Source organism: Pinus tabuliformis, chromosome J, assembly GCF_031772625.1.
Source record: "Pinus tabuliformis cultivar Carrire ecotype Pingquan chromosome J, CPIR1, whole genome shotgun sequence".
NCBI lineage: Eukaryota > Viridiplantae > Streptophyta > Pinopsida > Pinales > Pinaceae > Pinus > Pinus tabuliformis.
In genome coordinates this window covers 788,829,983-789,118,340 of record NC_142295.1, presented here as the reverse complement: position 1 = coordinate 789,118,340, position 288,358 = coordinate 788,829,983, and the positions used below count along the sequence as shown (strand labels likewise).

General features: G+C 39.1%; 1 protein-coding gene and 1 non-coding gene across 4 annotated transcripts; one reads left to right on the top strand and one right to left on the bottom strand.

Annotated features, from left to right (window-relative positions):
- Positions 1-84,271: 84,271 nt before the first annotated feature.
- On the bottom strand, positions 84,272-219,883 carry LOC149229086 (putative LRR receptor-like serine/threonine-protein kinase At1g56140). 3 transcript variants are annotated; one of them, XM_089378455.1, is made up of 24 exons: positions 219,603-219,882; positions 219,311-219,482; positions 219,154-219,225; positions 218,968-219,039; positions 218,808-218,879; positions 218,639-218,710; positions 183,369-183,440; positions 183,168-183,239; positions 182,915-182,986; positions 182,448-182,519; positions 182,236-182,307; positions 172,843-172,914; positions 172,628-172,693; positions 100,343-100,408; positions 100,069-100,113; positions 99,788-99,840; positions 88,074-88,471; positions 87,097-87,292; positions 86,743-86,916; positions 86,458-86,579; positions 86,105-86,315; positions 85,718-85,955; positions 85,209-85,359; positions 84,272-85,041 (listed from the first exon to the last, which is right to left on the bottom strand). In XM_089378455.1, exons 1-24 carry the CDS (start codon positions 219,850-219,852, stop codon positions 84,739-84,741), a joined length of 3,165 nt encoding a protein of 1,054 aa, XP_089234581.1. In that variant the 5' UTR covers positions 219,853-219,882; the 3' UTR covers positions 84,272-84,738. The 3 variants fall into 3 exon arrangements, with proteins under 3 accessions (XP_089234581.1, XP_089234582.1, XP_089234583.1); XM_089378456.1 differs by having other exon boundaries at positions 86,458-86,576; positions 219,603-219,880; XM_089378457.1 differs by lacking the exons at positions 182,236-182,307; positions 182,448-182,519 and having other exon boundaries at positions 219,603-219,883.
- A 51,220-nt stretch (positions 219,884-271,103) lies between these two features.
- On the top strand, positions 271,104-271,175 carry TRNAQ-UUG (transfer RNA glutamine (anticodon UUG)). The gene has a single exon. It is a non-coding gene; the product is annotated as a tRNA-Gln (tRNA).
- The last annotated feature ends 17,183 nt before the right edge of the window (positions 271,176-288,358 follow it).

The following is a 288,358-nucleotide window of genomic DNA, read 5'->3' as shown; positions in this document are numbered from 1 at the left end:
CTTCTCCTATGGCTTTGTGTGAGGCATCAACATGAATATGAAAAGGCAGGGCCCAATTTGGGCCTCAAAGAATCGGTGCAGTGCTTAACTTGTCCTTCAAGGTGTCCAGGGCCTCTTGACAGCGTTTTGACCATACAAACTCAGAGTATTTGGGCAACAACCCAAATAAAGGAGAATCCAACATGCTGAAGTCTTTTATAAACCTTCGGTAGTATCCAGCTAACCATAGGAAACTTCTGGCATCTATCTGCTTTTGTGGAGGTGGGACCTTTTGGATGATAGCTATTTTGTTTGGGTCCACCTGCAGTCCTTGCTAAGATATTGAATGACCTAGCATGGTCCTTGCAGTCATCAAGAATTCACATTTTGCGGGACTAAGAGACAGGTTCATTTCAGTGCATTTGTGCAACACCTTACCTAATTTGGACAGAGCCTCCTGGAAATCACCTCCATAAGGTGTAACATCATCCATATAGATTTATACCGCGTCATGGACAAACTCGGCAAAGATACTCAAGACTGCTCTCTAAAAAGTGGCAGGAGCATTGCATAGGCCAAAAGGAAGGACCCTATAGGCAAAAGTACCCCAAGGACAAGTGAAGGTGGTTTTATCCTAGTCTTTCGAGCTAATCTGGATTTGATTGTACCTGCTGAATCCATCTAGGAAAGAGAAAAACTTTTTCCCTACTAGGCCATCTAGCACTTGGTCGATGAAAGGTAGAGGGAAACGGTCCTTCTTTGTTGCTTTATTTAACTCCCTGTAATCAACACAATTCCTCCACTTACCATTTTTCTTTGGAACCAACACCAAAGGAGAGACCCACTCACTATCTGAGATAGGGTAAATGAATCCTACATCTAACAGATTTTGAAATTATTCTTTGACTATATCTTAAGAGCTAGGTTCATCCTCCTTTGGGGTTGCTAGACTAGCTTGCAACCTTCCTTGATATAAATATGGTGAGTACACACTGAGGGGTGCACTCCCTTAATTACTTTGTAACTCCAAGCAAAGGCAACTAGATGTTCCTTTAGCATGTTGCACAACTTTTCTTCTTGGAGAACAGAAAGAGATGGATTGATCTTCAAAGCTCTCTCGAGGCCGAATTCTATGGTTTTGACACGAAGAGGGTTGGATTTAGCTAAGAATAGATCAATTTGATGGTTTTTATTTGTTTCCTTTATTACTTCTTCTAAGGACAATGTACTGGGAGTTGGACTTTGGAGTATGTGTTCAATCAAATCATCTTCATCCTGTTGTCCCCCTCCCATGGTAATTTCTAACGTGTAGAGTTGGGAAAAATAAAATTCATCTTCTTCCTCCACTTCCAGCCAAAAAGGTAAGTCATGTTCTAGATATGGCTAAGTAGGAGGGTATAGGACTAACTGCTTGGACATTCACCCATTCTTGATGGTCATATTTCCAGCTCTGCAGCTAATGTAAGCATCGGTAGTAGCTAACCAGGGCATCCCAAGGATGAGAGGGTAACCAGTAAGCATAGCCTTAGGCTGGAGAACTAGGAAGTTTGTAGGGTATTCCCAAGAATCAATGGAGACCATCACATCCTCCACAATCCCCTCAGGGGTCACTATGGAGTGGTCTACAAGTTGCAGAACTGTTGTGGTCTTTCTCAATGAACCTTGGAGGTTGAGCTTGAGCATGGTGTCCTTGGTAATCACATTAATGGCAGCCCCAAGATCGATCAAAGTGTGTGGGACAATGGTGCCATTGATGTGCACATCTACTATAGGGCTTCCAAGGTCCAAATACTTTAGACAAATTACATGCCCCAACATTAAGTCGAACAGTTGTCCAATGGCATTAATGGTAGGGGCATCTCTTCTTCGTCCCCTTGGATTCTTGAAGCACTTCTCCTTAATCAACTTGTTGTAAATAGGTACATTTTTAATAGCTTGGAGAAGTGCAATTTTGACACATAGGTTTTTCAATTCTCCCAGAAGTTCAATCTCTTCTGGGGTAGGCTAGAGTGGTTGGGTTAATCTCTCAACAAAGGTTGGTGGATTTACTAAAATCATGCTTTCCTCTCTTTCTTCATTAACCTCCATAAGTGGAGGTAGAGGTTGGTTGTCTGGAAGTAATCTCCCAGATCTCAGGTTGATTTCATGAATTTCCAGAACATAAGCTGGATAGGATGTCTCTCCACTATATATTTGTTGTGCATGTCTGTTGTTTGGTTTTAGATTTGGTTTGGCATGCATCTGGTGTTGTTTAGGTGGAGAAGAGTGTAAAAGTTGTGGTTGGGTAGGTGGTGAAGGCAATAAATCTATAACATTGTTGTATTGGGGCCTCCACGCCTAGGGAAGTGCATTCCACTGAGGTTGTGGCAGATCATATGACTGAAATGACTAGTTGGCTGGCTGGGAATGATACTGAGGTGCAAAGTACCAAGGAGGAGGTGTAGACCAGGAAGGATGAGCAAGGGGGCCCCAAGAAGGTATGGATGTGTTATGTTTGGGGTTGTAATATGCATGGGATGACACTTGCATGCCCTGTTGGTATGGCCTAGGCCCATGAGGTCTCCTCTAGTCTATGTAGCAGAGCTACTCAATGACCCCTTCAGCTCTTTGATATACAACTTTTATTCTAGGTAGAGAAGGACACTTGTCCGTGGAGTGGTTTTCTTCACAAACTGAGTAGATTTCAATAGAATTCAATGGACATTCTTTCCTAGGGTGCCTCCTGGTGAATCTAGGACAGAAAATGGCTAAGGCTCTCTCTAGTTCCTCCTGCTTTCTCTTAATGTGCATAGTATCCATATGTAGGGCAAGGTTTTGCAGCATCTCACTCTTGAAATCCTCCAACATATTTCCAATTTCACCCTTGATGGATGAATTGGAAGAGGATGGATTGACCATAGGTTGACTACCCCTACCCTTTTTCCTAGCTGCCTAGAATGGTTTCTAAAGACAGTCTTGGTATCCTCATAGGGTAACTGGTAGATATCCCCTCCTGCTAACAAGTGTAGGGAATCCAAAAGATCTTCCCTTACTCCTCTAAGAGGGACCAAATTTAGTGACTCAGGGTCAAGTGTGCACATAGCCCTTTTGTAGCTAAGCTGGAATCTTTCTTCATAATCCTATAGGTATTCATCATTGCCTAAGGTCATCCTAAAAATTCCCTTTAGTGTCTTTAGACCTACAGTAGTCTTGATAATTGTTGTTGAAGGCTTGTTGCATCTGATCCAAATTTGTGATTCTATCTCCAGATAAACCCATGAACCAATGCAAAGCTACATCCTTGAGAGTGGATGGAAATAGTTTCAACTTTTGCTCATCATTTGTATAGTCATAGGTTCGGCATATGACAACAAACTCAAATAAGAAAGTGTCTGGGTCTTCTGTGGTCAAGCCATGGAAATGAGGAAGGGAAGAGGAGCTTATATTTTTCATCTTAGTATCCCCATTGGTTTCCGTGATGGGGAAGGCACCCTCAACTCTTTCTCTATTTCCTCTGTCATTTCTGTTTTCTTCCATTGGTTCAGTAGGAATTGGTTCTTCTTCTTCTTCTTCCCCTATAGGTTCTTCAAATATGTCTGGTTGCTCACCTAACGGTTCCTCTAGTTCATAGCCACCGAAGAAAAGGGAAGGTTGGTTGTTGGAAGCAGCGGGGGTATTTGGCAAAAATTTCCCTAACTTATACCTATTCCTACGAGACATGAAAAAGTATTTTTGTTTTGTTTTGTGTTTTTTTCAAACTTTCAAAGTAATTGCAGACTAAACAAAAACTGCTGACTAAATGAAAAATTAACTACTTGATTGAAATCTTTCTTGCAGAATTGAAAAGAAAACAAAGAATGTAGCATGGAAAAGGAAGCAATATAAATTACTTTTGCATAAATGAAACTAATAGCATAATATCATAAACAAGAAATGGAAGAAAGAAAGCAGTGATCACATATTACTTAGACACCTCCCTGGCAATGGCCCCAAAAAGTGATGAGCACCAGTATTGCAGCAAGAATGATGCAACTCCTGGAGCTATTAGCTTTAATTTATCAACCCAGGGTTCGTACAAACTTGGAGACGACAGTGTTGTATACTCAAGTAAAAGTGATGGTTCTGCCTTTTGTCACTGTTCAGTTGGCGAGAGACCACTAGGGCTTTCAAGCTAGACTTCTAAGGATTAAGAAGAAGCTTGATTGCTGATGAGAGAAAGAGAAATCTATTCTAGGAGAAAGTTTATCTACTACAATAAGGAAAATGACTGAAATCCTATGCTAAAAATACACCATTCTCTAACTAACTACTAAGAAATTATGCTTTACCATAATGCCAAGCTAACATGTGTGAAATGCTACTGTCTAAAGCATGGAAGTTCAAAACATCAAACATCACTACTGTGCATGTAAAGGACTGAAATAAATTTGTTTTGTTCTTTTTATTCTTTTTATGGAAAATCAAGTGTAAACCCTAATCTCTTTTAGTGATGTGGCAGGTGTCTTAGGGATGCTGGTGGATGGTTGGGAAGTTTGGGAGACCCTCAGGTACCCTTGTATGGCTTCCTAGAGGTTTTCCCTTAATTCGGCCTCAAAACAGGTCACTACAGGAAAACCTACACGATGTCCTAAAAACCTACAGGATTCCTTGTATTTCTTTAGGATACAGCCGAGAGAAAAACATGTTAGAAAATGATATATTACAGAGAAATGGAACACATAAAATATATTTCAGAAATAGAAACACATAAAACAAGAGAGACACATATATACGTGGTTCACCCAATTTGGACTACGTCCATGGAGAAACAACTAGTCCTTCCTTTTATATTATCCAGCAAATTGAAGAGATATAACCTACAGTAGATCCACTGTAATTCCCTCTTCTCTGTCACTCAATCTCATCTCTCTTTCTCACTCAAAATACTGATCTACATAGATGCAATACAATTCCCTTATATATAGTGAGGGGTTGCCTTCTAGGGAAAAAAACCCTAAATTAAACATGACTTGTACTGTTAGATCTCTCCCTAATGAACAGCCCAGATTGACTACGAAATTACAACATTTTACAAGGAAATTTTACATCTATTTTTAGCTTTGGGGGCACTGCCCCCAATCCCTTGCCGGGGGGGCTCCCAAAGATCGTAGTCACCCCCCCTGACCCCCCTTGCAGCACTGGGGTCCAATGCATTGATACCTCTGAATAAAGAAGATAATTAGGCTCCACACCCAACAATCTCCCACTTGGAGATTGATTATAGAAACTCCACCGCTGCTTCATTTGCTAGAAAATGACTCCACTTTGGACCTGGTTGTTTCTCATCTTCTTCATCATACTTGAAGACCAATTGAAACTGAGAAGAATCTCAGTTTCTCCCTGGTTACTACTTTTGTTAACACATCTATAGGATTCTGGCTAGTGTGTATCTTTTCCAGCTTCAACTTTCCATCTTCCAACACTGACTGTATGAAATGGTACTTGAGTTGTATATGTTTAGTCTTGGAATGAAATGCAGAGTTCTTTGCAAGATGTATGGCACTCTGGTTGTCATTGTATAACTTGACCAACTTCTACTTCTTACCCAATTCATCCAGAAACCATTGTAACCAAATAATTTCTTTATTAGCCTCTGTAGCAGCAACATACTCTGCTTCCATTGTTGAGAGTGCAACAACACTTTGCAGCTTTTAAACCCAACTGACAGTTGTTCCACCTATAGTAAACACATACCTTGTTGTTCTCCTCCTGTTATCTCTATCACCCACCATAGCTACATCAACATATCCCTATAGAGCAATGTTTGAACCACCAAAGCATAATGTTTGATTTGTGGTACCTCTCAAATACCTAAGAATCCACTTCACTGCCATCCAACGTTCTTTTCCTGGATTGTTCATGTACCTACTTACAACTACCACTGCATGTGCAATATCAAGCCTTGTGCAGACCATTGCATACATTAAGCTTCCAACTGCTGATGCCTATGGAACTTTAGACATATAAGCCATTTCTTCCTAAGTCTTGGGACACACCTCTTTACTTAGTTTGAAATGGCTAGCCAAAGGTATACTAACTGGTTTTTCATTTTGCATATTAAATCTTTTCAACACCTTTTCTATGTACTCACTTTGAGACAATGTTAATTTTTTATTCTTACTATCTTTAGTTATTCTCATACCAAGTATTTGTTTTGCAGCACCCAAATCCTTCATTGAAAATGAGTTTGCCAATTTTCTTTTGAGCACATTTATTTCCTGCATCTTAGAACCTACAACAATCATTTCATCTATATACAATAATAATATAATATAGCTTCCATCATTTTTCCTTTTGAGATAAACACAATGATCAGAGTGACATCTAGTATAACCTTGTTCAGACATAAACCTGTCAAATTTTAGATACCACTTCCTTGGAGCCTATTTTAAGCCATACAAGCTCTTCTTCAACCTGCACACTAGTTTCTCCTTCCCTTTTACCTCCTATCCTTGTGGTTTCTGCATATATATCTCTTTCTCCAAATCCCCATGGAGAAAGGATGTCTTTACATCTAACTGCTCAAGATGCAAATCTTCATCTACTACTAGACTTAAAATAGTTCTGATTGAAGTCATTTTAACAACAGGAGAAAATATTTCATCAAAGTCTATACCCTTTTTCTGTGCAAACCCCTTCACCACAAGTCTAGCTTTATACCTTTTTCTACCTCCATATTCTTCCTTCAACCTGTAAACCCATTTATTATGCAATGTTGTTTTACCTGCAGGCAACTTGACTAAGTCCCAAGTCTAGTTATGTGCTAAGGAGTCCATCTCTTATTCATGGCTTGCTCCCACTTCTTCCATGTTTCTACCTGCACCGCTTCTTCATAACTTTGTGGTTCACCGGAATCAATCAACAATACATAATATAATGATGGAGAGTATTGTTCAAGGGGTATACTTATCCTGATAGATCTTCTAACACCACTTTCATGGGTTTGAGGTGTTTGTTGTTGTTGTGGTAGTTGTTGTTGTTGTTTTGGCTATTGATCATTATGATTTTCAAACACCTTCACTTTTTCTGTGATATCATCAAGCACTGTGTATTCTCTGTTTTCTTTTTCCTGTTTCTTTTCCTACATCTGATCCTTATACAAAATATTTTCATTGAATATGACATCTCTGCTCCTAATGATTTTTTTTTCATAATCATAAAAGCGATAACCAAAATCATTAACACCATATCCAATAAAGGTACATTTCTTTGACTTTTCCTCAAGCTTTGTTCTATTTTATTTATTAATGTGGACAAAGGCTTCACAATCAAAAGTTTTTAAGAATGAGTAATTTACCTTTTTACCTGTCCATGCCTCCTCTAGAATACCACTATCCAAGGAACTTGAAGGCCCTCTGTTGATTAGATAAACAGCAGTATATACAGCATCTTCCCAAAATTGTAAAGCAAATCTTGCATGCAATCTCATGCACCTTGCACGCTCCATGATTGCCCTGTTCATCCTTTTTGACACACCATTTTCCTGTGGTATTCTTAGAACTGTCTTCTCTCTGCGAATTCCATTCTCTGAACAGTACCTATCAAATTCTTTGCTGGAATATTCACCTCCATTGTCTGATCTGAGACACTTCAACCTTTTTATTGTCTCATTTTCAACCAAAGCTTTCCATTTCTTGAAAGTATCAAACACATCCGATTTATTTCGAATACAATAAATCCAGGTTTTTCTGGTTGCATCATCAATAAAAGTAACATAATAATGAGATCCACCGAGAGATGATACCTAAGAAGGTCCCCATACATCTGTATGCACAAGCTCTAATTTTTCACTCTTCTTTTCTTTCCCAACTCTGAGGAATCTGACTCTCTTCTATTTTCCATAAACACAATTCTCACTAAATTTTAAATCAACGTGCTTCAAACCTAGAAAAAAATTTCTAGAGTGAAGAATCTGCATCCCCTTCTCACTCATGTGCCCGAGCCTATGATGCCACAATGTTGTATCTTCTCCTGTAGAGGTTAAAGCATTAACTAATTTGAAATACCATTGCATAAATACAATGTACCAACCTTTTCTCCTTTTGCTATTATCAGGGCTCCTTTAGTGACCTTCTATGTTTTATCTGTAAAATTAGTCACATAACCTTCACCTCCCAATTGCCATGTTGAAATTATGTTTTTCTTTAGTTCTAGAACATGCCCTGCATCATGAAATCTCCTTGAACATAATCATGAAAATTGTCCAAAATCTCCTTGAACATAATCATGAAAATGTTTCCTATCAGGTGTGGCATGGAATGAGGCCCCTGAATCTACCACCCAAGCATCAATAACATTTTCTAATGAAAGAATCAAAGCATCTTGCAACACATCACCTGTCACATTCGCTTCATGATTGTTTTCTTGTTGCGCGTCTCCTTTTTTTCCCTTCTGAGACTTGTAGTCTTTCTTTAAGTGTCCTTTCTTCCCACATTTCCCGCACACTATCCCCGATCTGGACTTGGATCTACCTTTCCTTGACTTATTGCGATATCTTGGGCTCTTTCTTCTTTCCATTTTTATTCCCTTGATCTCTACAGTCAAAACATTACATGATGTCTCACCAGATCTTTTCCATCGCATTTCCTTGCTAAGGATTGCACCGAAAACATCATCAAAATTTAAAGTACTAGATCCAGAGACAGAGTTTCTGATGGCCATAACTAAACCATTCCAACTTTCTGGCAATGATCACAAAAATAACAGAGCCCTAACTTCATCATCAAAAGCTACTCCTACAGAACTTAATTGACTGGTAACTGTATTAAATTCATTTAAATGGTCAGCAACAGATCCACCTTTAGACATCTTCATATTAAATAAATGCTTCATAAGAAATACCTTATTTGAGGCCGAGGGTTTTTCATATAGTTTGATAAATGCCACCATTAAACCCTTTTGTTGTCGTTTCCTTTGAAATATTAAAGGCTATCAATGCCACTAGGCACAGTCGTATTGTTCCAGTTGTTAGAAAATTATATATTACAGATAAATGGAACACATAAAATATATCGCAAAGAAATAAACACATAAAACAAGAGAGACACAGATATATGTGGTTCACCCAATTTGGGCTATGTCCACGGAGAAACAACCAGTCCTTCCTTTTATATTATCTAGCAAACTGAAGAGATACAACCTACAGGAGATCCATTGTAATTCCATCTTCTATCTTGCTCAATCTCCTCTCTCTTTCTCACTCAGAATATTGATCTACATAGACGCAATACAATTCCCTCATATATAGTGATGGGTTTCCTTCTAGGGAAAAAAACCCTAAATTAAACATGACTTCTACCGTCAGATCTTCGCCTAATGAATGGTCCAGATTGACTATGAAATTACAACATTTTACAAGGAAATTTTACAACTATTTTTAGCTTTGGGGACGCTACCCCTGATCCCCCGCCAAGGGGGGGCTCCCAAAGATCACAACCCCCCCCCCCCCCCCCGGGACCCCCCTTGCAGCGCAAATATTACGGGTGATATTGTTGCCACATTACAAGCTGGGGTCCAATGTCGTGATACCTCTGAATAAAGAAGATAATCAGGCTCCACACCCAACAAAACGATGGGTGCTAAAGGTGATGGAAGGCTGAAGGAAGTTGGTTGGTAGGTGTAGTGGAGTGAGAAAATGCCTACGGTAACTCAAAACTCAAAACCAAGGTTAGGAGATGGTTGGATTTTCTTAACATGCTTGGAGGAGTTTCTATGTAAAATGATGAAATAGGTGAAGGTCTTGGTGAAAGTAAGGAATGATTATGGATGGATGAATTTGGAAGGTTGTTTCTTACTATGGGATCTCTCTCTACTTATGAAACCCCTGCTCTACATCAAACATTGCTATTTTCCAAAAAATCATGTAAATAAGAAGAATTCTAATAAGCTAGAAAAAGATAGTTTAATGAGCTAACTGTCTACTTCATGCATGACGAAAATTTCAGAATGAAATGGAATCATTGATGATATCTATTATAAGACTAAAGATGGAAGAGATGGTAATTAAATCCTACATGTGAAAACTAATCAAATGCTGGTTCAAGTACAATAAATTCTAAATTCTATGAAAAAAATAGAAATCTGTCTTTTTGGAGCTGCATAGGGATCCTTTCCTCAAATGATGATCCCTAAAGGAAGAGGTGAGGCCAAGACACCTACTGACAGCTTTGTGATGTTCCTTTTATCCCTTCTAACCTATTGCTGGAGTAAAGCACAAATGGAAGTAAACTAATAAACAAACTAATCAAATCTACACTACTTGCAACGAAATACTTCTAAGGAAAATTTAACCATGAATCCATGAAACTAATCTAAGCATACATATACAATAAGAGAGCCTTTTCTGCTAGGGTTGGGCCCTAACCCAAGAGCTTCAGCCCTATGAGTTAACTCAGTACTGGATCATGAAAAAGCTCATTCTCATTATCAAAACAGAAAATTACATAGCAATGTTCCACAAGTCTAAAGCTTGAAAATAACTAGTGTTTTTACAACAAAAATTCAAATCCTAATGAGGCTCTAGGCCTCTTTATTTATACCACCGAAGTCCCCAACGACTTCCTTAAATCTAAGGAGGCTCAGCTCCCAAACTCGAGATGAACTAAGTCTTTGACTATCACTTGCTCAGCTGCCTTTCGATCTTCATGACTTGGCTACTTGTACTCCGAACTGGTGTGATTAATGGAGGAATATTAAAATGAGGGAGTAAATGAGGAGGATTTACCTCCTACAATCTCACTCCCTTGTCCCATTCGAGTTTCAAACCTTAATCTTGCCAAAATTCCTCAATTTTCTCTTTCAAGCCTACATTCAATGCATATTAGTCCACTAGGCATAATATCTCACTTTAACTCATCTCATTAAACAAAATATAATCAAAACATGTAATAAATTTTGAGAATAGTTGATTTGACTAAGCTAGGAGGTGACTTAAGGTCCATATAGTTACCCAATTATGGGGCTCATCAGTTTCCAAGTCAATTTCAATAATATCTCTTCACAACTTCTTTAAATTCAATCAAAGTGTCCAAGGATTTGCATTTCCACTTTCTAAAAACTCTTCAATAACTTTTCAATATATGTTTTATTTTCCAAACTTTAGAAATCGATTCATCTTGCCATGATTCAGTATTTCAAGCTTCAAAATCCAACTCCCTCTTACTTTGATCACCATAGGCTCATTACCTATCAAGAGTAGACCATCAATATCTAAAACCAAAAGAAAATTCATACCTTGGACCCTTTTTGAATTAGAGATTTTGATGGGTACATCATCCTCACTTCACCAAATAACAATCAATGTGGACATATCAAGATCGGGGAGCTTGCTTCATACAATGCTTTTTGCATACATAGCACTTTTCCAAACCAATATTCTTAGCCTTACCTAAATCAATATTGTACAACCAAATCAACTAAGTCAGATTATCAAAGTTTAGAATCAAGATCAAAACTAATATCAAAATCATTAATATTATTGTATCAAATTCTTTAGACCAGATGATAGGTAGAGCTTTCGTCTTTTATCATGCCAACAAGATGTCATTTACCAAGAAATATCAAACTTCATCAATACATTCTCATGATCATAATATAAGTCTCTAGATGCAAATGCATACACCAAGAATAAGTCATGCAGGTTCCATCCATTTATTGTGAGATTACTTCATATTGAATCACAATTTTTTATACTGCAACCAACGTGTCAAAGCTAATGATGGCAACATAGAATACTAATATAAGTCACTAAAATTCACTATAACCATATAGCATTGTTATTAAGGCAAATTTAGTCGTCAAATTAAATCATTAGTCATCGGGTCAAAGCCTAGATTTTCTATCACTGTGAGATCTATGGCCCAAAACATATCTCAACATCAAGTCAAAGTTCTTAATCATTATCAAGAATCATGTCAAAATTTCTAATCCAATATGCTCACTAAGTCAATCCAATAGGTCAAATCTCATGAAATTTTTATCATACACTTTCATACACTAGCATCCATGATCAAATTGAAATAACATTCTAATATGCATATTCCAGTCACCTGTAAAAAATAGTTTAGTCAATACATTCACATTCTCTATAGTAAGTCAAATATTAAAACTTCCCTACTATAGAACTTTCTGTTGTCTACTTCATGTCTTTACGATTGTCATCCTTTAGGTCAACTTCTAATTTCATGCACCAAACATCACTTTTGTGTCCTATAGGCATAACTACACCCATAGGAATTCTTTCGTGTGGTTGAGAGACTACAGTCGCACCCTTGATCTTACTTCCATGCAGCTGAGACGCTACAGTCACACTTGTAAGCTTGCCTCCATGCGGCTGAGGCTTGGAGTAATGGAAAACTCTCTCTCTTAAATCAGAACTTTACTACAGGTCAACAATATCAGATATTTGTTTATTCATGTCAATAAATAATACTTCAACAGTAAATAATATGCATATAATGAAAATGATAATAGGAGTAAGGATCTTATGGAGAGATTCTCCCTATGAATGGGAAGCCACTTCAATCATCTTCATTCAAGTCATCAACCTATCTATAATATTGTCATGCATCAATAGATATGTTAGATCATAAAGTCAAACTATATCACATATTCATCATGGTCATATATGTTAGCATCAACTACTTCACCATTACATCATGACATCAATATTTCATTAAGGGTTAGTGTTAAATAGCTAATAGGAGTATACTTAAAGAATCATGATCACAATATTAATTCTTTGTCACATAACTCAATCCATCAAGTCAGGGAATTCAATTTTAAAATATGCCATAATTAATATCAAAACATAATCACAGTCAACAAAATATCCTGAATATCAATCTCATTGTTACTTCTATCATCATGGCTACCATGCTTTTCACACACAATATCAATAGTATAAAATTACCATCTACTAGAATCAAGGTGCTAACCTTCTTTATGGGATCAAGATATCCAAAAATATAGATGTTATACAAACATCAAGTATACCAATATATCAAAGATAAATAATAAGTAGCTTCATAGAACCAAGAATTTCATTATTTCTAAAAGGTAAAATACTTGTTCATTACCAAGTGCATCATTTCATTGTAGGTATCATGAATCAAACTTTCTTTCATATGCATAAGTTATTTGTGAAGGATACATTCTCAACATACCTTATGGCTTACCTTATCATCCAATATTACAGCTGAAACATAACTTTGAAACAATATACTATGCATACCTTGTAGCGTTAAAATACTTGTACACCTTCTTATTTTACATTTGCAGTTGTAGCACTTTATCACCTTTTCATCAAGTGCCTCTTTTCTAATGCTAGTTCGTCTTTTCCTGCACTAGTCATGGTCCTCAAGAAGGATCCACATATCAAAACTCATCAGGACGTTAGAAGCATCCAAATATTCAAATATACATGTAGGAAGTGTAAGTAATAATCAAAACAATAATTAGATCAAAAGTAAAGATATAACAGAGCATCATAAATCAGAAAGTACTAATCTTCAATAAGAGGTGATCATCTCCCTCTTAAACCAACCTATAAGAGACATCATTCCAACAACCAGGCCTAATTGAGACTATCCCATCTAGGGCTTCATCAAATTTTCCACAAGTGCTTGAGCATCTTCACATTGACCATGCTAGGGTTTCTAGATTTCATATCTCAAATCATTGTTATAAACTGAGGTTTCTCTCAAACCCCAACCTCATTATATCCATCAAACCCTAATACACAAATTTCCTAGGGCTACCTTCAAACCCTAGTATTCTTTTAGGTCTCCACCATCCTCACTTGCATCCTTTAATGGTGTCATTATAGGGGTGACCTTCAATGACTTTTATTTAGCCCAGCTCTGATACCATGTTAATTTTTCTTAGGGCTATATTTTTCTTTGCTTTCATAAATTCATTTCTTCATTTAAACATTAAATTCACCCCATAAAATCATAACATTATTCATATTGACATCATTATTCAGAAACATATGCAACTATGTATAAAGAACAATATCATCATCAATGCATGGAACATAAAGAAACAATAGAAGAGGAGAATTCACACATAGAGACACTAGGATTGGTCGGAGACTGGGGAAAAACCCACTATGGGGAAAACCCTTTCAAATTCTTCTTCTTATTATATCATCATTGAATGATTCAAAAAATGAGAGTACAATAATCCATGTTTCAACCATAAACCTATTCAATGATAATCAACTAAATAATATTTATGAAATGAACCCATCAATGCTTATACTCAAAACCTTGATTTTGAAGCCTGTAATGAATTGTCACTGTCTGTGATCAACGAGAGAAAACTTTGAATAATTGAAATTTCAACATTTTGGTCCCAGTCGTATGTAGGAGTCGTCATGCATGTGAATATGAGGCTCTAGTTGCTCCCTTGAGCTTATAAGCCAGCGATTGTAGTCAAAATCATCCTTTGGAAAGCCTGCGACTGTGACTCAGTAACCCTAGATACTAGTCGCATGTAGGACATGGTGTGCAAGAAACTAAAAAGCTTCAGTTGCACGGATGAGCCAGTTAGTGGGAGACTGTAGTCGATATCTCTCTGTGCATTAGGGGAATTTTAAGGTCTAAAATGGGACTCCTAAGTAAATTATAAAATAATAGTGGAAATAATAAAATAAGATTAGATTACATCATCAAACTTTAGAGGGAAAGAAGAAAAAAATATTTTTTCAACTTATCTCCCTATGGGTTTACTCAAATTTCGAGCAGAAACACTCATTGGATGCATAATTTGATTCCTGATCCAAGGAGTACCCATGTTTCATACTTTTTATGGACCCTTCTACATGAAAAAATGAGAAATACATGAAAAAATGTGATTGCAATCACATTTTTCATGTATTTCTCATTTTTTGTGTAGCAGGGTCCATCGGAAGTATGCAACATGGGTACTTCTTGGATGAGGAATTAAATTTTTCGTCTAACGATTAATCCCACTTGAACTTTGAGTAAACCCTTACAAAGATAAGGTGAATACGAGTTGAAAAACTAGTTTTATTATTTTTTAATCCTTTAACTTTTTTACTCCAAAAATGGTGAATCATCCTCCATGGTTGAGATCATCATCTTGAATCCTATTGGTTCTTATAAAGTTTATTTTGGTTGTAAATTTTTCTTAGGAGGCTCATTTTAGACCTCAAAATTCCCCCAATGGTCATGCCTGCGATTGAGCCCCAAAATCCTAAAACAAAAATGTGAGCTTCAAACCCTACAATTGCTCCTTCGTGCACACCCATTCTCCATGGATGTGCCTCAAACCTATGCGAACCAAAACCAAGAAAGAGAATAGAATAATTTCTCATGATGATTTCCAAATGAGGTTGAGGTCTCTTGTATTTATAGCTTTCCAAGGGTGTCCATTTTTCTTTAGGGTCGACCTCATCAAATATGCATATGTGGGCGTATAATTCAAAAGTACAATTTCCCTTGTCCAAATTTGATGATCTTTAGGTCAATTTTGTTCCTCTCGAAAATAGGAATTCAATGCAATCATAATATCCATTAAATGAATTGTCCAAAGTGGAATTTTACCGTAGTTCCATATTTTAACACCTAGGATTTGTAAAGAGCACTCAAATGGCCCTTCATGAATTAGAGTTGTAGGTTGAACAACTTTGTTTGGAGTTTAGTTATGTACATTCTTCATCCTCCACAATAGGAAGTCACTTAACTATGGTAGCCATCACACAGGAGGATGTTAGGGGAACTTGGGATTTGATGGAGGAGAGTCATGTGATATTTGAGTGGAAGGAGCATTCAAATGTACTGACACTTATAAATAGGTATGTCCTAGAGGTTTATGATTATGCATCCATGGATTATGGAGATAGGTATTTAACACAAGGATACATCTATATGGGATCCAAGTTCAGTTGACACTAGTAGAGGTATTGATACAACAATACATACAGGGTACATGATTATACAGGTGATGAACGTCAGTATCACAACAAGAATGTTGAGACTCCCAAGGCTACCAACTTTAATTATCAACCCGAGGTCCAAACAAACTTAAGAGGTGACAGTTTTGTATGCAAAGTAGGTCAAGTTCTACCCATGCCTGTTAAAATTTGGGCAGCGATGGGATGAATTTCCCATTATATCCATAAGTCCCGAATTGCAAGCCATTTTGTCTCAATGGAAACTAATATTTAAGAGGGATAAATATTTATTGGGCATGAAAATATCAAAAAGGAAAAAATATATTTATATTTGAATTAAGTTGGAAGTCTTCCCTCCAAACTATTTTAGTCAACCTAATTCACAAGGCACCCATCCGATTTGAAATCTTCTATAAATATTCTCTATTGGTGGATTTACAAAAGACACCTTCACATGGTATACAAGGCTCTGAGCTTTCGGATGACTACAATTCTTTTCCACAGTTTGGATAACATGCATTGTTTTCTATAGTTTGGATAGCATGTATCTCTTACACAATTCAGATGACACATAACTCTGGCATGTTGAATGGCATAGTTTGGATGGGAATATTTTTACTTCTATTTTCTTAAGATGTCACATATGGTTTTAGCATTTCAGATGACACATTATGATATCTCTCTTCCTGTGATGATATGTTTTTCCTCTCACACTACAGTAAGGTGTTTCTTGGATGGTGTTACAACCTTCTTGACATGGAATATATATCTTATATGACTAGGCTCCTCATCGAAGATAAGGTATGTATGGTATGGTTGTACATGACATGGCAGACACATATTATATGACTAGGATCCTCATGGCAGACATGGTATGTATGGTATGGTTGTATATGGCATGGTAGGCAAATAATATATGACTAGGCTCTTCTTGGAAGATAGGGTATGTATGGTATGGTTGTATATGACATGGAAAACACATCTTATATGACTAGGCTCCTCATGGCAGACAAGGTATGTATGGTATGGTTTTATATGACATCGCAAACATATTTTATGTATGGTATATGACATGGTAGACCAGACATGATGTATTGATGACATTCACATGGAAGACTTCATGTACTTATAACATTCACATGGAAGACAAAATGTATTTGATGACTTCTTATGATTTATCCTATGATCCTACTCGCATGGAAAACATAATATATTGGATGATCTCTTGATGATCTTCGTATAGAAGACATGCCCTTGCATGGATGGCAGACCAGTTTGTATGATGAGGACAAACATTTATATGATGGAATTCAAATGGCAAACCCTTGTTTATGGAAAAAATTGTACAACAAATATTCATATGAAATTATCCTTATGATGGTAGAAATGATTCGAATTATAATCAGATAATCCAAATATAGACAAAGGTATGTTTCACATTCATGTTCATTTTTGTGCCCTATCTAGGGATGACACAATATATATATATATATATATATATATATATATATATATATATATATATATAGATATAATGGTTAGTATTCTTGAGAATTTTCACACTCCTAAAATAGATGGGCATAGATCTATTTTGATGACAATATGTGACAATATACATGGGAGAGTTCCCTTGATGTAATCATTATTATGGATCATGACAATGATGGGTATGATAATAATGTATGAATTTAGACAGTGGTCATGACATCTATGTCTTACCGTGTCTCGACCCATATATGGCATTGATGATGACTATGTGGAGAGTTGATTGTTCTGTTCACAAACGAAGTTGTGAACATAACAAGGGTTGGCCATAGGAGGCCTTATGTATCTCATTGTATTTTGTATCTTAGTCGAACATTTGATGAAATCTAATAAAAGAAGAAGAATTGAATTCTAGGTTTTCCCCCTTGTGGGGTTTTTCCTCGGTCTTCGACCAAATCCTAGTGTCTCTTTTTATGTGTGATTTTCTTCTATTGTTTCTTTATGTTTCATTGCATTACTGATGTTATTGTTCTTTTTACATAATTTCATATGATGAAATAACGTTATAATGTTGTGGGGTGAATTCTATATGTAAATGGTGTAATGAAATTATCAAAGAAAAAATCAATGAAGCCCTAAGAAATTTAACATGGTATCAGAGTTGGGATGAATAAAAGTTATGGATATCACCCCTATGAAGACACCTATGTCAAATAGAAGTGAATATGGTAGAGACCTAAAAGAAATCTAGGGTTTGAAGGAAACCCTAGGAAACAAGAGAAGTTACGGATTGATGGATCTCATAGGTTAGGGTTTGGATGAAACCCCTAAAGTTTTCTTGAAAGGAAGGGCTTGCTTGAGGTTTTGAAACCCCAGTGTGAGCTATTGCTCCAACATCTATGACATATTTAGTGGAAACCCTAGATGGCCTGAAGATGATATGTTTGAGCTTGGTTGTTGATAAAGTCGATTGATGATGCCAAGTTGAGGCATCTTCTGTCTTGATGATAGATATATGGCTGATGTCCAGTGGTACTTCATGATTTAAAGATTTTCCAGATGATGGACTATAGTTTCTTTTGAAGATCAAATCAAGAGGGAGTTGATCACTTCCTTCAACCCTCGTTAAAGATAAGCATCTTCTAGATCTATTTATTTATGATACCATTCTTGTTTAGGTTTATCATTTTGATTATTGTTCCTGCATGAATATTTGAAGCATTTGTATACTTCTAACTTCCTAATGAAAGCAGATCCTTCTTAAGAATCATCTAGTGCAGGGAGGAAGCTGGTGTAGGAAAAGGAAAGCTAGAGCAGGAACCTAATCTTTTGCAAGATGTCAAAGAGTATGTACTATAAAGGTATCTGAATATTACAAGGTACGTATAATTATGTCAAGATGGTAAGTTAGGACATGAGGTATGACAAGTATATCACCGTTAGTCTTAATTTACATTCTTATGTATATCAGTCACATTCACATGTGGGTAAATTTGATTGCTAATAAATATGATATATATGACTTTGTCATACGTTGATTGATAATACCTGTGATAAATATGGTTACTGTGATATTTAGTATCTCCTAACCATCTCCTTTGATTAATTGATATTTGATAAGCCTTTGATAAGCTATAGTTGGTGATGACTTGTCCTAACTATGATATGCATGGAAACCTGATATAGATTGACTATGTGATCTGACAGTTTTGTTGATGCATGAAAATAAAATGTAAGTCAGGTTGGTGTCTTGATTGACGATTGAAGAGGCTTCCCATTCATAGGGATAAATCCTTAATGAGATCCCAGTACATAGTATTTATTTGTGGTGGATGAATAGAAGTCCCAAGATTGTAGAATGAAACAATGATCATATGTTGTTATTGAGCTAACAGTTCTTTGCTGACAAGGTTGGTCTACCTCAAATAGTTTCAAGATCCACATCCTGTAAAGAATTTTTTTGGGGATTCTGCCTAACATTGATGGATTATTGTTGTTAGATTTTATGGATCCTTATATTTCTCAAATATATATATATATATATACAGAGAATACGATGTATAGTTGTTGTCTCCCTGTGTGAGAGGGAGTAAGGATGGGTAAACAAAACAAAGGAGTGTTGCTCTAAGTTCTGCATAAGGAAACATGATTCTTCAATTATCTATTTGAGTTGATACTAAGTTGCATCATGTACTTAGGGTTGTTGGAAAGAATCTTCTAAGATGTCTTTGTGGCACTATCAACTATGGGTTGAGATACACTGATGAAAATTTGAGGCTACATGGTTATTCTAATGTTGATTGGGTTGGTAGTGTGGTGGATAGAAAGACAATGTTTGGATTTTTCTTTTCTTTGGGATTTGCTTCAATTTCTTGGATGAGAAGGAAGTAGAAATTGATTGCTCTAAACACCATCGAGGTTGAATATATCATAGCTAGTATGGCCTATTATGAAGCTAGTTGGTTGAGAAATCTCTTCGAAGAGATATTCAAGCATGTGTTGGATACCAATGTTATCTATTGCGACAATCAAAGTGGGATTCTCCTTTCATAGAATCCCATGTTCAACGTTTGCTCCAAGCATATTGATAGCAGGTACCACTTTATCTAGGATATGGTACAACAGAGAGCAATAAGGCTCCATCTCATCATGACAGATGAATAGGTTGTAGTCATCCTCATGAAGCCCTTGGGGAATTTCAATTTCTTAGCCTTTCGAGAGAGACTTGTATTCATGGAAGGACCCTCCCAAGAGGGTCCTCCTTGAGTTGTACATTAAGCTTTCGGAGCTCCTGGGGGCCTGGGTACTTCTTGGAGAAATGGGTGACCTTATAGGTACGTTGTGTAGAGGGTGAATGGTTCACCTTCCCTTGTTATACCCCATAGTGATATATTTGAGCATAGGGTGAGTGCTTCACCTTCCCCTGTGACTGATATATATATATATATATATATATATATATATACATAGGATGAGTGGTTCACCTTCTCCTGTGGATGCCCTAGCATACATCCTACCCTTGTAGTTTGGGACTCTTGGGAAGTACCTCTCATTTGGCCAATGAGTTTGGAAAAGTAGTTAGGGACCATAACACTACATATGTACGCATCGTGTATCATCATTCTCCCTATGAATAGGATGCATTATGTTCAACATCTCGATCACTAAGGATCATGCCTAGTAGGGTCTCTACCCATGGACATGAGGACTTACCTCTATCATTTTTGGTCGGGGTGGCAGGGTCTTGTGACCTACCCTCTTTCAATCCTCAAAGTGTGATACTTGGCCATGCGGTAATTTGATCTCACTTATTGGATAGAGGTTTGAGCTAAAATCTCTGATGTGGTTTTAGGTTGAGAAGGGCTCCCTGAAGTTGTTTCGGATTGAGCTAATCTCTCCAATGTTGTTATGGGTTGAGTTGGGTTCCCTTGGGATGTCAAATTCTTATTCTTCTTTAGATTGAGATTGTTCAACTGATGATTAAATGATGAGATAAGATAATATGGACATTTTTTTGATATAGCTGGTATGAAGTTCAAGTGATTTGACCTTGAGATCGGTAGGGTTTGGAGGATTAATATCCCCTATTGTCGATTATGATTTGCCTCTATGAGATGACACATGATAACACAAGATGAAATGATATATGATAGCAAGAAATGAGATAAGATATTGACATTTATAATGCAAGATGGAAATTCCTTCCTAGCTGAGAGGGAGTGTTAAAATTTGGGTAGTTATGGGATGAATTTCCCATTAGATCATGAGTCCCAAATTGCAAGCACTTTTGCCTTAATGGAAAATAATATTTAAGAGGGATCAATATTTAATGGGCATGAAAATATCAAGAAGGAAAAATATATTTATATTTGAATTAAATTGGAAGCCTTCCCTCCAAATTATTTTAGTCATCCTAATTCACAAGGCACCCATCTAATTGGAAATCTTCTATATATATTCTCTATTGGTGAATTTCTAAAAGACACCTTCATATGGTATACAAGGCTTTGAGGTTTCATATGGCTACAATTATTTTCCACGGTTCGAATAGCATGTATTATTTTCTATAGTTCAAATATAATGTATCTCTTACAAAGTTCAGATGACACATAACACTGGCACGTTGAATGACACCGTTCATATGGGACTCTTTTCATTTCTAATTTCTTCAAATGTCACATATTTTCTTATAATTTTGGATGAAACCTTATGATGTCTTTCTTCCTATGATGATATGATTTTCCTCTCGCACTAGAGTAAGGTGTTTCTCATATTGTGTTACAGTCTTCTCGACATGGAAGACAAATATTATATGACTAGGCTCCTCATGGGATACATGGTACGTATGGTATGGTTGTATATGACATGGCAAGAATATTTTATATGACTGGGCTCCTCATGGCAAACATGGTATGGTATGGTTTTATATGAAATGGTAGAAATTTTTTATATGACTAGGCTCTTCATGGAAGATAGGGTATGCATGGTATGGTTGTATATGACTAGGCTCCTCATGGTAGATAGGGTATGTATGGTATATTTGTATATGACATGGCAGACTAGACATGAAGTATTAATGACATTCACATGGAAAACTCCATGCATTGATTACATTCGCGTGGCAAACAACATGTATTTGACGACTTCTTATGATCTATCATATGATCCTACTCACATGGAAAACATAATATATTGGATGATCTATTGATGATCTTCGTATATAAGGCATGCCCTTGTATGGATGGTAGACTAGTTTGTATGATGAGGACAAACCTTTATATGATGGCATTCAAATGTCATACCCTTGTTGATGGCAAGCATTTGTATAGAAAACATTCATATGACATGATCCTTATGATGGAAAAAATGATTCAAATTATAATTAGCTAATCCAAAGATAGACTAAGGTATGTTTCGCATTCATGTTCATTTGGGTGCCCTATCTAGGGCCGACACACTGATATATATATATATATATATATATATATATATATATATATATATATATATATATATATATATATATATATATATATATATATATATATATATATATATATATATATATATATATATATATATATATATATATATATATACATATACATATACATATACATATACATATACATATATATACACACACACACACAGACACACACACATATATATATATACATATACATATACATATATATATATATATATACATATACATATACATATATATATATATATATATATATATATATATATATATATATACATATACATTGTTACGCAGTAATTTGTCACTGTCTCCCTGTCAGTCTCCCTACTGTGTCATGAAATCAAATGCACCATGCTCATGCTCTCTAAACTGGCCAAATGACCCACTTTGCCAAAGTTTATTGCATCAGCGCGACTGTTATTAAAATAACCGCGCTGACTGGCGGCTGATAGTGTAACTGATGCGCTGCCAGCGCGGAAGCACACGGGTTTTCCGCGCTGGTCGAATTTTATGCGCCAGCGCATCCTATGAAAGTATTAAGCCGCGCTGACACAGCCTGCTCTGTTATTGTGATGCGCTGTCAGCGCTCCAGTTCAGTGTTACACCCGCGCTGATCCAGTTTGGGCGAATTTGTTCCAACAGCCAGCCTTCCAGATGGTTCCAGACTTGGTTGTTGGCCTTGTGAGTATCGCCCTCCCTTCTATGGCATGTCTGTTCGTCATTTGGAACCACCTTCCTTGAAGATAAGCTCATCCTCCCCCCATTCATGGAGACCTCTTCTCCTATTTAAACCTCCACCATTACCATGAGCAGCTAGTTTTGGATAGTGTGGAATTCATAGTGCTTAGACTGCTGCTGCTAGTAGGTAGTTGGTGTGACAAGTGTGGTTTTGCTAGAGGAAGCTTAAGGAAGGTTGTGAGTATTGCTTGTGTGAGAGAGAGCTTTTGTGTTGGGAGAATCTACCTCCAAGGGTGAATGCTTAAGAGACTTGCTGGCTGGACCCTCTAGAGAAGGACTCAGCGTCAGAACTTTGGTTGTACCTTTCTCTGTTATTGATTTAATAATATATGACTACTGTTATGGTTCCATTCTCATTTGTCTTTATAATGGTTAATGTGAATTACATCCTTTCTGACTGATGTATAATTGCTTTTATTAGATTTCATGCTTGTGTTTGTCTTTCTCTTCGTGTGTGCAGGTATCTATTCACGGAGATCGTGGAAGATCGTGACCGGCCAGAGCGAAGGAGCGAGAGCGGCATCTCTTCGTCAAACAATAGCGTTGGAATCCAAGTAGGTGTTCATTGCCTCTCTTGTATTTGCAATTAGGAACTTGCACAGTAGCATTGATTGATTGTTGCTAGACCCATTCTGGGCTAGTAGGGATCGCCTCTATCCGTAGAGGGGATTTACCTCTCCAACAATTTGGCGACTCCGCTGGGGACTATCGTGATATCAACCGTGCCTGTCTAAAGGATAACTTCCCTACGCCCTTCATCGATCAGCTTATTGATGAGTGCGCAGGAAGTGAGATTTACTCATTTATGGACGGCTTCTCTGGCTATAACCAAATCAACATCGCACCCACGGACCAGCATAAGACCGCTTTTATTTGTCCTTGGGGCACCTTCGCCTATAAGAAGCTTCCTTTCGGTCTAAAGAATTCCGGCGCTACATTTCAACGTGCAATGTCTTATGCCTTTCATGATATTCGTCACATTGTACAACCTTACATGGATGACCTTCCGGCTCATTCAGCTAAGCGTTAGGACCATCCCTCTCATCTTCGCGAGATTTTTCTCCGCTGTCGACACTACCGCATAAGGCTTAATCCTCATAAGTGTGTCTTCTGCGTAGAATCTGGCCGACTGCTAGGGTTCATCGTCTCCCGAGAAGGCATCCGTCTGGATCCCCTCAAAGTTGAGGCCATCCTGAATCTTCCTCCCCCTGCCTCTTTGCAGCAATTGCAGAGCCTGCAGGGCAAAGCAAATTTCCTTAGACGATTCATTTTGAATTATGCCGAGGTGGCTAAGGGTTTCACACGGTTATTAAAGCGAGACACACCCTTTCATTGGGATGCCATCACCCAGGAGTCTTTCGAGCGACTCAAGGACCTCCTTGTCTCGGCTCCACTCTTAAGACCTCCGAACTATCACCGTGATTATTCTCTCTATCTAGCTGCCGCCGACACCACCATCGGCATGGTTCTGGTGCAGGATGATGATGATGGCAATGAGCACGTTATCTATTACCTTAGTCGCAATCTCTTGGATACGGAAACTCGCTATGCGTATGTCGAGAAGTTGGCATTGGCAGCTGTCTGCGCCGTCCAACGATTCCGGCACTATATCCTGTTGCGCACTATGACCGTGATTTCCGACTGCAACCCTATGACCTACATCTTGTCGCGTCAGCTGCTGGGGGGCAAGTACTCGAAATGGATTGTCATCCTACAAGAGTTTGACTTGGAATTTACTGCTGCCAAGTCTAAGAAATCTCTGGTCTTTGCGGAATTGCTCTGTTCTTTGCCATCCCCTTCTGTACCATCTCGTTCGGAAGAGCATATCCCGGATGAAACATTGTTTCTAATCAGCACCCTCGACCCTTGGTATGGGGACATCATAGTATATTTGCAGACGTCTTCCTTCCGTCCTAATGTATCAAAAGACGCTCGACGGAGGATTCGTCACCAATCACAACCCTATCGCATTATTGGCGATACCCTGTACCGCCTCGGCGTTGATTATGTTCTCCCCTGATGTCTGACTCTCGAGGAGGCTAAGCGGGTTTTGAATGACTGCCACTCCGGTGCTTGTGGCGGCCACATGTCCGGATATGCCACCGCCCAGAAAATCCTCCGTGCTGGTTATTTCTGGCCTTCTATCTTCAAGGATTGCATCCTTACCGTCCGTGCATGTCATGAATGTCAGGTCTACCACAGGAAAATGCGTGCACCTCCTGCACCACTGCACCCTGTTGTTACCGTAGGTCCATTTGCCAAATGGGGCATCGATTATACGTCTTGTAACCCTCATTCGGCCGGGGGGCATGGATATATCATCGTTGCCGTGGATTACTTCACCAAATGGGCTGAAGCGATGCCTACATTGAACGAAGACGGTTACACAGCGGCGCAGTTCTTGTTTAATCATGTCATTACTCGGTTCGGATTCCCCCAGGCTATTGTCACAGATCACAGAAAACATTTCCGTAATCACATGATGGCGGAACTAACGACCCAGCTAGGCTTGCGTCAAGATAGCTTGACGTCGTATTACCCCCAATCTAACGGCCAAGTTGAAGCCGTGAACAAAGTTTTGATCACAATGCTCCAACGTACCGTGAATACGCACAAGTCTAACTGGCATCTGATGTTGTTCCCCGCCTTGTGGGCTTACCGGACCTCTGTGAAGGACGCCACCGGTTTCACTCCTTTTCAGCTTGTTTATGGACTGGAGGCCACCCTTCCTGTTGAGTGTGAGATTCCTTCATTAAAGTTAGCTGTCGAGTTGCTTCCCAACACCACTCCGGTGGAGGAACGGCTTCTTTATTTAGAACGGCTAGACGAGACCCGTCGCTTAGCCTCTCTAGCTATTGAAGCGCAGAAGAAGAGGGTTAAGGCTCACTTCGACAATACCATTCAACCTCGTTCCTTTGTTGAGGGAGATCTAATACTGCTCTATGATCAAGCTAAGGATAAGTTGGGGGCAGGTAAACTCGAATCCATGTGGCTAGGCCCCTATATCGTGAAGCGAGCTTTGCAAAAGGGGGCATATTAGCTGATCGATTACGAAGGAAATCCTCTCGACAAGCCCCGCAACGGGCTCTATTTGAAAAAATATTATGCATGATTTCGTGCACCTAGTTTGTACATACGTGTGTTCTTAGAAAGTGTGTTATGTGTGCATGATTTCTTGTTTTGCTTTGGTGTGAAGGTGTGTTTGCCTCTTATTTTGTTTTCTGCTTCTTGTGCAGATGTCTAGTACACCTTATGTTGGCTTCGCCGACGGCGCCTGCCGTAGTACTTGCAATTTGTCTTCTGCAGCGTGGGCGATCTACGATCCTCACGGCGAGTTGCTAGATCTTCAAGGCGTGTGCTTGGGCCGTACCACCAACAATGTTGCCAAATACAGTGCTGTAATTGAATTACTAGCCGAAGCAGTTGATCTTGGCATTCGTGCATTGGTGGTAAACCTGGACTCTCAACTTGTCGTCCATCAACTCAACGGGCGATATTCCGTCAGAGACCAATGCATCCTAAGGTTGTATTTACGTGTGAGATTGTTAGAAAGGAATTTTGATTATATCACATATCAACACATTCCGAGATGATTAAATACGTTAACCGATGCATTGGCAAACCATGTGTTGGACAGACATTTGCGTAATAGATAAACATCATACAAGAAGAGATAGAAAACATAATAAGACCATAGAATAAGCATGTGTAAATAATTTCTTTTCCAAGCATAATTTGCATGTGTGCCTACATATGTGCTTTTAAGCTTGCATAAAAATTAAAATATATGGGTCGTGTGTTGTGCAACTGATACATTAGATCACATTTGTATTAGACATTTGCATAACATATTAAAAAACATCATCACATGTGAAACGATCCATCCAAAAACAGCATATATATATATATCGTGTGGCGCACTAAGGCACTCAAAAATAAGTGTATATGTCCAAAAAGTAAAGCCGGTGTCCTCAGTACATCTGAGTCATATGTCTCTCAAAACATCAGTGGAAATAAAACCTAGATGACTACTGAGCTGGGTTATGCTCTCTATAGCATACAGCTGCCCGTGCCACCCGCCTCAAAAGGCGGTGCATCCTGGGTTCCACCCCCACTGTGTGGATCTGATGAGCTATGGGGACCTCCTCGACCCCCTGGTAATTTGGCACCCCCTCCAGTAAACCCTCAAGGTTGCGAGCTATAGTCTTCGACGTGTCAACTCCTGGAGGAACTAGGGCCAGGGCTCCAGCTCCTTGCCCCTCTCTCCGTGCCTCTGGGGCTAAGCCAATGGGTCTCACAGGTCCCACATCTGCACACCATGACATTTATCAAGACATGTACATGAAAAATCAAAAACATTAAAAAATATTAAAAAGAGATCAAGTGTCATACCTCCATCATCCCAATGCTCTCCCGCGGGCAGTGGCATGTCGGGATCGTTGCGGAAGTCCATACCGGCATATGGCCAGTCCTCTACGAGAATGGCCTGCCGATCCAGCCACTCTCGAAAATACACTCCCCAAGCCACTGGGCGGCCGCCACCTCCGCGCGGCATAACACGGCCCCATCGACTGGCCCTCGTCTCCCGGGGACCTCTGGGTGGATCCACGGCCATGGTCTGTAGCTGTAGGGCCGGCACCCGCTCCAGCATGAGCGGAAGTAAGAGCGACCCATAAGCAAACTGCTTCGACTCTCCGCGTCGGCAGTTGCTCAACTGCCTCTTCATGCTGGTCGTCACAGCTGCTACCCAGTTGAAAATGGTGGGTTGTAAGCACTCAAGAGCCAGTAGTAGATGGGTCTTTGAAGCCTCATGATTGGCCAAAGAGCCCTCTGCCCGTGTCACCATAAAGAGTATGGTGCGAAGAACCATGTCGTTCACCGTCGGAATAACAACCTTCCCGCTCTGTGTTTTAACAGCCCATGGACACACTCGAGCCATCAGCTGGTCAAGAGTCTCACCGCTGGGTCGTTGCCCCTCCAGGATGGGCATCTGGCCCCGGCGTGATAATCCAGTCAAAAAATAGATATCCGTGGAATCAAACTCAATGTCCCGGCCACGGATCGTGAATTTTCCATCAACTGGGTTCCAAGCTCTGATTAAGAGCTCGAGCAGATCAGGTTGCGCCCTCAGGCGCGGAGTGAGGAAGAATTTCAGGAACCCGCATGCCCGCATTGCATTTCGGCATTCGGCAATGGCATAAGCGGCTATATCCTCATCATCGTGAGCTCTCTCTTGCCAAACGAAAGACATTATGTCCTGCAAGACCATGAAAAAACATTAGAGCGCTAATCGTTGGAATTTGTACGTTCATTTTCTTAAAAACAAATCTTTACGGCGTCAGCGCGGCTGTTTTTAAAACAGTCGCGCTGATCATGGCACCCCGTTGTTTTTTCCTTGGGTCAGCGCGGAAGCACACGGGTTTTCCGCGCTGACCCAAGGGGTGGTACGTGTAAATTTAAATCGATCAGCACGGACCCGAGCGGGAAATCCGCGCTGACCAAGAGCGCACTAATGCTCAAAAAATTTGCCCAAAGGGCCACTTCCCACCGTGGAATTGCTCTCAAAAAGACTCAAATTAAAGCGCAGGGGGAGGAGAACCTACCTGGAACAAGCTGCCGGATGAATGGTGTCCGCACGGGCTGGAAATCGCTCCGTCAACCTTGCAGCTCCTCAACGTTCTTCACAACTCAAAATGGTAACAATGGTAAAAAATGACTTTTACCCCCCTATTTATGGTAAAAAATTCATAATTAGCTATAATTTCTTATCAATGTGGGTTTTTGTCATATTTTTACCATGGATTTAGCACTAATGTCACTGTATTATGCTTTTATGCATTTTTTACTATGTTTTTACACATATCGAACAGGTTTATGCCGGTGGTGTTCCTATGCAGGTTCTAGTAACCGGCGTGGTCATAACGATTCTTCGTACACTTGGTCCCAAAAAAATGTCGTCTTTAAGCTCTTTTCCGACATGAACCAAGAAAAGATGGTCGAGCTTCCTTTCAGCTCGTTAAAAGGAACGAGAGGCAGTCGTTTTTAAGCTCTTTTTCCGACCGTTTAACTTAAAAAGATTGCCGGGTGTTTGTCGTTTCGCGCTCGTTATTGGCTCTAAAACGACGTGCTTCCGACCGCTTTTTTACTTTTTTGGGTCGAAGCTACTATTCACGAAAAGTACTCCTCGATCATACTGGTCGGGCAGTTCTTTCGAGCATTGTTTTATACTTTTTCGGGCTCGAGAGACACAACTTTACGAAAAAGGACCCCCCTGGAGTTTTCTTTTCTACTGTCTTTTCAGACTCTCTAAACAAGAAAAGACGCCGAGCTCCTCCTTTGTCAGGCTCGTTAAAACTCAATGACATCGGACATTGTCAAAATGACGCCTTTCCAAGCATATGCTATCCCCGTCAAGCTTGTCATCCAAAAATAACTGGGGTACCTGCCAGAAATGGTGGGGAAAATGATACTGTAATAATGGTCGTGTCGGCAGTATGTCGCTCTTGAACATGGCACTCATCTGCATTCGTGTCTGGGTGGGAATTTCTCATCTTGTTTTACACTAGCCTCCGTGGGTTTGGGTTATCCTATTTGACCTCTCATCTGCTCATTGCCATTGTCACCATGACCTCTGCTCCTTTGATGTCAGATACTGCCAAATCCGTTGTTGTGCCACCGATATGTTCAAGAGAAGTTGGCCTCTGCAAGATTACCACCTCCCTCTGATGTCTCGAACAAAATCTTTTATCCTTCTCTGTCTCGTGTCAATGATGTGGGAAACATTATGGCCCACCTTCGATCAAGGCTACTTCCTGTCGACTTCAGCTCATTATCCAGGAAAGTGACCTAGAGACTCCCTTCAGGTGCCTTAGAGCCTGCATGCCTCAATGGCAGGTTCTTTGTGTTCGACGTGAGGTTTTCATCATTGGCCTCCGATCGGATGATTCTGCGGGTGTTCGACACCAGTTCCTTGATTCACACGCCGTGGATTGTACCTATAAGTACCTTGAGTACCATTGTCATTATTGGTGGTACCTCTCGCGTATGTTAACAGTTTTCATCATTGACTGGTAATCAGACGATGTTCATGCATGTTTGACTTCAGCTCATGTATTCACATGCTTGGAATTGTACTTTGTTCGGGTTGGGATGGAGCGCAAGACCCTGGTTTTTGTCTGTTACGAACCAGGCTGCGATTTTGGGGATTGTTATTACATGACTCATTGATGGATGGCTGCGCCCATACCTGAGTCTTTGGGATGGCTGCGACCATACCCTCTTATCTTCATGGTCTCTTCAGCTGGGTGGCTGCGTCCATACCACAGACCTTCTTCATATGTCTTTTGGATGGCTGCGCCCATGCTTAAACTACATGTAATCGAGATATCAGTTGTACATACGTGCAGGTCCTTCCTGGTGGTGTTCCAGTTCAGCAGTTTTGTAAAGCATTTCACCCCTCCCACTCTCTCGGGCTTCATGCTTTAGGGGGCATCTGTTACGCAGTAATTTGTCACTGTCTCCCTATTGGTCTCCCTACTGTGTCATGAAATCAAATGCACCATGCTCATGCTCTCTAAACTGGCCAAATGACCCACTTTGCCAAAGTTTATTGCATCAGCGCGACTGTTATTAAAATAACCGCGCTGCCTGGCGGCTGATAGTGTAACTGATGTGCTGCCAGCGCGGAAGCACACGGGTTTCCCACGCTGGTCGAATTTTATGCGCCAGTGCATCCTATGAAAGTATTAAGCCGCGCTGACACAGCCTGCTCTGTTATTGTGATGCGTTGTCAGCGCTCCAGTTCAATGTTACACCCGCGCTGATCCAGTTTGGGCGCATTTGTTCCAACAGCCAGCCTTCCAGATGGTTCCAGACTTGGTTTTTGACCTTGTGAGTATCGCCCTCCCTTCTATGGCATGTATGTTCGTCATTTGGAACCACCTTCCTTGAAGATAAGCTCATCCTCCCCCCATTCATGGAGACCTCTTCTCCTATTTAAACCTCCACCATTACCATGAGCAGCTAGTTTTGGATAGTGTGGAATTCATAGTGCTTAGACTGCTGCTGCTAGTAGGTAGTTGGTGTGACAAGTGTGGTTTTGCTAGAGGAAGCTTAAGGAAGGTTGTGAGTATTGCTTGTGTGAGAGAGAGCTTTTGTGTTGGGAGAATCTACCTCCAAGGGTGAATGCTTAAGAGACTTGCTGGCTGGACCCTCTAGAGAAGGACTCAGCGTTAGAACTTTGGTTGTACCTTTCTCTGTTATTGATTTAATAATAGATGATTACTGTTATGGTTCCATTCTCATTTGTCTTTATAATGGTTAATGTGAATTACATCCTTTCTGACTGATGTATAATTGCTTTTATTAGATTTCACGCTTGTGTTTGTCTTTCTCTTCGTGTGTGCAGGTATCTATTCACGGAGATCGTGGAAGATCGTGACCGGCCAGAGCGAAGGAGCGAGAGCGGCATCTCTTCGTCAAACAATAGCGTTGGAATCCAAGTAGGTGTTCATTGCCTCTCTTGTATTTGCAATTAGGAACTTGCACAGTAGCATTGATTGATTGTTGCTAGACCCATTCTGGGCTAGTAGGGATCGCCTCTATCCGTAGAGGGGATTTACCTCTCCAACATACATATATATCTATATATATATATATATATATATATATATATATATATATATATATATATATATATTATGGTTAGTATTCTTGAGAAGTATTGCACTCCTGAAATAGATGGGCAGAGATCTATTTTGATGAGCATATGTGACAGTATACATGGGAGAGTGCCCTTGATGTAATCATGATTATGGATCATGAAAATGATGGGTATGATAATAATGTATGAATTTAGACAATGAGAATGACAACTATGGATTACAATGTCTCATCCCATATATGACATTGATGATGACTTTGTGGAAAGTTGAATGTTTTGTTCACAAACGAAGTTGTGAACAGAACAAGGGTTTGCCCTAGGAGTCCTGCTGTATCTCATTGTATTTTGTATCTTAGCTGAAAAATTGATGAAATTTAATAAAAAGAAGAAGAATGAATTCTGGGTTTTCCCCCTTGTGGGGTTTTCCTTGGTCTTCAACCAAATCTTGGTGTCTTTATTTGTGTGTTCTTTACTTTTGTTGTTTCTTTATGTTCCTTTGCATTACTAATGTTATTTTTCCTCCTACATAATTTCATATGATGAAATAATGTTATAATGTTGTGGGTTGAATTCAATATGTAAATAGTGTAATGCAATTATCAAAGCAAAGAAAAATGAAGCCCTAAGAACATTAACAATGCCAACTTCAAGAAATGGACCAAATTAAGGCATACAAAGACCACTTTTTCAGCGAGCTTAAGGAATGAAATTGCATGAAAAAAGATATTGATATTCCAATTTCAGGAATGGAAATATTATTCTACTTGCAAAAATGAAAATGATATTCATCAAATGTAAAGTCTAACCCTAGTTGCAGGAATGTAAAGATTGTGTTATTTTCATAAATGGAAATACTATTATATTTACAAAATGTTAACTCTATGCTACTTGCAAGAATGTGAATTGTTAGTCTAATTGCAAAATGTGAAAAGTTGCTTTAAAAGGGAAATTAACCTATGCAATAGCAATGCTTGTAACTGAAACCCTATAAATTCAAGAAAACATGCCTAATCTACTTTTCATTTATAAATCACCCTCTTAATATTCACTGTTTTGAAAGAAACTTAGCTTTAGTGACAAAGTCCATGCACACGGCATAAGAAAATCACCATTACTGTTCAAATTTGGGAATTTTTCCTCTAACCCTAATTGCAGAAATAGTTGTAGTGAAGAAAAGGTAGTTTTAAAGTGGTATTTATTCCTCATCAATCATGTATTGAGAGCATAAGGGTCATTATTCAATCCTAAGAGACAAAAAACAAGTTTTTTGAGTAAATTTGGTCAATTTTACACTGTGCTGCAGGATGTTACAAGACTGCTATAGGATTGCTACAAGATGCTACAAGGTTGCCCTGTTTTGCTACAAGCTTGGAATCGTGAGCATCCCGAGGGTGGAAAATGTGTTCTGAAGGTGGGAAAGGGTATATGAAGGTTGTGTGAGGGTTTTTCCAAGCCTATAACCTCTCATAGGCCCATCTTGCACAAAATAAAATGCACACAGTGCCTTTCAATGACCCAAAAATATGGTTTCAGTGGTAGAGTTTTGAGGGCAATGTGAGATGAACAAGAAGAGATTGATGATGACAATAGAAATTTAGGATGAGTGTACCAACATTTCAAGCCACTAGTAGTACCTATAGGCCAACAAACAATCCATTTTTTCACTTGAAAATAATGCCAAACTAATGATAAAATTGCAACAAAGTGAACTAAACAAGAAAGGATGAGTTGAATTTTATGAAACCAAATAATACAAAAGTATGAGATGAATTTTATTTCATAAAAATTCAATCTATCTTGCAACACGCATATGACCTACACCCATGAAAGCTTAAAGAAGAATCTTATTTAACTCCTAAATCTGCAAAACCAGAGTATGTAAAAGAGTAATAATCTAAGGTATAGCAATTTGCAAAGGAAATTAACCACATATTTTTGGCTTGCTACCTCATATTCTTTGACCAAACTTCCCACAAGAGAGGTGGTAGCTAGACCTGACACAACAATTTTTTCAAGTAAACTTCTACTTAGAAAGAAATAAGTGTTGCTACAAAAAGTAATGCATAGATAAGATACATAAAGAGAGATTGGATCCTCTGGGTTGGGCCCTAACCCAATGGGAATCAACCCTCTGAAAAAAACACAGATGTGAGACAACAATAAAATTTTCATTGACATAAGATAAGGTTCAAGTACATCATTCAAAGGAAAATGAAAATGACATTCTCAAGCTTCCTAGCTCTTAGTAGCTCTTCCTTGTTCCAAAAATTTGAATACTATTGAGCCCTTAGGCTTGTTTATTTATACAAATATGACTGAGAGAAAACCTCCTTGGAAAGAGGACCACTTCCCTCCAAAATCTCAAAAAAAAAAGGATCTAACTGCCTTAGACCCTCGCAATTACTTGAGTGCATTGGTTGTTAGTAGATATCAAATTGTAAGTGAGTGATTTTAGGAACCAAGTTGAGGTGAACGGGAGTAAATGCAGGGGACAAGCCTCCTAAATCTCCTTTAGCTACCTAAAACGTGCCTCTACATAGCAAATGCACTAAAAAATGCTATTTTTCGTGCACATTAACCTCATTAGGCCACGAAGTATGACACGCATCATTTAGTCTCCCTATTAAGCACATTATAGCCAAAAATATGTTAATTAATGTGAAAAAAAAGGAATTATAGGCTGGAGGATAGAAAAACAGGGGCCTTATAATATACCTATTGATGGGGCCCATCAAAAAATGATACACTTACATCCAGTGGTATGCAGAGGCGTACACTGCTACACAATGGGTCTTTGGAGAGTTCCCTCTAGGAAAACCTCCCAACAAGGACTTTGAGCATATCACTAAAGTTAGTTTATCTAGGATCATTTAGTGGAAGGATGAGCATCTTAGAGAAGTGTATTCCTTGAATACTGATCTTAGATTGTATTATCATCTGAGGCAGTTGGATGAGACATGTTATGTTATGGACATGATAGAGATTTTTCATTTTGGGCATGTGATCGATGTGTAGGGTAATGAATACAAATCGAGGAATACCATGATCTAATATAAAGGTGATATGTATTTCATCCTTGAACCCACAATGAGGAGATGATAATAAGGGTGATTCATGATACACCCTTGGAATGACATCGCGAGGGATTGTATGAGCATGAGGTATTGCTGAGGATAAAGCCATTTTACAAGAGGGTGTCTAGACTCCAAGAATTGTCAGAGTACATTGTTGAGAGTAGGGATAATAGAATTCCCTATGTGGATTGGAAATAGCAGGACATATTAGAATGCACAAAGTTGATTCATAATATCTAGTTTCCATCCACTAGAAGCCTACAAGGATTAGAGACGAGGCTCAAATGGAATCTAACAGTCATTCATATGTAATAACATCATCCAGTAGGGATTAGGAGTGGTGGACTTCCAATTTAGCTATGGGACCCAGGGATTCGACTGGTTGTTAGTTGATTCACTTCTGGATGGACAAGGTTGTGACAATGATTGGTCTACTTCATTCTTGGATTGTCATAAGAGGGATTATTTATATTTGATATATATGGCGAGACAAGTTTTTCTTTCTATTATTGAGGATTTAGTCTAGTCGAAGATTGATAGACTTTGACTTCACTGAGATGCCTTGGAAATATATGTTTCATGTTCGTTGTTTCGACACTTATATATATTTTGGCGTGGGGTTCTAGTAGTGGATAACCCAGTATGAGCATGATGGTTAGGCTATTAGGACCATAGTAATGCAACGTTAGCAACGCGACTTCTTTTTGAGATTAGCATGGGACCCCGCAATTACAAGGCATGGTTGTTCAACAACTAATAGGGATCAGTGCATATTTACAAAGGAAAGTCACTTAGATTTTCCATTGGGCTTCAATTTCGAGAGGAGCGTTCCACTTTTCAATGATTCATTTGGGTTTTATATTGCTTCACTTTGGTGGTAGTATGTTCATCTGGAGGAGTTTGTGCTTGACTTGGGGATGTCTTGGAGGTCAAGATTTTTTCTGTGACAGTCAATTGTTATTTTCAAGAGTTTACTTCAGGATTGCATGGGATTGGTTCCCTATTTGAGAAGTTCATTGAGGGATTAATCAAGTTATTGCAGTATCATCGATAATATTCAGGAATTTTTTTATGTCAGTACCATTCCAAACAATGAGTTGAGCGAAGGATGTTTCACATCTTGTAGGCTGGTTTGGGACCTTGGTATAATTTTCAGTTTTTGTTGGTCCAACTTATTGAATACTAGGTTGTGATTTCATTGCTTAAGGATAAGCAATCTTTGGGAAGCAAGGATTGTAATGTCCTCATTTTTGGATTCCCTTATTCCGCAATTAGAGTTGACTTTTAGGGTTTGTGTCATCTAGGTTATATGAGTGAGATCATGTTATCAGTGAGCTCAAAAGGGTTGGAGGGGTTTTACAGGGCCCAACCTAGTCCATTTTTCATTATTCATCATCAGGATCATTTCTGCACAAGTCATTCTTGGTTCCTTTGCATTATGGTGATTCTTATAAATTAGGAAGATTAGTGTGTTGTTGATGGTGTCGTAAACCACCAACATATATAGGGGTTTCCCTGATGTGAAGTCCCAATTAGACCTCACACCGTTTGGAGTGGGAGCCTCATCCAGAGTATTGGCCTGACCACCATAACTTTAGGTTTTCTTTGGTTTCAATGGGTAATATAAGAGATTATACACATAACCTTTGAAAAAACAAGTAAGTTGACATTGTGAAACACTAATTGTAATGTGTAAAAGGAGGCCTTCACAAGAGGGGACACAAGAGTGAGTCTCTAGAAGGAAAGTAATAGTACTATCCTTAGAGAGGCACACAAGAGCAAGGAAATATGTGTTAGTTATCTAGCGAAATAGTTCACATAGACACAATGATCATTAAATAAAATACAACACACATTTAACAAGATAAGCACCAAAGCCAATGAAGTAGTTCAATTTCTTTAGTACATATTAACATAACATATATTGTAAACATCTAAAGAATAGTCTTACAACATTCATGATACATGCATGAAATTGTATTGGCTCAATGACCTTCTATGATTAGGTGAAAGATCCAAGTACACAGTTATGATAGTGATACACTAGCTCTAGTAATGGAGCATTAAGTCACTTCTTGCATCTCCAAAGAATGATCTTCTCTCCTATGCCAAGCTGAAGAAGCCAAGGCTAGATCTCCAAATTCTAAGCCTCCAAAAAGCATTTTGCTTGAGTTATGAGGTTTCTTTTACAACAAAAGGAATGACCTTTCATATCCCCTATGACTCTTGATCTACCCTAATGACTCTTGGACTCCTAAATGACTTTTGAACTTTTATTTGACTATTTGTCCACATGTGAATTTACATATTCCACATATAACTCTTGGACTTCCACCTCTTTTACATTTTTTCAATTTTGGAAATACAATAGTTACATCCAAAAATGATGTGGCAATACACATGGACACATATGACATTTTGATGATACTTGTACATACCATGACTTGGCATTGATGACATGGAACTTCATGATGATGTGGTGATGTCAAGTTTCTCTCTTTGTTGCTTTGTCTTCAATCTTCATGAAAGATATGGTTTGTTCTTATTCTTCACCCTCCAAAGGTTCTTGCATCAATATTAGAATATTCTGAGTCATCATGTGATGTATTCAGTCTATCTTGGTTCAGTATCTCTCCAAATCTTCCCTGTGCTTCTTCTATGAAAGTGTTTCTTTGTGCCTTCTCCTTGACATATTCCTTGAGCATCACCTTTCCCTATTGAGAAGGTATACCAGCTAATGAAGTTTACTCATAGAAAAGAAACATCGGTCTTAAATTCATCTATTATATCCCTACTTTCCTCATGGAATAAATTGCTTGTGATATGCATGTGTGAGGACTAAAAGAGGACAATTTGTTAAGGATGGCATAGTTGAGCTCAACAGGGACTGAGAAAGGAATCATTGTCAACTAAAACTGCACCCTACGCTATTAGGAGGGGCTCTTCAAGATCCAACATAGTGGGAAAGTGAAAGAGGTAGAGGTGATGAGCTTTCTGACTATAACTACGCTTTGTGCCATGTTCAAGGGAGAAGGAGAAAGTGATAGGGCAGGTGAGCTTGACAATGAGAAAGGGATGACCCCACTGCTTACTAAAACTATGCCATGATCTGAGGGGGAAAGGCAAGACAAGTCTTGGCATAGTGAGGAAGTTTAATGGACAAGGTTAGATGGCTTACTCACTATAACTATGCCATGCACTATAAATGAGAGGTCGGCTTAAGGGAGGGCACAATTTTATTCAACATTGATTAACTATCCACTAGTATTGTGCCCTGCACCAAGGGAGGAAAGAAAAGAAGTCTTGGACGCAGTGAGGGGCTGCAATCTGTAGTAGGAGAAAGACTAATCATTATTACTGTACCATGTGTTGCACTTGAGAGGGGGGCTTCAATGCTAGTGCAATTTTCTTCAACAATGGTTGATTGTTCACTAAAAGTGCGACCTAATCTTAGGACGGCTCACTAGAAGGGGACATTACACAATTCACTAAGGAAAGTAACAGAAGTCAAGTCACTTTTCCTAGGGAGAGGATTAATACATTGTGATAGGGAAGTGTTGTATAGGCTACAACTACCCTCCAAAAATTTTCCTTAGCTTCGTTTTAGAGCCTCCCTACCAACCATCCTCAGCAACATGTCCTGCACTATCAAGTACACAAGCTTCATTGGTTTTTTAGCAGCATGACAGCCTATGCATGATGGCTTGTTTCACTTCCCTCATATGTTGTTTCTCTGGACTTGGTCTAGCTACAAGCTGACCAGCTCCCTCAAGAAATTGTGCAATTCTAGAAGGGAACCATCCTTCCCTCTAGAAATTGCACAATCTTGTCTAACAGTCTTCTAGACTCAAGAATTACGTATTTCTATCTAGCAAGCTTCCGTGGAAAAACAGCGCAATCTGACCCAGCAGGACTGCTCAGCCTAGAATTTTCATACTTCTGGGTAGCAGTGATTTGCTCAGCCCATAAATTGCACAATCCCTCTGGGCAGCCAACCCAGCTTCCTCCTAGAAACTATGCAAAAGTTACCCTCAGTCAGGAAGGTTGTTGCATGTGCCATCGGGTTGACCGGTTCCACCTGGGACCGAGAAAACTTGACTTGCATGCATGGGCTACTTTTTCCTGAAATAGCAAAAAGAAACATGCAAAAAGCATCCCTAGATTTTAGGGAGCTATTTTTAGCAGTTGGAGGTTACATGAAAAGATCGTTTTATAATCTTTCCTCCAAGTGCTGCTTTTTCCTAGATTTGTGGCATGCGCATCATGAGCATCAAACTTATTTATTTGACGCTTCAGAGCTCACTTATTCACATCGATCTTGGAGCTCTGACATCCCATAGCACATCCAGGAGTCTTCGACACATCCAGCTTAGAGATTTCCAGGTAAGTTAGCTTAACTTTTATTTTGTAGCATTTATGTCGTTTTTTGTGTTTTGGCCTGTGTGAGTGTTGCCAGCTTGATTTCTATGAATGCTTGTTGTCATTTGCATGCATATTAGTTTGTGATAGCATTGTTTCACTTTTCATTAGCATCTCACTGTTGTCGCATGCATGACACTGTTTTTCACGAACGGTCGTTGATTCGGCGACTTGCTTCACACACATGCATGTTGTTCCATTTTCTAAATCTTTCATTCACTATTTTCATGCACGATCATTCACTCCTTCTTACACTCAATATTGTCATACATTCACATTCACATTTTCTTTCAGTTGCCCGTTGGTGGGTCTGGGCAGCCTTGGCCCGGACTCTACCTCACCAAGACAACATTGCACAATCCTAAGAGGGAAGGCTATGCCTTCCTCCCAGAAAATGTGCATTTATGCCCAGTGACTATGCTTAATTCTTGCATTGTGCAATTCTGAGAGCCAGTGATTGTTGGCCCAGAAAATTGCGCAATGCAGTCATTGGCCCTGTAACCCTTTCTAGTTGGAATTGTGCATTGCGTAATAACAGCGGCCAGCAGGCCAGTCTGGATTGTGCATTACACAATTCCAGCTTCCAGATAGCCTCCCAACATCCCAGACTACCTTTTGCGCAGTTCTGGTAGTCAGTCTTCTGGCCTCTCTGGAAAAATTGTTCAATCCTTGCCAGACAATCCCCAGGTATGTTGCATGTCGTTCCTCAAGTTTGATTTGGTTTTACCTGATAGATTTCTTTCCATGCATGTCATTATGTCTCCAAATCTAGCACGTGTTCGTCTTCCTCTCAGCAGTTTAGGATTAATTGCCTCCAAGAGAGAAGGATCATAGGACACCGACAGAAGCGCAACTAGAGCAACAGTTGAGTGTGTAGAAATTTTGAATAATATGACACATATTCACAGAGATTATCCTGATCATACAATTATAAGTGGAACATGTAAAATACATAATCTCCTCTACATTGATCATCAATTTACAGAAGCAGAAACATTCACAGGCACACATAGAAGCATCAATCAAACTCATAAACACAGTATGTATCCCGGGGAAAGCATCTCGCTAAAAACCCCACACTATCTGTATATTAATGATTGAGACCATGTAACATTACAAAGTATAATGCTTATCACAAGCAATCCAGTACCAACTCCACCTGTTACACACAATACAGCTCAGATCTGATCTCCAAATCTATTCCACTGCTTGCCTGCCTCTCCAGCTCAATACCTGCTCAAGAACTGATGAGAATGGCTTACCAAACTCGTATTTGACCTTAAAATAATCACTCACACTCTGTTGGACGTGAGCATAGGCTACAATTCTTGATATTGGCCAATTCATTGGCATACTCAATCCCTTTGATTTTTTAAATCATCATGCACAGCTATAGTCACAACTGATAGCAATCTGATCCTCTAACACCTGTCCCTGTTGAACTGAACATGCACTGACATGCAACTGAGTTAACTGATGTATTCTACAGTTGCATTATGAGTTAATAACTTGTGAATAAATTAATAACTAATTCACCCAACTCATCTCTAGTCTATTGATCAGTTAGACTAAATACAACCAGTTTAACAAAACTAAACTGAACACAACTCCATCAACTGCACCTCCAGTCCACTAAACTCAACTCACTTGAGTTCTAACTAAAGTCCTGCATGCAAATATTAGTCATCCCATAGGTAACCATGTATTTCCCTCTGGGATCTGCATGTACCACATCCGTAGCTCATCTTGAAGTGCTCCAAGAGAATAAGATCAAGTTTATAGTCCAAATATTATTATGAGACAATAATATTTGACTTTTCTATTTTTGACAGCCAGCCTAAAAATAGACTTTGATCACTCACATTGTGATCACTCACACTGTGATCACTCACACTGTGGTCACCCACACTGTGATCACTCATACTGTGGTCACCCACACTGTGATCATCCACACTGTGGTCATCCAAACTGTCATCACCCATACTGTGATCATCCCTGCTGGGATCAAAAATAGAACTTGCGCCATAATTTTCCTACGGGCCCACTTAGTGAAGGCAACTCTTTTCACTAAGCTCCATCATCTTGTTGCATTCTCAACAAGCATTTCTTGTTGCACACTTTTCAACACTCCCCCTCAACAAGAAAGGCTTCCTCTCAAACCCGATCCTAAAACTCTGGAATGTTCTCCATTCAACACATCTGTCTGGTCCACTTGCTCTGTCATCAAAGTCTCTAACTGCTATTGCCTCTGTCGACTGAAAACTATGCGTCTCTGTGCTCTTCAGTATCTGACTGCTCTAGCCTCTGTCACTTTGATCTCTGACTGCATCTGTGCTGCTGCTGGTTCTATCTCCCAGCATTGCATCTGCACTTCACCTCCCAACTGACCTCCCCGTTGGGCTAGAAACACCATCTGATGTTGAAGCTCTACATGCTGCTGACAAGTGCTCCCTCTCTGACATCTGCACTACTGCAACATCTCCATCCATCTCGCACCATTGCACACCTCTCTGTGCCACCTAGCACTATGCAAAACACTTGTGCCTCTCGCATTGTTGCAGCCTGCTAGCTATGCGTTGTCGTGGGATTCCCTACACTCTCACTCTCTCTACCGCTCCATCCACATCTGTCTCTAACCAATCAGTCAGTTCCTGCTACTACACATCTGGGGCTCCCGTAGCAAGGTCTCATCCAAGAGGTTGGGTACCTCAAGGATCCTGCCCCTCCTCCTTGGGACAATCAATCCACATCACCCCACCTCCTACCTGGAGGTATGGCTGCATGCGATCCCTCAGCCACCTGGCTCGAAGTTTCCCCCTACTGGAGGTCTCTGGATGAGTAGATGTCTCTACTCAATCTCCTCTCAGCTTCCCTTGTAGTGGTTGCTCCACAACCTCCTAAAGTTGTTGCACCAATCGTGGCTCCTCCACAATCGTCAGAGACTTCTTCTAGCTCTGCATGTTGAAAGGTAATATACGCTCCCTCTCAACCACCAAGTCTCCATCAGTTGCCTCACTGCTCAAGGATTTGCATGCATCTTGAACCTCAAGGGCATACAGGTTCCTGACCTAGAAACCAATCTCATGACAACGAAAGCATCTCACCTTCGACTTGTCAACCTTCTTCCCATCACTGGAAGAACTGGATTCGGAAAGAGAAACCTTCTCCTTCCCCTTCCTCGCCTTACTCGCTAAGGCACAGTTCTCCTCATCTTGCATAGATGAAGAACTGTCTCTGGTGCGCCGTCTAATCTCCTCCTGCATCAAATCCGTCCATGGTCGTTCCCAATTTGGCAATTTCTCCCTTCCATTCACCAAGTCCTGGTAGCTATCCCAACTCTTAGGAAGGTCAAGGAGTCCTAGACTAACCATCCTCATCCGACAGTCACCCCCACACTTCCCAGCTCATCCCGGCATTGGGTGAACTTCGTGAGATACTGGGGCATACTGTCTCCATTCTCACACTGAACGTTTCTGAGTTTTATCTCTTGCTTTGGAATTAAATTTGAATTCCACCAGCTCAAAACTCAATCGCTTCCGATCTAGAATTTGTGAGAACAAAATATTTCTTGTACAGAGATCGACTGTACAGGCATTCACCGGATATCTCACCTTATAAAAGAAGGATGAATCCAGAGGCTACCTAGCCCGATCACAGACTCTGTCTGAAGAAATAAAATGTAAACACTTTCTAAATAATAGATGTGATGATCAATACAGCATTGATATCATGTAGAACCTCTTCTACAAATACGCTCGCTCCGATACCATGTAGAAATTTTCTGCAAATTCTCTACAAATCTAGCTCTGATACCATGTAGAAATTTTGAATAATATGACACATATTCATAGAGATTATCCTGATCATACAATTATAAGCGGAGCATGTATAATGCATAATCTCCTCTACGTTGATCATCAATTTACAGAAGTAGAAACATTCACAGGCACACATAGGAGCATCAATCAAACTCATAAACACAGTATGTATCCCGGGGAAAGCATCTCGCTAAAAACCCCACACTATATGTATATTAATGATTGAGACCATGTAACATTACAAAGTACAATGCTTATCACAAGCAATCCAGTACCAGCTCCACCTGTTACACACAATACAGCTCATATCTAATCTCCAAATCTATTCCACTGCTTGCCTGCCTCTCCAGCTCAATACCTGCTCAAGAACTGATGAGAATGGCTTACCAAACTCGTATTTGACCTGCAAATAATCACTCACACTCTGTTGGACGTGAGCACATGCTACAATTCTTGATATTGGCCAATTCATTGGCATACTCAATCCCTTTGATTGTGCAAATCATCATGCACAGCTATAGTCACAACTGATAGCAATCTGATCCTCTAACACCTGTCCCTGCTGAACTAAACATGCACTGACATGCAACTGAGTTAACTGATGTATTCTATAGTTGCATTATGAGTTAATAACTTGTGAATTAATTAATAACTAATTCACCCAACTCATCTCTAGTCTATTGATCAGTTAGACTAAATACAACCAGTTTAACAAAGCTAAACGGAACACAACTCCATCAACTGCACCTCCAGTCCACTAAACTCAACTCACTTGAGTTCTAACTGAAGTCCTGCATGCAAATATTAGTCATCCCATAGGTAACCACGTATTTCCCTCTGGGATATGCATGTACCACATCCGTAGCTCATTCTGAAGTGCTCCAAGAGAATAAGATCAAGTTTATAGTCCAAATATTATTAGGAGACAATAATATTTGACTTTTCTATTTTTGACAGCCAGTCTAAAAATAGACTTTGATCACTCACACACTGTGATCACTCACACTATGGTCACCCACACTGTGATCACTCATACTATGGTCACCCACACTGTGATCATCCACACTGTCATCACCCATACTGTGATCATCCCTACTAGGATCAAAAATAGAACTTGCGCCATAATTTGCCTGCGGGCCCACTTAGTGAAGGCGACTCTTTTCACTAAGCTCCATCATCTTGTTGCATTCTCAACAAGCATTTCTCGTTGCACACTTTTCAACACTCCCTCTCAATAAGAAAGGCTTCCTCGCAAACCCGATCCTAAAACTCTGGAATGTTCTCCATGCAACACATCTGGCCGGTCCACTTGCTCTATCATCAAAGTCTCTGACTGCCATTGCTTCTGTCGACTGAAAACTCTGCATCTCTGTGCTCTTCAGTATCTGACTTCTCTAGCCTCTGTCACTTTGATCTCTGACTGCATCTGTGTTGTTGCTGGTTCTATCTCCCAGCACTGCATCCGCACTGCATCTCCCAACTGACCTCCCTGTTGGGCTAGAAACACCATCTGATGCTAAAGCTCTACCTGCTGTTGACAAGTACTCCCTCTCTGACATCTGCGCTACTGCAACATCTCCATGCATCTCGCACCATTTCACACCTCTCTATGCCACCTAGCACTATGCAAAACACTTGTGCCTCTCGCATTGCTGCAGCCTGCTAGCTATGCGCAGTCGTGGGATTCCCTTCTCTGCCACTCCATCCACATCTGTCTCTACCCAATCAGTCAGTTCCTACTACTACACATCTGGGGCTCTCGTAGCAAGGTCTCATCCAAGAGGTTGGGTACCTCAAGGATCCTGCCCCTCCTCCTTGGGACAATCAATCCACATGACCCCACCTCCTACTGGAGGTATGGCTGCATGCAATCCCTCAGCCCACTTGGCTCAAAGTTTCCCCCTACTAGAGGTCTCTGGATGAGTAGATGTCTCTACTCGATCTCCTCTCAGCTTCCCTTGTTGTGGCTGCTCCACAACCTCCTAAAGCTGCTACACAAATCGTGGCTCCTCCACAATTGTCTGAGACTTCTTCTGGCTTTGCATGTTGAAAGGTAATATGCGCTCCCTCTCAACCACCAAGTCTCCATCAGTTGCCTCGCTGCTCAAGGCTTTGCATGCATCTTGAACCTCAAGAGCATACAGGTTCCTGACCTGGAAACCAATCTCATGACAACAAAAGCATCTCACCTTCGACTTGTCAACCTTCTTCCCATCACTGGAAGAACTAGATTCGGAAAGACAAACCTTCTCCTTCCCCTTCTTCGCCTTACTCACTAAGGCACAGTTCTCCTCATCCTGCATAGATGAAGAACTCTCTCTAGTGCGCCGTCTAATCTCCTCCTGCATCAAATCCGACCATGGTCGTTCCCAATTTGGCAGTTTCTCCCTTCCATTCACCAAGTCCTGGTAGCTATGCCAACTCTTTGGAAGATCAAGGAGTCCTAGACTCACCATCCTCATCCGACAGTCACCCCCACACTTCCTAGCTCATCACGGCATTGGGTGAACTTCATGAGATATTGGGGCATACTGTCTCCATTCTCACATTGAATGTTTCTGAGTTTTATCTCTTGCTTTGGAATTAAATTCGAATTCCACCAGCTAAAAACTCAACCGCTTCCGATCTAGAATTCATGAGAACAAAGTATTTCTTGTACAGAGATCGACTATACGGGCATTCATCGGATATCTCACCTTATAAAAGAAGGATGAATCCAGAGGCTACCTGGCCCGATCACAGACTCTGTCTGAAGAAATAAAATGTAAACACTTTCTGAATAATAGATCTGATGATCAATACAGCACTGATATCATGTAGAACTTCTTCTACAAATCAGCTCGCTCCGATACCATGTAGAAATTTTCTGCAAATTCTCTACAAATCTAGCTCTGATACCATGTAGAAATTTTGAATAATATGACACATATTCAAAGAGATTATCCTGATCATACACTTATAAGCGGAACATGTATAATACATAATCTACTCTATGTTGATCATCAATTTACAGAAGCAGAAACATTCACAGGCACACATAGAAGCATCAATCAAACTCATAAACACAGTATGTATCCCGAGGAAAGCATCTCCCTAAAAACCCCACACTATCTGTATATTAATGATTCAGACCATGTAACATTACAAAGTACAATGCTTATCACAAGCAATCCAGTACCAGCTCCACCCGTTACACACAATACAGCTCAGATCTAATCTCCAAATCTATTCCACTGCTTGCCTACCTCTCCAGCTCAATACCTTCTCAAGGACTGATGAGAATGGCTTACCAAACTCGTATTTGACCTGCAAATAATCACTCACACTCTGTTGGACGTGAGCATAGGCTACAATTCTTTATATTGGCCAATTCATTGGCATACTCAATCCCTTTGATTGTGCAAATCATCATGCACAACTATAGTCACAACTGATAGCAATCTGATCCTCTAACACTTGTCCCTGCTAGACTGAACATGCACTGACATGCAACTGAGTTAACTGATGTATTCTATACTTGCATTATGAGTTAATAACTTGTGAATTAATTAATAACTAATTCACCCAACTCATCTCTAGTCTATTGATCAGTTAGACTAAATACAACCAGTTTAACAAAGCTAAACTGAACACAACTCCATCAACTGCACCTCCAGTCCACTAAACTCAACTCACTTGAGTTCTAACTGAAGTCCTGCATGCAAATATTAGTCATCCCATAGGTAACCACGTATTTCCCTCTGGGATCTGCATGTACCACATCCATAGCTCATCTTGAAGTGCTCCAAGAGAATAAGATCAAGTTTATAGTCCAAATATTATTATGAGACAATAATATTTGACTTTTCTATTTTTGACAGCCAGTCTAAAAATAGACTTTGATCACTCACACTGTGATCACTCACAGTGTGGTCACCCGCACTGTGATCACTCATATTGTGGTCACCCACACTATGATCATCCACACTGTGGTCATCCACACTGTCATCACCCATACTGTGATCATCCCTGCTGGGATCAAAAATAGAACTTGCGCCATAATTTGCCTGCGGGCCCACTCAGTGAAGGCGACTCTTTTCACTAAGCTCCATCATCTTGTTGCATTCCCAACAAGCATTTCTTGTTGCACACTTTTCAACAAAGTGAGTGTCTACAAGTCTGTCGATCTATGAAGACACAAAGCTGATTGTAGACAAAGACATCAAGCTGAAATGGTAAGAGGTCAATGATACATTTGCAGGCACATTTGGGGAATATCTCGAAGACCTCCAAGTCTATGTGAACATTCACAAGTACAGCTAGTACCGGATTTTATGCAAGTATCCTGTGTTCCCATGCGCAAACATGATATATTGGATTGTCTCGCCCACTGATCCACAGACAATGACATTGAGTAGTGTCAGCGGGATGGAAATTGCTACCTTCAGGGCAAAGGATTATGAATAGATGTACCATATGTCGAAGCCCGTGGTCACCATGGAGGCACCCTTCAACATACCCAGCAGCAATGCCAACTCCAAAGACATCTTGAAGAATTGGGTGAAGGAGCCGACCAAATTCAAGATGACACCCAACCAGATCTACAAGATGAAGATACTATAGAAGGCATATCAATACATGGTCATATTTTCATGTCGCTTGTATGGCCAAGAGAGCACAAAGACCTTCCCGCAGAGTTGGGTGATCACGTTGGACCAACTGGCCAGTGAACGCAAAGCATGCAACTGGTCCGAAATTTTGGCTCACCAGTTGAAGGAACAGGTATCAAGAGCTCAAGAGCCGCCCAAACGTCAGCAAGCATAAATATACATGTCCACATACATCTTGGATGAAATTTGTTCCCGTTAGGAGTTCCTGGGATTGAATTGGGCATGGACATGGACGAAGAACTCTGTGAACACTTATTATAAAATTTTGTCCAAATAATGATTCAAAGGAGTTATCACATAGTTTTCTGATCATTTTTTCACCCTGATGTACAAGATGATATTTGAACATGATCCACCCTGCATGTCAAAGGAAGAAATGGAGGCACTGATCGATATAGCAGATTGGTATGCCTCACCATTCGGCACATTCATATGGATGTACAGTGGGGAGAAGCCTCCACATGTTTTACCGAAGTTTGCCTTGGACAAGCTCGTCATGCAGCAAGTATCATACCACATCTCGACAGCACTGACAACTAGGTTCCACCGGAAGAAGAAGGCACTTTGGCCCACTCTTTCATTGTGGATCGGGTTATACAAGATCCGGAATTTCAAGCATGGGGATATTGAAGCAAAAGAGATCAAGAAATAAATGTTCGATGCCCGAAGCTACAATCCATATGACTCTCATTGTCTTGTAAAGGATCACTGCACTAGAGTATAGTTTCAGTGGATCCACGAGCCATGTCATTAGGTAGAGGAGGACCCATGGAGATATTGTTACATTTTCTCCAAGCCCAATGAACCGGTCGGCATCGCTATGGAATGGTTAGTGAAGCAGCATCCAGGAGAGCACCAGCAACAGCAACAGCAGAGGTAAACATAACGGTGCGCGACAAAGGTAAGAGGAAGATTGTCGATAGAATAGAGAAGGAACAAATCTGCAAGTTTCGAGCAGACCCACTTGTGCAGAAAGCAGATTTGGCAATAGAGGTGAAGAGGAAACAGTGTGACTAGAGGAAAGCACAAAGGCAGAGAGAAAAATAGAGAATGGAGGAAACAAAGAAGGATTTTCATGAGTTGAAGGAGAAACTCCGAAAGGAACAGGAGCTGCACATATAGGATAAGGAAGTGCAACAAGAACAAGTATAGCAGGGGGCACAACATGTACACATAGATGAAACTGCGCCCATACAGGTAGTCGACTCATCCGAATAGCTGGCACCAAGTAGACAGGGCCAGCCATCACAGGAGTAGGAATTTTCTTGATGGATTGAACAAGCACTTGAGTAGATGGATATGGATATGGAGAAACACGAGTTAGAGCAAGACATCGACCTCATGCCTCACCACCAAGAGGTCAACCCACTAGCTTCCCTAGATCCGGAAGTGGAGCAAGTCCATAGCAACCAAGGAGACACTGAGATCCTTGGAGACAATCCGAAGGGAGAGATGCAAAACATCTCATTCAATGAATCCCAACAGAGATTTGTGCAATCTCACAGTGTGTTAACTCCAGATGATCATACATCTCCTGCACAGTTTGAGGAATGAGTGATCGTGTCTGACGTGCGCAAAAATCCAGCATTATTGGCCGATGCTACCAGATCATATGTCAAAGCCACTAGCTCGAGTGTTTGCTTCCTGATAGCAGAGAATGAGTGAATGGCTAAGGAGTTACAAACGGCCAAGTAGGGAGGAGAGTTGGTTACAACATCCGCCTGAGCAGAGTTGAAAAAGGAAATACTGGATGAAGTATTGTCCCTTGACACAGTCATGCGGGCGTTGTATTCCAAGTTTGGTATTGTGCATAAGGCGGTTTCCCATCTCAACGGTTGGCAATAGTGGTGTGAGAGGAGAGCACTTATCTTGTTGAACGTGCATTCTGTTGTTGATTACATGTAAACATGGAAAATGAGATACAAGGGAGCACCATTACACTTTCCCAATATGATGAAGCCCAGAGTGGTCGAGCTGAAGGTACGCATCCGGAGTCAGATCCGGAACTATGAAGACCTCCCGCATCTCATCACTAGTCTATAAGATTCCCATGCACAGGTATTCAGGAGTATGTAGGTTGTTGTGCACGCACACGCGATCCCATCTATTGGGACACTCACCAAGGAAAAGACAAAGGCACAAGTCCGACTAGAGCTTGACTCGTACTTTGACGATTTGATGCGCATAGCCACCAGCCCAGACTTGGTGATCAGTGCAGATACCATGCACCAGTATGTTGTTGGTCTGATCATACTCAAGACAATGATGTGCATGTTATTAGACGAGTTTGACAGAGGAGCCTAAGCAGTGTACCCGGATGCTATGGAGGCAAGAGTTTGTTTCCAGAAAGATGTCACCTTGGAGTACATGGACACCATCACAGACCACTGAGCTTGGCATCAGTTCATTACTATCAACCATTATGAGGGTGTCTAAGAGCTGGTCTTCCCACATTTGTCTGAGTCATATTGATATCTTTCATGGCTTGTTCAATCCTATTTTGTCTCACAAGCATACATGTGTAAATTGTATGTAATGTCTTGTCAAGTGTTGATAGCTGGATGTAACAGTCATAGAGTAGATGAAGAGTCTCGAGGGTAGATGAACTATCACAAAGGGGAATGTCAAGGGAAACCCCACCCTTTTCTATAAATAGTCCCTCATAACTCATTGTAAGGGCTTTTGGTCAGCCAAGCTTCCGATAGGATTATCTTAGAGAAATCTTGGACAACATTGTAACGAACCTTGGCTTCTCCATTGTGGAGATATAGTATATCTCTTTGGAGGAGTAGGCGGAAGTGACTGTAACGTTCCATTATCGGAACTAGTGGTTGGTCATGGATGTATTGTATGACTGGAACTTACACTTATTAATATAACAGAGCCAACATGTTTCATGCTTATGGCGTATTGTATTTCAACTATCTTGTTTACTCTAAATGATATATGTATATGTTTTCTTATGCATGCATGTGTAGCTATTTTTTGTATATGTATGTATGAATCTTACTGAAATGTGTTGTTAGTTTAACCATCACTTTGTATTGCTAGCTTACTTGCCTTCCATGTTGTGATGCATCTTTGCTTATGTGTTCCCTTCTTAACTTTGTGTTTTCACAAGTTTCCAAGGGGCGCACTCACCTCACCCTCTGTGTGTTTGAACCACTCATGCATCTTCCTTGACTTGCCACATATGTCACACCCTTTCTCCCAACAGGGACATATTACTTGCCTCTATGTGAAACCGTGGTCAAGGTGATATCGTATGACCCACTGCTCGGACTCCTACACCAAACGGTCTGAGGTCTAATTGGGAATTCTTACCAGGGAGATCCCTTCACATGTTGACGGGTCCAACACCATCAACATTTATAGCGCTAGAAGGAGGGACAGATGAAAAGCTGTGTCCTCTCATCCTGTTTTGAACCTTTGCACATCTATCATGGATTCTGTCACACTCACCCCTCCACAATGTTTTTCGCATGCCAAACCTTTCGACATCACGAGGGAGTTTTTTGATCTCTTGTCCAAATTCATGTATGATGGTGAAGGCGAAGTGGCATGGCCGATGTTCTTACAAGGCTTCCTTGGCATGTTTGACGAGGAAGATGGATGTTCTTACGAACAGGCCAGTTTGATTCTTGCATACAGACTTTGTGAATCCCCGCTACGATGGTTTTGCAGCCTACCGGCTGACAACATGCACTCACTCAAGCATTTATGTGATCTCATTGAACATACTTTCCATCATTTTGATTCAAAACATCTTGACCAAAAACTGTTACAACAGTGGAAGGCCCCGCATGAATTGCCTATAGATTTTTGGCAGCGCTTCTGTGTGTTACAGTTTCAATCTCCGAAAATCCAGATGAAAATTCCATATCTTTAGGATAGATTCAAATATTGTCTTAACAAATTAGTCTACCCCAAGAAGAAGCTTGAGCCCAAGCCTCGCTCAACATACTTCAGTGATGGAGCTGCGTAATCACAGACGGATATGGTCACTTTCACTAGTGACTTTCTGTTGTCCCCTCATCAAACAGCTCCACCATTGCAGAGTGATGCGGGAGAATAGGAACACACATCTGTTCAACTATCACATCCTCCCAACATCACTTCGCTTAATTTTCGCGCAAATTTGGTTGTGAGTCCATCGAGTTGTCACATGCATTTTGTACCACAACCCTCGTCTTCCTACTCGAATGATCCTCTGGATGATATTGTCTTGTGTTCTTCCATTCCAGAATTTAAACTTGTTATGAACGAGGATCAAGCCATCAACAAAGTTGGTGTTGCATAACCAACATGCGTTATCATTCATGAAGAGTATAACTGGGAGCCCCCTCCGTTCTTTCCTAACATCTTTGGTGAACCTTCCATCTATGATTTCGCATGTGTATCTCTGTCTACGGATTCACCCATTGTTGATCATTTGCAGGACACACCAGATGTTAGTCCACCATCTAACAACAGAGAGGATAGATTATTCTTTGAAAATTCACTTAAATTTTCATCTGATTTTTCTGGAAACACAGAGGATGAATTTGTCCGCTTCTCATCTGCCCCTCTATTTGATTCATCAGATCATGAGGATGCCAATGAAATCATTGATTTTGCTAATCATAGTTGTCGTGATTTATTTACTCCCATATTCGATCATGATGATGATTCTATCGAAGTTGATTTTTTGAAGCCACCTGTTTATGATTATCTATCTGACGACGAAGTTGAAACCCCCCAGACTGTCGAGGCACTTCATCCCGAGCTGATGGTTATGTCAGGCCCTCGTTGTCCTGATGGTTTCACTTCCGATTAGGAAATTGTTGAAACACCCAAGGCTCCTCATCACTCTTCTGTATGCATTTAAGATCAATCTCACACACAGATCATACTTCCTCCACTCGAACTACACGATCTCATCGCTCATGCATTGAAGGAATCTTACATTGCAAGCACACATGCATGGCACAAGTTATCTTTGTTTCTTTCATTTTCTTTCATGTCATAGTCAAGAGTATGCATATGCTTCACGGCTACACGTAGTATCACACAACAACAGGATAAGTCCACGAACTACATGCCATGTACTTGCACTCACTTATGCTTTGTGGACATAGTTAAGCTTGCAGTGTGTTTGTCCTCATTGTTATATCTTTCATGTTTGCTAGTTCACACAGCTATGTTGTTCGCGAACCATGCCTTCACCAGCATGGGTCAACCAATGTGCCAGTGGCTGTATTGGAAGTATCACTTCACGTGATTAGGCCCATGCACCGTTAACTTAGGGGCAGGAGTAGTGTTTGCTTTTCGGTTGTTTTCTTTCATGCTTGTTTTCATACTTACCTCGCATGTTTGTTTGTCTGCTTGCTTGTTTACTTTCCACTTTGCTTTCACATTTACTTCAGCTTTTGCTTTGTTTTGTTTTTGTTTGCTTGTTTTGCACTCATAGGTTAGTTTCACATGAAATTAGGTGTGACTCTTGAAATGAGTTGGGTAAAGTATAAGAGGACTTGTTCAACTATCATTAATTGGTTATCTGTCGTCCTGCCTCTATATGAAGAACTTGTTATATTCAGTCCATGATACACCAATGGAAATATGTACTGTTCAAAGTGAACCTTGGTGAAAACGCAATGCTTGCGCACTAACTAGTGTCACCTACTCTAGTTGGTTGTTTTTGGGTTAAACCTTGGTAGCGTAGTCAAGTAGAGTAAGGTGAGGGGGAAAACCTTAAAAAACACGTCAGAGGTATACATAAACTACTTCTCTGAAGGAACAACCTCTTCTTCTCTCAATAATTCGGGATCCCTCGTCTGCCTCTGAAATGATTAAGTGCTATGCATATGTTATGAAAACTGAAAAATGAAAAGATGAAAAGTGAAAATTTTCAAAAATGAAAAATGAATAAGGAAAAAGAAGAGGCAGGCTTCCTGTGGAGAGAGGTGATGCAAATAACTCCGCTGGGGTACTGACCAGGCTCGTTGGCAGCAAAGTGATGCTTGTGGTCCTGCGTGACTCCGCTGGGGTACTATCCAGGCTTACTGGTAGCGGAGCAACACCAGAGATGAAACTAAGACTCTGACGACTATACTTCTTGTGCACCAATATACTCCTCATCCCCAATCGAAACAAATGTGTTGGCTTGGCTTCGAATGTGTGTCGACCGACCAAGAGCTTGGCAGAAGCTACATCTCACAATTAAGCAAGCGTGGAAACCAAGATGAACAAAGAACTGAACAATACTTCTAGAGGTGTTAGACTTCCTTTTCTTGAACAAGGTCCATTCAGAGAGCTGGAGTTCTACCAGTGTATCACCAAGTTTTGTAGCAGCGTGTATTGCACTTTCAAGTACACAAGCTTCAGTGGTTTTCTAGCAGCATGACAATCTGTGCAGGATGGCTTGTTTCACTCCCCTCACAGGCTATTTCTCCATACTTGGTCTAGTTGCAGGCTGAAAAAATCCCTTAAGAAATTGTACAATTCTGGAGGGGAACTAGCCTTCCCTCTAGAAATTGTGCAATCCTGTCTAGTAGCCTACTGGCCTTAGGAATTGTGCAATTCTGTCTATCAACCTTCCCTAGAAAAATTGCACAGTCTAACCCAACAGGACTGCTAAGCCCATAAATTGCACAATTCTGAGCAGAAATCAGTTGCTCAGCCCAGAAATTGCACTATACCTCTGGGTAGTCATCCTAGCTTCCTCACAGAAACTACACAAAATTTACCCTCATGTCAGGCAGGCTATTTCATGTGCCATCAGTTTGACCGGTTCCACCTGGGACTGAGAAAACTCGACTTGCATGCATGGGTTGTTTTTCCCCAAAATAGCAAAAAGCAACATGCAAAAAGAGTCCCTCGATTTTAGGGAGCTATTTTTAGCAGCTATAGGTTACATGCAAAGATTGTTTTAGAATCTTTCCTCTAATTGTCGCTTTTTCCTAGATTTGTGGCATGCGCGTCATGAACATCAAACTTATTTATACGACGCTTCAGAGCTCACTTATTCACATCGATCTTGGAGCTCTGACATCCCACAACACATCCAAGAGTCTTCGACACATCTAGCTCAGCTATTTCCGAGTAAGTTAGCTTAGCTTGTCTTTTGTAGAATTTCTGTCGCTTTTTGTGTTTTGGCTTGTGTGAGTCTTGTCTGCTTGACTTTTGGGAATTCTTGTTGTCATTTGCATGCTTATTATCTTGTACTATCATTGTTTCAGTTTTTGTTAGCATCTCACTATTGTCGCATGCTTGACATTGTTTTGCACGAATAGTCACCGATTCGGTGACTCGCTTCACACACATGCATGTTGTTCTGTTTTGTGAATATTCTATTCACTGTTTACATGCACAATCACTCATTCCTACTTACACTCAGTATCACCATGCATCCACATTCACATTTTCTTTCAGTTTCCCATCATCGAGTTTGGGCAACCTTGGCCCGAACTCTGCCTCACCAAGACAGCATTGCACAATCCTGAGAGGAAAGGCTCTGCCTTCCTCCTAGAAAATGTGCATTTATGCCTAGTGACTGTTGTCCAGTCTTGCATTGTGAAATTCTAAGAGGCAGTGATTGTTGGCCTAGAAATTTGTGCAATGCAATCATTGGCCCTGCAACCCTTGCCAGTTGGAATTGCGCATTGTGCAATCCTAGCAGCCAGCAAGCTAGTCTAGATTACACATTGTGCAATTCCAGCAGCCAGCTAGCCTCCCAGTAGCCCAGACTGCCTTTTGCGCAGTTCCAGTAGCCAGTCTTCTGACCTCCCAAGAGAAATTGCACAATCCTTACCAGTCAATCCCCAGGTATGTTGCATATCTCTCCTCAAGTTTGTTTTGGTTTTAGCTGATAGATTTCTTGCCATGCATGTCGCTATGTCTCCAAATCTAGCATGCGTTCATCCGCCTCTCAGCAGTTCAAGATCAATGGCCTCCAAGAGAGAAGGATCAAAAGAGACTGACGAAGTGCAACTGGAGCAGCAATTGAGCGAGTGTCTACAAGTTTGTCGATCTATGAAGACACCAAGCTGAGTGTAGACAAAGACATCAAGCTAAAATCACATGAGGTCAATGATGCATTTTTAGGCACATTTGGGGAAGACCTCGAAGACCGCCAAGTCTATGTGAACATTCACAAGTCTGGTTTGTAACGGATTGCATTCAGGTATTCCGTGTTCCCATGCGCGGACATGATACATTGGATCGTCTCACACACTGATCCCGAGACGATGACATTGAGCAGTGTCAGCGAGATGGAGATTGCTACCTTTAGGGCAAAGTATTATGAACAGATGTACCATATTTCGAAGCCTTTGGTCACCATGGAGACACCCTTTAGCATACCCAACAGCAATGCCAACTCCAGAGACATCTTGAAAAAATCGGTGAAGGACCCAACCAAATTTAGGATGACACCCAACCAGATCTACAAGATGAAGATACTGCGGTAGGCATATCAATAATTGGTCATATTTTCATGTTGCTTGTATGGCCAAGAGAGCACAGAGACCTTCCCGCAAAGTTGGTTGATCGCATTGGACCAACTGGCCAGTGAAGGAAAATCATGCAACTAGTCTGACATGTTGGCTCATCGACTGAAGGAACAGGTAACAAGAGCTTGAGAGCCGCCCAAAGGTTAGCAAGCATAAATCTACATGTTCGCTTACATCTTGGATGCAATTTGTGTCTATCAGGAGTCTCGCGCTTGAAGTTGGCATGGACATCGGCAAATACCTCTGTGAACACTTATTGTAAAATGTTGTCCGAATGCAGCTTCAGAGGAGTTATCACACAATTGTCCGATCATTTTGTCACCCCAGTGTACAAGATGATATTTGAACAGGATCCACCTTGCATGTCAAAGGAAGCAATGGAGGCACTGATCGATATAGCATATCGATATGCCTTACCTTCCAGCACCTTCATACAGATGTACAGCGCGGAGAAGCCTCCACATGTTTTATCGAAGTTTTCCTTAGACAAGCTCGTCATGCAGGAAGTATCATACCACATCTCGGCAGGACTGACAGCTAGGCTGCACTGGAAGAAGAAGGCACCTTGGCCCGCTCTTCCGTTGCAGGTCAGGTTATATGAGATCTAGAATTTCAAGAATGCATATATTGACATAGAGGAGATCAAGAAATATTTGTTCGACACCTGAAGCTACAATCCATATGACCCGCATTGTCTTCTAAAGGATCAATGCACGAGAGTACAATTTCAGTGGATCCACAGGGCATGTAATTGGGTAAAGGAGGACCCATGGATATATTTTTATAGCTTCTGTAGGCCCAATTAACCAGTCGGATCGTTGTGGAATGGTTAGCGAAGCAGCATCTGGGAGAGCACCAGCAACAACAACAATAGAGGTAAACATACCGGCGCGCGACAAAGGCAAGAAGAAGATTGTCGATAGCATGGAGGAGGAACAAAGCTGCAAGTTTCGAGTATACCCACTTGTGCAGAAAGCAAATTTGGCAATAGAGGCGAAGAGCCAAAAGCGCGACAAGAGGAACGCGTAAAGGTAGAGAGAAAATGGAGAACGGAGGAAACGAAGAAGGAGTTGCATGAGTTGAAGGAGAAACTCTGAAAGGAAGAGGAGTTGTTCAGACAAGGGAAGGAAGTGCAGCAAGAACAAGTACAACAGGGGGTGAAACATGTACAGATAGATTAAACTGTGCATGTACAGGTAGTCGACTCATCCAAATAGCTAGCACCAAGAAGATAGGGTGAACCATCACAGGAGCAGGACTTTGCTCAAGAGATTGAACAAGCACTTGAGCAGACGGATACGGATATGGAGCAACAGGAGTTAGAGCAAGACATCGACCTCGTGCCTCACGACCAAGAGGTCGACCCACCAGCTTCACCAGATTCGGAAGCAGAGCAAGTCCCTAGCGACCAAGAAGACATGAAGATCCTTGGAGACAATTCGAAGGGAGAGATGCACAACATCTCATTCGATGAATCCCAACATAGAGTTCTGTAATCTCACAGTGTGTCGACTCCAGATGATCATACATCTCCTGTGCAATTTGAGGAACGAGTGATCGTGTTTGATGTGCGCAAACATCCAAAATTATTAGTCGATGATACCAGAGCATATGCCAAAGCCACTAGCTCGAGTGTTCGCTTCCTGATAGCAGAGAACAAGTGGATGGCTATGGAGTTATAGATGGCCAAGCAGGGAGGACAGTTGGTTACAACATCCGCCCAAGAAGAGTGGAAGAAGGAAATACTGGATGAAGTATTGTCCCTTGACACAGTCATGCAGGTGTTGTATTCCAAGTTCGGTACCGTGCATAAGGCAGTTGTCCATTTCAACGGTTGGCAGCAGTGGTGTGTTAGGAGATCACGTATCTTGTCGAACATGCATGTTGTTGTTGATTATATGCAAACATGGACAATGAGATACAAAGGAGCCCCATTACACTTGCCCAAGATGATGAAGCCCAGAGCGTCGAGCTGAAGTCACGCATCCGGAGTCAGATCCAGAACTATGAAGATCTCCCGCAGCTTATCACTAGTCTACATGCGTCCCATGCATGGGTATTCAAGAGTATGAAAGTTGTTGTGCACGCACATGTGATCACATTTATTGAGATGCTCACCCAGGCAAAGACAAAGGCATAGGTCAAGTTGGAGCTTGACTCGTACTTTTATGAGTTTATGCGCATATCCACCAGCCCAGGCTTGGTGATCAGTGCAGACACCATGCACCAATATGTTGTTGGTTTGGCCTCACTCAAGACAATGATGCGCATGTTATTAGACGAGTTAAATAGAGGGGCCCGAGCAGTGTACCCAAATGCTATGGAGGCAAGAGTTTGTTTCTAGAAATGAGTCACCTTGGAGTACAAGGACACCATCACAGACTACCGAGATTGGCATCAATTCACTATTGTCAACCACCATGAGGATGTCGAAGAGCTCATCTTCCCACAGTTGTCCAAGTCATAGTGATTTCTTGCATGGCTTGCTCAAGTTATTTTCTATCACATGGGTACATGTGCAGATTGTATGTAATGTCTTGTCAATTGTATGTTCAAGTGACGATAGTTGGATGTCACAGTCATAGAGTAGATGAAGATTCATGAGGGTGGATGAAATCTCACAAAGGGGAATGTCAAGGGCCACCCCACCCTTTGCTATAAATAGTCCCTCAAAACTCATTGTAAGGGCTTTTGGTCAGCCAAGCTTTCAATAGGAGTATCTTACAGAAATCTTGGACAGCATTGTAAGGAGCCTTGGCTTCCCCACTATGCAGAGCTAGTATATCTCTTTAGAGGATCATGCGGCAGTGACAGTAACATTCCGCTATTGGAACTAGTGGTTGGTCATCGATGTATTGTATGACTGTAACTCAAACTTCTTAATATAACAGAGCCAAGATGTTTCATGCATATGTCGTATTGCATTTTAGCTATCTTGTTTACTCTAAATGACATATGTATATGTTTTCTTACGCATGCATGTGTAGCTATTTTCTGTATATGTATGTATGAATGTCACTGAAATGTGTTGTTGGTTTAACCATCACTTTGGATTGCTAGCTTACCTGCCTTCCATGTTGTGATGCATCTTTTCTCGTGTGTTCCCTTCTTAACTCCATGCTTTCACAAGTTTCCAAGGGGCACACTCACCTTACCCTCCATGTGTTTGAACCGCTCATGCACCTTCCTTGACTTATCGCATATGTCACACCATTGCTACAAACAGGGACATCTTACTTGCCTTTGTGCAAAACCGCGGTCAAGGCGATACCATATGACCCACTGTTGGGACTCCTACACCAAACGTTCTGAGGTCTAATTGGGACTTCTTACTGGGGAGATCGCCTAACATGTTGGCGAGTCCATAACGGTCAACAGGAAGATACCTTGTATGCTGCATTTTTCTTTTACAAAGGGGCACTAGAAATGCTTCATGTGTTATAGAAGGTAGAATACTCAAAACTCAGTGCATTGAGTTAGTACAAGCAAGAAGGATTAGGTGACTATGATTTGAAGGTTTTGAATGTGCAGTCATAGGAGATGAATTTAAGAAAAACTCAATGTAAAAGTCTAGGAGGGAGAGATATCATCAATAAGGCTCATGAATAGGCAGTTCTCATCTCCCAATGAAGGATTGAAGCTTTCATAATTTTCACTGGGCAGTAGGACCAAGAAGAGCTCCAAAATAGCTAAGTGTGGGATCAATAGAGTAAGAGAGGGTAAATCATCTGAACAAGACTCAAAAATAGATCACACACACAAAATCCATCAATAAAATCCATGGGAATGCACAAGACTTATGAACATCAATCACACCTTGAAACGACAACAAAGCGACACTTATTTCTAAGTGTAACCGTTGAAACGCCACATTGTGACACAAGTGTCAACTATGACGAGAAAGTGCACTAAGTTGTAGGAATGTGTCTAGCGCATATTATTATGATATGTAGAACCATCTAATGTAGAAGAATGCACTAGAAATCACTCTAGTGATGTGAAAAAGTGTGACACATACAGGAGTTGAAACAGTTAGAAGTGACACTTGCGATAGTAAGTAAATGCGAAAATGACACTTGAAAAAACTTAAGAAATTGAAGGTGACACATGCCGGAGAAAAGATAACATAAAACTACCACTTGTTAAAGTGAATCAAGCAAAAAAAATAGTCGCGAACGTGAAAGAAAGGTGCACAAAAGCGACAATTGAGAAAACTCACTAAAATAGAATTAATGGAAAGTGGAAAGTGCACACTGACTGTCAAGATAAGTTGTGAAGTACATTGTGCCTATGGATTTCACAGTCACTGTCAATAGTGATTGAGCAACCCTTACTTTCAAGAGTTGTGAAATGTCTATCTAAGCTTGCATAGAAATATATGTGTTTTTGAATTCATCGAGCATGTGTGAGAAAGTGACTTTGACACTTAGAATCTAAGAAGAAGACATAAACTCTTAACAAAAAATTAATCTACCACGAAGTGACCATGGGACTACAGATCACAAGATCTGTAGTAGGCTCCAAATTTCAAGTGTAGGAAAAATTTTGGAGGTTGTTGATCACGACATCAAAATGTGTATAATTTAATTATTTGCACTAAAGGTGTTATTTAGGTCACCTTACTTGAATAAACACCTTAGTGTAATAGCTCTTTGGAACTGAGGTAGAAAGATTTAAAGGTTGGGATGATAAAAAGTGACCCCCAAGGGCCAGAAATGTCAAAAAGGAAAATTAATCACTTTCTGGGGTTTTAAAATGACTTATTAAAGTTGATAAAGTAAAATAATTTATAAAAAAAAATCACTTTATTATTTTAAGAGGGGGGAAAAGGTAAAAAGGTTCCAAAAAGGTAAAAGAAATTCAAATTGAAGAAAAAGTGGGGAAATTGGAAGAAGGGAAATTAAAAAAGAGGAAATTTATTTCCCTCTCATTATTGTCTATTTTCTCTTGATAATTGATTTAGAGATTTCAGCGCTTCAGAACTTCTCTGGACAAAAACCCTTGGAAGGAGAAACTAGTTTCAGTGGATGATCGTCCACCCTAGTCCATATGGGGAGAATCACTCAAATATCCCATTTCCATCAATAAAAACATTGTTTGTAGGAGTTTGAAGCATATTTCGAGAAGATTTCAAGTGATTTGGTTGAGTAAAACATTGTTGGTGCAAATCATGAGGTTGTGGCTGAGATCCATTTACTATTGGGCATATTTTGCTTCAAACCCATAAGTTGTGGTTGTGTTTAGTTGTAGCTAGGCACAATTTTCAAGAGAAGAGAGGTCATGGGATACCAAATATCATTGTTGGGCACAATTCTTTTGTATAGAGAGCTTGTGAACCTATTGTTTGTTGGATGGGACACAATTCTCATTGATTTGGAGCTTGAAGTCAATTGATATATAGATCTGATTGCATTCTCCTAGAGTTGGGTGCATTCCCAATTTATTAGAAGAGTTAAAATAATTAGATCTTAAGGTTGGGAACTTCTTTCCTTGCTGGAGAATTATCAACAAGTGAAACACTCTTCGATCTACCAAAAAGGTGCCTCAAAGTACTGAGCTTATTTTTCATAGTCATATTCTGAGTTATTCTAACATGCGTGTAAACATGTTATTTTTTATATAAAATATCAGATTTGGTTTGTTCTCTATTTTGCAAGTTTTGGTGAATTTTCCAGCTTGTTATTTGTCTTAAAAAAAACTATGCATGCAATACCACAAACTCACATCAAACAAGAAAGTACTATAAATGCATCAAGCTCAACAAGAAACCTCCATCAAACTTAGAAAATTCATCCACAGTAGAAGAGGGACATTATAAACAAAATGTTTGATGAAAGTCCAACACCATAGTTTCCAAGAAAAATCTACGAGATCCTCACTTTTTGGGAGGGATCCAAACGGGAACCTTATAGTGTTGACCCTTGATCCGAGTTTACTCAACTCCCGGATTTTACCAATATCTTTTACTTTCGTGATGTGATTAGAATTGCATTTACAATAGCATAAAGGAACAGATATACATGTTGTAAAGAAGAAGGAACATGACAATCATCAGCAACATGAAACTCAAGACGTTGATAACAGAGTTCATCCAAGAGGGACTAAGTCTCCAGGCCCTGGTGTCAAGATGGTGCAGGCCGCTGCATGAAGTGTTGTTAATAGTGATGATGTACATAGGTGGTGACGTCGCTATCATACAAGGAAAATTCCCTCACACAGGAGTGGCTCCAAGAGATGTTCCGCTACAAGAACTCTCATTTAAAGAAAGGACTCCTATCAGTATGACATAAACTCATGCATGATGATAATGAACATCCCGCTAACATGGCATAAAAGGGATCTCAATGCAATCATACATGGCGACACATGAGTATCCCATCAACATAACGACAAATGGATATCAGACAAAACATGACAAATCATGACAAGTAGTACATCCCACAAATGATTTCGCATCACATCAAGCAGGAATCATGAAACAAGTAAGAAAACAAGGTCCCACATCAAACATCAAACAGGGATCTCTGCAACACAATGCATATCATTGTAAAAAGAAGTACATGAACATACTGCATATACCTCACATCCTTGGGCCACCTGAAGAAAAGGATGTCAAGCTGCTGAAGTTGTTCATACCATCAATCTCATGGCGTCGAATCGCATGGAATTGAATGCTCGCACATGAATGCTGGCATCTACACTCCACTTTGAAAAGTGTTCGAAAATTGAAATAAGCAAATGGAAAATCTGAATGCACCATCAAATTTGTGGCGTTGAATAGTGCCAAATCGAATGTCAAATTTCTAAATTCTGAGAAAATGAAAATCTAGGGCTTAAGGAACCTTTTAGATTCCCCCTAGATTCCTCAAAGATTCCCTCCTCTGGGTCCTTTGAAAATCTTCTACTCAGATTAGGAAACTGACTGTGCCATCAGGTTCGTGTCGCTGAGAGGTGTAAGATCGACATAAAATTTGTCCAATTTGGACATTGCAAAAATTTCACCCTCTTGAGAATTTCGCCCAATCATGGTTCTCCCTGCCTCTTCTCTGTGCTCATGGTTCCACCTGCAATAAATTAATTAAAAAAAAATAATGCCTCAATTTCCATGCATGCTCTTCGCTCCTCCATCCTACAGGGCGCATTGACAAATGAGTTTATATAAAAATTTGTGGGCGAAGATTTCCAAAGAGGTCGTTTGGCATTGTGGTAAAAAATCCTGAGTTATAAGGAGGAGGTCGGGTGGTCAAACCTAGACCCCTCCATGTTAAAATATTTCTCGTTTGAAAAGAACCGCATATATTTTTTTTTGTGGGGTCAGGTCCGCATTGGGTGGCCCGCCTCCATAACCTCCACAGGACATGTATTATCCGTTGTATTAAATGGGGAATAGTTGGCACATTTAATACTGGTTGGCGTGTTAAGAGGGATAGTTGGGTCGCCCGTGGAGCAAGCCGACCACGTGGCTAGGCAGGTTCGATTCCCGCCAGCCCAAAGTTTTTATGGCACATGTTGTTGGGGTGTGGGCCAGGTCCACCGGAGGTGGCCCGCCCACTCCCATGTAATATAGTTAATATGTGAGGCGAAGGTTGGGGGATTCGGCGAGGTAATGGCTGCCAACCCAAAATAAAAATAAAAAAAATTATGTTTTTAAAATGGTGCAGTTGGTAAGGGAGGTGGCGGGCCCCCACCACCTCATAATATAATTTTATTTTATTTTTTGTTAAAATAGGGGTTTTCTTCAAATATTTCAAAAATAAGGGATATTGGGCAATTAAATGAGGCCACAATTTCACTTGCTTTCAGAAGCTAGATTTCATGCCCTGGGGTCGGTCAATTTGTAGGACACTTAAACCTGGCCCACAGTCCAACTTTGACTGGCTTTTTCTCCCTCATACGAGCTCGGATTGACGAACCATTTGCACCATTGCGATCAGGATGACAAGATCTACGCTCTGGTCTTAGTTCAAAAGAATTCTTACCACTTTGATTTTCGAGCTTCCATAAGTCCTCTTTGTCTTGTGTGTGTCTTTGTAGCCACTTGGATCAATCCTCCCCAATGAGGAGCTTTTGGTCCTCCAAAATCATGAAAAATAATCTGCATCTTCTCTGTACTTTGTCTACATCACAAGCATCCTTGAAAAGGTCTCGCTTCCATCTCCTTCACCTTTGTTCTTCAGAGCCTTAAGCGATGAGCCGACACCTGCAACCTCTAGTACATTGTTTTTGCAAATTACATGCTTGACTTTCATGACCAACTAATGACCCAAGCACCCCACACTACCACGAGTTTATAACACATACTCGGTGGTCAAGTTTACATCAAAATGGAAACAATACCCCAGCTACAAAAACACGGCCAACATATCATTGTTGCTCCAATAAGTGACGGAAAACACATCATCGCTGCAACACATGATTTACAAAAATAAGGCCAAACACTATTTTTGCTTTAACAAGTGATGGAAACATGACATCACTTTCACAGTTTATCATGTAACTCAAAATAAGACCAGACATCATTGTTGCTTAACAAGTGATGGAAAACACATCATCACTTTTACATTTTGAAATGCAACAAATGATTTACAAAAGCACTACCATGAAAGCTAACATATCTAGAAACCATTTTTCACTTATCACTGTGAATGGGTCATCCCCCTATGGTGGTTTTTCTTGTCAAACAATTGTTTCACCTAGTTCATGCACTGATGCTTTGTCTTTAAGGCGCTGCTCTGGATGGAGCCTCCAACAAGTATCTCTTTAATGGCCACTTCTGTCGCAATGACTGTAATAGGTCTTCTTCCTCCAGATATTCTTAACATGTTTCTTTACCTGTTGTTGAGAGGGTCTTTCATGCCTCATCCTTTTGTGTGCTACCATTCTTTTCCAACACTTATAAAATGTATGGTTATGTAATCCACAAAAGGTAAATGTTTTTCAATTCCATGATTTATGTTCATCTTTAACAACATGATTATAATCGAAATGAACATTTGAATATTGAGAGTGGTTATACCTTTCCTTGCTGTCTCTGGTGTAAGTATGGCGATGAGAGCTTGCCTCAGCTCTTCCCCTACAATGGGCATTGCCATGGGATGATGGGGATGTGTTCCTGTCATTCTCTTTCCTTGACGATTTTGACGATGTCTTAGAAGAATCTAACACCTTCGAGCCTTCTCCTTCGGTGTACCCCAAGCCTGCAAATTGAGGTCTCTGCACAACCTCCAATGGTTGAGTTATGCCTTGGTTATTAACACCAAGTTCTTTTTCCTCCTCGTGCCTCATCTTTGTAAGGAGCCTCATGTTTGTCCCTGTAATTGGGATCTACAAATATCCAACAGAAATCATACTATGTGAAGACGAAACCAAAAGGAAATCAACATCTTTCACCTCCTCTGTCGATTTGGAAAGAACTGATGAGGGCCTCTCATCATCTGTTGTTGGTGGTTTGCTAGCTGTCTCGACGCATTCTCCAAGTTCCTTTCTAACATACCCAAGTCCTGCCTTCCAGGCTAATTATTCTACTTTGATGGAGTTGACAATGCCTTGGCCATTTTGGAGCCAATCCCTGTGGTATGATTTTCAAAAACAACGAAATCATCATCAGGACACATACATGAATTTAGAGAATTACTTTTTACCTCACATGGGTCACGTTGTAGCTTTTCTAAGGCCTCGTCCTTAGCTTGCAGCTATTGTAGCAAACTTTGTTTCTCCTCTTTCTCTTCATGTGGAAGCATCTTCAAATCGGCATTCTTTGTTTGAAGATTCTAGTTGTTGTTCTTTAGTTCTTCTAGGGCCTCTTCGATGGCTTGCAACTGAAGCTGCAATCGCTCCTTTTCCTCTATCTCTTTTTGTAGAGTTTCATACATTATTTCCACCCTTTGGGAAATTTTGAGCATGGTCTCGTACATCGCTTTTTCATCCTCTGTCACTGCATGTTCCATTGTTCACACTTGCAATTCACATCCACGCAAAGAACACTCTGACACCAAACTTGATCCGAGTTGACTCAACTCCCACATTTAACCAAGATCTTTTACTTTCGTGATATGATTAGAATTGAATTTAAAATAGCATAAAGGAACAGATATGCATGTTGTAAATAAGAAGGAACATGACAATCATCAACAACATGAAACTCAAGACGTTGATAACGGAGTTCGTCCAGGAGGGACCACGTCTCTGGGCCCCAATGTCAAGATGGTGCAGGCCACTGCATTAAGTGTTGTCAATAGTGATGATGTACATAGGTGGTGACGTTGCTATCATACAAGGAAAAATGCCCTCGCACAGGAGTGGCTCCAAGAGATGTTCCGCTACAAGAACTCTCATTCAAAAAAAGGACTCCTGTCAATATGACATAAACTCATGCATGATGATAATGAACATCCTGCCAACATGGCATAAAAGGGATCTCAATGCAATCATACATGGTGACACATGAGTATCCCATCAACATAACAACAAAGGGATCTCAAACAAAACATGATGAATCGTGACAACAAGTACATCCCACAAATGATTCTACATCACATCAAGCAGGAATCATGAAACAAGTAAGAAAACAAGATCCCACATCAAACATCAAATAAGGATCTCTACAGCACAATGCATCTCATAGCAAAAAGAAGTACATGAACATACTGCATATGCCTCACATCTTGGGGCCATCTGAAGAAAAGGATGTCAATCTGCTGAAGTTGTTCATACCATCAATCTCATGGCGTTGAATCGCATGGAATTGACTACTTGCACATGAACGCTGATACCTGCACTCCACTTTGAAAAGTGGTTGAAAAATGAAATGAGAAAATAGAAAATCTGAATGCACCATCAGATTTGTGGCGTTGAATAGTGCAAAATCGATTGTCAAATTTCTGAATTCTGAAAAAATGAAAATCTGGGGCTTAAGGAATCTTTTAGATTCCCCCTAAATTCCTCAAAGATTCCCTCCTCTAGTTCCTCTGAAAATTTTCTACTTAGATCAGGAAACTAACTGTGCCATCAGTTTCATGTCGTTGAGAGGTGTAAGATCGACATAAAATTTGTCAAATTTGGACACTACAAAAATTTCACCCTCCTGAGAATTTCGCCCAATCATGGTTCCACCTGCGTCTTCTCTGGGCTCATGGTTCCACCTGTCATAAATTAATTAAAAAAAATAATGCCTCTATTTCCATGCACGCTCTTGGCTCCTCCATCCTGCAGGGGGCATTGAAAAATGAGTTTATATAAAAATTTGTGGGCAGAGATTTCCAAAGAGGTCGACATTGTGGTAAACAATCTCGAGTTATAAGGAGGAGGTCGGGTGGTCAAACCCCAACCCCTCCATGTTAAAACATTTCTCGTTTGAAAAGAACTGCATATATTTTGTTTTGGGGGGTTGGGTCCACATTGGGCGGCCCACCCCCATAACCTCCACAACACATGTATTATCCGTTGTATTAAATGGGGAACGGTTGGCACATTTACTATTGGTCGGCGTGTTAAGAGGGATAGTTGGGCCGCCCATGGAGCGGGCCAGCCACGTGGACAAGTGGGTTCAATTCCTGCCTGCCCAAATTTTTTATGGCATATGTTGTTGGGGTGTGGGCTGGGTCCACTGAAGGTGGCCCGCTCACCCCCATGTAATATAGTTAATATGTGACACGGAGGTTGGGGGGTTCTGCGGGGTAATGGCCGCCGACCCAAAATAAAATTTTGTTTTTTTTTTTTTAATATTTTTAAAATGGTGCAGTTGGGAAGGGAGGTGGCGGGGGTCATGGTCTACCACCTCATAATATATATTTTTTTATTTTTATTAAAATAGTGGCTTTTTTTCAAATATTTCGAAAATAAGGGATATTGGGCAATTAAACAAGGCCACAATTTCGCCCACTTTTAGGAGCTAGATTTCATGCCCCGAGGTTGGTCAATTTGTAGGACACTTAAACCTGACCCACGGTCCAACTTTGACCAAAACTTTGACTGGCTCGTTCTCCCTCATATGAGCTCGGATTGACAAACTGTTTGCATCGTTGCGGTCAGAACGACAAGATCTACGTTGTGGTGCTGGTTTGAAACATTCTGATCACTTTGATTTTCGAGCTTCCATAAGCCCTCTTTGTCTTGTGTGTGTCTCTGGAGCCGCTTCGAGAATATTTCAAGTGGTTTCGTTGAGTAAAACATTGTTGGTGAAAATCCTAAGGTTGCGGCCTAAGGTTGCAGCTGAGATCCATTTACTATTGGGCATATTTTGCTTCAAACCCATAAGTTGTGGTTGTGTTTAGTTGTAGCTAGGCACAATTTCCAAGAGAAGGGAGGTCATGGGATATCAAATATCATTGTTGGGCACAGTTATTGTGTATAGAGAGGTTGTGTACCTATTGTTTGTTGGATGGGACACAATTCTCATTGATTTGGAGCTTGAATTCAATTGATATATAGATCTGATTGCATTCTCCTAGAGTTGGGTGCATTCCCAATTTATTAGAAGAGTTAAAACAATTAGATCTAAAGGTTGGGAACTTCCTTCCTTGCTGGAGAATTATCAACAATTGAAACACTCTTACATCTACCAAAAATGGTGCCTCAAAGTACTGAGCTTATTGTTCATATCCATATTCTGAGTTATTTTAACATGCATGTAAACTTGTTATTTTTTTATATAAAATATCAAATTTGGTTTGTTCTTTATTTTGCAAGTTTTGGTGAATTTTTCAGCTTTTTATTTGTCTTAAAAAAAAACTATGCATGCAATACCACAAACTCACATCAAACAAGCAAGTACTGTAAATGCATCAAGTTCAACAAGAAACCTCTGTCAAACATAGAAAATTCATCAACAGTAGAAGAGGGACATTATAAACAATGTTTGATGAAAGTCCAACACCATAGTTTCCAAGAAAATCCTACGAGATTCTCACTTTTTGGGAAGGATCCAGAAGGGAACCTTACAGTGTTGACCCTAGTTCTTTGAGAAGGGGTTGAGACATTTCTCACTATGTAACCTCGAAACCTAGATTCATGGGAGGTATGTGATGGAAACACTTCCCTAGTCGTGTGATGACAAATTCAAAATTCTTGCTACGGATGTTGGGTTGAAATAGTTGAGGCTTCCACCACTTTGGTTCTATCAGTGGTTAGATTGGTATAAGTCAATGCCATAGTATATTGCAGTAGAGGATAGATAGGATAGGAAGGAAGTAGGTTAGGGAGGATGGGAGGATATAGGTTAGTTGCGAACTTTAGATGGGAGGTGATCTCTTCTTATACTTTTGCTTAGTCTCAGCTACTACACCTTTCTCATTGTTTGATTATGTCGAATTGTTAATTTACTCCTTGGTTGTTGTATCATGTTAACTCCAACTTCGAGATGAAGTTTTTTGAAGGAAGGGTGTATGTAATGCCCACTTCCTTATTTTATTTTTCTATGTTAAGTTGTTAACCTACCCGAGGTTAAATTTCTTGATGTGATAGACCCTTATTGGTGTTATTAGTATACATATGAGGTATGTGTATGCTAGCTACATACCCACACCTCACACAAATACACTAGTATTATATGGCTTATTATGCTAGATGATTAATTAGTGGTTAAGATTGATTAATGATTAACCTTAAAATTGATTAATAATCAAGCTTATGATTAGCCTTAAGCTTCATTAACAATTAATTAATTTATTAAACATTAATCTTAATTAATAATAAATTAATTAATTATATTTCATCATGATTAATTTAATAATTAAATTAATAGGATTCTTATGAATTTGTTGATTTCACTGGCATTTAAAAGATTTTATTGTTTTATTTTTTAAGGGGTGAGTGGGTGAATAGACCACCCAAGGCATTAATTAGGGATGGTGGGGTAGGTGAAAAAGGATACGGTGGGGGTTGTGCTCAAGGATGGTGTCAAGGGGGCATTGATTCAGGGAGTGAGATAGGTGCAAGGGAAGAACATGAAGGGGAGACTTATGTTTTTCTTGTGGGAGATGATCCTAGGAGGAGCGTCGCGACCAAGCCATCGTAACCAGGTATAACTTTTGTTAATTATTATTGTTAAATTATTTGAATTTCATATGTTGTTAAATAATCTAATGAAAAATATGTTGTGGAATAAATAGAAAAAGAATATGTGGTAGTAATAAACAAAAAAATGTTTTACTTGTTGAGTAATTTCTCTATACAAACTTGAGACCCAAGAAGGGGATCTCACAAAAATGATAACCACCAAGGTGAAGTAAAGGAACAACAACACAACCAATAGTGCTCTATAATCCCATTTGAATCTGCAATCCATGTTAGAATGCCTTAAATTTAAATGAAAGAACTTGAATGCAAAAATGGTTAATGTACCTCAAAATAGATGACCCACCTTTATCAGATGGGTAGGATAGATTAATGAATTTACTAACCAAAGAATGGGTCAGAGGCAACTGAGGTTGGCTATTTTTGGATCATAATAGGTGTTGCTAGTTGGCAAGTTGCATCACAAGAGAAAAAATTTCTCCTAGGGTAACTATGTATGTGGAAGGATAATATGGTCATTATTGTACATATATCTGCGAGATCCATGTTTTTTGGGGAGTTTGTTGCTTCATTACAAAGAGTGCCCTATCTTTATTACTCATTTAGGCATTTGTAGACATTTCAGGGTGGTTGGCCCCCGTATTTAGTGGAGCACTCAAACCCTGCATGTGGGCACATTTCAATGCACCTCCTTAATGAGCATTTTATAGGAGGTTATGACACACATGTCAAGAGGGAATTCTACATGGTCAAACAAACTCGACCTTGGGAAGTGTTTTACATGAGGAGACAACAAGTGGCAGCCCCACCTATTGGTCTCTTTATATTATTATGTATCTTGACTTACCTTTTCGAGGTTGTTAAAAGATACAATATTACTTTTATTTATCCTAGGAGAAATAATGGATCTAGAACTTTCCTATTATTATTGTATTGTTGAGAATTTTGAGCTAGATCTCTATATAAAGAAAATCCCCCCCATCGGTGTGGTCATTGAAGGATTGAGAAAATAAATCATTGGTTAAATATTGAAGATATTTTGGTATGAAACAAATGTTTAAGTCTATTTTTCATCTTGCATCCATATTGTTGTTTCTATTTGCTCGAAATTTCAAATTTCATTGCAAAGGACTTTGATTCAGAGTCGAAATCTATTATCTAAATAAGTGAATTGGTTGAGGTGTTTCTTTTTCATTTCCCTTGCTAATTTTTGTTGTTAAATTAGATAATTTTTTGTTTTCATTTGATTGAAAGAGAGGGAAAATTTCTACTTTGTAGCAAGGTCACCCCTTCATTGTTATGCATATGTATCTTAGGAGCACCTTTGGAAGGGCCCTCTTACTAATTTTCGACAATCTTAAATAACTTTCATAAGTAGATTCTAGCATGTTGTAACAACATTATATTGTTTCAAGTCACATATATTCAAACTATCTAAATATCCTTTGACTCCATTGGCCCTAAGTTGATGTTTAGCAATTATCTTCCTTTCAATCAACCAAAGATATATACTAAAAACCTATAAACTTTTTTTCATTTCCTCTAAAATAAACCTTATTTCTTCATCATAAATAAGGCTTAGTTGTGTGGAATTTCCCCCTTGTGCTAATTGATAGTTATCCTAAAGGGAGGAGTTAATATGGTGAGATTGGGTAACCTTTCTACATTGCCCATGGATTTTCACTTGTCCCCTAGGGATTTACCACTTAAATTAAACAATTGCAAAGTAATATTTTTCATGCAAGGGCTCTTTACAATATTGACACAGGAAATTTTACAAATCATACAAGAACATGCACCTAATTTAGCTCATACGAATTCTTAATGGCATATACTTTACAATGCAAACTCGTGCACTTTTCCAATCAAATCCTTGCATTATAACATGCACATACACAAATATTTATTAAATCATACTACAATCGATTATCCATGATAAAACTACAAAGTAAATTGAACCACTCTGCAATTGGGCAAATACTTGAAAAGATGTTTTATCCTTAAAATGAGTGTATATTGTTTTCTAATGCCTCATGGAATGTATCATGAATCAATCCAGGCTTAGAACACACAAGGAAATTGCTTTGTTCCCTTCTGGCTATATAATTCACTTTACATTAAATAATGTTGTAAGCATCTTTAAATAAAAAGATCCATAATATGACAAGATTTTGAAGCAATTGAAGGTAAACCAACAATGTGAGAATACATATGCACATATTTATTTCCACACTTACATGTATATTCTATCCATCCTTTACATACACAAAAAATATATGGATGTGTGAAAAAGTGTGTGCACAATGATGTATTGATGACCCCAATTATAACAAACATGTTTAGGTAAATTAACATGAATGCCCATGTCTTACATGTGAAGTGCTTCTTCTTTTTTGGCTTGATCCACAGGGGATTTGAACCTTGAATCATATGGATTTTTTTTTGTATCCCAAAGTAACCAACACCCCGCCTAACATGTATCTACTAGTAAACCTCTAGGGGTCTATGGCTTGTCCTCCTCTCCATAAACCGAGTCACAACTAGGGGTATTAGAACCTTGGATCTCTTAGTTTTCCCAGGACTAACATTACTTCAATCACCAATTGAGCTGCCCCTAGAATGAATCGTATGGTATTTACATAGTACTTCACAACATGATTATCACCAATTACGCTACCCTCGTGGGCTAGAATAAACTATATTTTCATATAAACAAACCATCAAATTTATAATTTTCTCCATAAATCTAATAAGAAAAACACAATGACATCCATGTGAAAAATATATTAATATAATAAATTGGCCACTGAGCAAAGTTTATTTCTTTGTGAACACTTATTTCCATTACTTCATTAAAAAAATTATAACGTTGCAAGCTCTAGGAGATTCCAAAATGGTTATCAATTGGAAAAACGATAAGGTTGTTGTCGAAAATATCTTCTTATAACATATTCTACAAGACATTCATGAAACTAAGGTAAATTTCAAATGACTATCTTTCACTCATCCTCAAAGAAAAAAATTCCAAAGTGGTGTCTCTCTCTAAAGCAACGCTAAATGCAGATTGGAAAAATAAACATTTTAGAATTTATTGATTGGGAAGAGGTTGAAAAAATGGCCTTCCATTTTTGAATATTGTTTCTTTTATTTCTCATTTTTTGTCTATGTGGTTCACGGACCTCGGACATTAGTGCCTGCTACGTCCATGGAATATTTATGCCAGGAATATCCACCCAATGGGATCACTTCATGTCCGCTTAACCATGGAGCTTGACCCTGAGAGTGTCGAGAGACTTGAAACCATAACCTCTCAATAACAAAGGTGCTTTAATGACAGGGACTCTAGCAATTGAGTTAGCCCTCGAGGATATGTCTAAATATTGTTGCTTTGCTTATAAAGGTTTAAAGGATTTGTTGTCATGATGATATTTTTTTTTTTTCATATGTTTAGTATAAGTTGTCATGTAAAAAGATACTTTTAAATCTTCCTAGTTAGAAAGAGTGTTTTTGTCAAAGACTAAATAAATATGAAAGGTGGGAAGAAATTCATAGTCCTTGTTTTGGTGGTAAAAGCCAAAAATATGTATATTGAAACTTGAAAAAAAAAATCTCAATGAAAAAATAATAATAATAATGGCCATCAAAATATGAAATCTAATCCTAATTAAATCAACAACTAAAAAAACTTTAATTTACTAATTTTATAATAAATTATTAGAATTGATTTACCAAATTAACATAAACTTAAAAATCTTCTTAAAATTTAGCGGTCGAGCTATGGCGGGGGCGACAGAACTCTGCACAGGTCTCCATGGTTTGTTACTTGGCGGCTGCTTTCTAGAGATAGGAGCAGCGACGACGGGGTCAGGGTTCGATCAACGGGCGTCCAGATCCAAGAGTGTCCACGTCGTCTTCTGCGGCAGCAGTCCGGGCAAAGAGTCGAACTATCAGGCCGCAGCTGCTGAGCTTGGAATCGAACTGGGGCTTCGATCTCCACCCACGGCCGCTCAGGTTATTGCAGCCATCCTTCACGCAACGCCGTCCAGCATTCAGGGCAGCTGCATCAAGTACAATTCGAGGCCCTCTTGCCTTCACAGAAGATCTGCACTTGCCATTAGGGTCTCGGCCAGTCAGATAATTGTGCGCTTTTGCCACGAACCAGAGCACATGAGCTCATCATTCGCATGGTCTCTGTATGGATCTGGGGCAAACACCTGTTCTCCGAAATGCAGTCTTAGCCTCAGATCTGACAACGAATGGCCAGATCTGGTCATCCAGCAGGCAGAACAGCTCATGCTATGGCCAGATCCAGAGATCTGTACTCATCTTAGCTCGGTACTTTTCCGAATCGCAGTCTCAAATCGAAGAGAAGGGTCTGCATGTAAAATTTGGGCAGTGCAGCCTGGAGTCTGGAAATCCCAAGTTATTTTGCTGCCCCAACCAGATGAAGATCATACAACCACAGAGAATTGGGGTTCGCACTGCCGTCAACGATGGACTCGCAACCCTCTTCACGGATCTGCTATCTCAGATCTTGGGAGAACAAGGCAAGGAGACGGCACGTTCACTTCAGGCTTAAGAAGATATAAAATCCCCAGATCCGTTGCTGATCAATCAGATCGGGCTCTCATCAAACAGATCGGCCAAGATCATGCAGATCTGCTCCCCCAGAAGGGAAAAAGCCATGGCAAAACTGCTCTAGGAAGCTCAAAAAGCCCTGGCATGGGGTCAAGGCCTGTATCTGACTCCTTTCATATTCAAATTTCTCAGCCTTCAGGCAGAACCATCATGCAATGGGTTAGCCCTTCAGATCTGGTGCAGGAACTCAAACTGAATCTAGAGCGCAGATTGGGGATTCCATCAAGCCTTCTGCGACTTCTCTCTCAAGGTAAACAACTTGAAGACCCTCTTCCTCTCTCTGCTTACAGCATTTCCAGGAACAGCTTGGTGGTGGCGACCCTTCGTTTGAGAGGAGGTGCAGCAGGACAATCATCCTCTACTCGGCCTTTCTCATACAAAGATGCAGTTCACTCTGAGAACCCCAAACCTCCGGAAGCCCCTAAATCCAAGGTCTTCTTGGTTGACAAGATCGAAGAAGTTCCCTCTGTTGAACTCATACATGAAGATCTGGCTTCCCATCTTCAAGAATTTGCAGAAAGAGCCATCATTTGCAGATTTCATAGATTGTGGCCGCGTTCTCAGGATCTCTATGCATGGATCCATGCAAACTGGACTCATCATTGTAAGATTTTTTTTTTGTTCGAAAGGCTATTTCATTGTTCTATTTGATAACAGTAAGCATTATGAAAAGGCCTTAGCAGAGGGCCCTTGGTTCATGGGAAACGCAGGACTATTCTTGACACCTTGGTTCCCAGATTTCGATCCAGCTACTGCAGTCATTACCAAGACTCCGGTATGGATTCAGCTTCCAAACTTACCTGCCCACCTATGGAGTACTCGTGTCTTCAAAGCTATAGGAGACACCTTGGGCAACTTCCTCTATGGAGATTTATGGCGGGAAGCCAAAGGTCTCTACTCATATGCAAGAATATGCATGGAGTTAGACCTGAGCAAAGGTCTTCCAGAACAAATCAATCTCAAGATAAACGACTTTGTCTGGACCCAGACACTGGACTACGAGAATACTGCTTTTAGGTGCCGCCATTGCCACCAATCTGGGCATTTGCAGAATACATGCCCATCTCGCCCGGCAAAAAAGAACAAGGCCAATGCCTCCAAGCCCAAGTCCAAACGATGGACTCCCTGCTCTCCTCCTCCAGTTGTGGATCCTGATTCCTCCAGCTCTGAAGATGAAGACAGCGATGAAGAATTGAATCAGGCCCCTCATTTTGCGGCCCCCTCCACCGATGATCTGGCGCCTTCCTCTGACTCGGCCATTGCTCAGAAACATGTCCATTTGTCCTCCTCCTCGGATTCAGAAAAGGAGGCCCCCCCCAAGGAGGGATCCCCGGTGGAGGACCCCAATCTTCAAGTTGTAATCGCTCATCCACCACAAAATGGTTGGGTTGAAGTCAAAAAACGAAAAGGGAAAAAGCTTCGTGTTGAAGCCTCTACCCTCTCAGGGTAGTATTCAATGCTTCTTTCAGCTTCTAGTGACTTGTTGTAGCTCCTTGCTTGCTTAACTCCTTTTCTGGAACCGAGGTTGATAGTTCTATCATTTCCGGTTGCCGGTATCTTGCATCTTTGGGATGTATCCTCTTGTACAATATTTTTGCTTAATAGATTTAGTCTTAATTCAAAAAAAAAAAAAAAACCAAAAAAACAAAAAAAAAAACTTAAAAATAATATTTTTTATTTATTTTTGATAAAAATATATTGTGGAATATAAATTTCATATTATATAATAATAACCAACATTATCCATCTTATTTTTACTAAATGCCATTTAGAACATAATTAGCATAACTAAAATTAATTTACCAAATTGACTTTACCTTTAAAAAAAAATATTTTACTTAAAAATATTTTTTTATTTTTTATTTTGAAAAAACATTTTGTGGAATTTAAATTTCATATTAATAATAACTAACATTAATTGTTTGATTTTTACTGAATATGATTTAAAACACAATTTAACAATTCTTTTTAAAAGAAATGATTTATTTTAACTATGACAATCCTTATTTTTGCATCGAGAGGCTAGACGGTCTACAATGGAGATTAATTTTTAAATAAAAATATATTTATAACAAAAAATATTACAATTAATTCTAACTAAAATATTTCAATGCCTACATTAAATAATATAATTTTATATCAACTTTATACTTTCTATAGAGAAAATAAAGTATTTTTTTTTATTTTTCTCACTTTCCATTGTCAAGAAGACATGCAACTTATCACATTCTTAATATATATGTTGATTAAAAGATTTTAACATCAAACAAAAGGAGTGAAGGAATTCTTATTCCACTAATAGGTGTTGTGTAACTTATTTCATTCCTAATATGTATGTTTAGTAAAAGATATTAACATCAAACATATATAGACAAAAAGAGGGAAATAATTCTTATTCCATTAATAGGTGCTTTCTAATTCAAGATTTGAGAGAGATTTGTAATTCTTTAACATTTAAAAAATATTAATAATAAAAATAATTCAATATATGCATACATATATTTAGATTCTCTCTTTCAAAAGAAAGAATCTCTTAGGATATAGAAAGAAAGAAAGAAAGAAATTATTTTAACGTCCACCAGGCTAAAGATAACATATGGGACATATTGCTTCTTCATCTACTTGATGTATTCGGTCCTTTTTCTATGAAACTTCAAAATAAATGCTCCTAGCATCTCGACAAACCCCTTGCTAAATAGATTATCCCAAGAGCTAGATGCTAACAGATCTGCATAAGTTTCCCTGTTGTCTTTGAAGGCCTCACATTCTAAAATGAAATGTTTTTCTGTTTCCACTTTTCCGGATGAACAAAAAATTCATACTCTTTCCTCCCACACTTCCTTTGGCCTTTTCTAGCGCCCTGTTTCACAACGGAGATGATGCGAATTAGTCCTTAACTAAGCAATGAGAATTTTGGCTCTCCAAGAGATATTGGCCTCTATGTATGCTTTTGGTTGATGACTATGAGTGGGATTAAACACTTCAATAAAGTATTTTTCTTTCTTCCTAGCTCCATATCCAAGTACATTTGTGGAACTTTTCCATAACAAAGACTTTTATGTCTTCGCTGTTTATGGGACATGTGTATAAGCAAATACCTCATTTACTAAACCATTTGTTATTTTGTTGCATCCAAGTTTTTCTGCTCTTGCACAATCTATCATTAAAGACAACCTTAGGCCATCTACCCTCTTCCATTTGCTCAATTTTTTTCAAATACCTTATGACTCGCACCATAGCAATTGCTTCAATAGGAGCAGTTCCTGTTTCACTTAACAAGATATCATAAGGAACTGCACTTTTAATCTTAAATTTGTTTGTAATCAAACGCTTCTGAATTTTCTCAATTTGTCTCCACTGCATGTCGGATATACTGTTGGCCCATAGTTCGCAACCATAGAGAATCACTAGAAGCCCAAAAAGAGTTTTAGTGGTTTTCCAGTCCCATAACTCTACCTCTCTACACGTATTTTGAAAAGCATAAAATTCTTTCCAACCCCCCAAAATTCTTTTCTGCCTACAACCATTCCAGCTTAGATTTTTGTTGAAATCAATTCCGAGGTATTTGTAATCATCAATTTCTTCTAGAATGTTGCCTTCAAAGTAGAACTTATGTTGGTTAGGTTTCCTTTTCTTAGAGAAGACCACTACTTTTGTTTTGCTGATATTGACTTGCATCCCCACACTTCTACAAAAATTCTCAAGGGATAGTAAGTGCTCTTGCAAACCAAGAGCCGATTTAGTAATCAGAATAAGGTCATCTGCATACAAAAGAAGCCTTATAACAAACTTGCCCAAATAGATACCATCACCCCCTTGTGAATTTAACCACTCCTCAAGCTTGTCGATATATAAACCAAAAAGGGTAGGAGATAGTGGGCAACCTTGCTTGACCCCAATATCGCTTCTAAAACTTTCAGAAATGCTTGTTGAAGTTCTAATTTTGACTTTCACCTCTTCATACAAACTACCACTGCTCTCAAATGTTTAGGAACCCCAAGTTCCTCCATTCTGGGCCAAAGCTTATCCCTAGGACCGAGTCAAGCGCTTTTCTGAAATCAACAAAGCAACAAAAGACTTCTTCCTTTTTCTCCCAAAATTTTTCAATGACGTGCCTTAAAGTTATACAATGGTCAATTGTGGAACGTTTAGGTCTAAAATCTGCTTGCCCTTTAGCACGCTTATCTCTTTCTTCTACCCACTTGCTAATTTTGTTTTCTAGCATGCTTCCAAATAGCTTTGCAAACAAAGGGTTTATCATGATGGTCCTATAATTGGAGGGACTATTGACGTCACCACTCTTAAAAAGAGGTATTGCTGGACTAGTTTTCCAATCTGTGGGGAGCCCTTGCTGTATGATGTTGTTGAAGATTTTTGTAACGTGGGGTGCAAGAATATTTGAGCCCCACTTTAGATATTCTGCTTGGAGTTTAGCTAAGTCTTTTGCTTTTCCAACACCCAACTTCTTGATATCCATCTCTACCTCTTGTACCGTGAAGAGTTCAGTATTAGTGTTGACCAAGGGGGGAGGGTCAACCTTGGGAACCTGCTCATAGAGTTGTCTTGCATAGTCAAACCATTTAGAAGTTGTAATATTATATTCAATTTGTATCTTTTTCGGTTGGAGCTCCTTTCAAAATAATGTGGGATTATTTTTCCCAAGGAAGATTAGTTCTTCCCTCCTTGAAACTATGAAATTGGCCTTTTTCTTGCTTAATAACTGCTTGTAAGCTTTGAGCTTTATGTTATCCTTGTTTGACTCTTTCCACATTCTCCTTGCCTTTTTGCATTCCCCGTCAAACCAAGCATTAACAGGTTAGAAATTTGTTTCAAAGTTCTTAATTTTTGCTCTTTTGCACTTTGCAAGTGCACGTTGAATTAAATGTGCTAATTCATGACTATGAAGGTTGTGAATTGTATTTTTCTCCTTCTCGAAGAGCCTCTCTAGCGTTATTTTGAAGGTATTACAATTTTCTGGGATCAAAAGAATTCTGCCCTGTGGAGGATTTTGTTGGACATGCTGAATATTTTACTCTAATTGTTTCTTTCCAATCCATGAGAAACATAAATGAATTGGCTTGTGATCTGATTTCAAGTCCCACAACTGATCTCCAATCAAAACTTCCTCCATTTTCTCGCACAAACCATGCGAGAAAATTACATAATCTACCACACTTGCTCCATTGTAAGTATTGCAAGTGAAATTACTAGACTTTGCCCATCTAGTCAAGCCATTACAAATGACTAAATCAAAGGCCCCGCACAAAGTAAGCAATTGTTCACCAAAGAGATTGTAGCCCTTGTCCTCTGAAATTCTTTCCCACTGATACTTACTTTCTTCTGTAAGCCAAATAGGGTCACAATCATCTTTACAACAAAGTATGCTAGTTTGCTCACTTGCACTCCTAGCATTGAAATCACCCACTATAAGGACTTCACCTAGCTGTGAATATTTTGCAACATCCTCTTTTAAGGCTGCAAATGAATCTTTGTGGTCAAGACCTCTACCTTTGTAGATTTTTGAAACCTGCGGCGCAAAATGGCATGTTGCAATTCTGATGTGGTTTCCATTTTCTGATATTTTAAACCAAATGAATTGTTTATTTGAGTCCTATTTTTCTAATTGAATGAGACAACCTTCTTTCTCCCTTACTAAAACCATGATACCCCCATGACCTTTGCCATTCCCTGCTGCCTTATTTCACACTGCCATCTTCCGGTGTCCTTCAAACAGAGGTGTCTTGCACCCTTCATGCTCATGTGTTTCTATGAGGCAAATTATGTCTCTATCTTTCACAATAGGCCCTAACCCAGGTCCTCATCTCTGTGGGTAACCTCTGCAGTTCCAACAAACTAATCTTAAGGAAACCTAGGTATGACTTGATTGCTATTTATTTTGACATGCAAGACTCACATTTAAGTCTGCATTCCTGCTTTCCCATACTGACCTTGCTTTATGATTTCCTGTTGAAGAGTTTGTTGCCTCTTCTTTATTACCATCTTGCTGCTCTGTTTTGGAAGGAGGTCCAAATTGCGCTATCACAGCTTTGCCTTTATATATCCATTTTCTCTTGCCTTCATCTCTTGTTGCCCTAACCTTTAAAATTTCCTCCCTTCTTTCCTCCTGTTGTTTTACAATTAAATCTTCTTCTAAGAAAAAAACGAGAACCCCTCAAGAGATGTTTCTTGATTAGAATGATATATTTATCACGCAAGCTAGGCATAATGACTTTTATGGGCTTGGCCCTCTCCCTGTTAAACTTACCCACCCTCCATGCTTGGCATATTTGTCCTTGCCATAGCAGCTTGTCTTTCAAGAAGTCTCTTGCAAAGTCAAGAGTACATTCATTTTTCCCATAGTCTTTCACCCCTTTAATAATCATGTTTGCTGCCTTGTTTTGTCTTTCCTTGCCTTCACTATCTTGCATGCTTTCAACCTGAATATTTGTTTCTCCTTCCTTTTTAGCAGAATTGCAAATAACTTGAGCCCAAGTTCTAGAAACTTTGGTGCAATCCCTTTTTGTTTCTTCTCTTGCATTCTCTTCACGGTTGTTTATTTGGGCAATCATTTTCCCTTTATCCTGGGATGATTTCACATTCACCCCCTCTGTACTTTCCACTACAGATTTCTTCATGTTTTGCACATCTACCTTCATGCATTGCCAGTCTGTGTTCTCTATCAAGAGAGCTTCCTGTAGCAATGCCACTTGTTCTTTTAAAACTTTATTGCTTTTTGCTAAAGCCTTGTTCTCAGCTATTATTATATGAATTTTATGATCTCTTTCCTACCCTTTAGCTTCTAAAACCTCCAACTTTTGTTTTGCATTTAACAATTCTTTCACGTAAAGCTCAAATGACTAGGTGAAGTGTGGATGTGGGACTATATAAGGTAGAATCGTCAATGACTTTTCCTTTGGACTTCTTGTTGCCACGTGCTTGTAAAGGAGACTTGTTTGAGTGCTTTTTGCGAAGGGATAGAGTACTTTTCTTTTTAGACCGTTTCTTCCTTGTTTGCTCCCATTTTAGGCGGGCTATTCTTCGTTTTAAAATGCCCCGATATTGTTTGACATTGACCCAAACCCACTTCCCAGCTTTGGCAGATGAGGCAATTTTCACTTGTCCTAAATCATTTGTCTCCACATGTTCTGAAATTTCTTGTTCCTTTGTCATGTTTGAATGCATTTGTCGTCCAACTTGTTTCGAGAAATATGTAGGTCTATAAAATGCCAAGATTACTTCGCACTGCTCCCTACTGTTTAGATTATCGTTGCTCCTTGCTCGCTACTAGATATTTTTGTTGCATAAAAACTCCCTGCTCTCACACTTCTCACTATTCACTGCTAGCTGCTCCAAATGTTGATCACACTCCTCACATTGTTCTTCTCACACAACCTATGTATCTTGAAAACAAAATTATGATGATCCAAGGACAACGATGAAAGATTATTCAAAGGAGTATTAAGAGACATCAGAGCATAATTTCCGCTGATACGTGGGATTCCTCAAGCTCAAAGGGAGATATGGTATATATAACGTTTATTTACTGCACCGTAAGAGGTAGACGAGCTCCTTGTAAAAACCGAAAAAACAGATAGATCTCTCCAACGCTCCCCTTCTCCGATGTCCGCAAATCAAATCCCCCTAGCACTCCACTGACTCTCTATCCCCATATAACAACAAGCATTCAATGCTCAGTGGACAAGCTCGTTATCTCTGTGCACCATATTTGCGACTAGTCACAAAATCGCATTTTAGAGTCCTAGAGATGTCATTGGAAAATGTGACCTGTCCAAAAATGCAACTATGCGACCTTCACAAGTCGCAATTCCTTTCCACCATAATTGAGACTAGTCGCAAAATCACATTTTAGAATCTTAGAGCTGTCACAGGAAAATGCGACTGTGCAACTATGCGACCTGGCCAAAAAATGCGACTATGCAACTTGGCTAAATATACGTTCCTGTCGCTGCTATGTTCCTGGTCGAATATACGTTCTTGAGAAAGCGTGAAGCACAAAAATGGTAGTGTTGTTGTTGAAGATCAGAACTCGAATGTCATAGAGAGCAGGATTCGGGCTTTATTTGAAGTGTGAACAATAACTTGCCGATAATAGAAAATACAAACACGCATCGTAGAACTAGAAAAACAATAGTAGATCACAACAACAGAAGCTTACCTGCCTGCTATTTTGGTGATATATCTAGCCGCTTGCCAGAGTAATGTTAGTGTTCTTTTATCTCACTTCACTGATGTTTTCGGATGGAGGATCGGTTTAATCGGGAAGAAAGATGGATGAATTACCTCGAGAAGGCCCACAAAGCGTGTGGCATAACATGCAATTGTACATCACACTGAGAATAAAGAGATTTCAACCTGTTCTGGAAAGCTCGAGTGTACTGTATTATCTTCTAAAGTATATTATTTACTACCATATTATTTACTACCATTTCAGTATATGTTTTATATTTCAGTGTAAGTTGCTCAAAATCAACATAGATCCAACATAGATCCATCATAATATAGGATCTATCAGAAATAGACAAAAATAAAATATCTAAAAATGTAAACCTCTTCTCAAATTTTACAATCAAAAAATGATTTGCCTATTGCAAAATTTGATCCCTCTAAACCTGAATAGATCTAAAATTATAAATCTATACTAATTAAATAAATTCATTTTAAATGTTATTTTTCCAAAACAATTAAATTCATTTCAAATGTTATATTTTTCCAAAACAATTAGTGTTATTCAGAATTAACCTACTAAATTTATATTAATAAAAAAAACTCATACATTTTATACATAAAAAAATATATATACTTCCAACACGATAATAAATAATGAATAACCACGCTCTAATATCTCAATGGGAATGAGTATATCAGAATCCATTTTCTTTCCCTCCAACATAGCACGTGTCACTCAAACACAACGCAAAATCAATACGTTTTAAAAGAATTTGTAAAATTTTCAAAAGGAGTTGTTTTAGGTGATTTTTTGAAGTTTTTATATAGGTTTTTCCGGTCTAATTTTTCTAAATTCTGGCAGGAATTTATTGAAATCACAAGCTTCATAGATAATCTTATCCAATTGAAGTGTCCTAGAAGTATTTCAGGGCGCTGAATCCGTATATAAAGTCAAAAAACTAGTTTAAATAACACAAATCAAAATTTCACCTCAAATTTTTCCACCAATTCCGACATCAAAAAGTCCAAAAAATCAGACTAAATCGACTCCTTTTCAAAATAGCTGCGAGCCAAAAAAATGTCCATGGTACATCATAAGTATTTGTTACATCCTTTCCTTTGTTACATCCTTTCCTCTTCGAAGAGGACTGACATGACTTTCGCTTGAGAAGTCCGACAGTAGGGGATCACTCTTGTCAAAATACCTTGATACATTCACGTCATTTAAATATTAACAGTACTTCTGTTCTCAAAAATATTGCAGTCCATATTTCAAAAATACTCACAAGATATGCTACAGTAGATGACACCAGAGGGTAAATAACTTGTGAAACCACTATCATTCCGTTAAGCTTCGATCAAGGGCTGCCCTTCTGCAAAATCTAAAAAATATAAAAATTTCAAAACAATCCATTAAATGATAAAAGGGATATGACTTCACCCATAATCATTTCCTATTTCTTTCAAATGCTATTAAAGCTCTGAGGAAATTGTACTACCCTGGAACAATATTCAAATTTCTTAAGATAGATTTGGACTATATGAATCCCAGATGACCATCTGCAAGGCAAAATCATACAGTCTATTTGATATTGATACACCTATTATTACAAAGTTAGCCACCCGGAGCGGATCACTTTTCTGTCATTTTATTCATGTCCTATTGTGATCTCTCCTCCAATGTCAAGGTCATGTTCCAGCTCCATGAATTTTCATTCTTGGCATTCTCTTTTGAGAACTGCCAATCCTTGATATAACCCGGCCGAGATTGTGGAGGATGAGTCTCTATACCACCTGATATCATGGAGACCACTCGAGACATGGAAGGTCGCTGTGAGGGACTTGCTTGTGTACACAAAAGACCCACGTGAATAATCCTCAACACTTCTTCTTCAGAGTAGCTCAAAAGCATGCTGGTGTCCACCAAATCTAGCAGTCTGTTCTCCTCGTATAGAAGCCAAGTCTGCAATTCATTGACAGATAATGTTAGACATAGAGATGTGTGGCAGAGGGAGTTGTTCCTAACATCTTCAGTGCCTTTGGTACATGGCACAATAATTTCGAATAGTTCTGTGAGAAAATAAATATAAACAAATCACTTATATTTGAGATTTCAGAAGAATTCGCTACCCAATCCAGAAGATAGACCATTTCATCTGGCAAGCTCCTGTCTTCATGCGTTCTATTGCTAACAACTTCAAGAAGAACTACTCCAAAGCTGAAAACGTCTGCTTTCTCAGTAAGGTGACCACGCAGAGCATACTCTGGAGCTAGGTACCCACTGAATTACAATTGAATTTTTGTTATGCTTCCATGAAATTGATATTGATGCTCATGTAAGTCAAAATGTCATGCATTTTCATTAAATGACTCCAAATTGACTGAATATGTCTGACCAGCTTGTAATAATTGCGAGGTATATTGAGCTATACTAGCCATTTTTTGTTTTTCTTATGCTATTTCAATTACTACATTAACTATGACAAGAAAAGGAGGTTAAAATCTGATGCTGTCCAAACATTGTGTTAAGATCATCAGAAAAGCCTTTCTATACATTGGAACATATCCAATTCAGTAAAACAGCCATAAGAAAAAAACTAATCTCTACCAGGAACAGAAAGGGATATATATTATCGTACATTGTTCCGGCAACTCTGGTGCTGATGTGAGTTTTTTCAGCTTCATATAGTTTAGCCAACCCAAAATCAGCGATTTTTGGATTTAAATGTTCGTCTAGAAGGATGTTATTAGGTTTGATGTCTCGATGTACAATTTTTATTCTAGATTCTTCATGAAGATATGCTAGTCCGCGTGCAACTTCAAGGCAAATGTTATATCGAACAGGCCAATCAAGCTTGAGCCTACTGTGATCAGGACCTGAGATTTAAAACCAAAAAATATATATATAAATATCATTTCCATTTAAGTATTTTCATCATTTCCATTTAAGTATTTTCAAAATAAAATAGACAAAGCATTCTTTGAGCTTTCATTCATGAAAGAAACTTATAAGTTTAAGGCTGTACCAAATAAAGCTCGACCCAGACTGTTGTTCTCCAAATATTCGTAGACCAAGATGCGTTCTTCTTCCCCAACACAACAACCATACAATTTCACTAGGTTTCGGTGCTGTACAGCAGATATTGTAGCCACCTCATTAAGAAATTCTCGCTTTCCTTGACTAGATCTGGATGACAGCTTCTTTACTGCCACAAACTTTCCATCTGCGAGCACGCCCTACAATACAGAATGATAGCGTATAAAGTGAGCATTTCAAGTTTTGATCTTTTGTGTATGAATGCTAACAAGAGTGAAGCTGATATACGATTTTACAGGATATATAAACTGAAATTATAACTTAAGGTTCAATTTAATGTACCTTGTAAACTGTACCAAACCCACCCTCTCCTATCTTATTGTCATTATCAAAACCGTTTGTGGCAATTTGAATTTCCGTTAAACTGAAAGTATTCGGTCTTCCAGGAATACCCATTAAAACTGCTAAAACAAATTAAATACAATGGTAAGACCGATCTCATGACAGTAAATTCATCAAACTCATTAAGTGATATTCATTTCCAAGGAAGATTTCCGAAAGAGCTAATGAAATAGATCGCAAAAATTCAGAGAGATTAATCCCATGTTTGGAAACATAGATGATCACCTTCGTCATCATCAGCTGTCAATGATTTGTCCTTCCTTCGTTTTCGTCTTTTTAAAAGCATACAGAATGAGCAGAGAACAAACCCTAAACCAATTAGTACTCCAAGAACAATACCAATAATTTTGGTTCTACTGCTGTTGTTGGAACTTCTGTTTACAATGGTTGGTTTAAATTCTGCAATTACAAAAAGGAACCACTTCACAAGTTACAAAATGCAATTCCAAGTTGACCATTATCATAAGAAAACAGTTTCCACATTAAAACCAACTAAAAAATAAATTAGAGAATGCCCTATAATGAATGTATGAAGGTCCAAATGTGTATAAATGGGTAATCACATAATATTTTGCCTACCAGGAATAACCCTAATTGCTGAGACTAACGGTCCATGTGTCTGTGGTGATGGTACGCAACAGGTTCCCTTTCCAGCCCATAAAAAGTGCACCTCAAGAAAGTTTTGAGTAACATTTACAGTATAATTTTTGACAACTGGCACATTCGAATCTCCAGCCACTTCCTTGATATTAAAATCTTTTAACACTTGATCTCCCTACATAAAGTGCACAATTGAGAAATAAGTTGGGGCATGAAAAAAAAGAATGAATCTCTAAAGAAAGTGTAGATATTCTAATGTCCGTCAGGGTTTTTCTAAATTCTATCCATGGCTCTTGGAAACAATAAAACACAGCTAAATAGAAAATGCTTTGTCAAGGAAAAGCGGAAGAATACAAGCATGGGAGACAGGGTGAGAAATTATTTATTATCGATGTTTATGAGCGTAAAGAGTTTATAGAAACTGGATGAAATGTATAAGGAAATATGGTATAAAAATGGGCAACATAAGTCCAGTTGGACATGGACATAAATAAGTAAAACTAGGAAACAAAGTATGGCATGAAATTCATTACGATTTCCACCACAGCAACCATTTTTCCCTCTCCGTTGGAATCTGAATCTTGGATATGTATTATTTGCTAAATTGTCAGGCACGTCTCCTCTTTACTTGCTTGAAGAATCTTATATATGTTTATCCTGATATGATTGTATGCATGAGGTGTTCAATCCCAATTTCTTCTAGCCAGAGACAAATATCACATACAAATGTCCTAGACCAAATGATCTGCTAATAATATATTAAAGTGCCTTTACCATCCAAGATGTCATTAATGGCCTAGACCAAAAGATCAGCTAATATTAAAGTTTCTGAAACCTGTTATGTGAATTTCCAGTCCTTGCAAATGCTTCATAATATTAAATTTTCTAGAAAATAAGATATTATCTTTTGTGCCCCTCAAGTTGGTTCCTTTAGTCATGTCATTACAGTGTAATACCTGTACATAGGCATCAAAGATGCGCAATCCAAGACTTCGCCATGAGGTTGTAGCTGGAATCTGGATTTCCTCAAAATGGAGCTCCACCCTATATAGTCCATTCTCAAGACCAAGCCCATAGTATCTTAGAGATGTGGGAGAAAGACGTGCTGTCTTATATATTGATGGATCTTGCGTTGTTCCTAGTACAGATCCTTGTTCTATCATATATGGGTTACCATTTTCGTTAGTTGAATCTGATGAATTCAAAAATACTCCTGTTGTACTGACTCCCCAACTCTCTTCAGAATTCATGTAGAATGATGCCGCATCTAGTGTTTTGTTGTCCCCCGCAAAAACAACTTGTGTTGAGGAATCAATCAGCTGTGGACCTCCACAATTGATAGCTAAAGAAGAACCTGACAAGCAAGTCAAAAGTTGTATGAGATATTAGATAACTGCACGGAAGAATAATTTCCTTGGTCAAGTTTTGAGGCGAGATAATTACAAGCTAACACAATGCAAGATCAATAGTGAGTGATCTGAGTCATCTTTTGACAGTATTATGAATGAATTGTATAAAACACAGAATATAATATTCTGCATCTGCAGCATTATCCTGCTGCCCTTGCAAAATGAAATCTTGTCATGGATATCATTCTTTCATATTGTTATTTATAGTATATATACTTGATTCTCCAACGATAAATATAACCCATTTATCCATATCTATTAGTGAGTATCCATCTTAGTGATTTGTTTTCATATTGGAGTAATGAAGATACTAAAGCAGGGAAATCCCAGTGAAAGATGATACTGGGACTTGTAGCAGTTAGGAAGCAAAAACTAATATTAGATAACTTAGTAATATTTTTGAATTGCTGATCAGTAAACCACATAAAATGCATGAAAATCAATTTTTGCAGGTTGCATAGAATCATTTTTTTTTGTAATGCGTCATATAGTACTTCAGAGGACAAATAAGTACATCAAGATTCAAGGTGGTTACAATATGCAAAGTCCAGACAACAGAGGGTCCAATGAAAGTCACAGTCTTGAAAAGCTAAAAACTCAAAAAGACCAACATATGAGCTCAGTCCTCCAAGGGAGGGACTCAACATCACAACAAAATGCGTTGAAGCTAACTCTCAGGAGAAAAGTCAGCTCTCTTGCTTAAAGTTCCTCAAATCCCCTAGAGGGGGTAAGGATCCTCATAGAGTGTAACTGTTATGTAGGACTTGACAACTAACTGAACTAATTCTATTCTACTAATTCTCAATCATATGCATGGAGAAGTTCAATTAGTTGTCAAAATCCTACATAACGGTCACTATCAATGAGGATCCTCACCCCCTTACTTTAGGAGATTTGTGGAGCTTTATGCAAGAGTTGCTTCTGCTTCTGAGAATTAACCTCAGTGCATTCCATCGTGATGTTAATGTTGATTTGTCGTAGTATCGGATGTGCTCTAGCCATGAAAATTGGTGGAGAGGCTAAGGCACATAAGATCTCCAAGCCCCAGAAATGGTTTGGGGAAATTCCACCTGGTTAGAGAGATATTAAAATAATTAATATTTTTAATGGAGTTCCTAAGTCTAAACTTAGGAAAATTAAAATATTAATAGTTATTAATATAAAACTAGGTGAGAATGTTCTAAATGACATGGATCAAGCCAAATCTAATCTTAACCGTTGATTCGAGACTTAATCTCGGTCGTTGACGACTCAACAGGGAAAGTATAAGAGGAGGCTTGAGGGTCAGTTGGAGATACACCAAGATTGATCAATCAGTTCGATTTTCTGGAGCGGGGCTTGTTGAAAAAATTCGAACAAGTGATCTGTTGCAGCCAGGGGCAGTGAGTACATTGCGGAGAGGCAGAGATAGTGTCAGAGGGTCAGCGCAGTGACCAAAGAGGCTGACACAAAGGCACCAGGAGCCACACAAATGCCACTGGGGGCTATGCAGAGGCTGAGAGGCCTACGTGGGTGACGTTGAGGGCTAGAGCACTGAAGCAGAGAATCAAAACGCTGATGCAGAGGGTTCAGGAGCTACGCTGAGGCTAGCAGGGCTGACGCAGAGCGAAGAGGAAGCGCCAGAAGGATTTTCATGGGGCAGACTAGAGTTGGGAAGCTGAATATCTGTCTCTGAGAAGTGGTATTACTGCCGTGAAACAATCTCTGTTGGGTGAGCCATTTCTAGCACCCTAGTTGTACTCAAGAATCTTCTTAATAATAGAACCCTCAGAACTGTTGTACCGGTTTTCCCACATTGGGTTTTACCAAGGACCATTTTCCAAAAATAATGGTGTCCCTTGTGTGTTTGTCTCAGTTATTTCAGTTGTTGATCTGTATATGAGTTAAGGTTGCATCTGTGTTTATTTTCAGTATTTATATTTATAAATAACTTGTTAATGTAATAAACAAGTAGGAGTATTGAAACCAGAAGATGCAGTAGGGATTTCTAATGTGTCACATTTAGAAATTTCAACATGGTATCGAAGCATTGCAGATCACAGGAGAACTGAAGGCGTCAGTGATATCGGAAATTTGCAGGGGTAGCAACTATCCCAAGAGACAGAGCTGCTCCTAAGCAGAAGGCAGCAGAGAAGGATTGACCCAGAGGGCCTGCGTCATCATTTCAAGCCAAAGAGAGGGCCAACGTAGAGGCAGAAGAGGCTCACGAAGAGCCACGTCATCCTACTAAGCCAAGTAGGATTGACGCAGTTGGCCAGAGGAGCAATTTAGCCTTTGTTGGGATTGCACAGAGCTAGGAGGCTCAATTTCTTCAATTGTCGGGGACTAGGGAGCTGTGGGCAGATTGTGGATTGGGAAGATGGTGGGGTGTTGTTTCTATCGAAGCAAGACAGTACCTAATGGGATAGAACCAAGGTAGAGGGAGTCGTTACCTTGACGGATTTCTAGCCAAGAAATCCAGATCCGAGTTGCAGTCGTAAAGTGAATTGGAGAGGAGCGGTTCGACATTTAGCAGAAAGATTTCCAGCAAGGAAATTAGGACTTAGAGGGAGATTTCCAGAAGGGAAGTTGAAACTCAGAGGGAGTCTAGAAGAAGAGCAAATATCGCGGTGAATGGACTGAGGGATCAAGACAGATTGGATGGAGCATCCAATTTTGTCATCTGGAAGGCCAGGATCCTAGCAATCCTAGATAGACATCGCATCAAGGACTTCGCCTTGAAAACCGTGGCCATCCCAGTCGACCCAGCTGATAATGAAAAGTATGAGGATGCAATGGCAAGGGCAAAGTGCATAATCCTTGATGGGGTCAAGGATCATATTGTACCACATATTGCAGAAAAGAACACAGCAAAGGAGATGTGGGATACTTTGACGACATTGTATCAGGGCACTTCTGTGTAGCGAAAGATGCTATTGGAGAATCAGCTGCGGTAGTATCAGATGCAGAAGGGGGCGCAGATAGATCTATTCCTCCTCAGATTACAGGAGATTCGTGACCAACTTACTTCCATAGGGGCTACGCCAGATCAAGAGTTCATGGTGAGGACTGCCCTGAATACAGTCTCGAGGAGTGGGAGACATTTGTCCAAGGCATTTTGGGCAGAGCTAATCTTCCAGGATGGGAAGAAAGGTGGGCAGCTCTTTGCCAAGAAGAGATCAGACAGTTGACCAAGGCAAGGAGTAGTGGGAAGCGAAGTCGAATCAAGAAAGAGGAGGAGGAGGATGCAGCTCTAGCATCTGCGAGACAACAAGGGAAGAGGAAGAAGAAGGATATCTCTAAGGTGAAGTGCTTCCATTGTGGGGAGCTAGAACATTATGCATCCCAGTGTTCCAGGAAGAAGAACAAGGGAGAGGCTTCCGACTCCAAGGCAACTCCGGTTAAGGCAGAAAAAGAAGTCGAGATTGATGACGACTGTGCCATGAGTGCTCATGCACCCCTACAGAAGAGGTGGGGAGACATCGTGTTGTAGTCAGGAGGACTACATACTAGGGGCAAGATCCTTGAGGTGCCCAAACTCTTGGATCATATCCGACTACTGAAGCCCTTAACGACAGTAGCAGGATGATAGAGTTCATGTGGAGCAAGATGCAATGGAGTGACAAGACAATGCTAGAGTGCAGAGGTTTGTAGCAGCGCAGTGGGAGTTGCGGTAGTGCGAGAGGCACAAAGGTGTTTGCAGCAGTGCAGAGGCAGCAAAGGGAGCACATGATAGCAATAGAGGTAGTGTTAGCATCAGGAGGCGTTCGGACTGACAAGGATGTCAGAATTTGGGGAGATCAATTACTTACTTCTTGGTAGCTGAGTTGCAGTGCAGCAGTTAGCAGTGGTAGTGCTAGAGGCAGCATGGGTAGCATGTTGAGAGGGAGTTGTAGTACAGATGTAGCAGTGGCAGTGACAGTGTCATGGGCAGCAATACAGGAAGTAGCAGTGCAGTGGATGTTGGGCAGCGGGCCAAGCATCAACATAGGTACGAGTGCGGAAAGATCAGTCTGATGTTTAGTGGTGGAGCATTACTACAGCACATTCCTCGCTAAGAGGGAGTGTTGATTTGTGGTAGCATCGAATGTGCTCTAGCCATGAAAATTGGTGGAGAGGATGAGGCACATAAGATCTCCAAGACGCAGAGGTAGCTAGAGCTATGCTGCATCCACGCAGAGGCAGCTGGGGACTACGTAGTGGCTGAAGGGCCTGCGTGGGTGACGTAGAGGGCCAAAGAGTTGATGCAGAGAGTCAGAAGGTTGACGCAGAGGGTTCAGGAGCTACGCTGAAGCTAGCAGGGCTAATGCAGAGCCAAGAGGAAGCGTTGGAAGGATTTTCGTGGGGCAGGCTAGAGTTGGGAAGCTAAATATCTGTCTCCAAGAAGATGTATTATTTTCGTGTAACAATATCTGTTGGATGAGCCATTTCTGACACCCTATTTGTACTCAAGAATCTTCTTAATAATAAAACCCTCAGAACTGCTGCACCAATTTTCCCACATTGGGTTTTTCCAGGGACAATTGTCCAAAAATAATGGTGTCCCTTGTGTGTTTGTCTTAGTTATTTCAGTTGTTGATCTGTATATGAGTTAAGGCTGCATATGTGTTTATTTTCAGTATTTATATTTATAAATAACTTGCTAATGTAATAAACAAGCAGGAGAATTCAAACCAGAAGATGCAATAGGGATTTCTAATGTGTCATATTTAGAAATTTCAACAGTTAAGTCCCTCCTTGATGGGCACGCATGCACACACACACACAGATATATACATGGTGTCTAGCGGCTAGCCATATTATATCTAAAATTTAGACAAACACTGGCATATTCATATTTGACATTTGCATGACTAACTTAGCCTAGCAGTAATTTTGAAGGTTTAATCCTAAAAGGATTTCAGAAAGAAGGTTATTGACACCAAAATTGATTTGTTTCTCAGGTTTTTAGCACGTGTTCTATAGTTCTGGAATTTTAGAAGGCTCAACTGTTGTATTTGGTTATCCTGAAATTGACTTCACAAAATTTTTATTTTGGAGACTACAAAAAATCCATCATGTGCCGTTATGCATTGGGATTAGATCTTCTATTTCCAGTTTCAAAATTATGGGTTCTAGAGTTATTTGAGCTCTATAAGTGGTTTTTGCTGGGTTAAATTTTATTATATTGGTCGTTTACAGATGCACAAATGACTTGACCTGAAGTTTTCCAGATTTTCAAAACTCATTGCAGGAACTTTGCAATGTTGTTTTGTTGTTTATTTTCCCTGTGAATGATCAATTAGGATTTGCACATTGTCATCAGAGAACTATGTCTACCAGTGAAATTTCAAGTTTGTGATTGTTGCTATTATTTTTTCTTTTTTTTGTAAATGTGTGTAAATATTTCATTGGAAGTCTAAAGCATAATGCATAGGTACAGAGGGCTAAACATAGCAGGTAGCGGTTTGAAACTGGTTGACAAAATTGCTAACAGAGCCTAGCAATTCAGAGAAAACAATGGTGTTGCATGCTAGACCTAGGACAATGCCATTTGGACCTGCCCAGAGAGGGAAACGAGGCCTGAGAGTTCAGTAGACAGAGTAACAGACAATCAAAATGGCCTGCCATGAAGGAAGCCAGACCTATAATACTAAGTAGCCTATGAAACAAAATTACTGATAAAAGAGAGAACTGTTTTGTAAGAGGAAAAACCGTAAAATAATATATATATATATAAACTCAAAAGGAAAGAAGACAAAATCCATTGCACATCAATGCAAGGATCCAATTAACCACTGTAGCCAGAATAATAACGATGGTCATACTAAAGAAAAGTGTTGGAAGTTACATCCAAAGCTGAACCTTAAGAATCATAAGAAGGATGCCAAGAAGAAGAACCTTGTATCCACAGATTCAAGCAATCAGGCAGAGAGAAGCTTGGTGAGAATATGACTAGTTAAATATTGTTGTCTGTCGCCTACATGTTGTTATATGTTGCTTGATTACATCCTTCTATGGTAGGTTGCATTCTTGTATGTTTCATTACATGTATTAGTCTTGTAGGTTGGTTACAAGAATTGATCGCTTATGCTCGAATACATGTGTTCATGTGTATGTGTAGTTGATTAGGTATATGTGAATGAGAAGATTGCCTGCACTTTAGTGTAAAAAGGAGGTGAATCTAAGTAGTCTTCATTACCATGAAGAGAAGGAATGAAAAAACTCTTCCATCTCAAAAAGACAAAGGTAGACACTCTATTTGATTTTGATTCATAGATGAATCTCATAGCAACCAATCTAGTTAGCAAGCTTGGGTTGAAGTTCATGATTATCCAAGCCCATACCCTATGGGGTGGGTGAACAAGGATGTAGAAATCAAGGTCACGAAACAGTGCAAGATCAAAGTTGCTATATAAGTGTAGAGTTTGTTATAAGTTGTCATAAGTTGCTACATGTGTGTTGTAGTGTTTGGAAGCCCCTACATGTATATGACGGATCCAATCTTCATGTGGAGAGTTAACTAATACCACCTGATCAAGGATAAAAATTCCTACATCATGGATGCACACAAAAGTAAATCATAGATCTCACTAGTAAGTGCAACCAAGCTAAAGTGCTGATCAGCTCTAGTAAGAAATATGTGTTACTTTTCTTAAGAGAGAATCAACTAGGTGATACATTGATAAGGAAAAGGCATCCTTGGAGGGATGTACTACAAAGAAAAAATAGCAGTTGGAGGACTTTCTATGAGCATACTGAGGAGTATTGCAAGAGCCTAAAGGGCTACCACCTAAGAGGGAAGTGGAGCATGAGATATAATTGTTGTCTAACTCACCATTACCAAACACTGGGGTTGCATAAATAGTCTATTCTAGAAGTATTTAGAAGGAAGTGCTGCAACCTGCTTCATCTGAGAAGGAATGGAGGACAATTGGAGTGTCCTTTGAAGAGTCTAGAGCCTCAACTTGGATTTTTCCACCATGCTTTCTGACCAGCCAAGAGACCAATGTGAGTAGGAGACAACTATGTTTTTCTACCAGTTCCGTGCAGTGACAGAGATCCTTCCCATCCTTCTTTTAAAATGATAAGAGCATGGGCCACAAACGTTTTTGTGTGCCAATACAGTTCAGTTTCCCTAGTGCGGCTCGACCCAGGGTTGTAATGTTCCCTAGCAAAATTTAGTGCAAATTTAAAACTTCCTCTCTGACACCTTTTTACAAACAGTTGACGTGCAATCTTTGACTAATACCCAAAAGAAAAATTCAGCAAACAATACTATGAGGAATAAAACTTCTGTCAAACATTTCACGAACAAAATAAGAGAGAAGGAATCTGAGGCAAACTGAGTCATTATTGAGAAGGATTTTTCAATGATTGAATTCTTTTCCTTGGATTTTTTATTAATTCTTCTTGGAAAAGAGGGTGGACCTCAACAACTTCTTTCTATTTCAATTAAGGTTGTAGTCGAGGAAGATATTTTATTGGTGTTTCTTAGGTATCCAATGGATCTAGGAAAACAATTGTTTAATGTAAGGAGATGGAGCTCAAGCCTATAAAAGGTCTATCTCTCTCCCCTATTGAGCTTTTGTTGAAGATCCTAAAGGCAATGCAAACAATGGATTTCTCTTGGGAGGTATAATGTGTCTTTTGTACTCAATTTGCTGAATGTTAAAGCTAAATTATTTTGCATCAAATATGTGAATGAATGGATAAAACATAGATAACAAAATTCCCGAGTAAGAAGATTGTACCTTTAAATTCTTAGTGGATATTGCTAGAAAATGCCATTGTGTATGTTCTTCTTTAAGTCAGATTAGCTACGTGTTCCATTTTCCATTTTTGGGCACACCCTCATATACATTTCAAGGTCTTTCTTCATTTGAATTCATACAAAAGTTTTTTTTTTTTGGTGGACAGCAAGATGAGATTTTAGTAGGTTCTTGATTTAGGCTACACAATAACATAATAAGACACCCTCCTATTGTTATCCTTTGAGTCCACTTTCCCAATGGACTTGACACTATTCTTGATCCTCCCATCACCCTTGTATAATCTATCTTTTACAACTTTGTTTTGCTAAAGTTAACTTCTCCTTTTCACCTTGAGCTTTCATAATATAGCTATAGCAATCCTATTCCTAGGGAATCCCCCTTTGTGTTGGAAGAGAGCTAGCCTAAAGAGTGGGGTCGAGATATCATGATGACAGTGGGCATCCTTCCTAGGTTCCCTTGATGTTGCAGTTTGTAATTGGGACTTTCTACACATTGAATGCAAGTTCGAGAGGTAATAGTAGCCAAGTGGGTAATGTGAGGGTTAGTGCCTTGGTAGGTTCGTTTTTGGAAATTGGGTGAGGTTGCATAGCATCTTGAAAGAGTTTGAGGGTCTTTTGATCTATGTGACATTACTCCCACCCATCACCTTTTTCAAGTTCTGAGTTTGTTCATTTTTAAGAGCATCTAGTCTACTTGGAGAGTTGTAGCCTATAATAGGGTTGGTTCAATGGCATTGGTAGGGTGGACAAACGAGATGGGAGTTAGCTTGTTAACCGATTTGGAGTTGGAAAAAGTAGGGGGTGTGCATCATGAAGAATTCATGCTTTCAAGGATGCAAATTGAGCTAAAACGGTTTTTTTCTAATGTGATCTATGGGATCCAAGTGCTCATGCTTAAAAGAAGTGGAGATCCCTTGCTCAGGAGCACAAGCTTCTTTTTGTTAAATAACTTTCAATCAAGGAGTTGTGTGCTCTTATCCTAGAGTCCCAATTATTTAAGATGAATATTGGCATACATGGGACCTTTTGGAGAGATTGGGGTTGGAGTTTTGGCTGGTTTTTTGTTGCAGTATGATTCCTGTCATTTATATTCAATTATTCATCTAAGACATCCTCTCTCCCTAGTTCTTAACACTCGATGGGTCTCAAAGGATCCAAAGGATCATTAAGTGAGGCATCTACGTAACTCTTGGACTATACAATGATCTTATACACTAAGGGTGTTTGCACGACTTGTCATCTATTAGGGACTTTTGTCTAAGGCTTGATTGGTTGAAACTAGTATGTCATATGGCCTCTATGATGTTTTTCAATGCCCAGAGATACTTAGGCATATTTTTTGGGACTGCAAATTCGCCAAGCATTGTAGGAGTTGGTTTGAGGATCAACATTCTCAGGGTAGGGTTCCCTTGTGGGCAATGTTTTTTGGTGAAAGTTGAGCTTTTGTTCACACTTATTTTCATGGGATTTCGCATTCTTTGAGGATAGTGGGGATTTTCTCTTTAGGGATGCTATAGCGTAAGCTTGTTCATGAGCCCCTTGTCTACTTTCAATTCAAGTCAAAAGGATGAGGTTCATCGTCAATTGTTATCAAAAGAGTTTTTTTATCAAATATGCTCAATCTTTGGATCACACGAAGCACTTTGATTTTATTTCCACCCTCGTAGCTCTCTAGATGAGGTTATGATGTTCATTATTAAACAAGCTATATTACACAAAAGCTAATGCATTGAGCCACCGAAGGGCTATTAGTCATGTGGAGAAGACAAACTAGGGGGAAACCCCACTTTGTTCTTTTCGTTTTGCAGGTGGGTTACTTCAAAAAGTTGGACATTTCGAAGGGAAGCTTCATTCGGGAGGAAATTCATATTCCATCTCTCACTCAATCTGAAGGCCAAAGAACACCACATCAAAGGGTTGCTCCTAGCTGGGTCTGAAAGTTAGAGAGATTATTAAGTCAAAAGGGAGGGCAACTTCTCCAAGTAGACCAACCCCTCTTCCTTGACCAATTGCAAGAAAAATCTAAGAAAGCACAGGTGTCGCATTCCCGCAAAGTGAGGTAACCATTTCTTGGTACAAAGTATAATTCCAACAACCACCTTATTTAAAAACCCTCAAAATTTTTATTTTTCAAGCATTAGATTAAGAATATATACTTTCCAATTTAATTTATATCATCAAGTTTTAGCTTGGAGAGATTGAAAATAAGTTAAATAACATTAGATCCAAACCAATGATAGATACATTGTTTTATTGTGCATATCTTAAACTTGTATAGTCAATTGAATGCAGATATGAACATTCATCAACCAAAATCTGCACCAAAAATCCAGGATTTCAAGCTCACAAACAAGTAACTTTACGGAATATTGTTTAGTGACTCTATCATACTTTTTGCTTGTTGATTTTACTGTTTTAGAGTAAAATATCCAATTTCTAGCCATAAATAAAATACATCTTAAATTTGGAAATCTTTGGGCACTTTGCCTAGAAGGATATACTCCTACTTTTTAGAAAAAACAATTTCCAGCAAGCTGGAATTGTCTCTTTCTGCTATTACAAGTTGGCAAGTTAACATTCACCAACCTCCCCACCCCAGATCTGTGATCTAGGTGTGCTTTAGCACTCATTGGGTGCCCAAATTGGAAAAAATAGGTTGTTGTCCCTGTCATTTTACATAGATTTTACAATTTAATATAAGAAAAGGGCGAGTTGTTTTGATCCATATATCCTTAACCAACAATCCAAACAAAGAACTAAGACAATACCTGGTTAGGATTTTTCCTATGCAGTTACACACTATATTTTAAATTATTTGGTGTAATTAAATTTGTTGTTTTAATTTTCTGCTACATAATCATACACAGAAACAGTAGGACAGCCCCAAGAATTAACTCGTCCACCTCTCCTTGACCCCATCTAAGGCACTAATCTTATTTGGAGTTTGTTGGGGTATCAAGTGGAACTACTCCCTTGACATTTTAGGAGGAAGTTGCATCTAAATAGTAGGGGCTTGGACAGAGATGATAGTGGGACCCTGCCCACATGTGCAAATCCCAAGAAATTGCCAGAACCTTGGCAACTTTGCTAATCGGATAGCTAATGGTCACCAACTTCCAACAATAGTGTTTATAGCTAATTTATCTAATAGAATTATAATGGTTCTACAAACTACCGTGTTAGTAGTGTAGGTGATTTTAATTAAAATCATGTAACTTTAGTGTCTCAATAGAATTGTAATAAACAATATTTATGGTAGTTAGGCATGCACCTAACACAACTAATTATGACCTTTTAATATGATTGCTAAGAATGGAAATAGAATTAAAATGATTGAATCAGAATTGGTAGGTGGTGTAGTTTTAATATCAACAAATGGTATTATATGCATTGATTTTTTGCCTGTAGATAACACAAGTGTTACTTAAAACCGTGGTTAGCGAGCACTAAAATATGAAAAGTACAACAGTATATACCATTAAATAGACTTGTTGAAAACTACAACATAAATACCACAAGATATGCTTACTCTGTGGATTTCCTTTGTAGCATGGAAAGCTTCTTTGGAGGCAAATCAATGCTCTACAAGCAATATAAAGACTAAATAAGTTTTAATGGGTTACATTCAATAAATATCAAGTAAGAAATTCAACTAATCAAACCCCTAATAAATCCAATATGTTCACAGTTCTCGTTATTAAATAATCCCATGATGTCAATAACATTTAAACATCCTAATAGAATCCATAAGTTCACAGTGATCTCTTGAGGAGAAGAAATATGAATTAAATGGATCTATAAGGTGTGTACCTTTGATTTGCTCCATTGCCTTCCAAAAAGTTCCCAACCAAGTTCCTGAAAATTGGAGAAACTATCAAATTAATTATAGAAAAGTATCGTTCTTATTTGAAGCTAAAGAGAAACTAAAGAAGCATATATAAAAAGAAATTGATGAGAAAACAATGCGTCAATCCTTCATTACTCCAGTTCTTGAAAACATCATGCAAAAACACAACAATTATTTATTTCATAGTGGGTTACGAAGAAAGACCCATGGAAGTCAACTTCTAACATTAGTACTCACACATTTAAAGTCTGACCGAAAACCCACGCTGGAACTTCCCCTGAAAAGTTGTTATAAGACAAATCTCTGCAAGAAACAAGAAAAACATGAAGTAACAGAAAGAAGAAACAAAAATAGGAAAATCTGATTGATGAGATGGGTATATATATGCATGTTCTAACTTGCAATAAGCAAGATCATAATGCTGACCCAATCTGTATCTTAGACTCGAAACATGCATAGTAAAAAACATAGACTTTCAAAAATGTAAGAAATGAAAATCATCATATTAAGCAGCTACACCTGATTGTATTTAACTATGTGGTGAGCACTTTAGTCTAAGACAAATTATTTGTGATACTGGTTACAAGAAACATGCATAGTAAAAAACATAGACTTTCAAAAACGTAAGAAATGAAAATCATCATATTAAGCAGCTACACCTGATTGTATTTAACTATGTGGTGAGCACTTTAGTCTAAGACAAATTATTTGTGATACTGGTTACAAGAAATGGAACGGGGAGGTAACATTTAGGGGAGAAACCATTCAGAAATAGAAAATAGGTAAAAAATGATGTTTCTTACACATGTTTTCTCTTTCTTGGCACATAACCAGCTTTACCAATAACAGTGTACATTTTTCATGAATAGTGACAAATGATCTGAGTTTTTCCAAGTGGCTCCGCAGTGTTATAACTAATCGAAAACACTGTAGGAAAGGTCAACTACCAAATTATAATTTCAGGTAAGCAGGTTGGAAGGTGTATGCATTTCAAAAGAATTCACTAAATTATGGGCCAAGCTGCTTAGTATCAGAAGTAGCATAAAATTAATCCATTCATTGTCCACAGTATCTGCCTCACCTACTTACCTTCCAAACTTTTACCTACCAAACCTGCACTTCTTGTGGTAAAGCCCTAAAACACAAGTACGATTTTGGTGGAACTACAAGGGCTACATAATTTAATAAACTATATCCCCTTGTGGAATTTTTACAAACGAAGTGTTGTAAATTGTAATATCCTAATAAAATTTCTTGAGGTTTGTGTAGCCTCTCTTTCGTCAAATAGTTTGAATGAGGTAGGTTGTAGATATATTTTTTTGTTTGTTTTCTCAAAGAGATATATGCACATAATTAAATTTATGCCAATATGGACAACCAAGCAATGCATACATAGTTAAATTAATTCAAAAATATATAGTTTGCAATATAATCTCCCATTGCAATCAGATATTTTAATATCTCAGCATAAAGATAGAAGGAACCTGGTATATATATGTTGTCCTAGGAGCCCCGATAAGCAATAACCTCCAACAAGAATACAATCCTCCTTGCATGAATGGAATCAAACAGTTTTCGGAGAATTCGGCCCTTCCTAGTCAGGTGTCCAACAACTAAATTAATTGGACCCCACTTGATATAGTATACAGAAGGAGAATTTTCTCTCTAATGCCATGTATCTTGTCCTCTAAGAATTTTGGCCTTCTTGTTGAAGATGTTCAATTACCAGTGAGACAAAGGATGTGACTTGTTATCCACCACTTTGTGGGTGATATCGCCAGGAGAAATTTTTCTCCATGATGAACCTCAACCGGAAACCAGCAACCCCTTGATGACTCCTAATAGCTCGTTGTGCCATTTCTCTGCCAGCTAAGCCAGCCATGTGGTCCCTCACCCACCTATATTGATCATATGTTTGAAGGTGGGCCTCCTGAATCTAAAGGTATGTCTTGTCATTTGGTAATTTAGTATTGGGTTTACTTATCATGGATACTTCTAGGTGTAGATTGATGGGAGGATTTGGCGGAAAGAGTGGGCTTAGTTTGTGCTCTTGTCCCCTTGATCTCTTTTGGTTGCTACCCTTGGACCTTAATCCCGTGGGTTCTCCTTTATTGACCATTTGGTTCTAGGGTAGTACTACTTGGGAAACCCCGACTTTGGGTGTGTGATCCCGCTCCTTTATCCACACATATTACTCCCTTTCCACTGACTATACCCCCATTCGTCTTTTCTCCCACTTGGGTCCACATTCCCATTCTGGGTCCACATAGGGCCAACCTCCCTATCCCCTTGCCCCCACCTTGGGTCAGGCCTAGGATGATGCCCCGAAGGTTGAAGCAATCAAAAGAAAAAGTGAAAAGCATAAATGGCCACATTTAACAGGAAATTGTACCACAAAATATAAAAGATGGCCGAGACAAAAATAATTAGCACGTGGGCAAAAGCCGATACATGAGCTCTAACCCATCCATGGCCATCACCTTGGTTCCATAGGCCTTAGATGAGCCTCCTCTATCATTCGGGAACCCATGATTGTCCCAACCCCTGGAGGGCAATGAACCACCCTACCTCAAAAGGGGTAATCACTGCTATATTATACACATCATGCTTTTGTTCTTTGAGCCACAAGCAGTTAATTAAAGAAAATTCATAAAAGGCAAAAGGCATATAAAGAAGGGTGGAAAAATCAAGGTCGAGGCACCTCATGTACCACGACTGCTCCCTCCTATACATTATATACCTAGGTGTGGGCTTCCCCTTATCTAGCTACCCCTATGCCCCATTATGCGGCCTAGGGTTGCCCCCCTCATTCCCTATTCCATCTCACCAATTTGTCACTTGCCACCCCCCTTAGAAGGGTGTATCTTGGACATACTATCCCCTTTAGGGGCTTAAACCACCTAATGAGGTACTTGGCTAACCCCCTTTGGAGTTTGGAGACACTAGCACATGCCAAAGTCCACTGTGGAAGGGCATGCCATTATGAAGTGCCCACTTTGTTATCCATGGTTTGTAAGCTCCTTTACCCGATTATTCTAATCACTGATTATACTGGAAGCCTAGGGGACACATTAGATCTTATGTAGGATTGCAAGTGGTTTCCATTTGGGTCTGGCTTCCCTATATGGGATCCTGACCCCCAGAGATCCACATTGGCACATGTAGGGTGTGCAGAGAGAGCCATGGGCCCCCACAACAGCCGACAACACCGCACAGATCTTCATGGATATTCAGAGACTACCAGTGATCCACTTTTGGGACAATGGTGACATGATTGGTACACTATGCCCAGCAGGCCCCCAAAGGAGCCCCACACTCTTGGCAGGTGTCCCAGCACTTGTACGATGTCATGGCAACATTCATTCCACCACCTGGACCATTGCAGAGGATCTACAGGCATCTCTGATTCATATGATGAGCCATGGGTGTTGATTTGGGATAGCATCGGATGTGCTCTAGCCACGAAATTTGGTGGAGAGGTTGGGGCACATGAGATCTCCAATACCCAGAAAGGGTTTGGGCAGATTCTAAACAGACTAGGAGATTTAAAATAATTAATATTTTTAATGGAGTCCCTAAGTCTAAACTTAGAGAAAATAAAATATTAATGTGTATTAATATGAATCTGTGTTAAAATGTCCAAAAGACGTGGATCAAGCCAGATCTAATCTTAGCCGTTGATTAGGGACTTAATCTCGGCCGTTGATATGTCAACAGGAAAAGTCTAAGAGGAGGCTTGAGCGTCACTTGGAGAACACACCAGAGTGATCAGTCATTCTATTCTCTAGAGCAGGGGTTGCTAAGAGAGATAGAATCAGTGGTCGGAGAGTAGTTGAGGGGCATTGAGTACAGAGAAACAGAGAGGCAGAGATAGTGCCGAGAGAGCAACAGAGCAGCCGGAGAGAGAGACACAGGAGCAGCCAGTGCTCATGCAAGGCCATGCAGAGGCAACTAAGTGCTTCACAAAGCACCAGAGAGGCCAGCGTAACTGATGCAGAGGCTCGGAGAGCTGACGCAAGCCCTCCTGGGGCTGACGCAGGTCAAGATAGGCTGACGCAAGGCCAATGCTGGGCTAGGAGAGGCTAACACAGTCCAGATTGGGCAGACGCTGGGGTTTCTGGGGCAGATTGGTGTTGAGCAGCTGCCGAAAGGATTATCCGGGGTTTCAGCCAGTATATTTGTCAAAAACTGAGAGGTATTACTGCCAAGGAAATTCTCTGTTGGATAGGCCAGTTTCGTCACCAAAATTGCACTCTGATATTGCTTAATAAGAAAACCCTCAGATAGTTGCGCTGGTTTTCCCGCATTGGGTTTTTCCAGGCCAAAAATAATGGTGTCATATGATGTGTTTGTTCTTGTTTCTTTTAGTTGTTGATCTGTCATATGTTGAGCATGCACTAGTGTTTATTTTCAATATTTACATTGTAAATAACTTATTAAGGAAAATAACAAGTAAGTAGGAATAAATCAAATAAAGTGCATGGAGGGTTTCTAACTAAGTAAACTTAGAAACTTCAACATGGTATCAGAGCGTGATTGCCGATCACAGGGGGACTAAAAGACATTAGCAGAGCGGAGCAATAGCAGCAGAAAACAGCGATCCCGAGGTTACAGAAGTTGTTTCTAGCAGCACAGAAGCCAAGGAGAGTAACGTAGAGCAAGCCAGAGCCACGCAGAGCAAGCCGAGAGCTGCGCGGAGCCTCAGAGAGATAAGCGTTGCTGACACAAGGCCACCGTGAGGCAAAGAGGCACTGACGCAGTTCACAGAGGGGTAGTTGCTGGGGTCTAGAGGGCTGCAGGAATATTGCAGAGTGGAGCTGGTGAGGTACTGTAGTTAGAACAATACCTGACAGAGTAGGGCTAGAGGAGTTGTTACCGAGGGTTTCTAGCCGAGAAACCTAGATCAACAGTGCAGTTGCACAAGACGATCAGAGTAGGGGGCATCTCGACAAGCGACAGAAGGATTTCTAGGAGGGAAATTAGGACTCAGAGGGAGTTCAGAAGAGAACTTCTAGACAAGAAGTAGAGACTCAGAGGAGTCGAACAAAGAACTTCCAGGAGGGGAGTAGAGAAGCGTCATGGCACTACACGTAGTAAGAGACCAGGATAGACTGGACGGAGGATCGAACTTCGCGGTCTGGAAGGCCAGAATCTTATCCGTGCTTGATAGGAATCGTGTCAAGAACTTCGCCTTGAAGGTAATAGCTATCCCAGTCGACCCTAGTGATAATGACAGGTACAAAGAGGCAATGGCGAGGGCCAAGAGCATCATCCTTGAGATGTGGGAGGCTCTCAAGAAGCTATACCAGCATACTTCTATGCAGAGAAGGATGCTACTTGAGAATCAGATGAGGTCGTATCAGATGAAGGGGCAATCGATTAACACCTTTCTCGGAGGACTGAATGAGATCCAAAACCAGTTGACTGCTATAGGGGCGGCACCGGATCAAGAGCTTATGGTGAGGACAGCCCTGAATGTTGTCTCAGAAGATTGGGAAGTATTTGTCCAGAGTATCCTGGGCAGAGGGACTCTCCCACCTTGGGACGAGATGTGGGCAGCTCTTCGCCAGGAAGAGATCAGACGGCAGTCGAAAACAGGTAGCAGCAGCAAGGGGATCAAAGTCAAGCAAGAGGAGGAAGATGTGGCCCTAGCATCTGAGGGAAAGCAGGAGAAGCAGAAGAAGAAAGATCTCTCCAAAATCAAGTGCTTCCACTATGGGAAGCTGGGTCATTATGCGACCCAATGTCCAAGGAACAGGAGTAAGGGAGAGTCTTCCGAGACTATGGCAGTGCCAACACGGGCAGAGAAGGAAGTTTTTGACAGACAATGATTGTGCCATGAGTGCACATGTGCCACTTGAGAGGAAGTGGGGAGACATCGAGCTGTAGTCAGGAGGACTACAGGCGATGAGGGGCGGGATCCTCGAGGTACCTAACCTCTTATATTAGACCTTGCTACGGGATCCCCGAAGAGGAGTAGCAAGACTGGCTGAGTCAGGTAGAGATAGATGCGGATGGAGCGGCAGAGAGAGCTATAGTGCAGAAGTCCCGAGACAGCACGAGGCTAGCAGGCTGCAGCAGTGCGAGAGGCACAGGAGTGTTGCACCAGTGCAGGATGGCACAGAGAGGTGTGCAACGCTGCGAGATGAAGGGAGTTGCTGCAACAGCGCAGAGGTCAGAGAGGGAGCACTTGTCAGCGGCAGAGGGAGCTTCAGCATCAGTGGGTGTCTCTAGCCCAATAGGGAGGTCAGATTGGGAGATCAGTTACTTACTTCTCAATAACTGAGTTGCAATGCAGCAGTGGGCAGCACGATGCAGCATGATGAGAGGAGGTGCAGTGCGAATGCAGTGCTGGGAGAAAGGACCAGCAACAGCACAGATGCAGAGGGAGTTGTACAGATGCAGCAGTGACAGTGGCAGAACCAATGTTACTTGGGAGCGGGAGCGGGAGCGGGGAGCGGGAGCGGAAGCGAGAGCGGGAGCGACCATTTTCAGAAGCTCCCGGTTTGGGAGCGAATCCCGGAGCGATTTTTTAAAAATATATATATATTTTATATTTTTTAATTTTTGATACATATATGTCAACAAAAACATGTAGAATGATGAATTAGATATAAAAAACATAAAAAAGCATAGATTGAACCATATAACAACAATCATCTAGAAGTTATAATCTTCATCAACCACGTCCGCAAGTTAGTAACATAGTAACATACAACATATTGAGTCTCATGATTCATCAATCTTAAAGTTTCAAGCTTTCAAAATTCAATATATAACATTTATCATCATTGATCACCAAAGTTGTACTTGTAAGCTAAGTGTAACCATTACAACAAATAATATCTAACATGAAATGAAATGTTATAAAATGAAATGAAATGAAACAACTTTCAACTTTCATGAAGCATCATATTCATAATTCATTACTAATGAGTTATAATTGCCAACTTCAAACTTAAATTGTCATATATTGTTTAAAAAAATATCATAATAAATATGAAAGAGTCAATAGTTATAAAAGCTACTAGAAACTAGAAAAGAGAAGTAAATCTATTATCTATTTCTTATGCTTGGGCCTCTTGCCACCACGAGAAATGTCTAATTTTTTAGTCTTGTTGCAAAATCAGGATCTTTGTCATTAATATCACCCTCCAAGCATTAATATCCAGAGGTATCTTTGTCATTACCTTTGTATCTGTATAGGGATCTTTGTCATTAATATCACCCTCTAAGCATTAACATAAGATAGAAAAAGCATAGCATGTCAAGTCAAGATTTTGTTTGAGTGATGCGTACATTTTTAGAAGGGTCATGATAGAGGAGTTCGACAACCAATGTCACTAACATCAAGGTACATAGAGGGATTGGTACTCTTGATTAAATATGAGTTCCATACCCTAATACATGACAAAATTCAATGGAAACATTGCAATCCCCCAATCCTGAAAAACTGATAAGTCTGCTGGATTTTGAATGAAATCTAAAATTCTACTTTCTCCATATGAAATCCAATGAGGACGAAACCACTCTCAAACATCCTGAGTCATTTCATGGTAATGTTAAAAATTTAAGTAAAAGGATGAAAATGAAAATTAAAGAAAATGTCACTTTTACTTTAAGAATTTAACATTACCATGAATAGCATATCAATACTAGGGCCTAGACTTGATCATTAAGTTGCCCCACTCAAAAACTATTTGTTTCTTTCAAAAAAAATTGCATTTCGAACATTACTACAAAAAAAAAAATGCAAAAAAGGCAAAACGCTCCCGAAAAGGCAGGGAGCGAAATTTTTTTTAGGGAGCGCGCTCCCGACCCGCTCCCGAGTCGCTCCCGCCCGGAGCGCGGATCGGGAGCGGGAGCGAGGGGGGGGGGGGCGCTCCCCCGCAACACTGGGCAGAACCATGGGCAGCAATACAGGATGCAGCAGTGCAGAGGATGTTGATCAGGAAGGCCTAGCATCAGCACAGGTACCGATGCCGGATGATCAGAGTAATACTCAGTGAGGAGTATTGCTAGAGCACAGTCCTCGCTAAGAGGGAGTGTTGATTTGGGGTAGCATCAGATGTGTAGCCACGAAATTTGGTGGAAAGGTTGAGGCACATGAGATCTCCAATACCAAGAAAGGATTTGGGCAGATTCTAAACAGATCAGGAGATATTCAAATAATTAATATTTTAATGGAGTCCCTAAGTCTAAACTTAGGGAAAATAAAATATTAATGTGTATTAATATGGATCTGTGTTAGAATGGTCCAAAAGACATGGATCAAGCCAGATCTAATTTTAGTCGTTGATTAGGGACTTAATCTCGGTCGTTGATATGTCAATAGGAAAAGTATAAGAGGAGGCTTGAGGGTCACTTGGAGAACACACCAAAGTGATCAGTCATTCTATTCTCTAGAGAGGGGTTTGCTAAGAGAGATAGAATCAGTGGTCGGAGAGCAGCTGAGGGGCATTGAGTACAGAGAGACAGAGTGGCAGAAATAGTGTCGAGAGAGCAACAGAGCAGCGAGAGAGAGAGACGCAGGAGCAGCCAGTGCTCACGCAGGGCCACGCAGAGGTAGCTAAGTGCTGCGCAGAGCACCAGAGAGGCCAATGTAACTGATGCAGAGGTTCAGAGAGTTGACGCAGGGCCTCCTGGGGCTGACGCAGGCCAAGATAGGCTGACGCAGGGCCGACACTAGGCTAGGAGAGGCTAACGCAATCCAGATTGGGCAAACGCTGGGGTTTCTGGGGCAGATTGGTGTTGAGTAGCTGCCAGAAGGATTATCCGGGGTTTTAGCCAGTAGATTTGTCAGAAACTGAGAGGTATTACTACCAAGGAAATTCTCTGTTGGGTAGGCCAATTTCGGCACCCAGATTGTACTCTGATATTGCTTAATAAGAAAACCCTCAAATAACTACACCGATTTTCCCGCATTGGGTTTTTCCGGGGACATTAGTCCAAAAATAATGGTGTCATATGGTGTGTTTGTTCTTGTTTCTTTTAGTTGTTGATCTGTAATATGTTGAACATGCACTAGTGTTTATTTTCAGTATTTACATTGTAAATAACTTGTTAAGGAAAATAACAAGTAGGTAGGAATAAATCAGATAAAGTGCATGGAGGGTTTCTAACTAAGTAAACTTAGAAACTTCAACAATGGGGTCATTTATGTGCCCTCAGACCCAATGAGAGCACCACAGGCCTACTACTTGGAGAACAAGGGGCCACCCTCTTGTCCGTCATATTCTAAGGAATTTATTCCTCAATATGGCACTTCAAGATGTTATTGAGCCTCGGAGGGCCCTATGACATGCATACATCATTATTTGGCCCCTTGTGAGGCTTGTTTTTACATTATGAGCTACTATGGTGGGCTTGTCACCATTAGGGGTTATTATTTGCACATTATTTTACCATTAGGGGCCTATAGGCTAATTCGAACTCTTTAGGAGGCTATATATTGATGTTAGATACATTCATTTGTATCATCACTTGACTTAGGATCTCTCTAATCATTGGGATTTTTCGCACTTTTGCTTGGTGGATATGTTTGGAGATGGATGAATTTTATGTATGGATTTGGGCTATTTCTCTTGTCTAGGAGCTTTATTGAGTAAACGAAATGTTGGTCGGATATACTCTGTAAAGTTGTAAGTAGATTTTGATGCTATTATTCTTGTTGTTGCATACTGCTAAAATTAGGGCTACTTGTTGCATTATCGAAATGTGGAATTGAGCATGTTTTAGCTAATTTAATGTATGGGCCAATGTTATATGAATGAAATATCCTAGAGATTTATTTATCTCGAGAAGCTTGCATCATTTGCTTTGAAGTATAAATGCTTGAAGGTCACTTTTCTTTTCTTTCTCTCAACATTGGACGAAGTTGACTTTCTGGGCCTCCTTGATCAAGAAACCAAGTTCTTACTCATCATTATCCTTGACTCCATATCCCCAAGTGAACTAGGCACTGATCCCTCAAAAAGGGTGATCATTCTAATTTCTAACCCTCTTTTAACCACTTTCCCCTTTTCCCCCAGGTCTAGCCCCATTAGGTCACCTAGGGCATCAATTTCCCGGGAATTGACCCAAGGAAAAAAATTGATCTCCTATAGGCTATTGTGTTGGTGGGTCCCCTCCCTCTCCTCCAAATTTGAGGCAATTCGAACGGTGGAATCTCCGGGAATCTCAAGTTGTAGCTCTAGGATCGAATTATGCCTAGGCATCCCCAAGGCTAGAACTCAATAGGATCAATCAACCTTTTGAAGAAAGTATTATTGTTTGGTCCTGCCCCCTCACCTTGTCCAGGATAGGAACATCATTGGTTGCTACATTCCATACCCGAACCTGGGCTGGGTCCACTTGGCTCCATGCGGTCCCACTTCTCAACAAAAATTATTTGTCAAGGACCATTTGGCAATCCAAGTTTACCAAGGATTATAAGGATTGAGAATCTTGTTCATAAGCCTATCCTTTCTCCCTCAACCCTCCAATCCTCACCCGTTATCCCTGGTGGACCAAGTCCCTTGCTTGAAGAGCAAGGAAGATCCATTCTTCACTCCATCCTTGGGAAAGGGTTTTCAAGGTCACTTCTCACCTATCCACTAACATATACTTTAGAAGTGAATCCCTACAATACCCGAACTCCTCCCATCAGTGAAAGTCTGTAAAGAGCAAGGAGACTTATCTGTGGTGACAGTGGGCTAAGCCTCAACCGTTGCCCTCAACCTAGCAGATGTCATCTTACGGAACCCCTTTAGGTCCCTTGCTAGTTTGAGCGATAACATAACTAAATTTATGCCAATAAGCTCAACCAAGCAATGCATACATAGTTAAATTAATTCAAAACGATATAGTTTGCAATATAATCTCCCATTGAAATCAGACATTTTAATATCTCATCATAAAGATAGAAGGAACCTGGTATGTTGTCCTAGGAGCGCCAATAAGCAATAACCTCCAACAAGAATACAATCTTCCTTGCATGAATGGAATCAAACAGTTTTCAGAGAATTCGGCCCTACCTGGTCAAGGTGTCCCACAACTAAATTAATTCGACCCCACTGGATATAGTATACAAAAGGAGAATTTGCTCTCTAATGCCAAGTATCTTGTCCTCTAAGAATTTTGGCCTTCTTGTTGAGATGTTCAGTTACAAGTGAGACAAAGGATGCAGCCTACTCCTTGATGGTGAATTTTTGGTCAACCAGTATAAGGGAGAGATGCCCAAGAATAGGAGAATGCTTCGATCTACCCAGATGATAATACCAATGCTTAAAGATTCAAGCACTCAACTTGCCAATCTGTAATGTCCCTTCCTAAATTATTTTGGAAACGGATTTATTTCTACATTTTGGGGGCCAATTTTGGTGAAGACTGGGCCCATTTGATTTTTGATAGAAGACTTAGGAGTGAGAGACAAGTTTATTTTATTTCATTTTGTTTTGGTAATGATATGTGGAAACCACCCACATAAGAAATACGCACTCCCTAAGTCAATGACTCGAAATGCATGAGAGGGAAGAAAAGGCGGGAAGAAAGGCACCACAAAAGTTATAAAAGAAGGGCAGCACACTTCATATGGCATTCTTGGCTTATCAAATTTGATTTATTTGCTCGAGCTGTTTAGCCAAGTCACTTGTTGTTTAGCAAGAGTTTTCCAAGCAAAGAACTCACCCTTTCTTTGGGGGACTTCGAGTGCCACCCTAGAGAGGTTTATCCATTATCATCCGGAGGAGATTTGTAGAGAGATTTCCAACACTTGTATTCAATTTTCCCCAGTAGTGCGTATTTCTCGAGGACAGAGTAGTGGATCTAGTGGCCATTGTAGCATTCTTCTGGAGGGCTATTGTCGAGAGAAATTAGGAGAAGAAGGCTCAATAGATATGTTGGCTATTGGATGAGTTTGAGGGCTGGAAGTGGCAACAATATTCAGAAGTGATTTTGCAAACTCTGTGGCCAACGCAAAAGAGAGAAACTAGGCATACGTGGAAGATAGAGTTTCAACCATTGGGGCTATTGCTTGCCGGGAGAAATAAGGGAAGTATTGCTGGAGTTGATTGCTACATTTCAAGAGTGTCTCAGGACGATTTTTTTGGTGGATTGACAGACATCGTGCTTCAACAACTAGTGGAAAGCGTAGGGTTTTTGGGGGTCGATTTTGGAAAGTCAAAACCAGGCCAAACCATTTTTGGGTTTTTCTGGTTTTTGACAAGGACCTCAGAAATAATTTTGCAGAATTTTCTGAGCACCAGAGGTGGAATTTTCAACCATATCTTTGTAGTAGACAGTGCAGAATTGTTGGGGACTATGCAGTTTGATTTTGGGAGTCCAAATCAAGCCAAACCATTTCTCGGTTTTTGTGCGTTTTGCGGCTTGCCTGAGGAGCCTAGATATAAATTTGCATAATTTGTTGAGAACCATTGGTGGGGTTTCAGCCATATCTTTGCAGCAGATAGTGCAGATTTTGTTGGGGCAGCGCAGAGCAGTAGTTGGACAGTTTCTGGGTTATCATTGCTTCACCTAGGCATTGCTCCTCTTGCCAAAAAGGCAAGCCCAGATGCATTTCTTCCATACATTTGTACTCTTGCACCAGTTATAATAAAATGGTTTAGCTGCTTCCACATTTCTGATTGTTCTAGGTGTTTACTAAATTGTTTTAAAATTCCTGTTGTGTAAATTTGCTATTTTCTTACATATCACTGTTTTTCCTATTTTGGAACATTATAGTGGTATCAAAGCATGATCTTGGCCCAGTTGTGGGTAACCAGTAAGATCATGGAAGATTAGGGTATGTAGGCACAGTAATAGGTGAAAGTTTGAAACCATAGACAAACCCATGGCTCAAGAGAAACTCAGTGTCCATAAATTCTGGGGTGGAATCCATTAGGACAATAAGAGGTTGGCCCAGTTGAGGAGGGTGACAGACCAAACCCGTCCTCATCCTTACAGCAGAGACACTAGAGGTAAACAGAACAGACACTAGAGGTACACAGAGCAATCACTAGAGGTACACAGAGCAATCAGGACAGGAACAGTTAGAAAGAGAGACTAGGAGGCCCTTTTGTTGGTGAAGACATGGCTTTAGATATGAGGGGTCTGAGGAGGAGATTGAGCATGAGGCAGAGGACACGCAGGAGTGTGAGAAGCACATTGGCATACCAAGTATGGCACAGGAGTCACCATTGTTGGAGGCCTCTTTGATAGCACCAGTTGACACCTTAGGGGAGAGATTAGAGCATACACCCATAGGGCCATCCATTGACGAGGTGCTAGGAGACACAAACATGTCCACCATTGAGGAGGTGACATCCGTTGTTGAGGTATCCATTGATGAGGTATCCAGGGTCGTGACCGAGTTTTCAAGTGATAGCAGTGCACGACAGGATGATGAGCTGTCGAGAGACATCACCACCCTTGATGAGGAGCCAATAGGTACATAGGCACCCAGATCTACGACAGAGTTGCGAGATGACAGTCACCTACAACAACATGGAGAGCACATAGAGGGGCATGAGCTAGTCATGTTGGTGCAGTTTGTGACTCATGTTAAGCCCATGGTGGAGGAGGACGAGCAGTCTTCTTTGGGGACAACCACTAACTTAGAGCAGATAGATGCACAGACCGTCAACAGAGTTGCAGTACTTCCAAATAGTAGCTCTCTTTGGCCTTATATAGATGGGGCTTGCAACATTGCTAGACTACCTTCGCATCACGGAGAGAGAGATGCAGAGACCCCCAGACAAATTTTATGTGTTGAACAGGATGGTGAGTTGAGGCGACATGAATTGCGCAAGGTGCAACACTCCCAGGATGGAGGGTTTGTTCTATGTGCTAGAGTTTGTGCATTTGATCCCTCTCTTGGGGTTGGATGGCGAGAGATTCTGAGTTGGTACTCGGTGGAGTGGGCTAGACTCATGGAGATGGTCGTAGTCCAGAGTGAAGCTTAGTGGGAGCTCTTAGACATCGAGGGTACTGGAGGCCTAGGTTGGCATTGGGATCCAAGCGGGGCTTCCTATCCAATATCAAACATGCGGGATGGCTATGGCATTGATGAGGTAGTCAACCCAGTGCCTGAGCGCATGCATTCCTTAGGGGAGTTCCAGTCGGTGCTAGTGGCCAGGTGGTTTGTGAGCAGACTCCATTGGTTGTTTTGGCATGTTGGTTGTGCATGGGGGCACAGGATGATTAGCATTCTCTGGTAGGAGTTGGTTGGAGGAGGTGGCATGGGTAGACCACTGAACTGGATATTGTATGGAGACAATGTTCTCCCATTGAGGTTTTGGACTCAGGGGTCACAAAGGATTGGCACAACAGAGATATCCCCTCTAGCAGAAGTGGAGTTAGGGTGTTCAAGTCTACCAGGATGGACGAGGGGACATGACAGGTGTCATTGTGGGGTCACTAGCAGAGTGGCGGACACTTTGGCACATGCGGGATACCATATGTTATAGGGTGGTATGACAGTAGGCAATGGTACACAAGACTGCACAGAGTCAGGTCGTAGCTTCCAGTGTTATATAGAGGGATGTGCCCTGATGCATACAGACCCAATTCTAGGCCATAGCACCCAGTGGTGTGTTGATTTGGCGTAGGATCAGATATGCTCTAGCCACGAAAATTGATGGAGAGGCTAAAGCACATGAGATCTCCAATACCTAGAAATGGTTTAGGCAGATATTAAAATAATTAATATTTTTAATGGAGTCTCTAAGTCTAAACTTAGGGAAAATAAAATATTAATGTGAATTAATATAAAACTGTGTTAGAAGGGTCCAAAAGTCATGGATCAAGCCAGAATTAATCTTAGCTGTTGATTAGGGACTTAATCTCGGCCGTTGAATTGTCAACGAGAAAAGTATAAGAGGAGGCTTGAGGGTCACTTGGAGAACACACCAAGAGATCAAGATTTCAACTTTCTGGGGCTAGGTTTGCTGAAAAATTTGAGAGAGTGATCTAGAGTTTCAGCTGAGGGGTAGTGAATACAGAAGCAGAGAGGCAGAGATAGTGCCGAGAATAGTCGGAACTGCCGGGAATTGTCGGAACAGCCGAGAAAGCTGACGCAGAGGGCAGAAGCTGGAACTGCCGGAAACTGTCGGAACTGCAGGGAACAGCCGGAACTGCCGGAACTGCCGGGAACTGCTGGGAACAGTTAGAACTACCAGGAACAGCTGAGAACTGTTGGGAACAGCTAGAACTACCGGGAACTGTCGGGAAAGCTGACGTAGAGGGCAGAAGAGGTTGACACAATCCCTAGAGGCTGACGCTGGGGTTTTTCGTGGGGTAGATTGGAGCTAAGGAGTTGCCGGAGTGTTTATCCGAGGTTTCAGCCGGAGCATCTGTCTTCGAAGGAGAGGTATTATTGCCAAGATTTTTCTTTGTAGGGTGAGCCTGATTTGGCACCCAGATTGTATTATGAAACTGCTTAATAAATCAAACCCTCAGATAGCTGCACCAGTTTTCCCGCATTGGGTTTTTCCAAGGACATTATTCCAAAAACGGTGTCATTTGTGCGCTTGTTTCTGTTTCCTTCAGTTGATGATCCGTAATGTGTTGAGCATGTACTTGTGTTTATTTTCAGTATTTACATGGTAAATAACTTGTTAATTAATCAAAATAAGTAGGAAGGAATAAATCAGAAAGTACATGGAGGGTTTCTAACTGTTAGACTTAGAAACTTCAACATGTTGTGCAGGGCTATGCAGCGAGGAGCAATGGCATGGAGAGGAGCATGGGGATGCATGGTGGTATACCACAAAATGTCAATTTACACTGTCGGGTAGGAGTGACTCACATTGCATTGAGGACATGCAGGGAGTGACAGGTGCAATGACACAGGCAGGACACAGGATGGTATAGCCGTAGCCAAGGATATCCAGTGGTGTACAAGGATAGGTTGTGGCATACAATGGCATGTCGAGGAGTGCGGTGGTACTTGGTGGTATGTAGTGACACATGATGCAGCGCAGTAGGCTCTCGGAGTGTTGCCTCTAAGGAGACTTGTGGGCAGGGATAGTAGGTGTACCATTGGACGCAACTCACCTAGGATCGATGAGGACATTGTTGAGCATCTAGGGACACCATGTTTAGTGCAGGCAGGGCCTCGAGGGAATTATTAGCAGATTCGAGGCGGAGAGAGGGTCGTCCCTAGGATTACTCTTGAGCATTCCGACAAATTCTTGATCATACTCTTTGGGACATACCCACCCATCATCCTCCAATGTTGCTTACAGTCGCAGAGGGTTTGGTTGTTTCCCTTTGACACTCTCCATTCAAGCAGTAGGGCATGGGAGGCTCACCTTAGGAAGTTGGATGAGACACCGCATGTCATGGGTCGAGAGGAGACTCTCTAGTTGAGACACTTGGTAGGTGCACAAGTTGACGGTTACAGGCTTAGGGATGGCATGGTTGATTGTTGAGGTAGCATATGTTCCACCCCTAGGCTCACACTTGGGGAGGTGACCGAGAGGGAGTTACATGGTGTTTTTTTAGCTAGATAACTCAAGGCGTGAGGTGAGCATGAGGTGTGGAGGACAATAGTCCTTGTTGGCATGATGATGCCTAGGTTTCCGGCAATACCCAGGCATTGTTTATTTTTGGTAGCATTGGATGTGTTCTAAGCCTCAAATTTTGAAGGGAGGCTTGGGCACATGTATCCCAAAGAACTCAAAAAACTTTTTGGGAAATTCCACTCGGAGACAGTTTTATTAAAATAATTAATTATTTTTAATAGGACCCTAAGTCTAAACTTGGGAAATTAAAATAATTAATGGGTATTAATCTAACTGTGGGTGTCACTGCTAGAAGAAGACGAGGATCAAGCAGAAATTATCTTAGCCATTGATTAGCTTCTAATATGGGTCGTTGAATGTCAACAAGAAGATTATTTAAGGAGGCTTCGGGGTCATTTGAAAAACACAGAGAGAGTTGATCAATCAGATCGAATCGCTGAGCTAGAGAGAAGCGCAGTGATTTCGTGGTGATCACGCAAAGAGGGGAAAAGATAGTTTTGGCTGGAGAATCTTCTCTGGAGCCAAGAATATGCAACAGAGAGGCAGAGAAAGACGTAGAGCAGGCAGCGCAGTACCGAGTGAGGGTGATGTAGATCCAGGAAGAGCTCACGCAGAGCAGTGCATTGCCTTCCACACAGAAGTCCGAGATTTTGTTGGGGGTTTGACATTCTGAGCCAAGAGGGCTGAAATCGAAGCCCCTGAGAGAAAATCGATTCATCAGAGAGGTGATGTAGTGCCTCAAAGGCAGTGACGCAGTCTCACGCAATGACTGCGTAGGGGCAGTGCAAAGGTAGTCGAGGACTTGTTGGTTCAGCGGCCGAATCAGTCGGGACTTGCAGTGTAGAGTGAGGTAATCTCACTAATTTCTTCTGCCAAGTGATATTCTCTACACTGAATTGCCAGCAAGGCATCCAGAGTTTGTATTCAAAAATAACTTTTGCTTAATAATAAAAACCCTCAAATCTGCTACATCGGTTTTCCCGCATTGGGTTTTTCCGGGGACATTTGTCCAAAAATAACTATCGCTTGTGTTGTATTTTCCTCCTTGCTCAGTTTCTTGTTTCCACATATAATTTATTTAAGTGAAGGTTGCAATGTATGTATTTCGATATTTGTCGTAGGAAATTGCAAGTAGTTTGTTTGAAGGAATTTAACAAATAGGAGAAATATCATCAGTTGTTGCAGTAGGGATTTCGGTTTAGGAATTTCCACAGGCACAGCATCAGGAGTTGGGATAGCAGATCTCGCTGTGTGATTTGGCAGGTACAGAGCAGCGGGATATTTGTGCCATGCGTTCTTGATGCTCGGTGCCTACCCATTGGATACCTACAGGAGGCAGAGACGGGGCACAGAGGGGTCCCAACAGCTAGCAGCATATCATAGCGGTAGGAAGAGAAGATTGGGGGTTGTGGACCTCCAGTATAGTTATCGGATCCAGAAATCCAATGGATTGGTGGGATACTCCACTTCATAGTGAGGATGGTCGGGATAACAGGCGAACACATGGGGGATCACCGGAGCCCTCACCATAGGACGAGGTCGATTTTTTCTCAGGATTGGGGCTAGCCATGGAGTGATAGGCGTTGGCACTGTTGATTCACTTTGGCAAGATTGGCCTAGCCTCGATCATCGCATATATTATGGCCGAGAGTTATGGGGGAGGGGGTTCTGGTACGACCATGCTAGGCAGTCAATCATGAACAGAGTGTCACGATGTCAGCAGGGTAGGTTCCTTCTACGACGGGTAGGGGATTTTGGCATCACAGGGTTGAGTAGTTCAACTACCCGTAGAGGTGAGTTGGTTTCTACACTGGAGGGTCATCCAGATCTTCCATTTGGTTTTAGTGATTCGTTGATGGTGTGGGGAACTAAGCCTGTCTGGCAGGGTGATCGACAGGAGGAGATCAGGGGAGGCTCAGGTAGACGAGGGTTTAATCCCACCAGGATTGGATTGCATCTTCAGGAGTTTACTCTTGTAGTGCATGAGATGGACTACTCAGTAGGGAAATTTCATGGGGAGTTGGGCAGAGTCCTACATTATCATGATGCTCTACTTATTGCTAGTATGTAGAGGGCTTCTGGTACTTGTATCTAGTTGGATAGTGAGTGGAGCAAGGTGTGCTTCACATTGATTAGGATGGCTTGGGATCCTGGTATCGAGGGATTCCTTCATGTCGGGACAGTGCTAAGATTGGGGATGACTAAATGGTACATTTGGGACCCTGGTATTATTGGTGGTTACAGTGGTGATCAATAGTCAGAGAGGGCACTTGTTCAAGCATTGCTTGAGGATAAGCAATTTTTGGTGGGGAGGACTGTAATGTCCCTTCCTAAATTATTTTGGAACAAGATTTATTTCTACATTTTGGGGGCCAATTTTGGTGAAGACGGGGCCCATTTGATTTTTGATAGAAGACTTAGGAGTTAGAGGCAAGTTAATTTTATTTTATTTTGTTTTGTTAATGATATGTGGGGACCACCCACATAAGAAATACACACTCCCTAAGCCAATGATTTGAAATGTATGACAGGGAAGAAAAGGCGGGAAGAAAGGCTCCACGAAAGTTATAAAGGAAAGCAGCACACTTCATTTGGCATTCTTGGCTTATTGAATTTGATTATGTTGTTCGAGTTGTTTAGCAGGGTCACTTGCTGTTTAGCAAGAGTTTTCCAAGCGTAGAACTCACCCTTTCTTCAGGGGACTTTGAGTGTCACCCTAGAGAGGTTCATCCATTATCATCCGAAGGAAATTTGTAGAGAAATTTCTAGCATTTGTATTCAGTTCGCCCCAGCGATGCTTATTTCTGGAGGACGCAATAGTGGATATAGTGTGGCCATTGCAACATTCTTCCGGAGGGCTATTGCCGGGAGAAATTAGGGGAAGAAAGCTCAATAGATTTGTTGGCTATTGGGTGAGTTTGAGGGCTGGAAGTGGCAGCAATATTCAGGAGTGGTTTGCAGACTCTGTGGCTAGCACAGAAGAGAGAAACTGGGCAAACATGGGAGATAGAGTTTCAGCCATTAGGGCTATTTCTTGCCAGGAGAAATAAGGAAAGTATTGGTGGAGTTAATTTCTACATTTCAAGAGTGTTCTAGGAGGATTTTGTCCCTGGTTTGACAGACAACGTGCTTCAACAACTACTGGAAAGTGTAGGGCTTTTGGGGATCGATTTTGGAAGGTCAAAACTGGGCCAAACTATTTCTAGGGTTTTTTGGGTTTTTGACAAGGACCTTAGAAATAATTTTGCAGAATTTTAAGAGCACTAGAGGTGGGGTTTTCAGCCATAAATTTGTAGCAGACGGTACAAAAATGTTGGGGACTGTGCAGTGCCTTTTGGGGATCGATTTTGGGAGGTCAAAATCAAGCCAAACCATTTCTGGGTTTTTGTGGGTTTTTCCTGAGGAATCTAGATATCAATTTGCAGAATTTTCTGAGCACCGAAGGTGGGGTTTTCAGTCATATATTTGCAGCAGACAATGCAAAATTTGTTGGGGCAGCAATTGGACAGTTTCTGGATTATTATTGCTTCACCTGGGCATTGCTTTGCGTGCCAAAAAGTAAAGCCCAGGTGCATTCCTTCCATATATTTGTACTCTTGCACCAGTTATAATAAAATGGCTAAACAACTTCCATATTTCTAATTGTTCTGGGTGTTTACTAAATTGTTTTAAAAATTTTGTGGTATAAATTTGCTATTTGCTTGCATATCACTATTTTTCCTATTTTGGAATATTACACAATCATATAATAATCACAACCGGCCAAACAACAATAATGTCACCCCAAATTTGCAAGTAAATTGCCTACTAGTACCATGCTATGAATTTGTTCTGGGAAATTCAAGGAGGTCTATTCTGATATATGATAAGGAAGTCAATCTGCCCATGAATTAATAACACACCCAAATCACTGTTAATATGCCCATCTTCAAACCCACGAGTCTCATGTAGAATCTAGCCCCTAAACACAATGTATTTGCCTCCAGCATGTTGGAAAATGTAACTAGGTTCGGTCTTCATTTAATGTATTTGAGTCATCATGTAATGTACTTGTCAAAAGAAAAAAGAAAATAATTTTTATTATTATTATTGTGACTTATTAAAGCATGGTTTCATGCTTGGGTCACCGTGTTTTAGGTCAAAGTCCCCATTGAGGACTTGTAGGATATATTTTGAGTGAATAGAGCCATTGTACTTTTAAAGTGACCGATCTTGGGCTTTTGAATCAAGTCAAAAGGTTTAGTATTGAATCAAATATAATTTATGTATCCTCCACATCTAGTCGTCCTAGAAGAAATCAAGTCAGCCTAAGGACATCAATTCGACCTCCCTTGAAGCCTATAAATAGAAGCAAGTCGAATTCATTTGGAGCACACTCTCTCACAAAAAGTTCTATATCTCTTGAAGTCGGAAGAAGTGCAAAGTAGAAGAAGAAGGAGAAGGAAGTGCGACTTGGGTGGAATCTAAGGAGAAGAATAAAAACAAAATTTTGGTGCCTCTCTTTGTTTCGTGCCCTAGTTTGGGAGATTGAAGTCTCCAAGTTTTGCTGATGTCGGAAGTTGCCTGATGCCGAAAGATGCTACATGGTCAAAGTTGTTGGAAGAGAGGTCAAAGATCTGGGAGGCTGACTTGGTGTGGAGGGAAGGTTTGGTTTTTGTCTAGGGTGAAGAGTCTCAAAGAATACTATTGAAAGGAAGAGAATTTGACTGAGTTTTCTCCTCGAGGGGGTTTTTCCCTAGCATAGTGCCTATATCTGGTGTCCATTGTTTTATGTGCTTTCGCTTTGGTAATTGCTTGATGAACTAAAGAAAGAAGATATAAAGAAAACCTAATAAGAAGTCAAGAACATCACAAGTAATTATCAAGTATAAGAAAATCTTTCTACCTTTTCAATTTTCTAACACAGCGAGGAATTTTCAGTGATTTATTTTGACCCCTCCAAGGTGAAGCTCTACTCCAACACTATGGGTAGATGTAATATAACTCTTGCTCCTCAATTCCTCCCAAATTTATACTTGGATTAAATGCTTCCCATCTGCTAATTAAGGAAAAGTCATGCCCGTGACTCCTTGCCTAGAACCGAGTTTTCGATCTGCCCAGGTTAGAAAAAAATTCGTCGCGCTGACTCATCCTCCTTGACCAGTGCAATCGATGTAAGAATTTACAGGGTAAGTTCCTCAGACAGAACACCAAAGGACACCGCTCACACACAGATCATAGATCAATACACCAGTATTTTGACGTGGGTAAAACTCTCAAAGAGGGAAACAGTCCACGGCCTGAGCCAACGCGCCACTTCAGGCAATTTATTAATAAAAGAATGAAATTTTACATAAGCTTCTCTCATGAACAGTTAACCTACAAATGACCCTCCATGCTCTTTAAATAGAGATCATGGACCAATCGGGTGTTAAGCCACGGATCAAGTGTCGGTAATACCAAGGAGAGAATGAACCGTCGGATCACTACATATCGTGACCGTCGGATTGTAAGTTACAAAATGTACATAGTAAAGAAACACACTTTACCTAACTCTATACTAGACCAAGTTATACTTAACTATTTCAGTGTAGTCAATGCCTTCAACTTGTGAAAAACCCTTAGCAACAAGACGAGCTTTATGTTTATCAACTTTCCCATCTGGTCCATATTTGGTTCTGTAAACCCATTTGCATCTAACAAGTTTTCGTCCCTTTGGTAGAGGAACAAGATCTTATGTATCATTTGCCAATAATGAATGATATTCTTCATTCATAGCTGCTTCCCAATCTGGATGGCCTGAAGCTTTGGCAAAGGTGTCAGGATCATAATTCACTGAAGCTTGAGCCAGTGAAAAAGAGGCTCTATCAAACTGAGAACGTGTATGTCGCTGATCTGTAGGATCACCGGCAAGATCACCTGCTACATCCCGAGTAGCACGGACCCATTTTGGAAGCTGAGGAGCTGAAGGAGGATCCTGAGAAGGTGGGGGAGGATTTTCATCCTCGCTTTCATCATCTGAAGAAGAAATATTTTCAAAAGTAGAAGAGATAGGCTCGTAGGCCGATATATTTTCAACAAACTTTACATCTCTTCTAATGATAACATTTTTGGACTTAAGTGGAATAAGTCTATATCCTTTGACATCTTCAGAATATCCAACAAAAATACATTTTTCACTCTTAGGTTCTAAAGCTTTATGTTTCTCATCTGGAATATGGGCCCATGCTTCACTTCCAAAAACACGAAAGTGACTTACATCTGGTTTAATTGAGCTCCATGCTTCTTCTGGAGTGATATTCTTTAAAACCTTAGTATGAGTGCGATTTATTATGTAATTTGCACAGTGAATTTCTTCTGCCCAATAATTAAGACTAAGTCCTTTAGATTGAAGCATACAATTAGCGATTTCCTTTAAGGTGCGATTCTTCCTTTCAGCTACACCATTTTGTTGTGGAGTATATGGAACAATATGTTGCATTTGAATTCCATTCTCAGTGCAAAAGTTGATGAATTTGTTGTTAACATATTCTCCACCATTATCAGATCTTAGCTTAAGAATTTGATGTCCAGATTGTTTTTCAACAAAGGCCTTAAAGGCAAAGAACATGTTAAATACTTAACTCTTGAGTTTTAAGAAGTATACCCAAGTGCGTCTGGAGAAAAATCATCAATGAAAGTTAAGAAATACTTGTAGCCAGAGAATGAAACAATTGGAAGTGGACCACATAAATCACTATGCACAAGCTATAAAGGGGCTAAGGCGTGCCAAGAGGCACGTTTTTCAAAACTGTCCCGATGATGTTTTCCGAGTACACATCCGAAACAAACACCATCTCTGCAAGATACCATTGGAAGACCTGTCACCATATTTTCTTTACATAGATTCAAAAGAGAGCGATAGTTTAAGTGACCAAATCGCTCATGCCAAAGTTTGCTCACTTCATCATTATGAGCAACAAATACCGAGGGAAGATTTGATGACCCAAAGTTGTGAAACTTATACAACCTTGTAGAATCATCAGCAATGCCAGTATCTAAAATCTGTCTAGGATCTATTAGGTCCTTAATTACAACATCGAGAGGTGAAAATTCAACGATTTTACCTTCACCTGAATGAGTTATCTGATATACAGATAGAAGGTTGCAGGATAAGGTTGGAACACATAATACATCATTAAATTGACCATTGTCTATATGAACAGTTCCAGTCCCTACAACACTAAGAGATCTATCATCACCAACATATATATTTTTGGTGTTACAATCGTTTAAGGAAGAAAACATGGCTTTGTTTTTGGCCATGTGATAAGAAGCTCCAGAATCAATGAGCCACTCATGAGAATGAGAAGAAGAAGATACATTTAGTGCATAGCCAGACCGAGATGCTTGAAAACCACATGCAGAAAGTGTTATCCCTGAAGATGAAGTTGAAGTTGAAGAGTGCTCCAAATGGATGTTATGCTTCTTCATTGCTGCTTCCAAGGCTCCCATCTTCTTAAAGCATTTGGATTCTAAGTGGCCATCTCGATTACAAAAGTTGCAATGTCTATCAGTCTTCTTCCCTTTGTTTTTATTTGCCTTATCATTTTGTTGAAATGATTTTTCATTTTGAGGCTGAAATTGCTTAGGACCCTTGTTTGGTTTAGGACCATTCCTTTTAGGATACAACTTCTTAGGATTCTTTGAATTTGGTTGCTGCTGGGTGGCTAACGCTTTCTTAGAAGAGTTTCCAAGATGAAAAAGACCAAGGTGTAAGAGTTTTTCTTGTTCTCTTATTAAATAATCACAAAAGGAATCAAAGGAAGGGGACTTGTAGGCTTGTCCTTGAGAAATGAAGGCTTCTCTTGTAGAATGGAAGGTGGAAACAAACACAGAATAGGCTGGTCCCAACTTAATAAGAATGGAATAGATAAGGTTACTATCTTCTTTCTTAACCTTAACACCTTCCAAGAGAAGTCTAAGGGTCTTGAACTTGGACAAAAAATCTTCAATGCAAGAAAAATTATTGGGGTCCAATGTAAGCAACTCATTTTCAAGCTGATGGGCTTTAAGTTCATTTTTAATTCCAAAAACTTTAGTAATCTGTTTCATTGCTTCCTCAGGAGTATCAAGTTCTGCAATATGGAATCTAAGATCTGGAGAAATAGACATCCCTATCAACCCACATGCTTGATCTTACCTATTTTCCTATTTAGCTGTCTTATCTTCATCTTTTGGTTTGGTTTCTTGGCCTGAGGCTATTCTGTAAAGACCTTTACTTCTAAGTAAATCCACAATGTAGGACCACCATTGGAAGTAGTTGGTGCTGTCAAGAATAACTTGGCATGGACTTTCCATTTTAAAAGAAACTGAAGCTATAGATGTTGAAACTAAGTGTTCCAATGGAAAGATCTCGAAAAATTACGCTGGTTCAAAAAAAAACGGCTCTGAAAACGACTTCCGGATGAAGAAGTTATGGATTTTTAAGAAAAGTTGATGAAGATGCCGACGAAATGCGGGAATGAAAAATCCGCCCCCACAAAAAGGAGACTTGAACTCAAGACCTCTACTCTCATAAATTAGCTTTGGACCAAGTGAGCTAAACTAAAAGTTTGAGAGAGAGAGAGAGGGGGGGTGTGTTTTTTTTGTCACTGAAGCTTTGGGTTGCGTGCTTTCTTGAGAAAGCTCTTTTTCCCTACAAAACAAAAAAACACAAAACCCAAACACGGACATACAAACACAAACAAGCCTTACGGCTTGAGGTTAACTTTACCCGGAAACTAAATATTTTCCTCAATGTTTCTGATTTTCCGAGATCACACTAAGGCGCAGCAGAAAAGAGCATACGCATGAGAAAAATCCTTCCTCTCTGTTTCTGATTTGCCCAAATCGCACAGAGTCGCAGGGCAAAGAGCATACGCAGAAATGAAAGGTATAGATCCGGTAATAAAAAAAAAGCTAAATAAACCGAAATAATAAATAGAGAGAAAAAAACTAGAAACTGCAAATAAACACTGTATACCTCCAGATCTTAAAAATGACGTAGCTAGGGCTACCAGAAACCTTTTCACCTGAAACGAAAGGGGTTCCTCACTGAAACAGATGCTCCTAACACAACAGAGCAATCCTCTCGGCCCGAAAACAATCAGAAACAGTAGATCTAGGAAACGGTTGTCGGATGCAGTTCTACCGGCTTCAGATTTGGATCACCAACGGACGCGACCCTCAAATAGCTCTGATACCATGTAGGAATTTACAGAGTAAGTTCCTCAGACAGAACACCAAAGGACACCACTCACACACAGATCACAGATCAATACACCAATATTTTGACGTGGTTAAAACCCTCAAAGAGGGAAATAGTCCATGGCATGAGCCAACGCGGCCACTTCAGGGAATTTATTAATAAAAGAATGTGAAATTTTACATAAGCTTCTCTCATGAACAATTAACCTACAAATGACCCTCCATGCTCTTTAAATAGAAATCATGGACCAATCGGGTGTTAAGCCACGGATCAAGTGTCGGTAATACCGAGGAGAGAATGAACCGTCGGATCACTACATATCGTGACCGTCGGATTGTAAGTTACAAAATGTACATAGTAAAGAAACACACTTTACCTAACTCTATACTAAACCAAGTTATACTTAACTATTTCCTATGTGTCGGAATATCCTAACAATCGATCTGTCGTACAGGACAATATTTTGCATCAAAATGTCCCTGACATTTGATCCTTCAAATAGTAATGTAAACCATTCTTGAGTAATAAATTTTGGCCCTCCAATAAATTGCTCTCTTTACCAGATGAAATTGGCCCCTTTTACACAGCCTCAAAGTACCAAAAATGTTTAGTAGTCGACCCCTTTCACAGAATAAGATTCCAATTTAAAGAATGTTGATCCTCTCAGAGAATCAACCTTTTATATGACAGATCTAGAGTTTTTAAATTAGAGATGGTCAGGCCTTCTTTGATGAGCAATATGGTTCGACCTTCAATGGAAATCGACCTGTATCAAAACAACTCGTCCTAACATTTGCAGATGAACCAATCTCAATAGAATAAACAGCTCAACTACACAGATCGTATTTGGGCTTCCTCTCCAAGAAATGTCTGTTATCGATGCCCCACAACCACGTCAAGAAATTCAGTATAAAATGTGTCTTGATCCCTACCAAACAAATGCAGCTTCCAAGATGAATGGTTTACGATCTCAAGAAGAGGCTTCATGGGATTCTTCAATTTTCTTTCGGCCTAAATAGGTAAATTCTTGGCCTCTCTCAAAGTTGGCCTTCAATCCCCTTTAGAAATGGCATATTGGGCCATAAATAATATTGTAATTTTCCACCAATATATTCAACTCACCCCTTATAGAAAACATCAACTTTCACAAATTTTTTAAATAGGTTTCGGCTTGAAATATTTGGTCCCCCTTTTTTTTCCTTTTTTAAAAATAATAAGCAATAAACCTTCAGTCAAGCAATAAACCACTTAAGGAATAATTCAGACAAAATAATATTTCTTCTTCAATATAAAACTCTTATCACAATGAATTTGGTCTTTCTTTAAAGATCACTTGCAGAATAATAAAATCCAGAAAATTTACAATAATAAGCCAACTAGGGTGGCTATAGAGAACCACCAAAATTGTTGAGATTCTAGCTAGGTTGATTATGGAGGATCATTGAATACTAGTTTCTCCTAAACCCTTGATCTTCTTCAAAGTTGATCTGTAATAAATCGGCAAGCTGGCAAGATGCACAACTCTAATACCACTATAATATCCCAAAATTTTATTTGGCAAATTTCTGCAATTTTACTTCAAAATTTACACCAAAATTTTGCTTATTTGAAACTCAATCAAACAATAGTTAAATTTACAATGTAAACCCATAAACTGCAACTTGAAAAGTACACAGGAAGAGATAACAAGAAGCTCAACCTTATTTATTAAGTGGAATAATACAATACATGTCAGTACATCTACCAATAGTTGAGTTGGAAGATATCTTAGACGGCCTCCAAAATTTATTGCAACACTAGTGTTGGCCTCCCACAATAAACTGCAATCAATAAGTGCTCCTGTGAATTCTGAATGCATTCACCAAAGGAAGAGATGGGTTCTCACCCACTCTCTCTAAATCACCCAAGGGTTTTTGTCCTGGGGCTACAAAAGCAGAGAACTAGGTTTTCCAAACCACACCAAAGACAAATGCTCCAATCCAATGTGTCCCAAATGATCTCCTTCTCCTCCTTTTAAAAACCCAATATATAGATCTCCAATCTTTTAAAAGTATTTTATTTTATTGTTTTATTATTATTCTAGAAGCTCCCCCCTTGACTTCATGATAAGTGACTTTTAATTTGTTTAAGTCAATTTCAGCCTTTTCCCCTTAATTAAACTTTTCCCTTTTTAATTAAGTGACTATTTGAAATCATTTTTAATTTGAGAAAACGGTAAATCGCCCAACATACTTCCTCTGGCCACAGGAGTCACTTCTCAACATCCCATCCTGTAGATCTTCTCGTTCTTATTCCAACAAGCTATTACACTAAGGTATTTCGACAAAAATTCCTTCCGCAATGCCATCTTAAGCGTGATTAATTAAGTTATGCTCAATAAGAACCCCACTTTACGGATATTATCAAAAAGCAACAGAACCAAAAACAAGTTGTGTGGAACTATAGCTAATGATGAATATGCCAAGTGAACGTCATCGGATCCCATAAAACTCCTCAAAACCCCTCAAAGACTCCTAATGACATAATCCTTGCTCTTGTGACCTAGCGATCACGTACCATGAAAATCCATCTTGGTTGTACTATAGAGGAAACTAAAAATGGGAACATTACAGTTAAGCATGTAGACGCGAAGGGAGGGGCAGTTATAGATGTGGGTTGGCTAGCAATCAGCAAAGGCAAAGCCGCCGAAAAGAAGTTATGAGTTAGAAAGTTGAGTGCATATGAAAGTGAAAGGCCAATGAGTAGACGTGCCCGATTGTTGCAATATCACTAGCCAAATAACAAGACACAAGTATTGACATAAGGGAGTCGACAGGGGCTAGCCACTATTAAGCCCACTTTACGAATATTATCAAAAAGCAACGGAACCAAAAACAAGTTGTGTGGAACTAGAGCTAATGATGAATATGCCAAGTGAACGTCGTCGGATCCCATAATCCTTGCTCTTGTGACCTAGCCATCACGTACCATGAAAATCCATCTTGGTTGTACTATAGAGGAAACTAAAAATAGGAACATTACAGTTAAGCATGTAGACGCGAATGGAGGGGCAGTTACAGATGTGGGTTGGCTAGCAATCAGCAAAGGCCAAGCTGCCGAAAAGAAGTTATGAGTTAGAAAGTTGAGTGCATATGAAAGTGAAAGGCCAATGAGTAGACGTGCCCGATTGTCGCAGTATCACTAGCCAACTAACAAGACACAAGTATTGACACAAGGGAGTCGACAGGGGCTAGCCACTGTTAAGCCCACCAAGCTGAGCCTTGTTGATTTCTAGTAGCATCGGATGTGCTCTAAGCCTCAAAATTTGTAGGAAGACTTGGACACGTATTGCATAATACCCATAAATTGTTTTGAGAAATTCCACCCGGAGACAGTTTTATTAAAATAATTAATTATTTTTAATGGGTGCCTAAGTCTAAACTTAGGAAATTAAAATAATTAAAGGGTATTAATCAAATTGAAGGTGAAACTTATAGAAGAAGACAAGGATCAAGCCAAAATGATCTGAGCCATTGATTAGAATCTAATCTGCGTCATTGGTTCTCAACAAGAAGATTATAAGAGGAGGCTTGATGGGCATTTGGAAAACACATCAGAGAGAGATCAAGAGATCGAATTTCTCAAAGAGGGCAGCGCAACAGTTGCTAGAGAATCGATTGAGGAGATTTCTTGCAGTGAGGGGCAAGGATAGTTTTCGGAAGGAAGTTTTCTTGGTCTGTAGAGTACAAGGCAGAGAGGGAAGAACGACGTCCAGAGAGGCTAATGCAGGGCCACACAGAGCTATGTTGTGGCAGCGCAGAGCTTCAAAGGGAGATCGAAATTCTGCTGAGGAACAATCGGGATCTAGTGCCAGAGCTGGGGTGTGAGACCGGGAGGCCTGAGAGCTAAAGTTTCCAGCCAGCAAAGGATCAGAAGGAGGTGCAGCGCAGTCCCAGCTGCAGTGACGCAGTGACTGTGTAGGCTTGACACAATATTGCGCAGAGGCTCACCTCTAGTGCAGATCAATGTCGGTTCTTCCAGTGACAAGGTGAGATCATCTCACTACTCTTTTTGTCCAGTTTCTCTCTATATCGAATAGGTAGTTGGGCATCCAACAAATTGTATTCAGAAAACTACTGCTTAATAATACAAACCCTCAGTTGCTGCATCGGTTTTCCTGCATTGGGTTTTTCCGGGGACATTTGTCCAAAAATAACAGTGTAATGTGTTGTGTATTTCTTTCTTGTCAGATTCTTTTTTTTGCATATAATTTTAATTGGTGAAGGCTGCAATGTATTAGTTTCGGTATTTGTTGTAGGATGCAGTAAATAATTTGTTCGGTAATTAACAAATAGAAGGAACTTAATCAGTTGTTGCAGTAGAAATTTGGGTCTTCCAAATTTTCACATGGTATCAGAGCTACAGGTGAAGAAAGAGAGCAGAGCCGGAAGAGCTCAGCGCTGAAGAGGAGGGAAGTCGAAGTGTTGCATAGGCAACAAATCGAATCCTTAGAGGGATCGCACAGTCTAGGCCAAGAGGGAAAAATTTTCGTGGTAAGATTTCTAGATCAAAATTTGTCAGCGGCAAAGGGAGCAATGCAAAGTAGTTTTTGGTGAGACGCAGATTTCTAAAGCAGTTGTTGGGGCAGAAAAACGTCAGAAGAGAGGAGACAATACCTTGAGGGAATTCTTCCTCAGAGGACTTCCAGCCAAGAAGTCTGAATTCACATTTGCTAAGTAGTGGCAGGGAGCAACAAATCTACTAACTCCAACAGGGAGTGTGTAGGGCATCCCAACAACAACGCAGAGGAGAGAGGAGGCAATACGACATTTTGTTGGGAGAGATGGCAGCTAATGGGTTAAGAGATTAGGATTGGTTGGAGGGTACATCCAACTATGTGATCTGGAAGGCAAGGATCTCATGCCTTCTAGATGAGCACGATCTCAAAACCTACGTCAATAGTGTGGTAGTTGTACCCGCAGATCAAGATCCGCTCAAGAAGTATAAGGCCGAGATGGCGAAGGCCAAAAGGTCAATCCTCGACGGAGTGAGAGATCACGTAGTGTGTCACATCGTCGACAAGGATACTGCCGGCATATGTGGGAAGCATTGGCCACGTTATACGAAGGATCTTCCGAGCAGCGGAAGATGTACTTGGAGTAGAAGATGAGATCCACATAGATGCAGAAGGCGAAAAGCATTGATCCGTTCCTAATGAAGCTTCAAGAAATCTGAGACTCGTTGGCAGCTGTGGGGTCAACACCTCAGCCTACCAAGATGGTGAGGCTAACCCTGGATTCAGTCTCAGAATAATGGCAAGTGTTTGTCCAAAGTATATTGGGCGGAGAGAGATTGCCTAATTGTGAAGGAATGTGGACCGCTCTTTAGCGGGAAGAGATGAGAAGAGACTTATTCAAGTGCAAACCTGATAACAGCAACAGCAGTGGGATGAAGCCCAAGGAAGAGGAAGAGAATGAAACCCTTGCATCTAAGGGGCAGCAGGAGCAGTAGAAGAAGAAGAAAGATGTCTCGAAGATCAAGTCATTCCAGTGCGGTGAACTTGGTCACTACGCTACATAGTGTCCTCTCAAGAAGAAGGGCAAGGACGAGAAGCATGATCCAAACGTTGCATCTGCAAAGATCGAGGAGGAGGAATTTGCCATGGTTGCCCAGATACCTCCAGTGGAGAGGTGGGGTAATCTAGTACTGTAGTTCGAAAGAACTGTAGATGGGCAGGATCCTTGAGGAGTCCACCTCTCGGATCAATACCTTGCCACGGGAGCCCATATCAGAAGCAGTAGGATGGACCAGTGTCAGTTGGTGCAGAGGAATGTTAGAGTGATAGTTACAGTGGCTAGAAGCGGCAAAGACTGAGCAGCGCAGAGCAAGATTAATAGCAGTGCAGTTGGCACAGTGCAGAGTCAGCAGCAATGCAGAGGCTTCAGAGGGTCAGCGTAGAGACTAGCAGCAGTCAGAACTCCAGCAACAAATGCATCATGCTGAACACCTGTTCAGTAATTTTGGATGCTTTTCCGTTGTTGATGCAGTAGTAGCAGCAGTTGGAGAAGGTTGCAGTGCAGATGCAGTGTTGGCAGTGGCAGTGCCAGCAGCAGCACAGATGCAGAATTTATGAGGGTTGCAGTACAAATGTAGTGTTGGCAGTGGCAGGGTCAGCAGCAGTACAGATGCAGCATTTGCGCAATAGTTAGTGGGCAGCGATGTCAGACATCAGTAGCGCAGAGGGAGATGTTACAGAAAAGGGTGATGCTTTACTAGGTTGCATTACTAGAGAACATTCCTCGCTAAGAGGGAATGTTGATTTCTGGTAGCATCGGATGTGCTCTAAGCCTCAAACCCTGCAGGGAGGCTTGGACACATGTATTCCACAATACCTAGAAATCGTTTTGGGAAATTCCACCCGGAGACTGTTTTATTAAAATAATTAATTATTTTTAATGGGTGCCTAAGTCTAAACTTAGGAAATTAAAATAATTAAAGGGTATTAATCAAACTGAGAGTGAAACTTCTAGAAGAACATGAGGATCAAGCCAAAATGATCTGAGCCATTGATTAGAATCTAATCTGGGTCATTGTTTCTCAACGAGAAGATTATAAGAGGAGGCTTGATGGGCATTTGGAAAACACATCAGAGAGAGATCAAGAGATCGAATTTCTCAAAGAGGGCAACGCAACAGTTGCTAGAGAATCGATTGAGGATATTTCTTGCAATGAGGATCAAGGATAGTTTTCGGAGGGAAGTTTTCTTGGTCCGGAGTGTACAAGGCAAAGAGGGAAGAAAGACGTCCAGAGAGGCTGACGCAAGGCCACGCAGAGCTATGTTGTGGCAGCGCAGATATTCAAAGGGAGATCAAAACTCTGCAGAGGAATAGTCAGGATCTAGTGCCAAAGTCGGGGTGTGAGACCGGGAGGCCTGAGACCTGAAGTTTCGAACCAGCACAAGATCAGAAGGAGGTGCAGCACAGTCTCAACTGCCATAACTGCGTAGGCTTGACGCAGTACTATGCAGAGGCTCACCTCCACCACAGATCAGTGTCAGTTCTTCCAGTGATAAGGTGAGATCATCTCACTTTTTTGTCGAGTTTCTCTCTGTATCGGATAGCTAGTTGGGAATCCAACAAATTGTATTCAGAAAACTACTACTTAATAATACAAACCCTCAGTTGCTGCATCGGTTTTCCCACATTGGGTTTTTCCAGGGACATTTTTCCAAAAATAATGGTGTAATGTGTTGTGTATTTCTTTTGTAATATTCCTTATTAGCCATGGCTAACTGGAATATTTGATTTTGCTAAATTTTGCCTTCTATAGTTACTTATAAATAAAAAGGTGAGGAAAGGGGGACATAACTCACTTTTAAAATAAAGTCACCCCCTAGTAGCACAACGTTGTAACTTAAAGGGGAGCCAAGGGGGCCAACGTAGACACTTGGAGGGACTGTGCAAATGGAGAGAAGCATGTGGCAAGAGAGAGAGGCTACGTTGGAGGAGGTGGACCTTAGGGTTTGAGAGAGGCCAACGCTATAAAGGAGAGAGGAGCCTCCTCATTTTGGTATTCGATTATGAGCATTTGAGCTAATCACTTCGACTTAGAGCACGCTGGCTATTTAGCCTGTTTGCAGCACTGTTTAGTGCATCGAGTGTGTCCGTTCGGAGGTCTCACCCTTAGCCTCGGGGGACTTCGAGTGCCTGCTCTGGCAAGGTAGTTTTCAGCAGTCTTTTGCAGGAGGATCGATCTTTGGAGTTGAGGAGGAGCTGAGCCTTTGATAACTGCGCAGTCTTGAGAGAGGAGGACGTAGTCTCTTCTGGTAGGAGTTCCGGATTGGGTTTGTGTGGAGGATTTGAGCTGGGAGATTGAGCAAGGGATCAGCCCTTGCATATTGGAGGATTTTGGCAGAGTTTCAGGCAAAGTTTTGGAGGGTTCTATTCAATGGCATCGCAGAGCCTTGAGGGATTGCGTAGATTCTCAAGGGGGTGATTTTCGGGGGTCAGCTATTTTAGAAAAGCTTTCTGGGTTTATTGAGCAGAGGCTGATTCCAGAGTTTCAGCATTTTCTGAGGGGAACAACCCCAAATCCCCACTTGATTCCAGCAGTAACAGCAGCACAGCAGTTCTCCGGCAGCTTGGATGCAGTTCAGAGAGAGGCCATTTCCTTACTATTCTGAGTGTATTTCTTCACTTGTCTTGTGCAAGTCGAGGTGCTATCTCTCTGATCACCTCCTATACTCTTTCCATTACTCAGTATAATAAAATGGCTTAGCATTTCTCTTTGCATTTCTTGAGTATCTGCTTATATTTCGTATTGTATGTTGCATCACTGTTACTTTTATCTCTTGAGCTTTCCGGCTACTATATCACATGTGTGTTATCTGGTTAGAGTTTGATTATCTGGTTAGAGATTGATTGGGTTTGAGGGATATCCCTGAAACGAGATATTACAGTGGTATCAGAGCATAGATCTGGCTCAACCTGTGGAGCTAGCAGTCTATGACACCGAGGGAGAAACCCTACATCTGTTACAGAGGTAGGAAATACAGAGATATTGGGTGTAGGTTGGAGAACACCTACAGAGAGGGAGACTGTGTTCGGGTGGTGGACACAAAACAGGAGGAGCCTGTGGTGGACGCAGAATAGGAGGAGCTTGTGGTGGACGCAGAGCAGGAGGATCCGATGGCAGATGAGGACAGGAAGAGATTTGCGAACATGCTCCTCAAATCAGTGCAGGATCTATCGAGGCAGATCAAGGTGATGGGGCAGAGATTCATGGCGATAGAGGCTAGACAGCGTGAGAACCCACGAGTTTTCCAGGTTGGTGAGGGATCGGGTACATCCCACCATTTTCCAGAACAGGGTGCCACTCAGTGTGATACTACTCAACAGATGGCCTCACATGCCCCTACACGTTCTACCATGCCCACTTTCCTAGGAGCAGACACGGGGGCAGGAGCCCAGCCATAGGCAGAGCCCGATCATATGGGCGATTATTTTGCAGAGTACCAGGCCTATGGGCAGGAGTTCAGGGATGCCCTCTCATTCAGAAACTTTGTTCAGCTTCAGCGGGATAGTAGACCCCGCGACCATCACAAAGGATACCGGCATTATCATTATGGAGACACCCACCGCACAGTTAGTAGATTCCACTTGCCTGCATTTGATGGCTCATCAAACAGTTTGGCAAGGTCTTGGGTGGAAAAGCTGGACATCTATTTCCAACTTAACCAGATGTCGGAGACAGAGGCCATCAAGGTGGCGACATTACATTTGGATGGTAAGGCCCAGGACTGGTGGTTCCATGGGTTGGTTACACTCGGACACTCCACAGTGACAACATATGCCGAGTTTACCAGGAGATTGATGGAGAGGTTTGACCAAAGGGATCCGGAACAGCACTTTGTTGAGCTAACAAGGCTCAAACAGACCGGGAGCCCAGAGACCTACATTGCAGACTTCTTGAGGGTTTTAGTGATGGTGCCAGATCTATCCACGGCACGGAGGATCTACATATTTGTTGAGGGGTTAGCAAAGCCACTTCGGGGTCTAGTCAGATCCACTAGACCAGCCACACTTCAGGATGCTATTAGCAGGACCCGGGACTTACAGGATACCTTACCTAAGACCCGGACACCTTACCCCTAGAGACAGACTTTCCAGCGTAAGGAGAAGGATGTGAGGATTCCACCTCCAAAGGGGAATCCAAGACTAGCACAGATTGATGATGATGCCAAGAGGGAGCTGAAGAAGAAGCGGTTGTGCTTTAACTGTCAGGAGCCGTGGGCACCGAGACATAGATGTGCTACTGGCAAAGAAAATTTTATTGAGGTCTTCTCCGAGAGTAGCAGGGAAGAGGATGAGGAGTATGATGTGGAGGCAGGAGATAGACATGCTGCACAGGATCCTTTGCCACCTCCACCACCAACAGCAGGTGGTGCAGCTTTTGCACCTAACGGAGGGACCCTTGCAGCATTGCGAGGAGTTCCCAAGTATTTGACGTTGCACGTACGGGGGACAGTACGTGGCCAGCGAGTATCAGTTTTGGTTGACAGTGGGGCAACCCACAACTTCATCGATGTACAGATGGTTGAGCGGAGAGGTATACGGACAAAGAGCTTCGATGGATTTTCAGTTTTGGTTCCAGGAGATCAGACCATGGTGTGTGCTCGTTATGTACTAGAGTTATTAGTGACGATGGGCACCTACACATTGACTGACCACCTTTTCGTGGTCGATATTCCGGACACCAACATGATACTGGGTGTTCAGTGGCTCATCACTCTAGGGAAGGTCACGACAGATTGGAAGACCCTAGAGATGGAGTGGGATGATGAGAAGACAGGGAGGCATCAGAAGATATGGGGACAACACACATATCCGCCTCAAACTGTTTCTGCTCATCGGATGGAGGTAGTCTTCCGGAAGGGAGACATAGAGTGGGCAGTGGAGCTGCGTGCATCAGAGGCAGGGACTACAAGGCAGATGGTGCACCCAGAGATACAGTCCATCCTTGACCAGTATGCCACAGTGTTTGGGGAGATTCCGTTGGGACAGCCACTGGACCGGGGGTTTGGGCACACCATTGAGCTTGAGCAGGGCATACACGCAGTGATCACTACCCCCTATAGGCACCCCAAGGCCTATAGGGATGAAATTGAGTGGGCCATTCAGGAGTTGCTGGCTCTTGGGCACATTCGGCCGAGCACGAGTCCTTTTGCTTCTTCCATGGTGCTGGTGAAGAAGAAGGACAGCACATTGAGGATGTGCATTGACTACAGGGCCCTGAACAAGAAGGCCCTGAAGAACAGGTATCCCATACCCAGGATCGATGAGTTGATGGATGAGTTGAGAGGAGCACGATTCTTCTCAAAGATTGATTTGAGATCTGGGTACCATCAGATACGCGTGAGGGAGCAGGACATTCCCAAGACCGCCTTCAGGTGTCACTATGGGCACTTTGAGTTTTTGGTGATGCCCTTCGGGCTAACCAACGCCCCAGCTACATTCTAGTCCTGCATGAATCACATCTTCCGCAGTCACTTAAGGAAGTTTGTGTTGGTGTTCTTTGATGATATCCTCATTTACAGCAGGACTTGGAAGGAGCATCTCCAGCACATTGAGACAGTATTGCGCATCTTGGAGGAGCAACAGTTCTATGCCAAGCTCTCCAAGTGTGAGTTTGGGTTGACGGAGATGTTGTACTTGGGACACATAATAGGGGTGGACAGAGTGAAGGTCCACGAGGAGAAGATCAGGGCCATCAGAAATTGGCCAGAGCCGAGGAACGTAACAGAACTTCGAGGACTCATTGGCATTTGTACTTACTACCGGAAGTTTGTCAAGAGTTTCGCACAGCTTGCTTCACCCCTGACCAGATCTAACAAGGAAGGGGGCATTCAGTTGGTCGGATACAGCGCAGCAAGCCTTTGACAGTCTCAAGGAGGTTATGAGCAGCTGCCCAGTGCTTGCATTGCCGGATTTTACACAGCCATTTGTTTTGGAGTGTGATGCGTCGGGAGGGGATCGACGCAGTGTTGATGCAGGGAGGTCACCCTATAGCCTTTGAGAGTCGGAAGCTCCTTCTGCACAAGAGGTTGTATTCTATATACGACAAGGACATGTTGGCCATTATGCATGCATTGGCCAAGTTCCAGCAGTATTTAGTGGGTAACAGGTTCAGGGTGAGGACTGATCACAATAGCCTCAGGTTCTTTTTGGAGCAGAAACAGCTACAGGAGAGGCAGCAGAAGTGGATTAGTAAGATCCAAGCATATGACTTTGACATTGAGTATGTCAAGGGTAAGAACAACGTGGTAGCAGATGCCCTTTCACGTAGACTAGACACGTTGTCTCTTATGAGCTTGGACACACATTGGAGGGCTCGACTCTTAGTAGAGTACTCCAAGGACAGATTTGCATGTGAGGTTCTGGATGGGCAGGTGGTGGATGACATGTATAGGGTGGTCGATGAGATCATCTACTACAGGGACCGGATCTTCTTCACTGAGGGATCTCAGCTCAAGAAGAAGATACTTCAGGCATCACATGATTCACCATTGGCCGACCATCAGGGGTTTACCAAAACCTACAGGGCCATTAGAGAGAGGTTCTCATGGAAGGGCCTCAAGGAGGACGTACTCCAACATGTTCGGGAGTGTGATATTTGCTAGAGGAATAAGGGGGAGATGAGCCATCCCGCAGGATTATTGCAGCCTCTTCCCATTTCGGAGGGGAAATGGGAGTGTATTTTGATGGACTTCATCAAAGGGTTGCCCATGGTATAGGGCAAGGATTGCATCTTTGTCGTCGTTGATCGACTGACAAAGTATGCACATTTTTTCACCATATCCGCACACTACACAGCAGCGCAGGTGGCCGAGCTGTTCTTCAGAGAGGTCTTCAGGCTACATGGTCTTCCTAAGACCATCACCAGTGACAGGGACAGTCGTTTCATGGGCGGGTTTTGGCAGGAGCTTTTCCGGTTGGTGGGGACGGAGTTGACACTGAGTACCGGTTATCACCCATAGACGGACGGGCAAACAGAGATAGTTAACAAGTGGGTGGAGGGCTACTTGCGTAACTATGTCAGTGGGCAGCAGCGAGCATGGCTGAAGTGGCTGCATCTGGGGGAGTACTGCTACAACACTACACATCACATGTCCATTGGTATGTCACCATTCTATGCTTTGTATGGATATCATCCTTTATCTTTTGCTGACGTGATGTTTGGTGCTAGCAAGGCTCTGAGAGCCAAGATATGGATCCAAGAGAGTCAGGATATTCTCCGAGCTCTCAAGGATAATATGGCTACAACGCAGAACCAGCAGAAGTTGTATGCTGATAGGGGTCGGATGGAGAGACAGTTTGAGGTAGGGGACTTGGTCTACCTACGATTACAGCCATACCGACAGTCGTCACTGAAGCAGAAGGGGGCCGAGAAGCTCAAGCCCCGCTTTTATGGGCCATACAGGGTGATACGCAGGATTGGACAGGTTGCGTATGAGTTGGAGCTGCCCCAAAGCAGCAAGATTCATAACGTTTTTCATGTATCATGCCTGAAGAAGGCATTGGGGTAGCAAGTGACAGTGACAGATGAGCTACCACCCACGGATGATGAGGGGCAGTTGGTGTTGCAGCCAGAGGTTATTATTAATACCAGGGAGAGGCAGCTGCGGAGCAGCACGTTCCGGGAATTCTTGGTGAGGTGGAAGAATTTACCGGATGAGGATGCCACTTGGGAGAGTGAGAAAATCTTGCAACATCCATCACTTCAGTTGCTTGAGGACAAACAACATTTTGCCGGGGGAGACTGTAATATTCCTAATTAGCCATGGCTACTTGGAATATTCGATTTTGCTCAATTTTTCCTTCTATAGTTACTTATAAATAAAAAGGTGAGGAAAGGGGGACATAACTCACTTTTAGAATAAAGTCACCCCCTAGTAGCACAACGTTGTAACTTAAAGGAGAGCCAAGGGGGCCAAAAGACCACGTAGAGAAGGGGGCCCACGTAGACACTTGGGGGACTGAGCAGATGGAGAGGAGCACGTGGCAAGAGAGAGGCTACGTTGGAGGAGGTGGGCCTTAGGGTTTGAGAGAGACCAACACTATAAAGGAGAGAGGAGCCTCCTCATTTTGGTATTCGATTATGAGCATTTGAGCTAGTCACTTCGACTTAGAGCACGCTGGCTGTTTAGCCTATCTGCAGCACTGTTTAGTGCATCGAGTGTCTCCGTTCAGAGATCTCACCCTTAGCCCCGGGGGACTTCGAGTGCCTGCTCGGGCAAGGTAGTTTTCAACAGTCTTTTGCAAGAGGATCAATCGTTGGAGTTGAGGAGGAGATGAGGCTTTTGATGACTGCGCGGTCTTGAGAGAGGAGGACGCAGTCTCTTCTGGTAGGAGTTTCGGATTGGGTTTGTGTGCAGGATTTGAGCTGGGAGATTGAGCAAAGGATCAGCCCTTGCATATTGGAGGATTTTGGCAGAGTTTTAGGCAGAGTTTTGGAGGGTTCTATTCAGTGGCAGCACAGAGCCTTGAGGATTGCGTAGATCCTCAAGGGGGTGATTTTCGAGGGCCAGCTATTTTAGAAAAGCTTTCTGGGCTTTCTGGGTTTATTGAGCAGAGGCTGGTTCCAGAGTTTCAGCATTTTCTGAGGAGGGGAACAACCCCAAATCCCCACTTGATTCCAGCAATAGCAGCAGCACAGCAGTTCTCCGGCAGCTTGGACGCAATTCAGAGAGGGGCCATTTCCTTACTATTCTGAGTGTATTTCTTCACTTGCCTTGTGCAAGTCGAGGTGCTATCTTTCTGATCACCTCCTGTACTCTTTCCATTACTCTGTAATAAAATGGTTTAGCATTTCTCTCTGCATTTCTTGAGTATCTGCTTATATTCTGTATTGTATGTTGCATCACTGTTACTTTTATCTCTTGAGCTTTCCGGCTATTGTATCACATGTGTTATCTGGTTAGAGTTTGATTATCTAGTTAGAGATTGATTGGGTTTGAGGGATATCCCTAAAACGGGATATTACATCTTTCTTGCTCAAATTCTTATTTCTGCATATAATTTTAATTGGTGAAGGCTGCAATGTCTTAGTTTCGGTATTTGTTGCATGATGTAGTAAATAATTTGTTCAATAATTAACAAATCAAAGGAACTTAATCAGTTGTTGCAGTAGGCATTTGGGTCTTCCAAATTTTCACAAGCCTGACAAATGCAGGTAAAGATGGTCAGCGAAGCACATAGGGGTTCACAAGAATTGTTCACATTGCACAAGTTGTGGAGGCACGCAAAAGCACGGGCAAAAGATAACACAGTCAGGGCAGTCGGAAGAAGGGTTGTGGACTAGGCCGCAGCACCATCAAGTAAAGATAACCAGACAGCAGGAATGTTGGTGCAGTTAGTGAGTTGAAGGCGACAGACAAGGCCCAACATGCTAACAGATAATTGCAGGAGTTATAGATAATTGAAGGCGCTAAGACTGGGGAGAAGAGGCCAAGACACAATAAGCGAGTTGTGCGCAAAACACAAACTAGGTTGGAGTGTGGTTACATGGACGCTAGGTAGAAGAGATAGAGAATCATAGCAGGCAGACAATACATAGGCAAATCTACCAAGGAGTGGGTCGTAGCCACCACAAGTGCAGTGGGATAGAAAAGGTACCAGATCCTTGTGGGAGGTAGCCATTGTAATGGGGATAGACAGTCCATTGGGCCAGTCGTGTACATGTCGTTGGGGCTGTGCTAAAAAGGGACTATTAGCCACCTATAGCAACTAATCGTTGCTGCGTAGAGATCACCACATCCATCCTTAGAAAGTGTACCATGGGTGCTATGAGGAGATAGCATAGAGGACCATGTCGCAGGCAGAATGTCGAGCTAGGCATGATTTAGTAGCTATCGTATGCAGTAAGAAGTCGTTAGATAGAGGATCTACCATGACAGGCATGAGTCGGTAGTGGTCAGCAGAGCAAGGTATGAAGGATTGTACCAAGTCTGCCAGTAGGATTGACAAAGGCTAGCCCTTAGAGGGAGAGAAGACTGTACCAGTCAGGCGTTTGGAAACAACTTATTTTTAGTGGATGTCTCAAAAGGGCCGAGATAGATCCACAAGGAAGATCTTTGCAAGTCTACAAACTAGCAAGTTTCTTGTGGGTGTTATAAGGACTTAGCACAGGGGCCACAAAAAGAAGCAAAGAAGTGACAGAGAATAGGGAGATGGAAGCTCTAAAGGTTGAGTATCTGAGAGGGAGTCAATGTTCAAGTTCAAGAGGGAGGGAGCAATCAATAAATTCCTCCAAATCTGTCAAGAGCGTCTCTTGGTATTGTGAAAATTCTATCACTACAACAACTGATTTACTTTACCTACTTATTTTCCAATAAGTTATATATGAAATTCCTTCAATAAATATTAAAATAAATTATGCTGCAGATATCACACCATAATACAGAAACAAACACATGCACAAGAAACAACAAATTGACACAGATATTTTTGACAACAGCCCCCGGAAAAACCCAATGCGGGAAAACCGGTGCAGCAATGGAGGATTTTATTATTCAACATTTCTTCAGTACAACAAGGTGCCAAACTGGCTTACCCAACAAAGAGAAAAATTCTCCAACACTTCTCCCAGTCTCAGTGTCAGCCTGGCTGACCTCTGTGTAGCTCCCACACACTCTGCGGCAGCCCCTGCCTCTCTGCATCAGCATTGGGCCTCTTTGCGTTACCTACGCAGGCCCTCTAGTGACTATGCAGTCCATTGCTGCCTCTGCGTCTGCCTCTCTAATCTTTGCGTTGGTCTTTTGGTGCTGCTCCTGACTCTTTGTTTCGTACTTACTGCCTCCTGCTGCTCTCCAGACCACTGATTTAAATTTCTCAGCAAACCCCGCTCCAGAAATCAAACTGGCTAGTCTCCCTCAGTGTTTTTTCCAACTGACCCTCAAGCCTCTTCTTATACTTTTCTCGTTGTTCCATCAACAGCCGAGATTAAATCTTTAATCAACAGCTAAGATTAGATTTGGCTTGATCCATGACTTTTGGACCCTTCTAACCCAGTTTTATATTAATACCCATTAATATTTTATTTTTCCTAAGTTTAGACTTAGGAACTCCATTAAAAATATTATTTATTTTAATATCTCCCAACCTGGTTAAAATCTGCCCAAACCATTTCTAAGTCTTGGAGATCTCATGTGCTTTAGCCTCTCCACCAATTTTCATGGCTAGAGCACATCTGATGCTACCCCAAATCAACGCTCCCTCTTAGCGAGGATTGTGCTCTAGTAATACTCCTCACTGAGTATCACCTTGATCATCCAGCATCGATCCCTGTGTTGATGCTAGCCCTCCCTGCCCAACATCCTCTGCACTGCTGCATCCTGTACTGCTGCCCAACAGTCCCACTACCATTGTTGCATCTGTACGGCAGCTCCCTCTGCATCCGTGTTGCTGTTGGTCCTTTCTTCCAACACTGCATCTGCACTGCAACTCCCTCTACCACGTTGCACTATGCCACTGCTGACTGCTATCGCACTGCAACTCCCTCTATCACGTTGCACCTTGCTACTGCTCACTGCTATCACACTGCAACATCACCCCCATTTCTGCTACTTAAATGGATTCTTTATCATCCCCATATTTTCCCTGAAATAATCAAACTTTGTTCTTCCAAGGGCCTTGGTGAGGATGTCTACCACTTGTTCTCCTGTAGGAGTGTAGCTCAACTGTACAGCTCCTCGTTGGACATAGACTCTAACAAAGTGACACTGGATATCAATATGCTTTGATCAATCATGAAACACTGGATTTTCTGAGAGCTTGATGCAACTCTGATTATCGCACATGATCCTAGTCGCCTCCATTTTTCTTTGGAATAGGTTCACAAGCACTTTTCTGAGCCATATGGCCTCACACGAAGCTGTGCTCGCCACCATATATTCTGCCTCAGATGAGCTCAGAGCCACGGATTTATGTTTCCTACTGCGCCAGGAGGTCATTCCTAATCCAATGTTAAAACAGTACCCAGAGGTACTTTTTCGATCCACTGAACTTCCTGCCCAATCTGCATCAGTAAATTCACTTAGTTTGATATCCTTACTCCTGATATACAAGAGTCCATAATCGATTGTTCCCTGTAAATACCTGAGAACATGTTTGGTTGTTGCCCAGTGCGCCCTCTTCGGTTCCACCATGAACTAACTGAGGGTGTCGATAGTGTAGCAAATGTCTGGCCTGGTATTGACCAGATACATCAGGGACCCTATGAGCTGCTTATATAAGGTGGGATCAACATCCTTGTCTTCTGGTGTATCAATCTTCTTCCAGTTGATGATCATTGGAGTGGCCATGGGTCTACAGTCCTCCATCCTTAATCTCTTCAGGATTTCTATAGCATATCTCCCTTGCCCAAGGAAGATCTCTCTCTTTTGCTGCCAAACTTCCAACCCTAGGAAATAATGCATTCGTCCCAAATCCTTCATATCGAATTCTGTGGCTAAATTCTTCTTGCAATCCCTGATGAACCTGGATGACCCTGTCAGAAAGAGATCATCCACATACAATACTAAGATTAGCGGTTCATTCTCTACTACCAGACCGTAGAGATTTGGATCTACGTCACTCTTGACAAATCCCATCTTCTGCAAGTAGCCATCAATTCGACCATACCATGCTCTAGGTGCCTGTTCCAGCTCATACAAGGCTTTCTTCAACCTGCATACATGAGACTTCTTCTCATGTGTCTCAAATCCCTTTGGTTGTTCAATGTATACCTCTTCTTCTATCACCCCATTCAAAAATGTCATTTTGACATCCATCTGATCAATCTCCCACCCCATCTGTGTTGCAAAAGATATCACGGTTCTAATAGATGTATACCTGGCTACTTGGGCGAAGGTCTCTTCGTAGTCAATTCCTTCCTTCTGAGCATACCCCTTAGCCACAAGCCTGGCTTTATATTTCTCTAAACTGCCATCAGCAGCGTATTTGATCTTGTAGATCCATCTCGAACCTACCACTGATCTGTCTTGAGGCCTTGGCACTACCTCCCAGACATCATTCACCATTATGGAGTTGTACTCCTCTACCATCGCATCTAGCCAAACCTAATGTTGAGCTGCCTCCTGGAAACTGGAAGGCTCCCCATCTTGAGCTACTAATGTCTGATATCTATCAGGCTGTTTTCGCTCCCTCTTATTATTTCTTGGCCCACCGATGAAGTCCTTTGCATCTCGCAGAATCTGACAAAGTTCTCTGCTAGTTCTTCCTCTGCTAGCACGTGCTTCTGTTAGCTCCTCCTCATCCTGTGAATTTTCCTGACACGAGGAAGAATTCTGTACTTCCATTGGTTGAAGAGGTTTAACCAACAACTCCTCTTTTGACTGCTCCTCAGAAGGCATTTCATGAGATTTTCTGAAATCCCTGTCCTCCATGAACTTCGCATCTCGTCGAACCACTACCTTCCTGCTCCCTGGCAGATAGATTCTGTATGCCTTGGCATTCTTGCTATATCCGACTAGATACCCTTTTTTCGCAGTTTGATCCAGCTTTTTCCTCTAGTACGCGGCAATATGCTAAACTCCCAAATATCCTGAAATGACTGACTTCAAGCATTTTCCCTGTAAAAACTTTCTCTGGAGTAATTTTGCCCAATGCCCGATGAGGAGTCATGTTCTGAACATAGACTATTGTGTTGCATGCTTCCGCCCACGGGAATTTTGGCATATCCTGATCATACATCATGGCCCTAGCTGCTTCTACAATAGTCCTATTCTTCCTTTCTGCTACTCCATTCTCCTCCGAATTTTAGGGAGTTGTCCACTCTCTTCTGATGCCCTCCTTAGCGCAAAAATCAGTGAAGTCCTTATCGACATACTCTCCACCATTATCTGAGTGCAAAACTTTTATTTTCTTCCCAGTCAGATTCTCCACCAGAGCCTTGAACTCTCTGAATTGACAGAAAACCTCATCCTTGGTTTTCAAAAAATAAATCCAAGTTTTCCTTGAGTGGTCATCAATGAAGGTAAGGAGGTACTCGGCACCACTAAGAGTTGTAGTGGACATAGGTCTGCAGATATCTGAGTGTATCTATCCTAGTACACTCTTGGCCCTATTTTTACTTCTAAGAAATGCTGCTTTGGCATACTTTCCTAGAGCACATCCTTTGCATACATCATATCATTCCGTACTAAGATCCAAAACTCCTGTTACAGTGCTCCTGAGAATTCTCAGAGCCCCATGGTGCAAATGTCCCATTCTTCTGTGCCATAGTTCGTTCAAATCTTTGTCTCCATGACTGCCTATTAGTGCCATTGGTGATTCTAGTTGTAGTCTACACAACTTGTTACTTTTGATCCCAATCTGCACTTCCTTTTTCCAGCTTGCGTGTTTGACATATACTTTCTCCTTGATGAAAAAGACGTCATAGCCTTTGCCTTGAAGTTGCGACACGGAAAGTAAGTTCATCCCCAATCCTGGTACATGCAGCACATTGGTAGTACGGAACTGCTCTCTCGATTCTGCTTGAAAAACTATGGTACCCCTCCCTACTGGAATACACTTTTCCTTGTTCCCCATCGTGATCTGAAAGTTCATCTTCTCCTCCCGATAATCTGAGAAACATTCCCGGATTCCCGTCATATGCCAAGAGGCTCCACTGTCTATATACCATACCTCTGATGATGCAAAACTAGTCATACAATCCACTTCTTCCAACTTGGAATCCAACATAGAGAAATCGAAATCACTCTCTTGTGCAATTTTCTGAAAATCTGTGCGAGTCTCCTGACATAGATGCCTCTACATCGTGGTCTCAACCCATAATTGATTTTCCCTTCCTGTCTCTGATTACTTGCTCTGATACCATGTGAAAAGTCTATCACTGCAACCACTGATTTACTTTTCCTACTTATTTTCCAATAAGTTATTTATGAAATTCCTTCAATAAACATTAGAATAAATTTTGCTGCAGATATCACACCATAATACAAAAACAAACACATGCACAAGAATCAACACATCGACATTTTGGACAACAATCCCCGGAAAAACCCAATGTGGGAAAACCGGTGCAGCAATGGAGGATTTTATTATTCAGCAATTCTTCAGTACAATAGGGTGCCAAACTGGCTTACCCAACAAAGAGAAAAATTCTCCAGCACTTCTCTAGTCTCAGCGTCAGCCTGGCTGACCTCTGCATAGCTCCCACACACTCTGCGTCAGCCTCTGCCTCTCTACGTCATCACTAGGCCTCTTTGCATCACCTATGCAGGCCCTCCAGTGACTGCGCAGTCTATTACTACCTCTGCGTTGGTCTTCTGGTGCTGCTCCCGACTCTCTGTTCCTTACTTGCTACCTCCTGTTGCTCTCCAGACCACTGGTTCGAATTTCTCAGTTAACCTCGCTCCAGAGATCGAACTGACTGGTCTCCCTCAGTGTTTTTTCCAACTGACCCTCAAGCCTCTTCTTATACGTTTCTTGTTGGTCCATCAACGACTGAGATTAAATCTCTAATCAACGGCTAAGATTAGATTTGGCTTAATCCATGAGTTTTGGACCCTTCTAACCCAGTTTTATATTAATACCCATTAATATTTTATTTTTCCTAAGTTTAGACTTAGGAACTCCATTAAAAATATTAATTATTTTAATATCTCCCAAACCATTTCCGGGTCTTGGAGATCTCATGTGCTTTAGCCCCTCCACCAATTTTCATGGCTAGAGCACATCCGATGCTACCCCAAATCAACAGGTATGAAATGACCTCACAAGATGTTCAGGAGCATGAGGCCTCCAGGAACTAGGCCAAGGAGAGCAGGGCTTCAAGGTTGTTTCTAGATCAGGTGGCAAAAAAGGCTTCCAATTTAGAGGGAGCAACTATGGCAATGGATGCAGTTCCATTTGGCAAAAGTACCTCCCCTGCTAAGAGGGAGTGTTGATGTTTGTAGCTTGGGCAAGTACTTTTGCATAGGCCTAAGTGTCTAGACACGTAGAAGTTGCCCTAAGTCTCTTTATACACTTTCTCTAGTGTAAGTTGTTAATATAACTTAGCCTAAGTCTAACTTAGGAAAAACACATAATTATTATGTTGACTTATTAAGCTAAAGAAACACTAGAAAAAGTAAAGTATTTACTTTAGTCATTATGTTTTAATCTCAGCCCTTGATCTCAAGCAAGGCAAGATCTAATCTCGACCATCAACGACTAGAGATTAGGGTTTGGGGATTTAGCTCAATGTAAAGTTATAAAAGCAAGGCTAAGGAGAGGAGAGACACACCATACAGCAGCACAAGATTGAGAGAGGCATCTCAGTGAGGAATGTAATACTCTAGTGTGCAGGTCCAAGGAAGGAGGCAGCAAGGAGATTCAAATTAACCAAGGAGGGTTTATCAACTGGATCATATCTAGTGTTGTACATGTATTTCCTCAGTTGGGCCATTATCCCATGATGGGACCCCAAGTAGGTTCTAGAAAATTTTAATGATGAACTGATTTGATTGGGAAAAATCTATTGTGTAATTGTGATTGAGATTGGTACATTTTGTTTCCCCTGAATTTATTTTGTTCATACCCTAGCTGTGCTTTTATTTAGTAGATGTAAATCTGCTAGGAATTTAATTGCCGGATTGCTAGTTTAAGAATTTAACAGTCTTCCTATGAAATCAGACTGTAAAGTCCACATAAAACACAGGAACAACGACCTATTAGGCCCAAATCAACCACCTAATGAGTGCCAAAGTATGGGGAGGTTGGAGGGTGTTAAATGAGCCCTTAGAATCCTCTTACCAACCTATAACAGCAAAAAAAGTCAATTGTCAGCAAGCTGGAAATTTTTTTTTCTGAGAATTGGGAGTGTATCCCTCTAGGACAAATGCCTAGATAATTTTTAGATTTAAGATATGATTTATTTATGGTTGGAAACTTAAATATTTGACTCTAAAAACGTAAAATCAGCAATCATAAAGAGATAAGAGTCATGAAATGAGACTTCGGAAATGTGAAATCTCTGATTCTTGTTGCAGATCTGTGAAAGTACAACCAGAAAACAGTACAGATCTGCAAAATATTGACTAGATACAAGTGTAAAATATACACTACATGTAGGAATAAATTCGATTTCTCCAAGGTTTTATCTTGGTAATGAGATAGGATCAATTAAAAAAACCAACAAGTGAATAAGAGTTCTTTCAAATAAAAGTGGTTGTTGAATTAATACCTTGTGCCCAACTTACGTCACCTTTGTCAGGGTCTAAAACTTGCGCCTTCTTAAGTCAATCTTGTATGTGATCAAGGGAATGGATTTGGTCTCTTGGAACAGAATTCGCCCCCACTATTGACTTAGCACCTTCTCCAACTTTCAAACTCAACTATGAGTGACCCTTTGTAGGGCGTTCTCCTGTTTTCAAGTTGAGTGAGCAGTGAATACAGACTTCCCCAAATGAAGCTCCCCTTTGAAATGATTCAACTATTCAAAGTGATACGCCTATGAAACAAAAGAAAAAGTGGGGTTGCCCCCTAGTTTGTCCTCTCCACATGACTTGTAACCACTCGATGGCTCAACCTATTAACTTTCTATAATTTTACTTGTATAGAAAAGGTTACTAAATTATATCCACAATAATACAATTTGATCAAGAAAAAAATAAAAGCCACCCCACACAATGAACATAAAAAATATGGACAAGGCATTGCGAAAATGAGCTCTTTTTATTATAATGATGGAACTAATCTCATATGACAACAACAACTATTACATGAGGGGAGCCTAGCCTTATATAAAACAACTCTTAACAGCTATATAACAACTAGTTAGTCTACTCCTCAAAATAATATTTTACTAGTCATCCACAAGTTGGAGACTTAGTAATTTTCTCATAAAATGTTATATTACAACTTTTTATTTGCCCACCAAGGGGTCAATTTGGCTCAAATTTTCCAATTTGGTCCATAATCTCCTTTCATAATGGCCTGATATGGTCAACGAAGGAAAATAATACGCAACAATAGCTCAATGTTCCACTTATTTTCCTTCGAGGAAGTTCGACTTGGTCCCTTGCAAGTATGACTTGACTTTTGCTTGACCTAGTCATTTGGACAAATATTTCATCTTCTAATGGCTACTTTCTCGGTCCATTATGCAACTATCTGGTCCATGATGTTTCCAATGGCTAGTTGGACCTTATAATGACTAGTTGGCTCATCCAACAACTAGTTTGAATTGACTCTCTCCCTTTACTAACATGACTTGAATACCTATAACTTGGTTCTCCAACACCCTTGACTATCAATTCCAGCGCCTTCGTTTGGCTAAATTGACCATGCTCTAAACTAGGTATCTGTCAAAATCTTCAAATCATGCCTAGTGTTGCCATATCATCACCTGCTCTGCCATGTCATCTAGCACCTATGCTAGTCCCATAATGCCTTGAGGAATCTTGAGAATTTGACACATGGGTATTGTTCCCCTTGTTCTGATAATCATTTTTTACATAATGCATGCATCATTCTACCCAACACTGCCCCTATTCTACCGCTTGGAAACCTATTTGACTTGTTGACCAAGCTTGACCAAGTTATAACTAACCATTGCCACCTCTAATCAGAAAAATCCATCTTGGCATGGACTTCTCTCATCAAGTTGAACAATCTAAGACAAGTCGACGTTTTGACCATCAGAACCACTTGCATTAGGAATCATGTACTACCTTGGAAAACGTGAAAAGTTGTCAATATAGGATTGCCATGCATGAGAGCTATTTGAGGAATACTACACCAAAGTTAAGGCCACCTATAGACTCTATAGACTCTAACCACGTGGTAAGATATAGGTGCACCTTGACACAGGTTGGACTGGCCCATAAAATGTTGATCACCCCTGCAAAAGTAGGCTACCATAAAACAACAAGTCTTCAAATAAGAACACCCAAGACTTTCCAATATTGTATAGGATGAGAGGAACACCAAGTGAACTACAAGGAACCAACCATGGTCTGACCAAGACAACAAGATACAAACACTGAGAACAAGACACAGGCCTAAGATACCTAACACAAAACCTCACATGGTTGTTAGAATGCTTTGACTTGTGATGTTGGTCTTACAATGGTGGTGATAAATGCTACAAAATTTTGTATGTACCCCTGCTAACATGCAGGGTAACACCCCCAATCCATCCAAATGTTCTGTGGGTGTGTTGACCCTGCCGCTTACACCTACCTACAAGTTAGTGAGAAAAGCCTTCAACCCCACAAGGTGTGGTTGGTAGCAGGGAACTCAGAGAAGGGGCTGTCACACTAATCCTGACTCTCTCTATTTGAACTATCTCCTAGGTTAGCTAAGGGGGGTGTTCCCTAATGAAAAGTTAAGTTAAAAGATGTGAGTTTTTAGGAGAGTGTTATAGTGAAAATGGATTACTTTTAAGGATTTATGAGCAAATATGAAGTGAACAACTTGAAATAACAATGCCAATCATTAATATGACAAAAAACATAAAACCAGTTCCTTATAAGGAATTCACTCAACAATTTAAAGATATATTTGCTCAAGATAAAATGCAATGCTCTCAAAAGAGAAAGCAAAGTAACCCTAAAATGTAAATAAAAATTGTTAGCACAAGATATGTAAGATACAAAATGAGCTTCCGAATCCACAGAGCACCTTTTTATGCGTTGCAGGAAGATACAAGAACTGTGGACAGCACTTAAAAACACCATTTCTTACATCGGAAATTGGGAGGGTACAGACCTGTCAGCGGCTTGGATAGATTGGGAGATGCGGCACAAAGGATCAAAGACTATCAATCTCCCAATTCTAGTAAATTGGCACATATGGAAAGCGAGAAACCGCAATATATTCGATGATAAACCTGTACACTGGCCAATGGTGGAGGCAGGTATTATTGCAGCATTTAGAGAACTACCAGATCCCCCGCCCCCTAAACTGCGTCAACCTCATCCACCCCCCCGAATTGATCAGAACACCCCATGGGCTTACTTTGATGGGGCCGCAAACCGGCAGAGCTGTGGGGGCGGATTCATCATATACAAAAACATGCATCATTACTACAGAGTAAAAGCAGGACTGGGAATTGGAACAAACAACTTTGCAGAGCTCATTACACTTCGTCATTTACTACATTTTGCTTTGAGTCATCATTGCACTTGCATAAACATTTTCGGGGATTCAAAAATCATCATAAATTGGTTCAACGGCATATCTGTTTGTCACATTCACACACTCAGCATTATTTTGAATGAAGTTTTTGAACTCAAAGCAGCTTTTAACAACATCACCTGTTCACACATCTACAGGGAACATAACGAAAGTGCTGACAAACTATCCAAGGAGGCCACGTTGATGGACAGAGGCGTATGGGAGATCACAGAGGTTCAAGGCCAACATGAGTACAAGTACTACCATCGACCATACAATGATCCGAGATATCAGAATGCACCTGGACAATAAATTATATGAAGAATATCTTGTTTATGACAGAGATGTTTTTGAAATCACTTTATTTTTTGAACAGTTAGGTAAAGCCGGAAGGCAATTGTAAACAGTCTTATATATAGCACTAGCAGATTGCCCTGCGAGGTATATCCGATCTGATATTTATGTACATAATCCTTTTTGTAACTAAAAGGCACACTGTGTAAAGTGACCTCAGCATATGCGTACAGCATCTACAATATGTAATTTTCCATATAATGAAAATTACGGATTTTTCCAGTGGAAAAAATGTAAGATACAAAATGTTTTTGAGATAATACTCTTTATAAATCAAAACATGTGAAACATATCTTACCAAAACCCAAAAATTAGTAATTAACTTGGAAACGTAAAATAAAGTAAGTGTTAAGCCAAGACATCAATATGCAATTAGACTTGAAGCATGAAAAGAAAACACTTGTTTGAAATGATTACAATATGAAGCGTTAAATCAAGACATCAATATGCAATTAGACTTTAAGCATGAAAAGAAACACTTGTTTGAAATGATTACAATACTTGCTTTTGGAATAGACTTTGCATATGAAAACTCAAATCATCAAGAGACAAGTAAAGTAAATGTAATGGAAACTGCTCTTGGTTAATTTTATTAATTATCTCTACAACAAAATTACAATTTAACTCTTCAATCCTCAAACCTCACCCTTGTCCAAAGATATGGATTTCACAGTGAAGAGTCAATAGAGGAGTAGAGGATCCCTAAGATGTCTACTTCAACCAACTTATGTTGGAGGTAAAATTTTAATGAGGCTTAGGGCCTTCCTATATTAAAATGCCTAGATGAAATGCAAATTGTGTTAATTCCCCAAATTAAAATAATGCTACATGCAAATGCTTCAAAGAGATTGATTTGCAATTCTTGAAAATGAAGTTGTGTTCAACATAGGTTGCAATTATAACTTCAATTGGAGGAATAAAATCAGCTTACAAGTATTGCATGTGTCTCATCAATGAATTAAAATGATACACGTAATTTGTTTGAAAGTAAAATTTGTTTCAAATAGAAAATGAGAATAAATTGCTCCAATATTCAAGATAACAATGTAGCATAAAAATGAAGCATGTATTCAAGTGCTCATGAAACAATTTACCAAGGTAAATGGAAATAAATCAAAGTTTGTTAAAAATATAAAATGCTTGCATGTGAAGGATGAATTGCCCAAAGTAAAGTGTAAGCTTGTGGCTCCAAGCAACAATGAGATAGAGAATGCAAAGCTCAAATGAAATTGTAACAAACTTTAACTTAAAAATAAAATCATGTGATAGTGAAGTTATGTTAATTCCCAATTAAAGCATCCATGTAAGTGAATGAAGTATGAAAGTTGTCATGTTCCTTCTCAAACACATTTGTAACAGGGTGTTGCTACACAATTTTTCACAATTTTGGCTAAGGAAGAGAACCCTTCATTTTTGACTTAGGGACCTAGGAGGCAATTTGACTTTATTTGGTTGCTAGTGGAATGTGAGGGCCACCCACATGGGAGTTCGAATTGGCCCATTCAAATAGCTTGGTGTAGAAATTCTCACTGTAGATTAAACTGATTATGCAATGTACTAAAGCAAAATACTTACTCTACTTCTACTATCAAACTTGCGAAAGCTTAATCGATTTTGAGCAAGATCAAACAAAACACATATAACAGAGAATAAGATTCAATCACACATGAAACACATAAGAATACTCTGGGGAAAGACTCAGCTAAAAACCCCGCTATCTGTATTATCATACAAGTGGAAATATCTCAAGATTACACGAAGCTTTAGCTCTCAAGCTATCCAGCTCTCAGCACAATCCCTCACTGCCGCTCATAGACAGAATAGACAACACATATGCCTGCTCCTCTGTCCTCCAAGCCTCCTATTTCCTTGCGCAATTTCTCCTGGGTCCTCCAACTGCCACCTGTGTGATTCTCACCTCACACACTGCTTTGACCTCTGTAGTAACTGTGCAATCCTTAAGGAATGAATTCCTTTTGCATGCAAGAGATATTCACATGGAAATATTCTAGCAACTGATAGTACACTGTCCCTGCCTTTAATCTCAACTGGGTCTTTGTCTGAATAGACATGCATGAGTTATTTATGAAAGAATATTCAATTATCTGGAGTACACTAGTTTGATGCATGCATGCATTAACTGATTGAACTCACAATTAGTTCCTCAAACAATTTGGAACTAATTTAACTGGACTTAACTCAGTAAATTGAGCTAACTAATTATAACTCAAATATAACTCATCCTTATCTCCTTAATTAAGGGATAATCTCCTTAATTTAAGGGATAATTGTTGCATGACTTCACAAAGACTTCATGTTTGAATTTCACCAACTAATTAATCCATAATGAATTAATTAATTATTTCCAAGCAGCTGGTGAGACTAAATTCAAATTTTTATTCTCAATTTTAATTCAAGGACAAATTAAAATTGGAATATATCTTGAAATGCTATCTATAGCAATGCTATTTATAGCATTTCTATTTTTAGCATTTCTTGTTGCTATTCTCAACACTCCCTCTCAACAAGAAAAGAATTATCTGCCACCCCGATCCTATCTCTATGGAACTCGAATTTACACTTTAACAATGCCTTAGTCAAAATGTCAGCATCTTGCTCCTCAGTCAAAATATACTGCAACAACATGATCCTCCTCGCCACACAGTCTCTGAGATGATGATACCGAATGTCGATATGCTTGGACCTGTCATGAAATACTAGATTCTCAGAGAGTTTGATACAACTCTGATTACCACAATAGAGCACAGTTGAATCCATCCTTTGATCAAACAAACCAACTAGAATTTTCCGCATCCAAATGGCCTCACATGCTGCCTGACTTGCAGCCATGTATTCAGCCTCTGCTGAGCTAAGTGCAACTAACCTCTGTTTCCTGCTGTACCAAGAAACTGCAGTTGAACCAAGGCTGAAAATTCCTCTTAATGTGCTCTTCCGATCTGATGGACTCTCTGCCCAATCTGCATCTGTGAAGCCCTGTAGCTTCACTCCCTCTGACCGTCTATACCATAATCCATACTGAGATGTGCCTCTGAGGTATCTCAAAACATGTTTCGCTGCCTTCCAAAACAGCTTGGTAGGCTGAACCATAGCTTGACTCAGCTAGTTCACCGCATAGCACAAATCTGGTCGTGTGTTCACTAAGTACATCATTGAACCCACACGCTGCCGCTACACAGTAACTTCTACTACTTCTCCTGAAGTAGCATCCTCCTTCCTCCAGTTACCTGCTAGAGGAGTCTGCATGGACTTGCACTTCTCCATGTGGAATCTCCTGAGTATCTCATTGGCATACTTGCCTTGAGACACAAACACTTCTCCATCCTTCTGCCACACTTCCATGCCTAGAAAGTAGTGCATGAGACCCATGTCTTTCATCTCGAACTCTCTTGCAAGGTCCTCCTTGCAAGACATGATCAACTGATCATCACCTGTCAATATCAAATCATCAACATAAAGAACAATGATCAACTGCTTACCTTCCACCATGATGTGGTACAAGTTCGCATCCGCTTCACTCTTTGTGAAGCCCAACCCAGTGAAGTAGTTGTCGATCCTGGTGTACCAAGCATGAGGTGCTTGCTTCAGCCCGTACAAATCTCTCTTGAGTCGGCACACATGCGACTCACGATCGAAGGTCTCAAAACCTTCCGACTGCTCTATGTACACCTCTTCCTGCATCCGTGCTGCTGCTGGTCCTTTCTCCCAGCACTGCATCCGCACTGCACCTCCTCTCATCATGTTGCATAGTGCTACCCACTGTTGCACTGCAACTCAGTTACTAAGAAGTAAGTAACTGATCTCCCAACTAACCCCCCTGTTGGGCTAGAAACACCCTCTGATGTTGAAGCTCCCTCTACCACTCCATCCACATCTGTCTCTACCCACTCAGCTAGTCCTGCTACTCCTCGTCGAGGCTCCCGTAGCAAGGTCTAATCAAAGAGGCTGGGTACCTCAAAGATCCTGCCCCTATTTCAGCTTTCTTGGGACTATCACTTCACATCGCCCCACCTCACACCTGGAGGTATGGCTGCATGTGATCCCTCTGTTGACTCTAATTATGGCTCCTCCACAATTATCTAAGACTTCTTCTGGGACTGCATGTTGAGAGGTAATTTACTCTCCCTCTCAACCACCAAGTCTTTAACATTTGTCTTTCTCCTCAAGGATTTGCATGCATCTTGAACCTTAAGAGCATACAGGTTCTGTACCCGTGAACCGATCTGTTTCACCTGACCCGTGGTGATGTGTCTAAGGAAAACCTTTCCATCACTAAAGACAACATCGTAGCCTTTGTCCTCCAACATCGCGATCGATACCAAGTTTTTCTTCAGTCCAGGCACATACTTCACATTAGTCAAGGTGATAGAAGCTCCATGCTCCCTCTGAAGAGCAACCGTGCCCACTCTTGAAACATTATACCTTTCATCGTCACCCATCTCTATGAGTATCTTGAGGTCTTTCTCCTCCAAGGTACTGAATAAACTTTTATCGCCGGTCATGTGGAATGAGGCTCCACTGTCAAGAAACCAACCACAACCCATCATCGATGACACCATGCATGCGATAAGAGTGAAATCCAATTCGAATTGAGAGGCTAATGCCTCACCTTCTGATCCTTCCGAAAATCCCTTCTTGGACTTCTTCGATGGGCAATTAGTCACATAATGTCCCATCTCGTTTTTTTTTTTTTCAAGTATAATATGAATTCGATTTGCACCTGCAACCCCGAACTTCAAACTTCGAATTCTCTTCTTCGTATATTGTTCACAGCTCGGTAGACCTGGACTCTGATACCATGTAGAAATTCTCATTGTAGATTAAACTGATTATGCAATGTACTAAAGCAAAATACTTAATCTACTTCTACTATCAAACTTGCGAAAACTTAATCGATTTTGAGCAAGATCAAACAGAACACATATAACAGAGAAGAAGATTCAATCACACATGAAACACAGAAGAATACTCCGGGGAAAGCCTCAGCTAAAGACCCCGCTATCTGTATTATCATACAAGTAGAAATATCTCAAGATTACACAAAGCTTTAGCTCTCAAGCTATCCAGCTCTCAGTACAATCCCTCACTATTGCTCATAGACAGAATAGACAGAATCTACCTCTGAGATCTATGTAGAAAATCTGACTGTAGATTAACCCGATAATGCAATATACCAAAGCAAAATACTATAATATACTTCTACTATCAATTCTTGCAGAAGCTTAAAGATTGAGCTGAATCAGAGTTGAACACATATAACCAAAAGAAGAAGAATCAATGCACATGAAACACAGAAAAATACTCTGAGGAAAGCCTCAGCTAAAAACCCCGCTATCTGTATTATCATACAAGTGGAAATATCTCAGCATTACGCAAAGCTTTAGCTCTCGAGCTATCCAGCTCTCAGCACAATCCCTCACTTCTACTCATAAACGAAATAGACAACACATATGCCTGCTCCTCTGTCCTCCAAGCCTCCTATTTCCTTGCGCAGTTTCTCTTGGGTCCTCCAGTTGCCACCTGTGTGATTCTCACCTCACACACTGCTCTGACCTCTATAGTAACTGCGCAATCCTCAAGGAATGAATTCCTTCTGCATGCAAGAGATATTCACATGGGAATATTCTAGCAACTAATAGTACACTGTCCCTGCCTTTAATCTCAACTGGGTCTTTGTCTGAATAGACATGCATGAGTTATTTATGAGAGAATATTCAGTTACCTGGAGTATACTAGTTTGATGCATGCATGCATTAACTGACTGAACTCACAATTAGTTCCTCAAACTGTTTGGAACTAATCTAAGTAACCGGATTCGTTGAAACACCCCGGCGAATCCGAATCCCGCGAATTGGATACGATTCGCTGGGAATTCGAATCCCAGAACAGGATTCAACGAGTCCGAATAGGATTCGTATGAATCCTGTACGAATCCCGTACAGGCTCGACGAATCCCAATTCTGGGATTCGTATCCCAAAAAACAGACTCTCGCGGGTTAAAAAAGATGCATTTCCTTTATTTCTTCACGTTGTTTGTCATTTCACTTTGCATTGTTTGAGCTGTGGGCAAGGAGATAAGGGTTTGGAGCAAGGAGCTAAGGGAGTAGAGCGTTCGAAAAGGAGATTCAAGCACCAGGTAAGTGCATTTCAGCTCCATTTTTTTGCATTTCTTATTCTATTACAGCAGTTTGTATATGATTTGTTGTTTACAAATTTGTGCATGTTTTGTTCATTTTTTTACAATATTCATGGCTCAATCAAAGGCAGCAATTAGGGGGCAAAGGCAGGGCAAGAATGTCTCCATTGGAGATGCCCCTCCTCCCCCAATATCATCAGAGTCTGCTGCAAGCAATGTTGAGGGAAGAGGAGGACCTAAAGACAACATTGAAAAATATCCCTTGTGGAAATATGTCACAAGAGAGGATGGGACAAGCACCAAGGGGAAGGGAGGAGGCAATGTGCAATGGAGATGCAACTTTTGTCACATTGCTTTGAAAAGCACATATTTCCGTGTGAAAGGCCATTTGTTGGCTTTACCAGGTTGTGGGATTGGAGCTTGTAAAGTTGTTCCTTTACAAAAGAGGAAAGAAATGGAAAAGGAGTCCACTGTTGGTATGGAAAATGTGGCTTCAAAATCAAGAAAACCCAAGAATGAAGACCCCCTTCCATTTTTGAGGAAAGGCACCACCAAATTTCCATTTGAGAGTTCTACTTCTGTTGGGGGACAAGCAGCAAAAAGAAGAGCAATTGCACTTGGTCCAATGGACAAGATTTTCCAAAAAGAGAGACGGGAAGAGCTTGATCTCACCATTGCCTTCTTCTTCTATCAAAACTTCATATCATTTAATGTTGCACGCTCACCTCTATTTATTGAGATGTGTCGAGCTCTAACTCAAGGGGCTCCATCAGGGTATGTGCCTCCTGGGTCAAAGAAGCTGAGAACCACATTCTTGACGAAGGAAAAAAAGAGGTGCAAAAAATGCTTGAGCCTATTGTACAATCATGGCCAACATTTGGGGTTAGCATTGTTTCTGATGGATGGATAGATCCAGCACGACACCCAATCATCAACTTCATGGTGTCTTCCTTGAATGGTCCAGTTTTCTTGAAAGCAGTGGATACACTTGGAGAATACAAGGATGCACAATTTATTGGTGAGTTATTTATTAAAGTTATTGAAGATGTAGGTGTTGATTCTTGTGTGCAAATCATTACAGATAATGCACCTGTTTGCAAGGTTGTTGGCATGATTGTGGAAGCTAAATATCCACAAGTGTTTTGGACACCTTGCATTGTCCATTCATTGAACTTAGCACTGAAATCCATTGCTTCTTATGTGCTTTGGATTGGTAACATTATTGAGGATGCACGACATATCCATAACTTTGTGCAAAATCATACAAATTCCCTCACTATCTACAAGGAGTACACCAATCTATCATTGTTGAAGATTGTTGATACACGGTTTGCCTCTTCATTCATGATGTTGAAGAGGTTGAGGGAGGTCAAGACCGCTCTTGGGTCCATGGTTATTTCTAAGTTTTGGTCTTTTTGGAAAAAGACAGATCAGGTAGCCTCTAAAAGAGTGAAGGACACAATGCTAGATGATGCTTTGTGGGAGAGGGTAGATCTAATTATTCGGATCATGGACCCTATCATTTCTTTGCTTCGATTTGCAGATACAGACAAACCCATCCTAGGAGAGGTTTATGAGGGATGGGATTCCATGATTGAGTCTGTGAAGAGCATTAGTCTACAGAGTGAGAGCCCCGAGTATGAGACATCACCAGAGGCCTTCTGTGATACTATACACGATATTCTTGTCAGCAGATGGGACAAGAATTGTACACCTTTACATTGTTTGGCTCACTCATTGAACCCAAAATACTACAGCCATGAGTGGTTGAATGGTGGACCTTCCCGTAGATTCCCTCCTCACATGGATGGTGAAATCTCACAGGGGAGGAAAGATACATTCAAACGGGTTTTCCAAGATAGAGCATTGCTTGATGAGGTGGAGGATGCCTTTGCAGAGTTTTCCACTGGCACTGGTCGATTTGCAGGATATGATGTGATTAGAGACAGGGGGGCTAAGAATCCCTATTCTTTGTGGGCAAATCATGGGGCGACAAGCCCTCCTCTTCAGCAGTTAGCCATGACGCTCCTCTCTCAAGTGACTTCATCCTCTTGTTGCGAGAGGAATTGGAGCACATATGGGAATTTGTATAGTGTGAAGAAGAGCAGGCTTGAGCAGTCCAGGGCAGAGATAATGGTGTATGTGCACACCAACCTTCGTCTTATTTACAGGCGGAGGGAAAAGTGGTTGAGGGGAAAGACAAAGATGTGGTATGTCTTTCCTGATGATATGGATCTGGACAGCAGTGTTGAGTTGGCATTGGCCAACATGGATCTCAATGATCCAGTGCCAGAGCCTGTTAGATTTGATGACTTAGAGGGGTCATCCTCCACACCAACAGATGCAGAGGTGATTATGGATACAGGGGAGGAGGAGGATGCAGAGGAGAGCAGTGGTGACCATGATGATGAGGACATTGATGCTGATTTTGATGATGACTCTGAGGATTGATGACTACCTATTGTCTTGAGGCTTGTATACCTGTAGTTGTTTTATATTTTCTATTTCTATTTGCCATTGGCATTGCACCAACACTACATATGTAACACATTTTGATTTGATGACTTAATGAGAAAACTACAGTTGTCAGTGTCTTTATCTTACTATCTTGTAGTTGTAAGTTGTCTTTCATTTATGAATTATGAACCATGATTTATGTGACCACTGAAATGTATTTGAATTTTGTATGTACTATGCATGCTATAGATGAAGATCTATGTTTGAAATCAATGAATTTGTATCATTAATTAGAATTTGTGTAAGAAATATCTAATTTTTAATATATATATATATATATAAATAAAATAATATATAACAAATCCTACGTGTCCTGTTCCGGGGGTTCAACGTGTCCGAATCCGACACTCAAATCCCCGAATCCTATGAATCCTGAATCCCCGTGTCAGGTGACTTAGGAACTAATTTAACTGGACTTAACTCAGTAAACTGAGCTAACTAATTAAAACTCAAATATAACTCATCCTTATCTCCTTAATTAAGGGATAATCTCCTTAATTTAAGGGATAACTATTGCATGACTTCACAAAGACTTCATGTTTGAATTTCACCAACTAATTAATCCATAATGAATTAATTAATTATTTCCAAGCAGCTGGTGAGACTAAATTCGAATTTTAATTCAAGGACAAATTAAAATTTGGAATATATCTCGAAATGCTATCTATAGCAATGTTATTTATAGCATTTCTATTTTTAGCATTTCTTGTTGCTATTCTCAACACTTGGAGGGAAACTCGAATAGGTGGATGGAGGGGTCCACATGAGGCTAGGGAGGCCCAAGGAGTTATAAAGAGGGAGCAGCTCTCATTTTGGATTCATTCTTACACCTTGCAATCAAAATTACTTGATTGTTCACTCTGTTGTTTAGCTCAGTCAACCGGTTGTTTACCTACGAATCTCTCAAGCGAGAGATACAACCTCTACTTCAGGGGACCATCCGTGCCCGCGCTAGAGAGGCAGTTCCATAAGTATTTTAGGAGTTCCGGGAGTGTGTTACAGCACTACCATTCAGCCACAACAGGGAGTTTGTATTTCTGGCTAGCTGGAGAAGACGCAAGAGGAGTTTGGAGCTATCAGTGATCAAGCATTTTCCAGGAGGGTTAGAGGGTTGGGAGAGCAACAAAGGACCAACCTTTCTTGCGAGTTTGGAGCCAGAAAAGCTAGCATCCCAGCAATCCGATTTACAGTTACCTGGGCTTGCGCAGAGAGGCATCACTAGGCTCACGTGGGAGTTGGAGGAAGGAATTGTAGAGCTAGAGTTGGCCGGGAGAAATAGGAGATCACTTGGAGGGCCATTTGAGGAGGATTGCTAGAGTTGGGAGAGCAGAGATTGACAGGATCAGACACAGCAACATAATTTTAAATTGGAGGAGGGCCAAGCTGTGAAGGGTCAATTTTTTAAGGTTGGAACCAAGGGAAACGCTTTCTAGGTATTTCTGGGTTTTGAGCAAGGATCACACTCCTATATTTATAGAATTTCCTGGGCAAATCTAAGGGGTCAAACAGGGGTCCCAACTCAGCCAGCAGCTAAAGGAGCTAAGGGGAATTTGGGCCAAAATTCCGAGGTCAACATTTGGCCAATTCCTTCGTGGGTTTTTCTAGGTTTAGGCCAACGATCAAGGAGCTAAAATCTCGTAATTTTCTAAGCACAGAAAGCAGTGATTCTAGCCCTTCGAAGTCAGCAGATAGAGTAGTTTTCTGGAGCAGCGCAGTTCAGTTTGGTGCAGCAATTGTAGCAGCCTTCAATTCAACATTTTCTCACCTGGGTTTTGTCATGCTTATCCATTGAGACAAGCCCAGGTGCACCATTCTATTTTACTATTGTATTTGCTCCTGAAAACGTAATAAAATGGCTCAGCAGTTCTCTATTTCCAGTGTTTCCATGGGTGCTTAATGTATATTTCGTTTTTCTGATTGCTGGATTGTTTGCATGCTTTGTATATCATTTACATTCTTGTTTAGGAACATTACAAAAGCTTAAACCATGCAAATGTCAATCCACCCAAGAGAAGCCTCCCTCTAAATGGGAAGAAGAGAGGATACCATGGGAGAAATCCCAAGCTCCCACAAGCAAATTAGATCTTTTATTAATATTACAATGAGAAGAGGGTCCTTCAAAGTCCTTGACTAAACTTCAAGGAGAGTCCTCATAATAATTGCTTGAAACTTGGACACTAGACCCCCTTCTTGAGAAAGTAGTGGCAAGATCTCACAAAACTCATGCAAGGGAAACAAGGTGTGAGTTTCCTCCAAATGCCCACGGCTTAGAGAGGAAAATGGGCAGCCCTCTAGTGAACTCGACTTGGCCAAAATAAGCCTCAAAAGGGCTCACAACATCCTTGGAAATCGAACCCCCAACATTTGCCAAAGGTCCTGCAAACACTTGTTAGATGTTGCAGAAGGTTGCTCTTCAAAATCTGCCACACAAGAGTTAGCAAACAATCCAAACAATGACTGCAAAATAAGTTAAGTATTAGTGAAAAAATCAACAAGATAAAATGTATATGTACAATTATAATTTACAAAAGGCTAAGCTAAAGAGTGAGAGTAAACTCTTGTCTTTGCTTAGCCATCTTCAAGCTTTTAAATAGAAAATGAAAGAAATGAAATATAATGTTTTTTAAAAGAGATTTAAATTTAGAAGTGTTCGGCTTGTGTACAAGTTATGTGCCAAAACCCCCGCAAAACCACTTTGTAAGATAAGACTATGAAGGTTCAAAGAACAAATGAGAGCTCCTTTAAGAATGTATCAAGAGTGGGTTGGTCTCTCCAAAGACTTCCCCTCACACTTGATTTTGTGATCCCAACAAGATGTTCCCTCTACAAAACTTCAATCAAGAATTAGCTCCATATAGGTTTAGCAATAAACAATGATAAGAAACTCTAGAGATTTATTTTAAACCAACTAGAGCATTTATACTTAGAGCATACTTCTAAATCAAATGTCAATGCAAGATAGCTCTACATTAACAAATCTACAAGAGCATATGGAAAAAAATTAGATCAAAGCATGAGTAAAAGGAATTATACCAATGATCAACAATTCATCACACTCCCAAAGGAGGAACACCTCATGAATGAAACACCAAAGCCTTTATTGATATTTTTGAAAGTGTACAAGGCATCAACGCTTCCGCAAGCACAATAGCTAGTGACAATATGATACAAATGAGAGCTCAAGACTCTATTATATAGAACTATGGGAGCCAATCCCAATGTAGAAGTGATTAAACAAGTGGCATGAGGTGACAATTCCAAAGAGAAATTCGAATTTGTTGAATGGAGCTCCAATCCAAGTGTAAAAATCAAATTCTGACAAGTGGGCATCATTTTTTCTTCCCTTATGTGCCAAATTCGAATTTTATGATAGAATGACAAGTGTATATGGGTGGTAACCCATGTGGGAACAATTTCCGACAAAATCTCCACCAAATATTCTCTCAACTCCTCCCAAATGTGCATTAACTTCACAAATTCGAATTTCCAAGTAAGTAGTTTTCTCTTTTTATGCCAGAAATTCGATTTTATTTGAGCACATGTCATTTCCTTGATTTTAAGAGTCCACATCACCTTGGGATTTCACTTTAATTCCCCCATAATTTTCCACCTTATTTCCACAACATTTAACATGTGTGGATATTTATTTTTCTCCATTTATTTAATTTTTGGCTTAATTAATTGCTAGATTTTCCACTAAACCTAGGAAAAGTGGGTTTTGAGGATTCAAAACACATTTTTAACCCATCTAAGTGTGTCATAGTAGAAAGTTGAGGGTGAGAGGTGCAAATTTCATTACTCATACCCCAGCAGTGCAGAAATTCTAAAAAATTAAAAAATGACTACCTAGACCAAATCAAATTCCATGAAATTTTTTGTGTAATCTAGTATGGTAATATACATCGATTCTAGAAACTAATGTGTTAAGGGCTCAACCTTCAGACCGTCACCCCGGCTTTGGGGTAAAACGTGAATGAAAAAACCCAGAAAATTATCTGTCTCTGAAAAAGAAGGGATAATTAACCAGATAAAAAAAAAACACTCAAAGGTGTATTCATTTACTAATCGAGTCCCAACATCCTAAGCCTGTTAAAGACTCAAAAACTCATCATTTTTTTTTTTTTTTGGTAAATCAGTAGATGTATATTATATCACAAAAATTACATAAGATACAAAAGGTTTATAAAACTAGACAAAGCTACAATCATCAAGCTTGTTCGACCAAAATGACTACATTTAGAGCTAGCAAGAGTTGAGCCTGCAACTTAAGAACAGAGCCTATCATTGACACTAACAAGCTAAACATACTAACCTTCCATACTTATTTCTAAACGTTGAAGAGGCTAACCACGCAGGGCTGCCTGACATAGGACGCAAAACCAAAGAGGGTCTGGAAAACCCAATGACTCAAGACAGATTCAGACATTAGAAAAGAAACCAGCAAAGGATGGTTGTCGCAGAGCAGAGAGCATTGAAGCAATTACAGCTCCAATTCCACATAATCCTTACTGGTATCACTTGGGCCGGCTGCTGCATTATCAGGTTCTGGCTTTGGAATCCTCTAGGGTTTGTGGCGCTTTACCATGCGGGTGTCGTTGTCCTCCGCCGGAACATCAACCACAATGTTCATCCCCTGTCGGATGGAGAGCTTAAAGAGCCTGATAAAAGCTCCCAGATTATCAGACAGCATCTTGAGTTCCTCTGTTAAAGACTTCATGCAGACTTCCATTGAATCCAACCTTGCAGAGTTCTTGGCGGAGGCGAGCGAAGTGGCATAGTACACATCCTTCATGGCTGCACCCTGCATGCTAAGAGCTTTGGCAAGCATGGTTTTCATGCGCCAGACTTTGCTTTGGGTTCTCACGAACTGAGTGGCTTTGGTAGCCGGAGTTCTTGGGTCCAAGATCTAGTCGATCTCCTCCTCCATGGTTTGCATATCCAGCTTCTCCTCTTCCTCATTGACCTTTACTTCTATTTCCTCAATTTTCCTTTTCCCCTTAGCAGAGACCGAAGTTTCATAGGCCTCCCGGGCTTTTTTCAGTTCTTTGTTAGCAGAAGCATTACGACTACCTTCGTTTGTCATTGTATTGTTGCAAGTATCAGCGAGAGATGAGAAAACTTCGGGCAACCAGACAGAGCGCAAAGGGCGTAGAACCGGGCGATGGGAATGAGATGTTTTAGCCCTTTGGTGGATCATCGTAATTATAGTTGAGGGTTGAATGTGATGGATCATGATCTTCAGCTCAGCCTTCGTAGATCTCCAGTTTCTGACATAATTACTCCCTTTTAGATTTCTGAAAGCCTTCCCATGATTTCGATCTGAAGCCACTAAGTTGCCACGCTTGTAGCTGCTGGTCAGTTGCCACGTGTCCTCAGCTGCGCCTTGCATGCTCTGACGTTCATTCTTCTGTGAGATTTCCTTCCCCTTCCGATGTGAGTGATGGTACTTCCCCTTAACATCCCAATTTGGTGCATAATGACTCGGGGAATGAACATTAATGGTTGTCCTCATTCGTTATGGATGAACGGTACCATGGTACTGCTTAACCCCTCCTCCCCGTTCAAAATGTCCTGTCTTGAAAGTTGTAAACACTTGGCCCGAAGCTCTTCGCATGTTACATCATGCCAACAAGTGTCCAGGTAGGTATTTTGATGAGTGACCCCGTAGTTCGCAAGGCAGTCCGCTACCGCATTTGCAGTTCGTCTCACTACCTGCACAATGACTCCATCGAGGATTGAAAGGTGCTCGCAATGAGCTCTGTAACTTTGGCCAGCCTCCAGTGTTTTGTAACCTTACCAGGTTTCGATCCCTTTTGTAGTTTCTGTGCTGCATTAATAGCCAGCAGTGAATCCCCTTCTACAACAGTAGCCCCTGTTCCCAAGCGAATTAGTATCCGGAGTCCCTGCTCTAATGCAGTGAATTCTGTTTCATTGTTGGTCGCCTCTCCCATCGATTGGCTGAAGATATGTAGAATTTCACCTTTGTGGTCACGAAGGACACCTCCTAGGCCTGTTGGGCCAAGGTTGCCCGAGAGGCCCCATCAAAGTTCAGTTTGTGGAAACCTGGTTGAGGCAGTTGCCAAGAGGTTATGGAGGGGATTTGTTGAGGCCGATGCACATACGAGATGGATGCATTACCTGCAGTTATTCCAAACACTTGCAAAATTTGAATTTTAGTAGTAGACGGTTCAGTGTCCTATTCGGCTTTACACCTGGTAAGAGTCGTTTCCCTCATGTTCTGAAGAATATTAGCTTTAATAATCTCTATGGATCTGACTTCATTCTGAAACACTCTTCTATTCCGTTCTTTCCATGCTGACCAAACTAAGAAACCAGGGGTTAATTTCCATAAAGTGTTAACTGTTTGAGACTTGGAGTAATTGATTTTCCAATTTGCTATGCTTTCCTGTATTGAATTTCGGTTTCTGTCCGTGCTCTTAAAGACTGTCTCCATCCAATTCCATAGTTTGTTGGTCCATTCATAGGTATTAAGGAGGGGATTCATTGATTCCTCCTCATTTTCACAGAGGGGGCAGCGTGAGGGGCCTATGAATCCCTTTTTCCGTAGGTTTTCCTAGGTGAGGGTTCTGCAGTGCATCAGGAGCCACAGAAAGGTTTTTATCTTCGGCCATAGATCTACATCCCAGACCCTGTTGTGCCAATTGAATTTTTCTTCTTGGTCCCTTTCTTCTATGTATGCTCTTGCCTCTTTTAGTGTGAAGGTTCCCCCTTTGAGCTTGCCCCATCGCAGTTGATCTGCATCCTGAGCGCTGCAGATTTTCCTTTTAGCAAGATTTGTTTGCAGAGACATTAGGTTGTTATCCATTTCTTCTGATTGAAGGGTGTCGTTGAATATCCATTGTTTCCATGGCTGGTTCGCTGTGTCAGGTCTCCAGTAATGATCCACTGTTATCTTTCCTTGTTCCTGGTGTCTTCTTTGAATTGTTAGATAATTAGGGCATTCAAGTTTGGGCAATTGCTGCCAGGCATCCTCCCAAAACAGAGCAGTTTGTCCATTATGGACTTCCCAAAAACTATGCTCCTGTATTATGCTTCGATTGGCTCTTGCTAAGTTCCAGATTGGGGAGCCTTCTGGAGGTTCCTGGATTCTAATTAGATTCTGAGGGCTGCAATTGTCCGCATACTTGGCTTTCCAATGCTTGGCCCAGGGGGTGTTCGGTTCTTTCACCCACCGCCACCATAACTTGGCTCCACAGGCTCTGTTGATGGTGTAAGGGTCTTGTAGGCCTAACCCACCTAGGAGCTTGGGTTTGCATATTTTCTCCCAAGCTACTAAGGACCATTTCTGCTTGTCAGAGTTTCCCGACCAAAGGAAGGCTTTTTGGATGAGTCTTATTTTCTGAAGAACTCCTTTAGGGGCCGGGAGAGTGGAAAGCATGTACTGAGGGATGGCCTGGAGGACAGCTTTAGTGAGGACAAGGCGGCCTGCAAAGTTAAGGGCTCTATGAGTCCAATGCTTGCTGTGTTTCTCCAAATTGGATAGCATTTTCTCCCAATGACTCTTTTGCCAAGGTTTGTCAGTAAGAGGAACTCCTAAGTATCTGGAAGGAAGGTTACACCTCTTGAACCCGAGGATTTTGGAGAGATTTTTTTGGACTGCAAGGTGAGTGTTGAAAAAGAAAATAGAGGATTTAGTGAGATTTAGGTCCATACCTGAGGCTTTGCTGAAACGCTTGAGAATGGCTTTGAAGCCTTGAGCCTCTCGAATCGTGGGGGTGCCATGAAGCATAGTATCATCAACAAACTGCTGGTGGGTGGTAGCAGGGCAGGAGGGCATGGGCTGAAGGCCTTGAATTAAGTTGGCCTCTTTTGCACTTTTGATAATTCAGCTTAGACCTTCCATTAATATAACAAACAGAAAGGGGGATAAGGGATCCCCTTGACGAATACCTCTAGTTGGAGCGAACGGGGTTGTGGGAGCTCCGTTTACCAGGATGGAGAATCTGGTAGACTTGATTAGGGCTAGAATCCATTTTATCCATCGCTTAGCAAAACCAAGGGCCTCCAGTATGGCCTCCAAGTAGCTCCAGCTAACTTTATCATAGGCTTTAGAAAGGTCCAACTGCATGAGCATGCCAGATTTTTTCCGAGATTGAAGAGTATGAATCATCTCTTGAGCTAGCAATGTATTATCCATTATTTGTCGTCCCTCCACATAGCCCGATTGCTCTTCCAATATTATCCCAAGAAGAATTGGCTTTAGCCTGTTGGCTATGACTTTGGAGATAATCTTGTAAAGAACATTGCACAATGCAATTGGGCGAAACTTCGAGGGAGTGTTTGCTTCCTCCTCTTTTGGTATAAGGGTTATGAAGGTTGAGTTGAGGGATTTGAGGATGGATGAGGATTGCCGGGAATCCTCCACCACCTCCCAAACTTCCACCTTGACTATCTCCCAACAGGCTTTATAAAAATCGATGGTAAAGCCATCCGGTCCTGGAGCCTTACCATTGGGCATATCTCGCACTGCTTCTTCCACTTCTTCCATGGTGATCGGGCGATTCAAATATTTGTTTTGCTCCTCTGTTATTATCTTGGGAATGGAGGTCATTATATCTCTTATAGCTTCCTCTCTGTTGATGTCTGGCTCCAAAGCAATCTGGCTGAAATGATTAATGAGGAGGGTTGAGATGTCCTGATGGGTTTGTACAGAGGTACCCTGTTCATTTTTCATCCTGATGATTTTATTTGCACATCTGTGATCAATGGCCGAGCGATGGAAGAATTTTGTATTCTTCTCTCCTTCTTTGAGCCATTGGATTCGGGATTTTTGCTTCCACAAGGTTTCCTCCTGGTGACATCTGGCCTGCCACTTCTGCATGAGTATCTGCTCTATGTTCATTGCTTCCTGGTTGATATTTCCCTGGAGCCACTCCTTATGAATCTGTTCTAACTGATTCTCCAGTAGCTTCTTATCTTTGAATATGTTGCCGAAGACCTCCTGGTTCCAGGACTTTAATCTAGATTTGATATGTTTGAGTCTGGCTTGGAGTTTGTACATCTTGGTTCCTCTTGTTTCTAGCAGCTCATTCCACCATTGTTTTATTTTTGAGATGAACTCTGAATGGCTGAGCCAAAACTTCTCAAATCTGAATGGCTTGTTCCTTGGGGTGCCGAGGATGGCCGCATTCATAGATATAGGCCAATGGTCAGAACCTCCACTTGGTAGAATATCCGAATCCACTGTGATCCCTTCAAGAAGAATGTTTTCTGTTACTAAGAATCTGTCAAGTCTAGAGGCAATTTGCCTTTCACCGCCCCTTTTGTTGTTCCAGGTATAAGCTCCGCTCCTGGGGATAATGTCTACAAGCTTCGCTATTTTGATAAAATTATTGAAAGCTTCTGCATCCCGATTGAGCATCCTGATGCCTCCTTTCTTTTCTATGAGCAAAGTGATCATATTAAAATCTCCTCCATAAATTGTTTTTGCTAGTGGATATCTTTGCTGCAGGTTGGAGAGACTTCTAAGCATTGTCAGTTTTTCCTCTAGTTTCTGAGGGCTGTACACATTAGTACAAAGATAAGTGTCTGAATTCCCAATGATCTGGATTTCTATGGAAATGGCTGATCTAGATGCCTCTGCAGAGATAAGATGTATAACCTGAGGATTCCAGAGAGTAGCTAAGCCACCCTCCATTCCAATCCTTTCTACCTCTATGCATTCCATTCTTTTGCCAACTTTTTTACTTATTACTTTCATTATTTGACTAGAACATTTTGTTTCTTGCAAAAAAATCATATCAGGTTGTTCATTTATGACTTTTTTCCTTAATAGACGTTGTTTCTTTTGGCTGTTTAGCCCTCTAGCATTCCATGAAAGTATTTTCATAATTGACAGATTTTTAGGAAGTAAGTGTGAAAGCCTCAAGGGCTTTCATCTTACCTGAGTTAAGGAGCATTTGACCGAGCTCTTGGAGTGCCTCATTGTTTGTTCTTCTGCCTCGTTTTTTCCAGTGCTTGGGATTGTTGGTGGTTTGATGCAGTCCTTGAGCTTTCACCCCCAGTCCTTTTGTTGCTCCAAAGCTTCTTTTCTGCATATCCAGTTCTGCTTTTTGTCTTGCTAGGAATAATGAGTTTACTCTGTTCACCTCCTCCTCAGGTATGTGTTCTATGCCTTTCTTCTTCCATTGTTCTACCATGTTTAGTAGATCCATACCTTCTTGTTCTAGGATGTCGCTGAGATCCATGTCCTCTATACCCATTTCGCTGGTTATCATTTCTGAGTCTTCTTCCAGTTCTTCTGTTAGTACTGGAAAGTGAGGGATGTTATTTGAAGGGATGGGATTGGGATCTTGTGTCCTCTGTGTTGTATTGGTCTGGCTAACCTGCAGTGGATTTTGCTCTTGATTGGCCTCCTCTGCTTCCGTTTCTGATTCCAGCACCTCAAAGGCGTTGCCTGTGCTTTTAATGGATGTGCTTGCTTTATGTTGTTGTCTCCTGTTGGCTCTCTGTTTACCATGAGGTCGGGTGAAAGCTTCCTTATTTTGCCCTATGTTATCCTTGGGCTTTTCCATTGTTTTGTTCATTGGGCATTCCCTAAATAAGTGTCCATGTTCATGGCATTTTCTACAGCGAAATGGGATCTGCTCATAGTCTATAGCTTGAAAGTAAACTTCATCCCTATATTCCAACCAGAGACCTTCATGCAGAGCCCCTGAAACATCCATCTTGACACAGAATCTAGCGTAGGAGGTTTACCTCTTTTGTATTGTTGCCTCCAAAGCTTTAATGAAGGTACCTAACTTATTACCTATCTATTCCAGCGCCGCATGTCTCCAATAGTCAATCGGGAGAGAGAATAGGCGTATCCAGACAGGTACCTGTTTGAAAGTTTCCTGTTCGGGTGCAAAGTTGGGCTTCCATGGTCTCATGTATAGTCTGGCTGAGGCGAAAAAATATGGTCCTCCGTCGAAGATGCGATCCTTGTCATCCAGATTTGTGAAAACCACCGTGAAGAAGCCTTTGGCTCCCAGGTGAAGCCTTACATCCCCTTTTGGCTTCCATTGTTGCTTGATCCATAAGCATAGGGCTCGTTCTGTTGGCCAAAAACCCATAAACTTGCAGATCACAGCATGTACTGCCATATGATCTCGGTAAGCCTGTAGTTTCGGGTCAGAGATTATTACCTGCAGGTTTTCTGCGGTTTTAGGCTTGCAATGCCCTTGGTTCTCCTACTTTCTGGCTCCCGTGGCTATTCCTTCCTGATCTGTTTCAGACTGGTGCAGATCTTCAGTGTTTCCTGTTATCTTGTCCTCAGACTCCTTCTCTTGTGGTCCCTGTTCAGGAACAGGGTTTTCCTTTTCTCTGCCTATTGTACTGTTGCTATTATTTTTTCCTTTTCGCCTCTGAGTGGTCCTAGGCTCCTCGCTTAGTTTCCCTTTTTTGCTTGGTTCCTTCTTTCTTGTCTTCTCAGATCCAGATATCTACACCCCATCCAGTGGGGCTTTTCCTTTTTGCATCATTGCCTGTTTGTACGATGGGGTCCTAATGGACCACGTGCTTTTCATTTGTTGGGTCAGAACCTGCCCTCTTCTACGAAGTTCTGCACCCCTGGCGCTGTCCTCCTCCAGAGCTTGGTACTGTGATCACAGGTTGCACAGGTTTCCAGCAAACCCTAGCTCAGAGCTTGAAAAAACCTGAGGATTGACTCAAAAACTCATCATTACTAGTATCACTTATTACAATTCCCCTCAAGGTGTGGAATCTGGGAACAAGAAAGATGATGAGAAGATAGAAGTAGAGTTAAAAAACTTTGTTCACTGATGGTATCTGATGGTATAAGTGTCCTCTGGATCATCCTTGGGCATGGAGTCTTTCATTTAATCATCAGGTGCCACTCCAATGGTCAACAGGGTTCTAGCTGCAAACTCCATCAATGTGATGAAAATCACAATGCGAAACATTATACAATATGAGGTGTAACAGGCCCATTAGATCATTTAGGGATACCCTTGTAAAATTAGTAATCACTAGCTTCAAATTGAAAGAAATCAAGTAAGGTGAATTTTAATGTTATCCAGACTCTAGTTACCTTTATAGGTTGGAAATTTCGTGGTAATAACAGTGTGTACACTATTTTACTAAATGCTCACCCAAACTGAGATGTGTAAAGAAAATATTACTCACACTTTTTTGCCGGATCCACTTAGCCAGGAAGGGAGTTGTCCTGTCAACTGATTGCTTCCAAGGAACCTGAAAAGTAAACACACTGCTCTTAAATTTTCCATCCTAGTATTCTTTTATTATCAAAACATTGGAATCAAAAGCTTGGAATACTGTCTATTAAAATAAAAACTCTGCATAGCCCTTAGTTTTTAATGTCTCCCTGATGCATTACTTACAAGTATTTCAAAGAGCTCATGTTTCTTAAGGAATCTGGAATTTGTCCTGTCAAATTGTTAAAGCTCAAATCCCTGCCACAAGGGAACTTAAATTAAATACATTCAAAATATCAAAGCACATATGGTTGTAGAAAAACTCAAAATAATGTACATAGTAACATACAGATCCATGAAAAGGACATCCCTAGAATACAAATTCAGTGAAACAACCACACACAAGAAAATTCAGCATTGCTTTCTTCTTTAAATCTTTTTCCAGTATTGTCTTAAATATGAACATAGTTCCTCAAATGACTTATACTGACCATCTTAAGTAGACACGTTGCTGTTCTGGTAAACTTTTAAATAACTGATTTTCTAATGGATGTTTCCAGCTATGCCCAATTCTAATGCATTCCATGTATCAAAATGCCTTGCAAAAAATTATTCTCCAATAATTGGTCATTAAGTTGATACTTCACATTATTGAGACATATTTCTAGTTACTTGAAAAGCAAACTAGGCATGAATATAAATTAATACTTACTTTCATATACGATGCTTCAGCTTAGGTAAACTTTAAACATAATCATAGAGAGAGATTGAGTGCAAATATCTATAGATGATCATCACGAAAAGTACTTCATGTCTATTTTTAACATAATTTTTCAGCACTAGGTTATTTTTAGTGCTCCTCGTGTGAGAAACATTAGTTGTGACAAGATATCTACCTGAGGCTAGTTTCATTAAAAGCTGAAGATCTGTTATTGTCTTCAGCCTCCATTTGCTAATAATTTGAGATATGTACTATTGACAAGAGCGAAGACAGTGAATTTGAGAGTTACCTCTCCAAGTTCCTCTCTTTGTGTGATGCACGTGGATTCAGTTTTTAGCATTTCTCGTGTATTTGCAACTTCTCTTATATTTTCTTTTACTTGAATTTGGATTCTTATATTTCTCTACTTCTTAATAAGGATTGGTTTAGCACTCCCACTTTGTACTTACGTTGGATGTACTCTTTTAGTCCCACTGACCTACTTTTTTGGTCATTTGTTGCACATTAACAAATATTAACTCTTCCACTGTGTGTTCATGTATCAGCAGGTACCAAAGCCTCATTCTGGTTCTCATCCTGGTCATGTTCAAATCGCACCCTTGTATTTGGCTCTGTATTGAACTGAATCTTCAGTGGGATATGTTTTATGTTTGCTCTTTATTATTTTCTCCTTGACCAATTCTCTTATTTTGAGGAAGCTAAATCTTTTAAGCCAATTTGGTGCTGACTAATTTTGTGTTGTATGACCTACATTTATGTTGAATGGCTTGGTTTTCTACCATACAGCCTTCTATTTTGCTAAGTGGGCCGTGGCATGCTTTCTGCCACACGGTTTGCTTATTTTATTTGCAGCCTACTTTTTGGATGCACAACCTGTTTTTCAAGCTTCTTCTTTTTTATCTGAGATGATAGAAAAATTAGAGCACATGCACAACAGGAGACCTGGGAAAATCCAGGCCGCAAAAAACCAAAACAGAAAGTATGTGAGTCTGTGCACCTACAGAAAAAGATTCAACATCATGACAAAAAGCACTGAATTTGACTCGCACAAGAAAAGACAACTCCAGCTGCTTAAAAGACCTTTTTTTGTATGACTTTCTGTTAGTCTAGTTCTTTGTTGTACATGAAAAAGTTTAAAAATAGTAATCAGAATCCGTAAAACAACTGAAAGAAACCAAAAACCTTCTACAAGCGAGAGAATAGATGATAATCAATTAGATCTACTGTATTTAAAATACATAAGAGCGCCTCTATTTATAGCAATGGAAGATGCCCAGCAGCTAGCTATTACACCTAGGTAGATGAGAAATCCTACATGAGCTTACAACCAAAAACAGTTGAATGCTTTGGGAAAATACACATTGGAAAATGCCAATGCATGGAAAAAATAACACTGACATGTCCCCTTAAGCAAAATGTAGGGGGTAAACAAGGAACACAGAAATGGGTCCCAACAACTAGGCTTGCTAAGGCACCCATGTACATACTCTCATAAGCAGAGAAAAGGATAAAAACCCATAGGAAAAAAAGTCGTCCCTTAGAGAGAGAAAACAACAAAAAGAAAAAAGTGGAGGACTCAAGATGACCCCCCAAGGACAACTTCCTTCACTCCAAACATCAATCGTGACTGAAGAAACAAGGTGATGCCGAAGGTTAAGTGAAGATGTCAGCAAGTTGTACTTCAGTAGGAAAATACTCCAAGCAAAGAACACCATCCTGGATGAGTTGCTGAATGAAGTGAATTTGGATCTCAATGTGTTTTGTTCTTTGATGCTCCATCGGGATGTGAGAAATGCATCTGGCACTCTGATTATCACATCATAGTGTTGTAGGATGATCCTGATGAATGCCAAATTCTATCATCAACTATCAAAGACAAAGAACTTGCTACCTAAAAAGAATTGCAGCACAATGCTTAGCTTCTACAGAAGATAATGCAATTATGCAATTGTTGTTTGCTTCTTGCAAGACCAAGCAATAGGAGCAGATCCAAGGCAAAAGGTAAAGCCAAATGTGGACTTCCAATTATCAACTGGACAGACCCAATCAAAATTAGTGAAGCCCACAAAGTGCATTGAGTGACAAAAGTGGTAGTACCATGATGTTGATTTTGGGTAGCATCGGATGTGCTCTAGGCACGAAAATTGGTGGAGAGACTAAAGCACATGAGATCTCCAATACTCAGAAATGGTTTGGGCATAATCTAACCAGTTTGGAAGATATTAAAATAATTAATATTTTTAATGAAGTCCCTAAGTCTAAACTTAGGGAAAATAAAATATTAAATGTGAATTAATATAAAACTGAGTTAGAATGGTCCAAAAGTCATGGATCAAGCCAAATCTAATCTTAGCCGTTGATTAGAGATTTAATGTCGGCCGTTGAATTGTCAAAGAGAAAAGTATAAGAGGAGGCTTGAGGGTCACTTGGAGAATACACCGAGTTGATCAAGAATTCGATTTTCTGGGGCAGGGCTTGCTGAGGAAATCGAAAGAGTAATCAGAGTTGCAGCTGAGGGGCAATGAATGCAGTAGCAAAGAGGCAGAGATAGTACCGGGAGCATCAGCGCAGAAGTCGGGAGAGGGTTGACGCAGAGCCAGCTAGAGGCCACGCAGAAGCAGCCAGAGGCAGCCAGGAGCTGCGCAGAGCCTAAGGAGGGCCAACGTGGGAGATGCAGAGGCTCCAAAGGCTGACACAGAGCCCAAAGAGGCAGACGTTGGACCAGAGAGGCTGACGTTGGGCAGACGCTGGGCTAGAGAGGCTGACGTTGGGCAGACGCTGGGCTAGAGAGGCTGACGCAGACCCTAGAGGTTGACGTTGGGAGATTTCGTGGGGCAGATTTGGGCTGATATCTGTCTCCAACTGAGAGCTACCAAGGGCATTCTCTGTTGGGTGAGCCATTTCTGGCACCAAGATTGTATTATGAAACTGCTTAATAATAAAACCCTCAGATAGTTGCACCGGTTTCCCCGCATTGGGTTTTTCCAGGGACATTAGTCCAAAAATAACGGTGTCACTTGTGTGCTTGTTTTTCCTTCAATTGATGATCTGTATGTGTTGAGACTGTACTTGTATTTATTTTCAGTATTTAAATGGTAAATAACTTGTTAATTAACAAAACAAGTAGGAAGAAATAAATCAGAAAGTACAGGAAGGATTTCTAACAGATAGACTTAGAAATTCCAACATGGTATCAGAGCCAGGTTGTAGATCACAGGATAACTGAGGGCATCAGCCGAGCAAAGCAGCAACAGCAGAAACAGTGGTCCCAAGTGACAGAAGTTGTTCCTAGCGTAAAAACAGCAAGGAAAGGGTGACGCGGTGCCTGCGTCATCAGTTCGAGCTGAGAAGAGGATCAGCGCAGTGGTAGAGAGGAGCAGACCTGACCTACGCAGTGCCCAGTCATCTTTCTTAGTCAGGATGGATTGACGCCCATGGCCAGAAGGTGCGGATTTTGCTAGTGTCAGGATTACACAGAACCTAGAAACTCTAAACTTCAGTTTTCTAGGGCATAGGAGGCTGTGGATAAGTTGTGGAGTGAAGCTGGTGGGGTACTGTGGTCAGAACAGTACCTAACAGGGCAAAACCAAGGAGGAGGGAGATGCTGCCGAGGATTTCTAGCCAAGAAATCTGGATTACTGGTGTAGCTGCACTAAAGATCGGAGTGGAGGCATCTCGACATTGGCAGAGGGGTTTCCAAGAGGGAAATCAAGGCTCAGAGGGAGTCACACCAAGAACTTCCAGGAGGGAAGTAAAGAGACTCGGAAGAGTTGAAAGAGGAGCAGCGAAATGGCAGTGAATGGGGTAAGAGATCAGGACAGACTAGACGAAGCCTAAAACTTCGTAGTCTGGAAGGCCAGGATCTTGTTTGTTCTAGACAGGAATCGTTTCAAGAACTTCGCCTTGAAAACAATAGCGATCCCAGTTGATCTGGCAGAGAACGAAAAGTACGAGGAGGCAATGGCGAGGACCAAGAGCATCATCCTTGATGGGGTCAAGGACTATGTAGTACCACATATTGCCGAAAAGGACACGGCAAATGCGATGTGGGAGGCCCTGACGAAATTGTATCAACATACTTCTGTGCAGAGGAAGATGCTACTAGAAAATCAGTTGTAGTCATACCAGATGCAAAAGGGAGAATAGATAGACACCTTCCTCGGTCGATTGAAGGAGATCCGGGATCAGCTGACTTCCATAGGGGCCACGCCGGATGAGGAGATGTTGGTGAGGACCGCATTGAACGCAGTCTCAGAGGATTGGGAGGTATTTGTCCAGAGCATATTGGGCAGGTCGACCCTTCCAGATTGGGAGGAACTGTGGGCGGCTCTTCGTCAAGAAGAGATCAAAAGGCTAACCAAGGCGGGAAGCAGCAGCAAGGGGGTCAAAATCAAGAAGGAGGAAGAGGAGGATGCTGCCCTAGCATCTGAGGGAAAGCAGGAGAAACGGAAGAAGAAGGACCTCTCCAAGGTCAAATGCTTCCACTGTGGGGAACTGGGTCACTATGCGAGCCAGTGTCCAAGGAAGAAGAGCCAAGGATAGGTTTATGAGACCAAGGTTGCGCCAGCAAGGGCAAAGAAAGAAGTGGAGATAGATGATGACTATGCCATGAGTGCTCATGCACCACTTGAGAGGAAGTGGGGAGACATCGAGTTGTAATCAGACGGACTACAAGGAATGAGGGGCAGGATCCTTGAGGTACCCAACCTCTTGGATTATACCTTGCTACGAGAGCCTCGAAGAGGAGTAGCAGGACTGGCGGATGTCAGTAGAGACGGATGCGGATGGAGCGACAGAGGGAGCTACAGTGCAGGAGTCCCAGGACAGCGTGAGGCAGCAGTGCGAGATGCACAAAGTTGTTGCAGCAACGCAGAGGTCAGAGAGGGAGCACTTGTCAGTGACAGAGGGAGCTTCAGCATCGGGAGTGTTTCTAGCCTGACGGAGATGTCAGAGTTGGGAGATCAGTTACTTACTTCTTAGTAACTGAGTTGTAGTGCAACAGTTAGCAGTGGCAATGCTATGGGCAGCACAATGCAGCATGATGAGAGGGTTTGCAGTGCAGATGCAGCTGTGGCAGTGGCATGGCCATGGGCAGCAACACGGATGCAGAGGGAGTTGTCGTACAAATGCAGCACTGGCAGTGGCAGGGCCATGGGTAGCAGTACATGATGCAACAGTGCAAAGGATGTTGGGCATCAAGCCTAGCCTCAGCACAGGGACCAATGTCGGATGATCAAGGTGATGCTCATTGAGAAGTATTACTAAAGCACAGTCCTCGCTAAGAGGGAGTGTTGATTTGGGGAAGCATCGGATGTTCTCTAGCCACGAAAATTGGTGGAGAGGCTAAAGCACATGAGATCTCCAATACCCAGAAATGGTTTGGACAGAATCTAACTAGTTTGGGAGATATTAAAATAATTAATATTTTTAATGAAGTTCGTAAGTCTAAATTTAGGGAAAATAAAATATTAATGTGAATTAATATAAAACTGAGTTAGAATGGTCCAAAAGTCATGGATCAATCCAAATCTAATCTGAGTCATTGATTAGAGATTTAATTTCGATCGTTGAATTGTCAACGAGAAAAGTATAAGAGAAGGCTTGAGGGTCACTTGGAGAATACACCAAGTTGATCAAGAATTCGATTTTTTGGGACAGGGCTTGCTGAGGAAATCGAAGGAGTGACTAGAGTTGCAACTGAGGGGCAGTGAATGCAGTAGCAGAGAGGCAGGGATCGTACAGGGAGCATCAGCGCAGAAGCCAAGAGAGGGTTAACACAGAGCCAGCTAGAGGCCACGCAGAAGCAGCCAGAGGCCACACAGAGGCAGCAGGAGTTGCACAGAGCCTGAGGAAGGCTAGTGTGGGAGACGCAAAGGCTCCAAAGGCTGACACAGAGCCCAAAGAGGCTGACGTTGGGCCAGAGAGGTTGACACAGACCCTAGAGGTTGACACTGGGAGATTTCGTGGGTCTAATTGGAGCTGATATCTGTCTCCGACTGAGAGGTACTACTACCGAGGGCATTCTTTGTTGGGTGAGCCATTTCTGGCACCCAGATTGTATTCTGAAACTGTTTAATAATAAAACCCTCAGATCGTTGCACCGGTTTTCTCGCATTGGTTTTTTCTAGGAACATTAGTCCAAAAATAACGGTGTCACTTGTGTGCTTGTTTTTCCTTCGATTGATGATCTGTATGTGTTGAGACTGTACTTGTATTTATTTTCAGTATTTACATGGTAAATAACTTGTTAATTAACAGAACAAGTAGGAAGAAATAAATCAGAAAGTACATGAAGGATTTCTAACAGATAGACTTAGAAATTCCAACACCTGAGTGTAACTCAAAATGTGCTTTGCATCCTTCCAGTGACTCTCATGAGGTTCTTCAGAGAATCGAGAGATGATGTCTTCAACAAAAGAGATGCCAAGATGTGTATGAATCAATTCAATAGACTTCCAACTAGTTGCAATACAGCGAAGGATTAACATGTGGTGTAGTGCAACTAGCAAAAAGGGTAACACTTGACTAAAATGGAGTAGGTGAAGGCTTACAATCAGCCATGTCAAAGCTTTGAAGTAAATCAAGTGCATACTTCTGCTGGAAAATGGAGATTCCTTCTAAAGTTTGAAGAACCTGCAAACCGAGAAAATAATGCAGAAATCCAAGATCTATAATAACAAACTATCACATCAATGCTTCCTTAAAACTCTAAATCATAGATGAAGAACCCCCTAAGAGGATCAAGTCATCCACATATAGAACTAGAATCAAAAGATACGTTCACTTCCTCTAAGTGTAGACTATAGGATCAAAATGACAATGGTTGAACCCTGAAGCAATCTGAAAGCTATCCATCTTCTCATACCAAGCTCAAGGAGCTTGTTTGAGACCATACAATGAACGTCAAGAGAAAAATCCTGCACAAAACCAAGAGGTTGCTCCATGTCGATTTCCTCATGTAGATCGCCATGCAGAATGGCACTCTTCACATCCATTTGGTAGATTGACAAACCTTGAGAGGTAGCAAGAGTAAACACAAGGCATATAGATCTCATCTTGGCAATAGGGAAAAAGGTCTCAGAATAATCAATCCTTTCAAGCTATGGAAATACCTTGGCCACAAGATGTGCCTTATGCTTGTCAATAGAGCCATTTGTTGCGTATTTGGTTGTGTATTGCATATTTGGTTGTGTAGACCCATTTACAATGAAACAAATTTCATCCCTTAGGAAGAGGAACAAGATCCCATATGTGATTCTTTATCAAGGAAAAATACTCATCTTTCATGGCAGCATCCCATTCAGGTATCCCAAGTTCCAACTGCATCGAAAAACTGTTGTGAATAATCTGAAACGATATGACTCAAAAGGGAGACACCAATGGTTGGTGACTAAGTATGATGAAGGATAGAGGATAGAGGAAGAATAGTTAAAATCAGCTGGGTCATAGCCATATGTGTCAGGCCTCTTTCACCTACGAAAGCTCCTCCTCAAATGTTATTTATGATTAAGTTATTCTTGTTCAATTTGCTTATGTTTTCTTGGAGCTAAAGGATGATTTTCATCTTATTCATCATCTTCTTGTTCTACAAAGGCAAAACTGTCAACATGTTCTACACCATCATTAGCTTGACAACCTGGAGGAGGAGACAACATGAGTTGGAGTGCTCATCAAAATGAACAACCCTCCAAACAAAACATCTTTTGAAATAGGATCAAATAGCCTATATTCCTTCATATCCTCACAGTAACCAACAAATATCATTGGTTGGCTTCTTCTCCATAGCTTTGTGCCTTTAAATTGGAATTAATGCCTAGGTTGGACTACCAAATACTCTAAAAGTAGAGACATCATTAATGTACTATGGATGTCATTTCTATCTTCATCTATGTACAAATATGCATGTTTCCGTATAACTAATTTGGCATTTTACATGTTATTTTTACTATATATATATATATATATACACTCTGCTCTCAAGGTTGTTTGGAAAATGACACTCCCATGGTCCCACTCCGCTTCACACTCTAGCAACGTTGATCTAGATATAGCTGGCTATAACTCTCAATAGAATCGCATATGATTGCATGAAGACAGCATCTAGAATTTGATCTCGAGTTGATCAAAGGAAAGTCAGGAGAAAACAACCCAATACCACAAGCCTAAGCTGTCACCAAAACTTCTTATTCATTCTATTCTGTATATATAATAATAATAATCTATTTTTAAGTTCACGGCCAAGCTAGACACCAAATTGGTGTATGACACCCCCTTGTTTGTGGGATAAGGGATCTACCTTTGCATAGCGATTTGACTGCTAAAGTCTATGGAGTTGTACATACTCTTTCCCCCTCTAGATTTGAACCTATGACTTCTTACGAGGAAAAATATGCTCTTAACCATTAGGCCCACTCATATGCATCTCTCTTATGTGTAATATGCAATGTTGCGAACATCGGCATCAGGATAAAATCGGCAAGGGTCTGGAAAATGAAAAAATCGGAAAAATCGGAAAAATATCAGTAAAAATCGGCAAACATCGGCAAAATCAAGATACCATCAAAATATCGGTAAAATTTGGCAAACATTGGCTAGGCCAAAAAATCGTGATTTCAAGATAAAATCGGGATGTTATCGAGATGTTTGCAACACTGATAATATGTATACTCTGGTTATATTGCTCATTCCTCACCATTTGCATAAGTAGCAGGGTGAGTTCAGTTCTCTCCCAACAAGTATTTGAAATATGTGAGATAAAAGACACCCTTGTTTAGCACAAGCTTTTAAACTTGGAGACATATTTAGTCTATTTAGATTCTGGTTTAATGAATACAAACAAGCTTGTGAGATTAACTTACAACATCTCAAGTTTTCTCAACCCTCCAATGTACTCAGGAATTTTCCCAGAAAGCATGTTGTTTCTTAGGAATCTGTCAAGAATAATCAAAGATGGAATATGAAATAAGTTAACAAGAAACAGATGCAAAACAGCATCATATCAAGCATATACACTTCAAAACAATGTTTCCATGAAATAGCACATGTACGGAAACAACTTGACATGACTCACAATGTTGTAAGATTCTTCAGATTCTGTAGGAATGAAAGAGACGAGCCACCTCGAGGTATATCACATATAATGCTGCTTAAACAACAGCAAGTTAAGAATGAATATAATACAATCCAAAGAACAATGTCGAACACAAGTGCATTGAAATAACGATGATTATCTTGAACAAATACACAATATATATATACATAAGCTACGAGAAAGCACTGGAAGACAGAAAAGTTAAGAATGAATATAATACGATCCAAAGGACAATGTCGAACACAAGTGCACTAAAATAACGATGATTATCTTGAACAAATACACAATATATATACATAAGCTATGAGAAAGCACTGGAAGACAGAAAAGTAATGCTTTTGCTGAATGAGAGAACACATCGCTCTTGAAGTTCTGAGTAAACTGCACACAGAAGTAAATGCTTGCATCAAAATGAAAAAGATAAGATAAAGGATACCCATACGTACAGGCTAGTTAATTTAGTCAAATTTGAAATGCTCGAAGGAATTGGCCCCTCAAAAGAACTTCCTTCAAGTTTCCTGCAATTAAAAAACATTATCTCCCATTTGCATACACTGGAAAAAAAAGAAAAAAAAAACAGAAAACCTTCATGTGTTAAATTTTATATAGATATTTTTCTGACTTCAGGTCATCATCTGAGGACAGTTATATGTGAGAAAACCAAAAAATAATCAGTATTTCACACATAAGTGATCTCACAAGTCCTCTAGTTGGCTCCAGTTTCCAATAAAATCTGGTATCTTTCCAGTAAAGTTGTTGCTAGAAGCCCAACTGCAGAACGAACACAAGTAAATATTTTTACAGAGATGATAGAGATCATGTGTATATTTGATTACAATTGTCTTGATTTTGTAACTTAAATACAACAGAAATGTAAAGGAAAGTGACAAAGCTACTTACAATACTCTCATCTTCTTTAAATTGGCAAATGTTGTTGGTATCTCTCCAGTCAATCGATTACTTCGAATGTAGCTGTCAGTAAAAAGAAACAGTGGTCTTAATGTTTAGCACTGAATTGATTATTGAATTTAACAGAAGACTCCAGAAACCATACGAAGGACTTCATAAAGAGAATAAAGCTAGCAATACTGTGTATAGGGGGGAACATTTCAGATACAATCACTGTGAATTCAGGCTAAAAGGTAAGATAAGACAATTTTATTAATGTCCAACAAGTGACCACAAAGCTAGTCAGGGTTAGGTCAAGCAGTCATGACCCAGATGTGAGATCTTTCCCCTGAGAAAATGTAGCAAGTAAAGGTATTTTGGCTTGTGCCTTAGCTAGTGAAGACTTTAGTTTGTCTTTCTCGAACATGAGTGCAAGCTCATGAGTTATACTTCAGTTAGGATGAGTTATTTCCAATTTACTGGAATAATCATCAATTTGGCATGTGTAGAGTTGGAGCTTCAGTTACGTGTACTCTTCATCAGTTTGACTACAGAACGAGGTTGCAGTTACAAGTTCAGTTAGAGCGAGTTAGCCTTCAGTCTTGATTGAAGGAAGAACAAGTTAGTCTCCATTGTTGATTGGAGAGAGAATGAGTTAAAAACTCCAGTGTTGATTGGAGAAAGGATGAGAAGAACTCTCAGTTAACTCTCAATCAGAACTCGAATTCTAAATTTGAATTGGGTCTCCTTACATGTTCGAATTCAGCCTATAAAGAGGGGGACGAAGGCACAAGGAAATTCATTGTTTTGTGCACAAAGGTTTATGACAAGACAAAGCTCACAAGTTTTTGAGAGAGCCTTGATTGTGGAGAGCGCAAGAATTGTGTCCTAAGAAATAGGAGGCACAAGTGAGCTAGGATTTAGGAGTTGGTTATGCGCAAAGAAGAGGAGTTGGGTCCTAAGAAATAGGGCTGCCAAGTGCGCAAGAAAATAGGGATTTTCCCTATAAAATAGGCGTTGATCTATGCTAGAGAATAGGGGCTGATGTGCACTACGAAATAGAGACCTAGTGCACAAGGATTGAGGAGCCTCTAGTGTGCATAGATCAAGCAGAAGTGGGCAGGTTTTGCAGAGCAAGTCAAGGAGGCAGCAGAGGAACAATTGTGTGCTAGAGGGCTGAGATTAAGCAAGATCTAGGCCAGCCAAGATCAATTGTATTAGCTAATATTTGTGTGAGAAGCAAAACGCTTTCTCAAAAGTGACAGATTGCTTCGTAATAGATCCTATTGCTCAAGAACAATCAATATAATTCCACATCAAGGAAGCAGGTCTTCCCTATTGGGCTTCCCAAGAAAACAAGTATGACAATTTCTATAAAGTGTTTTTATGTCTCCGGTGTTTTTATTGTTGGAAATGTAACTAGGTTTGGTCTTCATAATTATCATTGTACTTGTATCAATATTTATTTCATGAAAGAAGAAAAAGAAATTATTATTATTATTATTATTATTATTATTTTATTTTCTAGTCAAAGCATGTTCTTCATGCTTATAGGGTTTATTGAGTCAAAAAAAAAATTATCTTGCGTCAAAGAAATGTAATTGAGTCATAGTCCCAATTGGAATTCTTAAAAGAAAAAGAAAATTATTTTTATTTGAGTCAAAAGAGTCAATTTGTCCTCCACAAGACCAAGTCAGCCCTCCTTGGACAAGTCAGCCCAAAAAGGCAGCTATTCGACCTCCTGGACATATATAAATAGAAGGAAGTTAGACCTCATTTGAGTACTCACCCACCACTTCGATTTTTGTGCCAAGAAAAGAAGAATTTCAGTGAAAAAGTCGGAGATAGAAAAAGAAGTCTAAGGAGAAAGATTATTGTTTTCTACCCTAGTTTATGTTCACATGTGTGAGTTTTTGAGGCAGCTTCTGTGGTATCGCAGGCCCGAAATTTCAGGAGATGACCAAATTTCTGAAGTTTGACCTACGTTGACTTTTGTTGACTGTGTTTTGTTGAAGATAGATTGAAGGAGAGCTGACTTGGATTTTTGTGGCAGTCTTGGTCTTGGACCTTGGTCTTGGGTCTTGGATATCTCATTTTGATCTGATTCGAGGATTTTTCTTGCATTTTCCCCCTTGTGGGGTTTTTCCCTAGCTTGGAACCTAATTTCTTGTGTTCTTTGTCTCTTTGTGATCTTCATATTTTGTAATTTTTTGGTAATTTCTTGATGAAGGAAATATAAGTTGAATAAGAAGCCAACAAACACTCACAAGTAATTATCAAGTTAGGAGAAATCAACCCTGATCTACATGCACTATGATTTCTCAACATTTATTCCACTGCTTATGAATTGTTAAGAAACTTTGTATCTTGGTGAAAGTAAACTAGTTTTCAATTATTCATCTAAGTAGTAGCAAAGCTTCATGGAAATTTAACACGGTATTAGAGCAGAGATCAGTACAAAGTCTAGCACCAAATTGACCAGTTAGTGGATAGCACAGATCAAGCAAAGGACTTGCACTAGAGTTTGAAGAGCGGAGCAGATTTTTGGATAGCAATATGGCATTCCAAGGACAAAGGTCAGATCAAAGTTTAGAGGGAGCCTCCAATTTCTGTTCATGGAAAGAGCGGATCTCAGTTGTGTTGGAAGATAATGGAGTGCTCGAGTTTGTGAAGCAAACAATAGCTCCACCTCAAGATGCCCAATAGTTGGCCCAACATAACAAGAATGACACCAAGGCGAGGAGGATCATGTTAGAGGGGGTCAAAGACCATATTATTCCTCCTATCCATGAGAAGATAGCATATGAGATGTTTAAAGCCATCTTAGACTTGTATCAAGGTTCTAGTGATGCCAAGAAGCTTTCTCTCAAGAAAAAGCTAATAAGTATCCAGATGAGCAAAGAGGAGCTCATCATCAAATATCCTTCAAAGTTCACTCAGGTTCGGGATGAGCTAGGTGGAGTGGGCATGATTGTAGCAGAAAATGACCTTGTGAGTCTCATGCTTCTAGGACTTCATAAGTCTTGGGAGAATTTTCAAGATGCAATAAGTGGCAGAGAAAATTTACCAAGATGGGCGAGGTTATGGAGTGAATGTGTCCAAGAAGAAATCTAGAGAGGGACGAGAGCTAGGAGATCAACCAAGACAGAGGACAAGGAGAACCTTGCCTTGGCAGGCAAAGGCAGCAAAGCCAAGGGCAAGAAGGGACACGGAGAGGGTGAGTCAAGTCAAAAGGGCGGGAAGAAGAAGGATCTGAGCAAGATCAATTGCTTCCATTGCCATGAGTACAAGCACTATGCTACTAGGTGTCCTAATCGGAAGAAGGATTCCAGTAAGGATCATGTAATTGCATTACCTGAGGTAGATGTGTTTTCCTCTCAATTCGAGAAAGATTTCTCATTGATAGTTTGCATGGAAAGCTCAATAGAGAGAAGTGTATGGTATATTGATTCAAGAGCATCCTTCTACATGATCGGGAACAAGGAGTATTTCACCCACCTAAAGGAGAAGGACATGCAGTTTTAGATTGAGTTAGGAGATGATGGCAAGTCTGCAATTAGGGGAGTTGGTATTGTCAATTTTGAGAGGAACTAAAGTGGCTCTCTCCATCTCAAAGATGTCCTCTATGTTCCAAGACTAAGGAAGAACCTTGTTTCAGTGGTTACTGTTGAAGATAGTAGAGAGAGAAGGTCCTTCACTTGTGCTTTAGTCAAGAGAGACTACAAATAGTCTTCCTTTAGCATGCATGAGTTCCTAGGAAATAGGATGAGTCATGGAGTAGTTAAGTCATGCACATGAGTTGGAGGATCAGTGTTGATTATCTCCAAGTTCGAGTTTATTTTTTGGAAAAGGACGAGTTAGTGAGTTTCAGTTTCTACTTAAGGCAGGACGAGTTAGAAGAGTCAGTTTGACTCAATTAATAAATCAATCACAGTTCCGAGTTCTAAAATTAACTTGCAAGATTTAGCATGATTGGAAATCTTATAAGGAGGACGAAGGCACCTTTGTAATTCATTCTTGTATGCACATGTTGTGTGTGTGTGAGCTTGTTGTGGGAAGAGTATATCTAGGAGCATCCTATACATAGATTTGAGGCAGATAATTTCCTTGCAGAAGTGCAGTAGGATTTAGGAGGAATTCCTAAATAATAGGGGTTGTCCAGTGCTAGGAAATAGGAGCTAGACAACGCAAGGAAATAGGGAGAAGAGGTTGAGCTCTTACAAGGAGGTTTCTAGCTTAGTTCAAGCAGCGAGATAAGTGTATTCTCTCATTGAAATAGTTTTCTTGTAAAGAGATCATATTGCTCTATTTTCTGTCAATAAAATTCTACAACTAGCATAGGATTTTCCCAGTTGGGTTCCCTAGAAAAATTTATTGTCTCTTGTGTAATTGTGCCTTTATTTTTGTGTTTAATTCCATTGCTTCTATTGTTGAGGATTTTTGTATCTTGGTGATATGTCAACTAGTTCAGTTTTCAGAAATCATCTAAGTAGTTGCAGAATTTCAAGGAAATTCAACATGGTATCAGAGCGCAAATCCGTATAAAGACTAGCACCAAGTTGATTAATAGATCCAAGGCAACTAATCATATGTGAGACATTCCTAAAGTGGACATCTAGTATCAGGAGAAAAAGGTTGCAGCCTTGAGAGGAGTATTCTTTGATTTATTTGTACTAGGACAGCGGGAGATGAGGTCGAGTTTACTCTGTGATTAGGGTGTATTTTTTGTGCAGGTTAGACGAGTGTTTGGGTTGGTATTTTGTGCATAAGACTGTGGTTTATTCCTATGACTAGGGCCAAGCTATTTTTAGTGCATCAGGGAGGGTCGAGTCCTTTAAACTATGTGTTGGTTGAGTGTTGGTTTAAGGGTTGAATTTCCTCATTGTGATGCGCAGACCTGAAGGGTCTAGGATTGGGGTAAACACAGAGTTGTTTGGTCTATAGTGGCCACTGGTAAGGGTCGTCCTAAGGTGACCGCAGAGATTACTAACAGGGTCAAGGAGGAGCAAACATATAGTTGCACAGATGTTGTCTCTAGTTGATGATTGCAAGGACATGAGGAGGGTTGTTCTACGTGTTTTGGACAGCAAAGAGTGGTCCTAAGTTACAGTCGAAAAGTGTGGGGATTCACTGTTGTGTGGGATGTTAGTAGTGCCCTAAGTACATAGCGGGTAGACTTGTTAGTATTAGTGGGAAGCCTAATTGTGGTGCCCTAGTACTGTCAACAATGAGAAGGCTTGTGACAGTTAAGAGGGCAGTTTTTGTTCATTTTCGACTGCTCTATGTTGTTACAATCACTTTAGCCCAATTATTTTCTTCATTTAACAATCTCTTGCAAAATAATTTAAACTTCCAATGATCAAGAGCAATTGTAGATAGAACAATAAATACAATGTACAGTAGAAGACAATCAAGAGCAATAAGAGACACAGGATTTGGTCAAAGAATAGGGGAAAACCCTTTCAAATTCTTCTTCATATTAGATTGTCATAAAATGTTCAACAAAGAGATTACAATGATCCAGTTCACCAATCAAGAGTCAAAGGTCAACAACTTTGACTTTCCAACAACCAATATTCAAAAATCGAAGAGATGAGCCCAAAAGTCAAATTTGGCCAAATTCAACAGCAGTCAAAGATGCCCTAACCAATCATAAATCAGCAGTCAAATGGCCTCCAAGAGAACTCAGTCAAAGGTCAAAAGACTTTGCCTTCCAAGCTGGTCAAACTGAAGTCAAAACAACTCCAAACAACTCAGTCAAACTTGGACAACGGAGAGAGAAAGTTGGCTATCAAATATGTGGTCAAACTCTGCAATCAACTACAATCAAAGTGCCCAAAAAACCTCAGTCCTTGTGCCAAAGAACTTGGCCTCCAAAATCAGTCCAAACTGCCAAGTAAAATCAAGTCAAACTATGCCCAAACTCAAAAATTCAATGTTGGTCAAAGTCAAATTTCAACCCTCTGAAATTTTCTCTCTCCTTTTCGCACATGTCGATGAAGACTTGAAATTTTCAGATAGAACAAACCTCGAAGAGAAGAAGAATAATGTGTAAGATGTGTGTCCAAATGAGGTGCCATTGAGTTGTATTTATAGGCGTTGGAAGAGACCCAATTTGTCTTTAAAGTCGAATTGAACTTTTGTGCATATTTGGGTTTTCACATTAAAAATTAATTTTTCTTTAACCAAATTAAATTCTTCCAAGGGCTAGGAGGGGACTTTCTTGATGAGGAAGGTTGTCCAAAGGAGGGAATTTGTCCCTGAGCTGCCAAATTAATACTCTCTCTCTGCGAGGGAGAAATTTTTTACTGCATCATGAATCTCATCTCAATTGTCTCATCATCATCAAGTCAAATGTTGTCTCTGTTCATCTTTGCTCATCTTTGCTCATCTTTGTTGAACACTCTCAGATCTAAAAGAAAAGAATTTGACATCATAGGGGAGCTCAAGCTACCACCCTCTATCCAAGGACAATAGGCAGGATACGGCTTACCATGGAAAGTAAGGATCACAACTATCATATTGTCAGGAAAATAGGTAGGAGACAACTTACCGTGAGGTAAGGATCACAGCTATTCTATTGTCTTTTGATCTTCCCAACTTTATCCTCAAGAGTCAATGGTATAAAATCTATATTCCCTCACTTGGGAAGGATACTACTTACCTTAGATGGTAAGGATCGTATCTATCCCAAGTGACCTCTCAACCAATTAGCTAGATGGGGAGGAACAATCCCAACAAGCCCAGCTTGTGGGTAGGATGCCAACTAGGGTATACTATGTCAAATCCAAAGGATGACACTAGGCAAGATGCTACTTACCATGTGGTAAGGATGTCAACTATCCTATTGCTAGACAATAGGTAGGATACTACTTACTATGAGGTAAAGATCACAACTATCCTATTGTCCAGAGTTCCCTCAACCCCAGGGGCCCTTACTATTCCATTCCTCATCCTGGCAGCTCAACAGGGTGGGAGAGCATGCTCAGTGTTCTCAATCAATCAGGACCTTTGCCCAAGAGGGTCACTTCCATCAGTCAAAGCTACTCTCTGAAGACCAAGAACTTCCCTTTCAGCGAAGCCTTGGTGAGTATATCTGCTATCTACTCATCAGTCAAAATATGATGGAGTCTTGTGGCTCCTCTCTACACCATGTCTCGAATATAGTGATATCTGATCTCAATATGCTTGGACTTGTCATGACATACGGGATTCTCTGCCAGTCGAATCCCATTCTTGTTGTTGCAATATATGACGATCGTATACATGACTTGCTCAAACAGCTCTCCAAAGAAATTCCTCAACCAAATTGCCTCACAGCTAGCCATGCTAACAGCAATGTACTCTACCTCAAATGTGCTCAAAGCTACAAACTTTTGTTTCCTACTCATCCAAGATATCATCGCAGACCCCAAGCTAAAGTAGCACCTTGATGTGCTCTTCTTGTCAATAACATTTCCAGTCCAGTCAACGTCGATGTATCCATGCAGTCTCACATCTCTGGTAGTGTATCTCAGACCAAGATTAATCGTCCCATGCAAATATCTCAATACATGCTTGGCAATGACCCAGTGTGCATGAAGGGGCCCAATCATGAATTGACTCAAAGTGTTGGCTGCAAAACATGTGAATAGACGAGTGTTCATGAGGAACATCAATGCCCCAATCCACTGTCGATACTAAGAGGGGTTTGCCAAGTCACGTCCAGCAGCATCTCCACATAACTTCTTGAAGTTCATCTCCATTGGTGTGGCCAGGGACTTGCATTCTACCATTCCAAATCTTTCCAACATCTTTACAACATATTTTCCTTGAGAAAGGAAAATCTCTTCGAGTCTTTGCCACACCTCTAATCCCAGGAAGTAATGCATCAAGCCAAGATCTTTCATTTCAAACTCAAAGACCAATGCCCTCTTACACTCGAGCATCAGGGGCTCACTACCTGTCAAGAATAGATCATCAACATATAAAACCAAAATCAAAGGCATACCTTGGACCACTTTGAAGTAGAGGTTCTAGTCAACACTGCTTCTCATGAATCCAAGCTTGACCAAGTAACTATCAATGTGGGCATACTAAGCTCTAGGGGCTTGCTTCAGACCATATAAGGCTTTCTTCAGCCTGCAAATGTGAGTTTTCTTATCCTTGAATTCAAATCCCTAAGGTTGTTTAACATATACTTCTTGTTGTATGCCATGAAGAAATGTTTTCTTTACATCCATCTGGTGAAGAATCCATCCTTGACTAGCAGAAAGGGAAACAATCGATCTAATGATAGTGTAGCAGGAAACGGAAGCAAATATATCATCATAGTCTTCTCCCTCTTTCTGGGAGAACCCTTGAGCCACAAACCTTGCTTTATACTTCTCAATGCTTTCATCAGCTTCATGCTTTATTTTATTTTGAAGTCACAACAGATTTCCCTTTAGGTCTTGGAACAACATCCCATACATCATTCTTCATAATTGATTCATACTCTTCAGCCATGGCAGCCTCCCAAAACTGCTCTTTCACTGCTTCTTCAAAAGTGGGAGGTTCGGCCTGGATGATGGAGCTCATAGCTACAACGTATCCCTGGTATCAGCACGGCTTCTTGCTTTCTCTAAATGTTCCTTTGGAAGGAACATGTTTCTCAGCATCTTGTAATGTATCACAAAACCAAAGTGGTCTCTTCCTAGCAAGGGGATCACATGGAGGATGGTCCAAGGGGTCCATAGGCTCCATGGGATCATCATCAGCATCTTTCTCCAGCTTGGGCATAGAATAACCTTCTAGTAGATCCATATCATCATTTTTCTTCTCAGGTGGAGGTAAAGGAAGGTCCCTTTTTTTCCAAGGGCAGCATCATCGAATGTTACATCCCTGTTAAACTCGATCTTCCTTTGACCAAATATATATTCTAAATGCTTTAGAATTTTCACAATATCCAACAAATGCACCTTTCTTTTTGGTGGCTTCCAAGTTGTTCCTCTTATCCTTTGGCACATGAAAGTATAAAGGACAACCAAATATCCAGAGATATCCAATGTTGGGCTTCACACCTCTGAACACTTCTTCAGGGGTCTTGTTATCTAATGCTTGATGAGGAACCCTATTTTGAACATAGACCATTGTATTTGTAGCTTCTCCCCAGTGGAACTTCGACAACTTTTGATCATGTAGCATAGCTTGGGTAGCTTCCACGATGGAACTGTTCTTCCTTTCAACCACACCATTATGCTCGGGATTATAAGGTATAATAGTTTCCTTCTTGATTCCAGCTTTCTTGCAAAAATCAACGAAGTCATTTGACGTATATTCTCCACCATTGTCGAACCTAACGACTTTGATCTTCTTCCCTATTTGATTTTCTATCAATGCCTTGAAGTCCTTGAATATAGAAAGCTTCATCCCTATGCTTCAAGTAGTATATCCATGTCTTCCATCAGTCTTGTTCTTGCTGGAGGGGAATGGTCCCCTTGCCTTCTTTCCATTGGCACATCCTGGACATACTCCATCATGACTAGCTTGAACATCAGGCATCCCAGAGACTAACTTCTTCAATTTTGGCAGGGCATCATAATGTAGACGTGTCAACTGTCGGTGCCATAGCTCACTTTGATGATTGATGTCATGGACCATTGCCAGCAAAGGTCTTCCATTGACTCTATAGAGTCCTTCAATTCTAGATCCCAAGGTAAAAGCATCCCTCATGCGAGATTCCATAGGCCAAGTGAGGAATTTTCCTCTTATGAAGGCTACTCTCATCCCTTTGTCTTCCAAGGCAGATATGGATACCAAGTTCTTCTTTAGTCCTAGAACATACATCACATCATGAAGAAGAACGGATTCACCAGAGTCCAAATGAAATTTGACAAAACCAAAACCCTTCACAGGATGAGTAGTATTGTCTCCAAGGATGATTTTCAAATTTGTCTCCCTCTCAACTAGGTTTGAGAGGACTTCCTGGTATCCAAAGAAATGTCTAGAAGCCCCACTATCTACCAACCAACTATCATACGAATCCAGAGGGGAAGAACTAGAAAGAGCATAAATAAGAATATATTCAAATTGAATAGCAGTTGCATTATTTTCATACCTGGAGTTCCTTGACCTCTTTTGAGGACAATGGTTGTCATGTCCCTTCTCAAACACATTTGTAACATGGTGTTTCCACACAATTTTGCACAATTTTGGCTAAGGGAAAGAACCCAGCATTTTCGACTTAGGGACTTAGGAGGAAATTCGACTTAATTTGGTTATTAATGGAAGGTGGGGGACACCCACGTGGGAATTCGAACTAAGCCATTCGAATGGCTTGGAGGGAATTCGAAGTGCTGGACGGAAGGGCCCACTTGAGGCAAGGAAGGCCCACAAAGATAGAAGTAGGAGAGAGCTCTCATTTGGATTCATTCTTACACCTTGCAATCAAAATTACTTGACTTTTCGCTCTGCTGTTAAGCTAAGTCAACCAGTTGTTTAGCCACGAACCTCTCAAGTAGGAGATTCAACCTCTACGTCGGGGGACCATCCATGCCCGCCCTAGAGAGGCAGTTCCATAAGTATTTCAGGAGTTTTGGGAGTGTGTTACGGCACTAACATTCAGCCACAACAAAGAGTGCGTATTTCCAGCTAGTTAGAGAATATGCAGGGGGAGTTTGGAGATATCAGTGACCAAGCATTTGCCGGGAGAGTTAGAGGATTGGGACAGCAACAAAGGGCCAGCCTTTCTTGTGAGTTTTGGAGCCAACAGAGCCAACGTCCCAGCAATTTGATTTACAGTTACCCGGGGCCTATGCAGAGAGCCATCAATAGGCTCACGTGGGAGTTGGAGGGAGGAATTGTATAGTTAGAGCTGGTCGGGATAAGTAGGAGATCACTTGGAGGGCCATTTGAGGAGGATTGCTAGAGTTGGGAGAGCAGAGATTGATGGGATCAGTCACAGCAACAGAATTCGAAATTGGAAGAGGGCCAAGCTGTGAAAGGTCAATTTTTGAAGGTTGGAACCAAGGGAAACTTTCTGGGTTTTCTGGGTTTTGGTCAAGGATCACACTGCTAATTTTATAGAATTTTTTGGGTAGATCTAAGGGGTCAAAAAGGGATCCCAACTCAGCCAGCAGCTAGAGGAGCTAAGGGGAATTTGGGCCAAAATTTTGAGGTCAACATTTGGCCAATTCCTTCGTGAGTTTTTATGGGTTTAGGCCAAGGAGCAAGGAGCTGAAATCTCATAATTTTCTGAGCACGGGAAGCAGTGATTCCATCCTTTCAAAGTCAGCAAGAAAAGTAGTTTTCTAGGGCAGCACAGTGCAATTTGGTGCAACAGTTGTAGCAGCCTTCAGTTCAACATTTTCTCACTTCGGTTCTGTCATGCTTGTCCATCGAGACAAGCCCAGGTGCACCATTCTATTTTACTATTGTATTTTCTCCTGAAGAAGTAATAAAATGGCTCAGCAGTTCTCTATTTCCAGTGTTTCCATGGGTGCTTAATGTATATTTCGTTTTTCTAATTGCTATATTGTTTGCATGCTTTGTATATCACCTACATTATTGTTTAGGAACATTACAGTGGTATCAGAGCTATAATCTTGGCTTAGCCTGTGGGAAATATTAGAATCAGACAAACCCATGGCTCAAGGCAAATCCAGTATGCAGAAATTCTGGGGTAGAATTCATTGGGATGATGAGAGGTTGGCCCAGTTGAGGAGGGTGACAGACCAAACCCATCCTCACTCTTACAACAGAGACATGAGAGGTGTGCAGGCCATGGGGGTGTAGCCATCTACATCATGTGGGGATAGTCGACCAGATCAGGGCACCGGATCTCCTGAAAGAGAGCAGGCAGGACAGAGATAGTTAGAGGGTGAAACCAAGGGGCGCTTTTGCTGGTGGAGACCTAGCTTCAGATATTAGGAGCCTAAGGAGGAGGTTGAGCATGATGTTGAGATCCCAAAGGATAGTGAGGAGCACATCGATATACCTGATGTGGCACAGGAGTCATCTTTATTAGAGACCTCTTTGATAACCCCAATTGATACCTTGGTGGAAAGGATAGAACCTACACACATAGAGCCATCTATTGAGGGGGTGCCACCCACGGACGAGATGCCAACAGTTGCTGAGGTATCTGAAGTCGTGACCGAGTTTACGGGTGATAGATGCCCATGACAATTCCATCAGTTTCAAGCCGACCTTCTAGCATTAAAAGGGAAGGCCAAGTTAGTGCGAGAGGCGATTCTGCAACAAAATGAGGAGCTGGAGGGCATGAGAACAATTTGTGCCAAGTCCACGGCCAAATTGACGCACGTTGGGAAGCAGTTGGATTCCCTACTAGTGCAGCTAGAGTGCACGTTGGAGCATGAGAGCAGCCCTCTTAGCTCTATGATCCTTGTAACTAACAACTTAATTCATGTCCCTCGAGTGAAATTTTAGAAGCCTATTTCTCAAGAGTATCTTCCTAGAGATGTTCACACTCTCGTATAATGCAACCAAAACATTCTACATCACCTTGTCAGTGTTTTTCTCTGCGAAGTGAGTGATCAAGTGATCGTTCACTAAATCAAGAATTGTTTTTTTTCCTTGGCCTCGTTTTTATTATTGTTGACCAACATTTTCAGCAATATCTCTTCTCAACATGCTCCCAAAGCTCAACTGCTTCAAATAGTATCTGCAACCTGTACTTCCAAGGTGTGAAATTGGAAGCACCTTCCAACCTATCACAATCTCTAGGATAGAGAGAAGTCATTGCTACTCATTTGAAGCACACCTCAAAGCAAAAACAGCGACAAATTAAGTAGATCACCATTGTAGGGTTCAAGCACTTCTTCCCAAGCACACCAGGATTTCACACACAACAACTTATACTAGGAGAGGCACATCTCTTAGTTATCCGACAACTAAAATATCCAACTCATTCACAAAGAGGCAATTTCAATGAAATCATCTAAAGACACTGTGTGAAAATTTTGATAAACGTTCGTTAATGCAAATTCAAAAATTTCATTTCAACCTTGAGGTTTCCCAAACCAATTTCCTCTGAACTTTCAGCCTTAGCATTGAATCTGAAATATAAATTACAGCAATATGTATTTCATTTTCATCCAACCAGATACATAAGGCAAAACAAGAAAATAAATATCAAACAACTATACTTCAAGGGAACTATGTTTCTAGAGCTGAAGGCTCAATCCTCACATACAAATTTGAAAATGATTTATAAACAGCGGATTTATTGCGCCGAGAGGCGCTCTACAGCCCAGTATGGGGGTAGATCTCACATAAAAACGTAAACATGTAAACATAAACGTAAATGTAAACAGCCCGGTATGGGGTAGATCTCACATAAAAACATAAACATGTAAATATAAATGTAAACAGCCCGGTATGGGGTAGATCTCACATAAAAACATAAACATGTAAATATAAATGTAAACAGCCCGGTATGGAGTAGATCTCACATAAAAACATAAACATGTAAATGTAAACGTAATGTTTTAACATTTAACATTTTTAATGGCCCAATTTAAAAAATCAATTTAATTATTAGTATGTATAAACACAGTATAAATTTAAAATATAAAAAAGGTTTACGAACACTTAAAAAAGATGTATGATAAATAAATAAAAATATAAATAAACTAGAGGTATGGTAAATCAATAAAACTTTTTTTTATATTTACTCTAGAGCTATGGTAAATAAATAAAAATATAAATAAACTAAAAGTACGGTAAATAAATAAAACCTCCTTTTATATGTATTCCATAAACCTCTTTCTATTTACAAAAACTCAAAAAATATGTTTTATTTAGGTGAAGCCTATGAGCCAAATAACATGGAACAAATAATTATTAATGCCATGGGCCAAATACCATATTTATAAAAGAGGTATGGTAAATAAATAAATATAAAAGAGGTATGATAAATAAATTAAAATATATCAAATAGGATTAGAAATCAACATCTAATTATATACCAAGCCTATGGGCCAAATACCATGGCAAATAAAAGAAATATGATAAATAAATGTAAATATAAATAAACCAGAGGTATGGTAAATAAATAAAACCTCTTTTTATATTTACTCCATAAACCTCTTTATACTTACTAACACTCAAAAAATAGGTTTTATTTAGGTGAAGCCTATGGGCCAAATTATTATTAATACCATACAAAAAAACATTATTAACCCTAATATTAATATTAAAATATTATTATTATTAAATATAATATTCATATTAATATATTATAATATTAATATTATTAAATTTAATAACTTTTGATTAATACAATATTAAATTTCTTATATTATGATATATATTAATATATCATGATATATATTAACTCTAGATATATATGGAAGGGAAGAACAAAGACATATAGTGATAGAGGTGGAGAGATAGGGGGAGTGACAAGGGAGAGATGGAGATAAACTTAAGGATAGGGGAGAGGAGGAATGAAGAGAGAGAGAGAGAGGGAGATGAGCGAGAGATGTAGAGAAGGGTAAGAGAGGGATAGGGAGACACAAAGATGGAGGGGGAGAGAGAGAGAGAGAAGGATAGAGGGAGAGAGATAGTGAGAGGATTGGAGGGTGGAGAGAGAGAGAGAGAAGGATAGAGAGAGAGAGATAGTGAGAGTATTGGAGGGCGGAGAGAGAGAGAGAGAGATGGGGTAAGAGAGAAGAAGGTAGGAGATAAAGGGGGAGAGAGAGAGAGAGAGGAATTGCAAGAGAGGAGCAGGGAGGGAAGAAGAAATACATAGAGAGTTGGAAGTGGAGAGAGAGGGAGTGACAAGGGAGAGATGGAGAGAGAGAGATTATGTTTAAGGGTGAGACAAAGAAACAAAGAAAGAGAGATAGAGAGAAGGGGAAGGGGGGGGAGAGGAGAGAGGGAGGGATAGTAACATAGTTGGAGAGAGAGAGAGAGAGAGAGAAAGGGGATTGGAAGAAAAAGAGTGAGAGAGAAAGAGGGAGAGAGAGGAAGAATGAGAGGCAACACTTGAGAGAGAGGAGGAGAGTGATGGGGGAAGATAGAGGATTGGAGGGCAAAGAGAGAGAGTGATGGGGGAAGAGAGAGGGAGGGAAGAAGAAATACATAGAGTGAGAAGTGGAGAGAGAGAGGGAGTGACAAGGGAGAGATGGAGAGAGAGAATGTACGTTTGGGGGTGAGATAAGAGACAAAGAAGGAGAGATGGAGAGAACAGGGGAGAGAAGGAGAGAGGAGAGAGGGAAGGATATAGTAACAGAGTTGGAGGGTGAAGAGAGAGAGAGAGAATGTGAGAGAGTGGAGAGAGGGATGGAAAGAGAGATGGAGTTGGAGGGGGAGAGAGGGAGGTAAGAATAAAGAAATAGAGAGAGAAAGGTGGAGAGAGAGAGGGGGTGATAAGAAAGACGAAGAGAGATAGAGAGAGGATAACAAAAGGGAAGAGAGATAGAAGTGGGAGAGAGGGAGAGGAGGAGGGAGGAATAGATAGATAGATTGGAGAAAGAGAGTGTATGTTTTGGAGGTGGTATAGAGAGACAAAGGGAGATAGAGATATAGATGGCAAGTGAAAAGAGGGAAGAAGAAAGAGATGGAGAGAGAGAGGGAGGAACAGAGAGATTGATAGATATGGAGTGAGAGAGCATGTGTGTTTGGGGGGTTGAGATAGAGAGACAAAGATGGAGAGATGGAGGGAGATATATATATATATATAGATGGATGGGGGAGAGAAGAATATTTATTGCACTAGATGCATTAATTTCAGTTTAGATGGTGATTTCTAATCCTATTTCATTGCTTACACTAGATGCATTGATTTTAGTGTAGATGTTGTTTTCTAATGATATTTGATTGCTTGCACTAGATGCATTGATTTCAATGTAGATGATTTCTAATCCTATTTGATTGCTTTCACTAAATGCATTAATTTCAGTGTAGATGGTGATTTCTAATCCTATTTGATTACTTGCACTAGATGCATTGATTTCAATGTAGATGTTGATTTCTAATAATATTTGATTACTTGCATTAGATGCATTGATTTCAGTGTAGATGATTTCTAATCCTATTTGATTGCTTGCACTAAATGCATTGATTTCAATGTAGATGGTGATTTCTAATCCTATTTGATTGCTTGCACTAGATGCATTGATTTCAGTGTAGATGTTGGTTTATAATCTAAGTAACCTGACACATGGATTCGGGATTCGTTGGATACGGGGATTCGAGTGTCAGATTCGGACACGGTGACCCCCTGGAACAAGACACGTTCGGATATGTTATAGATTATTTTATTAAATATATATATATATATTAAAAATTAGATATTTCTTACACAAATTCTCATTAATGATACAAATTCATTGATTTCAAACATAGATCTTCATCTAGATGTAAGTTTTATTGTTTAAAAAGTAAGTTAATAACATTATAGCATGCATAGTACATACAAAATTCAAATACATGTCACATAAATGGTAAATCAATGAATCATAATGTAATATTCCTAATTAGCCATGGCTAATTGGAATATTCGATTTTTCAAAATTTTGCCTTCTAAAGTTATTTGTAAATTCAAATACATGTCACATAAATGGTAAATCAATGAATCATAATGTAATATTCCTAATTAGCCATGGCTAATTGGAATATTCGATTTTTCAAAATTTTGCCTTCTAAAGTTATTTGTAAATAAAAAGTGAGGAAGGGGGACATAGCTCACTTCCAGAATAAAAAGTCACTTCCTAGTAGCACAACGTTGTGATTTAAAGGGGAGCCAAGGGGGCCAAAGGGGGACACAGAAATGGAGCCCACGCAGACACATGAAGGGACTACGCAGGAGGAAAGACACACGTGACAAGAGGGGAATCACGTAGGAGGAGGTGAGCCTTGGGATGGAGAGAGGCAAAGGCTATAAATGGGAGAGGAGCCCCCATCATTTTGATCATTCAGTTATGAGCATTTGTGATAGTCAATTCGGCTTAGAGCACGCTGGCTATTTAGCTAGTCTGCAGCACTGTGTAGTGCATTGAGTGTCTTCGTTCGGAGATCTCACCCTTAAGCCCCGGGGGACTTCGAGTGCCTGCTCGGGCAAGGTATTCCCATTGGCATTTCAGTAGTAGTTTCATCAGCCTTTTTGCAGCAATAGTGGCAGCGTTTTGGAGAACTACGCAGCACTGAGAGGACGCAGTTCTTTCTGGCATGAGTCTGGGTTGAGGATTTGCAGGGGGTTTTGTGCTGAGAGGTAGAGCAGGGGATCATCCCTTGCATATTGGGGAGTTTTGGCAGGGGTTTCAAGCAGGTTTCTGGAGTATCTCATTCAATGGCAATGCAGAGCAGTGAGGAACTGCGCAGAACCCCAAGGGGGTGATTTTCGGGGGTCGACCATTCCACGAGAGCTTTTTGGGTTTTTCTGGGTTTCTCGAGTAGAGTCTGATTCCAGAGTTTCAGCTTTTTCTGAGGAGGGGGGCAGCCCCAAATCCTTGTTTGATTTCTAGCAGCAGCAGCAGCACAGCAATTTCCCAGCAGCTTGGACGCAGATCAGAGAAGGGCCATTCCTTTGCTATTCTAAGTGTATTTCTTCACTTGCCTTGTGCAAGTAGAGGTGCCATCTTCCTGATCACCTCCTGGCTTAGCATTCTCTCTGCATTTCTTGTGTATCTGCTTATGGTTTATTTGATATATATCGTATCACTGTTATTTGTATCCTTTGAGAATTCTCGGCTATTATACCACTTGTGTGTTTTTATTATACTCTTAGACAGAGTCTGGAAAGGGTCAGGTAGCCTCCGGATCTCGTCCTCTTTTTAGAGGTGACATATCTGGTAAATGCCCTCCCAGTCCATCTCTGGTTGGAGTTTGCTTGTGTTTGGGGTATATTCCTGATAAGGGATACTACACTGGTATCAGAGCATAGATCTGGCTCAGCCTGTGGAGCTAGCAATCTATGACACCGGGGGAAAAACCCTATATCTGTTACAGAGGTCGGAGATACAGAGACTCTGGGCGTAGGTTGGAGAACACTTACGGAGAGGGAGACTGTGTTCCGGTAGTAGACACAGAACAGGAGGAGCCTGTAGTAGACGCAGAACAGAGGGAGCCTGTGGTGGACGCAGAGCAGGAGGCTCTGATGGCAGATGATGACGGGAAGAGATTTGCGGATATGCTCCTCAAATCAGTGCAGGATCTGTCGAGGTAGATTGAGGTGATGGGGTAGAGATTCACGGTAGTAGAGGCCAGACAGTGTGAGAGCCCACGGGTTTTCTAGGTTGGTGAGGGATCGGGCGCATCCCACCATTTGCCAGAGCAGCGTGATACTGCGCAGCAGGTGGCCTCACATGCCCCTACACGCTCTACCATGCCCACTTTCTTAGGAGCAGACACAGGGGCCGTAGCCCAGCAGGAGGCAGAGCCCGGACATATGGGCGATTATTTTGCAGAGTACCAAGCCTATGGGCAGGAGTTCAGGGATGCCCTCTCATTCAGAGATTTTGTTCAACTCCAGCGGAATAGCAAACCCTGCGACCATCACCGAGGGTACCGACATTACCATGATGGTGACACCCACCGTGCAGCGAGTAGATTCCACTTGCCTACATTTGATGGTTCATCAAACAGCTCGGCAAAGTCTTGGGTGGAGAAGCTAGACATTTATTTCCAGCTTAACCAGATTTTGGAGACAGAGGCCATCAAGGTGGCAACATTGCATTTGGATGGTGAGGCCCAGGATTGGTGGTTTCATGAGATGGTTACACTCGGGCATTCTACAGTGACGACATATGCTGAGTTTAATAGGAGATTGATGGAGTGATTTGACCGGAGGGATCCAGAGCAGCATTTTGTTGAGCTGACGAGGCTCAAACAGACAGGGAGCCCAAAGACCTACATTGCAGATTTCTTGAGGGTCTCCGTGACGGTGCCAGACCTATCCACAACGCTAAGGGTCTATATGTATGTTTAAGGGTTAGCAAAGCCACTTCGGGGTCTAGTCCGATCCACTAGACCAGCCACACTCCAGGACGCTATCAGCAGGACCCAGGACTTACAGGATGTCTTACCCAGGACCCGGACACCTTACCCCAGAGACAGACTTTCCAGTCTAAGGGGAAGGACATGAGGATTCCACCTCCAAAGGGGAATCCAGGACGAGTACAACTTGATGATGATGCCAGGAGGGAGCTGAAGAAGAAGCGATTGTGCTTCACATGTCAGGAGCAGTGGGCACCGGGACATAGATGTGCTGCTGGCAAAGCACATTTTATTGAGGTCTTCTCCGAGAGCAGTGGAGAAGAGGATGACGAGGATGATGGGGAGGTCGGAGATAGCCATGCCGTACAAGGACCTTTACCACCTCCACCACCACTAGCAGAAGGTGCATCATTTGCACCCACCGGAGGGGCCCTTGCAGTGTTGCGAGGAGTTCCCAAGTATCTGACGCTACGCGTACGAGGGACAGTACGTGGCCAGCGAGTATCAGTTTTGGTTGACAGTGGGGCAACCCACAACCTCATTGATGCACAGATGGTTGAGCGGAGAGGTATACAGACAGAGAGCTTCGATGGGTTTTCAATCTTGGTCCCAGGAGATCATACCATGACGTGTGTTTGTTATGTTCCAGAGCTTTCAGTGACGATGGGCACCTACATATTGACTGACCACTTTTTCGTGGTCGATATTCCGAACACCAACATGATATTGAGTGTTCAGTGACTTATCACTCTAGGGAAGGTCACGACAGATTGGAAGACCCTAGAGATGGAGTGGGACGATGAGAAGACAGGGAGGCATGAGAAGATACGGGGACAACACACATATCCGCCTCAGACTGTTTCGGCTCTTCGGATGGAGGCAATCTTCCGGAAGGGAGACATAGAGTGGGCAGTGGAGCTGCGTGCATCAGAGGCAGGGACTACAGGGCAGTCGGTACATCCAGAGATACAGTCCATCATTGATCGGTATGCCATAGTGTTTGGGGAGATTCCACTAGGACAGCCACCGGATCGAGGGTTTGAGCACACCATCAAGCTATAGCAGGGCATACAGGCAATGATCACCACCCCCTATAGGCACCCCAAGGCCTATCGGGATGAGATTGAGAGGGCTATCCAGGAGTTGCTAGCCCTTGGGCACATTTGACCGAGCACGAGTCCTTTTGCTTCTTCAGTGGTGTTGGTGAAGAAGAAAGACGGTACGCTGAGGATGTGCATTGACTACAGGGCCCTAAACAAGAAGACCCTAAAGAACAGGTACCCCATACCCAGGATCGATGAGTTGATGGACGAGTTGAGAGGGGCACGTTTCTTCTCAAAGATTGATTTGAGATAGGGGTACCATCAGATTCACGCGAGGGAGCAGGACATTCCCAAGACCGCCTTCAGGTGTCACTATGGGCACTTTGAGTTCTTGGTGATGCCTTTTGGGCTAACCGACGCCCCAGCTACATTTCAGTCCTGCATGAATCATATCTTCCGTAGTCACTTGAGGAAGTTTGTGTTGGTATTCTTCGATGATATTCTCATTTACAGCAGGACTTGGGAGGAGCATCTCCAGCACATTGAGACAGTATTGCGTATCTTACAGGAGCAGCAGTTCTATGCCAAACTCTCCAAGTGTGAGTTTGGGTTGACGGAGATGTTATACATGGGACACATCATAGGGTGGACGGAGTGAGAGTCCACGAGGAGAAGATCAGGGCCATCATAGAATGGCCGGAGCCGAGAAACGTGACGGAACTTCGAGGATTCATTGGCATTTGTACGTACTACCGGAAGTTCGTTAAAGGTTTCTCACAGCTTGCTGCACCCCTGACAGACTTGACGAGGAAGGGGGCATTCAGTTGGTCGGATCCAGCGCAGTGAGCCTTTGACAGGCTCAAGGAGGTTATGAGCAGCTTCCCAGTGCTTGCATTGTCAGACTTTACACAGCCATTTGTTTTGGAGTGTGATGTGTCGAGAGAGGGGATCGGCGCAGTATTGATGCAGGGAGGTCACCCTATAGCCTTTGAAAGCCAGAAGCTCCTTCCGCACGAGAGGTTGTATTCTATATACGACAAGGAGATGCTGGCCATCATGCATGGATTGGTTAAGTACCGGCAATATTTGGTGGGCAACAGGTTCAGGGTGAGGACTGATCACAACAGCCTCGAGTTCTTTTTGGAGCAAAAGCAGTTACAGGAGAAGCAGCAAAAGTGGATCAGTAAGATCCAAGCATATGACTTTGACATTGAGTATGTCAAGGGTAAGAACAACGTGGTAGCAGATGCCCTTTCACGTAGACCAACCACGTTGTCTCTTATGAGCTTGGATACAGACTGGAGGGCTCGACTCTTAGTAGAGTACTCCAAGGATAGGTTTGCATGTGAGATTCTGGACGGGCAGGTGGCAAATGACAGGTACAGGGTGATCGATGAGATCATCTATTACAGGGATTGGATCTTCTTGACTGAGGGGTCTCAGCTCAAGAAGAAGATACTCCAGGCATCACATGACTCACCATTGGCAGGCCATCAGGGGTTTACCAAAACCTACAGGGCCATTAGAGAGAGGTTCTCATGGAAGGGCCTCAAGGAGGACGTACTCCAGCATATCAGGGAGTGCGATGTTTGCCAGAGGAACAAGGGGGAGATGAGCCATCCCGCGGGATTATTGCAGCCTCTTCCCATTCCAGAGGGGAAATGGGAGAGTATTTCGATGGACTTCATCACAGGGTTGCCCATGGTATAGGGCAAGGATTGTATCTTTGTCATCGTTGATCGACTGACGAAGTACGCACATTTCTTTGCCATATCCACACATTATACAGCAGCACAAGTGGCCGAGTTGTTCTTTAGGGAGATCTTCAGGCTACATGGTCTTCCTAAGACCATCATCAATGATAGGGACAGCCGTTTTATGGGCGGGTTTTGGCAGGAGCTTTTCCGATTGGTGGGGACGGAGTTGACACCGAGTACCAGTTATCACCCACAGACAGATGGGCAGACAGAGATAGTTAACAAGTGGTTGGAGGGTTACTTGCGTAACTATGTCAGCGGGCAGCAACGAGCATGGTTGAAGTGGCTGCATCTGGGGGAGTACTGCTACAATACTTCACATCACATGTCCATTGGTATGTCACCATTCTATGCCTTGTATGGGTATCATCCTTTATCTTTTGTTGACGTGATGTTTGGTGATAGCAGGGCTCCTAGAGCCAAGATTTGGATCCAAGAGAGTCAGGATATCCTCCGAGCTCTCAAGGATAACATGGCTACAGCGCAGAATCAGCAGAAGCTATATGCCGACAGGGGTTGGGTGGAGAGACAGTTCGAGGTAGGGGACATGGTCTACCTACGATTACAGCCATACCAACAATCGTCACTGAAGCAAAAGGGGGCTGAGAAGCTCAAGCCCCGCTTTTATGGGCCATACAGGGTGATACGCAGGATTGGACAGGTTGCATATGAGTTGGAGCTGCCCCAAGGCAGCAAGATTCATAACATTTTTCATGTATCATGCCTGAAAAAGGCATTGGGGCAGCAGGTGACGGTGACAAATGAGCTACCACCCATGGATGATGAGGGGCATTTGGTATTGCAGCCGGAGGCTATCATTGATACCAGGGAGAGGCAGCTGCGGAGCAAGACGGTCCGAGAATTCTTGGTGAAATGGAAGAATTTGCCGGATGAGGATGCCACTTGGGAGAGTGAGAAGATCTTACAGCATCCATCACTTCAGTTGCTTGAAGACGAGCAACATTTTGCCACGGGACACTGTAATATTCCTAATTAGCCATGGCTAATTGGAATATTCGATTTTGTCCAAATTTTGACTTCTAAAGTTACTTGTAAATAAAAAGTGAGGAAGGGGGACATAACTCACTTTTAGAATAAAAAGTCACTTCCTAGTAGCACAACATTGTGACTTAAAGGGGAGCCAAGGGGGCCAAAGGGGGACGCAGAAATGGAGCCCACGTAAACACATGGAGGGACTGCGCAGGAGGGAAGACACACGTGGCAAGAGGGAAATCACGCAGGGGGAGGTGAGCCTTGGGATGGAGAGAGACAAAGGCTATAAATGAGAGAGGAGCCTCCTCATTTTGATCATTCAGTTATGAGCATTTGTGATAGTCATTTCGGCTTAGGGCACGCTCGCTATTTAGCTAGTTTGCAACACTGTTTAGTGCATTGAGTGTCTCCATTTAGAGATCTCACCCTTAGCCCCGGGGGACTTCGAGTGCCTACTCGAGCAAGGTATTCCCATTGGCATTTCAGCAGTAGTTTCATCAGCCTTTTTGCAACAGTAGTGGCAGCGTTTTGGAGGACTACGCGGCATTGAGAGGAGGACGCAGTTCTTTCTGGCAGAAGTCTGGGTTGAGGATTTGCAGGGGGTTTTGTGCTGAGAGGTAGAGCAGGGGATCAGCCCTTGCATATTGGGGAGTTTTGGCAGGGGTTTTAGGCAGGTTTCTCGAGTATCTCATTCATTGGCAACGCAAAGCAGTGAGGAACTGCGCAGAACCCCAAGGGGGTGATTTTCAGGGGTCTGCCATTCCACGAGAGCTTTCTGGGTTTTTCTGGGTTTCTCGAGTAGAGTCTGATTCCAGAGTTTCAGCTTTTTCTGAGGAGGGGAGCAACCCCAAATCCTCGTTTGATTTCTAGCAGCAGCAGTAGCACAGCAATTTCCCAGCAGCTTGGACGCAGATCAGAGAAGGGCCATTCCTTTGTTATTCTAAGTGTATTTCTTCACTTGCCTTGTGCAAGTAGAGGTGCCATCTTCCTGATCACCTCCTGTACTCATTTTATTACTCAGTGTAATAAAATGGCTTAGCATTCTCTCTGCATTTCTTGTGTATCTGCTTATGGTTTATTTGATATATATCGTATCACTATTATTTGTATCCTTTGAGCATTCTCGACTATTATACCACTTGTGTGTTTTTATTATACTCTTAGACAGAGTCTGGAAAGGGCCAAGTAGCCTCCGGATCTCATCCTCTTTTTAGAGGCGACATATCTAGTAAATGCCCTCCCAGTCCATCTCTGGTTGGAGTTTGCTTGTGTTTGGGGTATATTCCTGATAAGGGATACTACACATAAATTCTAAATTCATAAATGATAAATCATAATACATATTCAATTCATCAATGATCCAATAAGAGAAAGACAAGATAGTAAGATAAAGACACTGATAGTTGTAGTTTTCTCATTAAGTCATCAAAATCAAAATGTGTTACATAGGTAGTGCAATGCCAATGGCAAATAGAAATAGAAAATACAAAACAACTACAAGTATACAAGCCTCAAGGCAGTAGGTAGCCCATGACTCATGAGTCATCATCAAAATCAGCATCATTGTCCTCATCATCATGGTCACCACTGCTCTCCTCCGCATCCTCCTCCTCCCCTGTATCCAAAGTCGTCTCTGCATCTGTTGGTGTGGAGGATGACCCCTCTACACTATCACCATCATCAAATCTAATAAGCTCTAGCACTAGATCATTGAGATCCATGTTGGCTAATGCCGACTCAACGCTGTTGTTCAAACCCATATCATCAAGAAAGACATCCCACATTTTAGTCTTTCCCTTTAACCCCTCTTCCCTCTGCCTGTAAATAAGACGAAGGTTGGTGTGCACATACACCATTGTCTCTACCCTGGACTGCTCAAGCCTGCTCTTCTTAACACTACACAAATTCCCATATGTGCTCCAATTCCTCTCGCAACAAGAGGATGAAATCACCTAATAGAGGAGTCTCATGGCTAACTGTTGTAAAGGAGGGCTTGTTGCCCCATGATTTTCCCACCAAGAATAGGGCTTCTTAGCCCCCTTATCTCTAATCACATCGTATCCTGCAAATTCACCAGTGCTAGTGGAAAACTCTTCAAAGGCATCCTCCACCTCATCAAGCAATGCACTATCCTGAAAACCCGCCTAAATGCATCTTTCCTCCCCTGTGGGATTTCACCATCCATGTGAGGAGGGAATCTGCGGGAAGGTCCACCATTCAGCCACTCATGGTTGTAGTATTTTGGGTTCAATGAGTGAGCCAAACAATATGGAAGTGTGCAATTCTTGTCCCATCTGCTGACAAGAATATCCTGTTTAGTACCACAAAAGGCCTCTAGTGATGTCTCATACTCGGGGCACTCACTCTATAGAATAATGCTCCTCACAGACTCAATCATGGAATCCCATTCCTCATAAACCTCTCCTAGGATGTCTATATCTGCAAATCGAAGCAAAGAAATGATAGGGTCCATGATCTAAATAATTAGATCTACCCTCTCCCACCAAGCATCATCTAGCACTGTGTCCTTCACTCTTTTAGAGGCTACTTGATCTATCTTTCTCCAAAAAGACCAAAACTCTGAAATAACCATGGCCCCAAGAGCGGTCTTGACCACCCTCAACCTCTTCAACATGATGAATGAAGAGACAAACCGTGTATCTGCAATCTTCAACAATGATAGATTGTTGTACTCCTTGTAGATAGTGAGGGCATTTGTATGATTTTGTATAAAGTTACGAATATGTCGTGCATCCTCAATAATGTTACCAATCCAAAGCACATCAGAAGCAATGGATTTCAGTGCTAAGTTCAATGAATGGACAATGCAAGGTGTCCAAAACACTTGTGGATATTTAGCTTCCACAATCATGCCAGCAACCTTGCAAACAAGTGCGTTATCTGTAATGATTTGCACACAAGAATCAACACCTACATCTTAAATAACTTTAAAAAACAACTCACCCATATATTGTGCATCTTTGTATTCTCCAAGTGTATCCACTGCTTTCAAGAAAACTAGACCATTCAAGGAAGACACCATGAAGTTGATGAGTGGGTGTCGTGCTGGATCTGTCCATCCATCAAAAACAATGTTAACCCCAGATGTTGGCCATGATGCTTTAATATTAGGCTCAAGCATTTTTTGCACCTCTTTTTTTGCCTTCGTCAACAATGTGGTTCTAAGCTTCTCTAAACTAGGAGGCACATACCATCATGGAACCCCATGAGTTAGAGGTCGACACATCTCAATAAATAAAGGTGAGCGTGCAACATTAAAGGATATGAAGTTTTGATAGAAAAAAAGGCAATGGTGAGATCAAGCTCTTTCCATTTCTCTTTTTGAAAAATCTTGTCCATTGGACCAAGTGAAATTGTCTTTCTTTTTTATGGTTGTCCCCCATTAAAAATCTCAAATGGAAATTTGTTGCTTCCTTTCCTCAAAAATGGAAGGGGGTCATCATTCTTGGTTTTTTTTTATTTTGCAGCCACATTTTCCATACCAACAATGAACTATTTTTCCATTTATTTCCTCTTTTGTAAAGGAACTTGTGTACAAGCTCCAACTCCACAACCTGGTAAAGCCAACAAATGGCCTTTCACACGAAAATATGTGCTTATGAAAGTACTGTGGCAAAAGTTGCATCTCCAATTCACATTGCCTCCTCCCCTTGGCCCATCCTCTCTTGTGACATATTTCCACAAGGGATATTTCTCAATGTTACCTTTAGGAGGAAGTCTTCCCTCAACATTACTTGCAACAGACTCTGATGAAACTGGGGGGAGGAGGGGCATCTCCAATGGGGACATTCTTCCCCTTCCTTTGCCCCCTATCTGTTGTGCTTGATTGAGCCATGAATACTATAAAAAAATAAACAAAACATGCACAAATTTGTATAAGAAATGCATATACAAACTGTTGTAATATAAATGCAAAAAATAGAGAGGAAATGCACTTACATGTTGCTTGAATCTCCTTGAAAACGCTCCAAACTCTTGGCTCCTTACTCCAAACTCCTCACAGCAAACCCACAACTCAACTATTGCAAAAGAAATGATAGCAAATGATGAAAAAAAGAGTCATTTCCGCCCTTTATTAGCCGCGCAAGTCCCAGTTTTCCGGATTCGTGTCCGAACTTCGAGACATGATCCGAATTTGATCGTGTCCCAATCAGACACAACGTGTCACGAAATCCAGACACGATTTTGGTCGAATCGTATCGGATTCAATGGATTCGGACACGTGGCCCTCTAAGAGCAAACCCGGTTTCAAAGTTTCTAATCCTATTTGCTTACTTGCACTAGATGCATTGATTTCAGTGTAGATGTTGGTTTATAAACCTATTTGCTTACTTCGACTAGATGCATTGATTTGAATGTAAATGTTGATTTCTAATCGTATTTGATTGCTTGCATTAAATGCATTGATTTTAGTGTAAATGTTGTTTTCTAATCTTATTTGATTTCTTGCATTAGATGCATTGATTTCAGTGTAGATGTTGATTTCTGATTTGATGTAATTGGATGTATGATGGTACATTAATTTTAAAGTGATTGGATTAATATTGTGCATTGATTTCAGTGTAAGCATAAAAAATTATTGACAATGTACATTGATTTTTGTGTTATAGTAATTCAACCTATTAATATTGGAGAGAAAGAGAGACAAGGTATGATGTTTACTACAATATCTTGAGCTAAAGATTTAAATGGTTTACGATTTAACCTGTCCTTTTCATATAATCGATATGAAAAGACGACAAAAGTAACAAGGGTGACAATAAGAATAGTAGAAGAAAATAGTTTGAGATTAATCACAATGAAAGACTATTTGTAATTTACTATATTCTTATTATTCACATTTTCTATCATTCAACACTATTACATTGTCACTTTACATTCAAAATTTGTATTTCATCATTTTTCATCATTAAAGTTATTCACAATATTTATCATCTCAACAAACTAAGGTAACTAAGAAAATTTAAAATTAAAATGACCAAATTAATCTGAGACATATTTAGCATATTTAAAATGATTATATTTCATATTAAATGATTTTACATATTGATAAAATCAATCATCTGTTCGTTAGATTTTCTTTGGTCGCACACAACTGAAACCAGCCTAGATCCATCTTAACTCCAAATCTATCAAGCACCGAAAGGGATCAAATCTCTCGAGGTGCAAACCTTTCCTCAAGTTTTGCACTCAAAAAAGAGGTTTGCACCTCAAGAGATTTGATCCCTCTCAGCGCTTGATAGATCCGGAGTTAAGATGGATCTAGGGCTGGTTATAGCCACAAATCTTTCCTCTTAGCATCTAGATACTTGTCAAATCAATCAACGACATATACTAATCATTCATGATAAATCAACATACCAAACAGCCCTAGAAAATACTCATTCACCATGAGCATATAAGCTGAAAATCAGATTTGCAAGTACATAGTTTGGATTGCAAAGTACACTTTATATATACATATTGCATGAAAAGGAATTACAGATACATACCAACAAATTACCACAAGCTATGACACTCTAGTGCCTTCAAACCCTAGCTAGGGCAGCGACCATTAAAATCAAACCCTAACCAATGATACAAAGGCCTATAAAAGCATCCCACCAAATTATCTAGCCACACCAAGGGCTTTACAACCAACCATCATCAATACCAACAAGTCCACCCTTCATATTTCTCCATGCATGCCTTGGACAAGTTCTCTAAGCAAAATGCTCCAAGGCTTCTCTAGGGTTTCTTTGACACAAAACCCAAGTCCTTGCACAAGTGGTCAACCCCTAACATTTCAAGTCTCCTCTAGATTTTTCCTCACACAAACTCTAGCACCTTCCTCCTTTGCATGAATACAAGTGCAAAAACTCAAGATAAGTTCATCTTCAATATACAAATGATCTAATGATCCCTGACATGCTACTACAAGTAAAAACTCTCTCCCCCCTTTATATATAATAGGTAAGGGAGGCCAACAATGGTAAAGTGGACCAAGTCCATAAGCAACCTAATCCAATCTTCAAAATAAAATGTGAATTTCTATCTTTCCAAGGAGTACACATCAAATCAAGGCTCCTTAAATGGTGCCCTCTAAAAGCATGGGCTCCAAGTGTTAAGGGCTCTTTGTAATGTCCCTTTCCAAGAAGATAAATTTAATTGTATTGACCGTGGCAATTCAGTGCCCATGGTATTTGGAGGAGGAAAATTATAAAAGGGTGGATGAGAGTTCATTTGGGATATCAATGAGTATTGATATTTTGTTAATTGTCTTGAGAGCTCTAGTAGCTTACGGTGGGAGGGAGAAACCCTCATTACATTTGTTGGTTTTGGTGTTGAAATACACACCCTAGCTAGGAGTGGTTGGTCCCAGTGGTTGTAAAGCCACCTTAGCTAGCCATTGTGATCTTTGCAAAGAAATTGAGTTGAGTCCATCCAGAGGTTAAAATTGTCAAAGAAGGGGTTGAAATCTTTTAGCATTAGTGAATTAATTTATAGTTGGGTGGAGACTAAGTTTATTTGATTCAAAGGAGCCGAATTGCATATTTGTCGAGAACAGATTTGTGGTGCTTCAGGTAGCCGAGTTGTCAAGGAGATCAGAAGTCTGAGGACCAACATTTTCAGAGGCCATTTACTAGGTTCTATCTCCAGAATTTTTATGTATTTTACTCTTGAGAATCTATAAATAAAATTGTCGAAAGCAATAACACTACATTTAATTTCTCGGTTTTATATTAGTTAATTTGCTAGCAATTTCTATTGTGTAAATGGGTGAAATTTTTATGGTATTTTTGGATGAAATTTATGGTATGATTTTTCTATAGTAAAATCCCTAATATTTTGACAAAAATAATAAAAAGGGATATTACACTCCTCATCACAAGGTTCCCCACTCTCCAAGACAAGCATCCAATGCTCCAATGCTCCTCCTCAACAAATGTGTCTCATGTCCACATAAAATTGTGGCAAGCAATATGCACTCAACCCAAGAATCCTCAAGTCAAGCATTCATGTTCCCAAGGCATGCCAAGTAGTCCTAGTGCTTCTAAGGCTAAGTGCCCTCCCTTTTGGTGCCCAACACTCCTCCTCCAAGGTGGATCCAACACTCATGCAAGCAACCATCCTCATCAACATGTGTGCCATGTAGAAGATATCAATGCCACATAACTTATATGATAACCACCTCATATCAAGGAATCTGCCACATATAGGGCCAAGTCCAAGTTCAAGCAAAAATCTATAGAAAGTTCTCCAAATGTCATCAACCAAAAGATCTAAGGTACAACTAAGGGCTTAGGGTTCCACCATGAACCCTACACCACAAGAAGGCACCCCTAGCACAAGGTAAACACTTTCAAAGCAAACCAAAAACTAACAATCCTTAGGCATGATACAAACATTCCAAAAAACCATAGGAAGACCTTTCGTCTGCCGCCCCCACCCCTCTATTTAGACCAGGATAATGATCTAAGAATCTACCCTCACTGTTTAAATTATGGCTTGCTAGGGGGACAACAAGAAAAATAATATATGTGAGAGGATTGGAAAATTCTAAAAACAATGATGAGTTTACCCATGGAAAGAAATATTTGAACTACGAGAAATGAAGCTTGGACTAAAGCTTCTACATACACCAACCACATTTAACCAATGTTGAGAGACCTGTACTAAAGGGGATCTCAGCTAGCACACAATCACACCTTGCTGGATGTAATTCTAAGTTGAAGGAATCCAATTAGGAATTGCATCAGTGCCAACCAACCAAAACTCGATGTTTTCTTCACTTCCGATTGCTTTTGACGCTACAGGGAAAAAAAAAGAGTCTAAACAACCTTAAGTGTTCTCCATCAACTCCCGATCCACCCAACCTGAGAGGAGGGAGTTTTAAACAAACTGATTACTTATCCATCTTTGAGCCATCAAGGAGAGAAATACATCGAATCGTTCCTTGTGGCCGAGTAGCATCTCTTATGTAATTTAGAGTATCAGTTAACAACACATAAAGATAGGGAGCAAGGGGACACCCCTCTCTAATCAAAAAATGAAGGAGGACGCATATCGAAAATAAAATGATCACTAAAACAAAAGCGAAGGCATTGGAGGACAAAGTATCCCCCATGGCAACACATTTAGGCCCAAATCCCAAAGAAAGCAACATCTCTACAATGAAGGACAAGTCAACTCAATCATATGCTTTATCAAAGTTAATTTTGAGAAACAAGGAATGTTGACATGGAGAGCAACCACCTTGACAGAATTTCTTGCCGCATTCTTTGGAATTAGTTTAATTAACCCGTGGTTAAGAGACTCCATTAGGGTTGTCAAATAGAAGGCCTTCTTGGAATTGTAACTAAAACCATCACCAATCGTATCCCACGTAGCCTTAACGAACCCACCAAGCAGGCCATCAATTCCAAGTGACTTACCATTCTTAGATAAATTGAGAGCAACCGAGATGTTACAAGTTCTCTTGTAGCATCCATTCGTAGCCTCCAAAACCCTGTTAATGAAAGGGTAGGGAGTGTAAATGTTTTGTAAGTCAAAAAATATCCTTGATCTTAGAGGAAACCTCCAACCATCCATCACGGCTATGCAAACCAGGAACACACTCTGAATATGCTTTCTTCTTTAAAAAACAAAGAGTATGGCAAAAACTCAGGCTCCCTTGGCATTTTACTCCTGCTTCTTTCGAACAAATGACTCTAGGTGCACACCTCCCCCTGAAGAACTCAATTGTGGAGATCCTTTCAGTGGAAAACATGAAACTCCTCAAGCTTCCGTTCTACCTACTTCAACTCCTTGCTTCTCCTCGGAGCACTCGACCTACCTCATCTTCTCATAAACTTCACCAACCTAAAAATGGTGAAATCTCACCATAGAAGCCACCCTAAGTCCCCTTGAGGCTAAGGAAGAGGTCCGAAACTCTGTGCACAGAGGCTTTGAAATCAAGAGAGTCAAGATGAGAAATATTAAGAATGAATAAAAAGGAACGGGGAGAGTGAACCTGCTGCCCCAATGAGATCGAGGACTGAATCATCAAGTGGTCCAAGCTTGTAGCGCCCATCAACACATCCACCAGACAAAGCTAACCGAAAAAGATGGCCATCCTAAAGCCCTTGGAGCCAGTCCAACGTCACATGAAATCTACCAGCGTCCTATCAGGGGCTCAGAAACCTTATCAGGACGACCACCTTTCCATGAATTTGAAGTCGGATGGCAGGTCCAAGAAGAAATTAATCGTTTTATAAACTTGTTGCTACTTCCCAAGCATGAAGCACGACTTATTTAAATCATATTATTGGTAAATTGTCTTTCGAGATTTTTTTTGTTGCCTTCAACATAGTTCAAGGAAACACTTTATATAGTACTTGTTGCTACATTTCATAGTTTAAGGGAAACACTTTATATAGTACTTGTTGCTACATTTCATAGTTTAAGGGAAACACTTTATATAGTACTTGTTGCTACATTTCATAGAGTTGAAGGAAGATAATATCCTAAGAATGGCTGGAAACCTTTAAATGTTCTCAAGAGAATAGAAAGAATCCTTCCTGATGGTTGAACAGCAGTCTGTGCGCCCAAGTGTCTGGAGATCATACACAACCAATGCTCTTGAACAATTGGCAGGAAACCCACTGCGACAGTTCACGTGGGGCGTTGGTTGGCAACTTGGCATTCTTAACACGGTAACCTCAGCCTTCCCTCTCGAATAGAAACATTTAAGTGTTGGTTCAGCTCTTCCATTCACGTGCTGTTTCTAAATTGTACCTACCTCACAATGACAGTGTCTTAGTTTTATTTTTCTAAATGGTACTACCTCACCATGGTGTTTTAGTTTTATTTTTCTAAGATGGTAACCACCTCACAATGATGGTATGTTAGTTTTATTTTTTATCAGGTAAATCAACTATAGGTCACATAGTAAATATTAGTATTGGTTTAATTAAATTAAAAAATAATAAAAATAAACTAAAAAATAAATAGGTTAAAAAAATTATCACAAAAATAAAATATTAAAATTAAGAAATGTAATTAAGTAATATTGTTTAGATTAATATATATATGTTTTATTATATATATATATATATATATATTTTAATTAAATTTATTAAAATATGTTTTTTAATATAATAATAAGTTATCTTAAATTGAAAAATAGAAACCAAAAAAAATATAATTCATGAAAATAGAAATAGGAGAAGAAAATGAAAAGTTAAATATAAAAAAAATAAAACTAAAAACAAAAAATAGTAACTAATAAAAATAGAAGTTTGGGAATGTAAATTTATGTGATTCATAGGGCTTTTTAAGTAATGTGATTTAAGAATTATCTTGAAAAAAATAGAAGTTACTAAACAATCCATAATAAGACCTCAACTAATCAACTTACAAATAAATAAATTTAATAAAAAATAACAAAAATTGAATTCCTAATATTAACTATAATAAGGGCTAAAAAATTTGGTCAAAGATAAAACTAAATACATAAATGGAAAGTATAATAACTTATTAAAATGACTTGAGAATCGGGAGGGATATGCTCACAGTGCAACTAATTAGATATCACTCTAACCCAAAAATATATACAATAATACTCACCTCAAATATATCAATAACTTGTAATTTAACTAACAAACAAAAAAACATCACTCAATTTAATTTTATACTCTAATATTTTAAAAAAACACATTATTTAATTTAATTGAATAAACTAATATTTTCCAACTCATTATTATACTAATACCTTATTATTATATAATAATAAAAATTTTATTATTATAAACATTTGGGAAAAAAATATTTAAATTTATACAATATAATAACAGATAAATTCATAAAATAAAAACTCAAAAATTTAAAAGAGTTATACTCATATGAACATTGTATTTAACCACAATTATTTTTTAGTGAAAATTTAAAAGGGTTATTTCACTTTTTAAAAAACTTAAAAGGTTTGCATTCATATCAACATGGTATTTAGCAACATATGAATTGGATAATTTATATAAGCATTGTATTTAACAATTTGGTGTTTTATTTTATATGAGTTGGATATTAACAATATCTTATTTATTAATTTGGTGTTATTTTTTATATGAATTCAATAATAATTTGTGTTATATGAGAGGGTTGTTAATAAATTATATAAATGAAGTGAGGTATTTTATTTAAATATAAAGTATTTAAAATTATTTATTTAATTTAATGTGATTATTTATTATTATATATGTCGGTTTTATTTTGATTTGTTTATTAGTTTGTCTTTGACCAAAAAAATTGTTGTTTATCCATAATTTAATATTAGAAATTCAATTTTTTTATTTTTTATTATTATTTAAATTTATTTATGTGTAAAGTGATTTGTTGAGGTATTATTATAGGCTCTTTAGTAACTTCCATTTTTGTTAGTTAATTTTTTTTTATTTTTAGATTTATTTAATTTTTTTATTTTCATTTTTTTCATTTTCCTATTATTTCCATTTTCATGAATTATAATTTTTTCTATTTTTTAATTTAAGATAATTTATTATTATATTAAAAACATATTTTAATAAATTATATATAAACATATATATTGAAGTGTATATATGTTAATATAAACATTATTAGTTAATCATATTTCTTAATTTTTGGTGATGGTATTTACCCATACAACATTATATTTTATAGTTATTTTATATGATTTTTTTGTCTTTATTATTTTTAGTATAATTAAATTATATTTAAGCTAAATATTTTTAATATAATTAAATTATATTTAAGCTAAATATTTTTAGTATAACTAAATTATATTTAAACTAAATAACAGACACTAGCTACTATATAATTTTCCTTAAATATATATTTAATAATTTAATTTAAAATATTAATATTTTAAATATTAATAATAAAATAGTTAATATTTATTAAAGAGGACTTTACACTAGGTCTATTTCATGAGAAAGTGACATCAGTTTAAAAATATCAACACTTTTTCGTCACTCGCATATTAAAGAGTAAATAGAATTACACATCTATTAGGTCTCTTTAATGAGAAAGTAAATTAATTTAAAAAATCAAACAATTTTCCCCACTCACATATTAAAGAATATAGAGAATCATGCTCCATTTTAGCGAGACGCCTTTCGGATCAAGTCATGTTTTCTAGTTTCTACTGCTCTGCAATTTTTGATACACTTATTATTTTATAATGCTTTTTAATTTATTTATGATCCAGTCATAAATGATGCTGCATTTTCGTCACATGGAAAAAATATTCCACTTTTTTAAATCCTACCTGCAGGATTAGCGCTATGGTACTGTGGTTAGTAGATGGGATTAACCCAGTTTCGATTTCTGTTTGGAACATCAACGCTAAAAAATTTTTTGGAACATCAATGCTAAAATGAAAGTTAGTGTATCAATGCCAAGATCTACAAATTTTCAGAGGCCGAAATTTTTTTGTTCAGGAGAAAAAAAACAGAACACTTTCCTAATTTTTCAGAGGCTGACTTATAATTTTTTTTATCAACGCTAAGGCAAAGTTACTGCACTTGATGAAAGATACACAGAAACTTACAATTCCTCCAGATTTGTCAAGTTCCCCAGCTCTGCAGGTATTCTCCCGTTCAAATTATTAGAGTCAAAACTCCTGAAAAACCAGAACAAGCATGTACGCTATAGTCTATCTTTAAATGTTTAAAGATGCTTCATTGAGAAATGAAATTAAAGCAGAGAAATGAGATTACAGTGTTATCAAATTGGTGAGCTTCCCAAACTCCTTTGGAATTTCGCCCGATAAATTGTTTATTCCGAACGACCTGCAATATGGAATCCAGCAGCAATTCAAATTCGATTTCCCGGACAGCAATTTACTCATTAAACACATTCGGACAAGCGATGACTTACAGATATTGCATCTGAGTCAAAGATCCCATCGATGCAGGGATCGAGCCGTGCAGAAGGTTATATCTCAAATCTCTGCCAGTTTAAACAACACAGCAAAGTCCTGTCAGTATCAAACCCTACTCATTCCCTGGAATTTTCAGATAAACAAGAGGGATAAAGATTGGGGAACTTCTTGAATTAGCTTACATATTTGACAAATATGTGAGATTAGCCAGCTCTGGCGGAATAATTCCCGACAGTTCTTCATATCGAATTTTTCTGCAAACAGAAACAGAAAGGCATGAGTCCAACCTTTACAGCACGCACACTTAAAAATACTATGTGGAATGATGATCCGACTTACATTTTAAGGACATGGCAAGTGGTATTCTTTTTGAAGGCACAGTTGCAGATGACGCCGAGCTCCCCCTCCCTGTCGTCGAGAGTATACCAGGACGAGTCGCGGCTGCAGGGATCCACATTGAAGTTCCATTTGGTGACCCCCATCTTGCTTGCTATTATTCTCAACGCATTGACTGTTAAACATCAAAGCTTGTAATATAAGCGCCCAAAAGTGATTCCGGAGAGCAAAATACATTCAAGAAGAGTGATTCCAGAGAGCAAAATACATTCAAGAAGAGTGAACCGTTTCTCACCTTCTTTTGGATCCGTGACTGCAGCAGCTTCGCTGATTTCGCTGTGACCATACAATAACATGATGCAGTAGCAAAGGATGAGGAAAACTGTGGAACGGATTTGCAATTTGTGGACATGAGATTTGCAGAGGCTTTGCCCGGCCATTCTGCTAATAAGACGAAATGCATCAAAATTTAGAAGTGAGAGACGCACTTCCAAACCATTTATGTAAATTATTGAGTTCAGGTGTTCCACACGGAAACCTGGCATTTTGGGCCCGGTAGCCACACATGTTTGACCATCAACAAAGCATCATTTACATGTGTGCGAGTGGTTCTAAATCCATTGACAAGACACAGTACGTTGGACCACTCTTTTAACCCTGTTGTATAATTAACAACATATAATCGATTTTCTCAATTGCAATGTCAGACTTGGTAGGTAAGTACAGTTCTCATGGCAAAATATAAGGACGACCAAAGCGTAGGTACCTTCGCCTCCATTCCACTTTACAATATTATTCCAAAATATCTCAGATCACACTGGTTGTGTTTTGGATTCCATGCTTATGACTTCACACATTTTATCTATAGTTGACTATAGAAGGTATTTAGTTTTCCTCGTTCATACCTCTCAATGTTTTTAATACTTCTTCATGTGGTTGCTGTGAGGGAAAGTCTTACGCACATTTTGAAAACAGGTACCATAGACTAAAGCCTTTAAAGGCCATTTTTAATGGTATAGGAGGTAAGGCATGTCATGTGATGTGTGAATCTTGCCAATTTAAAATAGATACTTCAATTGAGTTTAAGTTTAGGTGTTGAGTATGGGGTGAATGCAATTATTTTCGGAGGTTATTTCTCGTAAATGAAGTGAGTGATAAGTCATGGGTGGAGATAATATTTTATGAATTTTGTAAGTAGATAAATATGAAATAGATATGCATAATCACCATTTCATTTACTCGAGGTTAAATCTTGGGTGAGGATGATTCAAAATGGATCATTATTTAATTTGTCATCTATTTTAGCATTTTGTAGGTTGAAAATGGGGGAATTGGTTTGCAAGGCCCATTTTAGGGGCAAGTCCTAGTCTAGTGATTTCGAGTCTAGAACCTGTCAGAGTTAGTTTGAGGCATCAAACAACAAGTTTGGAATCAAAACCTTGCAAATTAAGCCTGCAATGTTTTGGCATTATTTTACACGCCAAAATTTTTCCAACAATATAAAAATAACCTCAATCGAGATTCATGTGCAAAAGTTATGCCTCTCGCAAGTTGGCCTACTTTGTGCAACACCATGGTACTAAGTGGATGCAACAACAACCCCCACTGCTCACACATGTAGGGCCCCCATTGCTCACACATGTAGGCCTAGTCTTGTGTGAACTTCCAAGAAGATTCTAGAAGGTCCAAAATCTTAACATGAATCAAGGGTTAAGGCATGCAAAAACCCTAACCTAACCCTAAACAAGAGTTAGGTTATGCTAAATATGTAATATCCTAAATAGATAATTTCTAACAATTATGGGATATTATAAAATGTTTTGTTAATTTTAATTATGAAAGTTTTCAACAACAAAAATTCCCACAAATTTGCAGAAATAAACGGAATAAGAAACCATGTGAATTTAGATAGAAATGGAACAAATATTGGAACTGAACTTTATTTATATAATATATGTTATTACAACTGAAATAACTAAAAGATAATAAGAAGAAATGAAGCATGAGTTGAGGATCTCAATGATCCTCACTCCAACTTCAGATCTGCTGCAAATCTAATCGCTAGTTGTTGTTGTTGAAGCTCTATGAAATTGATGGATGGAATATCCTCAAGGGTGTTTGGTTTTCTTCCAACACTATAGTAAACCCAAGGGTTTTCGTCTTGGGGCTTAGCTGAAGGTGGGAACTCCATTCTCCAACCCTCACTACAACCATTGATTAACCAAACCAAGATGTCCCAAATGATCTCCTCCTCCTTTTAAAATGCCTAATAGATAGATCTTCAATCTTCTAGAAGTAGTTTACTTTATTATTTTATTATTATTCTAGAAGCTCCTCATTAACTTTGTCTTAAGTAACTTTTTTATTTATTAAGTCACTTTTGTCCTTCTCCCCTTAATCAATCTTTTCCCTTTTTAATTAAGTGACTAATTAAAGTCACTTTTAATCTCGAACAATAGTAAATCACCCACCATATTTTCTTTGGCCACTGAAATTCGTTTCTCAACATCTCATCATGTATATCTTCTTGTTCTAGTTCCAACAAGCTATTACGCTAAGGTGTTCCATCAATTATTCCTCTCGGAATGCCACCTTAAGCATAATTAATTAAGTTATGCTCAATAATAACCCCGTTTTACAGAAATTATGAGAAAGCAACGGAACCAAAAACAATATTTGTGAAACTACTCATGATGATGAACATGTTAAGCAAATGTTGTCGAATCCCATAAAAATCCCTCAAAACCTCTTCGGGGCCCCTGATGACGTAATCCTGCTCTTGTGACCTAGCCATCACAAACCATGGAAATCCATCATGGTTGTATTGTGGAGGAAACTAAAAATGGGGACATTACAAAATATTGGGCCACTAGGAGGGGAAGGGGATCCATTCCTTTTCTATTGTTATTGTTCCATAGTAGAGTAGAGCATCTATGAATAGGACATTGAAGTGTAACAAAGGAGGTAGAAGATTCTATGGTAACCATTTAGGCCACAATGTCCATGGAAACTCCATAGTGAGTGCTTCTTTCTGTATACTTGCATTCTATAACTGGGAAAAGGCAAGTGGAGCATAGGCCTCACTTTCTAGCTGTGTTTTTCCTGGGTTAACCCTTATGTTCATTTGATTGTTCTTTCATTTTAGTTTTAGTTGTTTTCATAAATTTCAACACTAATCTAGTAATAATGAATATGAGATATATGGTAATTAAGTGAAAAACAATTGATTCCATGATATTGTAAGATTTGTCGTGACAAACTATTCCATTGGAATATTCGTGGTAGTTTACATATTAAAGGATAATTTATATGATATTTTTTTAGAATAAATACCCCTAGTTGTCATCTCATTCCATTGAGGTCAAGTGCAAGTTTAGGGTGAGGGAAAGTCAATCAACAATGTTGCAAAATAGATACTCACAAAAGAGACACACATAATTGTTTTTTCATGTGATTGAGGTCAATTGCAAGCCTCGAGTGAGCGTAAGTTATTTGCTAACTTTGTTATAAATACCCCTAATCACCACTTCATGTTATTGATATGAGATACAAGTCTTGGGCGAGGGGAATTTTTACAGTAAAATTTCATGGAATAAATACCTCCAATGGGCATTTCATGTAGTCGAGGGTAGCTGCAAGTTCTAGAAGAGAGAAATTCCTACATAAACTTCACAAAATAGATACCACTAACCTTCCTTTCATTCAATCGAGGTCAAGTGCTAGTCCTAGCTGAGGGAAAGTTTTACATGAGTTTTTCATAATAAAATACTCACAATAGATAATTCTAATTGTTATTTTACATGGTTGAAGTCAAGTGCATGTACTAAGTGAAGGAAAATCCTATGCAAATTTTATAAATTAAACATGTGTGAAATATATTCTCCTAGTTAGCATTTTTTCTAATCAAGGTAAAATGAAATACTCAGTGAATATTTTATAAAATAAATACCCATATCATACCATTTTTACTAAAGAATTTCTTATATGGCCTATAAGATGTGTTTGATCCATTATAATATCCTATACAATTGTAATGTTTACTTGGCTCGAACTTTCTACATAGCTTCATCCAACACCTAAGTTTCTTCTTTATGGTTGTGATGGATCAACTGGACCTTTACATATCCTATGGATTTGTTCCTAAACACAGTGAACTTCTTGTCCAAGATACATACTGGTTATGCCTCAAAGTCTTCTTCCAATTCCATTTAGATCAAATCCCAATCAATGACATGTTTAGGATCAAGCATGTACACTTTTAACAAATATAAATGAAATATATTATAAGCATTTATGGTACACAATGAAAACATGCATGCAATAGGTCTTATCCTCTCTAGGATCTCCAAAGGATTACAATATGTAGCTACCAAACTAGTGGAACTCCACAACTTCGAAGAAATTTTCTTTGGCTTCCCTTTTAGAAATGTGTTCTCCCCAACTTTCAATTCTCTTGGTATTATATGTTTATCCACATAGCTATTTTTCCTATCATGTGTTTCCTTTAAATTATATTTGATCTTTGAAAATATATTGTCCCATTTCTCTAAACAACTATGGCCCGAGTACTACTATATTTAATGGATTGCGCCAACTAACTAGAGTATTACATTTTCTACCATGCAAAGTTTCAAATGGACTCATATTCGATGAAGCGTGAAATTCTTTATTGTATGCAAATTCTATTAAGTATAAGTAATGATTCTAATTGGATGGATTATCCATCATAGACATTCTTAACATATCCTAAATTACTTTATTAACTCTCTATGGTTTCCCATCTATCTATGGATGGTTTCCCATCTATCTATGGATGATGTGTTGTACTAAAATTTAAAATTGTGGCAAAACTATTGAACAACCCTTTCTTAAAGTTTAAAGTAAATTTTGGGCCTCTCTCTAAGAAAATTGCCTTGAATATCCCATGGAATCTAACAAGTTATTTCATGTAATTTTATGCCCTATTGATTTCCTTATGGGGTACTTTAATTGGAATAAAGTGAGCAACTTGTGTCATTTTCCCCACCACTATCATGATGGATCCATGTTTTCTTGTTGTATATGGCAACTTAAAGATTAAATCAATGGTCACCACTTCCCATACCATTCTAGTATGGGTAATGGATATAGCAAACATGTTGGATGTTTGTGTTTAACCTTTACCCTCTAAAATTCCAAACACCTAGCTATATACTTAACACTATCAATTTTCATTCATGGACAAAAATATCAATTCCTTATTGTTGCAATTGTCTTTTGGTACCTAGGATGTACAACATATGGAAGCTTATGTATTTTATTTAATATGAATTTCCTTAGTTCACAATAATTATGAACAAAAGCTCTATTTTAATGCATCAAGATTCCATCGTCTTCCACCTTATAATTTTAATATTTATCATGTAAATTTTCCTACTATGATCCTTCTCTTGCACGTAGGTAATGTCCATTCAAAATAGGAGCTTCCAAAATTATGTTCTTCAAATTTTATTTACATGTGCTAATGGTTGTAGCATGCATTCTACTATTGAGTGCATCAACAAACTTGTTTCCTTTCCCTCTAATATGTTTGATATCAAAATCATATTCATAAAGAAATTACAACCATCTTGTTTGCATTGCATTCAAAGTGTATTGTTTAAACAAATATTTCATACCAATATATGCTCTTAACTAAAATTTTCTCCCTACCAAATAATGTCTCCACATCTTCAATGTATGAACTATGATAGCAAGCTCAAAATCACGTGTGACACAATTCTTCTCATGATCCTCAATATTTTTAGATTCATAAAAAACTACATGCACATTTTGAGTAAGAAACTAATTCCTTATTTGGAAGCATATCTGTGAGAAGAAAACTTCATTTGGATTTGTGATCACAATTCAAAATGGGTGCACTAATGAATAGTGCCTTTAACTACTAGAAAAATTCATCACACTATAATGTCTATTCAAATTTGACTCTCTTATTTTGTAATGATGTAGTTAAATGTGCAGTTTTGGAGAATCATTCTATGAACCATGTATACTATCTAGAAAGTCCCATGGATGACATTACCTATAGTATGTTCTTAGGTGTAGGCCATCCCATTATGGATTCAATATTCTATGAATCTATTGCTATTCTTCCATTAAAGATTATGTGTCCCAAATAATGAATCTTTGTCTGGTAAAAAGAACACTCACTTATTTTAGCATAAATTTGATGATATCTTAACACTTTTAGTACCTTAAGCATTCCTCATGTTCCTCCTCTGGTTCTAAGTAAATAAGAATGCTATCAAGGAACACAATGAAAAAGTTTTTCAAATACTACCTTAACATTCCATTTATCAAATACATGAAAGTAGTATGTGCATTTGTCAAATCGAGTGGCACCACTACAAACTCATGTCCATATCTAGTTCTAAAAGTTGTCTTGCTGATGTTTTTATCCTTTATCCTTACTCAATGTTAACATGGTCTCAAATCTATCTTTGAGAAGAAGTTTTCTTTTCTTAGTTGATCTATAAATGAGGTACATATGGCCTACTTGCTTCCCTAACATGGATACTATGTGAATAAATATTTTTGAAATATGTCTCTCTACCTTGTACAAATATTGGTGTTCATTTAATGGTTGTAAGGCATGCAGTGTGCCAACTAATGGCCTACTATTGTCTAATGTATCTTTCACATAACAACTAGATTCCAAAACAATGACTAATAGGTCTCTAATGTTATATGATATCGAATGTTATGTTTATGTGATGGGTTGCCTTGTTTGTTACTTGCTTATGGTGGCAAACAAGTCTACTCTATCTTTAGGTATGGTTCCAAGAATTCACTAGCTTGAATGCTATGAAAGTCCAAGGTACAAGCATCTTCAAATCTCTAGAACCCACATAAGCTATGATTTTTGCATTTCCAAATATGGGCTTATTCTTCTTCAAGTTGAACAAGACTCATAAATAATTTCTTCTCTTTGCAAGCTAGAAATGGAGGCTACAAGCATAACAACACAATCAAGCATTGATTCTTATAAATCCTAATTTATTGGTTTTCATGACCTTGTAAAAAGGAAAACTTCACCAAGACATTAAATGGAAAATTTAAATACTAGTAATGTCAAAGAAAGCTTGTTATCCATAGATCTATATCACTACAAACAAAGAGACTATGAATAATGAAAAGGAATGTGACTTCAACTAGCAAGTTATTGATTACCAAGTTGAAAACCAATAGCAAAAGAATATGCTTGAATCTTTGGTGACTTAGAGGCTCAAGGTATATCAAAAGGTGAGAGAAACTTGTTTATTGTTGTTTTCAATATGGAATATCACATGCTCATGCTTGCATCAATTGACAATCAAAACACTGCAAAAATGTCTCTTATTGATTCCTAGGCTATTGAGCCCTATATGCGAGCCTATGGGGCCATATTCCTTTCTCTCAAGCACAAAAACTATTGCTTGCAACCCAAAAAATCCTTCTTGAATCATGTAAACAACCAATATCCAATGCACAAATAGCTATAAAAGATGCATGTAGTCACACAAGGGACACATGTGGCTTGTAGTAATGCATAAAACCCAGACATCCATGTACAACCTCTACTTTGCAATTGAATGGATATAAACCTGTAGGTAATAGAAAACACCTACTAAGGGTAAAAATCAAATTAAGGAGAAGATTTTATAGTTTTGAGGATGAATGAATATGCCCAACAAGCAAGGATTTAACCCAAACAATATCAAATCAACTAGGCAATATGAAATCATCTTATGTAATGTGAAATTGAACTAAGTATGAAGTCAACCTAGGAAATATGAAATCGACCTAGTGAGTACGAAATCAACCCATTGAGTAGGAATTGGTTCATAGAGAGAGCATATGAATTGGTATTGATGAAATTGTAGATGGTGGGGAATATCTGCAACTTGTAAGAGAGAAAATTTCACCCAATGATTAGAAATAAACCAAATTAGAAACTCCCTAAACTATTGAAGTGAATTTGGAATAAGTCCATTAATATCTAATCTTAGAAATGGATGAGCATATGGGTATAAAGAGCAGTAGGGATAATTATCTTGCTTATGAAGACTATAACTATGAAGGAAATTCTCAAAACTAAATCTAACAAAAAATCCTTGGTGATTCGCATCATAGGTAACCATTAAACTATAGAGCGACTCCATTAAACCTTGTAGATAAAAAAAATAACACAACATAGAGAAAACCATACACAAAAACACATGGTTTACCCTGGAAACCCAAATGGAAAAACTATTTTTGAATGTATGCTTAGTTTATTTCAACAATCTCTAGTTATAATGTTATTTGTGACTTCATCCTCTTCTCTCTTGGCAAGTAAAAACCCTTTGAGAGTGAAAGTATAGGAATAAATAGCAAGAAATGGTGTAATAGGAAGGCCAAAGGGAATGACCTTTCATTTCCCATTCCTCAGTCTCTTCTCTTATCCTATTCTATATTTTTATTTTAATTAATTCCTTGTTTTCTTCCTAGTTTGCCTTATTCCATTTTTTACATTTGCAATGTTTTTAATACTTTACCTAACCTTGTTTAATAATTGAATTAGCTTGAAATTATCGATAGTTATAGGAATTTGCTTCTTCAAATCCATTATAGATCATTAGTTGATCAAAAAAGTCATCAATTCTAGGTCAATGATATTTATTCCTTGGGGTGACTTTGATTAGTTGTCTAAAATTAATGCACAACCTCAAAGTGCCATCTTGATTTTTCATAGAGTATTGGTGCTCCTTAATAAGAGACACTTGAGCATATATATCATTTCTTTAATAGTTCTTTTAATTGCATTTACAACTCCAATTTTGTAGACTCATTATATAGGGAATCTTAGCAATGGGGGCAACTCCATGTACCAAATCAATATGAAAATAAATGTCTCTTTTTAGTGGCAATCATAGTATTTCCTCAAACACATATGCAAACTTCCACAACTCTAGAAAGTCCTCAAGATTTGGGCTTTTACACTTTGTTGGTTATTCTACATGAGATGCATACAAGTGAAACCCTTTTCTAAAGCATCTCTTCAACTTCAAAGATGAAATATCCCTTATAAAATGGGTCTCGTATTGTCTTTCACTATCATTTGCTTCCCTTTGACATCATGACATGTAAAATTATTGTTATGACAATCTATAACAACATGATGAGCATCCATCTAATTCATTCCAATAAAACATCATATGAACCAAGTGGCAATATGTTTAGGTTTACAAAAATATTCATTCATATCTATTAAGCAACCCTTTTCAGTCTCATTCATTTTCCTTCTAGTCTTAATAGCTAAATGAACCAACCATGGTTTATCATGTTTACTTCTCTTCAAATGAATTTTTCAACCAAATTAAGAGTAATATAACTATGACTTTCTCCTAAATCAACTAAAATTGTAATATGTTGCTTGCCAATTTACCTTCAACCTTGATCATTTAATGGCATTCTTATCAATTCCCTAAGTCTGCATATATTCTTTGAACGTTTCTTGCCACATTCTCCATTGTAGTTGTTCCATGGATATTTTTCACTTTCCTCATCATGTCTTCCTATGAGGACAATCTCTGTACAAATGATATCTTTGGCATCCTCAACATTTGATTAATTGTCTTTCCCTTTTCCATAATTTTTTTTCCTACTTGAATGCATTCTTAATTGACTAACTTTTTAGATATGTGTTAGGGGTCTTTATGAGAAAATTTATTTAAATCATTCTTCCTTTGGTCCTAGTTGTCCTTTTTCTTGTCTCCCAAATACTTCTGGAAATTTGCTCCACTTTTGTTCTAATCATACAAATATTTTGCCTTCTTGTTTGTTTCTTCAAGAGTCATACATTCATCAAAATTAATCTTGCCTCTAAAAGTTGCATCCAACTGATTTAATAAAAAAAAAAAAAATTAACCCTCCTATTTAATATAGCCAACATACTTCAACAATTCTAAAAACTTTTGTCATATCCTCCCATGGTCATATTTCCCGACTTGATTTCAAAGAACTCTTGCATCTTGTTGTCATAGTAGTGTTCAAATTTTATTTTTTTAAATACTTCTTAAATTTCCTCATTGATGTTCTTGACTTACATTATTTTGGTTCCACGAAATGGAGCCTTTTCCTTGCAAATTGTATATAGAAATCCAAGCTCATAAATTAGATAAGTAGTTATGCAATTAGAAAAAATCTCTTATCCCTCACAAACAAGCTTCAACATCCTCTCCCATTTTTTTTTCACCATCAAAAGTTGGATCTTCCTAAGCTACCCTTGCAAATGGTTTTATTCATGCTTTCTTCTTTAATGTATAACTAGAGACAAATCTATACTAGTCTTTGATTCCTAAAATGTATAATACTTTTGAGTTGAATGATAGGATGAGTAGTGATATTTTATCTCTAGTAGTACTTCTTTAGTGTTTAGGTCTTCCATAAGACATCCTCATTGGATATTCTCTACCTATTTCCTCATTCCATGAACACGATCCATTCTTGATTTAAACTTTCAATTAGCAAAGTGTTTAGCTAATTTTGCTTCTCTCAATCCCTCAACACTCTCTCATTATCATCTTTGCATTATAATCCTCCATTTTCAAGGTACTTATAGTTCCTATCATCTCTATGTATTATTCATTTCCATGTGTCCATTAGACTCACTCTCCTCATTTCTTACATTTCATGCCTCACTTCTTGTTCATGAATGAAAGGATCTTATCCATCTTCCATGTCTCTTCTTCAATAATAATTTTCAATTTTGATCTTTAATCATCCTTGATGTTGGAAACTAGGAAATTATTGAGAAGGGGGTGAATCATTGATTGTATCTTTTAACAATGACCACTTTTAAATTATTTTAAACTGCATTGTAACCTTTTCTTTAGAAATTAGCAGAGTTATATATGTGTTCAACAATTAACAATGAGTTCAAAGGTAGATACACGAGCAACACTTGTAATATATGTATACACCCAATAAAAGGAGAACACTACGACTTTTGTTGTTGTGATGTAAATGTAAGCACCCACTCCATTTTTACATCAGCTTGCACCCACCTAGAAGAGGCTTCAACCTCTCTTTTATTTTTCAAGCTACAACTTGTTGGAAACACCCACTCCCACTTCGTACAGCTCCAACTTGTTCTTTTGTAGGCTACCAACTGAAAGGAGACATTAATCCCCTAATAGATTAAAAATGTATTTTGCTCGCTTACCTGGTATTTAAATTCTAACTCTGTTCTATACTCTGTTTCTGCCCCCTTTACAACTATTTATCTATTTTTCTCCTCTTCCTCAAGTCTTTATGTACTTCTCCCTTTACCAGACATCTTTCTTATCAATCTGTTCATGAATTAGGTCTCTCAAAATTCAATCAACTTAGCAAATCCTTACATTCCCAAAAATAATTCTTTATATAACTCATTTTGTTGTTTGTTTGTATTCCAACATAAGGATTTGAAGTGATTCAATTTATCTTTGTATTCCAACATTGTCTCTTTGTAGTCCAAAGTTTTCTCTTTATGGTCCACCCATTTGTTTCACATTCTTCCATTTTTTTAGGAACAAAACAAACCTAGTCTCAAAATAAGTTATATTTATCAAACATTGTTGAGTTGAATCTTCTTCATAACCTCCTGTCTGGCAACTTTCTTGAAGCTACCTTCTTTAGGTGAACAACCAATGGAAAGCCTTTGATGTAGTTTATGTAAAACCTTTACAATTTAATCTTTCATGTTTAACTCACCATCTTCTTGTAACTTGTCCCATTTTGACCCTATGCCCATTCTTGATTAAAAAAAATTGAATCTAGGTGAGCTTCTTTGCTCCATCTATGGACCAACATCATTAGATTGGAATATATTTGCAGAGAGAGATTGGAATACAAGAACCACTTTGGAGCACATATTGAATACAACCATCTCTTCTTCCATTGTAAATCTTGTGAAGCATTTCTTATGCCTTCTTGGGCAATGATATTTGATATCCAAGTGGTAAAACTATTTGAAGCAACCTCAATATCAACAGTCATAACTTGTGATTTTGATATGATCATCTTTACCTTCAAAATGGAATCCTCTGGTCATTCAATTTTCATTTCTATTGCCCATTTCTATAGTCTCAACAATTTGAGTGGGGCCAAAATTCATATTTCCATGCAAAACAACATTTGTTAGTAAATATTGGTTATTACAATGTTTGTTAGATAGTGTCCTTCATTTATGCCATGTTAATCAGATGAAGAAATGTGCTCACAACCCTAATAAAAATCAGAATTAGAACCAGAACTGGAACCAAAGTCAAGCATATGGAGGCAATGGAGATATTCCTCTTTCGCATCCTCTGCAAGTCTCACAACAACTCTATTTTCTTCGTCGATTATGTAATTGATATTGAACTTATCAAAGGATTTTATTAAGTCTAATGCTTTGTTGTAACATCTGATGTGTATTTTGTTTCATACTATCCAATGTTGATTGATTTGATTGCAAACCATGCCCAAATATCCATATACAACAATGTGGGAAAAATTTCGTCACCATGCCTCTTTAAGACCCCTTATGAATGCAATGTAAAATGCCTCAGTCTGAGTGTAATTCTCATTTACTAAGGTACCATTTTGAACAACTTTATTATCCCTGGAGTCCTTAAATACCTATTCAATGGTAGCATAGTCAGGATTTCCTTCTATAACTACAGAGAAGTAAAGAATCCATGGATACCTTGAGGTACCGAGACACATTTTATTTAACATCAATATTCTCTTATAGTAGTTGGAATGTTTTGCTCTACTTCTTCATAGAAGCCTAGAATATATTCTTGTAGAAATGTCAAATTATGTGCTTAAAGGCTATCAAATTATGTGCGTAAAGGTCCAACACTAATCCAACATTTCTCTAGCATTGCTCTACTTGAATAGGTGGTGGACAGTAAGAAACTTGATCATGTAGAACACCTTTGCCATCAATAACAATACTACTAAAACTTGATCTAGCATTATGTATGTAAAAAGCATTCATACAATTAAATTTGTTATATACATTTCATTTCCAAATATATATATTTTTTTCTTATATATTCTAGAAAATATCCACATTGTCAATTTTTTTGTCAAATCAAGGTTATATGCCTTTTTCTTCCCAAATTCTAAAGAATTAAAAATATCTTATCCATAATATGAGTCATCATAACATTTCCCTTTGTATTATCTTCCAATGAATATACCTATGTTGAATTTTAAAATTTGAACTAAAAGTTATAACTTTTAACAATCACAATTTTCCCCATTTTCTGCACTTTTCTCACTTATACAATCAAGGATACAGACGAATTTATACCATCTATAGAAGACAATGTAGTGAGAATTGAGAAAAACTTTGTATCAATAGTAGATAATACTTGTCAGGTAATTTATTTGCACAATTGTAGACATTAATTTGTCAACCAGGGTTTGTAAACTAGTGAAACACAAACATTATATGTACAAAATTAGATTATTTATAGATGAATTTCTACCATCTATAGAATAAAATGTAATGAGAGTAAAAAAAAAAATTGTATCAAGTGTAGACAATACTAGTGAGGTAATTTATTTGCATAAATTGTAGATATTAATTTGTCAACCAAGGTTTATAACTTGTGAAATACAAACAATATATGTGCAAAATTAGATTATTTATAGTGTGATCTACCTAAATTGTTTAATACTTATTCTATTGATTCTTTAGTTTATGAAATGAAGTAAATGAAACAAAAGACAAATCCATCATTGAATTATATCATACTATTTGCAAACACGTTGCAAGTCAAGTTGCATTTAAGTGTTCAATCTTCAAGATCTGAACCTTGCTACATCAATACTTTGTTTTTATATATTTCATAATTTAGTTCAATGAATGGATATTAGAATGAAACAATGTTTGAAATAAATGAAATGAAAGACAAATTCATCATTGAATTATACCTTACTTTATCCACCAAGGTTCTAAATCATGTTGTACTTAAGTGTTCAATCTTCAAGATCTGAACCTTTCTGAAACAATGCTCCATTTTGGTATATCCATAATACAATTCAATGAAACTAACCATGGGAATAAAACACACCACATTTCATAAATCAAAAGTAAGCTTAATCTCTCTTGTAAAAGATCATTTACTTGTCCCAATCATGGTACTTGTTAGGGTATCCTTCCATGATTATCCATGAACTACTGCTCTTGTTGCTAGCAAGCTTTGATAAAAGGAAACACACCACACTTGCATCAATGTAAAACTTAACTATGAAACAAGATTGCATAAAATAAATAAGAGAATATAAAATGAAATAAAATGCCATTGTGTTCTATTTGGAGTGAGCTCAATCTCCCAAGAATAAAGCAAAAAACTACCCTATAACATCATAAACTAAATTGAAACATACTACATCTAAAAAGAGACAAAGGCAATCTATATGAAAAGAAATATCAATAAGTTTTATTCTATTCCATCATAAGTTGGACATATTCTCCAAGAGTCCTCCCTTTCAAATGGAAAATGTACTCTTATTTATATGTAAACTTACTTGAGACTAGGATAAACATTAACTAATTCAGATCCACATATCTCTCATGTGGTTACAACCATTCACTAATAATTAGCAAGTAACTATCTCTATATATCTTCTCATTAATATCATCTATAATATTTGATAATAAATATCCACTATTATTTCCATGTACAAGATACTTTATTAATGATCCCAAGTCCATGGAAAATCTTCAATAGTTGAAGAGGAAATTTGGGTTTGGAGCTAAGTGATAAAAATTTGCATTGTTACAAGATCTAAATGTTCTTGTAATTGTCACCAAACTCACCCAACTTTCAAATATAAGTGAAAACATGTTAATTTTCTAATATTAAATCATAAATTCACTTAAAATAATAAAATAAATGCATTGGAAAATAACTTGAACCTAATCCCACATAAAGTATTATAATGGAGTTAAACAAGGTTACAAAAGAGTGGGAAAGGTTGTAAAATAATGGTAATTTCCATGACTCGGCAATACTTATGATTGCAAGTATTTAGAAACCTTCATATTAATTTTTGATGATATAGTATTTTTGTAAGTCAATTTGAAATTGTCAACTTTGTCATTTTCACACTTTCTCCAAAGTTGGAAATTTTGACTAAAAATTCTATCTTTCAAACAGAGCAAATTGGAGAATTTTTACTACGACAAATTTGTCTAGATTTTTAGTGACATAAAAACTTGACTAAGATCATTTTTGATTATCGATGTTTTGGGTCACTTTTCCTCCATTTACAATTTCCAAAATCACCAAAAAGTCTTCCAAAATAGTGGATTTTGGCCTATTTCTTCAGCTCCACTCAAAAACCCTCAAAATCTAGACAATTACTCCACTAGGATTCTTCATACTAGCTTCAATTCCACACTACCCAATTTTATTACTCAATTGAGCTCCTGAGTACCCCCTTATACTCTTCAAAAACTAGTGATTGCAATTTTATAGTTAAATCAACAAACCACCCTCACTAGCACTTTCATAGTCCTTGTCAATATGGACGCACATATGAAATTTTGCCTTTTTTCAACCTTATATGCTCCTATTATGGCCAAAATGGGATTTTGGCTCCACGACGTTTCTTTTCCTTTTCTTAAATTTGAATAGAACTAAGACTTTTGTGGCATGTACCATACAAAATAGGTATTATAATTTACATTGACCATTGATCAAATTTTATTAACTTTTCAAGTGAGGCTCATACTAATTTAATTGAGGTCATTTGAATGGGAAACATGACACATATGAGAAAGGTTCAATTGGAAGTCGTGGAGGCATTTCTATATGAGAGTAAATTGAAGAGAGTGAACATAAATTGAGGTTGAATAGAAGAAAAAAGGAGGAAATTGAGGTAAAAGTGAGTTGAGGTGCATTGGATGTGGCTTGAGTATGAAGTATCTATCTTACAAACATTGTTGGATCACTTAAAGTATCAATTAAATCTCTTTCAAGTAAATAGAAAGTTAGGAAGGTATGTAAAATTGAAGAACTAATATAGGTTTTTACTTGAATATTTTTACACCATGATTTCAAAGCTTTCCCAACCATACTCAAAGTAGCAAAATGGTTAAATAACTACATCAAGAGAAGCAAAGTATTATTGGAGTTTAAATTTGAGAAATATATTTGTAGAATATGTCTATAGCATAATATTACTACCAAAAAACTATTAGATTTTTTTAGGGTCAACACATTCCATATTTCCGAGTTTACTCTCAAGTTAGATCTATTTTTGTGCATGCTAGAATTACTATCAAACAAATTATCCCACATCAACTAGATGAGTTGGAAATAAGTAAGTCTTAAGCATGGGGCTTTTGTGATGGAGCAAGGTAGAGACCTCAAGCTTTTAGTAGTGTTGGAGGTTTATTGTTTCTTACTAATTAACATTATCTAATATTTGAGCTCGACATTGGGGTAGGTTCTAATAACTTTGGAGAATTTATGGCCTTGAGAATATTCCTAAAGTGTGCCTTAGAGAGGAATGTCAAACATATTCAGGTTTTTAGCTACTCTTCCCTTGTCACCAATTTGATGAAGGGAAGTGCATTGTTGCATAACATACTTCTCAAGCGCATTGTAGATCAATTTCTAGTGAAAGAAAAATCCTTTGAAAGAACTAATTTTCTCATATTGTTAGGGAATTAAATGAGGATTCAAACACATTATCTAAAGAGGGTCAACAAACTACAAAGGGGCTTATGTTTGTGGATAAAATTAAATACTCAGTCTCAATTTCTTCTTTGACCAATTTATGTTCTAGATTATTGTGACATCTCTACTCTTGTATATTGAAGATGCTAGCTTTTACTTTCTATTAGATAAGTTATGAAGTTCATGCTTTGGAAAGTTTCTTTGAAGACAACAAAATGATAATTTATTTATTATTGTTTACCAACTTATACTTTTGGCTTGTTGTAAAGACTTCAACCTGTAATGCATTATTAATAGAAATTATTGATGGTAGGAAACAATTGTTAAAGATGTGAAGATATTTTGGATATAAGGGACTTAATCTTTCTTACCAAGCCCAAGTTTTGATTTCAAACTCTTATAGCACCTTATAAATGTAATTTCCATTATCACTATATATATATATATATATATATATATATATATATATATGGGTGTGTGTGTGTGTGTGTGTGTGTCTAACTTATATGTAGATATATTTTAATCCTAACTATTTTAAAGAACAAGATGCTTACTCATTTTTTTAATAATCATGTATAAACGGTAATAAACTAAAAGGAAAAAAACACACTTATGTCTCACTTATATGATCTAGAAAAGAAATAGTCAACCCTTTAAACACCAATTAGTATAGATCTATTTCAACTTAAATATGAAGCGCAAATTAACATATATCAATCTTAATTATTAATGTTTTAAATGGAAAAATGTTTAATCCCAACTTTGTCTTTATCATATGCAGATTTATTTATTCGTGTGAGGAGGAGCATGATGAGAATGTCCAAGTGGTTTTGGATTTCATGTAACTTCAAGGGAAGCCATAAAATTGCAATGGGGAAGCTTAATGAAGCATGTTAAAAAATGTTACATATTTGTACATATGATTTATACAAGCATAAACATGTGTTATTGTTGACAATAAATAGGTAAACTATATTGATATAAAAAACTACATTAGTTGCTACAATAAAAGTTGCATCATAGTATTGTTCCATAAAGTTTCAAAATAGTCATACAATACAAAAAAGGTCCTACTACAAGCCCAAAAAACTACCCAATACTCATTGATACTATATGTTCTGCAATATATGCCTAGTATTCTTATAGTCTTAAAAAACATTGAAATGAACAAAGAGCATAACAACTAGTTGCATCATCTAGACCTATACTTTTGGTTTAGGTTCGTAATTCACAATTTCCATTTCCTATTCATGTTAATGTAGAATTTCATCCTCCTTTACCTCAACCCTAAATAAGTTTGTTCAAGGTATTTGGTTTGAGAAATAGACTAGTCACCCCTGCTAAAATTGAGTGCCAAATTTTGAAGAAGGGAACATCCCGCTTCCGAGGATGCTAATTTTTGCTTCAATTTCACGATATACACCATGATTTATGTTATCTAAGTTGTAATATGACATTATATATCGTAGGTGTTTGAATTAACATTGAAAATAAAATACCTATTATAGTGAATATGTTCCTCCTGGCTTCTAAGGACTTTATGAATTTCCTGAAACTCTTTAGAATCCATCTTGTACCCACTGTGACCAATAAATTTTTCTATTGTATGATGCTTTAGACTTTCTAAAAACCATTTCTTACACCATGTTCCCTGGGTCATGAGGTAATTCTTTAGGCTCATATTCAAGATATAGAGGCACTTTCCTATGCTCAAGAAGAAGTATTGAAGAATCCTAATAGTTACAAACTAGGAGAGTGAATTTAATATAAAATCACCATGAACATGAAACCACCCATTTCCATGTGTACTAATAGACCACCAAGGGGGAGATTACCCTTCAAATGTCCAATCAATGAAAAGATCCCAAACATCAACTATAAAGCAATGGATTCTCTTATTAGGCAAGAAGTATTGATATGCCCCCTACACCTCTAGATCTACAATGCCATTATTCCACCATGAGTTGGAGCAATAAGAAACCAATGGAGATAAGCATGAAAATTCAAGGCATGGTGCATGTGAAGGAGGGGTTCCTGCCCTTTCTTGTGATTTTTCAAATGCTTGTTGAAATGACCTGAGTTGCGAGCCATGTGAGAGAATAATAGCTCTAAATGTGTATTTGTACACATCATTAATTAAGAGATGATTTTTTAATTGATATGTCATAACCATAAGCTCCCCCGCTTTTAGTGTTGATCTAACGTTATCCCATTTATTTTCTTCAGCGTTATTTTTCATAGGACATGAAAATATTTGATATTGGTAAAGGAGGTCACCCTCTTTAATCCTTCATTCATGTATTGAAGCTAAAGATTGTTTCTTGACTTAAATTCTAAATGAAGTAGTTTATGATAGTCTTGGAGTCTCCTATTACAATGAATGATTTCACATTAGTGCCTTTAGCTATTTCGATTCCTTGCCACAACATACATGCTTCTTCTTTATTGTTTGAAACAATATCAAGTCTCCAAGCAATTTCAACTTCCATTTATCAATTAGAAGTTTATAATAACCCACCAATGCATATACCACCCTATACAACTACAATCACATGATAAAATTGATATATGTTAAAATTTAGTTATTATTAAAATATTACATTGAAATTAATAATTAATAATTAAATTTTATTAGAAATAATTATAATAATTAAAATTACTTAACATAGTTATACATATTGATAAAGTTATTATATGGTTGAGGATAAATGTCATTTAAAATTTGCTTTAATTTGTGTGTTTTTAATTGTGCATTATATGTCATATGCATAAACATGGCCTCTCTTTGTGGGTACCACATTATTAGTCCCTATTGAAGGCTCTGCACGGACTATAACGATCAATTGATCGTTGACCCCATATTATTTTTTTGTTTGACTAAAAATTCTTAACACCCACCAATGTGTAAGATAGGAACACAATATCTTTCATTTATATAATACAATTAAAATCTATTATGTTGATTCCTATTGGAGATCATATTTTGGGACTTATTGCAAGCTTCATGTGTCCTAATGCTATATTTCTCATTTCAAAGTTTCGGTTAAGTTAAATTTTCAATTATAATATATAGGATGGCATTCATGCAAGTTTGTTCACCTTAGATAGCCTAAGTGTTTCTTTCATTCTATTATGGTGAATATGAGTTGTCAAAATGTATGTCACAATGTTAGGATGTCAAGCCGTAAGTGTGGCCACTGTATCACCACTTTATCCCAGCGCCTCGTCCCATTGCTTCATTCCACCACCTCACACCATTGTTGGCCTTTTTCCCCATTTCTTATCACCAAGGTATCTCTTGTTTTGGTCAAGTGCATCTTAGAAATCTCCAACATCAAAGTTCTCTCCTATAGGAAGTTGTTTCAAGTGGCTATTTGTTCAAATGCAAGTCTACAATCACAAATTCAAGGAAAAATTAAACTTATTCTTGTGCAAATATTACTTGCTTGAAAAACTTTTTTATGTCCCACATTATGCTAAATATCCATGCTTTTGTAATGATATCACTTCAACAAAGCATGGATCTTATAGCAAAACTTTTTATAAAGAAAGAGGTTGGAGTAAAGGTGAAACTACATAACACCCAACAAAAATTGGATCAAGCTATAGACAAAAACAATGGTTTGGAAGAAAGTGTAGTAAAACTACAAAAGAATATTGCTAGGTTTTTCACACAATATCAACCAAGTTCAAAAGCACAAGACTGGTGTGGTTTGTAGGTAAACATTTGATGTGATACCTTGCTCTAACGATGATGATGTGAGATACATATCCATTGAATTCCTTTAACAAATTATATATATATTTTTATCTTGTATAGGAAGACCTTCAGGTCATGTTCAGTAAATTTCCATGGATATTCTATTGGACAGTTCATCACAATAGATATAATAAAATAATATGAAATCTATACTACAAAGTGTAAAATTCCTTTAGACTCTAGTTCTATTATTACTGATTTGGTTGTTATACACACAAAATTTAAAATGTGGAAAATAGAGAACAATGTAATACAAATACACATAAATCATAAAGAACACCAATATATGACCTGAGAAACCCTTTTTGGAGAAAACCCAACTAAAAGGTGAGGCTACTTGGTATTTTTTGTTTGGAATGGACACGATGCAAATACAGATGAGGATGCACTCTTTATAGAGATACCCAAGTCTTATGGCCTATGGATTGCTACAAAATACAAACCCCCTCTATTCTACTCTCTCTATCCACCCACAACTCATCTTCTCTATTATGGAATAAAATGCACTCGAATAGATTGGAAACCATTTTCCTCTCGGTGGCTTGGTTATAACATAACCCAATAGCCAACTAGGGGTTAAATTTGACCTATTCAACCCTCAAAATGAGTTATAGTTTAACTCTTCTAAAGTTTAATTTATAATCCCCACATGGATAGCCCCCTTTCTATGAGTAATGGGGGTTGATGTGACATCCTCTAGAATTATGATGGTTGATCATGATAGGTCTGTTGAATTTTATAGCTATGGTTGGTCTTCATAATGTAATTTATACTTGTAAATATAAAATGTAAATTATATTTTTGATGAAATAAAAAATATATTTAACATGTTCTTTATGCTTGTGATAAAAGATAATTTATTTATTGATTTGTCAAAATAATATTTTTGTAATGCATGTCCTTCATGGCCTTTTCAAAAGTGGGAAATTGAATTTTTTAATTCAGATTTTAGACTACACAAGTTTTCAAGTCGGCCTACATGTGATCAAGTCAACTCTACCTTAAGAGGCACCCATTCAGACCCCCTTCAGTGCATATAAATAAGTGATTCATCCTCCCTCCAAAGGCATCATGCGATTCACACATAAGACACATATATATCTTATTTCAAGAAGAGGAAGACAAGAATAGAAGGTTGAGTAGAAGAGGAGAATCTAATCAAACAAGTGAAGAAGAATTCTGATATTTCTCTGACATAGACGAAGAAGCCAAAAAAATTGCAATTCCGAGACTTTTCTGTGACATTTTCCTATGAGATACTCTGAGTTTATTGTGAAGAAAGGCTTGTGATTTAGCTCGAGTTCTTGTGGAGTGAAGCCTATCATCAATTCCTAGTTTCCTAAGGAATGAAGTTGTGATCAAGCCTGAGTTTTTTGTGGTGTGACTGTGATCTGGTTCCAGATTTCCTATGAAAGAAAAAGGTCGAAACTTGCCCTCCATTTTAGACCTTGACCACGCTGCTCAAGGAGGTTTTTTGTGGACAAGTGATGGAGGTTGGACTTGGCATCTTATTGGTTTTCTTGTGGAAGCATCTTTCTGGTTAGTGTGACTATAAGCATTGAATTTGATGTATCCCTAGTTGAACTGAATATTTCTCCAAGAAGAAGGTTGTTGGGTTTTTCCCCAAGTCTGTTTTCCTAGGTTAAATATTGTCTCCCTTGTGCATTGTGACCTCTAATGCTTCATTTTCTCTATGGTTGAATTTTTGAATGTGTAATTGCTTAATGATATATTGGAAGTAATTATCAAGTTTCAGAAACAAGATCTTGTATAATTTTCACTCAAAAAATCAACATGGTGCTACAGTTACAGCTTTGGTGAAGAAAAGAGCACTGAGATCAATCTTGAATAAGATCACTCTTAAGAAGCTCAATATCTACGATCAAGACTCATCCATGGCTACCACTATGAAATAAGAGAATAAGTTAGAAGGGGCTACAAACTATGGAGCTTGGAAAATAAGAATTGGCCTAATTCTCGTAAGGGAAGGTCTTTTGGAAACTGTTCAAGGCAAAGTGATTGAACCTACAGATGATGCAAGAAAGAAGAAGTACAAGAAAGATGACATCACTACTATGAGAATTATTGGGGACTCCATTTAAGATCATATATTCCCATACATCTCAAATTCTGACACTTCAAAGAAAATGTATGATGCCCTAACTGGATTGTATACCATAAACAATATTGGCCAAGTCATGAGTTTGAGAAATGAGCTTCTTGATATTAGAATGGTAAAGAATGATATAATGGCTTCACATTTTGTAAGGATCTCTCAATGGAGAGATCAATTACAAGTCATTGATGAAATTATCTCTAATAAAGAACTTGTGATATCAACACTCAATGGACTACCTCTGTCATGGGATTCATTTGCATAAGGTATCAGCAGTATAAAGGAGACTCCAAGTTTTGAAGAACTATGGGAGGCTTGATATCAAGAAGAATCAAGACCCATATCTAGAGAAAGAATTCAAATATCTCAAGAAGAAGAATATTCTCAATCATATGCAACCTGTTTCAAGAAGGATGGAGGAAGGAAGAATTTTGGGTTTCAGGAGTGAAGGGATTTTGATATAAGACATAATCCTGAAGGAAAGAAAGATATGTCAAAAATTCAATGTTTCCATTGTCACAAATTTGGTCACTATAGAGAGCAATGTCCTAAGAGACCAAATGACAAAAATAAAAGAGGAAGATAACATGTTTCCACTGTAGACATTGATGAACATATAAAGAAAGCTAAAGTTGAATACTCAAGAAACACATATTTCTTTTATTAACATGGAATCAACAACATGTTTTATGTATTAGGTTTGAAAAATCATTTTTGTTTCCATTTCATGTTTAAAAACATAGAGGAGATATAGTAGCATTCATTGATATGCATTAATTGAGTAGTAGGATTAGGAAGGGTCTGCTAGAGTAATTAGGATTTGTGAAGGAAGGATGATACTCTATTTGAAATTGCAAATGGCAAAGACCGTTGGACTTGCAAAATAGATTCTTAAAGATCTAAGGTTTGAAATACTGATAAACTCTAGGGCTTATGGACAAAACCCTAGATTGAACCATCACTTGTGTAAAGAGAATATTGATTCTAGGGTTTTGAAATTTGAATATATATGGTTTGTAAACCCTAGCAAACTAAAAGGGATTGAATAAGAGAAACCCTAGGGTTATGGACAAAACCCTAGGATGAGACATTTCCACTGAAAGAAGAAACCATAGCTCATGCAAGGAAGGAATCACATCATACAGACAAGGTTGATTTGTAAGATGGATGCAAGAAGTCTAAGATCAAGAGGGAGATAATATCCTTCTTAAATATAATTATTTTATATCTCTTTAATCATTACTATTGTTGATTTCACTAGTAGTTAGTATTTTTTCTTTGTATTCATTGCTTGGTTGTAAATATTCTTACAGGTACATGGTGAAGGTTGCAAGTACATGGTAGGAGATTTTGGTAGGAGATGATAAGATTTAAAGAACAAAGAAAATCTTGTGACAAAGGATTCCTTTCGAGAGATATCATACTAGAAGAAATATGGATTTAGAGGGAGAAATCTAATCACCAAGATTGAAGTATCTATAGCGAATAGAAGTTAGCAGTGACTTCCACGATGAAGTATATAGCAACTTAAGAGAAGTACAAAGCGAAATATTATCTCAATAAGAGGGAGAAAACTATGAAAGGACATCTTGTCAGGTACACTTCTGTTAATTTTTTTTTATCATTTCTGCTGAATAACATAATAGATGGATGTAGAAACTATCCTTCTTGATGATAGACTAAGCGTACATAAGGGCTACCTTAGGACCTTGAGGTACATGAGAAGAAGACATTGGGCTCGGTATCTTTGATCAAAGTTTATCCTATATGATTTGTCTCTAACATCTTGTCAAAAGGACTCATGTGTCAAAGGGAGTAGCCACAGTAAAAATATTTGATTCTGTTATATATTAAGAGGGAGTTGGTTGTTGAATTTGATATGATGGATTTTGTGTTTGATGTACTACTATTTGGGACTAGAAGTTTGGAATGATGGTCTGTAAGTCCATGTTTACTCCCATTGTGAAAAATCTAAGAGATTCCAAGTCTCAGCAGTTGATTGGATCCTTAATGTATTAGGTTGGACATTTTCTTTGTAGTATGTATTAAGATATCCACATGATACTATGGTTTGAGATGTATCTCAAATGGTGAGATACAATTACAAGATTATATTGATTCTAATTAGGAAGGGAATGTTGAAAGACAAGAAGAGTACATTTGGAAGCTACTTCTATTCTACTACGATTTCTTGAATGAGCAGGAAGCAGAGGCAAAGTATATTGTAACCTAATTGGTCAAAGCACATCAAGATAAAATACCACTACATTCATGATGTAGTGCAAAAGGGAGTAGTGAGGCTCCAGTATATTACTATTGATTAGTAAATAGCTAATATTTTGATGAAGCCTCTATCTTAGGTGAATTTTGTGCACTTCGGGGACAAGTTGGGACTTGTTGATACCTCTCCTAGTGAGAGGGAGTGATAGCTATGTAACATAGGATGGTCATTCTTCCTAGGTCAAGTGTATTGGCATGGATTAGAAAGAATGGTCATCAAGGCCCGATCACTTGAAAGAGTGGGTGCCTTTCAGCATTAAGCTTGATTACTCATTGAGTGAGCCCATATAACATCATGGCATAGAGTGAGGCTTGTGGAATATGGCCTGGAGTGAGGCTTGTGAAGTATCGCTTGGAATAGGGCCTATGGAATTGGGATGTAGATGTCCTTTAGGGTTTGACCGCAGTGATGGAAAAACTTGTGGAGTGAGGATGTGGATGTCCTCTAGGGTTTGGTCAACCCTGTGAAGTTGGAACGTGGATGTTCCCTAAGGTTTGACCATGGTGATGGAAAACCTATAATAGTATGTATACCATGAGGTTAAGGCATTGACTAGATCATGGTGACTAGGTGATAATGACATTGTATCATAGGCTAGGTGTGTTAGCTTGAATGATGGTAACTAGTGTATATTGATGATGTACCATAGGTTAGGTGTGCTAACCTGGATGACTATACCTAGTGGATATTGATGATGTAACATAGGTTAGGTGTGAAAACCTGGATAATGGTATTGAGTGGATTATATCATTGTTATAGGTCAAGAGTGTTGTCTTGGATGATTATGATGTTGATGCTGTGAGTTGTGAAACCTTATTCTTAGAGAAACTATTTCAACAGAGGACATATGGATAATCATTATGAATACCTCCCTAGCTAAGAGGAAGTGTTGAATTTTGTAGCTATGGTCAATCTTCATAATGTACAATTTGTACTTGTAAAGATAAAATATAAATTATATTTGTGATGAAAGAAAAAATATATTTGGTATGTTCTTCATGCTTCTGGTAAAAGAAAATTTATTTATTAATTGTCAAAAAAATATTTTCATAAGGCATGTTCTTCATGGCCTTTTCAAAAGCAAGAAATTGAATTTTTAAATTCAGATTGGGACATCACAATATGTCAAGTTGACTACATGTGATCAAGTCGGCTCTGCCCCAAGACACACCCATTCAGACCTCTTCCAATGCATATAAATAAGTGATTTGTCCTCCCTCCAAAGGCATAATTCGATTCACACATGAGACACATAGATCTCTAATTTCAAGTATTTCAAGTAAAGGAAGACAAGACTAGAAGGTTGAATAGAAGAGGAGAATCCAATTGAACAAGTAAAGAATAAGTTCGAGATTTCTATGACATAGAAGAGGAGAAGCCAACCAAATTGCAGGTTCAAGATTCTTTTGTGACAGTTTGAGATTTTTGTGACATATTCCTGTGACATGGTCTGAGTTTCTTGTGAAGAAAGGCCAATGATTTAGCGTGAGTACTTGCGAAGTGAATCTTGTCACCAAGTTTGAGTTTCTTGTGGAATGAAGTTGTGATCAAGCCCAAATTTTCTGTGGTGTGACTATTATCTAGTTCCAGATTTTATGTGGAAGAAGAAGGTCGAAACTCACCCTCCATTACAGACCTTGACCAAGTTGCTCAGGGAGGATTTTTGTGGACAAATGAAGGAGGTCGGGCTTGCCATATTGTTGGTTGGCTTGTGGAAGCATCTTTCTAGTTAGTGTGACCATAATCATTGACTTTGATGTATCTCTAGTTGAATTGAATATTTCTCTAAGAAGAAGGTTGTTGGGTTTTTCCCCAAGTGGGTTTTCCTAAGGTAAATATTGTCTCTCTTGTGCATTGTGATCTCTACTGCTTCATTGTGGTCTCTAATTATCAAGTTTAAAAAATAAGTGCTTGTATAGTTTTCACTCGAAAAATCAACAAGGTCAACTTTCGGTCTCTAACAAGTTCTGGTTGAGGTGATTCTTGTGCCATTGGAAAGTTATCGATGTGTATATTATGAAACATAAGTCCATAGTAAGTTTGATAACACAAAAACTAATAATTTAAGGTGCTAAAATGTCTCCTAAATTTTCCACCCAAAATTTTCCAACTTGAGACCATCAATAAAAATGACCCTACAAGTTGATTCCTCCTTTTTTTCCACTTCAAAGGCATCAAGATGGATCATAAATAACATAGTGATTTAATTCATAGATACCTCCCCATTTTTGGAGGCTTGTGGTCCCAAAAAATTGTATTGAATGAGGTGAGGACATTTTTCTTCTACCTTCTTCCTGGAATACCATTTAGCCTTACCTAGAAGTTGTTCTTTCAACCCAATTTGCAAAGGTCATGTTACCCTTGTCTTGTAGTTATGGACATCCTTTGTAAAATTGTATCCTCTGTGAACTCTCCCTGAGAATATGGTGTCAAATCCTCTATGGAAGGTAGGATCCACTCTTATTCCTAATCCAACATGGAATTCTCATAGAGTTTTAGATTTTCCACATTCATAACCAAGTAAATGTGAATGTAAGTGAGTAGACTGAGTCAGTAGGCATTATCCTCCAACTTTTCCACTAACCCAAAAGGACCATAACGTAGATCCTTGATTTTCTTAATAGGACATTGTAGCTTCTCCTTATTCAATTATAACCATACTATGTCTCCCATTCTGAAGAACTTGTCTATTCTTAATTGATCATGTGCCTTGTACTTTTCCTATGTATTCTTTAGTTTCTCATATACTTCTAGATCGATATGACTGATATTATAAACAAATTTCTCTACCCGTAAAGCACCCCTTATGAGACCATACCTCACTCCTCCTTGATATCCATATGTAGTATCCAAAGGTGAAGGTGGAAAACTTTTGAAATAAATTTTGGGACTTACCATTAGAAGTGTGAACTGCTCTATTATAAGAGTGTTGTATATAGACTAGATTTCCATCCCAAATATCCAGATACTTTTGATTGTAAGCCCTCAAAAGTTGTACCAAAGTCTTGTTGACTACTTTTGTTTTCTCATCTATCTATGGATGGAATGTTGTAGACCTATTTAACTTTTTTCCATCTTCTCCTACAATGTAGTCCAAAATGCAGGCATAAATCCACTATCCCTATTTGAAACGGTGCTCTTTGGTATACCAAAGTGCACCTGGACCAATCCAAAGAACAAGTTTGTTATTTCTTGCTTGTTGCTTGTTTGTTATTTCTTGCTTGTTGATTTTGATTATGATGATTTCAATATATAGAGTTTAAAGTTCTTAAATTCAACTTGTTGAACTCTTCACGTTTGACTCCCACTTTAGCTTAAAATTTTAATGACTTGGCATTGACATTATTTAAGTAACTTAAAATTTTAATGATTTTGGTGTTGACATTGATTTGACTATACTAGACTCTCTATATTATTTTCTCTTTAATTCTTTAAGACAATAAACACTCATTCAACAACTTAACCATAAATTTAAACTCAAAATGCGATCAGATATTCTATCTTTTTTAATGACCATTATTAAAACCCCTACAAAACTTCAAATTTTTTTTCCCAAATAAACGTAAATCTTTACCAACAATGTCACCTCCTTATTTTAAAGCCAAACACCAATTTTATACTAATCAATCTCATAATACATGACTTTTGTACTATCTCATACTACATGACTTTTGGACTACATCGCTTCCTTATTTTAAAGAAAAACACTTATTTGATACTAATCAATCTCACACTACATCACTTAATCATTTCATGCTACACGAGGTAATCAATCTCATTATACAAAATATTTTAACTATTAAAAAATCTCGGATAGATGGTGATTGGGTGCTCTATTAAAACACGGAGTTGTCTATAATGCGACTTTTTGGAGATTCCGGTGACAGAATCCGACGGAAGAAATTGAAGTTAAATCTTGATTTGTTGCAGTTAAAATGGTTTTTTAAATGCATATTTGGATTCAGCACCCTGAAAAACCCCTGGGACATTTTGATTGTGCAGAAACTAGCTATCAAACTTGTGATTCCAATAAATTGTTGCCGGATTTTGACCGGAAAAACCCACCGGAAAGGCTTCCAAAAAATCTCATTATAGACAACTGCTTAAAACACTCCTTGATGTGAAGTCACTCATTCAATTCTCTACTTAGATCAAAATATGAAGTTTTTGAAAAACTCTTCAACCCATCACTCTCTTTACGACACCATAACTTTCTAAAAATATAAAATCTTTGAAAACTCTTCAACCCCACCCCTCCCCTTATAACACCATACTAAAAAAATATGAAATCTTTAAAAAGCTCTTCAACCCCATCATTCTCTTTATAACACCATACATTTTTAAATGTAGTGTCTTTGAAAAACTCTTCTAACCCCATAACTCTCGTTAGTACACCATACCTTTTTATCACTCTCGTTATGACACCTTACCTTTTTAAGAGTAGTCTTTTGAAAAACTACCTTTTTAAAGATATGAAATCTTTGCAAAACACTCCAACTCCATCCCTTTCCTTATAACACCATACCTTTTAAAGATATGAAGTATTTTGAAAAACTCTTCAAACCCATCAGTCTCATCACTCTCCTTATGACATCATATCTTCTCTTTAGTCTCGTCACTCTCCTTATGACATCATATCTTCTCTTTTCTCCGTATGTCTTTTGCACCATTTACAAATTATGAAATATTTATTTTGATAAAACAACATTTCGCTTTGACAAACCAAACCAGAGGCATACAGCTCCGTTGACAAATAAGCTATCACAATGATGACTTCAATTTTTATTTTATTTCTTAATGCCGTATACTTCAGTTAAATTCATGTGGTGCATATTTTTCCAACTGGTGTACGGGTGGGCGGTCATCCCTATCCTTCCACGCTGTGCCTCTCTTGCCACTTGGCTTGTGGGCTGCGGCCATCTTTATCCTTATCCTTCCAGGCTGTGCCTCTCTTCCCACTTGGTCTGTGGGCTCCTGCTTTTAGACGCCGCACATTTCTTTCCAGCTTGCATTCATGGCCAGTGGGTTATATTTTATTTTTTTATTGCCACAAAATACCGACAGTCCAACCTGGATATCTTGGATTTATTTGCAGATCTCACTGTTAGGGGCGACAGATTTGACCATGTATCCAATAATGGCAATGGCATTGTCAGTGCAACTGACAATTTCATCTGGATTATTATTATTATTATTATTATTATTATTATTATTATTATTATTATTATTATTATTATTATTATTATTATTATTATTATTATTATTATTATTATTATTATTATTATTATTATTATTATTATCCCTCATTTTGATCAAAAAAAATTATTTTCAGATTGGACTATGTATTCAATAATGGCATTGTCGGTGGAACTAACAATTTTATTGGGGTGGTTAATTTTTTCCTGAATTTGATAATTTTTATTTTTGTAAGTTTAGTAGGACTACATTTTCATCATGTTCAATATATCATCCAATCAAAACTGGAATTGAACCAGTCACTTCACATCAAGAAGTGTCTTAATAGAACACCAAAGAGTCTCAGAGCACCGCAACACCATCTACCCATAAGCAATAATTCATTTGCTTCATCAAGTGCTTCGTATTTCTCCAGATAATCACAATTATTTGACAGATCTGTGAACCCACAATCATTTAGTGGACATCACCTTCCCATGAAGCTGCATCAAGCACCAGAATTTGGCATGTATCTCCTTTTAGACCCACAAAAAAAACAAAACGATTTGCCACACCCGATTCCACATGCATTTTGTATATATTCCTTACGATGCCTCGATGGAGCCCAAATTACAACGATGGCAACCCCTAGGATCTTGCATTAATCTGTGTGCTCCTTATATTTTATTCTAATGGAGATTCCTATGGCATCGCCTTCCACCATTGAGTAGATTATTTCTTCACGACACCAATAGCAGTCTGCTTTTTAATGTCTCAACAACTTGTACAACGCCGATTTTCAATACACCTTCAGCCTTGATTAATGTAGAGTATCCTCCACCGTTCTTTTATTTTCACTGGAGTAATAAATAACAATTTGAATACGAAGTATTCAAGAAGGTGTCATTATGGTGATTCATTCAAACTGTAATAAAGATAATGTCAAACTTATCATCCTACTTAGTAACTTGATAGCTCCATTCAAGTTTTGAAGTTGCTCAATTGCTCACAATCAAAGACATCTAGGCTTTACCACCATAGATAATGTCAAACTTATCATCCTACTTAGTAACTTGATAGCTCCATTCAAGTTTCGAAGTTGCTCAATTGCTCACAATCAAAGACGTCTAGGGTTTACCACCATGGTCTCCCCCTTTATTTGTGGGGTAAATTTTTAATTTGTTTGTAAAATTGAAGGTTTCAAAAATTAAGTAGGCATTAGTAATGATGTTTGTCTATTTATGATGGCGAATAAGGATAAATAAACAAATATATTTATCAAATTTAATCCCTAATCTCTAATGAAGGAAGAGTCTAGCTAGAAAATCTACATCAAAGAAGACAAAACTGCTCACAAGGGTAAACTATTATTAGGCCTCCACTCTCATTCAGTTTCTCACTGAAATTGAAGCTTTGAATAACACAATTTATGCCAATAATTCCATTGCCTCTTCAATGACAATGTTTCAACTGTTCAAGCATAAACAAAATGGCTTTAAGAAGAACATTCTTTCACATCAAAAAATCATTTATATTCTTATACATATTTTCACACAATCTTCATATCGAGCAAGGAATGACACTTCCATATTTGATACCAAATGTTGGGTTGAGGAATCAGTAGCAAATAAACTCTAACATGCATCAAGTAAGGGACTGTAGGAATCTATACTCAAGAAATCCCTTAAGGGGAGATTCCATTTAATCAAACAATTCCATTGTGTTTTTCTATTGTATAAACAGTTGCCTCATATAACAATAGGGTGACCATAATAACAATGTAATAGATATTTAGTTCAACCATATCCATAAGTATCTCCCATAATCTCTATATGAATCTTTGAATTTGTATTTATCCATAATGTCTATATTTTCTCCTCATATTTGGTTATTACATAGACTTTTACACTTGGTCTCTATTATTACAAGGTCATCATATAATTTAAAGATTCTTCATGATTCACAAGTGGGAGTTAATCCTTTAATAAATACCTCAACATGTTCGTAAAGTAGCTGAGTGCTCTACTAGAAGTGGGGCTCCAACTCAGAAAGAGGAATGACCTCCTCAAAATCTCCATAGAATAATAGTCATATGTCAAGGAAAATGTCAACATCCTCAAACAAATCCCAAGTTCATTTTCCAAGAATAACCACCATCGATAAGTGTGCCAAACAAGGGACAAGTGGAGCACTCCTCAATGGTGAACTTCATACATTTGCAATGCCACAACTCTCAAGGTAGTGACACAACTCTCAGTATAATGTCATAGCATCTATTGAAATGCTATAATACCCAAAGTAATGTTGCAACTCCCATGCACTATCATAATGCCTAAGGCAATGCTACAACTCCCCATGTAATGACACAACTCTAAATGAAAGATCACTATGCCCTAGGGAGAAAGCTTACACAAAATTGCAAAGTATATTGGTCAACCTCCATCAAGATGAATTATGCTAAGAAAGATATAAATGTTAGCATAGATCTATAAATAGGCCAATGATCATTAGGGGATAACCTACCCAAAAGCTGTAATGTATAATGATTAGGCATCATGATGTATGTCATTTAAAGAGAGAAATTCACTAAAACCATCCTCCACATTATCACAAACCAAACCAAGTGTGAAAAGGCTGGGGCACTTCTATATTTCCACTTTGAAAGCAATTGGAGATGAAAGTAGTTTTGTTGTGCTCACAAAGGATTTGAATTTTTTACCTACACAATCTTTAAAAGGATGGATCTTTGTTGAGTGCTATCAGATATAAACATTGAAAGAAGAAAATTTCCTCTCGCTATTGTAAATAGGCCTTATGTATGCTAATTTAGATTTTAAATCCCTTATCATTGTGTCAAAATACTACATGATTTAAATATAGTGTTGTAGATGTTGGTGTTTCTATGGATCATAGGCTATAATGTTTATCCATTTATTATAGCGTGACATTCTCATGGGTGTAGACATGGTTATCCTATTTAACTACTAGTATAAATGCCTTTACTAGCACCAAAATGATCTTGAGAAATGCTAGAAACTTAAGGAACAAAGTTGTTGCTACATATTATCAACATAATCCAAACATTTTATTAGACTATGTCCTTTTCACAAACCCTTATTGTACCTTATCATTTTCCTGATCATTAGAACCCAAAAGCAAATCTAGGACCGCCACATGAATTTCATTGCTTGCTTAAGGATAAAAATAGGATTGTACATGTTTAACTTTGTCTTTAAAGGTGCTAGCAATATGATTTGAATAGTTTATATCATCATGTACGAAGAGTAATAAAATCATACTATGATGCCAATATAGCTTGCAACCATTAACCTAACAAGTACCCACTAATATGTTGATCCATCAACCGAAAAAGTGTAAGCATGAAGAGAGAACCAAACCATTATAATCAACCAAAGAGTAATTAAATCTCCACTGCCAAGACACCATCCACTAGAAGTAACTTCTACCAAATTTCCAACCTTTGGGAGGCTAGAATCACCATGCCGCCTTGCACATCTTTGGGTCATGTGATTAAAATCACGTGAAATCCTTGTACAAAATGGTGTTTAACACATGATATTGAACACTAGGGACATGTGTTCATAACGGAAAGTGCATGCGAATCTCATAATATCTCGTTGTACTTGCAAAGAAAATAGAAGGAAACAAGACCATGTGGTGGAATGGATATAAATTCACATCCCTAAACACCACAGACTTATTCACTCTCTTTCTCTCTCTTTACATGTATATTACATCATAACTTTACAAGGATAAGACATATTAAGTCAACATTTCCAAAGAGAACATGAAGTGAAGACAATCTAATGCTCAAATGTTGAACTAATTTCTCATCATCTAATATTCTCAAGAGCTTATTCCTCATAGCTACTCTACTTGACATAAGAAAAGAAAGTATTAAGTATAATTGTACAACCCATGAAACCACACTTGCACCTCATCAAGAATCCTATCACTGTGCTTGGTTATGAGCCAAAACAAAGAAATGACAAATACAAAATGATTATGAATTGGTACAAACATTATATCACGATAAGAAACAATTTCCAATTCACAAGGTTGGAAAAGATCACCAAAATCATGCCAAAATTGACGTGTTTCCACAAACTTCATCCACCCAAATTTGAATGGGATTGCAATATGAAAATCACAGTCCATCCTTGTTCCAAATAAGATATTCATTATGCAACCCATATATCTCATAATTTTGATCGACGTACTCCAAGAGATGGCCTCTTTGGCTTTCATGTACAATGTCACTCCTCAAACTTTGAGATAAAATCATAAAATATTTGCAAAATACATCATACTTGTCTGACAATGATGTAGATGATAAGTGACATGTAAATTTAAATTTGAGGAAAATATTTGCTCCCAATGAAGCACTTGTTTCCCTTTTATATGTGGTTGAATTTTTTTACAAGAAGCCATGGATTAAAAATACACTTCCCCAATATATATTTATGAATCTAGAGCATATTTCCTAGTTGAGTTTTCATTCACAAACCGAGGAAGAGATGAGGAAAGACATGGTTGGAAAATTTTGGTATAAAACACTTGCCACCTAGTGTAAATTACAACACTAAAAGATTTTTCTTATGTTTATTTTATACATGCATATTCACCCAAATATGAACATAAAGACAATTGAAATTTTATTTTTATTTTTTACCCTCATAAAACAACCGCAAATGTTGAAAAAATATGAATTATATCCCATAGAACATGGTTGGAAATTTTCATGAGAAAGCTATAATAAGTCCACCATAAATGGTTGAAATAAATATGAAAAAAAATCCCTCCTCATGATGTTGCATCATTAGTATTAATATATGGTTGGAAATTATCATAAAAAAATTATGAATTTTCTTCTACTTATCTAAGGGCTTCAAAATTGGCACTTTCTTCACTAAAGGTATCATAAATAGAATCTCTTAAAAATATCCAATAATCTCTATCCAAACTATGCCCAAAATTTTGAAAATGCATATCCATAACAACATAACCTTGGTTGTCCCTATTTACATAAATGGATAAGCCGATGAATATTAACATCTATCATTCTTGAATGGTTGATCTTCAAACATATATTCTTCCAAATAATTAATAAACTTATCATTGAATTTTTAAATTTGAGCAACGTAATGGCTAGCCCTGGTTTTTAAGAAATGATGGGATGGAGGGTTGAGTGCTTTCACCAATACTGTCTTCTTCATGGGCTTGATCTTCAATATGACATGCTTTATCATTATTCTCTTCAAGTGCTTAATGAAATTTTTCATCCTTGCTTTATTATTCATACTTTTAGTTTGCAATGGAGCTATGGGGTGCTTGATCTTCAAAACTTTCATCAAAATATTCATGTATCTGATATACAAATTCTCCATCAAAACTTACATATATTTTTTCCTCAAAATAATAAAGAGGTGGCTCTTGTTCTACCATGTGGACATGGGGAACTCTTCGCCAATATTCTCTTTAAGTGCTTGATTTTTCCACGATTTTTCATGAGATCATGAAGTGCCTCTTCATTTCCATGTAAGGATACCATAAAATCTTCAAAAATTCTTTCATATTCCTCCTCATTGTAATAAGGACCCTAATGTATGAGGAAGAAAGATCAAACCTGGAAAATAAAATAAGTTTATTGGGATACAACAATGCCTGATCCAACCTTTTAGATCTCATTCCAAAGAAGAAGCAAGTAAGTTTATCAATATAACCTCATGTATTGCATTAAGCTTTGAAACATATTTCAAGAATGATGTGATATGTTGAATAGCAAAAAGAGTATCACCATCCAAATTTTGAAGGTGCTTTAACCATTTAGAAGGATAATGAGAAAATGTCTTAAACCTCAAACATAATGATGCAGGAGCATCTAGGCCTAGCCAACAATGTGATGGTGTGGTCACATGTTGTGGCTAATTAAAGTTTGGAGGAAGAATTGGTTGTTTAATTTTATTAATTGCAAAGTATGTAAGTAGTTAATTGTTGCCTAATTCTGAATATAATTGGGAATAAGTGGCAAGTGATCCTCCCTGCGTGGAGATCAAGCCAACTAGTTAGATTGATTAGTTAGAGTAGGATGTGATTTCTAAAAAATTTGTGAAGTCCTTCATTTGTGGAAGGAGATGGTTAGATAAAGCATATATGTGTTTTCCTTTCTTTTCTGGAAAAAAAGAGACACAGAGAGATAGGATTCACAATGGAGTTGTAAGCCTACGGGCATATTAGAAACAGAGGCCACTAATTAGAAGAATCAGGCCAGAGAGGGACAAAGAGCCTCAAAGATATAATTATGTGTTTATGTTTAGATACAGAGAGTTGATTTTGAGTGTGGAACTGTGTATTTATGCCATTTTCGAGTTCTGTTGTATATATATGCATAGATCATTTAAAATCCCGTTTGCAGGCATGTTAATCGACCATCGATCACTATAAGATCGATGGCGATCCATTGATTAAATGAATAATTGTTATATGGATGTGAAACAGAGTGTGGTGGAGTAGAACTTGTTTGTAGCATAATTTCATTAATAATGACAAGATCAACCCAAAGAAGGCATAGAAGACAAGAATGCTCAGTGGTCGTTGGATCTCATAGATCAATGGACCAGATCAAAGCGGAAAGCAGAACTATTAGATATCACATCGGCAAGTTTTTGTTACAAAGGGACAGACCTTAGGCCTTGGACAATCGTGATCTATAATCGCCGATATATCGTATTTGCGGAAACCATTGGGCGACATCAGAACTGGCCGTGAAACAAGCGGTTGCGATCATGCGATTGAACATCAATCGTTAGATCAAAAAGAAGACCGACGACCTAGATTTAATCACATATTGCAGAGTTTAGTGGATGGCGGACAGTGGAACAATGGTTTGCGAAATTCCGATAGGCCGATAATGTGAATTGGAGCGGACCCGACGGAGTTATAGTGGCGGGTCTATAAGTTTTGAGATCTGGCCTAAGCATTTATGGTCGGGTTTCTATGTATTGCGGTGTATTAAGATATTATGTGTTGCGATAGTCGCGATAGCGATATTGCGATAGACCAATGGCAAAGGGGCGATGAGCGGACCCGAGGGATTTTTGAAAGCAGGTTTAATCTTTGTGAAGTTCGGCTTATGTGTTGAAGCAGGTTTTTCATGCATTTTCCCGTGTTTCTATGTATTCCGATAGTTTTGTTGATCCGAGGTTTTTTTAAAAGGCAAAGGCATAATATATCACTTTCGATATATGTGCGAGCATAAAGCTTAATTAAGGACCATTAAGGATGAATGAGTCCCAATAAGGTGTTTAGGGTGTGGCAGCCATATGGTTGCATCATTTTTGGTATCAGAGCAAGAATGTCTTGCTTATGAAGATTTATGATACAAAAGGTATGAAAGTTGCAGCAGTTGAATGAATGGCAATGTTGGGCACAGGACTACAATAGTAAGACTGTAGAAGAACTTTTGGGAAGTTCTTAGAGATTGTAGCAGAACCTCATTCCAACTGAGGCTTGGAATAGATAGGGACAGAGGAGTCCTTAAAAGAAGTGAGTGGAGCAACAAGAGAGAGAGAGAGCAAGATTGCTCAGTGCAAGTTCTAAAGAAAGAGGACTTGGAGACCAGGCAGAGGAGAAGCTTGGTGAGAAGATCAACTTAGAAGGAAGTTGATTGGTTGTAGGTGTAGGAGCTCACATAGAAGAGAATATGGCTATGGAAAGTCATATGGAAGGTTCAGAAGAAGGCTACAAGATGAAGGAGAAGGGTGCTCAAACAATCCGTAGGAAACGGATGAGTCAAGCAGAACTTGACAAGGAAATGGCTGAGATAAGAGAAGAAATCGATGCGTTAGAAATGCTGCTAGAGGAGAACCAAAGACAAGGTTGGGTCTTGAAGAGGAAGCCAGTGAAGTGGCCTAAGTTGCAGAGAAGGCTACAGCAAAGACAGGTAAAGTGGTTGATGGAAAACCTCAGAGAAGCAGAGGCAGAAATGGAAGTTTCCATTTGTAGACCAGAATAGGGTGAAATGTTGGGTGAAGAGGATAATGAGAGATCAACTGAAGATCTCATGAACTATTGGCATAGTTCAGAACAATTAGAAGATATGATGACAAGGGAAGTAGATGAGGCAATGAAGCCTTGTGATTTTAATTCTCATAGTTTGTGTATGTTTGCAGGATATGCAGAGGATGATGGACAGTTTGGTGAAACTGTCACAAACAAGAATGAAGCTCTCGAGGTGAAGTATGATGGAGAATGCCTTTTAGAGGAAGAAGGTGTTGATTTATTGCAACAGAAAGAGTTCATAGATGAATTTATGTTTGGTGTAAAACAGTCAAATGAAGTTGATATGGACCAGAAGTCTAATGAAAATGCCATAGTGGTATTCCAAGAAGGTAAACAAATGAATTTTTCTGATGGAATTGATGAAAGAAATTTGCAATATGATAGTGCAGAAAACAGGATAACTCAAGGGGATTTCCAGGAAAAGAATGAAGCTGAGAATGAAAGTTGTGATGAACTGCTGGAAAGCTTTCACATGGAATTAGAATTCTTGGAAAGATTGCTCAAGGAGCCTGAAGGAGAAATGAAGCTTTCAAAACCTGATAAAGAAAAGGATATGGTTACTATGCTTGATAAGGATGAAATGTCTCAAACATTTATAGAGTTAAGTAAATGTTTAGACTCTTCAGTTAATGATGTGACTATAGGTATGGAAGACAACATTAATAAATATGATGCTGAAATCAGAGATATTGAACAGAGATTATTTGAAGGTGAAATGGAAGATAAAGAGCAACAAGGAAGTTATGTCCTCAGAGACATGAAGGAAACAAAAGTATTAATCTAGCAGGATGAAGATGGAAGAAACCAACAATTTAAAAGAGACAATCAGCTACATGGGAGTGAATTTGAGGAAGGAATTGGATTGCAGGAGTGTAGCAATTGGCAGCAAAATGAAGAACAAGAGATTAGTCTGGCAGTACAAAGAAAAACAAATGAAGACCGAAGATACAGATGGAGAATGAAGAAACGAGTCAAGTGGAAGCTATTACAACAGAGGTGGAATGACAAGCTGATAAGCGAGTTCAGGGAACTTGAACAAATTCATATTGATTTGTTAGAGAAGGAGAGACTCAAAGGAATGGAGTTGCAGCGAGAAGGATCTACTGAAATCCAAAAGATTTATGATGGAATATTGGTGCTTGAAGCATCAAAAGAAGATGAAAGGTATTGTATTTTTAAAACTGATTACTATTGTGTGCTTGCAGGTCATGTAAACTTGAGGGAAAACAAGCAGTTATTGGAAACTGCCATATCAACAAGTGAAAAGATGACTACCCACAGTCATATGAAGAATAAAGAGAAAAGTTACAGTCAAGGGAAGGAAGATGTCCAGTCAGATGACATCCAAAAGATAAGTTAGAGGGAAGATGGCAAAGGAATTATTGAGGTCAAAGAAGTGTTTGGAAAGGAAGAGATCCATTCATACAAATATGGAACAAAGAGTTTTCTCAGGAAAATTGATGAAGCTAATACAAAGCAAATGGAGAATCTTATGGTGTGTTCAGGAAGTGGGAGTCAACCGGAAGGATTGATGATGAAATATTTAAGGAGACCTTGGTGTTTCGTAGTTTTGAAACTAATATTTTGTGTGTAAATGCAGGATACACTGAAGTAAGGCAACTGTTTAATGTTGTCATAAGGGAAAGGAAAAGTAAAGAGATGATTTTTCAGAAGTTAGAAGAAGGAAATTCACATAATCTTGTGATGTAGAGGAAAGAGCAGCTGTTAAACATAGCTATAGTGAATTATGCAGATATTGGACAACTATTGGGGACTGAAGCCAAAAGTAAGCAGCTACTGAAGGTTGATATAGAAGACTTTGTAGATGTTAAACAATTATTGAAGATTATTGACCTTGAAGAAAGCCATAGTAAAGAAGGACTAGAGACAAATGTTGCAGACAATGAAGTTAGTGAAGATTGTGCAGAACTCTTGGGAGAAATTCCAAATGAGATGGCAGATTTGTGGAATGAGTCAAGTCTTTTGGGGAAGAGTCAAGAAAACCAAAGAATAAGTGATCAGATTGCACAACCAGAACTGAATAAGAATGAAGAAGTTGTCATGGATGACAAATATGGAAAAGAAGTTGTCAGAAATGTTGGCATAATGAGGAAACAGGGTAAAGCATTTGTGTTTAATGAATTGATTGATTCTGGTGAATATTTATATGCAGAAACAAGGCAATGTGAAGTCAATTTGAAACAAGGAATTGATTCTGAAGATCAGATCGAAGTAAGGAAGGGTGAGATCAGAATGTCTTAGAAAGATGGAATGATGTTGAATTTACAGTATGGAATTGTTGAACTAGAGATGAGTTCAAGAGATGATAGTAACAGGATTACTATTGTACCACAGGGATTTATTGATGAAGAAGAGGCTGAAAATGACATTTCAGAAGCAGACAAATATGATGCCATGATCCTTAAGGGTGTAGAAATTAAGTTACTAGAAGAAGAGGTATTCCAAGTACCTAAGCAAGCAGGAAGAATTCTTAGTTTTCAGGAAATTTGTGGAATTGCAGGTATACTGGGAATTGAAGTAAGAAGTGATGAAGCCATGAGTGAGAAACCAAAAGAAGGAACTGGAATTGTTGCAGGGGATCAATGGAGAAGGAATTTGTACGTTTTAGAAATGTATTGGCACATGGATTATGATGTTCTTATGCAAGAACACATCTAGTTGCAGGGGAATAGTATTCATTATCTGAGAAGTGAAGTGGACAAAGAAATTGATGAGTTGTGGGGACTCATACAACAAAATTCCAATAGAATACATAGAGGACAAAAGAAGGAAGGAAGATTGGCTGGAAAGAATGGTACAGGTGAAGGTAATGGTAAATTGCAAATTAAAGTGTGGAAGCCTGGCATAAATTGTGATGATGAGAAAAAAGCAATAAGTTATATGAAAAAGACAACAACAGACAGTGAAAGCATAGCTAATGGGGCAATGCAGCACAAAGTATGGAGACCTGAAGGACAACCAACAACAACAGTAACCAAGGACAGACTATCGAACAAAGTATGGGATCTAGGAGGACACAGATCAAAAGCACATGATCAGGAGATCATGATTATTTTTAACCTTGGGAGTCTGATGCAGGAGCATCTAGGCCTAGCCAACAATGTGATGGTGTGGTCACATGTTGTGGCTAATGAAATTTTGGAGGAAGAATTGGTTGTTTAATTTTATTAATTGCAAAGTATGTAAGTATTTAATTGTTGCCTAATTCTGAACAGAATTGGGAATAAGTGGCAAGTGATCCTCCCTGCGTGGAGATCAAGCCAAATAGTTAGATTGATTAGTTAGAGTAGGATTTGATTTCTAAAAATATTGTGAAGTCCTTCATTTGTGGAAGGAGATGGTTAGATAGAGAATATATGTGTTTTCCTTTCTTTTCTGGAAAAAAAGAGAGACTGAGAGATAGGACTCACGATGGAGTTGTAAGCCTACGAGCAGATTAGGAACAAAGGCCACTAATTAGAAGAATCAGGCCAGAGAGGGACAGAGAACCTCAAAGATATAATTATGTGTTTATGTTTATATACAGAGAGTTGATTTTGAGTGTGGAACTGTGTATTTATGCCATTTTCGAGTTTTGTTGTATATATATGCATAGATCGTTTAAAATCTCGTTTGCAGGCATGTTAATCGACCATCGATCACTATAGGATTGATGGCAATCCATTGATTAAATGAATAATTGTTATATGGATGTGAAACAGAGTATGGCGGAGTAGAACTTGTTTGTAGTGTAATTTCATTAATAACAACAAGATCAACCCAAAGAAGGCATAGAGGAAAAGAATGCTCAGTGGCCTTTGGATCTCATAGATCAACGGACCAGATCAAAGCAGAGAGCAGAACTATTAAATATCACATCGGCAAGTTTGTGTTACAAAGGGACGGACCTTAGGCCTTGGACAATTGCAATCTGCGATTGCCGATATATCGCATCGGCGAAAACCATTGGGCGACATCGGAACTGGCCGTGAAACAAGAGGTTGCGATCATGCGATTGAACGTCAACCATTGGATCGAAAAGAAGACTGATGGCCTAGATCTGATCGCATATCGCAGAGTTTAGTGGACGACAGACAATGGAACAACGGTCTGCGAAATACCGATAATGCGAAGAGTCGATAAAGCGATCGAAGATCAGAGCGATCGGAGTAGCGGAAAGGATTGGAGCGGACCTGACGGAGTTATAGTGGCGGGTCTATAAGTTTTGAGATCTGACCTAAGCGTTTATGGTCGAGTTTCTATGTATTGCAGTGTATTCAGATATTCTGTGTTTACGATAGTCGCGATAGCGATAGAACAATGGCAAAGGGGCGATGAGCGGACCCGAGGGATTTTTGAAAGTGGGTTTAATATTTGTGAAGTCTGGCTTATGTGTTGAAGCGGGTTTTTCATGCATTTTCCCGTGTTTCTATGTATTCCGATAGTTTTGTTGATCCCGGGTTTTTTTAAAGGCAAAGGCATAATATAGTGCTTCCGATATATGTGCGGGCATAAAGCTTAATTAAGGACCATTAAGGGTGAATGAGTCCCGATAAGGTGTTTAGGGTGTGGCAACCATATGGTTGCATCACATAATTTTGGCGTAACTATGGGAGAGGCCACTATCACCTTACCAACCCTCTTCTACATTTTATGGTGACTGTCCTCTAGCTCAAGGCAAGTTTCCATAAAATTTGATAGTTGGGTTTAAAGGAAACGAGTTCAATGGTGATATTAAGTGTAATTACCAACAAAATAATTTTGAATGGATTGGGAATATAAGGTGGAAGTAAGGAAAAGAGACTAGTGTCTTTCTATTTGGAAATGGGTTCAAATCAAGGCTCATATGGGAGGCTATCCTAATGATGGAAAGATGATAATATGACTAATACACTCAAGCTACTTTCATTCTTTCCTTTCTACCCCAGATTGTAGAAACAAAGCTAAGAACATTACTAGCACATATAACATTCGATAATGACGAATATTGTTCGTTGAAATGAAATGTATTTGCATTGAACAAGGTCTTGAGAAATAATGCAACATAAGAAACAATCCAAGGATAACAAAATAAAGCATGGAGATATCATACCATATTTTTATTCCATAAGCATATATCAAGATATTTCAACGACAAGAGAAAAGTGTGAGAGATCTAAAATATTTCTCACATAATATAATTTCATTAATCCTACAAAAGGCTCTAATAGATATTCAATTATGCTCCAAGGGATTTCCTCACAAATCCAACTATGAGAAATGATGAAAAAATAAAGCCCTTATGTAGGTTTAATCTCCATATATATTTTTTAACTAATGGAATTGGAAACTGGGGCATTCTCGTACGCATGTGACATGGGGTTGATTCCATTCACCACCACTATAACCACTAGGTGCAACATGCATGGCCCTAATATGGACATGGGTTAATCATGGGGTTTGAATTAGGGGCCTCATAATATTTTATGTTTACTTGCTTTTCCAAGTGAGCTATGCCCCGAGGGCTAGGTTTAAGCTCAATCTCCATCTACAATAAAATATTAATTGTTTTCCAAGGAATAACAATAAAGTAGCCCTCTTAACAACCTATTTACCAAGAATAGCAATAATTTGTTGAGATCCACAATTTCCTCTAATAGTATACAATAAAATGTACTAGGAAAACTCTACATTAATGGTTTCAAGCAACCAACTCCATGGGGCAAGTCAACAATAGCAAAATAAGGGAGTTGGTTATGTAGAAACCTCAAAAAATTGCAAGTGTGAGGCTTCCAAGTGAAAATTCCCATTAGTAGTTCATAGGGAAGTGTGCAATGTATCCTCCAAGAATGGAAACACTACGTATAACATCTTGACAAGAGGATGGTGTCATGAGAGAATTTGTAGCTCTACAAAGTAAGATGACCTCCATAAAAAAATGTGCAAGGCCATCTGAAACCATCAATATATGGCATGTGTGGCATTAGGAAGAGGACATCCCATTAATAAGCAATGTACTTAAACAAATATCCTTCATAAAAGCTCTGACCAACTATTCCTCCATGCCAATTAGTAGATCCACATGTAAGGTGCTCAAAATAGGCTCAAAAGTGTGTTATAAAGGGATGAACCCAATTAATTCAAGTTGACCTCCTATAAAATCATGAGAGAATGTGTCATAAAGGGGTTTATAGTTGTTATAACCACTTCCTTGCATCAAGGAAACCTCAGATCATGTTCAAGGTGGACCAAACATCTAACTCATTTCAAGAGAGAGAGGGCAACCTAATCATCTAATAATGAATTAGTGTATCAAAGTGATGAATGCCTCAATAGATGTGGAAAATAGTTGAGCACTCTACTAGAATTAGGGCTCCAAGGAAAAGTTCAACATCCTTAAATCCCCAAGCTCAATCTCCAAGAATAACCACGATCTTAATGTTTTGAGAAATGGATAAGTGGAGTGCTCCTCAAAGGTGTACATTCATACATTAGAAATATCATAACTCTCAATGCAAATATAACAACTCTCAAGGAAAGGACACAACTCTTAATGTAACGAAACAACTCTCAATACAACATCATAACACCTAGTGAAATGCTATTATGACCAAAGAAATGTCATAATCCCCATGCACTGTCACAATGCCCAAGGTAATGCTACAACTCCTGATGTACTATCACAACTTGTAATGCAATAAAATAATACCCAAGGAGATCTCATAACACCTAAGGTATAAGGCTTATAAAAAATTGCAAAGTGTATTGGTTGATCCCCATTAAGATGGTTTATTCCAAGAAAGGGATACATGTTATCATACATATGTAAATAATCTCATGATCATAAGGGTATAGCCTATCCAAAATCTATAATGTCTACTAATTAGGCCTCATGAGGCGTGTCATTTAAAGTGAGTGCTTCACTAAAACCATCGTCCACATCCTCACAAACCAAATCAAGAGTAAAAAGGCTAGGCACTTCTCTATTTCCCCTTTGAAAGCTATAGGAAAACTACAATTAATCTGATTCATAACGTAGGTTTGTTGTGCTCACAAAGTATTTAAATTTTTTATCTACCTAGTCCTAAGAAGGTTGGAATTATTCTTGTTTCACTAAGTGTTATTTGTTGAAAATATTAAAAGAAAGCAATTTCCTCTTGTTGCTATAAGCACATGATTTGCATTTTAAACCCCTTATGGTTGTGTAAAGTTCCTACAGGTTTAAATATAGTGCTAGAGATGATGGTGTTTCTGTGGATCGCAAGATGTAATGTTTATCTATTTATTGTGGCATGCCATTCTCAAGTGTGTACACATAGTTATTCCCTTTAACAACTGGTATAGATTCCTTTAGCACCACCAAAACGATCATGTGAAATGATAGAAAGTCGTGGAACAAAGCTGTTGCTATATATTGTTAACACATTTCAAACCGTTTATTGAAGTTTGTTCATTTCAAAAATCCTAATTTTATCTTATCCTTTGGATTATCAACAATACTGAAAAGCGAATATGAGATACCCACATGAATTTCATTGCTTGCATAAGGCTAAAAATAAGACTGTACATGTTTAACTTTGTCTTAAAGGTGATATAATTTTGGTCTAAATGCAACATATCATGTGTAAGGAGTAATAAAACCATACTATGATGCCAATATATGTAAGAAGCACTAATGAACAAATGACCACTAATATGCTAATTCATCAACCAAAAATGTGTAAGCATGAAGAAAAACCAACCATGATAATCAACCAAGGAGAGATTGAATCCTCACTACCAAGACACTTACTAGAAACAATTTCTACCAAATTTCCAACCTTTCGAAAACTAAAATCACCATACCACCCTACAAAATTATGTAATTAAAATAACATTTGAAATACTTATACAAAATAGTAAATAACAATAATAACATAATAATATAATCATAATACATATAATAATTAGCTTAATAAAACATTAAAAATCACACACCTGTAAACCTCGTGATCAATCAATATATATTTTTACATGATCATAGTGTTCATTTTAATTATCTTTCATATCAACCCATCATTATTAAAAATTCTACTATTTACTAGAAAAAATACTCTATTAATATTATAATAAATAGGAATTGTTTATTTAATTTAGTATTAGACCCACGAATTTGGCAATCCAAGAGTTAAAACGCCAAGTTTCCTTTTAATAGACAACCACCAAGTAATTTTTACAATCACATAACTATTCCATAAAACCACTAGTTAATTCAAGTTGCAACAATTTCTTTGTATGACCATGCACTCAAACATCATTCAAAAAAACATGTACACTACCAATTAGTATGGATGCTAATTAACTCTACAATTTATATCTTTCCAAAAATGAATGAGGGCCACCTTTAGTAAGGAGAATAGATTCCCTGTCAGTACAACTAGTATATTCTGGAATCTGACGTCAGGAGACGTCAATTTTCTAATATATAGATATAAACTGATTTGATTGTTAAAATAAAATATTTATTAATATAAATTTATTTATTATTTTATTAATTTTAATTATATTATTTTAAATTAAAATATATTTATAAATTAAAATAAAAATTATTTTGAAAAAAATATAAATAAATTTAATTTAATTTAACTTTTCCTATTACAATATTAATTTTATAAAATTTTATAATGTAATTTCATAAAATTTAAATTTTATAATTTTATAAATAAATTTTGATTGGAATTAAATTCCATATTATAAATAAATTTCAACAATGAAAAATTTCTAAAAAATAAATTTAGTTAAGAAAATAAAAATGTTGATGGAGATAATTAGTCTTTTGATTTTTATTTATAATCTCTTTTTAGGGTATAATGCTATATAAATTTATTTATTATTTTAATCCAATTATTTTAAATTAAAATATATTTATAAATTTAAATAAAAGTTAATTTGTCTAGGAGGCTTTGGATAGACAATGACCAGGTGCTTTGTTAAGGCACTCTTTGATGTGAAGTCACTTGTTCAATTCCCCGCTCTAATTGGGGTGATATATGGGACATGATGAAGATGTAGTCCCACCAATCTTACAAAAAAACTAAAATAAAAATTAATTTGAAAAATATAATTGAATTTAACTTCTCCTCTTGCTATTTAATTTCATAAAATTCAAATTTCAAAATTTTATAAAATTCAAATTTGTTTGGAACTAAATCCTGGCATATAACCAATAAATTTAAACAATGGAAAAACAAAATATAAAAAATAAATCCAGGTTAAGAAATTGAAAATGTTATTAAGAATAGACATTACTCATTATGTTGATTTTTATTTATCGTCTCTTTTCACTATATAATGTTATTTTCAAAGTTTACCAGTGGACATGGTTAACTTTGGTATTGTTAGTGAGTAATATTTCAAAACAACAATAAAACTATTTTTATATTTTTAAAATTTTATTTTGCATGACATGTACAATATATACTAATTGAAATTCTAAAAATAACTAATTTTTATTTTTTTTTTCAAAAATATATACCATACTATGAGCACCCATTGAAGTAAAATTCATACTTCATCTTACACAGAAAAAATAGAATTATATGAAATTTTATGCCTTTAAATAGGCCACATTAGATAAAAATACCATGGGTTAATAATATGATGCGAAAAACCATGGAGTTATGGTAAATGGACTACTTTATCTCAATTTTATTTTAATTAATAATTTCAATTTTTTATTTTTGTAATTTGACCTAGTCAAAATGTTTAATAGGATAAGGCACAGCGGTAGAGTGATCTTGAAACTTTGCCAAATTAATTTTGTGATTTGGAAAGCTAAAACACCTCAAAGGGACTGATTTTGAAATTTGCTAAATGACAATGATAGAATCTTTATCTCTCTTCTGCTCTACAACCAAATAAAACCAGTTGGGAAAGTAGATAGGGTAAAAATGAAGAAACTAATAATAATCACAGATGGATATTAGGTAAAATTGGAAAATTGTGATAGTTTTAAAAAGAATTATGCATCCGTTTAAATACGCCAGAATAATACCATGGGTTAAAATTATTAATTTTATTTATTTGTTAATTTTATTTTATTTTTTTAAATATAATTTGACCCAGTCAAAATGTTAAACATGACACCACATTACAAAATTTTAAATAGGATAGGACAAGACATTACAACATCTCTACCATACTAGGTTGGAGAGCACCTCTAGGTGCAATAAGTCCAAAAAAACTAATAGAATGTAAACCCAATATTTATTGTTATATACATACTACCTCGACATAGATAAGCCGTATAATTAAATAAAGTTTTATATTGCAACCATGTGACTAATTCATTCGAAAGACTACCTTGTTACTCTAATTAGAATTTTTTTGTCAGTCAAAAGAACTGCATTATATTATCATCAATGAAATCCAGAGTACAAAAATGGGCTGCATGGCCCCCTTAACATCACAAAAGACAGAGGGGAGAGAAAGGGGTTCCATAGATAACAAAAGATGCAACCAGATAACCAATATTTTCAATAGGCTTACTAGCCCTACATAACAAAAAAAATGACAAAAAATATCAAGAACCTGAGATAATCATATCATGGAGGGTGGAGGGGCGGAAGTCCAGGGGGACCTGCCGGGAAGCCAACCCGCTCATGCATATGGAAATCGGCATGTGCCACTCAGGCCTCCAAATCATGCAAACGGTCATTGAGGCGTCTCTGGTTGTGGTTAATACTCTCGAGCAACTCCAAAATCTCATTGAGGAAAATTTGAATGTCATTAAAGTAGGCCACCAATTCGTTTCGATCTTCATAAAAATGCTCTCTTATAATGTCCTGGTTGGCATGGATGCCTCTCAATTGATTTGCAATGATTTCTAGTGAGGTTGGAGCCTCCACTCTACCTGGATAGCACTCACGAGCCTGAGCGACCTCATTCGTTGGTTCTCCACTGACCGCATCCTCCGAAGTTGAGCTCGACTCCCTAATTTGTCGTCCCACCTGGCCCTGATGCCCTCCTCCACGGCGGGGACCTCCATGCTGCTGAGGGATGATTGACCACTACAGAATATGGCTAACCGGAATGAGCAGGGGGGATACAGCCTCCTAGGAGGAACCAACCACCTGCACATGCCCTAGCAACCATGAACAATGTTGCACACTCCCCACTTTGGCCTTACAACTCTGACCAAGCCATGCCACCCAATGAATCTGTACAAGTACCACGATGTTGAAGCCCCTGGGTGTCCCTCTTCCTCTTTCAGTCCACAACCTTAACAAGGGAAGGCTAGTCGTAAGGCTCTACCCAAAAGCACACAACCATACTCCCAACGACTCGTTCAATTCCTCAATATAAGCAACCAAAAGACATAAAAACAAGGGAATTATAAACTTCCCACTACCAAAAACACCCCCTCCTTTGCAAAATTTTCCAAAGGGCCTTGGAAAAAGCAGGTGCCACCGAAGACCCTAATTGTCTGTAATAAAATTAACTTCAAAAAGAAAATGTAACCACAGAAAAGGCCATGCCCGCCACCAGGAAATGGGTACCGTTGACTTACTAACGACCACCGATAACCACAACACAGGGAAAGACCTTAACTAGATATAAAAAATAAGTTGGAAATCGTCAAGTACCCATCAACTTAGAGCAACCCTCCTTCGGTGACACCCGGGGTTCCACCTTGCATAACCAAACTGAAAGCACCAGAGAGGAAAGGAACCTTCAAATGAACCGGGATCCCATATAAATGCACAAAAGCCCGTTAGAGAAGCCACAATACTAGAGTCCATGCATTCCACTGAGGTCCAACTACCCTATGGCCCTGGCAAGCTCGCTCGGCCTTTAACACTCTCGTCTTCCACCCTACACGCAGAGTTCACTGCCCATAATACAACAACTGCTACACTGTCATCTCTACAGATTATAACAATCAAAGGCGGGTCTATAGAGTTCGATCGACTGCCACCCCGTCTCATCACCTTATACTTCATAAAGCCTTCACCTACTACGTGCCTCGTGAGGCAAACTCCGAGGTGGTCTGACCAAGTGTTGGTACATCTCCTCCATTAGGGTTACTCTCACTAGAATATTAGAAACATGAAAACAATATTTTTTTTTATTATGAGTAATTGAATGAATGCCTTAGAATCTACTCCCTACTCCTAAGATGTATAATTACATAGATCAATGAAAATGACTAGTAAAAATATATCACTTCTTTTATCTCTAGTTTTAATTTGTATGTAGTTTATCCTTATACTTTGAAATTTTATTATGAGTTTTGAGTTTTCTTGGAAATGAGATTACTTTGCAAAATAATGTCATAATTTTGTCTTTTATTGTTAATTCTTATCTTGTTTTCAAAATATTTTGTCTTATAAAGGTGATTAAGTTTTTTTATAATCAAAATTTATTTTCTAAGTATTATTTAAGGTTTATGTCGAGTTCTCTCTTATATCTCATTCAAGAATACTTATATATATATATAATTTCCAAAAATTCCTTTTTACTAGATTTTAAGTTTTTCTCTTTAAATCTCTTTTAATATATACACTCTTGCCCACTTTCTTCTTTTATTGTTACACATTTTATCCTACTCTAGTTTGGACTCTCTAACTTCTTAAGAAAAAACACATGCTCTTAACCATTAAATCCACTCAAATTATACATTGTATGTGTCCACCTCATTATTCCATTGCTTTAAACATGGAGGGAGAGTTTCTTAACTTTGCCCTTTAAGAATATCCAATCTAATTAGACAATGTTTTGAAAATTTTCCTTTCCGTATTGCATTTTCCACTCATAATTTGGTTCTATTAATTTTAACATGTCAAAAAATTATTAAACCCTTTAACTTTATTGTGTCTAAAGTAGTAAAATATTTTACAACATAGTATGGAGAAGATATTGTCATATAACATAACATAACATTCCATAACAACAAAATTAAAATAAATAATTATATACTTGTAAATATGACATTACATTAAAAAATAATAAAATAATAAAATGAAAATAAATAACCCTACACAAAAGGTATTTTTGAGTAGAGAGACTTATTATACAGCCCAGTATGATGTGTAAAGGTGTCTGTGCTTCATTAAAATTGAAATTTTACTCATGTCCCCACCAAAATAAAAATTTTAAAAAATCTAAAAATTAAAAAAATTAAATAACTATACAAAACATTTAAATAATATAAACTCATAAAAAAATTTAGAAAAAATAAATAAATCTACTTAACTCATACTAAATCTTTATTTCTGAACCATATTAATTCGAGCTCTTAATTCTCAAACGATATGAAACTCAATTTAACCGAGAACCAAAAAAAATTACAACAATCACAACATATTACTAATAATATTTTTGCTAATCACACGCTCTTTTTTGAAAGCGCACCTCTAGGTTGGGTGGACACTCCGGATTCTTCCATTGATCAGTGGTAGATCTTAGATTGGCTCAGCCTCCAACGAACAATAAACCATAGCAATGGGTTTGCTATGGTCCATTCCGTCATACGGGATTTTATATTACGTGACTGGAGCCAACCTTTTATAGACGGCATGTTGGATGGCCAAGATTCCGAAGCGGAGCAAAGGGGCCAACCCAAATTGCAAACAAGGCAGTTACGGTGTGTCTAATATTTCAAAGAAAAGGTTTCAAGATGAAATTTGTCGTGTGCCGGTTCTATGGTGTAGTGGTTAGCACTCTGGACTTTGAATCCAGCGACCTGGGTTCGAATCCCGGTAGGACCTTTTCCATTTTTCATTTCATTTTTATTCGACGACCCTCTGTTCCGCATTGAGCTGGATGAGTATATCTTCGTACAATTAACATATAACATAGTGTGAACCTAGTTTTATATATATATATTTCATTTTTTTTTATTCGACCAACCAACATCTGTTCCGCATTGAGTTGGATGAGTATATTTTGGTATAATTAATACGTGTTAATTTAGTTTTATATATATACAAAAATATTTTTTATTTATTTTATTATTTATGGAAAAGCATTTTGATATTATTAATATATAATATAATGTAAATCTAGTTTTATATATACATTTCTATTTACTTTAAGTTGATCAAATAAAATTTATAAAATAAAAAATATATAATATAGAGTACATTTTAGCACAATTAATATATAGCATAGGGTAAATCTAAATTTTAGTTCCATACATTGAAAGCATATTGTTCTTCTAGTCATGTGTGGAAGAGATGTTACAGTGTATTAATCTTATATATATTTTATTTAGTTTTTGTTGTATTATTTTATTTGATTAATTTTTTTTCAATAGTGAGTTTGATGAGCATATTTTAGTGCAATTAATATATAATATAAGAGTATATCTGAGTTGGATATATATTTGAGCTAGATACAGTTTGGGTGGGCTTAATGGTTAAGAGCATGTATTTCCTCTTAAAAGGTCACTGGGGTAGAGTATGTATGCCTTCGTAGGCTTAGCAATCAAATCACTGCGCGGAGGTGGATCCCTTATCTCACAAACAAAGAAATCTCATACACCAATGTGATGCCGAACTTCGTTGTGACCTTAAAATTATATATATAATTTTATTTTATACTGATTAAATAAAAATAATAAAATAAAATGAAATGAAATGAATCCAGCGAACTAGGTTTGAATCCCGGTAAGACCTTTTGGATCTTTGATGATGTGCCTTTAGCTCAATGTATCGGATAATTCAATACCTTTAAAGCATATTGTTCATCCAACTCAGTGTGTCGGAGAGATATTAATCTTATATATATTTTATTTCGTTTTTATTTTATTATTTTTATTTGATCAACATATGTTCTGCATTGATCAACGCAGTGTATCAGATAATTCTATCCACATTTAAAGCATATTGTTCATCCAGCTTAGTATGCAGAAGAGACATTACTCCTATAAATATTTATTTCGTTTTAATTTTATTATTTTTATTTGACCCATATTTGTTCCACATTAAGTTGGATGAGTATATTTGGGAACAATTAATCTATAACATAGATTTATATAATAATAAAATGAAATATATTATTATTATTATTATCCAATTTTAAAGTTATAGCCAAGCTAGACACCATATTGGTGTATGAGACCCCCTTGTTTATGGGACAAGGGACCCACCTCCATGCAATGATTGACTGTTATGTCTACGAAGGCATACATAGTGTACCCCTCTGATTTTGAACATGTGACCTTTTAGGAAAAAACACATGCTCTTAATCATTAGGCCCACTCAAGTTGTATACATTTAGGCACAATTAATATATAGCATAGTGTAAATTTAGATTTTAATTCTATACATTTAAAGCATATTGTTCCTCCAACTTAGTGTATTAGTGTGGGCAAGAGATGTTACACTATATTAAATGTTTCTCCTTCCACCATTATCATTATTATGAAAAATCTAGTCGACTGCGATATGGAAAAAGCTTGTCGATTGCGAATTTGGTGAGGAATTCTGGTAGGTTTTGTCGAGTGTTTGAATCAGCTAGTTCTTGTAATTTTATAGTGCCGTAGACCGATTGTCCCCATCGATATCCTGTACGAGCCTCACCGTTCAGAGAACCATGCCGACAAGGTTTTTGTTGTCTAATAAAGCCTCTGACAGTGGAACCTTAGGGGCAAGCTTTTCTTAGAGATATTCATCGAGTATATTGCCTGTGACGTGGGAGGGGAAGTCCCCTAACTTCTTTTGATTGAAGTTTTGGCAAACAATGTTTCACTGGAGCCTACTGCTAGAAGCCCCGTAGATCCCCTCACAGGCAACGTTATTAGCTTGTAACTCTGTTCATCTTTAGCCTTTGCCGCAACAAAGAAAGTGAGTATCTAATACGGGGTCAGATCCGTGATAGATCCCGCTACTGTTACAGGCGGGAGCCAACATGATTGAGTCACCTCACGACGCTTTCAATAGTGAAATTTTTCCAAAAGCTGCAAAAATGGGGTGCAGAGGCTTGCCAAAGCTCCAAACAAACAAGAGATTTGGACCATTAGCAACATTTGCACGAAAGGCACAAGTTGAGAAGACATACTTTGTTCATGGGAAAAATTTGCTTATTGACGAATTTATCCGCACTTACTTCAATAGTTCATGGGCAATTAATGTCGAACTTTTATCTTTGAAATTTTCCATTGACGAGCAGCGAGCAACATGGAGAGCAGCGAGCAGCATGGTTAGTAGTGAGAGCAGCGAGCATTGAGCAGTGTGGAGTTTTTACGCAACAAAATTATTGAGCAAAAAGCAGAGAGCAGCCACAATCTGAACGACGGGGAGAAGTGCGAAGTAATCTTGGCATTTTATAGACCTACATCTTTCTTGGAATAGGTTGGACAACAAATGCATTCAAACATGACAATGGGACAAGAAATTTCAGAACATGTGGGGACAAATGGTTTTGGACACGTGAAAATTGCCTCATCCGCCAAAGCTGGGAAGTGGGTTTGGGTCAATGTCAAACAATATCGAGGCATTTTAAAACAAAGACTAGCCCGTCTAAAATGGGAGTAGAAAAAGAGAAAAGGGTCTCAAAAGGAAAGTACTCGAGCCCTTCATAATGAGTACTCAAACAAGTGCCCTCTACAAGCACATGGCAAGAAGAAGTCTAGAGGAAACGTCACTGATGATTCTGCCTTCTATAGTTCCACATCCACACCTCTCACCTCGCCATTTGATCTTTATGTGAAAGAATTGTTAAATGCAAAACAAAGAGGGGAGGTTTCAGAAGCTAAATAGCAGGGAAGAGATCACAAAATTCATATAATAACAACTGAGAATAAGGCTTCAGCGGAAAGCAGTAAAGTTCTGAAAGAACAAGTGACATTGCTATAGAAAGCTCTCCTGATAGGGAAGACATAATGGCAACACATGAAGGCAGATGTGCAAAACATAAAGAAATCTGTAGTGGAAAGTACAAAGATGGTGAATGCGAAATCATCCCAGGATAAAGGGAAAATGATTACCCAAATAGACAACCACGAAGAGAAAGCAAGAGAACAAAGGAAAGGAGATTCCACCAAAGTTTCCACCTGTCCGATGTGAACGATTTTCTCTCTCTTCCCTCGGATTGGCACTCGTTGTATGGTATCGAGTGGAACTCGGTTGAAACCGCTTACTGCTCGAAGCCCCTTCGATATTCTGTCAGTTTTGTGGAATCCCGCTTTCATGGAATCAGAATGATATCCATTGTATTTTATAATTTTTTGGGTCTGGGTGCTTGCGGCCTTTCCTTCTTTGAGGAGTTTGCCCTGCGATATGTGATTAGCGACTTTTATCAGAAACTACCCCCATTTCTAGAAATGGCCTCTACATTTGCTAATTTGTGATAGCGCGCGTTACCATGGGCCGACGGTCTATGCGCTTGACCGACGGTCCTCATTGCTCCACGCTGATCACAAATTGCAACTGTTACAAGGATATCTCCGATAAGCTTGATCTTTGTAAGACTTTTAATCCTTGACATGATTTTTAAAGAGTTCATGAAAACTTAGAGAGTGTTCTAGGATCCAATTTGGATCAAGTATGCATGCTAAGATCCTAGCTAGTTACCTTGTAGGAAAATAGGATGAGGAGGAAGAATTAGGATTAGCAATACTATACACAAAATGTAAAAGAAAGAGACTACTAAAGGAATAACCATTATATCATATTGAAATTTGTGTCATATGTAGCAAAGAGAATCCTACAAGTATTTTTCCATCTATAATCAAATTGAAAGATATCTATCAAGAAGCAGAAGAGTTGAAACAACTTTGATTCGTTGCATAAAAAAGACCATGGCCACAAAAGCCACAAGGTATGATCCAAGATCCATCTCAAAATTTTAGCTCTTATTGGACTAACCCTTCCATGCATTATTACTCACAATGGTGGTTCTTACATTCTTAGTAATGGATGGCTTCTCCTACTCTGATCAATGGATTTGGAAACAAGGTTGGAGAAATCATACATATGGGGGCCCTTAACAAGCCCCTATGTAGCTCCTTCCTTATCTTCAAATGTAATCATCCACATCCATCCCTCCATGACTAAAATTTCCTACATAACCCATAGCTAGCCCTAATAATGGTAGGTTATCTCAACCAACACAAGCTATTGTGCTTGTAACGTACATGGATTACTTTATATTTTCCTCGGACTACCATTACATCCACTATAGATATGGGAAGGCACTGAGTAAAGAGAATCCTCATGTGCATATTGAAGATCTCAATGTGGAATATTGAAATGAAGAGCCCAAGCATAAGTCATCTCCTAAAACTTTAAGAACCAATAAAAAAATCCTTGAACTTCAAGGACCACCTTATTATTAAAAAATAAATCCAGAAAAACTTGTAACTCAACTAAAATTTTATTTCTTGAGCGAGCTCAAGAATGCGAGTGTCAATATTCCACTTTTACAAGCTATTAAAGATGTGTCAATTTACTCAAAATTGGTGAGGGAAATTTGTTTGAGGATGCCCAATCAAATAAGGAAAGATCCCAAGAAAAACATTAAATCTTATTTTGGGAGGAGCCCTCACAGAAAAATATTATGATCTCAATAGCATAGTTGTTAACATGTAGATCAATAACATTGTTATTCCAAACATATTAATTACATGGATACCACCATTAATGTTATGACATGAGAACCATGGATTTCTTAGCACCCTTTGGCTTCAACTAGTTGATAGGTCAAAAGTTAAACTAGAAAGATTTTTGGAGGATGTAGTGATATCTGTAGAATCATGGGAGCATCCTTCTGAATTTATGGTTCTCCATCCTGAATTCCCAATGGGGTGATGCCCTCTAATCCTTGGCAGCCATGGTTAGCCACTGCAACTGCATATATTGGTTGCAGATCTAGGAGTAGGACAATCTCTCATGGCACCTCCACTAAATGAATGACCTTATATCCGCCTTCCAAGCCTAGTGTAAATTTTTGAACACCTTTCTAGGAAAATGGGGAGGATAGTAATGAGGAATAAGTAGCTCATCAAGTCCTCACTATTGACCAATATCATACCATTAGGGAGAAAATTAAGGATAATGAAATCAATGATATCATTGCCTTCTCCTCATCCTATAAAACACATTTTCTTAACCACATAATGCAACTTGATGTCCAGGCCTATCTTTCCTTGAAAAATGCCTCACCTCTCAAACATGAATTCTCAATTAAATAAGGCTAAGGGTTAAATTTAGAGGCAATTGAAATTATACATGGAAAAACCTTTAAGTTTTTATTTTTGTAAATAAGATAGAATATATTACTTGGTAAACTAAGAGGTTACAAAATTTGGGTTGTGTGGGAAAGAGAACCCAACACACGACCCAACCGAAAAACTAGAGAAGGTCATAGCATTGTCTTTTTTACAATACTATGCTAACAAACGAGGGTTCTAAGTACTAAGGTGGAAACCAAGAGGATCCCTCTTTACAACATTCTCAAAATTGAGAGTATAGAAGCCGAGAAAGGAGAAGAAAGCATTGTTGCAGCCGATCGCATCGATTTTGATTTCCTCCGTGACAAAACGCCTTTCATGGAGGAAGAAGAACGTGAACGAAGGAAGAAAAATAGGGAAGTAAAAAGATGACATCACTCCTGGTTGGTAGTGACCCGGTCCTCATCCAGAGGAACGGGAGTCTCTTGAGAGCTTCCCTCTTGCTACGCGGTGGTGATCCATCAACTTGTGGAGGCCCCAGTGTCCTCTTTCTTAATGCTCGGGGATCATTCAACAATTGAATGGACCTTCACTTTCAACTTCTTATTGATGACAGTATAATTCGGAGCGTCCCAAGTGACGAATCTATAGTGGTGGATGGCTTCTACATACATTACAAACTTCTTAGTGAGCTTGTCAATATTTGTTTCTAGAGCCTTGGTGCGCTCCTCTTGTTCCTACATAGCAAGCCCCATGATGGTCTTCATTTTCCACCATGTTTCTATAGTGCGCACATAGAGGATTTCACACGCTCGAGTGAAAGCAGGGTCCGAAATCCATGTGAATTCGGTGTCCACCTCCTCAGTGGTGATCTCTCTTCGAAGAACATTTGTTTGGGCTTCTAAAGAAATTCGGTGTTGAGTTTCCAGATTAACCATTGTCGCGTAGCACAGAGATGTGCGCCTTGCAGATGTCTCCGCGTGAGTGGTAGGGGGCAGGCCCAGGCGCTGCCAGTGGGAGGGTGTGTGACTACGTGCATCTCCACAACTTGGACTAGGGGTGGAAAAGTTCCTCGAGGCTATGAGAGAAGCACAAGGACAGGAGAGCGGGGGGAACCAGAGAGCGAGGGACCAACTAAGAGGGGAAAAGGTAGAGAGAAGAATGAGGGGGAGAAGGGGGAGGGGTGAATTTATAGAAGCCAGGAGAAGGAGGGAGGCTGGGATGAGGGAGAGGGGGCGGGAAGGGGAAGCATGTGAAGATTTGATGAGGGGTAGTGGAGGAATGACATTGCAGTGAGGATGTGACTGAGAGGCGACAATCACACCAGGGAGAGGGGATGTGGCATCGCGAGCTCTAGAATCAGGCGAGCCAAGGATGACTCTGTACTCAAGCGCAATCCACTGATCCTTCCAACTAAGCAGAGAATCGACCTTGAAATGATGAAAGGTACGTGAACAATTATTGTTCGATAGAGTAGTTATCTTCGTCATTGATTGATGCGCATTGCTGACAGAGTTCCCCTTCCTCCAATTCCTGCCACGCTTGGGACTTCATGCTTAGGGTACCAGTGGTACCTTCATTCACCAGTCCGTTCGCAAGTTTATTTCCCTTCCTTCTGATTGCTTGATAGTGGAGGCCATCCATGCTGTCAATTCCCTGCTTGATTCATTATATTATTATTTTTTTCGAAATTTTTTCCACCTCGATACCCTGCTGAAGTTTTTTGTTGATTTGGGTGGCCAGCGTGGAATCTCCTTCAACTAACAGAGGATTGAGGTTTAGTTCGTGCGCTATGGTGATGCCATGTTCCAGGGCATGAAGTTTTACAACATTGTTTGTAGTTGAACCTATGTTTCCCTCATAAATCCATATTATCTCTCCTTTGGAGTTTCTGAAGAATCCTCCAAAACTGTCTAGGCCCATATTCCCTTTAGCTGCGCCATCGCAGTTGAGCTTGAAGGTCCCTTGCTCTGGCGGCCACCAAGTGTTATTTTTATTTTCTTTCCTAGGGAGGGGAGTGACTTCGCAAACCTTGATTTGAAGGAGATCCAACATTGAGAGAATTCTCACTTCGAATAAGGTGGGAGGGGCTTTGACAGTCTGAGTGGGAAGAGAGGTCATTGTTTCCCAGAGCACACTTTTGAACATTGAGATAATGAATTCCTCCTGGGTGGAGAAGCCACGAAAGATTCTGGCATTGCGTTCCTTCCACATAGCCCAGAAGATTAAACCAATAATTAAATTCCATGCGCAGTTAACCAGAGGATGTGGGGAAAAGACTGTTCTATAGTTTGTGATGGTACTTTGGATAGAAGAGGGGTCTCGATTAGAGCTTTTGAATACCAAAGAAATCCAATTCCATAAATTGGATGCGAAAGGGCAACCATTTAACAGATGATTGGGGGTTTCTTCTTCTTGCTGGCAGAGGGGGCATGTCGAAGGGCCAATAAAGCCTTTTCTTCTTAGATTTTCCCATGTTAAGACTTTTCTGTGCGTGACTAACCATAGAAAGATATAATTTTTCAGCCAATGCTTCTTGTCCCAGATTGCATTCCACTTCAGATCTGGTTGGAGTTGATTCTTCTTTGCTATGTATCTGTAGGCTTCTCTTAATATGAAGTGTCCAGCTAAGTTTTCCCCCCATCTGAGTTTATCCTCAGCAAAGTCAAGGGTGGTTTATGTTTTTTGTAATTCTAAAGAGAGGTCCGACCAGGTTTGGGGGTTCATGTGGGGAATCCATTCCTCTTGTTTTATCCAATTTCTCCATCTGTCGTTTGATTCACTTTTTCCCCAGTACTGGTTGACTTTGATCTTCCCTCTGTTTTGCATTTCTAAAAACCTTTAAAATTAATTGAGGGCTAACATAAGAGAAAAAAACAATTGGTTAAACTATTACAAAAGTACAATGATTATTTTGCTTGGACTTATTTGGACATGAAGGGGATCCATCTTGACCTATGTACACATTGCATTTATATTAAGGAAGGCTCTTGAATCATTAAATAGCCTTAGCACTAGATGAACCCTGCACTGAGAGACATAGTAAAATAAGAGCTAAAAAAGTTGTTTGTAATTGGCTTTACCTACCCAATTTTTTATAGCTAATGGGTCTTCCCTCTTGTCATATTTCTGAAAAAGAATGGTAAGTGGTGGATCTAGGTGGACTATAGCGAACTCAATAAAAAACACACAATCTTCATTTACCCCTCCCATTCATTGACCAAGTCTTGGATACACTCACATGGAAGAATACTTTCCTCGATGGTTTCAATGACTACAATCAAAATTGAATCACTTATGAGGCTTAGGATAAAACAACATTCACCTATCCATAGGGGAAATTTTCCTATCATGTCTTTCCATTTGGATTATGCATTGTTTCAACCACTTTTAAAGAGTGGTAATAGGTATATTTTCCAGACCTTGTCCCTGATTGTGTGGAGATACACATGGATGATTTTACCACTTATGGCAAGGAATTTCATGAAATCCTTGATAATTTGGAGACAATTTTAATAATGGTAACGAAAGTAATGTTTCCCTCAATAATGAGAAGTGCACGATGACGCTGATTGATGGCATTGTATTAGGGAATCATATATCAACTGAAGGCATCCAAGTGGACCCTATGAAGATTAAAGTAATTATCAACCTATCATTTCCACAATAAAAAATAAGTATGAAGTTTCCTAGGTCATGTTGGTTAATTTCATCACTTTATTTAATATTTTTCATAGATAGCCCATCCATTATTTGATTTACTAAAAAAATGTTGAATTTTTGTAGACAAGAAATTCTCTGCATGCCTTGTGTCACAAGCTCCTATTTTGAGAGGGCTTGATTGGTCCCTCCCTTTTCACATGTCTACTGACATGTTGGATAGTACCATTGGAGTTGTCTTAGGGCAATTAGAAGAGAAAAATGTGTATGTGTTTTGTGAGGTCTACAACAACCCCACATTTTATTGAAAATAAAATAAAGACCCTTTAAAAAAATCATTTTATTATATTTGAAATTTTCATTATAAATAAACCATATTTGTTTTATTTTGAATCATTTACAATCCAAAAAACGTTTAAAAAGTAATTGTAAAAACAAATCTTCCAAAATTCGTACATCCCGATGAAATTTTCATTTTTTCAACCATATGCACCTGGATATTTAGTTTTTTGAATGAATAAACACTTCATTTTAGTCATGTGTCCCATACTTATGGACTCGTGGATATCCATGGATCGTTCCTTTTAGAGTTTGTTTGAATATTTTATTGTTTTTAAGCTTTTGGTCCGTTTATTAAATTTGAGACCCGCCCCTTTTCTTAAGCTCTTTTCATAATTTTCATCCCAGACCCCACATATCTAGATGTCCCCGAACCGTGCCTTCAATAAAACTTTATTTTATTATTATTATATTTCTTTTTGATTTAGTTTAGAATCTGGGACTTTTTATAAACCCTCATTTTTTCATTTTGAACTTCTACACTCCGGACCTCCTGGATTCAATAAAGATTTTTTTTTCCTTGTTTTTCCTTTGCTATCGATTTTCAACCTTTTTTTTTGCATTTCTTTAATAAAATATGTTAATCCGTCTATATCCAGTGTCCAGGCTATATGTTTCAAAACTTAATATTATTTATACCATAGATCCCAGATACATCCAGATTTTATGATTTCTTTAATTTGGTTTCAAGTTGTCATTACATTTGCAATAAAATTTTTATTTTTAATTCTTTTATAAATAAATTCATCTGACATCTAGCCTTAAGATAAACACTTAGTTGAAGTGACAATTAGTTGGTCATTTATTGCATACTTTATGGTTAATAACATTTTTTTCCTAAGCGTCAATACTTTTTGTACTTAAAAGGATTTTAGAGATTTTTTACATATTTCTCACTGATTACATTTAAATCTTTGCACATTGAAAATATTTTTTTTAGCTTTTAAGTTATTCATTCTTCTTTTTTGTGTTCTAATTATCAAAATTTTGAGGGAAATGCTAATTAATTGAAAAATTTCACCTCATTTGACTAGTAATTGTCTACATTTTCTTTTAAAATTCATTTTTCTTTCAATTTGCATGTTTTCTCAATTGTGCTCTGTTATTTGCAGAAGAAGAATGAGAAGAAAAGGGATAATGCAAGCTACTAAATCTGTTGTAGAGAATATCAAAAGAGGATGAAAGGGATGGAGGTTCAACTTCCAGAGGACAAAGATATCAAGTCTTCTTTATTTTCAAATACAACGTTCAAAGAAAAAATGCAGGAACCATATCCTAGGAGGAGATATATGATTTCTTTGAGAATAGTGAATGGAGGAATCTAAAAGGGTTAGAAGAAGATTCATCCTTAGAATCTAAGAGCTATGAAGCAATTAAATAAAACATAGTTGCATAAAATCACCACTAGACCACCAACGTTTCCATATTATGACATGGTGAGTTGGATTATCTCACATGCTCATGTTCATACTTGATCAATAGTAGACCATTCAAAGGATGTCATTTCTTCTTGGGAACCTGAAGTATTACAGTCTATTTATAAACTCAATCCTCTAGAAGTTTTCCTTACTAGGGATTAATTACTCAATTTTAAGAATAATGTGCTTAAGAAAAAGAACATGGATTTAGTTGGATAAATTAAAAAATGGATAGATTATGCAAAGGGTTTAAAGGTAAAACAAATTAAAATCCAACAATTCAGTTTAAGAACTATTACATATTTTTAATAAAAAATCTCTCTAGAATTTATGGTGAACCAAATCCTTAACACTCCAAAATTGAGTGGGTTCCTATAATCTATGGAGTTATGAAAAAATCCATATTTTGTCCTAGAATTTGACTAATGCTATTGAACTCTCATAATCTTCCCACCTGGGTTTAGACAAGGCTTGTTTATCTCAGTCTATTTAATGGATATTGTGATAACATATGTACCTTTCCCACTAATGGAGTGGAAATATTATCCCAGCCAACAACCTATTCAACATTTCTACTCTGTTTTACGGGAGATGCAGTATAAAAACTAATTTTATATATCTACGATATTGTTATTCTTTATTTTCATGAGTGATCTGAAAATGGAGGAGGTGTTCACTTTTATTTTCTCCACAATCAAACAAAATAAAAATAGGACCATTTTGATGCTTTGCAAGGTAAAATGGGTCTTGATACAAAACATGTTTTTCCAATGTCTCTTCAAGTTATGAGTTATTCTTCACATGTAAACTTATCATAAGAAAAATAATAGCACATAACTCATATAGGAGTAATGAAAAGCATAACAAAATATCTGTTGACGGAGTTCACCCCACCTGGGCTACGTCTCCGAGTCTACCAACATAGCTAGACCACTCATATACTCAGTAGAAAAAGGAATTACATAAATGTTTGCTGATGGAAACATGTGGCTATTACCCCTACAAGGTAATGTTCTCCTACAAAGAACTCTCACATATAGTAGCAGCACAAATCATCTCCTACAAAGATACCATACTTCAACTAAAATGAGCTAAAATGAGCATGTGAGCACTTCAATTCCACATTGAAGCACATAAACAAAAGTTCCCTCAACATAACATAATGAGCAAAGTAAACTTGAGCTGAACCCTGTAAGTAAAAATTGTTGTAGTAGACTTCTGAAGGTGAGAAAACCTCTACAAGACCTTCTCCATGCTCAAACACCTCCCAGAACTACTTCCAAACCTTGACTGACATACATCCTTGGTCTCAAACCTAAAATATGACTACTTATATGTGCTCAAATAAGAAATTAGAGGTCACCATTGGATTCATAACATCCAAAAACCCTTAAGTGGACTCTTTCTGAGCTCAATTTGTCCAAAAACTGAGAAAGATATGGCTCTCCAAGCTCTCATATGAGTTTTACGATTAATTGTCCTACAAATCAGACCAACAATATAACTGTCCTACAAATACGCCCCATTTTTTGCTAACTGAGCGATAAATTCACTCTCCACCGGTGTAATTTATTGGAAGTTTAATTTCACCAATAACCCTTAAGCTTGAAAATAGGGTGACATTAGCACATAAGGCTATGGGTTGGGCCCTAATGCCCGCCCTCGTCAGCCTAGCGCCTAAATCTAGGGGTGTTCACAAATGGTGTCACGGGTCCAAGGGTTGGGCTAACCGCCTACCCTTCCTAAAGATCCCCTTAAACATTGTCGTGCGGTCACATTGGGGTCCAAAGGACCTGGGGTTGGCCCCCACTTCGTAGCACCTCTGCCTTCCGCTTGGAGCCACAGTCTTGTGGCAAAGTCACAACTAAGGGCTAGGCTTCCACTAAGTCCCCACTCCTTTATCCCTTAAACCAGGAGCCTATGGTCATGCAGGTGTGGGACCAAGGCTTAGGGCCAATCCCGAGCTCCCCTCCTTCCAGCACACCAAGGGTCATATGGTTTAACGCAACCAGGGGTCGGGGCTGGAAACCTGACCCTTTCCTCCATTAAGCACCAATGTAAAGTTCAAATACAAGTTCGATTCTATGCATATTAAGAGGAACTGCTCAAGCCTGTTGGTAAGGAATTCTATTGTTGGATTGGAGGTCAGGGATTTGAATTGCTCAGGCCTCACCTAGACCCATATCAAAATTTTTCTCCACTGTTGGGGTGCCATGTGGCAGCCCATGACTAGGCCATGTGGTACCATATTACTGATCTAACCCAAATAACCACAAACCAATCAAATGTGCCCAAATTTGAACAAATCATAGGATGACACTTGGAAGCCTCTCATTTGCTCGTGTCTTGTATAGTCACCCTACTGACTCAGAAGTACGGTCAACCCAGTCAACATACCTGCTCAAATTTTAGTTTTTGGGCCAAACGGCTAGCACACGATAACTTGAGAATATGGTGTCAGATTGAGGTGGAATGAATGTTGTTTGATTCATAATGATGAACACTTCGAATTGACGTCGATTACAAGACTTTCTGGGAACTTTCATTTTTGAGGAAAAAATTGATCACCTGATCACACCTCCCCACTAGGAACTTTTGGACTCCAAAATTCTACATCCCTAGTCAATATAATGAGGTTGAAACTCAAAAACACCCAAAAACTCAATTTCAAAATGCATACTTTTCAATTTTTGCTCTTCAAGCCCCAATCAAGGCACTTCATCTATCTTCTTCATGAAGACCTATTGTCTTGTTAAAAATTGAGCCAACATTCTTATTGTTGTTGCAAGATTAAAATACTGATGAGTGGAATCTGAACATTCTCTTTAATCTCATCTTTACATGGCTCAAAAACAACTTCATGTTGAAGTTAAACTGTTGAACACAAACTTTATGGAATTCAGAAGCAACATAAACTTGCTTTAACGTCCTCAAATTGAGCTTGTACGTAAAAAGTACACTGCTACAAAATTTTCAATGATATAATTGGCCTTGCCTACAAAACATAGTCATCTTGTACAATCTTGAAAATAAATACTCCATTCACATAAGTTTCATATCGAATACTTGCATCACTGAACATATAACAAACTTGTAGACAACTTTGAACGACAATCTTGTACATTCACAAAAGTCCTTGAACATGTGGACTTATAAACAACCCAATACATACATCAATGAAAAACACATACATTTTGAACATGGTGACCATGATTGTTCACTTTACAAAAGTACCTAAACAATTAAACAACAACAAGTAATTATAAAATTTACAAAGTAACTTTACAATAAGTCTACCCAAAATTTTCCTCTCCTAGGCCTATGGGTTCACTTTTTGCATCATCTTTGCCTTGAAGGTTGCTTAGGATTGTTGTGATTCCTCTTCTCGACCTTAATATTCCATATTGAAAACAAGATTCATACATATGCCTTTGATATGTTGCTCAAATGCTGCAAAAGAGGTGTTATGAAGATAAGTAGAAGGAATTGTACTTGAAATGATAATTACCTCCTTAAATTTTCCATTCAACATTTCAGCTTCTGATGATGACAACAATGATATTGCAAATGACTCTAGCCACCCACTCTTATCAAATGGAATATGGTGTGCTTCTTGAAGATGCTTGCAAAATGCACATGCATCATCTTCCTCATATGGTCCATAACCACTGTTTGAATCATGACCACATACTAGTTTCATTTTGAAGGTTTCTCTTGCTAGCATATGAGTAGAACTTTTAGCAACTTGTTCTTCTAACACATGTTGCAACTGAAGTTGCATGTGCCTCTTCTCCTCTTCATCCATCTCTATCATCCTTCTCAACTCTATGTTCTCCATATGAAGAGCCAAATTCTGCTCCTTTAGCTCTTGGAGACTCTTTTTGCTGCCCATTCTTGCAACTTAGTCAACTGGTGCTCTGATACCATCCTGATCTGAAAAAGGAGGAGGTGTTCACTTTCCTTTTCTCCAAAATCAAAAAAAATAAAAATAGAATCATTTTGACGCTTTGCAAGGTAAAATGGGTCTTTATACAAAACAAATTTTTCCAATGTCTCTTCAAGTTATGAGTTAGTATTCAAATGTAAACTTATCATAAGAAACATAATAGCATATAAATCATACAAACATAATGAAGAGCATAACAAAATATTTGTTGACAGAGTTCAGCCCTCCTGGGCTAAATCTCTAGGTCTGCCAACATAGCTAAGCCACTCATATATTCAGTAGAAAAAGGAAGTACATAAATGTTTGTTGATGGAAACATGTGGCTATTAACCCTTCAAGGTAATGTTCTCTTGCAAAGAAGTCTCACATACAATATCAACATAAATCATCTCCTATAAATATACCATACTTCAAATGAAATGAGCTAAAATGAGCATGTGAGCACTTCAATTCCACATTGAAGCACATAAACAAAAGTTTTCGCAACATAACATAGTGAGAAAAGTAAACCTAGGCTGAACCCTACAAGTAACAACTATTGCAGTAGACTTATAAAGGTGAGAAAACCCCTATAAGGTCTTCTCCGTGCTCAAACACCTTCCATAACTACTTCCAAACCCTGATTGATCCATACACCCTTGGTCTCAAGTCTGCAAAAAACTACTTATATGAGCTCAAATAAAAAATTAGAGGTCACCATTGGATTCAAAACATCCAAAAACCCTAAGTGGACCCTTTCTGAGCTCAATTTGGCCAAAACTTGAGAAAGATATGGCTCTCCAAGCTCTCATATGGTTTTTAATGTTAACTATCCTACAAATTGGACCAACAATCTAATTGTCCTACAAATCTGCCCTATTTTTCGCTAACTGAGCCACAAATTTGCCCTCTGTCAGTGCAATTTGTTTGAACTTTAATTTTTCTAATAACCATTGAGTTCGAAAAATAGGGCCACATTGGCACATAAGGTCATGGGCTAAGCCTTAACACCCACCCCCATCGGCCTAACACCTAAATCTCCAGTGTGTGGTCACATATGGTGCCACAAGTCCAAGGATTGGGCAAACCGCCCACCCTTTCCATCGAGCCCCTTAAACATTGGCACATGGTGACGTTGGGGTCCAAAGGACCTATTGCTTGCCCCCACTTTGTAGAATCTCTACCTTCCTCCCAAAGCCATGGTCCTGTGGCAAAGTCGTGACCAAGGTCTAGGCTTCCGCTTAAGCCCCAACATCTTCAGCGCTTAAAACTTAAGCCTATGGTCTTGTGGGTGCGCATGGCACCAAGGCTTAGGGATAATCTTGAAGCCCTCTCTTTCCAATGTGCCAAGGTTCGTATGGTTTAACATGACCAGGGGCTGGGGATGGCAACTCGACCCCTTCCTCCATTGAGCACTAATGTAAAGTTCAAATACAGGTCCGGTTCTATGCATATTAAGAACCACTCCTCAGGCATGCTGGTAAGGAAATTTTTTATTGGATTGGATTTCAGGGGCTCGAATCCCTCGGGCCTCACCTGAACCCATAAAAAAACTTTTCTCTACTATAGGGGTGCCATGTGGCAGCCCATGACTATGCCACATGGTATCATATTACTGGTCCACCTGAAATGACCACAAACCAATCATATGCGGCAAAATTTGAATGAACCAAAGGATGACACTTGGAAGCCTCTCATTGGATCATACCCTGCATAGTCACCTTTCGGACTCAGTAGTACAGTCAATCGAGTCAACTTCCCAGTCGACATACCTACTCAAATTTTAATTGTTGGGCCAAACGGTCAGCACACGATAACTTGAGCATACGGTGTCAAATTGAGGTGAAACAAACATCATTGGATTTAGAACAACAAGAACTTCAACTTGAAGCTAGTTTCAATATTTTTTGAGCACTTCAATTTTTGAGAAAAAAATTGATCCCCTGATCAATGAGATTCTATTTGGAAAAGCTCCGTTGAGAGCTAGTAAAGAAGTTTAGTCTGCATTAAAACAAATTGGAGATTGGTTTGTTGAGGATAAGTTTTATTATTTTATAATTTTTGGACGTGAAGGTGGCCCACATGTCCTCCCTAGATATACACCAAATTGGATTTATCTCAGATAAATAGAAAAGAAAATATTTGTTCATGGAATTATTAAATTCTTACATAAAAATTCATAGAATTTATGGCCCACTTTTCCTATAAATGTTGGGTAATTACTTATTAAATATAAGGGGACATGTTATAGTTGAGGCCAATGGTTTTGATCCAAGTGGATATTGGTGGTCACCCGCCTATTCCACCTAGACCTCCAGTCGATTTCATCAATTTCCTTAATTATAGAAACATTTACTATTTTTAGTGCCCCTAAACGAAGTATTTTTGAGGTTTGCAGCAGGCCCATAATCGTAGGAAAAGGCCTTTTGCAAATCT

Bases quoted from the DNA above. Each gene is read 5' to 3' on its own strand.
- LOC149229086 (XM_089378455.1), bottom strand. From the start codon at position 219,852: ATGCCAGGTTTCCGTGTGGAACACCTGAACTCAATAATTTACATAAAT. The intron at 88,472-99,787 runs GTAAGCATATCT...CTTGCTTGTCAG, and splicing joins CTACAAAGGAAATCCACAGA to GTTCTTCTTTAGCTATCAAT. The intron at 87,293-88,073 runs GTATTACACTGT...CACTTTATGTAG, and splicing joins TCTTTGATGCCTATGTACAG to GGAGATCAAGTGTTAAAAGA.